Source organism: Hemitrygon akajei, unplaced genomic scaffold, assembly GCF_048418815.1.
Source record: "Hemitrygon akajei unplaced genomic scaffold, sHemAka1.3 Scf000096, whole genome shotgun sequence".
NCBI classification, from domain to species: Eukaryota; Metazoa; Chordata; class Chondrichthyes; order Myliobatiformes; family Dasyatidae; genus Hemitrygon; species Hemitrygon akajei.
The window spans coordinates 2,006,032-2,226,118 of NW_027331982.1; the positions used below are offsets into that span (position 1 = coordinate 2,006,032).

Below are 220,087 nucleotides of genomic sequence, written 5' to 3' on the forward strand. Positions count from 1 at the left end.
AAGTTTAAGGGTAACACGAGGGGGAATTTCTTTACTCAGAGAGTGGTAGCTGTGTGGAGCGAGCTTCCAGTAGAAGTGGTAGAGGCAGGTTGGGTATTGTCATTTAAAGTAAAATTGGATAGGTATATGGACAGGAAAGGAATGGAGGGTTATGGGCTGAGTGCCGGTCAGTGGGACTAGGTGAGAGTAAGCGTTCGGCACGGACTAGAAGGGCCAAGATGGCCTGTTTCCGTGCTGTAATTGTTATATGGTTATATGTTGCAGCTATACAGGACCCTGGTCAGACCCTACTTGGAATACTGTGCTCAATTCTGGTCGCCTCACTATAGGAAGGACGTGGAAACCATAGAAAGGGTGCAGAGGAGATTTACAAGGATGTTGCCTGGATTGTGGTGCATGCCTTATGAGAATAGGTTGAGTGAACTTGGCCTTTTCTCTTGGAGTGACGGAGCATGAGAGGTGATTTGGTAGAGATGTACATGATAATGAGAGGCATTGATCATGTAGATAGTCAGAGGCTTTTCCCCAGGGCTGAACTGGCTAGCACGAGAGGGCATAGTTTTAAGGTGCTTGGAAGTAGGTACAGAGGAGTTGTCAGGGGTAAGTTTTTTTACACAGAGAGTGGTGAGTGCGTGGAATGGGCTGCTGGCGGCGGTGGTGGAGACGGAAACGATCGGATCTTTTAACTCCAGGAAGGCTACATGGAGCTTAGAAACATGGAGGGCTATGGGTAAAACCGAGGTAATTGTAAAGTAGAAACATGTTCGGCACAGCGTTGTGGGCCGAAGGGCCTGTATTGTGCTGTAGATTTTCTATGTTTCTTTGTTTCTACTGATCACATTAATGTTCAGTGTCAGACACCCAGTGACTGTAAACACAATCTCCCACAGTCTGGTACTTACCCCAGTTTCTGTATTTTACACTCCGGGTTCCTCAGAGCCACAGACACCAGTTTCACTCCTGAATCTCCCAGGTCATTCCCCCCAAGTCTAAACACAAAGAGACAGATTGATGAACAAAGTGATTTAAACTGTGGGTCTGGGGGAATTTCTCTCACTTGGATATTTCAGGAAACATTAAACCCTTCAGTAAATCACTGATCGGAGTTCCCATCACTATCAATGTCCCTCACTGACCAGCTCCAGTGTATTCACCGAATGTCGGTAATTTCGTCTGTCGGTGTGACTCTGTAAACTCCACATATTCTGTCCCATTCCCCGATGGCTAAACAAAATGTTCCTGACAGAAAAGCAGAAATGTCAATGGGACACAGTGAAATAGACCCACCCGAGCTAAAGGGATGGGGAAGAGAGATCCCACAAGAAGAGTGGGGGATGGGAACAGAGGCCCCACACGAGAAAGGGTGATGGTGAATAGAGATCCCACATGAGGAAGGGGGATGAGGGAGAGAGATCCCGCAGGAGGAAGGGGAATGGGGCAGAGGGATCCCATAGGATGAAGGGCGATGGGGGAGAGAGATCCCACAGGAGGAAGGGAGATGGGGAAGAGAGATCCCACAGGAGGAAGGGGGAGGGGAAAGAGAGATCCCAGAGGAGTTCGGATGGACGAGAGATCTGAAAGTAGGAAGGGGGATGGGGAAGAGAGATCCCACAGGAGGAAGGGGGATGGGGAAGAGAGATGCCACAGGTGGAAGGGGGAAGGGGAAGTAATAGATCCCTGAAGAGGAAGGAAGATGTGGAAGGGAGACCCACAAGAAGGGTGGGGTATGACAACAGAAGCCCCACAGAAGAAAGGTGGATGGGGAATAGAGATCCCACAAGAGGAAGGGAGATGGGGAAGGGAGATCCCACAGGTGGAAGGGGGACGGGGAAGAGAGATCCCACAGGTGGAAGGGGGACGGGGAAGAGAGATCCCACAGGAGGAGGGGGGGATGGGGAAGTGAGATCCCACAGGAGGAAGGGGGACGGGGAAGAGAGATCCCACAGGAGGAAGGGGGATGGGGAAGTGAGATCCCACAGGAGGAAGGGGGATGGGGAAGCGAGATCCCACAGGAGGAAGGGGGACGGGGAACGGACATTGCACAGGAGGAAGGTCGAAGGGGAAGGGAGATCTCACAGGTAGATTGCTACCCATGCCCCGTGCTAGTGAGGCTAGAAATAGGAAGATAATGCAGCTAAATACGTGGCTGAGGGGATGGTGCATGAGGGTGGGGTTCATGTTTCTGGACAATTGGGCTTTCTTCCAGGAGAGGTGCGACCAGTTCGAATTGGACAGTTTGCACCCTGAACTGGAGGGGACTAACATCCTTGCCGGTAGGTTAGGCAAGTTCTGCTCAGGGGGTTTTAAATCAGATTGTAAGCGGAGGGTGCAGTGTGTTAGAGCTGATAGTGATGTGGAGGAGGATACGGGTCATGTGAGGACTGCTTGTATAGACAGATATCAAATGTTTGTACGTGATAGAAATGTTCTCAGGTACATCTATTTCCATACGAGGAGTATTGTAGGTAAGGCAGATGAGTTTAGGTCGTGGATTGGCACATGATGATATCGACATCATTGCTATTAGTCAGACTTGGTTGCAGGAGGGGCAGGACTAATAACTATATAAACATATAACAATTACAGCACGGAAACAGGCCATTTCGGCCCTTCTAGTCCGTGCCGAATGCTTACACTCACCTAGTCCCACTGACCCGTTCTCAGCCCATAACCCTCCATTCCTTTCCTGTCCATATACCTATCCAATTTTACTTTAAATGACAATACCGAACCTGCCTCTACCACTTCTACTGGAAGCTCGTTCCACACAGCTACCACTCTCTGAGTAAAGAAATTACCCGTCATATTACCCTTAAACGTTTGCCCCCTAACTCTCAACTGATGTCCTCTTGTTTGAATCTCCACTATTCTCAATGGAAAAACCCTATCCACGTCAACTCTATCTATCCCCCTCATAAGTTTAAATACCTCTGTCGTCCCCCCTCAACCTTCTATGCTCCAAAGAATAAAGACCTAACTTGTTCAATCTTTCTGTGTAACTTAGGTGCTGAAACCCAGGTAACATTCTAGTAAATCTTCTCTTTACTCTCTCTATTTTATTGACATCTTTCCTAAAATTCGGTGACCAGAACTGTACACAATACTCCAAATTTGGCCTTACCAATGCCTTGTACAATTTTAGCATTACATCCCAACTCCTATACTCAATGCTCTGATTTATAAAGGCCAACATACCAAAAGCTTTCTTCACCACCCTATCCACATGAGATTCCACCTTCAGGGAACTATGCACCATTATTCCTAGATCACCCTGTTCTACTGCATTCTTCAATGCCCTACAATTTACCATGTATGTCCTATTTGGATTATTCCTACTAAAATGCAGTACCTCACACTTATCAGCATTAAACTCCATCTGCCATTGTTCAGCCCACTCCTCTAACTGTTCTAAATCTCTCTGCAAACTTTTAAAACCTACTTCATTATCCACAACGCTACCTACCTTAGTATCATCTGCATACTTACCAAGCCAATTTACCACCCCATCATCCAGATCATTAATGTATATGACAAACAACATTAGACCCAGTACAGATCCCTGAGGCCCACCACTAGTCACCGGCCTCCAACCTGACAGTTATCCACCACTACTCTCTGGCATCTCTCATCCAGACACTGTTGAATCCATTTTACTGCTTCAGTATTAATACCTAACGATCAAATCTTCCTAATTAACCTTCTGTGCGGAACCTTGTCAAGGGCCTTAATGAAGTCCATATAGACAACATCCACTGCTTTACCCTCGTCAACTTTACTTGTAACCTCTGCAAAAAATTCAATAAGGTATGTCAAACATGACCTTTCACGCACAAATCCATGATGACTGTTCCTAATCAGACCCTGTCTATCCAGATAATTATATATACCATCTCTAAGAATACCTTCCATTAATTTACCCACCACTGACATCAAACTGACAGGCCTATAATTGCTAGGTTTACTCTTAGAACCCTTTTTAAGCAATGGAACCACATGAGCAATACGCCAATCCTTCGGCACCATCTCCGTTTCTAATAACATTTGAAATATTTCTGTCAGAGCCCCTGCTATTTCTACACTAACCTCCCTCATGGTCCTAGAGAATATCCTGTCAGGATCCGGAGATTTATCCACTTTTATATTCCTTAAAAGCGCCAGCTTCATGTTCCGGCGTTCCGTTGTTTCAGACGTGATGGGGGTAGGGATGAAAGGAGAAGGAGTGGCATTACCAGTCAGGGAGAATCTCACAGCTGTGCGTAGACGGGACAGCCTGGAGGGCTCGTCTACAGATGCCATATGGGTGGAGAGTGAGGAACGGGGAAAATGTGAGCACACGAATAGGGTTGTATTATAGACCACCCAATAGTCAGAGAGAATTGGAGGAGTAAACCTGTAGAGAGTTGGCAGACCGATGTAAGAAACAGAAAGTTGTAATCGTAGAGGATTTTAAATTTCCACATATTGACGGGGACTCCCACTCTGAGAAAGGGTTAGATAGCGTGGAGTTTGTCAAATGTGTTCAGGAAAGTTTTCTAAATCAATATATTGAGGTACCAACGAGAGAGGGTGCAGTACCTGATCCCCTGTTAGGGAACCAGACAGGTCAGGTGACAGAAGTATATGTAAGCAAACATTTTGGGTCCAGTGACCTTAATGTCATTAGTTTCAAGATAATTATGGATAAGGATAGGACTCATCCACCAGTTAAGGTTCTGAATTGGAGAAGGGCCAATTTTGTGGAAATGAGAGAGGATCTGGGAAAAGTGGATTGGGATAAGTTGTTTTCTGGCAAGGATGTGTTCAGTAAGTGGAAGGCCTTCAAGGGTGAAATTTTGAGAGTGCAGAGTTTGCATGTTCCTACCAGGATTAAAGTCAAAGTTAACAGGCATAGGGAACCTTGGTTTTCAAGGGATATTGGCGATCTGGTTAAGTAGGTGTTTAGCAGGAATAGGCAACAAGGAACAATTGAGGTACTTGAAGAGTATAGAAAATGTAAGCGAATACTAAAGAAGGAAATCAGGAAGGCAAAAAGAAGACATGAGGTTGCTTTGGCAGATAATGTGAAGGTAAACCAGAAGGGTTCCTACAAGTATATTGAGAGTCAAAGGATAGTAAAGGACAAAATTGGTCGCCTAGATGATCAGAGTGGTCGTCTATGTGTGGAGCCTCACGAGATGGGGGAGATCTTAAACAGGTTTTTTGCATCAGTGTTTACACAGGAAACTGGCATAGCGGATATGGAATTAAGGCAAACAAACAGTGGTGTCATGGAACATATAGAGTTTAAAGAGGACGAGCTGCTTGCTGCCTTACAGTGAGTAAAGGTCGATAAATCCCCCGGGCCTGACATGATATCTCCTCGGACCTTGAGAGAGACTAGTGTAGAAATTGCAGGGGCCCTGGCAGAAATATTTAAAATGTCCTCAGCCACGGGTGCGGTGCCGGAGGATTGGAGGGTAGCTCATGTTGTTCCGTTGTTTGAAAAAGGCTCCAAAAGTACACCAGGTAATTACAGGCCAGTGAGCCTGACATCAGTAGTAGGTAAATTATTGGAAGGTGTTCTGAGAGATCGGATATACAAGGATTTGGACAGCCAAGGGCTGATTAAAGATAGTCAGCATGGCTTTGTATGAGGTAGATCATGTTTAATGAATCTTGTAGTGTTTTTCGAGGAGGTTACCAAGAATCCATATGAAGGAAAGGCTGTGGATGTTGTCTACATTGACTTTTGTAAGGCTTTTGACAAGGTCCCACATAAGAGGTTAGTTCTAAAGGTCCAGACACTAGGTATCCATGGAGATGTTGTAAACTGGATTCGAATTGGCTGTGTGGGAGAAGACAGAGAGTGGTAGTGGATGATTGCTTCTCAGACTCGAGGCCTGTGACTAGTGGTGTGTCTCAGGGATCTGTGCTGTGACCATTGTTGTCTGTTGTCTATATCAATGATCTAGATGATAATGTGATAAATTGGATCAGCAGGTTTGTGGATGACACTAAGATAGAGGCGTTGTGGACAGCGAGGAAGGCTTTCAAAGCTTGCAGAGGGATCTGGACCAACTGGAAAAATGGGCCAGAAAATGGCAGATGGAATTTAATGCAGACAAGTGTGAGGTGTTCCATTTTGGAAGGACAAATCAAGGTACGACAAACACGATAAACGGTAGGGCACTGAAGAGTGTGGAGGAACAGAGGGATCTGGGTTTTAGATACGTAAGTCCCTGAAAGTGGCGTCACAGGTAGACAGGGTTGTAAAGAAGGCTTTTGGCATCCTGGCATTCATAAATCAAAGTACTGAGTATAGGAGTTGGGATGTTATGGTGAAGTTGTATAAGACATTGGTGAGGCCAAATTTGGAGTATTGTGTGCAGTTCTGATCACCTAACTATAGGAAGGATATCAGTAAGTTTGAAAAAGTGCAGAGAAGATTTACTAGGATGTTGCCGGCTCTTCAGGAGTTGAGTTACAAGGAAAGATTGAACAGGTTAGGACTTTATTCCTTGGAGCGTAGAAGAATGAGGGGAGATTTGATAGAGCTTTACAAAATTATGAGGGTATAGACAGGGTAAATGCGAATAGGCTCTTTCCACATAGATTAGGAGAGATAAATATGAGAAGACGTGGCTTCAGTGTGAAAGGGGAAAGGTTTAGGGGGAGCATTAGGAGGAACTTCTTCACTCAGAGGGTGGTGAGAGTGTGGAACGAGCTGCCATCTGATGTGGAAAATGTGGACTCACTCTTAAGCTTTAAGAATAAATTGGATAGATACATGGATGGGAGAGGACTGGAGGGTTATGGACTGGGAGCAGGTCAATGGGACTAGCGGAATAAGGTTTTGGTACAGACTAGAAGGACTGAATGGCTTGTTTTCTGTGCTGTAGTTTTCTATGATTTTATGATTCTATGGGGAGGAGAGTTCCCACAGGCGAAAGGGGGATGGGGATGGGGAAGCGAGATCCCAAAGGAGGAAGGGGGATGGTGAAGAGAAATCCCATAGGAGGAAGGGGGATGGGGAAGAGAGATCCCACAGGAGGAAGGGGGATGGGGGACAGAGATTAAACAGGATGAAGGGGGAACGGGTTGAGAGATCGGCCAGGAGGAGGAGGGATGTGAAAGAGAGTTCCCACAGGAGGATGTGGGATTGGGAAGAGAAATCTCACAGGAGGAAGGGTGTTGGGGAAGTGAAATTCCACAGGACAATCGGGCATGCCAAAGAGAGATCCGACAGGAGGAAGGTGTATGGAGAAGAGAGATCCCACGGCAGGAAGGGGGATGGGGGAGAGAGATCCCACAGGAGGAAGGGGGATTGGGTAGAGAGATCCCACAGGAGGAAGGGGGATGGGGAAGAGAGATCCCACAGGAGGAAGGGGGATGGGGGAGAGAGATTAAACAGGATGAAGGGGGAACGGGTTGAGAGATCGGCCAGGAGGAGGAGGGATGTGAAAGAGAGTTCCCACAGGAGGATGTGGGATTGGGAAGAGAAATCTCACAGGAGGAAGGGGGATGGGGAAGAGAAATTCCACGGGACAATGGGGCATGCCAAAGAGAGATCCGACAGAAAGAAGTCCAAGGGGAGAGAGATCCCACAGGAGGAAAGGGTATGGGGAAGCGCGTTTCAACAGCAGGAAGGGATGGGGAAGAGAAATCCATAGAAGGAAGGGGGATGTGGAAGAGCGATCTCATAGGTGAAAGGGAGATGGGGAAGAGAGATCCCACAGGAGGAAGGGGGATGGGGGAGAGAGATTAAACAGGATGAAGGGTGTGGGGAAGAGAGATCCCACAGGAGGAAGGCGGATGGGGGAGAGAGATTAAACAGGATGAAGGGGATGGGGAAGAGAGATCCCACAGGAGGAAGGGGGATGGGGAAGAGAGATCCCACAGGAGGAAGGGGATGGGGAAGAGAGATCCCACAGGAGGAAGGGGGATGGGGGAGAGAGATTAAACAGGATGAAGGGTGTGGGGAAGAGAGATCCCACAGGAGGAAGGGGGATGGGGGAGAGAGATTAAACAGGATGAAGGGTGTGGGGAAGAGAGATCCCACAGGAGGAAGGGGGATGGGGGAGAGAGATTAAACAGGATGAAGGGGATGGGGAAGAGAGATCCCACAGGAGGAAAGGGATGGGGAAGAGAGATCCCACAGGAGGAAGGGGGATGGGGAAGAAAGATCCCACAAGTGGAAGGGGGATGGGGAGGAGAGATCCCACAGGAAGGGGGGTGTGTGGAAAAGGCGTCCCACAGGAGGATGAGGAACGAGTAATAGAGAGCCCACAGGAGGAAGTGGGATGGGGAAGAGAGATCCCACAGGAGGAAGGGGGATGGGGGAGAGAGATTAAACAGGATGAAGGGGATGGGGAAGAGAGATCCCACAGGAGGAAGGGGGATGGGGAAGAGAGATCCCACAGGAGGAAGGGGATGGGGAAGAGAGATCCCACAGGAGGAAGGGGGATGGGGAAGTGAGATCCCTCAGGAGGAAGGGGGATGGGGAAGTGAGGTCCCTCAGGAGGAAGGGAGATGGGGAAGAGGGATCCCACAGGAGGAAGGGGGATGGGGGAGAGAGATCCCACAGGAGGAAGGGGGATAGGGAAGAGAGATCCCACAGGAGGAAGGGGATGGGGAAGAGAGATCCCACAGGAGGAAGGGGGATGGGGAAGAGAGATCCCACATGGAAGGGGGATGGGGAGGAGAGATCCCACAGGAAGGGGGGTGTGTGGAAAAGGCGTCCACAGGAGGATGAGGAACGAGTGATAGAGAGCCCACAGGAGGAATGGGGATGGGGGCAAGATTCCAAAGAATGGAAGGGGGTTTGGGATGAGAGGTCCCACAGGAGAATTCCAAGGGTAAACAATAACCCTACAAGACGAGAGGATGCAGAAATTTTTTGTACGTGTGTGTTAGGTCTGAACAGAGCCCCAGAGGAGATGCGCCCTCGCACTTTGCGTATCTGGAAGTGTGCAAAGTCACACACGGGGAATGGCAGTGGGAGGAAAATCTCACAATTGTATTTCTTCCCTTCTCACTGGGACAGTGTGCTGACGGTCTCTTGTCCCTCACCGAGAAGGGGGTGTGAATCTCTGATCCACCTGCTGCAGTCTGTGTCGGTCTGGGTGTCAGTAACAGTGAGAAGGAGCATTGTCAATGGACATGTCACAGGCAGCGAGAAACACGGCCATTCCTGTGATTTACTACCATTAAACCAATGGCCGTTGTTTACTGATCTGATGAAGTCTCCAACATCCCTTCACAAGGAACCACAGAACCCTCCCGTCCTTGGGGAATTACTGACCGATCCCCTGGGCATTTGTCACAATTCTTCACAATCTGATTTACTACAAATTTACCAAAATTCCTTTACATTGAAACAACACAATAAGACAGTTTCACGGTTCAGAGTGAGAGACAAACCAAGTTACCTCAACTCCTGGCACTTGTGCAGCCCGGGTCCCAGCCGCTGGATTCCTTCACACTGAATGTGGCAGTTCTCCAGGTCGAGGTGTTTTATTGTATCACAAAGTCCGATGACATGAGACAGGACCACGCAGTCAATCGGGGTCAGTGTCATTCTACTGAATGAAAGTTTTTCCAAAGATCCCAGTGCGGCCTGAGCCAGTCCACGATTCTGAGACTCAAACAGGTAGTGCAATGTGTTCAGGAGGCTCCTTCTACCAGCTTCACTCCATGTGTTTCCAATCTGCCGTTTAACCTCCTCCTTCACCCAGTCAATCACCCGGCAGGTTGTTTCATTAGGAAATGGACCCAGAAACTCCTCCAGGCCCCGAGCTGTCATTGGGGAGGAGAGACCAGCAACAAAACGGAGGAATACCTCAAATCGCCCATCTGTCGTGCTGTGGACTTCTGTAAGGAATTTCAGGATATCCCCGGGATGTGGATTCAGGAATTGTGCGACTGCAGCTACAAACTCTTGGATGGTGAGGTGTGGGAATGTGTACACCACGCTCCGAGCAGAATCCTCTGTCTCCAAAAGCTCCATCAGGAACCCGGACAGGAACTGCGAAGGCTGCAGATTGAACTCGATCAAATCTCCTCCTGTAAACACAATCTTCTTCTCGGACACCCCTCTGAAGGCCATCTGACCAACCCTGAGAAACACATCACGGGGGTTCTCAATCTCACGGCCGTGGTTTTTCAGGATGTTGTAAATATAGTAGGAGTACAGTTGGGTGATGGTCTTGGGAACTCGCTGCGGGTCCCTGACTCTTTGTGTGAAGAAGGGGCCCAGTGCCAGAGCAAGGATCCAGCAGTAGGAGGGGTTGTAGCTCATGGTGTACAGGATCTCGTTTTCCTTCACGTGTTTGAAAACAGCTTCTGCCACCGTCTGATCTTCAAAATACCTGATGAAATATTCCTTCCGTTCCTCACCAACAAATCCCAGGATTTCAGCCCAGACACTGATGTCTGCCTTTTCCAATAAATGTAACGCAGTGGGACGGGTGGTCACCAGCACTGAACACCCTGGGAGCAGCTTGCCCTGGATTAAACTGTACACAATGTCAGACACGTTGCACTGGAATTCAGGATCTGTGTACTGTGATTCTGTGTCTCTCCGACCATCAACAAAGTTGATTTTGTACTTGAATTCATCCAATCCATCGAATATAAACAGCAGTCCCTCTGTGTGTTTCCAGACCTCTCCCAGGATATTCCCAAAGTAGGGATACTGATGCAGAATCAGTTCTTTCAGGTTTATTCTGCAGTTAATGGAGTTTAAATCCCGGAATTTGAAACTGAAGACAAACTGGAACTGTTGGTATATTTTCCCCGTGGCCCAGTCATAAACAATCTTCTGTACCATTGTTGTTTTCCCGATCCCCGGGACTCCGGCCACTGCTGCGGACATCCCGGATTTGTTTCCAAAGAAATATCTTTTCAATTTTTGAACAAAGCTCTTCTCGAATAACTGATCAGTCCGGAGTTTTTCCAGTTCTCTGTGGAGATGTTTCTGTCTCCACTCCTCGTGGTCTCTGCCTCTTGCCAGCAGCTCATGTTCCACCAGTGTCCGATCTCGAACAGTAGAAATGACCGTGAGCTCAGCGTATCGATTAACCAGCTGGAAAACCTTCACCTTCTCCCTCATCAGGATCGTGTTCACTCTCAGTTTTTCAGTTTCTGCCCACAGAGTCTCCTTGTGTTTCCTTCGAACATCTTATGACAGACAGAAATAGGTTGTCAGTGCCTGATCTGATGAACATGGAGCTCACAACATATTTTATTTAATAAAAAAACTACTCGTTAAAAACACTGTTTGTGTGAAATCGGGTGATCAGAGATTACAGTGTCTGAAAATGAACGATTCTGATCAGATTCAGATCCGCTGTTAAAGGCTCCACTCTCCCCTCTGTTGGTAGTTTACAGATTCCCCGGTGTTCCAGCGAGCACCAAGTGCACACGTGATTCTGGAGAGTGTTGTGTGGAGCGGGTGGTTTCACTGCTTTCACTGCTCAGCTTCTGCTCAACTGTGCAACCCTGCAGAGGGTAACAGTTTTACTTTTCTGACAATGGACCCCATTTTCTTGACACTCCTTTAGGATGAAGCTGTCAATACTGAGCCACAGAAAAGGAACATAATTTCAGTTTCCTTTTCCAGGCTGAGCCAGTCACGATGTAACACACCCTGCACTGGTCTACAGTCTCTTATTCTCCGAGGAGCTGGTACATGAACCCAGGCAATTCCCCGATGATGTGCGGAAGAGCAGGAAGCTGAAGAGGATGGCAGTGGTAATAGGGAACTCTTAAAGTCAGGAGGACAGGTAGGCGATTCTGTGCACACTGATGGTACTTTGCCTCTCAGGTGCCATTGTCCGAAATGTTTCTGGACGCGTTCACAATATCCTGAGAAGGGAGGTTGAGCAGCCAGAAGTCGTGACAAACATTGGTAACAACGACATAGGAAAAGCAAAGGGAGGAGGTCTGGAAAACCGAACACAGGGGGTTAGGAAAAAAGCTGAGGAACAGGAGCTCAAAAGTAGTGATCTCAGGATTGCTGCCTGTGCCACCCGACAGTGGCAATAGGAATAGAATGAGGTGGCAGAGAAATGTGTGGCAGAGCATTTGGAGCAGGGGGCAGAAATTCATATTTCTGGATAATTGGGACCACTTCCGTGGTAGGTAGGACCTGTACAAAAGGCACGGGTTGCACGTGAATCCGATGTGGACCAATATTCTTACGGGCAGATTTACTGGAGCTGTTGGGAGTGTTTTAACCTAAAATGGCCGGGGGACTGGAACTAGGATGATAGAGCTGTGGATGAATTAGCAGTTTTACAAGTAGATGATGGGTTTAACATGAATGTAAGGAAGGACAAGCCAATGACTGGGTTCAAATACAGACAGAGCAAACTGTTAAATTGTACCGCATAGACAAAATTCAAAATGGCGCAGATGGAGAACTGAACGCATTGCATTTAAATACACGCAGCATTTAGAATAAGGTGGATGAACTCTTGGCGGAGTTAGAGATTGGTTGGTATAATGTTGTGGGCATCAATGAGTCGTGGCTGAAAGAAGACCATAGTTGGAAGCTTAACGTTAAAGGATAAACGTCTTGTCGAAAAGACAGGCAGGAAGGCATAGTCGGTGGTGGTGTGGCTGTGTTGGTTCAAGATGGAGTCACATCTTGATAAAGAGGTTACATCGGGTTAGAGAATGTTGAATCTTTGTGGGTGGAGATAGGAAACTACAGGGGTTAAAAAGAGCTTTATGAGAATCTTATATTGGCCTGCAAATAGTAGCGAAGGTGTGGGGTTGAGATTGCAAAGGGAGCTGGGAAAGGCGTGTCATCAAGGTGATGACATAATTCAATATGCACGGGGAATTAGAAAATCCAAAAAATTTCAGGAGTCGGATCACAAGAGAGGGAATTTATTGAATACCTACTAGAGAGCGTTTTAGAGCAGCTTGTGCTTGAGACTACTCAGGAAAATTCTGTCTTTGATTGGGTGTTATGTAATAGCTCGGATCTTATAAGGGAGCTTAATGCAAAAGAACACTGAAATGGTAGTGATCATAATATGAGTGAATTCATACTGCAGTTTGAGAGGGAGAAGCGTAACTTATGGTATCAGTATCGCTATGGAATAAAGCGAATTACAGAGGCACGAGAGAGAAGCTTACCCAGGTAGATTGGAGAAGGATACTAGTGGAGATAACGGCACAGCAGAGATGTTTGAAACTTCGGGGAATAGGTCTCAATTTGCAGGATGGATACGGCCCACGGAGGAAGAAGTTCTCTAGTGTCACGTGCAGGCAACCATGGTTGACAAAGGAAGTTAAGGATTGCATAAAAGCCAAGGAAAGGGCATGCAAGATAACAAAAGTGAGGGAAAGTTGGATGAATAGAAAACTTTTAAAATCCAACAAAACGCAACTAAAAAAGCGATAAGAAGGGAAAAGATGAAATATGAGGGCAGAAAAGCCAATAATATAAAACAGGATAATAAACACTTTTTTCAGTTATATGAAGAGTAAAAGGGAAGTGAGAGTTGATAGTGGAACACTGGAAAATGATGTCGGTGAGATAGTAATGGTGGACAAACAAATGGCAGAATAGCTTAATGTGTGCTTTGCATATATCTTCACTGTGGAAGATGCTAGCAGCATGCAGTGGTCTGCGAGTGACAGGCAGTAGGAGTGAGTGCTATTGCTATTTCAAAAGAAAAAAGTTCCCGGCATACTGAAAGCTCTTAAGGTGCAAAGTCACCTGGGCCAGATGGACTACATCCCAGAGTCCTGAGAGAGGTTGCTGAAGGGATGACGGATGGATTGGTCATGATCTTTGAAGAATCACTTGATTCAGGCATGGTCCCGGAGGACTGGAAGATTGCAATTGTCACTCTAGTCTTTAAGAAGGGGGGAAGGCAAAAGAAGGAAAATTATAGGCCAGTTAGCCAAACCTCAGCGACTGGGAAAGAGTTGGAGTCTCTTACTAAGGTTGAGGTTTCGAGGTACTTTGAGACTAATGACAAAATAAGTCAGCAATAGTTCTGTTAGATTTCACGGTGGAAGTAAGAAGCAGGCTGGCCAAAGGAGAGTCAGTGGATGCCATTTACTTGGATTTTCAGAAAGCATTTGATGAGGTGCCGCACACGAACCTGATTAACCAGATAAAAATATATGACGTCACAGGAAAGATACTGGCACGTGGAGCGGAATTGCTGACAGGCAGCAGGCAGCGAGTGGGAATAAAAAGGGCCTTTTTCTGATTGACTGCCAGTGACTGGTGGTGTTCCTCAGGGATCATTATTGGGACCGCAGCTTTTCAGATTGTTTGTCAATGATTTAGATGATGGAATAAATGTATTCGTGGCAAAGTTTGCGGATGATACAAAGATAGGTGGAGAGGTAGGTACAGCGATTGCAACAGGACAGAGGCCGACGGGAATGTCTGTTTATCAAACTCATAGAGGCCTCCGGGTACAGATCCCGAGATCGGGAAGGTGCCGGGTGTTGTGACAAATGCAAATTGCTTCCTGTCCTTCAGCCACAGCAACAAAAACCTGTCTCCCAGACTCTGACAGTCTCTAAACAGGCCTCTAAAGAGACGTATTCAGACTCTCAGAGTGAAATAACAACAAAAACCTGTCTCCCAGACTCTGACAGTCTCTAAACAGGCCTCTAAAAGAGACGTATTCAGACTCTCAGAGTGAAATAACAACAAAAACCTGTCTCCCAGACTCTGACAGTCTCGAAACAGGCCTCTAAAGAGACGTATTCAGACTCTCAGACTGAAATAAAGATTTTGAGATTTCCATTCCATCGCTTACCTTTCAGATGCGCGGGCACTTCAGAGAAACCCCGCACAGTGTCCATGTAGGCGAACTGGCCGTCACCTGTTCAAACAGATTAACCTGCATGAAGTCTGTTCTGTGTAATACTGTAAATTCATCAGCATTTACATCTGTAACACACAGTGTATTGTTTACCGTACCACGTTCCCGTATTTCATTCAATATTCTGCTCAGCTTCGGTAAATGGTGATGTAGTTTCACAAAGGATTCCCACATCACCCTCCGGGCCCCGGAGCCCTTCTCCATCACCAGATCCAGGAGGAGTTTGGAAGCGCCCGCTCGGTTTCCGTTCTCCGCGAGCTCAGTCACGCTCTGTAATGAACAATGGGGAATATATTGAGGAGCGGAGGGATGGGTACAAATCTACCCTGAACATGGACTGACCCAGCTCACCACAGATCACTAACAGCCATTGAAGTGTTTGTTGCAGGAAAGAGATTTTAAAAGAAGTTAGCGTGGTCAGTCATGACTTTCTGAATGCCACAGATTGCGGTGTACTTATCCATTTGACAAGGTTTAAAAGGAGCAGACATAGTGTGAGTGAGCCAGAGATAGGTAGGTTATTGAGGCTTTGTGTCAAAGAGGGATCAGTGAGGAGAGGCGAAGGATTTAGGTAGATCTTGGGTAATATTTCCCTTCTTTTTTTCACGGTTAGAACAGTGGGAATGCCAGGCAGGATAGTGGGATGCTCTTCCTACTGGGTGCGGCAAGACAGGGAGGCCTCCAGTGTCCCTGACAACTGCACTTTCGGGAATTTCATCCAGCTGCAGCTTCTTACAGACTGTGCTGAGGAATTGAAGCTGGAGCTGGATGAACCCGGGATCACACGGGAGGCTGAGGTTGACTGACAGACTGTACAGGGAGGGAGCTGGACGCAGGACACAGGCAACTGGGTGACATCAGTGGGGTAAGGGAACAGGACACAGGCAACTGGGTGACATCAGCGGGGTAAGGGAACAGTACACAGGAACTGGGTGATGTCAGCGGGGGAGGCGGGGTTATGGGTAAGAAAAGGATAGACAGCCACTGCAGGAAACCCCTCTATAACAGGTATACGGCTTTCAGTTTCGGGGTATGGCCTCGCAGAGGAAAGCCACGGTGATTATGCCTCTGGCTCTGAGTTTGGCTTTGTGACTCAGAAGGGATGAGAAGTGCTGAGCTGCACTGACAGGGGGAATTCAATGGTCAGGAGAACAGACTGGAGATTCTATTTATGAGAACAGGATTTTTGGATGGTGTGTTGCCAAGGTCAGTGATATCTCGGATCGACTCTGAAACTTTCTTAAGGGCAGGATGAGCAGGTCTTGGTCCACATTGGTACCAATGACAAGAGTAGGAAGTGTGATGAGATCCTGCAAAGTGATACAGATCCAAAATTTCTTGAAAGTGTTATCGAAGGTAGATGGCGTTGTAAAGCTTTTTGGACATGGGGCTTCATAAATCAAAATATTGAATACAGAATTTGGGATATTATGTCGAAGTTGATGTTGCAGAGGCTAATTTAAAGCAATGTGTACACTTACCTCCCGGAAGGAGATCAATAAGATTGAACGAGTGCAGAATAAAATACAGATTGTTGCCAGGAGTTGAGGATCTGAGATATAGAGAAAGTGTGAATAGGTTAGGACATTACTTCATAGAGTGTAGGAGAACCATGAGGGATGTGAAAGAGGTATACACGTTTATAAAAGGTATAGAGAGAGTTAGTGCGAAAATGCATTTATTACTGAGGTTGGGTGGGACTGGAATTAGAGATCATGGGGTAACGATGACAGGTGAAAGGCAATATGAGGGGGAACTTGTTCACTCAGAGGTTGCTGAAGAGCGCGGAACGTGCTGCCATCTTAATTAGTCGATGTACATTCGAGTTGATTATTTAAGATCAGTTTGGATAAGTTCATTTAATGGGGGAGTTTTGGATGTCTCCAGTCCGGGTTCCGATCAATGGGACTAAGCAGATAATGGGTCGGTGTGGACGAGATGGGCAGAAGAGCCTGTTGCTGTACTGTAGGGTTTGATGACGATGACTAGGTGAAACTATGGCCGGGTCACTGTTGATTTTCGCCAGGGTAATCCCTGGTGAACCGCAGCAGCTTCACACTTCACTGCCAGGCTCCATGAGGGGTCCAGTGCCAGTCAACAGCTGGAAACTGGCAGTGAGGAGCAGCCAGCAAACTCAGGACTATTGTGCGTGTGTGACAGACCAAAGCCAACTGGAGTTAATGTTGAGTAAGAAGTTTGGACTGAAATTGTCAGCTGCCTCACGTGGAATGTCGTGTTCAATATGGTGTCTGGCTCTTCACTAATATTCATTCTGGGTGGCAATAGGTGAATGCACTCCAGTAGCACGAGGACCATTGGAAAGCTGTTTCTTTGTAATTCTATGTTAGCTGTAGATGTTCGGAATATTTTCAGTGGCACTAATGTTGCACTTCCCATGTTAACAGTATATGCTGTGGTAATTACAAACTCAAATTGTAAGTCACAAGGAACGGAAGGTAACAGAAACATGAGGCATGTTGGGATATTGATCAAAAAAGGGTCAGCAGTACAAATGAGAGATGATAGTCAGTGTTGCCTGAGTTGAAAATAGGGTTGAAGGTAGACTGAGAATGAGCTGCGAAATATGTCACTATATATTTGATTTGTGGGAAACCCGTGGGTCATGAGAAGAACATAGATTAGTGAATGGCCATTAAGGTCGAACATTGGGAACATGATGTGATGTCAGACTGAGTGGTGTAGAGTGGTTCTCTGTCCACTTGCAATGTCCGTCAAGTGTCATATCACTAAATTCACCAGTCAATCATTGCCTGTGTACTAATCTGTCTATAAATGAACGTGATCAGAAAACTGGAGAGAGGCTTGTTTGGTCAATAAAGGTTCAGGGTTTCCGCAGATGAAAACTCTTTTCTTGATGTTCACCACAAGCATTACAGGATTTTCACTGCCCAGAGGTGCCGTTACACCGGTTCTGTCGGTCTGTGATTGATTCAGTAGAATCTACACTCAGTCTATGTTCCAACCACTTACGTGATACTCGGGCCCGGTGAAGTGATCCTCCCCCATTAACATGAAGCCGACTCCCTCCACACCCTCCTCAATCGCCTGCTGCAGTCGCTCCATGTAGAATCTCGTCAACCAGAACAGGTGGTGATCCTCACAATTTGACAGGAAGGCGGAGATGGCGGAGTTCAGATCTGTAGTCGGTCATAGAACATAAAATAGTAGATGTACCATGCGTATGCAGACAAGATGCCAATTTAAACCAATCCCATCTTCAGGAACACGGTCAATGTCCCTCCGTTCCCGGCCTACTCATGAGTTCAAACGCCTCTCAGATGCTGCAGAGTATCTGTTTCCAGTCCATCCCTCGGCAGCTCATTCCAGACACCGATCACTCTCTGTGGAAAACATGCATCCTAAATCCCCTTTAAACTTTACCATCTAAACTTAAACCTGTTACCTCAGGTTTTTGTGGTGAAACTCGTCTGCACCCTCTACAGACCCTCCACATCATTCTCGATTTGTGCACAATACTGAAATTGTCTCTTAACCAACGCGTATCCAGTTACAGTTTAACTTTAACAAATACCTCAACTCATCGTTAGCACACTACCAATTGTGTTGCCACCTTCAGGGAGCTATGCACATCCATCACAAGACCCGACAGTACATCAATCTTATTATCAGTCCTAACATTCACTGTGCACATTGCTCGCGAATTTGACCTCTCAAAATGCAACTTCTCACATTTGCCTGAATTATCTGTACTTGGTGACTCTCTGTTCCTATTTCTAACTGGATTCTGAACACATTGACAACAGTCCCAAATTTATTCAACTCCTCCAACTGTGTAAATCAACGAATAAGTCCACCCAGTATATCATATGATTAACCTATTTGATTCACACACACGACGCATGGCAAAACAGTGATCCTTGCGAACACGACTGGTCACAGACCTTCAGCCTGAACAACGCTCCTCTAGTGCTGACTCCATTTTATGTACCCAAGACGACTTTGAAATCAATTTACAGATTCTCAGCCCGAAATGTTGAAGGTTATTTTTTCTCTGTAGGTGCTTCCTGACCTGCTGAGTTCCTCCAGCATTTTGTACGGTGCCCTCTCCACTTATTATTTTGTTTTACTTTAATCCTATTCGCCAAGGACATTTCATTGCTTCAGTAGCCCCCCCCCCCCAACCCACCAGATTCCCTGTGTACAATTTTTCTTCTTCACTGTCTCCTGCACCCAGCCCATCCTCCCTCAATATAACGTTCTTTAACTCGGCCACAGAAAACAGACACCGGGAACTCCCCTCACCTCCATTGTGCAACATCCCGTTAATCTGGGGAGAATTCACCATTGCCCTTCCAAACAGAAAACAACATCAGTTTCTCTCAATGGCTGTCGGAGGCATTTCCCACATCAGGGTGTACCAAATGATGACGGAAATTCTATCTGTTCCCTTGACTGTTACATTGCCCGCTGTTGTATTCCTGTCTGAGTGTTACCCACTCCCACCTTATTCAGGGGCTCCTTCTCCTTTCACTCAGGTGAAGATTTGTGTGGTGAGCGGAGCGATTCAATCATTCCCCTCGTTAGGTCCCCGCGCTGGACCTGGTGAATTGTTCCAATGCTCATGGACGCTTTACCAGTTGGAACAATGACCCCGTTTGATGGTACTTTCTCTCTGCCCCTTTATCGCCCAAGTTTATCCCTCTGAATTATTGATGATTTGACTACACGTATACCATGATGACAGAGTTTTAATGAGAAAGAGGCCAGTGAGCATACCTGTGTCCATTCTGACTCTGTCGTTGGTTGATTACCGTCTGCTTGTCTCGTCTGCGTGGAAGAAAGCCCCACCTGCTGGCAATGACCTGAATTACACAAATAAAAAAGTGTGATTCAGTTACACATTCCTTCAAATTTAAACACTTTTGTAAGGTCACTGCTCACTCTCTGACATTCTAGGGAGTAAATGGAGATTGGTACAAAGACCTCCAACTGAACACAAATTTCAAGAAGATAGCAAGGAAATATAAGGAAACTTACTTAAAGGAGCGATGCACTGAAGCTGAAGAAGCCAAAAGAATTGGAAAAAAAGAGATCTGTTGCAGAAGATTAGAGAAATCAAAGGAAAATTTCATGTAAAATGAGCGTAGGAAAAGACAAAGAAGGGAAGGACCTTACAGAAGCAAAGGACATCAAAGGGAGATGGCAGGAACACACAGAAGAATTGCAGAAAGATCCAACAGCGAAGACACCTGCAATGACTCCCTCATCGATCTAGAGCCAGACATTCTGGAAAGTGAAGTCGAATGGGTGATAGAAAACATTGCCAATAATAAGGCTGCAGGATGTGACAGGATTTCTGTAAAATTGTTGAAAATTCTAAAAGGTGATGCTGTATATGTGTTGCATGCAATTTTCCAGCAGATCTGGGAAAATATAAACAACAATGACTTTTAGGCTGGATTAAGATCCGTTTTTATCCCAATACCCAAGAACGGAAATGTAAAGTATTGTTCAAATTACCGAAAATTTTCACGTGCTAGAAGGTAATGCTAAAGATTGTGCAAGCAAGACCGTAGCAATATATGGAACAGGAACTGCCAGATAGAAGCTGCTTTTAGAAGAGGCAGAGGCACCAGCGTCCAAATTGCTAACCTACGCTGGATAATGGAGAAATCGCGAGAATTTCAGAAAAGTATTTATCTATGTTTTATTGACTACTCTAAAGTCTTCAGCAGTGTGGTCCATAATAAACTATGGCAAATCCTTAAAGAAATGGGAATACCTGGACATCTGTTCTGCCTTATGAGAAACTTGTACAAAGATCAAGAAGCAACAGTCAGAACGACACAGAACAACAAACTGGTTCAAGATTTGGAAAGGAGTATGACCAGGCTGCATATTGTCACCCTGCTTATTTAATCTATATGCTGAACATATGAGGAATGCTGGTCGAGAGGACTCAAAATGTTGCAGTCAAAATTACCAGAAAGAATATTAACAACTTCAGATATGCAGGTGATACTATTCTAATCACTGAAAGTGAGGAGGATCTGAGGAAGCTTCTAAGCAAAGTGAAAGAAGAAAGTGGAAAGCTGGCTTTCTGCTCAATATTAAGAAAACCAGCCAATCCTGTTAACTCTGTGGTAATCAATGGAAAGGAAGTGGAAGCAGTGGCAGATTTTGTCTTCTTCAATTCAAAGATTTCTATAGATGGTAAATGCAACCACAATATTAAACGACGCTTACTTCTGGGGAGGGCAGCAATGGGAATTTAGAAAAAATACTTAAACGCAGAGATATAACGTTGTCTACCAAGAACAGTAGAGTCCAGTCTATAGTATTTCCAGTTGTGATGTATGGCTGTGAGAGCTGGATTATTCGTAAGGCTGAATATAGAAGAATCAACGTCTTTGAACTTGGTTGCTGGAAGAAAGTGTTAAGAGTTCATTGGACAGCAAGAAGATCCAACAAGTCAATACTTGGGGAAATTCAGCCAGACTGCTCACCGGGAAGCTTGAAAAGCTGAAATATCTTTGGAAACGAGCAGTCAATGTTTTGGGCTGAGACTGTTCATCAGGACAGAAGAGGGAGCGGACAGGGACCCTATAAAGAACGTGGGGGGTAGGGTGGGATGGAGGAGGCTGGTAGGTGCCAGCTGAAAAACCAGTAAGAGGAAAGATCAAGGGGTGGGGGAGGGGATAGCCAGGAAAGGTGAAGAAGGAATGTTTAGGGGGAAATCACTTTGGGTAGTAGAAGGCGGTGGAATCATGAGGGAGGTGATAGGCAGCTGGAGGAGGAGGCAGAGTGAAACTGGGATGGGGGAAGGGAGAGTGAGGGAATTACCAGAAGTTGGAGAATCCAATGTTCGTGCCAAGGGGCTGGAGACTACCCAGATGGTGTATGAGGTGTTGCTCCTCCAGCCTGGACCTGCATTCCTTTGACTAGCACTGATCATTGTTTTTGTGTAATGTTTTTCTGGGTTTATGATGGGAAATTCCAGTCATTCATTGTTACATTTTAGCTCGGGCGACACAATTATCTGCTTGTGTATTTCTGGGTCACACTAACTGTAACTGGGGTGTGTGATGGTCACCTCCCTCTGGCTGTACGATCAATGTTTTTAAACTATCATACTTTATGTATTGTGTTTGGTTTATTATTGTGGTCTCTAACATCTTGTTCTCCTTTACACTTGTTACTGGAATGACATCAAACAATTCTGAATCTTGAATCCTGGGTAAAAACCACGACCAACCACATATCTAAAGCCCTTCTTGATTTCACGAACTCCTACAATGTCACCCTAATTCTCCTCTGGAATAAAGATCCAGCTTAGCCAAACGCTTCCTTAGACTCGGCCCTCAAGCCCAGGCAACATCTTCAGCAATCTCTTCTGCGCCCTCTCCAGCTTGATAATATATTTTCTACAGTAGGTTGAGCACAACTGTACATAATACTGTGTAGCCGCACCAACAATATAATGCCCATAATCCAGAACTCAGTGCCCAGTCTGATGAAGGCTAGCATGATAAAAGCCTTCTTCTTCACCCTCTATATTTGCACATCCACTTTCAGTGACTGTACTCTTGTACTCCCAGGTTGCTCTGTTCCACAACACTCGGTGCCCTCCCATTCACTATACCACTCCCACCTAGTTTGACTGTCCAAAATGCACCATCTCTCACTTGTCCAAGTAGAAAACCATTTGCCATTCCTCAGCCCCTCTCCAAAACTGACCAAGATGTCTTTGAAATTCATTGACACCTGTTGCCTTATAAGCCAGTTCCATATCCTCAGAGTCACCAGCCCAATATCATCACCCATACAAAGACGCTTTGGTGCTGGCAATTTGCCGTGGTGTTCCTGCCATTTCCGATTCACAGACTAAGGTGGAACTGGAACCTAATGACCCTCTGCCGGGGCCAATGCCCAGGCTGGTTCCCCGGTCTGTATAGAGGATGCAGATACACTTCAGCCTGACTCCAGCTGCTAAACCGAGCGCAGTTGATCAAAATCTTCCTGCTGTGTGGGATCTTGCCCAGCACAGCTGGCTGCCATGTTTCCTGCAGTGCAGCAGGAACAAAATGTAAAACTACAAAGTAGAAAATGCTGGGAACCCAGTACATCAGATTACATCTCTGAAAGGACAAATGGTGGAAGACCCAGTTCCAGAACTGAGATTGTCAAAGATGCGGCCGATCTGCTGAGCGTTTCCAGTATTTTCTCCTCCTTATTTTAAATTTCCTGCAGCTGTAGTATTTTCTCCCTCTTCATTTTAATGCACAGATAGTAACTGATTGCCGCCCTAAACTGTAAATACCATCCCACCCCAACCACTCTGTTAGATCTGAGTTCATTCTGACCCTGGTGTAATACATCCCATACAGACAATGCACAAAGCATCCTTTCCTCCCACTATCATTCTGTTATATTTGCCCCTGAGGCTGCGGTCTTTTCGTTGAGAGGCGGTGACCACAGAGCGATAAAAATCTGCAACTCTTCCTGGTGGGTTGTTACCCTGGAAACAGAGGCTCACCAAAAATAACCGAAAAAGGAAATAACAAACTCAACATCAGATGCTATGAGTTCCATTATGATGATGATTAACACTGCAGCCATTTTGTAACGGTGAAACTAAGATTGAAATGGCTGATTTTACCCTGCCACATGCTGTGTTCAATTAAACCTCTGGCAGCCCTAGCTATTAAAAAAAAACAATTCTGGAAAAGATGCAAAACAAAATTTCACAATGAATACAAAGTCTGTAGGAGAGATTGTTGAAATATATCATTGCAGCAATGGGATACAGGCTGGGCAGAACTTTATCAAGATGGTTGATTCATATCATTGAGTTGGTGGTATGGAGTCTGGACAGAGGTTGAACAAGATGGTTGATATATATCATTGAGGTGGTGGGATACTGACTGGACAGGCTGAACAAGATGGTTGATATATATGGATACAGGCAGGACAGAGATTCAACAAGACCGTTGATATATATCATTGAGGTGGTGGGATACTGAGTGGACAGAGGTTGAACAAGATGGTTGATATATATATCATTGAGGTGGTGGGATACAGTCTGGACAGAGGTTGAACAAGATGGTTGATATATATCATTGAGGTGATGGGATACAGACTGGACAGAGGTTGAACAAGAAGGTTGATATATATCATTGAGGTGGTGGGATACAGACTGGACAGAGGTTGAACAAGATGGTTGATATATATCATTGAGGGAGTGCGATACAGGCTGGACAGAGGTTGAACAAGAAGGTTGATATATATCATTGAGGTGATGGGATACAGGCTGGACAGAGGTTGAACAAGATGGTTGATATATATGATTGAGGTGATGGGATACAGGCTGGACAGAGGTGGAACAAGATGGTTGATATATATCATTGAGGTGGTGGGATACAGGCTGTACAGAGGTTGAACAAGATGGTTGATATATATCATTGAGGTGGTGGGATACAGACTGGACAGAGGTTGAACAAGAAGGTTGATATATATCATTGAGGTGATGGGATACAGACTGGACAGAGGTTGAACAAGATGGTTGATATATATCATTGAGGGAGTGGGATACAGGCTGGACAGAGGTTGAACAAGAAGGTTGATATATATCATTGAGGTGGTGGGATACAGGCTGTACAGAGGTTGAACAAGATGGTTGATATATATCATTGAGGTGGTGGGATACAGACTGGACAGAGGTTGAACAAGAAGGTTGATATATATCATTGAGGGAGTGGGATACAGGCTGGACAGAGATTCAACAAGATGGTTGATATATATGATTGAGGTGATGGGATGCAGGCTGGACAGAGGCTGACCCAGATGAGCAGGGAATGAACAGATGGAACCAGATGGGAGAAGGGATCAAGAACAATCACTGATGGTCCTCCAGCAATACAAGATACTGAATTAAAGATACATACTGTGCTGCTCCAGGGGGCACGGTGATTGTGGTGGACAGCTTGGCTCTGCATTCCTTTGACTAGCACTGTTCATTGTTCTTGTGTTAAAATGCTTTTGTGGGTTTATGATGGGAAATTCCAGTCATTTATTGTTACATTTTAGCTCGGGCTACATAATTATCTGATTGTGTATTTTTGGGTCACACTAACTGTAACCGGGGTGTGTGATGGTCACCTCCCCCTGTCTGTACGAGACTGGTGGGTTCACTCTCCGGGTCACGGTGCCCAGTATGTTTATGTTTATCACAATAAAACCGAGCTCCTTGAGTTTAACGAGCTCCTTTGTCTATCATTATGGACCAAATGCTCGCCACCATACCACTATGTAAAAGATCTCGAAATGACAAAGCTAGAACAAACCATAACTTTGCCATTCACCAAATTTTATCAATGCACCATAAAAAGTTTCCCATCCGGATACTTCACGCCTTGGTATGGCCACTGCTTTACCCGTGCCTGCAAGGAACTGCAGAGCTACGGACACAGATCAGCTCATCACAGAAACCAGTCTCCCCTACATGAACACTTTCTGGACTTCCCGCTCCCTCGGTGAAATCGAAGATCCCCACAACCCGAGACATTCTCCTTTCTCACCCACCCCAATTAGGGAGAAGATACAACAGTATCACCAGGCTCAGAAACGGCTTATCTGAAGTAAACAAACTTTGGAGGAGTTCCAGGAAGCGAGGCAAAGCCACCAGATCGGGAAGTTAACGGGACTCACTGGCCAACAACCGATTTCCCCAACAAGAGAGAATATGCCGCTGCTGCAAATCGATATCGACGCAAACTGGTGAATGAACTCAGCGGGCTAAAAATCACTGCAGACGGTGAGCATGCGCAGTGTGATTCTCACGTCACCAGACCCGGGGGGTGGGGTCTCGGAAAAACCGCACTGCTGCAGCTCTGCGGCAAAGTGAGAGTGGAGAACGGGATCACGTAACCGTGGGTGGGTCTCCCCGACAATAAACCGATTCAGACATACGAGCCTAATTAGGCCGTTTGGCCCATCGAGTCTGCTCCGGCATTCAATCATGCCTGACCCTTTTTCACTCCTCAGCCCCACTCCCCGGCCTTCTCACCGTAACCAATCAACAACCTATCAAACACGAGGAAATCTGCAGATGCTGGAAATTCAAACAACAACACACACAAAATGCAGGTAGAACACAGCAGGCCAGGCAGCATCTATAAGGAGAAGCACTGTCGACGTTTCGGACCGAGACCCTTCGTCAGGACTAACTGAAAGGAAAGATAGTAAGAGATTTGAAAGTAGTGGGGGGAGGGAGGAATGCGAAAACAACCTATCAATCTCCGTCTTACATACCCCCAACCTGGCCTCCACAGATGCCTCTGCTAATTCCACAAATTCACCACACTCTGGTTAAAGAAATTTCGCTGAGTTTAGTGAAGCGTATCCCTCTGATCATCGACACTGTTCAGGGTTTTGCATTTAACAGTGTACTGTCTCATACATTCGACCTACCGAGCTGCCAAGATGATCATCACTAATCAAATCTCACTGAGATTTCTCAGGTCCTGTTGAATTTATTGCTAAGTGGACAAGTACGGGAAGGTACAGGGACAGAGAAACACTGACTTGTGGCAACATCACAGGCAAGTACATTCAGATAACACACGGAACACTAATTATACAATTCTCTGTCAGTAACGGTATAGAAACATGTTTTACTTCATCCTGCTAATAGGACCAGAACAACAGGGGCTGAGCGCCGGCTCATCTCAGACGGTTCGGTGTGAAGGTCTCACAACCCGGACCGACCCCGGCAGATTCTGTGAAGGAAGCGAGGCGAGACCGCCAGTTCGGGGAAGTTCATCCCCTCCCCCTTCAGGTTTCACCGATCACCTTGTGTTTCTCTCTCCCTCCCCACCCCCACCTTTTATTCTCCAGTCCTGCCGAAGGGTTTCGGCCGCTAATGTAGACTGTACTCTTTTCCTGGATTCTGCCCGGTCTGCTGAGTCCCTCCAGCATTTTGTGCTCGTTGCTCGCATTTCCAACATCTGCAGATTTTCTCTTGTTTGAGTTCGGGAAAGTTAAAGGGACTCACTGCCCAACATCAGACCTCTCCGCTCCGGATCGGCTTCAATACTCACCGAAAGGATAATCCTTTCCCAGCTCTTCGACCCGGGGGGCGAGGACCTGCTCTGGATCCCGATTCCACCGCAGAAACCTTCAACAAAGAACTGGAAACAACACGGGCAATCCAGTACTGAGCATGCGCGATGTGAATTTCGCGTCATCAGGTCGGTGGGCGGGGCCTCGGAAACGAAACTGCAAATGCTGCAGCTCTGCGGCAAAATGGGATCACGTGACGGTGGATGGTCTCCCACGTGACCCGGTGACAGTTCCTCGCCCCTGCCGACCCACCGCCGTTTTTCCCACATTATTTCATACTTACACCAGCAACATTTTCAATTTTCCCTCCGTATTTTTCCCGTCCAATTCCTCCATGCCCCTCCCCGGGTCAAAGATTTACGGGTTGAATTCCCAACCCGGTCTGACAGAGAACGCAGGCACAAATAGGAATTGTGCAGGGTTCATTTAAATCATTTTATGTTCATAAACACTAATTCGGTCACCAGTGGTGTGCCTCAGGGATCTGTTCTGGGACTCCTACTCTTCGTGATTTTTATAAATGACCGTCAGTTCAGCGGAGAGGAACATCGGGTGAGTGGGAGGGAGAATGTGTTTAAATTTTCACACATTACAGGACTGATGGGTGTCAGAACTCTGTTTCATCAGGATGTCAAAGCATAAAAACAAATCACAAATAAATATATAATTCTTAAAAATGTGAATCCCAACCAATGTTTGAAAAAGTTGTAAATACCCCTGCTGGTGGCTCAATGTTCAGAGCGAGGGGAGTAGGGAACAGTTCTATGATGTTGCAATAAACGAGCTTAAATAGTGCAGAATTTTTTATTTCAGGAAGACTGTACAGTGTGACGGCAGCATGTCAGTGAGAACTGGGGCATAATCATTGGGTTCCACAGGAGCTCGAGTGTGTTCTGTTCTGGGTGAAGATGATTGTGTTACAATCTGTAATTGCAAGGCTTATTGAGAAAGTAAGGAGGCATGGGATCCAAGAACTGGCTTGCCCAACAGAAGGCAAAGAGTGGTTGTAGACGGGTCATATACTGCATGGAGGCCGGTGACCCGTGGAGTGCCTCAGGGATCTGTTCTAGGACATTACCATTCGTGATTTTTATAAATGACCTTGATGAGGAGTTGGAGGGATGGGCTAGAAAGTTTGCTGATGACACAAAGGTTGGCGGTGTTGTGGATAGTGTGGAGGGCTGTCAGAGGTTACAGTGGAAAATTGATAGAATGCAAAACTGGGCTGAGAAGTAGCAGATGGAGTTCAACCCAGATAAGTGTGAAGTAGGTTAAATATGATGGCAGAATATAGTATTAATGGTAAGACTCTTGGCAGCGTGGAGGATCAGAGGGATCTTGGGGTCCGGGAACATAGGACCCTCGAAGCAGCTGCGCAGGTTGATGCTGTAGATAAGAAGGCGTACGGTGTATTGGCATTCATCAATTGAGGAATTGGATTTAGGAGCCGAGAGGTAATGTTGCAACTATATAGGACCCTGGTCAGACCCAGCTTGGAGTACTGTGCTCACCTCTGGTCGCCTCACTACAGAAAGGACGTGGAAGGCATAGAAAGGGTGCAGAAGAGATTTTCAAGGATGTTGTCTGGATTGGGGAGCATGTCTTATGAGAGTTGGTAGAGTGAACTCGGCCTTTTCTCCTAGGAGTGATGGAGGATGAGAGGTGACCTGATAGAGGTGTATCAGGTGATGAGAGGCATTGATCGTGTGGACTGACAGAGGCTTTCTCCCACAGTTTGAAGGTGCTTGGAAGTAGGTACAGAGAAGATGTCAGGGGTAAGTTTTTTACGCAGAGAGTGGTGAGTGTGTGGAATGGGATGCCTGCGACAGTGGAAGAGGCGGGGACGATAGGGTCTTTTAAGAGACTCCTGGACATGGACATAGAGCTTAGAAAAATAGAGAGCTATGTGTAACCCCAGGTAATTTGTAAAGTGAAGACATACTCAGCACAACATTGTGGGCCGAAGGGCTATTATACTGCTGTAGTTTTTCTATGTTTCTAATTTCCATTCACATTCCTCTGGCTTCACTGGACAGGAACACTGAAACTTCCGGTGAGAAACAGGAGGTGGTGGCCATTCAGCCCCTCAAACCATCAACAAGATGACAGCTGCTCTTCCATCTCAGCCACATGTTTCCGCCCGATCCTCATTTCCTCGACCCCTTCGGTCTCCACACATCTGCCGGCCTCAGTTTTATGTGAGGACGATCACTGAGTCTTCACTGCCCTCTGTGGTGGGGATTTACAAACTACCTGCGTCTCAATATCACCAAGACCAAGGAGATGGTGGTGGACTTTAGGAGATCTAGGCCTCATATGGAGCCAGTGATCATTAATGGAGAATGTGTGGAGCAGGTTAAGACCTACAAATATCTGGGAGTACAGTTAGATGAGAAGCTAGACTGGACTGCCAACACAGACGCCTTGTGCAGGAAGGCACAGAGTCGACTGTACTTCCTTAGAAGGTTGGCGTCATTCAATGTCTGTAGTGAGATGCTGAAGATGTTCTATAGGTCAGTTGTGGAGAGCGCCCTCTTCTTTGTGGTGGCGTGTTGGGGAGGAAGCATTAAGAAGAGGGACGCCTCACGTCTTAATAAGCTGGTAAAGAAGGCGGGCTCTGTCGTGGGCAAAGTACTGGAGAGTTTAACATCGGTAGCTGAGCGAAGGGCGCTGAGTAGGCTACGGTCAATTATGGAAAACTCTGAACATCCTCTACATAGCACCATCCAGAGACAGAGAAGCAGTTTCAGCGACAGGTTACTATCGATGCAATGCTCCTCAGACAGGATGAAGAGGTCAATACTCCCCAATGCCATTAGGCTTTACAATTCAACCGCCAGGACTTAAGAACTTTTTAAAAGCTATTATTAATGCTTTTTGAGATAGTGATTTAGATGCATATCATATTTTTTTTACTGAGTTAAGTATTGTATGTAATTAGTTTTGCTACAACAAGTGTATGGGACATTGGAAAAAAAGTTGAATTTCCCCATGGGGATGAATAAAGTATCTATCTATCTATCTATTCAAATCCTCGGAGTGGAGACATTTCCCCTCATCTCAGTCCCGGACATTCCACACCCTGTTTCAGAGACTGGGATCCCTGGTTCAACCGGTAATGATGTTGTGCATTTCAATGTGTTCACCTCTCAGTCCTCGATTCTCTAAATGAAAGGGTTATCGCATTTGATCTTTCTTCATATGATGACCCCACCACTCCAGGGATCAGTCTGGTGAATCTTCATTGCGCTCTCTATAACAAATACTCTCTAACCTCTTTGTTAATCCTCTATGGAATTAATTTCCATCTTCTGCAGCCCCGTGTTGCCCCAACCACTCACCTCCCACCCCTGTCACTATTTCCACCTTCCCATCTCCCCCCTCACCTGGATCCACCTCTCACTCCCCAGCTCTTGCCCCATCCCCACCCCTCACCTCTTTTCTCTGACTATTTCCCGTCCACTCTCAGTCCAGAGGGAGGGTCTCGGCCCGAAATGTTGACGGTCCATTTCCCTCCACAGATGCTGCCCGACCCACTGAGTTCCTCCGGCAGTTTGTTCTTTGGTCTGTATAACCCGTGTTAGTATGGGGAGCGGGATTTTACACCATATTCCAGGTATAATCTCAACAAAGCACAAATAATTGTCACTTTGCCCGGACCATCGGCCCCGCTTGCAGGACAACAGTCTGACAGTGTTTGCCCCCAATGTGGTGAATCCCTCCGCTCGACACCACCGTGGGCTCAGACATTTCCACAGATGAGCCCCTCCTGTCCCACCGGGACAAACATCCTGTCCGCCCCGTCTCTCACCATCTTCATCCTTTCAATAAAATCCCCCCCTCTCCCTCCCTCCCCGGGGAACCGGCATCAAACCGACGGGCCGAGCGGTCTCCTCCTACCTCTCAGCGATACATCAGACTCCGGCCGCAGGAGACGCTTTACAAACGCCCCAACTTCCCTCGGAGGGAAATGGAAATAAATCAGAAAGCGGACATTTACTTTGAGGTTTTCTCCGCTCTGAGGAGGCGGTCGGCGCCTGAGCGGGAGACGGACTCAGCGGGGTAACGCCCACTCGGCTTGTCCGCCTCCGCGACTGGTTGTAACCTGTGATTGGCATCGCTCCGCACCAATGGGAATAGCGCAGCTCCTGAATCCTCTGCTGACAGCAGTGAGGGAGGGGGGCTGGTCACGTGATTATTAGCCCAGCCGTTCAACCTAAGCTCGAGCACAGCAGCGCGTGGGTGACGTAAGACACAGCGCACGTGAGGGCAGATCCCGGTGTGGGGAGCACATGTGTGACGTCAGCCGTGGGAGAGGGCTGGCATTTAAAAGCACCTTAATGGACTTTTCTGTGGGACAACAACATTAATCACGGGTTTCATCACTGAATCCAGTGTTGTGAGATGTAAAGTCCCCTGGTATGTGTCGGCTGTACCGTGTTGTTGGTGGAGTGGGCAGCATGGTGTTTGTCTCGATTCCGGTCACAACACCAGAATTGCCAGCGGGGTCCACACACAGTGTATTAGTCAACAGAAAACCTCTCGTCCCTGCAGTCTTTGTCTCCTGGTAAACTCAACACCCTGACAGTGTGGACCATAGATACCCCTTCCTCTCAGAGTCAGGGAATCATTCAGATAGCTGATCGCTGAGAGGAATTATATTTATTGGTCATTAAAGTTCACCCAGATTCGTTTGGACGGATTTGATGTGGAGTTCGGGGTGTCACAGTGAAAGGGCCGGACGGCCGAACTCTCTTCGTTGTCCAAACATCTTTCCAGGTGAGGCGACACTTCACCTGTGAATCTTCCGGGGTCGCCCGTTATGTCCGCTGCTCCCGATGCGGCCGCCTCTACACTGGTGACACCGGCTCCTCCACAGTTGTGCGGGGTAGTTTTTTTTTTGGGGGGGGGAATCGATGATATTATTCCCTTTTGTGCGGGAGGGGTGGATTTGGGGGTTGATGATTGGGATGACGTTCCTTTTTATGCGGGGGTAGGAGTTTGATTTTTCTCTCTGATAGAGGCTGCCCGGCCTGCTGAGTCCCGCCAGCATTTTGTTTGTGTTGCTCTGAATTTCCAGCATCTGCAGACTTTGTCGTGTTTGTGATTTACCTCTCCGTTGTCCCTCCCGCCTCCTAAACGCAGGCGCAGTGCCGACCGTAGCTGTCTCCGGCGGTTCTTCTATTCAGGCGTCCGTGAAGAAGGGTCTGATCTCGGGTTTGTGGAAATCGGGGGCCGGCTGCCGTGGAATCACAACTTTGTGGGCCGAAGGGCCTGTATCGTGCTGTAGGTTTTCTATGTTTCTATGAAAAGTGCCGGGAACGAGCTCTGCCGGACGGCTGGAGGCTCCGGGCTCTCCGGTCCCGCAGCCCCGGTTTTAGCTTTGCGCCCGAGCCCGGGGTGTGGGATCAGTTAGTTGTGGTTCCTAGGCTGGGAGGGGTTTGGGGTGAGGGGGATCTGTCTGTGTGTGTGGGGGTAGAGGTTATGGGTGGACTGTAATCGGGGGGGGGGGGGGGAGGTGTGGGTGGGGTTGCTGTTGTGAGAAAGTGGGATGATCGGACGTTCCGTGACCCGGGTCAAATAAAGTTGTGAACGGGTGAGGATCTGCTCCGTTGTATCGGACGCTCGCGTGTCCTTTCAGGGAGCAGCAATTCTCTCTTCAAATGAATTGCTGTTTAATCTTGCTGTTACCATGGTGTTTGTTACAAAGCCCCAGTGTCTGGCAGAGCTGTCACCGTCATGGGCTGTTGCTGCAGATTGGGATGGCGGTGGGGTGTCAGTGACCTCTGTATCAGAGAACAACACGGGTTTCTACATCCTCCTGTGAGATATAAATGTCCTCACAGTGGATTCGGATCAGCTGGCGTATCTGGAGTTTGCAAAGGGAAAGGGAATAGGGAAGGGGCTGAGGAGAGACAGTTTTAATCAGCAAACAATCGTCCGGGATGGAGGGGTACAGGAGCTGTCTGATAGATCGTTTTACAGTAATTGTATTTTTATATAATCTCACAGATGGTGACTGAGGAAGAAGCTTGTTGAGGGAGGGTACCCAGAGGTGAGCAGGTCAGACACGGTATCAGGAGAGTGACAGAGATGTGATTTCCTGTGTCACGGGTACAGACATTCGTCTCAAGTGAGGAGTTTGTGTGGAGATGCAGCTTCCCTGGAGGTGAAGGAAAGAGGACACAACAACAGGTGGAACCAGCTGTGGGAAGACATGGTTTGTCAGGTCTGACGACGAGCTGAATGTACCATAACCTTCAGACTGAATCAGAAAACCATTCTGAGGGTATTTGAAATGTCAGAAGCAGGGGAGATGTGATCCCATGTCTCTATCAGACCCTCAGTGAGATGGTTCCAGTTATAACGTGCAGGGGTGAAAGCACAGTGTTTGGGGTCTGATTTAATCACTGATTCTGACACAGTGAGAGGGTTAGTTTTGCTGTAAGGAAGCAACATTAATGGAAGAAGACACAGAAACTTCATCAATTGCCAGTTGTTTAGCAGAAGTGACCAATCTCTATGCTACCTTGACAGAAACTGATACTCACAGTGGTGACAAAGGGGTTCAGTCAGGTTTATTTCAGGTTGGAGAGGGGTGTGGAGTTTTGAAATCAATGCCTTGTGGTGCCACCATCGTTAATTTAGCATGTCCGGAGTGGTGGATCACACAGCACGGAAACAGGCCTTTGGCCGGCCATACCTGTTCTGACCATCCGCTCACTGTCTACACTGGTCCCATTTATCAGCACTTGGTTCACAGCCGACTGTATCTTGGCAGTTTCAATGCTCATCCTCTTCGTAAATGTTGTGAAGGGACCTGCCTCCACCACCACCTCGGGCAGTGTGTTCCAGATTCCAACCACCCTCTGAGTGACAAATCTCCTCCTCAGATCCCTCTAAACCTCTTCATCCTCTGCTTAAATCTATGTCCTCGGATCGGTGACACCTCTGTCCCAGGATCGTGGCCTAGTTGGGCATCAGAGAGGCCTTTGATAAGGTTCACATGGTAAGTTGCTGTGGAAAGTCAGATCACACGGGATCCAGGGAGAGCTGGCTCACTGGATACACAGTTGTCTTGATGGTAGGAAGCAGAGAGTGATGGTGGGAAGCTATTTATTGGACTCGAGGCCCTGGCCTAGTGAGTTTCCCCAGGGTTACACCCCATTGCTCTCATTATTCATTGATATTTAATTATATTTGCATTTGCACAGTTGATTGAATTCTGTGCTCTACTTGATCTTTCATTGATCCTGTTATTATTCTAAAGATTTGCTAAGTCTTCCTGTAGGAAAAACTATCTCAGGGTTTTATATGGTATGTGACTATATAAAATTTATGTACTCTGATAATAAAATTTACTTTGAACATCAGCCATTGCTACTTGTCATCTCGATCAATAATCTGGTTAAGAATATACAGGATATGGAGAGTAGGTTTGCAGCAAGTTCAAACAATTAGTTTTTCTCAAAAATATTAAGTATAAACACTTCGCTCTGTTTCCCTCTCCGCACTCGACCACCCCTCCCCTTACTGTCTTCCCTCTCTGCCCCGTCCTCCCTCTCACCCTGACATTGGACATAAGTTCAGGGTGAAAGTGAATTATCTGAGGGGAATCTGAAGGGGAATTCTTCACTCGGAGGTTGGTGAGAGTGTGGAATGAGCTGCTTGTGGATTTGGAGGATGTGGGTTTGATTTAGACACTAAAGAGGAATTTGGGTGAGGACGTGGATGGGAAGTGTATGGAGGCTCTGGTGCAGGTAGCTGGAAATGGGCAGTAACAACAAAAACAGGTCGGCATTGACTAGAAGGGCTGATGGGCCTGTTTCATTGCTGCTTGGCTCTGTGATTCTAATAATATTGTGATTTGTAATTTCCACAGTAAGTACATTGCTACTAATGTCTGAACCCAGAAATCTGCCCAAACAAGAATTGAAAGACTCTTGGCTGGCTACAAAAAGTGTCTACAAGCTGTGATACTTGCCAAAGGGGGTGCTACTGAACATGTAGGGTGCCTAAACATTTGCTTCTGGCCCTTTTCCTTTTGTTGTTATTTTGAAACTGTAATAGATTGAAATAAAAATGTAATCTTCCTTAAATATTAAAGAAATGTGTCATCTCTAACCTTATGCCTTTTGGAAATCAGGTCGTCTTTTACTCGCTGATCTATTGACAGTAGCAGAAATTTTGACAAGGGGTCAAAATCAAGGAAAATCATTGGGAATATCAGATCGCTACTGGAAGAGTGGATTGGGAAAATCAGGTCGGCAATGGATCTCAAGAGAGAGAATTTCTAGAATGTCTATGAGACGGCTTTTTAGAACAGCTTGTTGTTGAGCCCACTAGGGGATTGTCTGTACTGGATTGGGTATTGTGTAATGAAACAGAGGTAATTAGAGAGATGGAAGTGAAGGAACCCTTATTGATGACAACATGATTGAGTTCACTGTGAAATTTGAGAAAGAGAAGCCGAAATCAGATGTGTCGGTATTTCAGTGGAGTAAAGGAAATTACAGTGGCATGAGAGAGGAACTGGCCAAGGTTGACTGGAAAGGGACACTAGCTGGAAGGACGGCAGAGCAGCAGTGGCTGGAGTTTATGTGAGAAGTGAGGAAAGTGCAAGACAGAAATATTCCAAAGAAAAAGAAGTTTTCGAATGGATAAAGGATGTAACCGTGGCTGTCAAGAGAAGTCAAAGCCAAAGTAAAAGCAAAGCAGAGGGCATACAAGGAAGCAAAACTTAGTGTGAAGACAGAGGATTGGGACGTTTTTTAAAAAACTTATGAAAGGAAAGTATGAAGGTCATTAATAGAGAAAAGAAGAACTATGAAAGAAAGTTAGCAAATGATATCAAAAAGGATACTAAAAGCTTTTTCAAGTATATAAAGAGTAAAAGACAGGTGAGAGTAGATATAGGACCAAAAGAAAATGATGCTGGAGAAATTGTAAATGGAGATAAGGATATGGCGGAGGAACTGAGCTGACTCCATGTGTGTATATGCAATTATGATAAGAAATACAGACCAGAAAACTTAAATGAAAAGCTGGCTCAGAAGAATAAATCATCACTCTGGAAGAAAACATTAACCAGTGAAATGAGTATGACCCTCCATGGGAGACATCCCAATGATCTGAGCAGATAAGATGGTGACAAGGAAGCATCGAGCACCTAACTGAGTGTTGACCTCTTCCCAAAAACAGAGGAGTTTCTTGAGGAAATACAGGATGAGGTGGGTAACAAAAGTAAAACAAATCGAAACTTCATGAAATACAAACAAACAAGGCAGTAAGTGCAGAAAAGGCCAAGAGAAACCAGATACAATCCAACACATTCCAGGATCCTGCAGCAGTTTAACTCAATCTGATTACTTACGCAGGTACAATCAAGTGGCAAATATCATTCACCAAAATCTATCTTTAAAATACAAACGGATGAATGACCACAGTAACTTCATTAAGGCACCATAAATTCAAGCCTGATTCAGTTAAGGACATAATCCACCAATTTATATGATAATCAATACATTATTTCAGTTAGGATCATCTCAAATAACCATTTGGATATAATATTACAGGATAAACAGGCAGGAATAACTCCCTCAATAGGTATAACCATTCTCAACACACACATGTGCCCCCACCACAGGCATTGTTCGTCAGTCAGATAGCCAAATTATTTCGTCTGCCAATTAGTGTCCAAATACAAGACAAAGTAGTTAACAAAAGAAAAAAAATGCGGAATACTTGAAATATAAACAAACAAGGCAGTAAGTGCAGAAAAGGCCAAGTGAAACCAGACACAATCCAACACTTTCCAGGATCCTGCAGCAGTTTAACTCAATCTGATTACTTACAAAGGTACAATCAAGTGGCAAATATCATTCACCAAAATCTTGCTTTAAAACACAAACTCACGAATGCCCTCCATCACCTCATGAAGGCACCATAAATTCAAGCCTGATCCAGTTTCAGAGTCAAAATCTTACAAGTTATATGATCATCAATACATTATTTCAGATAGGTCAATCCATCTGGTTATATTACAGGATAAACAAGCAGGAGCAACTCCCCCAATAGATAAAACCATTCCCAACACACATGTTCCTCAACCAGTGGAGCACCTCACCACAGGTAGTGTTTGTGTCATCAGTCAGATAACCTAATTACTTTCTCTGTCAATCTGCTTCCAAATCTCATTGGTTGGCATGCCCTGTTGCTGAATCCCTTCTCCTCATCATACGTTCTTACCCCGACCATCGTCCAGGGCCCGAACCTCTGCTCTGTGCAGACCTGCCTCTGGTTTCTGACCCAGCTTCGTTGAAAATCCAATTGATGGTTTCCCACTCTGCTTTCAGTCTTTAGAGGACAATGGTGTTCGCTAACAACACTTTAGAAGTGGGGAAAGTGACCCATAATGTGGACATGAGTCATGATTAAGGAGGTTAACTCCCAATGTCATTCTTCCTCAGCCCAGAGATTAGAGGGGCAAAGAACATCTCAGACAGAACTGCAGTCAGCTCCACTTCTTCAGTCTGCAGGAAATTCAAGGGAAACCTCTTCGCCCACACAGTGGTGACTATTTGGACCTCATCCCAGGGAGAGTGAGAGGTGAACAACAGGGGAGAATTTGAAAGATCTGTTGTTGAACAGAATCACTGGCAGGGTTCAGCCGGCCTGAGTTGACTCTCTACTGTACACTAAGTGTGTTATAAATTCACTAAGTACCAGAGACAGTGTTTAAGATAGAACTGATTCATTTGACACAGATCGAGTCCCATTAAAGGTGAATATGCAGCAGAAGAAACTCCTCCCATGCCTGGTGAGCAGCAGCAATAATTGCAGAGTTCAGCACCTACAGTCACTCTCGAAATTGCATTCAGCAACGGTGATGGACAAATATCCAGCATGCAGCTCATTGAAACTTTCTCCCCTGTGTGAACCTGGTAGTGAGTTGTAAGTGTAACACGCTGTAAGGTTTCACTGTTGATTTAATGGCCTCTCTGTAATGTTTCACTGCTGAGGTAATGGTTTCTCTGTAGCAGAAATGTCTAGTTTACAACTAGAGATAACAGGGTTTTGGAGTGCTGGGCTATCCAATGACAGAAATGTTCTTTCTTGTGAGTCTGGATGAGAGAATTTCATGGGCTTTTTCTGGGGAGAGATGAGAAGCCACGAATGGGGAGAGTGGGCCCTGTTTTTTTTACTTTACTAACCCTATAGTCAAAGTAAGAATTATGAATCACATATTGTGTACTGTTTGTTATTTTGGGGTATTGATTTGTAACAGGGGACACGGCACAGCATCCACCCACATTTGGCCGAGCTAGGGGGCTATCACCCCCTATATTAAGCTGCTAGCTGGAGTGAGAGTTACATAAGGTTAGATGACTGAGTGAATACATTCCCACATTAACAGGAGGTGAACGGCCTCTCCCCAGTGTGAACTGACTGGTGTGTCAGTAGGCGAGATGACCGAGTGAATCCCTTCCCACAGTCTGAGCAGGTGAATGGCCTCTCCCCAGTGTGAATTCGCTCATGTACCTTCAATTGAGATGATTGAGTGAATCCCTTCCCACAGAATGTGCAGGCGAATGGCCTCTCCCCAGTGTGAACTCGTTGATGGACCTTCAGTTGAGATGACGAAGTGAATCCCTTCCCACAATCCGAGCAGGTGAATGGCCTCTCCCCAGTGTGAACTCGCTGATGTACCTTCAGTTGAGATGACCGAGTGAATCCCTTCCCACAGTCTGAGCAGGTGAATGGCCACTCTCCAGTGTGAACTGACTGGTGTGTCAGTAGGCAAAATGACAGAGTGAATCCCTTCCCACAGTCTAAGCAGGTGAACGGCCTCTCGCCAGTGTGAACTGACTGGTGTGCTTGCAGGCTAGATAACTGTGTGAATCCCTTCCCACAGTCTGAGCAGATGAACGGCCTCTCCCCAGTGTGAACTGACTGGTGTGCTTGCAGGCCAGATAACTGTGTGAATCCCTTCCCACAGTCTGAGCAGATGAACGGCCTCTCCCCAGTGTGAACTCGCTGATGTACCTTCAGTTGAGATGACGAAGTGAATCCCTTCCCACAGTCTGAGCAAGTGAACGGCCTCTCCCCAGTGTGAACTGAATGGTGTGCTTGTAGGCCAGCTAATTGTGTGAATCCCTTCCCACAGTCTGAGCAGGTGAATGGCCTCTCCCCAGTGTGAACTCGCTGATGTATCTTCAGTTGGGATGAGTAGGTGAATCCCTTCCCACATTCCGAGCAGGTGAACGGCCTTTCCCCAGTGTGAACTCGCTGGTGAGCCATTAGGTCAGAAGACTGATTGAATCCTGCCCCACAACTTCAGCAGATGACCAGCCTCTGCCCAGTGTGAACTGACTGGTGTGTCCACAGGTGGGAAGACAACTGAATCCCTTCTCACCCACAGAACAGGTGAATGGCCTTGTCCAGTGTGAACTTGCTGATGTACATTCAGTTGAGAAGATCCATTGAATCCATTCTCACAGTCTCAGCAGATGAACGGCCTCTCCCCTGTGTAAAATGACCGCTGTGCCAGTGGGTCAGATGACCAAGTGAATCCCTCCCCACAGCCTGAGCAGGAAGGATGATCAAGTGAATCCCTTGCTCCACTTATTAAATATCTGGACAGAGACAGCAAAATTGGCGTGTTGTGTTCGAGATTCCCGTAGATAAATTCCTTGTTTTTAGCCTGTAAAAAGATTTACAAAATCCATCAATGTGTGTAGGACAACTTTTCATATGAGATCACTTGAGTTGTCAAGGTGTGATCTGGCATCACACTCTTACAGTGAAGTTCAACCCAAGTTGGAGAGAGAAATCATCTAACTGGGCACAGTGCTGGTATCTGGAATGACCATCAAACTCTCTGATGCTCTTCCTCTCTCTATAAGAATGGGGCATCTCTGCCATCTCCAATCTGTGACCTGGCTCAGTTTGACTCTCGCCATTGGTATTAGTCCCTGTTCCCACTGAGCAGCACGGGCTCCTGGCCCCACAGTAACTGAAATACTCTCACACAAATAGCCTGCAGTGCATTCCACGCACCCACCACTCTCTGGGTAAAAATCTTACCCCTGACATCCCCTCGGTATCTATTTCCAAGCACCATAAAACTATGCCCCCTCGTGTTAGCCATTTCAGCCCTGGGAATAAACCTCTGGCTATCCACACGATCAATGCGCCTCATCATCTTATACACGTAAAAAAGGCTCTAAACATAAACAAGGAAATTATACATTGCTTTGGGAAATTGTTAGAAGTATACAAGATTATGAGGGTATAGATAGGGTAAATGCAAGCAGCTTTTTCCACTGAGGTTGTGTGGGATGTCAACCAGAGTCATGGGTAAGTGGGGAAGGTGAACATTTAATGAGAACATTTGGAAAAACTCTTTACTGAAATGGTCGTGAGAGTGTGGAATGACATGTCAGCACAAGTGGTGAATATGAGCTCGGTTTCACCATTTCAAAGAGGTTTTGAAGGAAGCCTGGATGGTAGGGGTATGGAGGGCGATGGTCTCGGTGCAGGTACTTGCAATAGACAGCTTAAGTGTTTTTTTGGCATTGACTAGATGGGCCAAACGGCCTGTTTCCATATTGAACGTCTCCATGATTCTATGACAGAGAAGCTGGACAAACTTGTTTGGAAGGGAAAAGGTTGGAGTGACAATGAAGCAGCAATGGCTGGAGTTTCTGGGAGCAATTCGGGAGCTGAGCGATCGATACATCCCAAAGAAATGGAAGCATTGGAAAGGCAGGAGGACACAACAGTGGCTGTAATGAGGAGCCAAAGCCAACATAAAAGCCAAAGAGAGGGCAAACAAAAATGCAAAAGCTATTGGGAAGCTAGAAACCAACAGACAACAATGAAAGAAAAAGTTCAGATGAGCTCAGAGCATGGATGATGATTAATGAGTCTTGGTAGCACTCAAATGTCTGAGGCATTTAAAAGAACAAAATATCCAGGGCTTCAATATCTCCTGAAAGCCAAGGTTCCCTGCACCAGTTACATTTCAACTTTTACATTGTTAGGCACATAGAAACTCTACACCCTCAAAATTTCACTTTTGAAGGCCTCCCACTTACAAAGTACTCCTTTATCAGAAAACAGCCTGTCCCAAACCACACCTATCAGATCCTTTCTGACACCATCAAAATTGACCTCTCTCCAATTTAGAATCTAAACTCATGGTCCAGACCTCTCTTTTTCCATCTTTATTTTGAATTTCTTGGCATTATGATCACTAATTTCTGTCGCCAGCCCTGATCATTGCCTAACAGCTTATTGCACACTTCTACATCGGGAATTTTACGTACCGATTCAGGGCACATTTGACAAACTCTATCCTATCTAGTCCTTTTACAGTATGGGAGTCCCAGTCAACACATGGAAAGTTAAAATCACTTACTGAATCAACTTTTGTTTCTTGGGATGGTCTGCAATCTCTCTACAAATTTGTTCCCCTGAATCCCTCAGACTGTTGGGTGCCACCACATCCCAATGATGTCTACAAATTCCCTTTCCTGAACTCATCTGGCTTTCCTACGATGCTTCTTGCATTGTCACATATGGAGCTCAGCACATTCATCGCACCATGCTCAACCATTTGATTGCTGACTCTGTCTGAAGTCTGAACAACATCTGACTGGTATGTGTAGAGATAACATCTGAAGTTTGTGTAGAGATAGCAGGAGCTCTGACGGAGATCTTTCAGGTGTCATTAGAAATGTGGATTGTGCCGGAGGATTGGCGTATTGCTCATGTGGTTCCATTGTTTAAAAAGGGTTCTAGAAGTAAGCCTGGCAATTATAGACCTGTCAGTTTGACATCAGTGGTGGATAAATTAATGGAAAGTATTCTTAGAGATAGTATTTATAATTATCTGGATCGACAGGATCTGATTAGGAGTAGCCAGCATGGATTTGTGCGTGGAAGGTCATGTTTGACAAACCTTATTGAATTTTTTGAAGAAGTTACGAGGAATGTTGACGAGGGTAAGGCAGTGGATGTAGTCTATACGGACTTCAGCAAGGCCTTTGACAAAGTTCCACATGGAAGGTTAGTTAAGAAGGTTCAGTCGTTAGGTATTAATGCTGGAGTAATAAAATGGATTCAACAGTGGCTAGATGGGAGATGCCAGAGAGTAGTGGTGGATAATTGTTTATCGGGATGGAGGCCGGTGACTAGCGGAGTGCCTCAGGGATCTGTTTTGGGCCCAATGTAGTTTGTAATATAAATAAATGATCTGGATGATGGGGTGGTAAATTGGATTAGTAAGTATGCTGATGATGCTAAGGTAGGAGGTGTTGTGGATAATGAGGTGAGTTTTCAAAGCTTGCAGGGAGATTTATGCCAGTTAGAAGAATGGGCTGAACGTTGGCAGATGGAGTTTAATGCTGAGAATTGTGATGTTCTACATTTTGGCAGGAATAATCCAAATAGAACATACAGGGTAAATGGTAGGGCATTGAGGAATGCAGTGGAACAGAGAGATCTAGGAATAACAGTGAATAGTTCCCTGAAGGTGGCGTCTCATGTAGATAGGGTGGTGAAGAAGGCTTTTGGAACGCTGGCCTTTAAAAATCAGAGCATTGAGTACAGAAGTTGGGATGTAATGTTAAAATTGTACAAGGCATTCGTAAGGCCAAATTTGGAATATTGTGTACAGTTCTGGTCACCGAATTATAGGAAAGATATCAATAAATTAGACAGTGCAGAGACGACTTACTAGGATGTTACCTGGGTTTCAGCACTTAAGTTACAGAGAAAGGTTGAACAAGTTAGGTCTCTATTCATTGGAGCGTAGAAGGTTGAGGGGGGATTTGATCGAGGTATTTAAAATTTTGAGAGGGATAGATAGAGTTGACGTGAATAGGCTGTTTCCATTGAGAGTAGGGGAGATTCAAACGAGAGGACATGATTTGAGAGTTAGGGGGCAAAAGTTTAGGGGAAACACGAGGGGGTATTTCTTTACTCAGAGAGTGATAGCTGTGTGGAATGAGCTTCCTGTAGAAGTAGCAGAGGCCAGTTCAGTTGTGTCATTTAAGGTAAAATTGGATAGGTATATGGACAGGAAAGGAGTGGAGGGTTATGGGCTGAGTGCGGGTAGGTGGGACTAGGTGAGATTAAGAGTTCGGCACGGTCTAGGAGGGCCGAGATGGCCTGTTTCTGTGCTGTGATTGTTATATGGTATCAAGAAAACAAACTCTCCCTCATTGTCACAAAAACAAAGGAGCTGATTGTGGAGGACAGGGGGAAAGGAGAGACAGACAATGCTGTCACCCTGTGACAGGTGAACAACCGACAGCTTCCCCAGTTTCCGAATCCCCAGTGGTGGGCACTTAATCTGGACTCCACCGCGTTTGAACCCCTTCTGCCAGCGGCCGACCCCTACGTGACTCTGTGCTATGACCCTACGGGGTGCTCAACTGAGGAAAGCCAATATCATGCACCCCACGAGGGACAGAAGTTCCCAGTCATGGTGATTGGACAGGATTAAGGAGGAGAGGGCAGTGCATTACTGGCCGAAGTTCCGGATTTCCTTTGGCGACAGACAGGACTGGTGGCTCCCCATACCATCGTTAGGGTTTGCCCTGGGTTCAAGCCAAAGAGCCTAGAGTTCCTTGCCTACACCCTGATGAAACAAGCCTCCAGCAACAAGGGAGACTGGCAAGACTTGGCCGCAGGCCAACTCTGATACTGGAAGGAGTCTGAGGTGAAGACAGGACATCTGCTAAGAAAATCTTTTAATATTGACCGAACCCAAGACATTGCACATAATCTCTGCTCAATTTCAGACAATGAAGTTGACAGCACCAACTGCCCCCCATCCAGATCACCATGAAAGAAGGACAGACTCTCCCATCCCTTCCTCAATATCCCCTCAAGCCTGAGGCAACATTTTCTGAGGATGGAAGCTCTTTTGTGGATCCAGCAGGGAAACGATGCGATAGTGATGGACAGTGAAGTAATTGAACAGGCCTCTTTTGAAGCAGCTGTCTCCGCCCAGAAGGCTGAGCTGTTTGCTCTGACTCGTGCCTGTATCCCAGCAACTGACTAAAGTGGGAATGTTTATACAGACTCTGTTATGCATTTGGAATTGTACATGACTACGGGGATCTCTGGGAACATAGGGATTCCTGACTTCCTCTGGCCACCCCATTAGTAATGCCACCTTTGTAAACAACTTACTCACCGCTCTACAGCTACCTCACGTTTTGGTTGTTATTAAATGACCAGCCCACACCCACATATCCGACTGAGTCACTAAATACAATGCTTTAGCGGATGAGACAGCGAAAAGTGCGGCACAATCCTCGGTAGTTGTAGTCCCCTCGGGTTCCCGTCAAGCAACCCTCTGTGACTTAAGAAGAACAGGTTTGCCAGACATGAGGGAGGTACGTACTTTTCAGGGGGACGTCTCTGAGGAGGAGCGCAAATTGTGGTCCCAGATGGGGTGCCAGAAAGAACCCAACCTAGCTTTTTGAATCACCCAACAGGACAGGTTTGTGTTCCTACACAATTTTTACCGATATTGGTCGATCATATACACAATTGTACACCCCTGGGAAAGGAGGGAATGGTTGGTAACCTGTACCCTGCACACCGGGTATGTCTCCCTTGCCAGGTGGATCTTTTTGTGTCTACAAGTTGATTTTATTGAATTGCCTTGAGTACATTGCTATAGATACTGCTTAGTTATTATCTGCTTAGTAGGTGGATTGAAGCTATTCCAACTACCAATAATACTGCTGTGACTGTTGTGAAGATATTATTACGGGAAATAATTCCCAGGTACGGCCTGCCAGAGATGCTGAGCTCTCACAATGGCCCACACTTTGTGGTGAAAGTAAACAAAGGGGTACGTAACGAACTAGCTATCAAGCAACAATTCCGCTGTGTATACCACCCACGGGCCACTGGCAGAGTGGGAAGAGCCAATGGCACTCTGAAGAGTAAACTAGCCAGACTAACAGCAGAGACTGGACTCACTTGGTTGAAGGTCCGACCATTAGCCCGATTCCACATGAGGGTTACCCCACAGGGGAAAACAGGGTTGTCGCCAGCTGAAATCATTTCTGGATGGCCCATGAGGACACCCTGGGAACAAAGTCTCAGGATTAAAGGCAAAGTGAATAAGAATAAGGGACCTTGGTTCTTGAGGGATATTGGAACTCTGATAAAGAAGAGAGAGATGTATGACATGTATAAGAAACAGGGAGCAAAGAAGGTACTTGAGGAGTATAAAAAGTGCAAACAAATACTTAAGGAAGAAATCAGGAGGGCTGAAAGAAGACATGAGGTAGCGTTGGCAGTCAAGGTGAAGGATAGTAAGAGCTTCCACAGGTATATTAATAGCAAAAGGATAGTTATGGGATAAAATTGATCCTCTTGAAGATCAGAGCGGTTGGCTATGCATGGAACCAAAAGAAATTGGGGAGATGTGATATGGTTTTTTTGTGTCTGAATTTCCTCGGGAAACTGGCATGGAGTCAATGGAAATAAGGCAAACAAGTATTGAGATCATGGAACCTATACAGAGAGAAGAGGAGGAGGTGCTTGCTATCTTGAGGTGAGTAGATAAATCTCCAGGACCTGACAGGATATTCCCTTGGACCTTGAAGGAGACTAGTGTTGAAATTGCAGGGGCCCTGGCAGATATATTTAAAAGTCGTTATCTACGGGTGAGGTGCCAGAGATTTGGAGGATAGCTCATGTTGTTCCGTTGTTTAAAGCAGGCTCTAAAAGTAATCTGGGAAATTATAGGCTGGCAAGTTTGATGACGGTCATGGGTAAATTATTGGAAGGAGTACTAAGAGATAGGATTGACAATTATTTAGATAGACAGGGACTTATTAGGGAGAGTCAACATGGCTTTGTGCCATGTTTAACAAATATATTAGAGAGTTTCGAGGAGGTTACAAGGAAAGTGGATGAAGGCAAGGCAGTGGTTGTTGTCTACATGGACTTCAGTAAGGCCTTTGACAAGGTCCCGCATGGGAGGTTAGTTAGGAAGATTCAGTCACAAGGTATACATGGTGAGGTAGTAAATTTGATTGGGAATTGAGAATGGGAGAAGTCAGAGAGTGGTAGTGGAGGATTGCTACTCTGAGTGGAGGCCTGTGACTAGTGGTGTACCACAGGGATCAATGCTGGGTCCATTGTTATTTGTCATCTATATCAATGATCTGGATAATAATTTGGTAAATTGGATCAGCAAATTTGTTGATGATACAAAGATTGGAGGTGTAGTGCACAGTGAATAAGGATTTCAAAGCTTGCAGAGGGATCCGTACAAGCTGGAAAAATGACAGATGGAGTTTAATACAGACAAGTGTGAGGTATTGCACTTTGGAAAGTCAAACCAAGGTAGAACATACAAGGTAAATGGTAGGGTACTGAGGAGGGCACTAGAACAGAGGGATCTAGGAATACAGATACAAAATTCCCTAAAAGTGTCATCACATGTAGATAGGGTAGTAAAGAGAGCTTTTGGTACATTGGCCTTTATAAATCAAAGTACTGAGTATAAGAGTTGGAATGTAATGGTGAGGTTGTATATTGCATTAGTGAGGGGGAATTTGGAGTAGTGTGTGCAATTTTGGTCACCGAATTACAGGAAGAATATTAATAAGGTCGAAAGAGTGCAGAGAAGGTTTACAAGGATGTTGCCGGGACTTGAGAAACTGAGTTACAGAGAAAGGTTGAATAGGTTAGGACTTTATTCCCTGGAGCGTAGGAGAATGAGGGTGATTTGATAGAGATGTATAAAATTATGATGGGTATAGATAGAGTGAATGCAAGCAGGCTTTTTCCACTGAGGCTGGGGGAGAAAAAAACCAGAGGACATGGGTTAAGGGTGAAGGGTGAAAAGTTTAAAGGGAATATTGCAGGGGGGGGAGCTTCTTCACAACTGGGTCTGACTGGTACTGGCATAACTGGTTCTTCTGGGCACATTCTGTCTCACTCACAACTATTTCCTACCTTCCTTTGTACAGGTATGTAATGTCTAAAGGACCAGTGTTTGAGTAAATGAGACTCACCAAACTTTCTCCTGACTGAATCACTGGAATCTCCCGAGTCAGATGGGTTCTCTCCAGTTGATGCTCTCAATCCTCGGGCTGGTTCACTTGTTGCTGTTCCCTTGTCTTCAGTCGTGATTTTTCTTCCAATAAATCTCTCACTGCAGGTCTAACGTTAACATGAAAGATAATGAAGCACGTTAACAATGAAAAGGAGGACCAAACATTTCTGCTTAATGTTACTAGGAACAAAACTCACTGAAATTTAAACGTTGGCAAATATAATTATCTCAGTGAACAATCTTTAATTGTCCCTCACACATCACAAAACAATACGGGATAAGAAGGAGCCATCATTCAGTCACAAGACACAGGAACAGAATTAGGTGATTCAATCCATCTGGTCTGCTCCACCACTCAACCATTCAATCATGGCTGATTTTTATTCCAACACCATATTCCTGCCTTTCTCCTGTAACCCTGAAGCTACTCAGCAATCATCAGTATATTAATCTTCACAAATAGACCCAAATGGCAGCCTCAAAAAAATTCTGCGGCAACAAATTCCACATATCAGACATCTTTTGGCCAAAATTTTTTTCTCATCTCAGTTTTAAAGGGAAGCAAGTTTATTCTGAGACCGTGCTGTCAGATCACAGACTCTCTGTCTAATGGAAACATCCTCTCCATGTCCACTGTATCCAGGCTTTTCAACATTTGGTAGGTTTACTTAACCATCCATCCCTCCACCACCCCCACCGTCCCTCTGAACTCCATTGAGCACAGGTCCAGAGCCACCAAATGCTCCTCATACATAAAGCCGATCATTCCTGAGATTATTCATGTGAACCTCATTAGCAACAACTGCACCGGACACATTTCCAGGAATAACAGACAAAGCAGTTCCAGGATAATTTACAGGGAAAAGTTGTGCTTCCTTTACTGTTATACTATCACTCCATTTCCAGGTTAAAACAGGACCATTTCAGGAAATTTGTATTACAGTTCCTAGGATACAGATCTTGTCTTGTCCATACTGGACCGACCGCCGTCGCTGGACTATAAACGTGCAGGAGTAATGTATGGCTCAGCTCTACTGCGGGAAGCGGAGGCTCGAACCATTCTCCCCCTAGACTTCCCAGTCCCTCGGTAAAGCAGGCAGTGAAACCAAAGATCCCCACAACCTGGGACGTTCTCCTTTCTCACCCACCCCACTCCGGGAGAAGACACAACAGCCATAAAGCTCCAGAACAAATGCGAGAAGCCTCAGGAAACGAGGCGAGTTCGGGTAAGTTAATGGGACTCAGCGGCCAAAATCACACCACGTGATCTGGCGTCACAAAGCAGAGGGCGGGGCGAATCTGCGGCACACAGTCTCACGTGACCTGTCGGCGGGACTTCAATTTCAATTCTGCGGAAACAGACAGCCTGGGCTCCTGGTTTGGATCGTTCAATGCAGATTAACTGAAGTCGACACATTTCTGACGAGCCCAGATAGTTGGGAAACAAATGAATTCCTGGCCCACAGTTCGGGGCTCACGGCCAACATCGGATCTCCCCGCTCGGGATCGGTCTCAATACTCACCGATGGGAAAGTGATATCCTCGGCCCGCAGACAGTGATCCCGACGGAAGAGACGAAAGTCTTTCCTGAACACACAGCCGACCCACTTCAGCTCTGAGCGGAGAGGAAAACACCGTCCACCCGGAGACTGTGAACATGCGCGAAGAGATTATTACATCATCGGAAGGCGGGGCCTCGGAAACAGACGCCAGATGCTGCCCATCCGCGGTTAAATGGGAGGGGCAAACGGGATCACGTGTCAGGATTGGTGACCTCGCCCCCCCCCCCCCCCCACAGGCAGAGACTCCAGCTACTCATTAGTCTGTGGAAAGAAGCACACTTGCCGCTCACATCTCCTCTCACCTTAAATGTATTAGACATTTCAACCCCCCAGGAAAAATATATCCACTCTATCTATTCCTCTCGTAATCTTATAAACGTCCATCCAGTCTCGCCCCAGCCTGCGCCGCTCTGGAGTAAACAACACAAGTTTGTCAAGCCTCTCGTTATAGCTCATGCCCTCTAATCCAGGCAGTGTCCTGGTAAACCTCTTCTGCGCCCTCTCCAAAGCCCCGACATCCTTCCGAGAATGGGGGCGACCAGAACTGTATGAAACACTCCAGATGTGGGCTAGCTAGTTTTATAAAACTGTGTTACGAACTGAAACGTTTTAGAAACGAACCAGCAGCAATAGAGTTCACACTGGAGTCTGGTTTTGATGGTTAAAACACTCTGTTTATTAGTATCTACTTATAATATAGTAACTTAACGAAATAAAGGAAAGTTAACAGTGTTAAGTGTATATATGTGCAAATGTAATTCCCAGTCTATCGAGCCTGAGGGAACAAAGTTTAGAGTCTTGAGATGGTAAGTAGGAAAATTCAGTAATCCACGGAATAAATGACGGGAGAGAGATATTTGTAATCCAGGGTGAAACGTAGAGAAAAGGCCGTTACTTCAAAATAACCGCCGACGAAGTTCTTATCCGTTGAATCCGTCCACAGACGAGTTATCAGCGAAAGTGGACCTGTCTTAGGAATACCGTCTTCCAGGGGTACCACACAACATACCCAGGCAAGGGTTAACACAAGATATTACAAACCCCACTCCTATGGATTATACGAAGTGACAGCCACACACATTCGTTGTGGTTCCGTGTACCGATGATCAACCCACTCTTGTGGGCATAGGAGAGTTCCAAGCCTCAGCTGCGACTAACTGAAGCTATCAGCTTTTCCAGTCTCTCTCTCTCTTTAGACTGGCCGACTGCCTGTCTGCAGATCGCTCTCTCTCTCTTATGGTTCAGTCCACAGTCAGCGCTGTCAGCCTGTGACTGACGTCATAGTCCCGCCTCCTCACGCCGGCGCTCTTAAAGAAACAGTCACAGTACGACCGCAGGCTCGGAACAGCCGCAACACAACTTCCCGACTTTTGAACTCAATGCTTTAACTAATAAAGACAACCATGACATTTGCCTTCTTAACCACCCGATCAATCTGTGCAGTCTCTTTCAGGGAGCGATGAACTTGGAGTCTGAGATCCCTCTGATCATCGACATTGTTCAGGGTTTTGCATTTAACAGTGTACTGTCGCATACATTCGACCTACCGAGCTGCCAAGATGATCATCACTAATCAAATCTCACTGAGATTTCTCAGGTCCTGTTGAATTTATTGCCAAGTGCACAAGTAGGGGAAGGTACAGGTACAGAGAAACACTGACTTGTGGCAGTATCAGAGGCAAGTACATTCAGATAACACAAGGAACACAAGTTATACGATTCTCTGTCAGTAACAATCTATAAATATGTTTTACGTCATTAACAATGTATAAAATACATTGTGTCATGATCAATATTAAAATGTGCATTTTGTGTCAATAACAGACTTGGAAATGTTAAATTTGGTCCCTGTCTCCATTCCTCCTGTAATCCACAACCAGTTCCTTTGTTTTTGTCACAATGAGGGAGAGGTTGTTTTCTTGACACCACTGTGTCGGGGTGATGACTTCTTCTCTGTAGGCTGCCTCGTTATTAATTGGGATTCGGCCGATCAATGTTGTGCCGTCAGCAAATTTAATTAGCAGATTGGAACCCGCCACTGCAGCCCCACAGTGCACTATGTACTGATTGCAAAGCTACGAAATTGCATGTGAATAGCCTCCCCTCCCCCAACTCCACTCTTTCTGCGTCACCAGCAGACTGGAGCATCTCACATCTCGCTGCCTCCGCCAGGACATTAAACTGTGAACAACTGTGGTCAGGGACTGATCTCTGGGGTACTCCAAACGCTACCTCCTTCCAGTCTGAAAACGACCCACTCATCCAGACACACACTATCGGCAGTTTATCGATCTCCAACGAAAAAGCCTAATCACCTACTCCTGAGGATCAATACCATTGCTGACTCTGAGTTTACCACCGTCAAATGCCGGGAGGGACATAATAATCAGAAAGTCTCTAGTCACAGCCGTGTAAATAAAATGTGATCTCAGTGGGTGTGTGGCGCATGCCCAGAATGCGAAGGAGACAGACAAACTGAGCCAAGTCACAGACTGATGGAGGGGAGGAATGATCAATTTTGATACAGAGAGGGAAGCAGAGAGTTTGATATTGTGCCTGATGCCAAAACTGCGGTCAGTTTGAAGATGAAGTATTATTCCTCCAACTTGTTTTGAGCTGTAACACTGTTTTTATCCGAAGGCACCATGGAGATGCTAGAGAACACAGCGCCCCACCCGCTACAAGGAGGGAACGAACACGTGTCCATGTCCGTGATCTGACTTGATACATTGCCATGACGTTATAGCAGTTTGACGTCATTCATCGCAGATACACCAACAGCTTCGCACTGGGAAGCGGCCGTTCACCTGCTCCGTGTGTGCGAAGAGACTCATTCAGTTAACCCGCCTTGTGATGCTCCGGTAAGTTCACAATAAATAGAGGCCACATTTCTGTCCGGAGTGAGCAAAGAATTTTACTCAATCATCCCAGCTGCTGCATCACCAGCAACTTCACATCAGGGAGGAAGTTCAGATCAGCTCCGTGTTAAATGTTTAAACATCACGGTGACTGAAGGCAGCTGCAGGTTCATGAGGGACTGTTACTGTCAGATTCTGCAGTTCTTGCGGCTGCTCATCGCACCCAGGACTGAACCCTGGTCACTGAGCATTGGAGGAGTCTGTTCTGCTGATGTTAGCCTTAAACTAGACTGGTGTTTAATATTGTGGATCTGTGAAAGATAAATCAGTTCTGTATCAAATCCCGTGTCTCAGGTACTTACTGTCTCTACCACACTCAAAATGTACACTAGAGAGTCCACTCGGCCCATCTGGTCATGGCCCATGTTTCTGTTCCATATCAGAATATCAAAATCTATCCCTGCCATTTCCCTATCACTCTCCCTGAGATGACAGGTTGCAACGAGTCACCACTCCGTGGGATAGGAGATTTCCCTTGAATTTCATTGAATCATAGAAATCTACAACACACTACAGACGCTTTGGCCCACAGTGTTGTGCCGACGATGTAACTTACTCTAGAAACTGCTGAGATTTTACCCAACCGCATAGCCACCTATTTTCCTAAGCTCCATGTACCTATCTAAGAGTCACTTAAAAGACCCTATTGTATCCGCCTCTACCACCGTCGCTGGCAGTGCATTCCACACACAGACACCACTCTTTGCTTAAAAACCTTAGCTCTGACATCTCCTCTCAAGCAGCTTAAACCTATTCCCCCTCGTGTTAGCTGTTTCAGCCCTCGGAAAAAGTCTCTGATTATCCACACGACCAATGCCTCTCATCATCTTATGCACCTGCATGATTTTCTCCACACTGAATAAGACGATGAGCTCACTGTGGTTTTGACGTTCTTCAGGGCTCTGGACGAAGTTGGTTAAACTCCTTCTCCGCTCTTTTCAACGTTTTGGGTCATTTTCACCAATTTTAAAGGACTGTGCCTCAGACAGCTGGGTTGTTGCAATCGTTACGTACCAGCAGCAATAGATCATTAATGGAGTCTGGTTTCGCTGTGAAAACCACTAGCTTTATCTGTATCTACTCCAAATATAAAAGATTAAACGAAATAAACAGAAGTTAACAGTGTTGTGCGTATATATAGCTCCCAAACAATCAATCTTGGGAAACAATGCTTAAAGTTGTAAGATGGTAAAGTAGAAAAGCTCAGTAATCCACGAAGTAAGTGAGTGAGAGGAGAGATTTGTAAATCCACTCGAAAATGTAGCATTTTGTGTGTGTGTGTCTCTGTATTTCCAGCAACTGTGGAATCTCCTGTGTTTTATATCTGCATTTTACTTTGGCATTGGATAACGTTGATATTGAGTATATTGTTTATGGGAGCTTTCGGCGTTAAAACAACTGCAGATTTTTCTATGCACACACGAAAAAAATGAGGTATGAATATTGAACCAGAGCCTGCAGAAATATTTAATGGCACCGTGATTACCCATAAGGCCGTGCGTTTAAAATTTCGCCGGCGCTGAAGCACCGAACAGATGCGCAGGCGTCAGGGATGATGACGTCACCAAGTATCACGCATGCGCACGGTACACAGAAGGCCTTGGAAATAGCGTCTCCGGGTAAGATCGATTCTCTGTGTTTTTATCTTAAACACCGACTGAGGGACGATTCCTGTGAACTGCGGGCACCGTAGTCCACAATCCCGGGACCGTCCTGCTCTCTCCCCTCTCTCTCAGCCCCACGGGCCCCGGGGAGCTTCCGGCTGATGAGGGAATGGGAACCGATGGATATCTCAGACAGAGCTGAGCTCCAGCTGTCTAAATGCAAGGATTAGGAACTCGGAGAAAGGGAACAAAATCGTTTATATCACCAGTTGAGAAAATCAGCTTTGTTCTACCTCCAATCACAAACAAGAGAAAATCTGCAGATGCTGGAAATCCAAGCAACATACACAAAATGCCGGCGGAACTCAGCATTAGTACTCTTTTCCATAGCTGATGCCTGGCCTGCTGAGTTCCTCCAGCATTTTGTGTGTGTTCTTGTAATGGACTTTTCTAGCGGTGAGAACATGTTTTGTCCAATTCTGTCTAGGTACCTAGTGATATCAAACACCTTTGCCCTGGGCAACAAGTAGCTTTCAGATCACAAATGTGCCAGACTCCAATGAGACAGACTACTGCCCTTCCCTTCATATTCATTGACATTGCCATCACTGAGTTCACCACCATCAGTCATTGGGGGAGGGTTCAGGGGGAATAATTATGTAGAATACAGAAACTGGTGTTACCTGTGTGTATTGTGGTGATGCAAAAGTTGCTGGAGAATTTGCAAGTGGGAAGAAGTGAAGTGATATTTGGAAATCTGACTTTTTAAAGCATAGTTTAGCAAGCAAATCACATATGGACAATGTGCAAAAGCTTTGGTGAGAAAATCCTTCATTACCCATTACGAACCCAGAGGAGATCAAAGTTCCTATTGACCGTGATTTGCTAGCTGTGAAAATGAATACATCTCTATATAAAATTCACTGTGCACATCTTATCACTGGGTAAAAAAATGCACAGTACAATATTTATCTGCACACTGGATATTACAAATTAGAGGGGATATTGGAGGGAAGGAGGGGAGACCTCCAGTGACCCTGATGCCCTCACCTACAAGATGTGCATCTAGCTGCAGCTTGTAACCCGGCACTTTAACGAGTTGGAACTTGAAATGGATGAATTTTGGATCATCCAGCAGTTGGAGGGGGTGATAGATATGACATGAAGAGAGGTGAGCTACGCCCAAGGTGCAGGACACAGGAAACTGTGTGAGAGTCAGGAAGGGGAATGAGGTTAAATAGCCATCGCAGAGTACTTTGTTGCTATCCTGCACAACAGCAGGTGGACCACTTTAGACACTGTTGGGGGCAATTACCTGACAGACGAAAGTCAAAGGGGTGATAGGAGATTTGTTAGTTAGGGGAACAGACCAAGAGGCAACTAATATCCCAGTGATAAGGCTTGCTGGAGGTAGTGCGGGGGGGGGGGGCGGGTTGATGTGGTTTAAATAAGTTGTAGGGGGAATGAGAGCTAGATTGACAGAACATATAGTGGAGAGGGTGAATTGAATTGACTTTATTACAAATATCCTTCATATAGATGAGGAGTAGAAATATTTACGTTACGTTACCATCTAAATGTGTAATTTAAATTAACTCATAATAATTAGTTTGTACATAGGACAGTTAGGAAAACAGAAATCAATTATTCAGTCTGACGACCTGGTGGAAGTTGATGTCCCGGAGCCTGTTGGTCCTTTTGCTGTGGTACCGTTTCCTGGATGGTGGCAGCAGGAACAGTTTGTGGTTGTGGTGAACTGAGTCCCCAATATCCTTTGGGCCCTTTTTACACAAATCTATACCTCTACCATCCAGGCTCCCATCCAAACTTCTTTTAAATAGTAAAACCGAGCTCATATTCACCAGTTGTGCTGGCATCTCATTCCACACTCTCACAACCATTTCAGTAAAGAGCTTTTCCACATGTTCCCATTAAATTTTCAACTTCCCCACTTACCCATGCCGTCTAGTTGTCACCCAACCTCAGTGGAAAAAGCTGCTTGCATTTATTTACCCAGTCTTCTTCCTCATGATTTTGTAGACTTCTGACAAATCCTCAAAGCAATGTGTAATTTCCTTGTTTATGTTTAGAGCCTTTTTTAGGTGTATAAGATGATGAGGGACATTGATCGTGTGCATAGCCAGAGGTTTGTTTTCCCAGGGCTGAAATGTGTGGAATGCACTGCCGCCTTTTTCGGTGAGCGTGTTTCAGTTACTGTGGGGCCAGGAACCCATGCAGCTCAGTGGAACAGGGAATACTACCAATGGAGAGAATCAAACAGAGCCAGGTCACAGATTGGAGATGGCAGAAATGCCCCATTCTTATAGAAACAGGAGGAGCATCAGAGAGTTTGATGGTCATTCCAGATACCAGCACTGTGCCCAGTTAGATAATGATTTCTCTCTCCAACTTGGGTTGAACCTCACTGTAACTGTGTGATGTCAGATCACACCTTGACAACTCAGTGATCTCATCTGAAATGTTGTCCTACACCCACTGATGGATTTTGTATATCTTTTTACAGGTTACAAATCACAAGAAATTTCTCTACAGGAATCTAAAACACAACACACCAGTTTTGCTGTCTCTGTCCAGATATTTAAGAAGTGGAGCAAGCGATTCACTCGATCATCATTCCTGCTCAGACTGCGGAGAGGGATTCACTCTATCATCTGACCGACTGGCACTCCTGTCATTTTAAACGGGCAGGGGGTGCCCATTCATCTGCTCAGACAGTGGGAATGGATTCAGATGGACATTTCAACTGAAGGGACATCAATAAGTTCACACTGGGACAAGGCCATCCACCTGTTCTGTGTGTGAGAAAGGATTCAGTTGGTCTTCCCACCTGTGGACACACCAGTCAGTTCACACTGGGGCAGAGGCTGGTCATTTACTGAATTTGTGTGGAAGGTTTTACTCGGTCATCTGACCAAATGGTTCACCAGCAAGTCCACACTGAGGAGTGGCTGTTCACCTGCTCAGACTGTGGGAAAGGATTCACTAAGTCATCTAAACTGAAGCTACATCAGAGAGTTCACACTGGGGAGAGACCATTTACCTGCTTGGACTGTGGAAAAGGATTCACTTGCTCATCTAAACTGAAGGTACATCAGCGAGTTCACACTGGGGAGAGGCCATTCACCTGCTCAGACTGTGGGAAGGGATTCACTCAGTCATCCCACCTGTATGCACACAGGTCAGTTCACACGGGGGAGAGGCCGTTTACCTGCTCATACTGTGGAAAAGGATTCACTTGCTCATCTAAACTGAAGGTACATCAGCGAGTTCACACTGGGGAGAGGCCATTCACCTGCTCAGACTGTGGGAAGGGATTCACTCAGTCATCCCACCTGTATGCACACAGGTCAGTTCACACGGGGGAGAGGTCGTTTACCTGCTCATACTGTGGGGAGGGATTCATTTTGTCATCGCAGCTACTGAGACACCAGTCAGTTCACACTGGGGAGTGGCCATTCAACTGCTCAGTGTGTGGGAAGGGATTCACTCGGTCATCCACCCTACAGAGACATCAGCAAGTTCACACTGGGGAGAAGCCGTTCACCTGCTCAGTGTGTGGGAAGGGATTCACTCGGTCATCCACCCTACAGAGACATCAGCAAGTTCACACTGGGGAGAAGCCGTTCACCTGCTCACTGTGTGGGAAGGGATTCACTTGTTCACCTGACCTGAAGGTACATCAGAGAGTTCACACTGGGGAACGGCCATTCAGATGCTCAGACTGTGGGAAGAGATTCACTTGTTCACGTGACCTGAAGTTACATCAGAGAGTTCACACTGGGGAATGGCCATTCAGATGCTCAGACTGTGGGAAGGGATTCACCTGCTCATCCCAACTGAAGGTACATCAGAGAGTTCACAATGGGGAACGGCCTTTCACATGCTCAGACTGTGGGAAGGGATTCACCTGCTCATCCCAACTGAAGATACATCAGAGAGTTCACACAGGGGAGCGGCCATTCACCTGCTCAGACTGTGGGAAGGGATTCACTAGGTCATCCGACCTATTGGTACACCAGCGAGTTCACACCGGGGAGCGGCCATTCACCTGCTCAGTCTGTGGGAAAGGATTTACTTCGTCATCCCACCTATTAGCACACCAGCGAGTTCACACAGGGGAGCGGCCATTCACCTGCTCATACTGTGGTAAGGGATTCACTAGGTCATCCGACCTATTGGTACACCAGCGAGTTCACACCGGGGAGCGGCCATTCACCTGCTTAGACTGTGGGAAGGGATTCACTCAGTCATCTGAACTGAAGGTACATCAGAGAGTTCACACTGGGGAATGGCCGTTCACCTGCTCAGACTGTGGGAAGGGATTCACACGGTCATCTAAACTGAAGGTACATCAGCGAGCTCACACTGGAGAGAAGCCATTCACCTGCTCAGACTGTGGGAAGGGATTCACTCAGTCATCTCAACTGAAGGTACATCAGCGAGTTCACACTGGAGAGAGGCCGTTCACCTGCTCAGACTGTGGGAAGGGATTCACTCAGTCATCCCAACTGATGGTACATCTGCGAGTTCACACTGGGCAAGGCCATTCAGCTGCTCAGACTGTGGGAAGGGATTCACTCAGTCATCCCAACTGATGGTACATCTGCGAGTTCACACTGGGCAAGGCCATTCAGCTGCTCAGACTGTGGGAAGGGATTCACTCAGTCAGCCCACCTACAAGCACACTGGTCAGTTCACACTGGGGAGAGGCCGTTCACAGACTCAAGCCTGAATTATCCCTCTGTGTAGACGCTACAGTGTAGCATACACAGTAGCCCACGCAAGTGGCCTATGCCGTTGTGAGCATTTCTACTTGTGAGTTCGTGTGTCTGCGTTGCTCTGGCAAAACGCTAGTTGGTGTTGAGGTTCTATGGCACTGTGTTGAATTGACTCGTGGCGTTGGGAACAATGGCGACTGCTGAGTACATTTTGTTGGAGTTGGAGCTAATCGATGTTGAACAAGAGTTACTTTTATTGAAATTACTGCAGCGCAGAAAAGAGAGAAGTTTTTCCATTTGTTAGTGCAGTTCGTGATGTCCAAAGCGATGTTTGTGGAAATTTATTTGCATGAATTTCATGTCATTTGCCATTCTTTATAGTATACCAATGAAGAGTTGTACAAATGTAAATATTTTCTGACTTCCTCACTTAACCTCTCCTTGATTTGGCCCATTTCCCAACTTCGAAGCAACAGGAAATCCCTGGGAGGAAATGTGTTGCTACCAAGCAGACCGATCACAGTTCCCGCAGTCTGTGATGCACAGTCAGCGGGAGACGCTCATAGAGTGAGTACTGTTTTAGATTCGCTCCATAACCTTTACTTTTTTTAACCTTTGATCACCCTTATCTAACTTATTTTTACCAACACCAAAAGATTCTTGCTATTTTCTTGGGCTTATTGTTAAGAGTTTATTGTGAATTTTTGAAGATATGCAAACAGAAATGGCTCTTAGATCTAAAGGACGAGAACCTGGGTGCAACCTGAATGGTAATGGAAAGAAGCAAGCTCATCTGCAACACACTGAATTAACTTATGAACTGTTTATGGAGGTTTTGGATAAAAAATTCGATGAACTACAACAAATTTTTAAACAAGATATAAAGGCTTTTCAAGATGATATGGTTAAGATGGATTTATTAATTAACCAGCAACAAGCTCTTATCGCGTCTCTGTAAGAAGAAGCTCGGAAACGAGATTTGACAATTGAAAAATTGCAACAGGATTTAATTTCGACCACTAAGTTGGTGGAAACACTTAAAGCCAAGAGTGTGGACTTTGAGAATTGGTCCAGAAGACAGAACCTACGTATACTTGGTCTCCCAGACGGCATAGAAAAAGACGACCCTTCGAAATATTTTGCTCAACTTTTAAAAGATGCATTCCCACGGTTTTCCCAGATAACTCCCCGTTACTTGATCAAGCACATAGAATTTGGCGTTGTTCATCGAGTGCTCCAGCTAAAAATTCAGTTGTAATTGTCCGGTTTCATTATGTACACGACAAAGAACAACTTATTCGTGTGACTCGGCGGGTTGGAATGGTTAAATTTCGAGATTACCATTTCCGTTTGGTTGAAGATTTTAGTCCTGAAGTTATGAAGAAAAGGCTTCTTTTTAAACCTCTGATGTCTGAATGTTATGAGAAAAATCTAAAACCTGCGCTCTTATACCCTGCAAAGCTTAGAATCTCTCCATCGAATGCTCCACGCCAGGTTTTCCTTTCTACATCTGAAGTGAGAAAGTATCTGGAGGAGAACTTCCCTACTGCTATAGACACTAATCTCTAATAAATGAGTGATTCTGATCGTGTAAAATGGTTTTTGATTCCTCAAACCAGAGTTAGTCTCTGGTTATTGGTGTAGGTTTATCCTATACTTTATATTTAAGTTAAAGTGTGTTTTCGTTATATTAATCACTCTGTTTTATACACTTTAACCATTATACTATATTTTTGACTATTACTTTTGTTCCCTCGAAGGTATATTTTTAACCCTTCGAAGGTGAATTCTTTTTTATTAAGATGGTGGTTTTTTGGAAAAATATTCTTGGTTTTGTTTAAAATGGCGTTATTTTTGCTTTTCTCGTCTTCTTCCTATAATGTATCGCTTATCATAGTTTAAATATTTCTTGATTTGTTTGGGTTATAACCCGATTTATAAGCTTTTAGTGATTTTATTCTTTTTTTTTACAACTAAGTATATTAAGAAGTATGGTTTTTAGTATAGTGATTATAATTTTTAAAGTTGGGGTGGTTTTTTTATATATATCCTTTATATACGGAGTGGTCTTCCGCTGATATGGGGGTAGAATTAGTCTCATTTTTTTCCTTTTTCTAGCCATATTTTGGCTTTTTTTCTTTTTCTTGTGGGGGTGGGGGATGGTCTGTTTTCTAATTTAATTTTTCTTTTACCAGTTTGTTTTAGTTTTTTCATTTGGGCTGTTTTTGAACTACAGATATGTCTACGGTGTCGTCACCTCCGGGTCCGCTCTTTATTTTTGTTCCTCTTCCAGGTGCATGAGTTTATAATTTGGTTAACCCTTTTTATACCAAAGGGTTGATTTTAGAAGCATGGCTCAGACCATTAATTTTGTGTCTTGGAATACTAATGGTTTAAACCATCCGATTAAATGAAAGAAGATTTTCAAAGTATTCCAAAGACTTAATGCTCATATCATTTTTGTACAAGAAACTCATGTGAGGAAGGAGGACAAATATCGCTTTTTTATCTCTTGGTGGGGTCAACAGCATCATTCGAATTCGAATGCCAAAGTTAAGGGAGTTTCAATTTTTATTGACTCCTCTATTGCATTTATTCAACACGATATCCTTTCGGATCCGAAAGGTAGATTTTTGTTAATTACGGGTTTACTTTGTAATAAAAAGGTTGCTATGGTTAATGTTTATGCTCCAAATGTGGATTGTCCTGATTTTTTTAAGTCCTTATTTACTTCTTTACCTAATCTAAATGAATATAAGTTAATAATGGGTGGTGACTTTAATAGTTGTTTAAATCCTTTGATGGACAAATCTATATCTATTCAGATTTTACCGAATAAGTCGGCCACTTGTATTAACTCCTTTTTGACTGATAATGGAGTTTTTGATATTTGGAGATTTTGGCATCCTAACGACAAAGTGTTTTCTTTTTTCTCACATGTTTATCATTCTTATTAGAGAATTGACTATTTTGTTATTGATTTGTTTTATTCCATCGGTAATTGGTTGTAATTATGATATTATAGCTATCTCTGACCATGCTCCATTAAAACTTTCTATTAAATTTACGGATACAGCTTCTAATGTTAGACAATGGCGATTTGACTCTAACTTATTGCAAGATCCGGACTTTATTAAATTTATGAAGGAGCAGATCGATTTCTTCTTTTCAACTAATTCCACGGATGATATTTCTTGCGGAACACTTTGGGACACTTTTAAAGCGTATATACGTGGACAGATCATCTCTTACTCTGTTGGTCTGAGAAAACGCATTAAGAAGGGAACTCTTTTATTGGTTGATAAAATTAAAGAGATTGACAAGAAATATTCGATCACTCCTAGTAAGGAGCTTTACAAACAAAGGGTTGAACTTCAAACGGAACATAGTTTATTACTTATATCTCCGACTGAAAATCAATTAATGAAAACCAGATCTGATTTCTATATACATAGTGATAAATCGGGTAAACTGTTAGCTAGTCAGTTGAAGAATGTTTTGGTTAAACGTCAAATCACTAAGATTTGTCAGCAGAATGGGGATTTGACAGTTAACCATGATGAGATAAATAAGTCATTTCAAGACTTTTATACCTCCCTGTATCAATCTGAATTCCCTCAGGATCATAATACCATGTGTGATTTTCTTGGGAAATTGAATTTTCCAAAATTATCATCCGATGATCTTTCAATATTAGATACTGCTATTACGGATGCACAAATTAAAGGGGTTATTTCCTCAATGAATTCTGGGAAAGCACCAGGTCCAGAAGGGCATACAGTAGAATTTTTAAAATGTTTTTCCGCTACTCTTTCTCCTTGGTTATGCAGGGTTTTTGAAGAAGCAATGAGATTGGGGAATTTGCCACAATCTTTTTATAGAGCTTCCATTTCTTTAATACTGAAGGAAGATAAAGACCCTACTGACTGTGCATCCTATAGACCAATATCTTTATAGAATGTGGACTCCAAGATCTTTTCCAAGTTACTGGCTTCCAGGCTGGAGAAGGTATTACCCCAAATTATTTCGGAAGATCAAACCGATTTTATTAAAAATCGCTATTCTTTTTTCAATGTTAGGAGATTACTGAATATTGTTTATACTCCTTCACATAGCACTTCAGAATGTGTTATTTCATTAGATGCGGAGAAAGCATTTGATAGAGTTGAATGGCCTTACTTATTTTATGTGTTGGAGAAGTTTAATTTTAGTCCGACATTCATTTTTTGGATTAAACTGATTTATCACACTCCAGTAGCCTCGGTGTTTACTAATAATCAAAGATCTCCCTTTTTTTGTATATTTCGGGGCACTAGACAAGGCTGTCCTCTTAGCCCATTACTATAAAATATTGCTTTAGAACCTTTGGCAATTGCCATCAGAGAATCACAGGACATTTTGGGTATTAATCGTGGGACAGATATTCATAAGGTATCTTTGTATGCAGATGATTTATTATTATTCATTTCTAACGCTGAGAAATCTATTCCAGCAGTTCTATCATTGTTGGCTCAATTTAGTGAGTTTTCTGGGTATAAGTTAAATCTTAATAAGAGTGAATTGTTTCATTTGAATAGACAGGTCCCAAGTTATGGAAATTTACCTTTTAAATTAGTTAATGACTCTTTTATTTACTTAGGGATTAAAATCACAAAAAACCATAAAGAATTATTTAGGTTTAACATTTTACCTTTAATTGATCAGATTAAAAGCTTGTTTACTAAGTGGTCACCATTATCTTTATCTCTGATAGGTAGGATTAATGCTAATAAAATGGTTATTTTACCTAAGTTTTTATATATTTTTCAAGCGGTACCAACTTTTATTCCGAAATTTTTTTTTTTACTAATGTTGATTCAAAAATTTCCTCATATATATGGCAGAATAAAAATCCCAGGTTAGGTAAAATATACTTACAGAAGACAAAGAAGGAAGGTAGGTTGGCATTACCTAATTTCAGATTTTATTATTGGGCAGTTAATATTAGATATTTGTTATGTTGGTTGAAAGACTGGGATGGATCTTTTGGCCCTCATTGGGTGAGTTTGGAAATTAAATCGGTACCAGGTTATGCTCTGGGTTCTATTTTAAGGACTTCTCTCCCTTTTGCTCTTTCTAAATTGCCGAAACGAATTGACAACCCGATAGTTAAACATACTTCACGTATATGGTTTCAATTTGGGAAATTTTTCGGGTTGACTCAATTCGTTTTAAATATTCCTATTGTATCTAATTGCTTTTTCCACCCTTCAATTATAGATCAAGCTTTTTCGGCTTGGAAAACTAAGGGATTACTAAGATTTTCTGATTTATTTTCAGACAATTGTTTTATGTCTTTTGAGCAATTATCTAATAAATATAATGTGCCTAGAGTTCATTTTTTTTATATTTACAGATTAGGCATTTTTTAAGTACGGTACTTCCTACGTTTCCAAATTTTGTGTCTTCAGATATTTTGGAGAGTTTGTTTGAATTAAACCCTTTTCAAAAAGGGCTTATATCAAAACTTTATAATGTAATTATGAAGATACGTTCAGAGCCCCTTTATAAGACAAAAAAATTTTGGGAAATAGAGCTTAATTTTATTATTCCTATTGAGAATTGGGATAGAATTCTTCAATTAATTAATACATCATCTCTATGTGCCAAACATTCATTAATACAATTTCAGGTCGTACATAGGGCCCATATGTCCAAGGCTAAATTAGATCATTTTTATTCTTATATAAACCCTATTTGTGATAGATGTCAGTTTGAAATCGCGTCTTTAACTCATATGTTTTGGTCATGTCCGCTTTTGGAAAAAATATTGGAAAGATATTTTTGACATTATCTCTGCAGTATTGTACATCGATTTACAACCCCATCCTATTACCGCAATTTTTGGTTTACCAATGATGGACTCACTTCATTTATCTTCCACCTATCGAATGATTGCATTTCTCACTTTGGTGGCTACAAGATCTATTTTGTTGAATTGGAAGGAAATTAATCCTCCCACTGTATTTCACTGGCTTTCTCAAACTATGTTATGTTTAAATTTAGAAAAGATTAGAAGTCATGTACTCGATACTTCTATTAAATTTGAAAAGATATGGAGACCATTTATTCAATATTTTCATATGATGTAATATGACCCTGTTCCAAGCTTATTGGATTTTTCAGCTTTAATCTTATTTATGTTGAGAGGATCGGAGTTGACGACACTGATGATTATGTATTCTTGTGAGATATTATAAACAACCCTTTTTTTTCTTTTTCGTTTTTCTTTTTTCTTCTTTTTTTGCTTCTTTTTTCTTCTTCATTAGCTATCAGTTTAGTCAATTTCTCCATTCTTATAGAGACAGGAGGAGCATCAAAGAGTTTGATAGTCATTCCAGATACCAGCATTGTGCCCAGTTAGATGATGATTTCTCTCTCCAACTTGGGTTGAACTTCACTGTAACTGTGTGATGTCACCTTGATAACTCAGTGATCTCATCTGAAATGGTGTCCTACACCCTCTGATGGATTTTGTATATCTTTTTACAGGTTACAAATCACAAGGAATTTCACTACGGGCATCTAAAACACAACACACCAGTTTTGCTGTCTCTGTCCAGATATTTAAGAAGTGGAGCAAGCGATTCACTCGATCATCATTCCTGCTCAGACTGCGGAGAGGGATTCACTCTATCATCTGACCGACTGGCACGCCTGTCATTTTAAACGGGCAGGGGGTGCCCATTCATCTGCTCAGACAGTGGGAATGGATTCAGATGGACATTTCAACTGAAGGGACATCAATAAGTTCACACTGGGACAAGGCCATCCACCTGTTCTGTATGTGAGAAAGGATTCAGTTGGTCTTCCCACCTGTGGACACACCAGTTAGTTCTCACTGGGGCAGAGGCTGGTCATTTACTGAATTTGTGTGGAAGGTTTTACTCGGTCATTTGACCAAATGGTTCACCAGCAAGTCCACACTGAGGAGTGGCTGTTCACCTGCTCTGACTGTGGGAAAGGATTCACGAAGTCATCTAAACTGAAGCTACATCAGAGAGTTCACACTGGGGAGAGACCATTTACCTGCTTGGACTGTGGAAAAGGATTCACTGGCTCATACCAACTGAAAGTACATCAAAGAATTCACACTGGAGAGAGGCCGTTCACTTGCTCAGACTGTGGGAAGGGATTCACTTGCTCATCTAAATTGAAGGTACATCAGCGAGTTCACACTGGGGAGAGGCCATTCACCTGCTCAGACTGTGGGAAGGGATTCACTCAGTCATCCCACCTACAAGCACACAGGTCAGTTCACACGGGGGAGAGGCCGTTTACCTGCTCATACTGTGGGGAGGGATACATTTTGTCATCGCAGCTACTGAGACACCAGTCAGTTCACACTGGGGAGCGGCCGTTCACCTGCTCAGTGTGTGGGAAGGGATTCACTCAGTCATCCACCCTAATGGTACACCAGCGAGTTCACACTGGGGAGCGGGAGTTCACCTACTACGTCTGTGGGAAGGGATTCACTTGTTCACCTGACCTGAGGGTACATCAGCGAGTTCACACTGGGGAACGGCCATTCACCTGCTCAGACTGTGGGAAGGGATTCACTCAGTCATCTCACCTAATGGTTCATCAGCGAGTTCACACAGGGGAGCGGCCATTCACATGCTCAGACTGTGGGAAAGGATTCACTTCGTCATCCCACCTATTGGCACACCAGCGAGTTCACACAGGGGAGCGGCCATTCACCTGCTCAGACTGTGGTAAGGGATTCACTCGCTCATCCGACCTATTGGCACACCAGCGAGTTCACACCGGGGAGCGGACATTCACCTGCTTAGACTGTGGGAAGGGATTCACTCAGTCATCTGAACTGAAGGTACATCAGAGAGTTCACACTGGGGAACGGCCGTTCACCTGCTCAGACTGTGGGAAAGGATTCACTCAGTCATACCACCTACAAGCACACAGGTCAGTTCACACGGGGGAGTGGCCATTCATTTGCTCATTCTGTGGGGAGGGATTCACTTCGTCATCGCAGCTACTGAGACACCAGTCTATTCACACTGGGGAGAGGCCGTTCACCTGCTCAGTGTGTGGGAAGGGATTCACTCAGTCATCCACCCTCATGGCTCACCAACGAGTTCCCACTGGGGAGCGGCCATTCACCTGCTCCGTCTGTGGGAAGGGATTCACTTGTTCACCTGAAGTGAAGGTACATCAGAGAGTTCACACTGGGGAACAGCCGTTCAGATGCTCAGACTGTGGGTAGGGATTCACTTTGTCATCTCACCTAATGGCTCACCAACGAGATCCCACTGGGGAGCGGACATTCACCTGCTCCGTCTGTGGGAAGGGATTCACTTGTTCACCTGAAGTGAAGGTACATCAGAGAGTTCACACAGGGGAGCGGCCATTCACATGCTCAGACTGTGGGAAGGGATTCACTCAGTCATCCAACCTATTGGCACACCAGCGAGTTCACACAGGGGAGCGACCATTCACCTATTCAGACTGTGGTAAGGGATTCACTCGGCCATCTCACCTATTGGCACACCAGCGAGTTCACACTGGGGAGCGGCCATTCACCTGTTCAGACTGTAGTAAGGGATTCACTCGGACATCTCACCTATTGGCACACCAGCGAGTTCACACTGGGGAGCGGCCATTCACCTGCTCAGACTGTGGGAAGAGATTCACTCAGTCATCTCAACTGAAGGTACATCAGCGAGTTCACACTGGAGAGAGGCCGTTCACCTGCTCAAACTGTGGGAAGGGATTCACTCAGTCATCCCAACTGAAGGTACATCAGCGAGTTCGCACTGGAGAGAGGCCGTTCACATGCTCAGACTGTGGGAAGGGATTCACTCAGTCATCCCAACTGAAGGTACATCAGCGAGTTCACACTGGGCAAGGCCATTCAGCTGCTCAGACTGTGGGAAGGGATTCACTCAGTCAGCCCACCTACAAGCACACTGGTCAGTTCACACTGGGGAGAGGCCGTTCACAGACTCAAGCCTGAATTATCCCTCTGTGTAGACGATACAGTGTAGCATACACAGTAGCCCACGCAAGTGGCCTATGTCGTTGTGAGCATTTTTACTTGTGAGTTCGTGTGTCTGCGTTGCTCTGGCAAAACGCTAGTTGGTGTTGAGGTTCTATGGGTTTCTATGCAGTTTCAGCAACAGGTTACTATCGATGCAATGCTCCTCAGACAGGATGAAGAGGTCAATACTCCCCAATGCCATTAGGCTTTACAATTCTACCGCCAGGACTTAAGAACTTTTTTTTCAAGCTATTATTAATGCTTTTTGAGTTAGTGATTTAGATGCATATCATATTATTACTGAGTTAAGTATTGTATGTAATTAGGTTTTGCTACAACAAGTGTATGGGACATTGGAAAAAAGGTTGAATTTCCCCATGGGAATGAATAAAGTATCTATCTATCTATCTATCTATCTATCTATCTATCTATCTATCTATCTATCTATCTATCTATCTATCTATCTATCTATCTATCTATCTATCTATCTATCTATCTATCTATCTATCTATCTATCTATCTATCTATCTATCTATCTATCTATCTATCTATCTATCTATCTATCTATCTATCTATCTATCTATCACAGCTTATAAATGCTTTTTGTAACCGGCCAAGAGTCTTACAATTCTTGTTTGGGTAAATTTCTGGGTTCAGTCATAAACAGCAAAGTACTGATGTGGAAGTTACAAATCACCATATTACTAGAGTCACAGAGAGCAATGGGGTGTAACCCTAGGTAACCTCACTAGGCCCCCACAGCCCATACAGCCTCCCACCATCACTCTCTGCTTCCTACCATCAAGACAACTGTGCATCCAGTGAGCCAGCTCTCCCTGGATCCCGTGTGGTCTGACTTTCCAGATCAACTTAGCATGTGAACCTTATCAAAGGCCTCACTGATGCCCATATCGGCGCCGATCCTGGGACAGAGGTGTCACCATCAGAGGGCATAGATTTAAGCAGAGGATGAAGAGGTTTAGAGGGATCTGAGGAGGAGATTTCTCACTCAGAGGGTAGCTGAAATCTGGAACACACTGCCCGAGGTGGTGGTGGAGGCAGGTCCCTTCACAACATTTACGAAGTGGATGAGCATTGAAACTGCCGAGGTACAGTCAGCTGTGAACCAAGTGCTGAGAAATGGGACCAGCGTAGACAGTGAGTGGATGGTCAGAACAGGTATGGCCGGCCAAAGGCCTGTTTCCGTGCTGTGTGATCCACCACTCCGGACATGCTAAATTAACGATGGTGGCACCGCAAGGCATTGATTTCAAAACTCCACACCCCTCACCAACCTGAAATAAACCAGACTGCACCCCTTTGTCACCACTGGGAATATCTGTTTCTGTCAAGGTAGCATAGAGATTGGTCACTTCAGAGATCATCACTGGATGTGGTGCAAAGAGGGGGGCAAACATAAGTGGAGATGTGGAGAAAGCGAACCAGCTGAACACCTTCTTCAATAGGTTCGACAGCACAATCTCACCCTCACCGCAGAACTCCGCACCAGGCTTACTTCCCTCACAGGAAAATAGCCACTCACAGGAGACCTGGCCCACGCCCAGGATTACGGCTGCACAGGTGGAAGGTCAGCTGAGGAAGATCTGTACAAGCAAGGCGGCTGGACCGGATGGAGTTTCCCCACGAGTACTGAGGGCCTGTGCGACTGAACTGGGAGAACCACTACAGCGCATCCTCAACAAGAGTCTAGATCAGAGAAGAGTACCCAGACAGTGGAAAACATCCTGTATTGTCCCGGTACTGAAGAAACCACAACCAAAGGAGTTGAATGACTTCAGACCTGTTGCCTTGACGTCGCATGTGATGAAGACCATGGAGCGGCTGATAATACAGAATCTGAGGCCACAAACCAGGCATGCCCGGGATCCGCTTCAGTTTGCATATAAGGAGAAGGTGGGAGTGGAGGATGCTATCACGTATTTGTTGCACAAATCTCTCTCTCACCTAGATGGGGTCAGTTGTGCTGTGAGGATTACATTCCTTGACTTCTCTAGTGCCTTTAACACCATCCAGCCCAAGATCTTAAAGCACAAACTAACGGAGATGGGAGTAGACTCTCACATTGTGGATTGGATAGTGGACTACTTGACAGAGAGGCCTCAGTATGTGCGGTTGGGAGACTGTAGGTCTGACACGGTGGTCAGTAGCACGGGAGCGCCACAGGGAACCGTACTCTCTCCGGTCCTGTTCACCCTGTACACATCAGACTTCCAATATAACTCGGAGTCCTGCCATGTGCAGAAGTTCGCTGATGACACGGCCATAGTGGGGTGTGTCAGGAATGGACAGGAGGAGGAGTATAGGAAACTGATACAGGACTTTGTGATATGGTGCAACTCAAACTACCTGCGTCTCAATATCACCAAGACCAAGGAGATGGTGGTGGACTTTAGGAGATCTAGGCCTCATATGGAGCCAGTGATCATTAATGGAGAATGTGTGGAGCAGGTTAAGACCTACAAGTATCTGGGAGTACAGTTAGACGAAAAGCTGGACTGGACTGCCAACACAGATGCCTTGTGCAGGAAGGCACAGAGTCGACTGTACTTCCTTAGAAGGTTGGCGTCATTCAATGTCTGCAGTGAGATGCTGAAGATGTTCTATAGGTCAGTTGTTGAGAGCGCCCTCTTCTTTGTGGTGGCGTGTTGGGGAGGAAGTATTAAGAAGAAGGACGCCTCACGTCTTAATAAGCTGGTTAAGAAGGCGGGCTCTGTCGTGGGCAAAGTACTGGAGAGTTTAACATCGGTAGCTGAGCGAAGGGCGCTGAGTAGGCTACGGTCAATTATGGAAAACCCTGAACATCCTCTACATAGCACCATCCAGAGACAGAGAAGCAGTTTCAGCGACAGGTTACTATCGATGCAATGCTCCTCAGACAGGATGAAGAGGTCAATACTCCCCAATGCCATTAGGCTTTACAATTCAACTGCCAGGACTTAAGAACTTTTTTTTTAAAGCTATTATTAATGCTTTTTTTTGAGTTAGTGATTTAGATGCATATATTATTACTGAGTGAATATGTATGTAATTAGTTTTTTTTTGCTACAACAAGTGTATGGGACATTGGAAAAAAATGTTGAATTTCCCCATGGGGATGAATAAAGTATCTATCTATCTATCTATCTATCTATCTATCTATCTATCTATCTAAACAACTGGCAATTGATGAAGTTCCTGTGTCTTCTTCCATTAATGTTGCTGCCCTACAGCAAAACTAACCCTCTCACTATGCAAGAATCAGTGATTAAATCAGACCCCGAACACTGTGCTTTCATCCCTGCACGTTATAACTGGAACCATCTCACTGAGGGTCTGATGGAGACATGGGATCACATCTCCCCTGCTTCTGACATGTTATGAACAGGATTTGATAAGCGATCTTGCAGTAATGGAGCCATTAGGAGGTAGTGATCACAATATGATAAGCTTTTATCTGCAATTTGAGAAGGATAAGGGCAGCTCGGAGGTGTTAGTGTTGCAGATGAACAGGGGAAACTATGGATCCACGAGGGAGGAGCTGGCCAAAGTTGCCTGGACGGATAGCCTAGCAGAAAAGACAGTGGAACAGCAGTGGCAGGTATTCTTGGGAATAATGCACAAGGTGCAAAATCAGTTCATCCCCCAGAGAAGGAAGGATTCAAAGGGGGGAAAGGGGCCTCAGTGGTTGACAAAGGAAGTCAGAGATTGCATCGCATTAAAAAAAGGAAATATGACAGAGCTAAGGTGAGTGGGAGGACAGATGATTGGGAAGTTTTTAAGGAACAACAGAACTTAACTAAAAAGACAATACGGGGAGAAAAAATGAGGTACGAACGCAAGCTAGTCGGGAATATAAAGGAAGATAGCAAAAGCTTTTTTAGGCATGTGAAGAGAAGGAAGATAGTTAAGAACAATGTTGGGCCCTTGAAAAATGAATTGGGTGAAATTGTTATGGGAAACAGAGAAATGGCAGAAGAATTTAATGAGTACTTTAGATCTGTTTTCACTTAGGAAGACACAAGCAATCTCCCAGATGTATGGATGGGCCAAGGACATAGGGTAACAGAGGAAATGAAACAGATTGACATTCGGAAGGAAACGGTGATGAGAAGAATGATGGGACTGAAGGCTGTCAAATCCCCAGGTCCAGATGGTCTGCACCCTAGGGTACTAAAGGAGGTGGCCCTGGAAATTGCGGATGCATTGGTAATCATTCTCCAATGTTCCTTAGATTCAGGATCAGTTCCTGAGGATTGGAGAATGGCTAATGTTATCCCACTTTCTAAGAAAGGAGTTAGGGAGAAAACAGAGAACTATCGACCTGTCAGCCTGACATCGGTGGTGGGGAAGATGCTAGAGTCCATTATTAAGGATGAAATAGTGGCATATCTAGATAGCAGTGATAGGATTGGGCCGAGCCAGCATGGATTTACCAAGGGTAAATCATGCTTGACTAATCTGTTGGAGTTTTTCGAGGATGTAACCAGGAAGTTAGACGGGGGAGATACAGTGAATGTAGTGTACCTCGATTTTCAGAAGGCATTTGATAAGGTCCCACATAGAAGATTGGTGGGTAAAATCAAAGCTCAGGGCATCGGGGGGAAGGCATTGACATGGATAGAAAACTGGTTGGCAGATAGAAAGCAAAGGGTAGCGGTGAATGGGTTTCTCGGAATGGCAGGTGGTGACTAGTGGGGTGCCACAGGGCTCGGTATTGGGCCCACAGCTGTTTACCATTTACGTTAACGATTTGGATGAAGGCATAGAAAATAACATCAGCAAATTTGCTGATGATACTAAGCTGGGTGGCAGTGTGACATGTGATGAGGATGTTAGGAGAATTCAGGGTGACTTGGATAGGCTGGGTGAGTAGGCAGATACTTGGCAGATGGCGTTTAATGTGAATAAGTGTGAGGTTATCCACTTTGGGAGTAAGAACAGGAAGGCAGATTATTATCTGAATAGTATAGAGTTGGGTAAGGGAGTAATACAAAGAGATCTCGGAGTCCTTGTTCATCAGTCACTGAAGGTGAATGAGCAAGTGCAGCAGGAAGTGAAGAAGGCTAATGGAATGTTGGCCTTTATTACCAGACACAGAAACCCATTAAAGCATTAAATAACGTTTCAGAGAAGCCATTTCATTATACCAAGACAGAGAATCCATTTTGTTAGCCTGAACAGTTAACCCCACAGGTAATGGTACTGAAAGCCCTACATTCTCCCGCCACCAAATTCAGTCATACCTTCATGACGTTCAGATAATTTGCCAACCCCTTCCTGCACAAGAGTACAAGAGCAAGGAAATCCTCTTGCATTTGTACAGGGCCCTGGTGAGACCACACCTGGAGTATTGTGTACAGTTTTGGTCTCCAGGGTTAAGGAAGGACATCCTGGCTGCAGAGGAAATGCAGCGTAGATTCACGAGGTTAATTCCTGGGATGTCCGGACCGTCTTACGCAGAGAGGTTAGAGAGACTGGGCTTATACACGCTGGAATTAAGGAGATTGAGAGGGGATCTGATTGCAACATATAAGATTATTAAGGGATTGGACAAGATAGAGGCAGGAAATATGTCCCAGATGCTGGGAGAGTCCAGTACCAGAGGGCATGCTTTATGAATAAGGGGTTGGTCATTTAGGACAGAGTTAAGGAAAAACTTCTTCTCCCAGAGAGTTGTGGGGGTGTGGAATGCACTGCCTCAGAAGGCAGTGGAGACCAATTCTCTGGATGCTTTCAAGAAGGAGCTGGATAGGTATCTTATGGATAGGGGAATCAAGGGATATGGGGACAAGGCAGGAACCGGGTATTGAGAGTAGATGATCAGCCATGATCTCAGAATGGCGGTGCAGGCTCGAAGGGCCGAATGGTCTACTTCTGCACCTATTGTCTATTGTCTACTGACATTTCAAATACCCTCAGAATGGTTTTCTGATTCAGTCTGAAGGTTATGGTACATTCAGCTCATCGTCAGACCTGACAAACCATGTCTTCCCACAGCTGGTTCCACCTGTTGGTGTGTCCTCTTTCCTCCACCTCCAGGGAAGCTGCATCTCCACACAAACCCCTCACTCGCGACGACTGTCTATACCCGTGACACAGGAAATCACATCACTGTCGCTCTCCTGATATCGTGTCTGGCCTGCTCACCCCCGGGTATCCTCCCGCAACAAGCTTCTCCCTCAGTCACCATCTGTGAGATTATAAAAAAATAAAATTACTGTAGAACGATCTGTCAGGCAGCTCCTGTACCCCTCCACCTCTGACCATGCTTCGCTGGTTAAAACTCTTCCTCCCTTTGCAAACACCGGATGTCCCACTAGATCCGAACCATCTGTACAACCCCGTGTCCTCCTCTGATGCAATGGTCACTGACCTCCCCCCTCCCCTCCCGCTTCCCAATCTGCAGTCGCAGCCCATGGGCTCCCAGACTCTGGGGCTTTGTAACAAACACAATGTTAACAGCAGGATTACACAGTAATTAATATGAACAGAGAATTGCTGCTTTCTGAAAGGACACGCCAATTGGCTCATTCAATTGCCCAGATTCTCCCTAGTTAACAACTTATTTTGTCCCGGGACCTCTCTTCCCCGGGTTACAGAACGTCCGATCACCCCTCTACTCCCACATCCCTCATCCGACCACTCACCCCTCACCTATACATCCACCTATCAGCTCTATCCACACACACAGACAGATCCCCTTCGTTCCAAGCATCCTTCCGGCTCGGGGAACCACAACTTACCGATCCCACAGGGTTCGGGCGCAAAGCTAAAACCGGGGTTGCGGGACTGGAGAGCCCGGAGCTTCCAGCCGTCTGGCCGAGCTCGATCCCAGGCCTTTCCCTCTGCAGTCGGCCCCGATTTACACAACCCCGGGATCAGCCCCTTACTCACCGCTGCCCGAATAGGAAAACGCCGCGCCTGCGTTTAGCAGGAGGAACTCCGAAGCAACACCGGTGGACAGAGGTCTGCACAGCGCCACCAGTGGCTGGAGGCCGGAGGGACAACGGAGAGGGAAATCACAAACACGACGAAGTCTGCAGATGCTGGAAATTCAGAGCAACACAAACAAAATGCTGGCGGAACTCAGCAGGCCGAGCAGCATCTATCGTAAAGAGTCAACAGTCGACGTTTCCAGTTGAACCCTCCTTCAGGACTGAGACGGGATGGGAGAAATATCTGAATAAAATCGGGGCGGGCGAGGAAATGTCTCGCTGGAAGGTGACAGGTGAAGCCAGGTAGGTGGGAAAGCTCAAGAGCAGAAGAAAATAGAGTCTAATAGGAGAGGAGAGTGGAGAATAGGAGAAAGATATGGAGCAGTGGACCCAGAGAGCAGAGATAAGCAGGTGAGAGGACGTGAAAAGTCAGAGAGGGAGGGAGGGGTGTGAGGGAAATTTGTTCACCGGAAGGAGAAATCTATATTCATGCCATCAGGTTCGAAGGCGGGGGTGGGGGTGGGGGGTACCTAGACGGAACATAAGGTTCTGATCTTGAACACTGATGGTGGCCTCATCTTGGCACAAGATGGGCTGACAGGTCGGAACGGGAATGGGAATCGGAATTGAAATGTTTGGACACCGGGAAGTCCCGCTCGGAGCGGATAGTTCAAAGGTTAGTTTATTATCAAAGCAGGTATATATAAATAACGCTGAGTTTTTTCTTCTTCTCCAGAGAACCACGAACAAGAAAGTCGATCAGAGAGAAAAAAAATGAAACTCCCACCCCAACCCCCCGCATAAAAAAAGAACGGCATCCCGATCGTCAACCCCGAAACCCACCCCTCCGCACAAAAGGAAGAAAAATATCCACACCCGGTAAAAAAACAACCCTACCCCGCACAACTGCGGAGGAGCCGGTGTCACCAGTGTGGAAGCGGCCGCATCGGGAGCATCGGGACATAACGGGCGACCCCGGAAGATTCACAGGTGAAGTGTCGCCTCACCTGGAAGGTTGATTGGACAACAGAGAGAGTTCGGTCGTCCGGCCCTTTCACTGTGACACCCCGAGCTCCACATCAAATCCTTCCAAACGAATCTGGGCGGACTTTAATGACCAATAAATATAATTCCTCTCAGCGATCAGCTGTCTGAGTGATTCCCTGACTCTGAGAGGAAAGGGTATCTATGGTCCACACTGTCAGGGTGCTGAGTTTACCAGGAGACAAAGACTGCAGGGACGGGAGGTTTTCTGTTGACTAATACACTGTGTGTGGACCCCGCTGGCAATTCTGGTGCTGTGACCCGAATCGAGACAAACACCACGCTGCCCACTCCACCAACAACACGGCACAGCCGGACACATAACAGGGGACCTTACATCCCACAACACTGGATTCCGTGATGAAACCCGTGATTAATGTTGCTGTCCCACCGAAATCATAAGAAACTTCCATTTACGTGTTTTTTTTTTTGTGTTACTAAGGTTTATTTTATCCCATTTGATGAATGGAGGAGGATACAGTCCAGTCTGGACAGTAAAATACGTAATAATTCTCTTTGTAGTCTCAATAATCCTCCGTACAAAATACAATGTTAACTTACCATGGATGTAAAAATAGCCCATGGCTACGGGAAAGAGTGCCTCAATAATATACTTACTTAAACCAATGACAGCTTCCACAGTGACTAGTGATAGCTGCACAAAGTGAACTGCTGAGCTGCTGCTAATTAGTGGAATTTATTCACAATTAGTAAAAGTGAAGGCAGCGTCTTCATCAGCACCACGGAGAGTGATACAGGAAAAGGCACTGTGATGATCTTTGCAGAGTGGAGCACATTGAACTTCCAGGTGACACAGGAGAATTCAGCTTCGCTGAAAAATATGGTGGCACTGTATAAGACTACTCCTGATCTCCAGTAGGGATAATTCCTTCTGTCAGAAATAAAATCAACTGTCTCTTCCTCCCAATCATCCAGCTCATCAGTGTCAACAGCTCCACGGGGCTCTAAACGTTGGAGGAGTTGGAGGAGCAAGAGGAAGGTTTCAGTGATCCCGAAGGCTTCGTGGATGATGCTATCTCCGACGAGGAATTGCGGGGTGATGTTTTAAACGATCAACCTCTAGAAGCTGATGGAATAGATTATGTTATTTTTGTGGATAATGTACCACAAGTTGGACCAGATCGGCTAGAGAAACGTCGAAATGTTATCCAGAAGATCTTTTCAAAGTTTGGGGATATTACAAATGAATTTTACTCAGAAACAGATGGAAGACTATAGGGTACATTTTCTTGGAATACAGTTCACCAGCTTTTGCTGTGGATGCGGTAAAAAAAAATGCAAATGGATGCAAATTAGACAAACAGCATACCTTTCGTGTCAATTTCTTCACAGACTTTGATAAGTTCATGGATATTAGTGACGATTGGGGAATTTCAGAGAAACAGCCTTTCAAAGATTTTGGGAATCTTCGATACTGTATAGAGGATCCAGACTGCAGAGACCAATGCAGTATAATCTATGAATCTGGAGACAGAACAGCTATCTTGTGGAATGATATCAAAGAACCAATCATCATTGAAGAGCGCGCACGCTGGGCAGAAAAGCAACATTTCATTTATGTGTTTTTAAATAGGAGTACTCCCCCACAAGTGACGTCACACAGGCTCACTCACGCACTTGGCGTCACACATGGGCTCCCCACACCGGGATCTGTCCTCACGTGCGCGGTGTCTTACGTCACCCACGCGCTGGTGAGCTCCAGCATTATCGGTTTAACGGCTGAACTACTATTCGCGTGACCAGCCCTTCCCCCACCGCCGACTGCCCACGCTGCAGGAGCTGCCCTATTGCCATTGGTGCGCAGGAATGTTAGTCACTGGTTACACCCAATAGAGGAGGCGGACCAGCGGAGAGGGCGTTATCCCGGCTGAGTTCGTCTCCCGCTGTGGAGCCGAACACTCGTCAGAGCGGAAAAAAATCCCAAATAAATTAACTGTTTTTTCATTTATTTCCATTTCCCTCCGAGGGAAGCTGGGGCGTTTGTGAAGCGTCTCCTGAGGCCGGAGGCTGATGTATCGCTGAGAGGTAGGAGGAGACCGCTCGGCCCGTCGGTTTGATGCCGGTTCCCCGGGGAGGGAGAGGCAAGATTTTATTGAAAGGATGAAGATGGTGTGAGACGGGGCGGACAGGATGTTTGTCCCGGTGGGGACAGGAGGGGCTCATCTGTGGAAATGTATGAGCCCACGGGGTTGTCAAGCAGAGGGATTCACCACGTTGGGGGCAAACACCGGCAGACTGTTGCCCTGCAAGCGGGGCCAATGGTCCGGGCAAAGTGACAATTATTTGTGCTTTATTGAGATTGTACCTGGAATATGGTGTAAAATCCCGCTCCCCATACTAACACGGGTTACACAGACCAAAGGACAAACTGCCGGAGGACTCAGTTGGTCAGGCAGCATCTGTGGAAACATTTCGGGCCGAGACCCTTCCTCTGGACAGAGAGTGGACAGGAAATAGTAAGAGAAAAGAGGTGAGGGTTGGAGATGGGGCAAGAGCTGGGGAATGAGAAGTGGATCCAGGTGAGGGGGAGGTGGGAAGGTGGAAATATCGACAGGGGTGGGAGGTGAGTAGTTAGGGCAACACGGGGCTGCAGAAGATGGATATTAATTCCATAGAGGATTAACAAAGAGGTTAGAGAGTATTTGTTATAGAGAGTGCAATGAAGATTCACCAGACTGATCCCTGGAGTGGTGAGATCATCATATGAAGAAAGATCAAATGTGATAACTCTTTAATTTGGAGAATCGAGGACTGAGAGGTGAACACATTGAAATGCACAACATCATTACCGATTGAACCAGGGATTTCAGTCTCTGAAAAAGGGGGTGGACTGTCCGGGACTGAGATGAGGGGAAATGTCTCCACTCCGAGGGTGGTGAATGTTTGTCAATCCACACCACAGATGTCAATGAAGACTCAGTGATCGTCCTCACGTAAAACAGAATCCGGCAGATGTGTGGAGACCGAAGTGATCGAGGAAATGAGGATCATGCAGAAACATGTGGATGAGACGGGAGAGCATGCACCATCTTGCTGATGGTTAGAGGGGCTGAATGGCCACCTCCTGCTGTTTCAGTGTTCCTGTCCGGTGATCCCGGAGGAATGTGAAGAGGAATGAGTGTTTATAATCATAGACTGATTTAAATGAAACCTGCACATTTCCTGTGTGGGTCTGAAATGTGTGTCGGGATGGGATGGGAATCGAAACTCTAACTCTGTGACCTGGGGATGGAGGGAAAAGGATTGAGGAAGATATGGAGGGAAAAACTAAATACGTATCTGTTGTAAATAGGGAAATAATTAAATAATGTGAGAAATGCGGCGGTGGGTACGGCAGTATATGAAGGGCGAGGAACAGTCACCGGATCACGTGGGACCCTTCAGCGTCATGTGATCGCGTTTACCTCAGATCGGCAGCAACATTTGCGGGTTTGATTCCGAGGCCCCGCCCACCGCTTGTTGATCAATAAGCACATTGCGCATGCTCACAGTCCCGGGAAAGGCAGTGTTTTTTTCGTTCCGTGTGGAAGCGGGTCGATAGAGGGATCGGGATCGGGATCGGGAGGGAGTTCTCGCCCCCTTGGACGGGGAGCCGGAGACGGATTATATTCGGCGGGTCAACACCAACAATTTTCCTTCGGTGAGTATTGAAGCCTGTCCCGAGCGGGGAGGTCTGACGTTGGGTGGTGAGTTAACTTTCCCGAACTCAAACAAAGAAAATCTGCAGATGCTGGAAACGCGAGCAACGCGCACAAAATGCTGGAGGAACTCAGCAGGCCGGGCAGAATCCAGGAAAAGAGTACAGTCGACATTAGCGGCCGAAACCCTTCGGCAGGACTGGAGAATAAAAGGTAGCGGTGGGGAGGGAGAGAGAAACACAAGGTGATCGGTGAAACCTGAAGGGGGAGGGGATGAACTTTCCCGAACTGGCGGCCTTGCCTCGCTTCCTTCACAGAATCTGCCGGGGTCGGTCCGGGTTGTGAGACCTTCACACCGAACCGTCTGAGATGAGCCGCCACTCAGCCCCTGTTGTTCTGGTCCTATTAGCAGGATGAAGTGAAACATGTTTCCATATTGTTACTGACAGAGAATTGAACAATTTGTGTTCCGTGTGTTATCTGAATGTACTTGCCTGTGATGCTGCCACAAGTCAATGTTTCTCTGTCCCTCTACCTTCTTGTGCACTTGTGCACTTGGCAATAAATTCAACAGGACCTGAGAAATCTCAGTGAGATTTGATTAGTGATGATCATCTTGGCAGCTCGGTTGGTCGAATGTATGAGACAGTACACTGTTAAATGCAAAACCCTGAACAGTGTTGATGATCAGAGGGATCTTAGACTCGAAGTTCATCGCTCCCTGAAAGATACTGCACAGATTGATCAGGTGGTTAAGAAGGCAAATGGCATGGTTGTCTTTATTAGTTGAAGCATTGAGTTCAAAAGTCGGGAAGTTGTGTTGCAGCTTTATAAAACTGGTTAGACCACATCTGGAGTGTTTCATACAGTTCTGGTCGCCCCCATTCTCGGAAGGATGTCGGGGCTTTGGAGAGGGCGCAGAAGAGGTTTACCAGGACATTGCCTGGATTAGAGGGCATGAGCTATAACGAGAGGCTGGACAAACTTGTGTTGTTTTCTCCAGAGCGGCCCAGGCTGGGGTGAGACAGGATGGACGTTTGTATGAATTTCAGAGATGTCGATATAGCAGTTAGACAATATCTTTTTCCCCAGGGTTGAAATGTCTAAGATAAGTGGGTGGGGGGGGGGGGTAGGTTAAAAGAGATGTGAGGGTCGAGTTTGTGTTCCCCACGGAGTCAGCTGGGTCGGTCGCTGGAATTTTCCCCCTGGGGTGACGCTCCGCTCTGATGACACAATGATCACCCTTCGTGCTCACAGCCCCCGCGTGGGCGGTGATTTGTTTTCATCCCGTTTGTTGTTGAAGCGGTTCATCTGTGGGATCGGGAGAGAAAGGGAGGGGGTCCTCGCCCCCTCGGGCGGGGAGCCGGGGGAGAAATCAGTTTCCCATCGGTGGGTATTGAGGCCCGTGTCGGGTCGGGAGGTCTGATGTTGGGCAGTGAGTCCCGGTAACTTCCCCGAACTGAGTTATTTCTGAAATCGGTGTTTGTTACACATAATTAGCAAATGTACTTGAATGCAGCACAAGGTCCGGTAAAGACAGTCACTACAGTTTTAGTTTCAATTTACCAAATGACCGCTGCGTTAATCTTTGTCAGAAGGAGACTCAGCATTTAAAGTTGAGTCTGTAATTTCCTTTTTTGGTCATGTTTGGAGAGCCTCTTCCTCTGTTGCCAGGAATAGCCCACGACCTGCACGGAATGGTGGAAGTTTTTTCGCTCTCTGGTCACTGACCCTCAAAGAGAGCAGCGGCCTCGGGAGCAGATGTAACAGCTTGATAGTGGGGTGCGGAGGATGTTGTGAGCATTGACAGTGTCGACTGTATTAACCCTGTGTTGGAATGAAGACAAAACTAATCAATGTGGACATTGCATTTGTGCAACTTTGTTCAGGCCGTCACAAACATCTTGTAATCAGTCAATAGTTGTGCATCATTTAAAGTAAAAAGAGAAAATGCTGGAACCGTTCAGCAGATCGGGCAGCATCTTGGACAGTCCCAGTTCTGATACTGGGTCTTCCAGTGTTTCTCTTTCCACAATGTACCGAGTTTCCAGCACTTTGCTTTCAATTTCATATTAAAGTATTTTATTCCTGTTAGCCTGATGTCCAGTTGTGCTGGGCAAGATCCCATTTAACAGTAAGATTCGGCAACTCCAGATATGCCACCAGATCTGAGTCCACTGTGTGGACATTTGTATCTCACAGGAGGCTGTACAAACCCGTGTCCTTCTCTGGTGCAGAGGTCACTGACACCGCCTCCCCCTTCCCAATCTGCACTCGCTGGTGGCAGATGTCCCAGACTCTGGGACTTTGTAATAAACACAATGTTAACAGTAAGATTAGACTGTAATTAATATGAATATCAATATGAATTAGTAAATATGAATATTAATATTCACAACAATGTGATTAATTAATAAATGGTAATTAATATGAACATTATATTAATATTAATATAATCTTGAAAGGACATGCGAGCTGAGCTGTATGATCCACTGGACCAGATCCTCCCCTTTTACCCGGGGTAGAAATGTCTAAATCAAGATGCATGCATTTGCAGTGAGAGGGGTAGTTTGAAAGAAGATGTTAAGGGGATTTTTTTTTCCACACAGAGTGGTGGGTTGCTGGAATGTGCCGCCTGGGGTGATGGTAGCGGCAGATATATTGGGGACATTTCAGAGATGTTTAGATAGACACATGAATGTGAGGGAAAATTGTGTAGGCAGAAGGGATTAGTTTAGTTGGCAATTTGATTAACTGAATAGTTTGAGCACAACATTGTGGGCCAAATGGCCTGTTCCTGTGCTGTACTGTTCTATGTTCTGTGTCTCTTGTCAAAAGGTTTCGGGGTTACGGAGGCAAAATAAGTGAGTGGGAACAACAGGTCAGCTGGAGCCCAATGTGGGAAATGTGAGATCACCCACTTCTGTAGGACAAACCAAAATCCTAAGTGTGATTCAATGGAGATGGACTGAGGTGTAGAGGGTAGGGAGGGAGGTCCAAGGTACATTGTATTTATTGCAAGAGTTATAGGGTATAAGAATGAAAATGACCTTAACAGTTATTTGGGCTTTGTTGAGATTGTACCTGGAATATGGTGTAAAATCCCCCTCCCCATACTAACATGGGTTATACAGACCAAAGAACAAACTGCCGGAGGAACTCAGTGGGTCGGGCAGCATCTGTGGAGGGAAATGGATCGTCAACATTTCGGGCCGAGACCCTCCCTCTGGACTGAGAGTGGATGGGAAATAGTCAGAGAAAAGAGTTGAGGGGTGGGGATGGGGCAAGAGCTGGGGAGAGAGAGGTGGATCCAGGTGAGGGGGGAGGTGGGAAGGTGCTGATAGTGACAGGGGTGGGAGGTGAGTGGTTGGGGCATCACAGGGCTGCAGAAGATGGGAATTAATTCCATAGAGGATCAACAAAGAGGTCAGAGAGTATTTGTTATAGAGAGTGCAAGGAAGATTCACCAGACTGATCCCTGGGGTGGTGGGGTCATCATGTGAAGAAAGATCAAATGCGATAACCCTTTCATTTGGAGAATCGAGGACTGAGAGGTGAACACATTGAAATGCACAACATCATGATCGGTTGAACCAGGGATCCCAGTCTCTGAAAAAGGGGGTGGACTGTCCGGTACTGAGATGAGGGGAAACGTCTCCACTCCGAGAGTGGTGAATGTCTGTAAATCCCCTCCACAGAGGACGGTGAAGACTCGGTGATCGTCCCCACATAAAACAGAGGCCGGCAGATGTGTGGAGAGCGAAGGGATTGAGGAAATGAGGATTGGGCAGAAACATGAGGCTGAGATCGGAAAGCATCCGCCATCTTGCTGATGGTTTGGTCAGGGACGAGGGGCTTTTTCTCACCTGATGTTTCAGTGTTCCTGTCCAGTGAGGCCAGAGGAATGTGAATAGAAATTAGAAACATAGAAAAACTACAGTAGAATACGGCCCTTTGACTCACAATAATGGGCTGAACATCTCCGTATCTTAGAAATTACCCTGGGTTAACCATAGCCCTCTATTCTTCTGAGCTCCATGTACCTCTCCAGGGGTCTCTTTAAAGACCCTATTGTATCCACCTCCACCGCCGCCGCTGGCAGCCCAGTCCACGCACTCAGTACTCTCTACGTGAAAAAAAAAACTTACCCCTGACATCTCCTCTTCCAAGCAATTAAAACTGTGCCGCCTTGTGCTAGCCATTTCAGCCATGGGAGAAAACCTCTGTCTATCCACACCATCAATGCCTCTCATCATGTTATACACCTCTATCAGGTCACCTCATCCTCCATCGCTCCAAGGAGAATAGGCCGCATTCACTCAACCTATTCTCATAAGGCATGCTACACAATCCAGGCATCATCCTTGTAAATCTCCTCTGCACCTTTTCTATGGTTTCCACGTCCTTCCTGTAGTGAGGAGAACAGAACTGAGCACAGTACTCCAAGTGGGGTCTGATCAGGGTCCTATATAGCTGCAATATTACCTCTTGGCTCCTAAATTCAACTCCACAATTGATGAAGGCCAATACACCGTATGCCTTCTTAACCACAGGGTCAACCTGCACAGCTGCTTTGAGCATCCTGTGGACTTGGACCCCAAAATCCCTCTGATCCTCCACACTGCCAAGAGTCTTACCATTAATACTATATTCTGCCATCATATTTGACCTACCAAAATGAACCACCTCACACTTCTTTGGGTTGAACTCCATCTGCCACTTCTCAGCCAGGTTTTGCATTCTATCAATGTCCCGTTGTAACCTCTGACAACCCTCCACACTATGCACAACATCCCCAACCTTTGTGTCATCAGCAAACTTATTAATCCTTCCCTCCACTTCCTCATCCAGATCAGTTATAAAAATCATGAAAAGTAAGGGTCCCAGAATAGATTCCTGAGGCCCACCACTGGTCACCGAATTAGTGCTTATAAACATAAAATGATTTAAATGAGACTTGCGCAGTTCCTGTTTGTGTCTGACTTCTGTGTCGGACCGGATGGGAACTGAACCCAAAACTCCGTTCGTTGTGGAAGTGGGTCAGCAGTGGGATTGGCATCGGGAGGGGTTTCTTCTCTGCGGGGCAAGACCAACAATTTTCCTTCGGTGAGTATTGAAGCCTGTCCCGAGCGGGAGGTCTGACATTGGGGAGTGAGTTAACTTTCCCGAACTCAAACAAGAGAAAATCTGCAGAAGCTGGAAATGCGAGCAACGCGCACAAAATGCTGGAGGAACTCAGCAGGTCGGACAGCATATAGGGGAAGAATACAGTCGACACTACTGGCCGAAACCCTTCAGCAGGACTGGAGAATAAAAGGTGGGGGTGGGGAAGGGAGAGAGAAACACAAGGTGATCGGTGAAACCTGATGGGGGAGGGGATGAACTTTCCCGAACTGGCGGCCTCACCTCGCTTCCTTCACAGAATCTGCTGGGGTCGGTCCGGGTTGTGAGACCTTCACACTGAACCGTCTGAGATGAGCTGCCGCTCAGCCCCTGTTGTTCTGGTCCTATTAGCAGGATGAAGTAAAACATGTTTCTATCTTGTTACTGACAGAGAATCGTACAATTTGTGTTCCGTGTGTTATCTGAATGTACTTGCCTGTGATACTGCCACAAGTCAGTGTTTCTCTGTCCCTGTACCTTCCCGTACTTGTGCACTTGACAATAAATTCAACAGGACCTGAGAAATATCAGTGAGATTTGATTAGTGATGATCATCTTGGCAGCTCGGTAGGTCGAATGTATGAGACAGTACACTGTTAAATGCAAAACCCTGAACAGTGTTGATGATCAGAGGGAGACGCTTCACTGAACTCAGAGAAATTTCTTTAGCCAGTGTGGGTGAATTTGTGGAATTAGCACAGGCAGCTTTGGAGGCCAGGTTGGGGGTATTTAAGGCGGAGATTGATAGGTTGTTAATTGGTTATGGTGAGAAGGCTGGGGAGTGGTGCTGAAGAGGGAAAAAGGATCAGACATGATTGAATGCCGGAACAGACTCGATGAGCCAAATGGCCTAATTATGCTCGTATGTCTTAAAGAATCGGTTCATTGTCGGGGAGACCCACCCACGGTCTGGTGATACGTATGTAATGACTGTTGTGTCTTCTCCCTAATGGTGTGGGTGAGAAAGGAGAATGTCCCGGGTTGTGGGGATCTTTGATTTTACCGAGGGAGCGGGAAGTCCAGAAGGAGTTCACTTAGGGGAGACTGGTTTCTGTGATGAGCTGATCTGTGTCCGTAACTTTGCAGTTCCTTGTGGTCATGGGCAAAGCAGTTGCCATACCAAGGCGTAAAGTATCCGGATGGAAAACTTTTTATGGTGCATTGATAAAATTTGGTGATTGGCAAAGCGTATATGACAAAGTTCATACAGTTTGTTCTAGCATTGTAATTTTGGTATCTTTTATACAGTGGTATTCTGGCGAGCATTTGGTCCATAATGACAGACGAGGATGCTGCTTAATCTCAATAATGGTTTTATTATGATAAACGCAAAAAGACTGGGCACCGTGACCCGGAGAGTGAACCCAACCAGTCTCCAACAGATGGGAGAGTTGACCATCACACACCCCTACAGTTAGTCTGACCCACAAACAACACGAGCAAATTACTGTATAACCCAGGGTAAAATGTAGCAATAAATGAACTGGAAATTCCCACCATAATCTCGCAAATGCATTTTAACACAAGAACAACGAACAGTGCTGGTCATTAGGAATGCAGGGGTGGGTTGTCGAACACGACCTCACCCACTCCCCAGAGCAGCACAGTATGTTTCATTAATTCGGTAGCCATGTATTGCTTGAGAACCATCAGTGATCACCCTTGATCCCTTCTCCCACCTGGTTCCATCTGCTTACTTCCCACCTCATTCAGCCCATGTGCAGCATGTATGCCACCACCTCAGTGATATATATCAACCATCTTGTTCAACCTCTGTCCTGTCTCTATCCCACCACCTCAATGATATATATCAACCATCTTGTCTAACCTCTGTCCAGTCTGTATCCCACCAATGATTAGATATCAACAATATTTCTCCTCCATTGTCTTCATTATGAAGTATTTTGTCTCACTAAGTTATTTCTGTAATCGGTGTTTGTTACCTGGAACTACCAGAGGATTTATTGAATGCAGCATGAGGAAGGGTAAAGACAGTCATTACAATTTTAGTTTCAACATTACATAATGGCCATTATGTTACTCTTTCTGGTAAGGTAATTTGCTGTATTTAAAGTTGAATTTTAAAGATAAAGTTAAAATTTGAAGTTATTTTCTTTTTCAGTCATTTTTGGAGAGCCACTTTCTCTATTGCCAGAGTAACAGCCCACCAGATGTGCAGTGAGTGGTGAATATTTTTTCACTCTCTGCTCACCGTCTCTCAGTGAGAGTTAATGGCCTCAGGAGTAGATGTAACAGCTTGATAGTGCGGTGGGGAGGATGTTGTGAGCATTGACTGTGTCGACTGTATTAACCCTGTGTTTGAATGATGAGAAAACTAATGAATGTGGGCATTTCATTTGTGCAAATTTGTACAGACCGTCACAAACATCTTGTAATCAGTCAATAGTTGTGCATCATTTGAAGTAAAAAGATAAAATGCTGTAACCGTTCAGCAGATTGGGCAGCATCTTGGACAGTTCCAGTTCTGATACTGGCTCTTCCACAGTTTCTCTTTCCACAGATCCAATCTGATGTACCGAGTTTCCAGCTGTTTAATTTCAATTTTATATTAAAAGCATTTTATTCCTATTAGTTTACAGGAAATGTGATGGGCAATTGTGCTGGGCAAGATCCCACTTAACAATAAGATAATAAAATGTGTTCAGTTTAGCTGTTGGAGACGATGTGAAATATATCTCTGGTATCTAGTGACCCACACCTAGGTTTTCCAACCTGATCGCTGTCTTGGTCAGAGGATCATCAGGTTCCCATTCTGCCACAGGTTGAGGTAGGAGTGTTAGTTTTTGAACTCTGAATGGCAGAGTCACTGCAGCATTTTACTGGCAACAAAGAGTCCTGGGAAAATTGGTGCTTGGGCTATTATCCTGGGATGGAGACTCTGGGCTTAGGGAACTCCCAGTATTTGGGATTTGGCCCAGGTCACTACTTCTGCAGATGTTCCTTCTTCCACAATGAATCAGAAATCTGAGGCAGCTGGGCATTGGTTGTTGGAGAATCCCTGATGTGGGATGATGTGCGAGGATTCCAGGGTCAGTAAGTGGCAGATTCAGCTGTGTGGCCCTGTGAGATTGGGTCCTGGGATATCACAGATTTTGACCTGGGTAAACTGGCTCTGGGGATCAAGCTACTTGGGCTTATGAGGTGCTGAGCGAGTATTTCTGGTCTGGTCTCAGTTGCTTGTTTCTGGAGTTCCTTCAGAAAAAATAACTGCTAATTTAATTAGAGAATTGAGTTCTCATTCCATCCCTCACAGGGTGATGTGGTCATTAAATGTTTGTAGCAGTAGAATTGGACTCAGGAGATTCAGTGGTTAAACCAAGTTTGGAGTTTCCCCCTCACTGTCACCTATCCGTTAGTCAATGGTTCTGGGCTTTGTGCTCAATGCAGTTCAGAGGGACAATGGTGGGGGGTGGGGGGATGAAATGTATGGTTAAGTAAACTTACCAGGTGCTGACAAGCTTGAATACAGTGGATCTGGAGAGGCTGTTTTCATTAGATGGGGAGGCTGCGATCTGTGAGCACAGACTCAGAATAAAGAAGCTTCCCTTTAAAACTGAGACCCATTTATTCTAACACTGGTCCTTTAGACTTTACATTTCTGCACCAAGGAAGGTAGGAAATAGCTGGAGCGGGATTGAATAAATATAGAGGTGCCAGTTGCAATTACTCCAGGTTTGCTAATATGCTGTCAGCATCCCAGATCTGTGAAGCCACACACATTCCCTCATATTGTTTGCTCATTTCAAACTCTTATCAGTTCTGCTGTTTCCTTGCTTGGCTGTGTTAGGTCACAATAATCTCAAAATGCATTGAGAATTTCTTCCCTTTATAAGAGGCCGCAGTTGTTTCCTGCTGTAGTGATTGCAGAAATGTGGAATTACCATGAACTACAGCAACATGTCATTATATCGTCATGCAAGCCTCTGCTAAGAGCAAACCCTCTTGAAGCCAAATGTCCCAGCACCACATTTCATTGTCCTAACTAGCAAATGCCAACCAATAATTTACATTTACATACCCTGTCGTCATCAAGTACTTTTCTACTAATAAATTGTCGAAACCTGCGAATCTGTGATTAAGCAGAATTAGCTTTTACAATGAAGTTATGTTCACCTTTGACCCTGTACCAAAGGCGTAGATTATATCTGTACTTGAGTTGAACAAACGTTCTTGCAGCCAGGACTGCTGAAGCTGCCGGGGTCGGTTTAAACTCAGTCATTGTGGGATGGGAACCAGAGTGTTTGGTCAGATGATAGAAGAGTTGATATAAAGGTAGATGCTAAGTTCACAGAGATTGTGGAAGGATCGGTTGTGGACAGGGCGTCATGTAGTCAGTTGGAAATGTCTTTAATTCAATACAATATGTATTAAGAATACGTGTAACTTAGAACATGGATGGTACATGTTATCACCATTACATAGACCTGACTGTTACAAGGGCAGGATTGGTGTTTGATGCTCCAGGTTTTAGTTGTTTCATAATACATATGGGGGGGGGGGGGGGTGAAAGGGGGAGAATTGTCTTTACTAATTAGGGATCGTATGACAGCTACATAAACAGAGGACATCAATGTAGGTGAAAGTCAGAAACGGGAAGGGGGCTATCATTCTGTAAGTATTCTAACGATGGGTGACCTTTTTGAGACAGTGACCACAACGCCCCAACTTTTATCATGGTCATGGACAAGGATATTAGCAGACAATACGAGGCAGTATTTAATCAGTGGATGGACAGTTACAATGGTATTCGAAGCATCTTGGGAGTGTAAACTGGGAAAACATTTTCAAAGGGAAATGCACAATGGAACTGTGAAGGTTGTTTCAGGAACACTTGAATGTGGTTCGGGGTAGGTTTGTTCCACACACAGTGAAAGAATGTTTATATAAATGAGCTGTGGTTCTCAAGAGATGAGAACATTTAAGCAAGAGGGAAATGGAAGCATTATTTAGGTTTAGGAAGCAACATTCGAGCAAGGCTCTAGAGAATTATAAGGTAGCCTGGAAGGAGCTTAAGAAGTGACTTAGAGGTTGAAAGGAATGTGAGGAGTCCTTTGGAAGTTGGATAAACGAAAGCCCGAGGTGTTGCAAGGACACAAAATTAGTAGATGGTACTCATGATGAAGATTATTGTAGCTTATAGGGGATCTAAATGGGCAGAGAAGATTGCAAAACCAACACGAGCAGCAATGGTTTCATGCAGAGGCTGGTGATGATGCAGAGGGACCTGCCAGAGGAAGTGGATAAGGCAGGCACGATTGTATAATTCTAGAAGTTGGGATGTGAAGATGGAATGAAGAGGCCTGGAGGGAAATGGGCCCAACTTAGAAAATAAGGACCATCTGTGTGGGCACTGTGGTCAGCATTGTCTCAATGGGCTGAAGTGTCTGTGTCTGTGCTCTCTTGCTCTGTGACTCTATCAGTAGGATGTAACAGATATCACTGGACAGACATACAGACATGGTGTGGGAGTTGATGTTAACAGGGAATGTTTGGTCCCTAAGCAAACTGCTGCTCTGATACAGAGGACGGCGATACTGTAACATTTGTAAAGTAATCCTACCCTCTCTGACTCCCTGTATGCTTGTTTTGTGTAATTCAGGGCATCACCAGTAGGTGGAGCTGTCCTGCATCGCGACCAAAGTGTAAACAAGAAGACGACAATCAACAACCGTCAGTCGGAATCAGAATGGCTACAGGTATGTTCACTGGGCTCATTATAATTAAACTTCTGCCCTGTTGGTGCACAGTAGTTCAGATGCAGAAACTTACACAGGCACTAACAGGGCAGAGAAAAGTTTCATCAGGCAGTGCCACTGATCCCACTGGTAAAGTGGCTTTGTGTAATCGATCAATCCAACAGTTCCAGTGTAGGGACCTGACACCAGTAATGGTCGAATGACTCCGCTCACCAGGTAAAGCTTCATCTGAGTGAAAGGAGCCAGAGACACTGAATCAGCAGGTTGAGAGTGAAACACTAACAGGAATGTGACAGCGGTGTTGTTTGTTATGTAAAAGTCCAGGTTCAGGGTTTGTTACACATCAGGGCCTGTTTAGAGGTGAAAGACATCTCCAACTTTTATTTATAAAATTCAGAGACAGGTGATAAGAGCATTTCCGGGATTTCAGAGATTCTGTGATAATACAACATTTCAGGTTTTGTCAGGACAGCTATCAACTCCCCCCTCAATGCGCAAAGTAGATGAGGGGAATTTTCCAAACTCTGTTTTCTGTAGCCGAGCCGAGAACATTGCCAGCCTTGGAAATGGCTGAGGATCAGGAGATACTTCATTTTAGATAAAGTTGTGGTCTGCTTCAGTGCATCACTGTCTGGTATGGAGGGGCTACTGCACAGGACCGAAAGAAGCTGCAGAAGGTTGTAAATCTAGTCAGCTCCATCTTGGGTACTTGCCTACAAATTTCCTAAGATATCTTTAGGAAACGGGGTCTCAGAAAGGCAGCGTCCATTATTAAGGACCTCCAGCACCCAGGGCATGCCCTTTTCTGACTGTTACCATCAGAAAGCAGGTACAAAAGCCTGAAGGTATACAACTCAGTGATTCAGGAGCAGCTCCTTCCCCTCTGCCATCCAATTCCTAAATGGACATCCAATCTTTGGACACTACCTTACTTTATTTTTAATATACATTCTTTATGATTTTGCATGTTTTAAAAAATCTATTCAATATACGTAATTAGTTTACTTATTTGTTTATTATATTTTATTTGATCCATTATTATTTGTTCCCTGCTAGATTATGTATTGCATGAACTGCTGCTAAGTTAAGAAATTTCACGTCACATGTCGGTGATAATAAACCTGATTCCGATTCTGTTTTAATACCCCAATCCATGCCTGGTCTGTGGCCAAATGGTGAACGTGAATTCTCAATATTTCCCTCTGGAGATGACTTGCTACCTGAATTTAAATACCCAGTATCTCTGATCGGAGACCCGGTATAACCAATGACCAACTGTCTCTGTCTCCGGCAGACATTGTGATTGTGCTCAACTCTGTGATTCCAGGTGGAATGAAAGAGATTACAGCCTGGAAACGGGTCCTTCGGCCCAACTAATTCATGCTGTTCTAAATGTCTCTGAGCTTGTCGAATTTCCCAGCAGCTTTTCCCAGATTTCCCTTGCAGACTTCTTCTATCCTTTTTCCTGCCACATATTCTCAACTTTGTAATTTTATTTGTGTTTACAGCCTCCCCTGGCTGCACGTAACCCGTCACCCGCAACATGAAAAAATGCCCCTTCAGTCCCTTTTAAATTTCTGCCCTTGAGTCTCAGACTCACCTACCCTGAGGAAAAGACTACGACCATCTACCCTATCTGCACCCTGATTATTTTATGTACGTGTGTAAGGTTACCCTTCCAGCTCCCATGATCCGTGGCAAATTGTCCCAGCCGAACCATATAACACAAAAACCAAACAGCCCCGCCCAGTAATGTACTTGTCAATCTCCTCTGCACTCTCCAGCTGAATCACACCCATCTTATAGATTAGCAACTGCAAGAGGGAGACTTGAAGTTTAGCTCCTGGAACTTCACTCAAGACTCTCCCTTTGCCAATGACTTGTATAGTTGTTCCATGACGATCACCATTCAGGAGACGGGATGGGACCCGGGGACCAGGCATCATGGGCTTCAAGGTTATGGTCAGTCTGTAACCCAGGGGACTGGACATTGTTCCTCTCAAGGCAGTGGTCATTCTGTGACACTGGGGACAAGACAATGTGTGACAAAGCAAACGGAGAACGTGTGATCTAGAGGATCGGACAATGAGTAATCCAGTGGCTTGTCTGTGAATGACACAGGTGACTGGACAGTTTGTGATCCAGGGAGATTTATGCTTGTGGAAGATAATCCCAGTGATAATTCTTGGTATCACCCGGGAATTAACTAATGCGTATTCCGATATCAGTATTACTGTGTCTTTCCAGTTCCTTTTCTGGGAGTGGATGTTTCCAGACACCGGCTTATCGGAATGGTCACCTGGCAAGAATTGTGGTTCACATTTACCAGCACAGTCCCACTCCAAATCTGGTCAGCCGGAGTCTTGGCTCCATTGCAGACACCCATTGTTAATCCTTGTTTAAGTAGACATTTTTCTAAACCTGCAATTCATCATTTATTTCAGGTGGGAAATTGAATCGGATACGGAAAGTACTCAAGAGGTTTTTTCCAGGCAACCCATTGAGGGAAGATGATCGGGCCACGGGAAGCAAGATACCAAAGCAGGGTCAGACTGAGAGCAATGTCCCAATGGAAAGTGGTCCGACCGCAGAGAAGGAGGAGCAAATTCAGCCCAGAGACAGTGAATTCAGAGACACCAATCAGGAATCTGGAACCAGCACAAGAGAGGCGACCGCCTGTCAGCTCGGAAGCTCATTGATCACGGAATTGTCCAGTCCCCACCAAGGAGCAGGTGAGTGAAACATGAGGGTGATGTGCTTGTAGAATGAGGCGGGAAGCGGGTAAATGCTATTCCTTGTTGGAGGGTTGTTCAGAAAGGTGAAATGTGTGGGGGTGGTGTATGTGGTGTAGTGGGGCACCCGTTACCCCACTACAGGAAATGTAGTACCTGCTCTGATGATTTCCAGGATGTGTTTCAGAGGAAATGCAGCTATCCGGATAAGGGAATATGAGTTATGAGAAATGTATTCACCAGGATGGAGAGAGTATCTCTGGGAAGTGACTATCATCGACATTCCCAACATTTATTGCCCATCTTAAACTGAAATCAGTGAGTGGGTGGGACAGTAGGAGAGACAGGTTTCTAGGGAATATGTTCCTTCTGGGTAACGTCATGCCCAGCGCATTGATGGGTCGGTTTTAAGGCCAGTGTTGGAGCTTAGGGCAAAATACGTGTTTCCAGCTGAAAGCAAGTGAACACTGAGGTTCAAGACATGACTGGTTTGTTGAGTTGGGTGAGAGCAGTGGAGCCAAGTGATATTTGAGTTTGTGATTACATTCCCTTTTATATTCCCAGAGCCAGAGTTTACAATCTCCGACCTCCTGGCAGAGGGGGAGGAGTATCAACTGTACCAACTGACAAAGTTCTACAGAGACAGACTGGAACAAGCGATTGAAGAAAAGGTTGAAAGACTCGGTTGGATGTTGACAAAGGAGGGACATTTCAGTAGAGAAGAAAATGAGGTGAGTATAGTTTGTGTATTGTCACCGAACTGCTGGTATCATAGGTAATAGTGATCGATATTAATCTCCTGCACATTCTAGGCATTCTACATGGCAATGGAGACTTTGATCTCTGACTTGTCTCCAGCAGATCTGGTTTCAGCTGTTAAGGTGGGGAAGCACTGGGAACTGCAGGTTCAGCATCACCTTTTCCTCTCACACCTGCTGTATTTATCAGTGTGATATAAGAGCAGTGACTGCATATCTGGACTGTTGAACAGGCATTCAGTCTAAATTTAATTTAGCATCTTATCAGGACCGTCGGTCAAATTCACCTCAGCTCATTAATCCAGGATGAATATTAAACTGGCAGATTGTAAATGGGGTCAACTGGCTTCACTGCGGTATTTGAGGGAGGGAAACCTGCTTACCACCACTGGTCTGATCTCCATCTGAGTTCCCAAACAATGAGTGGCTGACGTGTCACAGTCAGAGAAAAGTACAGCATAGAAACAGGCCATTTGGCCCATCTGTTACATACTGGACTACTGAAACTGCCTATTACCATTGTCTTGCACTGGGCCATGGTGCTCTATACCCTTATCATTCATGTATCTAACCAGACTTCTCTTAACCGCTTGTACTTCTTGCACTGCTGTTCCACACTCTCTCCACCCCGAGTGAAGAAGTTTCCCTCGTGTGTCCCTTGTACTTTTCGCCCTTCATCCTTTACTGAAGACCTCCTGTAGTAGTACTTCTTTACTTCGATACAAAATGTCTTTTTGCATTTTCCTCATCTATACCTGTCATATTTTTGTGTACAGTACCTCTATCAAATCTCCCCTCAATTTTCTACATTCCAAGGTGTAATGTATTCAATCTTTTCCTATAACTCAAGTCCTGCAGTCCCGGCAACATCCTTGTAAATTTTTTCGGGACTCTTTCAACCTTCTTTACATCTGTCCTCTAAGTAGGTGATTGGATCTGCACACAATACTGAAAGCTAGGCCTCCCCAAAGTTTTATACACGTTCAACATCATATCTCATCTCCAGTACTCAGTATTTTAATTTATGAAGGCTAGTGTGCCAAATCCTTTCTGTCCGATCTATCAACCTTTGCTGCCACTTGTAATGAATTATGGACCTGTATTCCCAGATCACTTTGTTCTACTACACTCCTCCGTGCCCTGCCGGTCACTGTATAACATCGACCCTTCCAAAATGCAATGCGTCACACTTGTCTGCATTAAATTGCATCTGACATTTTTCAGCTCATTTCTCAGCTGGTTTAGAAACCACTGCAAGCTTTGGTTGTCTTCCTCTCTCTCCACCACACGTCCCCACTCTTGGTGTCATCTGCAAATTTGCTGATCCATTTAACCACATTTTCATCCAGATTATTGACATCGATGACACACAACAATGGACCCAACAACAATCTCTGCGGCACTGCACGTGTTGCAAACTCCCAGTCAGAGATGCAACAGTCCATAACCACTCTTTGTCTTCTTCCAAAAAGCCATTGTCCACTCCAATTTACCTGTTATCTTGAATGCTGAGCATCTGAGCTTTCTTGACCACCCTCCTGTGCGGTACCTTGTCAAATGCCGTGCTGAAGTCCATGCAGACAACACCACTTCCTTCGGTTCATCTAATTTTTCTGGTACCTTCCTGGACCAACTTTAAGATTGTTTAGACATGAACTACCACACACCAAGCTGATATCTCATTTCCCCAAAAATCAAACGTTAGTCCTGAAAGGGCATATATATCAGGTGAACCTTGTGTTGAGTTATTTCACATTATTAGCTAGTCTTCCTTCATATTCTGTCTACTTAATGGCTTTTTAGTTGGCTTCTGCTGGTTAGTAAAATCTTCCCAGTTTTCCAGCTTTCCTCTATACTTTGCTATATTCTATGTCCTCTCCTTTGCTTTTGTGCTGCATTGACTTTCTCATCAGTCATGGTCGATCATCCTTACTTTGGAATAGTTCTTCACATTTGGGAGTATTTACCTCTACCTGCGCCTTCTGAATCGCTCCCAGAATCCTCATCTATTCCTGCTTTGTTGTTGCCTCTGCTAGTGTCCTCTTCCAATTTATTTTTGCCCAGATCCTCTCTCATGCCTCTGAAATTCCTTTATTCCACTGTAATACGGATACATCTAACTTTACCTTCTCCCTCTCAAACTGCAGTGTGAGTTCTGATATTTGATGATCACTGTCTCTTAAGGGTTTATTTACCTTGGGCTCCCCAACTAAATCTGGTGCAATACACAACACCAAATCCAGATCCGCCTTTCCTCTAGTGGGCTCAACCATAGGCTTCTCTCAAAAGCCATCTCACAGGCATTCTATAAATTCCCTCTCTTGGGATTCAGCACCAACCTGATTTTCTAAAAGTTAACTGCATATTGAAATTCCTCATGACTATTTTAACATTGAGCATTATACATGCCTCTTCTGTCTCCCACTGTAATTTGTAGTCCACATCTTGGTTACTGTTAAGAGGCCTGCATATAATTTCCATCAGGGTCACTTTACCTGTGCAGTTTCTTAACATCTACATCATTCAATTTGATATCACCTCTTTTTCAGGAATTTTCATTTTTCATGACAACAGAGTCTGCCCAACCCTTTCACCTACCTGCCTATCCTTTCGATTAAATATTTATCCAAATATTTGATGTCATTAAAATATTGGATGTAAACACCCAAATATGATTTTCTTTCAGCCATAATTCTGTTCTTTTTGTCATATTTTTTGGATATAATGTTGCACATTGATGGATCGAGGAAAATAATCACGTTACATATACTGCAGGGTGTCAGTAAATCCTTATTCCTTCACACTATTGATTGAGAATTTCCTTCAGTTACTGTTTCTCTGTTAATGACTGAACCCAGGGAGGATGAGGCAGCAGCCCAGTGACTGCATCTGTTCTGAAGCTACTGGGATCATGAACAGATATTTTCCTGCACATTCTCCATGTCTGTCTGTCTGCTCCACAATTAATTCATTGTTTTCCTTTTATAGAAAGTCACTGAACTGACAGAGAGGGGAAACCGGGCAGAGAGTTCCAGACTCTTCCTCAGTTTGGTGAATGGCAAAGGCTCCCGGGCCCGGAGGGCGATGTGGGAATCCTTTGTGATGTGGAGGACTGAGTTACCGAAGTTGGACAGAATACTGAGGGAAATACAGGAACTCGGTATGTTAAAACCACGTACTGACCATTAAGGCACATTGAAATATACAGTTGTAATTATTTTAGCTCTGTTTTTATGGACCATTTTTGTTTAAACAGGTCCTGATCCACAGGAATACATGAACATTGCTGGAGGGTTATCTGAGTTACCCACTCAACTAATAGGTGAGTGATGAAATGCACAGTTGAAATCACATCTCAAATGTTAGACTGTGACTTGGCAGAATCTGGGAATCAAATTTCTCCATGAATCATTCACTGATCTCTGGATTAATGTAACAAATCAGAAAATCTCTCGTTGCAACCTGAATATTCTATAATGTATTTTTTTCTATTAATCCAGCTGTTGGTTCTGCTGAAGCCTTCACTCCTGGTTCTAGTGTTCTGGGAATCTCCACACACCCCAGGCAGGCTTTTGATACATGGCATTTTCCTGTCGAGGTGCCTTTTTGATCTTCAGACCTTTCAGCTTCAAAAGCACCTTCTTCATCATAATAGCACTACACATGATTCTGCCCATTGATACGCTTTGATATTTTGCCATACTGTTGGTGACTTCTTCAGAGTTTGTTCGTCATTTCTTTTTCACCCATTACTACAAATCCGTCATCATTTTCAACTGGTCAATACTGTTATGGCACGGCAACAATGAATATAAAATTGAGACAGTCTTTTTTTTTATAACAAATAGAACATTTATTAAACACTGCTCAATAAAAAACCATAAGTAAACAAATGACTAATTTAACTGGAAGTCAGCTGCTATAAGGCAGCTCGAACAGTTCTTAAAGCGATAATGCAAAAACAGTTCTTAGAGCGATAATGCAAAAACCTTTCGAATAATTTCTCCACCGCAGTAATGTGTGCTTCCCAAGTATCATTTCCTGTAACATAATCGTCAATATAAGCATTTGTATCTTTCAATCCCTGAATCCCAGAATTAATCATCCACTGGAAAGTACCTGCGGCATTCTTCATCCCAAATGGAAGGACATTATATTCATATAACCCAGATGGAGTTACAGGTGCAGAAATCTCTCTACCTCTGTCTGTTAATGGAACACACCAATACCCTTTCAATAAATCAATCTTTGTAAGGAACTTTGCTTTTTCCACTTTATCTACACAATCATCTACTCCAGGAATTGGATATGCATCTGTTTTCGTTACAGCATTCACCTCCTTGTAATCCGTACAAAACTGAATATTAGAGTCTGACTTAGGCACCATAAGAGAAGGTGAACTCCAATTTGAGTTAGAAGGTCTAATAATATTATTCTCTAGCATATATTTATTTCCTTCTCAGCAAGTTCACATTTTCCCATGTTCATCCGATATGGATGTTGCTTTATGGCTTTGGCATCTCCAACATCTACATCATGTGAAGCTACTGTGGTTCTTATAGGAAAATCTGGAAATAAATCCTTATATTCAAAAATTAATTGCTTCATTTGCTGCTGCTTCTCTGGCTGTAAATGAGCTTTAACAAGTCCTGTAACTAACCCTGACCTTAAATTTACTCTATGCAAATTTACAGGTATAAGGGCACTCCCAACCCCTGGTATATAGCTTACCTCACCAGTGTCAGACTCATCATTAACCTTTAACATTGTCTAACATCAGTGATTGAAAAGCTCCAGTATTCCTAAGGATTTTTATTGGCAATGGAGTGGATCCATCTTTCAAGGATACAAATCCTTCAGTTATAAAATGATCATATCCCTTCTTAACATGGTCAGACTCTAACAAAGCTTCATTTGTGTTTATCAAACCCTGTGAATTTACAGGTGTTTCAGTGTGTTGCACACAAGCATCTGGGACTGCTTCCTTCTTCTTCTTCTTCTTCTTCTTCTTCTTCTTCTTCTTCTTCTTCTTCTTCAGTCGGAAACAGTTGGACCAGGTTTCTTACAATAATTACAAATGGGACCAAACTCTTTCCTTCACAGGTTTTCCTTCCTCCTTCCCCTTCTCACTAACTTCTGATTTAATTTCTGATTTACCTTGATACTGTGTTATTTTTCCTTTTAAAAGATCTGCCCTGAGGAAATTTAGTCTTGTGGATTAGAGCATACTCATCAGCTAATTTAGCAGTCCTGCAATGTAGCAGAGTCTCTCTTATTTAAGTATGTTCTTACTTCAACAGGGATGCTCCTTTTAAATTCCTCCAATAAAATCAGCTCTTTCAATTTATTATAGTCCCCATTTACATTTTTAGAGGAAACCCATCTCTCAAAACACACAGCTTTATCGTAGGCGAATTCCACATAAGCTTGTTTCACAGATTTCTTGAAAGTTTCTGAATCATTCTATATATGCTTCCGGAACTAGCTCATACGCCTTTAAAATGTGCAGTTTCACAGTATCATAATCAAGTGTTTGCTCAGCAGTTAAAGCTGTATAAACTTGTTATGCTTTGTCTTTAATTACACTCTGTAACAACACTGACCATTTCTCTTTCGGCCACTCTGAAATCAGAGTAATCATTTCAAAATGTTGAAAATATTTCTCTACGTCTGTTTCATTAAAAAAAGGGGGTCCAAGATAATTTCCTGACTAACAACAAATGTTTTTTCTAGAAGCAGATGACTGATTCTCGGACCTTAATTCCGCCATCGCAAATTCAAATTCTCTCTTTTTATTTTCAGCTTCTAACCTACATCGGTCCATGTCCACTTTACTTTGTCCTAACTTCATTTGTTTGATTAGTAACTGCATCTCTAGATTACTTACTGGAAACATATCTAAAATCAACTCATCAAAATCACCTGAATCTATGAAGTGTGACACAATTTTTCTCTGAATTACAGGCTTCGTTGTAGTCTTCAAAATACCTTTAAGTCCCAGCCTACTAACAATCTCAGATACATCACTCTTTTTTGCCTTCGCTAGTAACTCCGATGCCAGGAAGTCGTCAATATTCATTGTTGCTGAATACCACTCACAAGACAATCAATCAAAAGAATCAGGTATCCCCCGTTCCAAAACACCGACCAATAATTAAACAAGCATTTAAACTCAAATATGGTACATATCCCACAAGCCCCCAATTGTTATGGCACAGCAACAATGAATATATAATTGAGACAGATTTTTTTATAACAAAACATTTATTAAACACTGCTAATAAAAACAAAAGTAAACAAACAACTAACTTAACTGGAAGTCAGCTGCTATACGGCAGCTCGAACACTTCTTATAGTGATAATACAAAGACAGTTCTTAGAAGTAGTAATGAAAATGTCCAATTGATTTATACAGTCGCTTAGCATAGTTTTTCCTAGAAATAACGAACTCCTCACTGATGTCATGACGTTACTGCTGATCCCAGGTGAAATATGCCTTCCCTGAAGGACTCTCGGCGAAGGAGATAAAAAGGTTTAAAGGCACTGACCTTTCCTTGGTGAAAACTTGCTCCAGCCCTTTCTGCACTTTTACAGGGACTATCTTGGACTGCAGGTTACTAATTTCTTCTGAATAAAGATTAATTAAGGTTAAACCTATTTATCACTGTCAACACCAACTTTTTCTGATCCTTCAGGTTTCCCGTACTTCAACCGGACTTTAACCGGCAGTGATTTTCAGAACTGCCAGCACAACGATTCTCACAGAAGGAATTAAAGCTCCACTTTTAAAACAAAACTGCGTCATAACATCAAGTATGCAGCAGAACGGAGTCACTGACGAATTCAGCCATGAACTGACCTACGTCACAGGGAAGGGTCCTCTTTTATACCCTTTTGAGAAAAATTAGCACACGACCTCTCACTGGTGGGAAAATTACATCACTCCACCATCGCAGGACCATTACAACATGCCCAGCAGAGCCTCAATTACATCATGGTCATGTGACAGGCACAAGATACACACGGGTACGTAGCAATACCCTCCCTCTCCGTTCTTTTATTCTTCATATTTTTGGGAAAGAATAGATAACAATTTGGTATCCTCTCTTATTATTGACCATATCTGGCATTTCCTGCATATTCATGTATACCTTGGAGATTCTGACATGACACAAGCTGTACATTCCAGGTACCCAACACTTTGTAAAACGACCTACATGTTCCGCAAATGTACCCCATCTCACCTTAACCAAATGCCCTCTGGTATTAGACAATTTGGTCCTGGGAAAAACAAAATACAGACTGCCTACCCTAACTTTGCCTCTCTGTACCTTGTACACTTCTGTCAGTTCTCTCCTCAATCTTCAGAGTAAACAAACCAGGTTTATCAAACCTCTCCCTGCAGTATATGCTCTCAAATCCAAGCAGCTTCTCGATGAACCCATTCTGCACCCTTTCCAATCCTTGCAAAAGTTGGGAGATAAGAAATGAATGCAATGCTCCAGATGCAGCCTAAGGCCAGGGGCAGAATTAGGCCATTCGGCTCATCGAATTTGCTCCGTAATTCCTCTCAACCCCATTGTCTGGCCTTTTGCCAATAAACTTCGACACCCTTACTATTCGGGAACCTATCAACCTGATCTTTAAATATACCCAGTGCCTTGACTTCCACAGCCGTCTATGGCAATAATTTCACACATTCACCACCAGCCAGCGAAGTAAATTTCTCCTCATCTCTGTTCAAAATGGGTGTACTTCTATTCTGAGGATGTTCCCTCTGATCCTAGACTCCTCTATGCTAGGAAACATCCACTCCCCATCCATTCGATTTAGGCCTTTCAATCCTCGACATGTTTCAATGAGTTCCCTTGTTACTTTTCTAAATTCTAACAATAAAACGGTTCTCTATTATTTACACCCTTAATCCCGGGATCATTCCCATGAACTTCCTCTTCAATTTCATTCCCGAGATCATTCCTGAGAACCTCCTCACAATGTTAGAACATCTGTATTTGGGAATATTGTCCAAACCAATACCTTATCAAGCTTCAGAGTGACTTATTTGCAGTTAGATTATTGTGCTCTTGAAAAGAATTCTAAAATTGCCCATGCCTTCCTTACCAGCAACTAGATCTGCAAATTAACATTTGGGATATCCTTCCGAGATCTCATAAGTAAATTTTCACCTATGATTTCTGAGTTTGGTCCATGTTTAGAAAATGGTCTACCCCTTTGTTCCTTTTACCAAAGTGCATGATCATACATTTTCCAAAGATGTATATCATCTGCAACTTCTTTGCTCATTCTCTGTAACTGTACAAGTACTTGTACAGACTTGTACAGACAAACATGGCCACAAAGGCATCACTTTGGAGGGTGAATTCTCAGCCTAACTTGAGCTTTGTAATCCTGCAACATGACTTTCCAACTCTGAATTCAGATCCTGAACTAATTAAGACAAGCACACGACATGCCTTCTTTGCAACTTAAATCTTCCTGCAATTTAAATACACACTCCAAACCAGCCATTGAATCCGTTTTTGGGGATCTGTTAGCTTGGACCCCAAGATTTCTCTGCCTGTTAACACTGTTAATGGTCTTAACTTTAACAGTGCACTGAGATTTTATGTTTGATCTTGCAAAACTTTACTTTTGGTCGGTTTAAACACCAGAAGTCTTTTCTACTCCTACATCTGCAAGTAATCTATTTCCCACTATTTCCTTCGCTAGTCATCTGTTCTATCTGCAATACCACAAATCATTGTATGATCTGCAAAATTACTGACCCTTTCAACAACATTTTTTTTCAGGTAATTTTTAAATACAAATATGTGTATAGATGGCAGGTCCCATTATGTTTCCCCACAGAACATCATTGGACAAAGAACACCAGCCAGGATAAGCCTCCTTACCATCTGTCTGCTATCAAATTCCATTCAGAAATTAGTTGGCTAAGAAGAAGCTGTTCCTGAACCATTGAGTATACAGTAGCCCTCGTGTACTATAGAAGAAATATATCATCCAGTGGATGGGTATGAACATCCCCACATTCTGAACCATTGAGTATGCAGTAGCCCTCGTGTACTATAGAAGAAATATATCATCCAGTGGATGGGTATGAACATCCCCACATTCTGAACCGTTGAGTATGCAGTAGCCCCCGCGTACTATAGAAGAAAGAAATCATCCAGTGGATGAGTATGAACCTCCAAGGCAGACATCCCCACATTCTGAGCAGACTGGAGGTCGACAGGAACTGTCCAACACCTAGCTCAGACTTGGCTTAGAAGCAAAGAGGATCCTTGTAGCAATACAGGACCAGGTATTTGACACAGAGTTATCAAAAATACACAATAAAAGATCAACAAATTCAAGACAATAAATGCAGATAATGCCAAGAGTGACGAGAGACAATCTAACACATTACAGGATCCTGCAGCAGTTTACCACAATCTGATTACTTACTCTGGCAAAATCAAGTGGCAAAGATAGTTCACAAAAATAGTTGATAGATAATCATAGAATATGAAAGATTTTTGCTATTCTTCAGAGCTAGACATGCAAAATCATAATCTATGATCAGTTGTTCTGTAAATAATTTCATACCACAACGGCCTCCTTTCCGCTCCTCCATAATTATTGTTGTGGTTATTAGTAAGGAGATGCAGATTGTGTATATAAAATAGTCTTATTTCTTTAAGAGCCAAACATAACGTTGTAGGTGTGATCATTCAATGTTCTGATGAATGCAGAATTAAAGCTGTTCTTGAGGCTGGTGGTGTACAAAAATTTTGCTTTAAAATACAAATTGATAAAGACAACATACCAATCCATACACACAAGCCTGGTACACATTTAGAGTCAGAGTCCTACAGATCATACTGTGACCGATCCATTATCACAAATAAGGCAATCCATTATAACTGCCCGGGTGTAATTTTGCAGGATAAACAAGAAAAACAACATACTTAATAGATACAACCATTCCACAGATGTATAACATACAGAAATTAGTCAGTGAAAAACATCTGAAATATGCTGAATTAAAAGAGGAAATTGAAAACTGTGGAACCTGAACAGGGTATTCATTATCCCAATGGTAATATTGACAACTGTTGTCATAACAAAATCACTGCACTATAGTATTAAGCAATTAGGTCTACAAAACTAAAGAATAAGTAAACCATATAACCATATAACAATTACAGCACGGAAACAGGCCTTCTCGGCCCTTCTAGTCCATGCTGATGCTTACACTCACCTAGTCCCACTGGCCTGCACTCAGCCCATAACCCTCCATTCCTTTCCATTCCACATACCTATCCAATTTTACTTTAAATGACAATACTGATCCTGCCTCTACCACTTGTACTGGAAGCTCATTCCACACAGCTACCACTTTCTGAGTAAAGAAATTCCCCCTCATGTTACCCTTAAACTTTTTCCCCCAACTCTCAAATCATGTCTTGTTTGAATCTCCCCTACTCTCATTGGAAAAAGCCTATCCATGTCAACTCGATCTATCCCCCTCATTATTTTAAATACCTGTCAAGTCCCCCCTCAACCTTCTACGCTCCAAAGAATAAAGACCTAACTTGTACAACCTTTTCCTGTACAACTCCTATACTCAATGCTCTGATTTATAAAGGCCAGCATACCAAAAGCTTTCTTCACCACCCTATCCACATGAGATTCCAACTTCAGGGAACTATGCATCATTATCCCTAGGTCACTCTGTTCTACTGCATTCCCCAATGCCCTACCATTTACCATGTATGTCATGTTTGAATTATTCCTACCAAATGATAGCACCTCACACTTATCAGCATTAAACTCCATCTGCCATCTTTTAGCCCACTCTTGTAACTGACCTAAATCTCTCTGCAAGCTTTGAAAACCTACTTCATCATCCACAACGCCACCGACCTTAGTATCATTTGCATACTTACTAATCCAAATTTACCACCCCACCATCCAGATCATTAATGTATAGGACAAGCAACATTGGACCCAGTGCAGATCCCTGAGGCACACCACTGGTCACCGGCCTCCATCCTGACAAACAGTTATCCACCACTACTCTCTGGCATCTCCCATCTAGCCACTGTTGAATCCATTTTACTACAATATTAATACCTAACGATTGAACCTTCCTAACTAACCTTCCATGCATAACCTTGTCAAAGGCCTTACTGAGGTCCATATAGACAACATTCACTGCTTTACCCTCATCAACTTTCCTCGTAACCTCTTCAAAAAATTCAATAAGATTTGTCAAACATGACCTTCCACGTACAAATCCATGCTGACTATTCCTACTCAGACCCTGTCTATCCAGATAATTATATATGCCATCTCTAAGAATACTTAATTTACCCACCACTGACGTCAAACTTACAGCCCTATAGTTGCTAGGTTTACTCTTAGAACCGTTCTTATACAATGGAACCACGTAAGCAATATGCCAATCCTCCGGCACCATCCCCATTTCTAATGACATTTGAAATATTTCTGTCAGAGCCCCTGCTATTTCTACACCAAATTCCCTCAATGTCCTAGGGAATATCCTGTCAGGACCCAGAGATTTATCCATTTTTATATTCCTAAAAAGTGCCAGTGCTTCCTCCTCTTTAATGGTTATAGTTTCCATAACTTCCCTAATTGTTTCCCTTACCTTAAACAATTCATATCAATATCCTTCTCCTTAGTGAATACCGAAGAAAAGAAATTGTTCAAAATCTACCCCATCTCTTTTGGCTCCACACATAGCTGTCCACTCTGATTCTCTAAGGGACCAATTTTATCCTTCACTATCCTTTTGCTATTAATATAACTGTAGAACCCCTTCGGATTTATTTTCACCTTACTTGCCAAAGCAACCTCGTATCTTCTTTTAGCATTTCTAATTTCTTTTGTAAGATTCTTTTTACATTCTTTATATTCCTCGAGCACCTCATTTACTCCATGCTGCCTATATTTATTGTAGATCTCCCTCTTTTTCTGAACCAAGTTTCCAATATCCCTTGAAAACCATGACACTCTCAATCTTTTAACCTTTCCTTTCAACCTAACCAGAACATAAAGATTCTGTACCCTCAAAATTTCACCTTTAAATGACCTTCATTTCTCTATTACATCCTTGCCATAAAACAAATTGTCCCAATCCACTCCTTCTAAATCCATTTGCATCTCCTCAAAGTTAGCCTTTCTCCAATCAAAAATCTCAACACTGGGTCCAGTCCTATCCTTCTCCATAATTATATTGAAATTAATGGTATTGTGATCACTGGAGCCAAAGTGCTCCCCAACACATACCTCCATCACCTGACCTATCTCATTCCCTAACAGGGGATCCAACACTGCCCCTTCTCTAGTCGGTACCTCTATGTATTGCTGCAAAAAACTATCCTGCATACATTTTACAAACTCCAAACCATCCAGCTCTTTTACAGAATGGGCTTCCCAGTCTATGTGTGGAAAATTAAAATCGCCCACAATCACAACCCTGTGCTTACTACAAATATCTGCTACCTCCTTACAAATTTCTCCTCCAATTCTCATTCTCCATTAGGTGATCTATAATACACCCCTATTACACCTTTCACATTCTCAATTCCAGTCAATTAGTCTCCCTAGATGAGCCCTCTAATCTAACCTGCCAAAGCACCACTGTAATATTTTCTCAGACAAGCAATGCAACACCTCCTCCTCTTGCCCCTCCGATTCTATCACACCTGAAGCAACGAAATCCAGGAATATTTAGTTGCCAATCACACCCCTTCTGCAACCATGTTTCACTAATAGTTACAACATCATATTTCCAGGTATCAATCTATGCTCTAAGCTCATCCACCTTTCTTACAATACTCCTGGCATTAAAACAGATGTTTTTAAGAAACACTCCACCTCTTTCCAAAGCCACAATACTGAACAATGCTCTAACAGTTTGAATGTACCTATCAAATCAGAAATGAGTCTGCTTGGCTATGCCCTTGCTACAGGATTTTCCAGTTTAGGCTGAAAAAAATATAATTATCGAAAAACTTATTTCTAAAGCACTTTTCATCCAAAGGATGTCATTCAAACTGCATCACAATAAAAGACAAAATGTTGACAGTTTAAGCATGGTTCAATATAAATGTTTTGAGCTGGTGTTTAATAGTGATATCAATGTTTGCAAAAGTCTTTGTCTCTCTAGATATGTGCATATGTTGGCATGCAAATTTTGGGAACCCCTGGTCAAATTTGCTGTTACTGTGAACAGCTAAGCGAGTAAAAGATAACCTGATTTCTAAAAAGCATACAGTTAAAGAAAACACATTTTTTAAAAAATATTTCAAGCAAGAAAACTTTTTTAATTCCATCTTTTACAGTTTCAAAATAACAAAAAAGGAAAAGGGCCCAAAACAAAAGTTTGGGCACCCTGCATGGCAGTACTTAGTAACACACCCTTTGGCAAGTATCACAGCTTGTAAACACTTTTCGTAGCAAGCAAATTCTTGTTTGAGGGATTTTTACCCATTCTTCATTGCAAAAGACTTCTAGTTCTGTGAGATTATTCGGCTGTCTTGCATGCACTCTCTTTTGAGGTCTACCCACAGATTCTTGATAATGTTTAGGTTGGGGGACTGTGAGGGCCATGGCAAAACCTTCAGCTTGCACCTGTGAGGTAATCCAGTAAGGATCTTGAGGTGTGTTTAAGATCATTATCCTGTTCCATTTTATTTAATTTTAACTTCATCAGTCCAGAGGACGTTTCGAAAATGCATCAGGCTTGTTTAGATTATAACTGATGAAGTTAAAATAGAAGTTTTTGGCCGCAAAGAGCAAAGGTAGGTTTGGAGAAAAAAGGGTGCAGAATTTCATGAAAAGAACACCTCTTCAACTGTTAAGCATGGGGGTGGATCAATTATGCTTTGGGCTTGTGTTGCAGCCAGTGGCATGGGGAACATTTCACTGGTAGAGGGAAGAATGAATTCAATTAAATACCATGAAATTCTGAAAGCAATCATCACAACATCTGTAAAAAAGCTGAAGATGAAAAGAGGATGGCTTCTACAACAGGATAATGAGGCCTCATAATACAGCGTACCACACCCCCAGTACCAGACGGAACGCTACCATTTGCCAAGACTTAATCGCCCTCTCCCACAAACGTGACATAATCTCTGAGACATTTGTGGTCTCTTCCATTCACAGAGATTCCTTTCCATCTTTCTACATCTCCTCCATCACTCAGACTGAAAACTACTCATTTGGGTTATTGATCAGAAACTTCTCTGTGATTCTCCCCCAGAAGCTGCCGGACTTGAGTATTTCCTGCATATTCTGCTCCTGTTTTGATGCAAGAGCAGTGGACACCTGTGACTCCCCAATGTGCAGATTTGTCAAAATGCACAGTGTCCTGCTCTCCATATTTCTACGCCAGATCAGCATTAACATCATCTGTTAATGATGCAAACAATGCTTTAAATGTAGTGAAATGTTGTTGTAACGGGAGTGCAGTCAGGATTCTAGTAGGATATCGGGGGCATGTTCACCTTCACAAGTAATTAGTGTCAGAAGGTGAAGGTTGGACATTTTCCGGGACACCCATCACTGTCAGTTCTGGTGACTGTGAACAGAATTTTACTTTCTGTCCCAATATCTATGGAAGTATGAAATTAATTCATGTAATCTCAAACACTGAATGTTGAAATGCAGTTATAGTATTCTTTGTCAGTTGAGCCATTTAACATTTTGACAATGTTCTCTGTTTCCATGGAAGTTGTTCAACAGAAACACAAAGAGACTCTGCGGGCACAAACTGAAACACTGAGAGTGAAGACGATCCTGATGAGGGAGAAGGAGAAGGTTTTCCAGCTGGTTGATCGATACGCTGAGCTCACTGTCATTTCTACTGTTCGAGATCGGAGACTGGTGGAACATGAGCTGCTGGCAAGAGGCAGAGACCATGAAGAATTGAGAGAGAAACATCTCCGCAGAAAGCTGGAAAAAATCCGGACTGATCAGTTATTCCAGAGCAGCTTTTCCAGGAGTAAATCCAAATCTGGGAGTTCGGCAGCAGTGGCCGGAGTGCCGGGAATCGGGAAAACAACAATGGTACAAAAGATTGTTTATGACTGGGCCACAGGGAAAATATACCAGCAATTCCAGTTTGTCTTTAGTTTCAAGTTCCGGGATTTAAACTCCATTAATTGTAGAATTAACCTGAGGGAACTGATTGTGGATCAGTATCCATACTTCAGGAATATCCTGAGAGAGGTCTGGAAGAACCCAGAGGGGTTGCTGTTTATATTCGACGGTTTGGATGAATTCAAGCACAGAATCGATTTTGCTGACAGTCAGAGAGATACAGAACCCAAGCACCAATGTCCAGATCCCGAGTGGTGGTGTGAAGTGTCTGACATTGTGTACAGTTTAATCTAGCACAAGCTGCTCCCAGGGTGTTCAGTGCTGGTGACCACCCGCCCCACTGCGTTACATTTATTGAGAAAGGCAGAGATTGGTATCTGGGCTGAAATCCTGGGATTTGATGGTGAGGAACGGAAGGAATATTTCATCAGACATTTTGAAGATCAGACCGTGGCAGCAGCTGTTTTCAAACACGTGAAGGAGAACGAGATACTATACACCATGAGCTACAACCCCTCCTACTGCTGGATCCTCGCTCTGGCACTGGGCCCCTTCTTCACACAAAGAGTCAGGGACCCACAACGAGTTCCCAAGACCATCACCCAACTGTACTCCTACTATATTTACAACATCCTGAAAAACCACAGCCGTGAGATTGAGAACCCCCGTGATGTGTTACTCAGGGTTGGTCAGATGGCCTTCAGAGGAGTGTCCGAGAAGAAGATTGTATTTACAGATGGAGATTTGATCAAGTTCAATCTGCAGCCTTCCCAGTTCCTGTCCGGGTTCCTGATGGAGCTTTTGGAAAGGCAGGATTCTGCCCGGAGCGTGGTGTACACATTCCCACACCTCACCATCCAAGAGTTTGTAGCTGCAGTCGCACAATTCCTGAATCCACATCCCGGGGATATCCTGATATTCCTCACTGAAGCCCACAACACGACAGATGGGCGATTTGAAATATTTCTCCGTTTTGTTGTTGGTCTCTCCTCCCCAATGACAGCTCAGGGCCTGGAGGAGTTTCTGGGTCCATTTCCTCATCAAACAACCTGCCGGGTGATTGACTGGGTGAAGGAGGAGGTTAAACACCAGAGTGGAAATATGAGGAGTGAAGCTGGTAAAAGGAGCCTCCTGAACACATTGCACTACCTGTTTGAGTCTCAGAATCGTGGACTGGCTCAGGCCACACTGGGATCTGTGGAAACACTTTCATTCAGTCAATTGCCACTGACCCCGATTGACTGCGCGGTCCTGTCTCATGTTATCGGACTCTGTGATACAATAAAACACCTGGACTTGTGGGACTGCCACATTCAGTGTGAAGGAATCCAGCGGCTGGGACCCGGGCTGCACAAGTGCCAGGAGTTGAGGTAACTTGGTTTATCTCTCACTCTGAACTGTGAAACTGTTCCATTGTGTTGTTTCAATGTAAATGAATTTGGGTAAAACTGTAGTAAATCAGATTGTGAAGATTTGTGACAAATGCCCAGGTGATCGGTCATTAATTCCCCAAGGACGGGAGGGTTCTGTGGTTCCTTGTGAAGGGATGTTGGAGACTTCATCAGATCAATGAACAACGGCCATTGGTTTACTCTTGTAAATCACAGGAATAGCCATGTTTTTCGCTGCCGGTGACACATCCATTAACACTGTTCCTTCTCACTGTTACTGATACCCAGACTGACACTGACTGCAGCAGGTGGGTCAGAGATTCACACCCCCTTCCCGGTGAGGGACAGGAGACCATCAGCAGACTGTCCCAGTGAGAAGGAAAGAAATACCATTGTGAGATTGTCCTTCCCTGCCCTTCCCCATGTGTGACTATCACCGTCAGTCCACCTGTGTGACTGTGCTCACTACCAGATACCCAGACCCCATGGGCACATCTCCTCTCCCGATTATGGGCCTCACTTCAGACCCACCCCTCCAGAACAATCTAGTTCGGGATCATCTCTTTTATTGGATTATCTTTACCCATCAGTGTCCTCCTCTGGGATCTCTCCATCCCCCTTCCTCCTGTGCGATCACTCTACCTCCTGTAGGTTCTGTCTTCTGATCCCCTTTTCTTCAGATGGGGTCTCCCATCAACAGTTTCACAGTTTCCCATTCACAAATCTTCCTCACTGTGGGACTTCCTCCCATTCTTCAACCCTGCCTCTTCCGATGCTCTCAAGTCAGAATATTTTGTTCACCAACGGGGAATGAGACAGAATATGTGGGATTTTCAGGGCCACACTGACAGACTAAATTACTGACATTGACCCTAGAGCTGGGCAGTGAGGGACATTGTCAGTGATGGGAACTCTGATCAATGATTTACTGAAGGGGTTAATGCTTCCTGAAATAACCAAGGGAGAGAAATTCCTTCAAACCCACGGTTTGAATCACTTCATTCACCATTTTTTTTTCTGTTTGTGTTTAGGCTTGGATTAAATAATCTGGGAGATTCAGGAGTGAAACTGGTGTCTGTGGCTCTGAGGAACCCAGAGTGTAAAATACAGAAACTGTGGTATGTACCAGAACGTGGGAGATTGTGTTTCCAGTCACTGGGTGTCTGACACTGAACATTAATGTGATCAGTAATTGTGTAACTGATAAACACTGGGGAATTGTACCGTCTGATGTCTCCCTGTCCTTCACCCTCACTCTCTCATCTCCAGGCTGAGTGAAGTCGTTCTGACAGATTCTGGTGCTGAGGACCTTGTCTCCGCTCTCAGTACAAAACCATCACTGATGGAGCTGGACCTGAGTTATAATAAACTGGGAGATTCGGGAGTGAAACTGGTGTCTTCGGCTCTGAGGAACCCAGAGTGTGAAATACAGGAATTGGGGTAAGTACCAGACTGTGGGAGGTTGTGTTTACAGTCACTGGGTGTCTGACACTGAACATTAATGTGATCAGTTATTGTGTTACTGATATACACTGGGGATTTGTAATGTCTCCTGTCTCTCTGTGTCCTTCATCCTCACTCTCTCTCATCTCCAGGCTGTATAATGTCAGTCTCACAGATTCTGGTGCCGAGGATCTTGCCTCCGCTCTCAGTACAAACCCATCACTGACGGGGCTGAACCTGGGTTATAATCAACTGGGAGATTCAGGAGTGAAACTGGTGTCTGCGGCTCTGAGGAACCCGGAGTGTAAAATACAGAAACTGCGGTAAGTACCAGACTGTTGGATATTGTGTTTACAGTCACTGAGTGTCTGACACTGAACATTAATGTGATCAGTAATTGTGTTACTGATAAACACTGGGGATTTGTACCGTCTCCTGTCTCTCTGTGTCCTTGACCCTCTCTCTCATCTCCAGGCTGAACAATGTCGGTCTCACAGATTCTGGTGCTGAGGATCTCATCTCTGCTCTCAGTACAAACACATCACTGATGGTGCTGAACCTGAGTCATAACTCACTCACAGACAGATCTGTCCCCGCTCTCCGCCACCTCATACTGATCCTCCCGAGTCTGGAGTGTATTGAGTGAGTGTTTGTGTTAATCTTCAGTGTGATAAAATATCAGCGGATCCGCGGGTTTTCTGGTGATATTTGTCTGTGAGTGTTGTTGAAACATTAACCCCATTCCCTTGTTACTGACACTGTTGTGTAATCTGTTTATTTCATCTTTATTCTCCCATCTGTTTCAGGCTGTACGGTAACCGGTTCAGTGAGACTGGGAAGAAGGAACTGAGATCTCTGCAGGAACCCAGACCCGGACTGACAGTGATCGTGTGAACATCCCAGCCCGTGGGATGAGGACATTTTGGCCAATTCCCTGCTCTCCCATTTAACAGCCACCCTTACCTGTAATAGCCGCGCACTGGGGATAATTCCCAACCCTTCTAAAGGAACCAGCTCCAGTCTTGTGCTCTGTGACATCAGAAGCGGTCCTGCGGTGATGTATTTCCACCTGTTGACTGGTGGCGCAGCTCCTGCCAGAAGAGTGGGCTCGAGACTCCCCCACGTGAGACCCCAGGGAATTACACAGACAGGAAGACACAAGGGGGAGCGGTACTCTGTGTCCCAGGGTGGGATTATCCTGGTAGAGAATCCTTTTGCTCCCTTTGCTGGTGCATTCGGCAGCCTGGCCGATATAATGATGTTAAATTGACAAATCCCTCAGCAGTGACCCTGGATCTGAAGCGATCTCGGACACGGACCTGAAGTGTGATTTTATAATCATCGGTTCCCTGATGCAGAGTGACGGTAAGAAACGGGACTGATTATTCAAACTGTCACTCGTTGTCGCTGATCACTTAATTGTGTGTGACTGTGAGCGAGTCAGGAGCAGCTTATTTATTCCCGCACGTCAGCAGCTCACACATTGTTTAATTTACATTTGTCATGATGAAATCAATAAACCGCTGTAACTTCCTGTCTTGCTGTTGAACTTGTCTCATTAGAGGAGAAACAGTGACCTCGGGTTACTGCTGCCCCCCACCCCACCCCCGCACCCTGTGAACTGCAATAATGGGTGATGGTGTCTGCTTCCCAGGACCACTTCACTCCCCATGCCCATCCAGGATGACCACTGCTCCTTCGCACCCCAGATACTCGCACTCTCCTGATCCCTACTTTCCTGCTCTCACAGACAAAAATGACTAAAAAGATTGGAAGCTCATATACTGTATTATATCTGACCTGCATCCACAAGGTCACGAACAAGAGTACGGAACAGAAGCAATCAACAGAGTGAATCTCCATCTGCATCGTCCCTTCAATCGCACTCCGGGAAGTTGAATATTCTGCGTCAGACACAGAGTTAAGCTCCCTCCACACTATTCTATCACACACTCCCAGGATCAGTAACAGAGTAAAGCTTGATCAATGCAGATCCCATTACACACTCCCCAGATCAGACAGAGAGTGAAGCTCCATCGCATCCTCCCATCACATACTTCCCAGATCAGTCACGGTGTGAAGCTCCCTTCAGACTGTCCCATCACAGACTCCCAAGATCGGACAGAGAGTATAGATCCATGCAAAGCATCCCATCACACAGTCCATGGATCGAACACAGAATGAAGCTCCCTTTAACCCATCCCATCACACATTCCCAGGATTAAACACAACGTGCAGCTGCCTCCACACTGTCAGATCACACACTCACAGGGTGAGACACAGAGAATTCCCTCCACACCACCCCATGATGTACTCCCAGGGTCAGGCATTGATAATACAGCAGCATGCAAAAGTTTGGGGACCCCTGGCCAAAGTTTATGTTACAGTGAATAGTTAAGTGAGCAGAGGATGAACTGATCTCCAAAAGGCATAAAGTTATAGAGGAAACATTCTTTTCACCATTTTAAGCAAGATTAGCATATTATTTTTGTTTTGTACAATTTTAGAGTGGAAAAAAAGGAAAGGAGCATCATGCAGAAGTTTGGCATCCCAAGAGATTTGTGCTCTCAGGCAACTTTTACCAATATTTCAGACCTTAAATAGCTTGTCAGGGCTATGGCTTGTTCAAAGTCATCGTTAAGAAAGGCCAGACGATACAAATTTCAAAGCTTTATAAATACTTTATAAATACACTTACTTTTTAAAAGTATAAATACTTTTTAATACACTGACTCCTCAAAACGTGTCCCAACAATCAGCAGCCGTGGGCTCCTCTAAGCAGCTTCCTAGCACCATGAAAATTAAAATAAATAATGGCCACAAAGCAGGAGAGGGCTATAAGAAGATAGCAAAGCGATTTCAGGTGGCCGTTTCCTCAGTTTGCAATGTAATTAAGAAATGGCAGCTAACAACAACGACGCCAGGCAACACGAGGAAACCTGCAGATGCTGGAAATTCAAGCAACACACAAAATGCTGGTGGAACGCAGCAGGCCAGGCAGCATCTATAGTGAGAAGCACTGTTGACTTTTCGGGCCGAGACCCTTCGTCAGGACTAACTGATAGGAAAGACAGTAAGAGATTTGAAAGTAGGAGGGCGAGGGGGAAATGTGAAAGATAGAAGACTGGAGGGGGTGGGGTGAAACTGAGAGCCGGAAAGGTGATGTCAAAAGGGATACAGAGCTGGAGAAGGGAGAGGATCATAGGACAGGAGGCCTAGGGAGAAAGAAAGGGGGAGGGGAACACCAGAGGGAGATGGAGAGTGGGCAGAGAGAGAGAGAGAACAAAAAAACTAAATACATCAGGGATGTGGTAAGAAGGGGAGGAGGGGCATTAACGGAAGTTAGAGAAGTCAATGTTCATGCCATCAGGTTGGAGGCTACCCAGCCGGTATATACGGTGTTGTTCCTCCAACCTGAGTTTGGCTTCATCTTGACAGTAGAGGAGGCCATGGATAGACATATCAGAATTGGAATGGGATGTGGAATTAAAATGTGTGGCCACTGGGAGATGCTGCTTTCCCTGTCGGACAGAAGTGTAACATTTACAGTGCAGGCAATGTGCATGTGAATAAATACGAGCAATTAAAGAACGAGGGAAATTGTGGGGAGGGGGGGTGGAATTTAATCTGATCGGAGTATGGCTACATTTAACTGTCTTTAATTAGAGCGGGACAGAATCTGTGACTGAACCTGGTGTCAGGGGCCTTCTGTGACACGGACGTGGCCGGAAAACGAACCCAAGTGCAGGACTCCGACGCGGAGGCAGTATCAGGAGGCACAATCTCCGTAGCGAGTGTAGAATCGGGACCAGGCTGATTCAGGACCTGAGAGACTTGGTTTACGGAGAGATACGGGGTTGAAGACTTGGACCAAGGTGTGTGTGTGTGTGTCTCTCTCTCTCTCTCTCTCTCTCTCTCTCTCTCTCTCTCTCTCTCTCTCTCTCTCTCTCTCTCTCTCTCTCTCTCTCTCTCTCTCTCTCTCTCTCTCTCTCTCTCTCCCTCCCTCTCTTCCCCCCCCCCACCCCCCGCAACAATGTGGCAAGGGGCTGACCGGAGCTGTCGGAGTCTTATCCTCTGGTGGCGAATGGAAACCTGGTGCGGGTGATTGAGAGGAATTGGGAATCAAGTGTGGAGATTAAGGACCAATTAGGGAGGAAAGAGAAAAGGTGAGAAATGCCAGCCAGGACCATGACAACTTCAGGCTTTTGTATCATCGCCCCTATGGATGGTGGCGGTGAGTGTGGTTATGGAAGAGAATTAACGGCGTGGGTCAGCTTTTGATTATGGCGGCTGCTTTACGGAGCTGACTTGGTTCCACATCTCTCCAGTTTTCCGTGTTCAGATGCAGAGCGTCTGCCGTATCGGGCCACAGTTCCCCCCTGCACGTGTGGAACTGAATCTCTCTGTGTGTCCCTGTTATGAAACTTTCCATTCAGGAACATGCTGGTGAGACTCTTCAGCACGTTTGTGCTGGGGATCTTTCACCCGATAGTGCGTTGTCGAAAGCTGGGACTAGCACTTCTGTCGAAATGAACCAAGTACATTTGTAATAACATATCTCTGTTCTTGTGCATTATGCCTCATCAAATTAAAGGAAAACTTTTGCTGCTGTGTAACCAGTAAGTTTTTCCGAATGCTTACATGCCAATCGAAATTGTCTTCTTGTCTGAGTGCACACCGGTTCCTTTTTGTTCGGTCTGGTACATAGTCTCCTCCACTTTTGATCGATCTGCGGCCATTTTATGCCCAAAAAAAACCTAAAATAAAATATTGCACCACGAAAATCACAGCAATGATTCTGGGGACAAGTGACAGTGATCAGCTGGTTAAGAAACATTTACTGATATGTTCGTTATTCACAGTATTATACAAAGATGTTTACTCCATTTATTTGATTGCCTTCTGTATTTGAAACTGAATCTCTGTGTGTGTCCCTGTTATGAAACTTTCCATTCAGGAACATGCTGGTGAGACTCTTCAGTACGTTTGTGCAGGGGATCTTTCACCCGATCGTGCGTTGTCGAAAGCTGCGACTAGCGTTTCAATCGAAGCTGAAACGAGCCAAGTACACTTGTAATAACATATCTCCGTTCTTGTACACTGTGCCTCATGAAATTAAACGAGGTTTCCTGATGTGTAACCACTAAGTTTTTTTTATGCTCTTCGCAATGACCTCGTGACGATTTTACTCTTGCGCTGATTTAGCTGTGGCACCATATGAGCATAAGACCATAAGATAGAGGAGCAGAAGAAGGCCATTCGGCCCGTTGAGTCTGTCCCGCCATTCAATCATGGGCTGATCCAGTTCATACGGTAATCCCCACTCATCTGCCTTCTCCCCATATCCCTTGATGACCTGGCTAATCAAGAAAATATCTATCTCTTCCTTAAATGCACCCGACGACTTGGCAACAAATTCCACAGATTTACCACACTCTGACTACAGTAACGTCTCTGCATCTCTGTTCTAAATGGACGTCCTTCAAACCTGAAGGTGTGCCCTCTTGCCCTAGACTCCCCTACCATGGGAAATAACTTTGCCATATCTAATCTTTTCAAGCCTTTTAACATTCGGAAAGTTTCTATGAGATCCCCCTGACGAGCCCTGACCGAGTCTCACAGTCATGTTATTGCTCTTATATTCTATACCACTAGAAATGAACGCCAACGTTGCATTCGCCTAATTCACCACCGACCCAACCTTGGAGATTGAACTTTAGAGTATCCTGCACAAAATTCTCTTCGGAGTTGTCACTCGCTAACTGGTTGCATTGGAAGCGGCGGATCTGCTGATCGTTGTCCCGGACCAGATATTGAGCAGGATTCCGAATACTTACATGCCGATCGGAAATTTCTTCTGGTCTGAGTGTTCACCGGTGTTTAACGTCCAGGCTGTTCCTCTTTTTTCGGTCTGGTACATAGTCTCCTTCACTTTTGATCGATCTGTGGACATTTGTTGCCAAAAAAATACTAAAGCCAAATATTGCATCACGAAAATCACGGCAATGCTTCTGTGGACAGTGACAGTGGTCTGCTGGTTAAGAAACATTTTCTGGTATTTTCTTTTCTCAAAGTATTGTACAACGATGTTTACTCCATTTCTTTGTTTGTCTTCTGTATATTAGTTGTCCCTATCTTTCGCGATTCCAATGCATTTATTTAATTGCATCCTCACCTCTGTAAATCCCATTCCTGTTGGTTCTCCTGACGAATGGATTAACCGCCGTATACGTTTTAGTCACCAGCAGAGGGCGGAGGAGACTCGGTGCGCTGACAAGGGGCAGGGTGCCAGAGGCTCGGAGATGGAGAACCCCTCGTGCAACGAGAAACATAATCCCCGTAAGAAATGCAAGATTACACTTACGACAGAAAGCAGAAGAGTCAAAAGAAGGCACGATGTTGCGTTAGCAGATAAGGTGAAGAAGATTCCTCGGGGTGATGCAGATATGTTAAGAGCTAAGGGATTGCAAGGGACTGACTTGGTCCTCCGGGAGATCAGAATGGTAAACCGTGTGTGCAGCCAGAGAGATGTATTTAATGTGCATCTGTATTTACTTGGGAGACGGAGAGAGAGTCTACAGAGTTAAGGCAAAACGGCATCAAGTCCATGGACTATGCAAATTACAGAGGAGTTGTTTGCTGCCTTGATTACGGGGATAAACTAGGGACCGTCCTCTGTTGTTTTCATCGATATGAACAATCTGAATGATAATGTGGTTAAGTTCATCCGGACAGTTTCGGTTGACGCCAAACGTAGAAGTGCGTTCGGCAGCAAGGAATACGACAGCGGCTTGCAGCGGAACGTGGGCCAGCTGGCAAAATGACGTCACAGATCAGAAGCAAGCTGCCGGCACACAGGCCAAAGTGCCGAGTACACGGGACGGGATGGTCAGCTGAAGTTGTACAGGACACTGTCGGTGTCTAATCTGAAGGGTTGAGCGCAGCTTTGGCCAGATCCCCGCAGGGAAAACGTGCATCAGGTGGAAAGAGGGCAGAGGAAGTTTACAAGGATTTGGCCGGGTCTGGAAAACGTGAGTTATAAGGAAAACTGAATAGATTAAAACTGGTTCTTTAGAACATAGAAGATTGAGAGGAGATTTCATAGTGGTATACAACGTTATGAAAGATATAGATAAGGTAAATGCAAGCAGGCTTCTCCACTAATGTTGATAGGACCACAACCGGTGCTGATGGGTGAAGGGTGAAAGGTGAAGAAATTAAGAGGGACATGAGGTAAAACTTCTGCACTCAGTGGGTCGTCAGAACGTGGAACGACCTACGAGCACCAGTGTCGCATGTGAACTGGATTTCAACGTTCAGGAGAAAGTTTAGAAGGTAGAGCTATGGTAGATACCGCCCCTGTGCAGGTTGGTGGGAGAAGGCAGTTTAAATAGACCTGTTTCTGTGCTGTACTTTTCCCTGACATTTTAACTCTGTGATTCTGTGACTCCTTGGTGGCTGATTTACAACAGTCCACGGGTTGATGACACAAAGTAAATATCAGGAGTTGTATTATTCACTCCTAAATTCCCCAAGTATGCTCTTGGATATGTTTTGAAGTCATTGAAACTGCCCTGGCCACTGCACCAAACGCTCCCTCTCGCCAGTCTGGGAAGAGGCCGGGTTACTGATTGATTCGGAAGGTTCGGGTTGTTGTTCTGAGAGACTCGGGGCTCAGGTCTGTGTGACAGCAGCGGCCTGTCCGCCCACATTCCCCAGGACAGGGAGCGTCCTTTCTGCTGAAATCAGATCCTACCGGTTCGACGATTCACTCTCATTCAGGTGTGAACAAAGTTACTTTAATATTGTATTTAACCATTTCTGCTGCAGGGAAGAGTGATGGGATCTTTAACGTGATTCAAAGAAAACTACCTGGGGTCTCGAACACCAGTCATAGTTGCTGCCCAGTTTGCAGCGAGTTTCCAGAATTTTTATTTTTACTCCAGACTCGTGTCATCTGCAGTTTTTAAAATACATTTAAAATATAAAAAACAAATTTTAGAAAAAATTGAGATGTAAGGAAAGATCGAGTAGGTTCTAACTTTATTCCTTTGAACGAAGAGGATCGAGAGGAGATATAACAGAGGTAGAGAAAATTATGACGGGTATAGATAGGGTAAACGCGAGCAGTTGTTTTCCACTGAGGTTGGGTGGAGCTACAACCAGAGGTCATGGGTTAAGGGTTGAAGATGAAAAGTTTAAGCAGAACATGAGAGGAAACATCTTTACTCTGAGGGTCGTGATAGTGCTGAACGAGCTGCACATGTTACAAGCGAGTTCAATTTCAAGCACTGAGAGATAGTTTGGATGGGAGGGATGTGGAGGGGTGTGGCCCCGGTTCAGCTCGAAGGGATTAGGCTGTTTAAGTGGCTCAGCCGAAAGGCCTGTTTTTGTGTTGTACTTTTCTATGTCACATTGATCTCTGATTTTTAACAGAGACGACATGTTGATTAAAAAAAGATCAGAAATGATTTTCAGAAGTTTAATTTTTCATTGCTTAATTCCCCAAGAATATTCTGACAAGAAGGATATGTTCTGAAGACTTTTCAAGCTGCCCCTTCTCTCTGCCCCACGCGCAGATCTTTCGTAACCATGGTAACACACAAATTGCTGGAGGAACCCAGCAGGACTGGTAGCATCTGTGGAACGGAGAAATAAATCGAGCTTTCGGGCCAAGACCCTTCAGTGGAACTGGAAAGGAAGGGTAAAGAGGGCAGACCATGGATGCGGGTTGTTGTTCTGTGAAACTCGGAGCTCAGGGTCTGTGTGAAAGCATCGGCTGGACCCGCACATTCCTCGGAACAGGGAACGGCCTTTCTGCTGAAATCAAATCCGACCGGTTCGACAATTCACTGTCATTCAGGTGTGAAATAACTCACTTTTATAATGTATTTGACCATTTCTGCTGCAGGGAAGACCGATAGGACCATTAATGTGTCTTTAAGAAATTTACCTGGGGTCTCAACCCGCAACATTACCCGTTACAGGGCTGGGAGTGTTTTCTGCCTGTTTCCAGCATTTTATATTCCTCTCCGACTCGCATCTCTCCAATTATTCTGCAGGTATTTTCAGGATTCCTTCAAATAATCAGTCCGTGGCATTCCTATACGCAACAATAACTTGGCTATGTTCCCAGTTACCGCTGCCAGTAATTTTTAAATGCTTCCTGTAACCGCCAGGGTGAGGGGGAGGGAGAGGCTGATGGAAAGGAGGAGAGTACGGTCTGAAGGAGTGAGCAGGCGGAGGAGGGGCAGGATGAGTGTGTAGAAGTTGAAGAGTGGGAAGATGAAGTTGCGTCGGGAGCAGGCGGAGTGGGAGAGAGTTAAAGGGATGGGAGACATGGACAGAGCGGGAGAGATGGGGAGACAGAGAAAGAGGGGGAAATGAAACAGCTGGAGGGAAATGGGAGAGAAAGGAAGGGACAGATAGAGGGCGGAGAGAGAGGGAGAGTTTGAGAGAAAGTTTGTGAGGCATCGGGAGGGTGCAAGTGAGAGGGGTAGCGAGCGCGGCTGGGAGAGATGAGAAAGAGTTGGAGAGAGGGTGAGTCACGGAGGGGGAACAGGATAGGAGAGAGAAAGGTGGGGAAAAGGGGGAGAAGGGAGAGCGTGGAGGGATAGGGTTCAGCAGAATGGGAGAGACGATAATGGAGAGGATGCGAGGAGGGTTGGGTGAGGGAGAGGAAGGGATATGTACGAGGAGGTGAGTGGGGGGGATGAGAGAGAAGTGCAGTGAGCAAGAAGGGTGAGTGACCGGGAAGCATCGGAGAGAGGAATGAGTGAGGTGGGTGGCAAAGAGAGAGGGGTGTGGAGGGGTACTCTTTGCATCTCGTGATCACAATGCCACCAGTTTCAAAGGAAATATGGAAAAGGTTATCTGCATGGGTTGATATCAAAACATGGAAAATACAATTTTGATCATATCAGAAATGACCTGGTCACTGTGGAATGGTATAGGCTGTTTTCTGGCAAAGTCTTTCTAATAATCGGGAGACCTTCAAAGGTGAAATTTTGAGTGTATAAAATATGTATGTGCCTATCAGAGTAAAAAGTAAAAGGCAAGGATAACTGGTATAAGGAACCTTGTTGTTTTTTTTGAGAGATGTTGAGGCTCTGGGTACGAGATGAAACGAGTTCCACGAGTATACGAAATGCAAGGTAACACTTAGAAATAAATCAAGTGTGCTAAATGAATGCTTTGGGTGAAGGCCAGTACTAACGGGTTATACAGATTAGAACAAAAGGATTGCAAGGGATAACATTGGTCCCCTGGAAGATCAGAACAATAAACCATACATGGAGCCAAAGGAGATGGGGAGGTGACGAGATGGACGAGATGGATATTTTGCATCTGAATTTACTCAGGAGATGGATCCAGAGTCTGTATAAGTACTGAGGTCCTGGATCCTCTGTGGATTAGACCGGAGATGTTTGCTGCCTTCAAGCAAATTGGGAAGGAGAAATCCCCAGGATAAATCCTGACAAGGTCCCTCCTCAGACTGTGGGAGGCAAGTATAGAAATTGCAGAGTTCCTGGAACTGATATTTAAATCATCCTGAGCAACGGGCGAGGTAGGGCAGGGTTGTTCCTCTGTTTGAGAAAGGGTTTAAAACACTATGAGAATGCTGTACGCAGGTGACCCTGACATCAGCAGTGGAAAAGATATTGGGAGCTATTCTGAGGGATGGGATATATGAATTATTTGATAGACATTGACTGATTAAGGATAATCAGCATGGCGTCGTACGTGGTTGGTCTTGACTCAGCAAACTTATAGATATTTTTGAGGGTGTTACCACGAAAATTGATAAAGACGAGTAAGTGGATATAGTCTGCACAGATTTTAGAAGGGAATTGCTGAGGTCTCGCATGGGAGGATAGTCAAGAAGGTTCAGACACTCGGTATTCAATAAACTGGATAAGACATTGCCCTGGTGGTAGAAATCAGAAAGTATCAGTAGATGGTTACCTCTCTGACTGGAGGCCTGAGACTAGTGAAAAGCTGCAGAGTTCAGCGCCGGCTCGGTTGTTCTTTGTCATCGAAAGCAACAATCTACATGATAATGTCGTTAACTGGATCAGCGAATTTGTAGAGAACGCCAAGATTAGGGGTGTAGTGGATAGCGAGGAAGGTTATCATGACTTGCAGCGGGAATTGGACCAGCTGCAAAAATGGGCTAAAATCGTCAAAGGTAATTTAACGCGGACAAGTGCGAGGTGTTACACGTCGGTAGGAACAGCCAGGGTAGGACTGAAGCAGTGAACGATAGGGTACTGAGTAGTGTGGAAGAACGAAGGGATCTGGGGTTACGCTTCCAGAATTCATTGAATGTAGCGTGACAGATAGATAGGGTCGTAAAGAAAACATTTTCAAACATTCGCCTTCAGAAATCTATGTATTGAGTACAGGAGATGGGATGTTATGTTGAAGTTGTATTAGACTTTGGAGAACAGTGTGAAGGATTGGTAACCGACCTGCAGTAAAGATGTGAATAAGGTTGTCGGAGTACGGAAAAAATTTACAATGATGTTGCCGGGCCTGGATGACTTGAGTCACAAGGTCAGATTGAATACATTAGAAGATTGAGAGGAGATTTGATCGAGATATACAACATTATGAGGCATATAGGTAGGGTAAGTGCAAGCAAGCTTTTTCCACTGAGGGTGAGTGGGACTGCAACCAGAGGGCATGGGGGAAGGGTGAAAGATGAAAAGTTTAAGAGCAACGTGAGTGGAAACTTCTTTACTCAGAGAGTCGTGGAATGAGCGGCCAGCAAAAGTAGTGCATATGGACACAATGTCAATGTTTAACTGATTGTTTGGACGGTAGGCGTTATGGTGTGCTATGTCCCCGGCGCAGGTCGATGGGATTAATCATTTGGATAGTGAGGTTATGGTGGGCTATGGCCCCAGCGCAGGTCGATGAGATTAGGCAGTTTAAATTCCTCGGCCGACGGGCTGTTTCTGTGCTGTACTTTTCCATGACTCTATGACTCCCTGATCACCGATCCATAATAAGTACAAGGGGCTGATTAAATGATGGTCCAAAATAAATATTAGAAGTTGAATTATTCACACCTATTCCCCGACAAAAAAAAAATCCAACACCATGGATGTGTTTTGAAGTAGTTTCACACTGCCTGGCCCACTTGCCCACACGCTCCCACTCGCCGATCTTTCGTAACCATGGTAACACTGAAGTTGCTGCAGGAACTCAGCAGGTCTGGCAGCATCTGTGGAACTGAATCATTAATCGATGTTTCGCACCAAGACCCCTCAGTGGAATTGTAAAGGAATGAGGAAGAGGCCAGATCATTGATTTGGAAGATGCGGGTTGTTGTTCTGTTGGACTCTGAGCTCAGGGTCTGTGTGTAAGCAGCTTCCTGTCCGGGCCCATTCCTCAGAACAGGGAGCGCCCTTTCTGCTGAAATCAAATCGGACCAGTTTGACAATTCACCTTCATCCGGGTGTGAAACAAAGTCACTTCAATAATGTATTTAACCATTTCTGCTGCAGGACAATGCGATTAAAATCCACAACGTGATTTATAATAAATTGACTGGGGTCGTGAATGCGCCACTTTACCAGTTACAGTTGTTCCCCCGTTTGCTGCGAGTTTACAGCATTTTATGTTCACCTGAGACTCACATAATCTGCTGCTGTTTAAAAAAAAAACTATTTTTCATGATGCCTTTAAATAAACCAACCCCTGGCATTCCCAACCCCGACATTCCACAATGTAAAGAACTGTATCAAGTATCTGGAACCGGGACCATTCCCAGTCACAGTTGTCAGTAAACTTTTAAATGGGGGTGGTGTACAGGTGAGAGAGAGGAGAAGGGATACGGTGATGTGGATGGTCAGGGGGTGAGCAGGGCAGGTGAAGGGTAGGGTGTGGGTGTGGAAGTTGGAGAGAGGAAAGCTGAAGATGTGTTTCACTATTTGGGGCAGGTAGAGAGAAGGAGAAGGGGGAGCGAGAGAGCGAGTTGGGAGAGAGATGGAGAGAGAGGAGAGAGTGACAGGTGAGGAGAGAGAGAGAGAGAGAGAGAGAGAGAGAGAGAGAGAGAGAGAGAGAGAGAGAGAGAGAGAGAGAGAGAGAGAGAGAGAGAGAGAGAGAGAGCGAGAGAGAGAGAGAGAGAGAGAGAGAGAGAGAGAGAGAGAGAGAGAGAGAGAGAGAGAGAGAGAGAGCGGAGAGAGCGAGGGGATAGAGGGTGAGTTAGAGGAGGAGATTGTGAGAGCAAGGGTCCGGAGGATAGTGAGAGGGTGAGTAAGAGGGGTAGAGACTGTGTGAGTGGAATAGAGAGAGATTGGTGGACTAAAACGGGGATAGGGGAGGGAGTACGGAGTGGGGAGAGTGAGGAATCAAAAGTTTAAGTACGATATGATAATGTCCTGATGGTGATATGACTAATATTTCAGTGTAATAATCACTGAAGGACAGGCAGATGAGCTACTGTAACCATTAGACTTGTTTACAGGATGGCAGGCCTGGCAGCTCAGAATTTCGGGTTTCCGTTGTTTTAGACATAAAGCTGTGGGCGGGATTAAAGGGGGGTTGCGGCGTTACTAGTTGGGAAAATGTCACGTCATTGCTCAGTCAGGACAGACTGGAGAACTCGTCCACAGCGAACACTGAACTGCTCAGCACAGCAACTGACAACGTGACCCACAATGTAGTGCCGAAGCACCTAAGAAGCAAATCAAAGCACACAGACACTAATCCCTCCCACCAACACCATGTCCATATCGCCAGTCTTCCTTACATTAATGTGCCTATCCAAACGTCTCTTAAAAACCTCTAATGTCTTTCCCTCTCCCTCCATACCAGGCAGAACATTCCCTGAACACGACTCTGAATAAAGAAGCTTACCTCTCACATCCCCCTTGAAGCTAACCCTCCTGCCTTCAATACATGCCCTCTGGTATCAGACATTGCAACCCCGGGAAACAGATAACCCCTGTCCACTCCATTTAAGCCTCTCGTAATATTTTAACCCTCTATCAGATCTCTGCTCAACTTTGTTGCTTTAGTGAACAGCCCATTTATCCAGCTTCTCATGATAACTCATACCCTCTGTACAGGGCAGCATCCTTGTAAGCCTCTTCTGCACCCTCTCAAAATTCTCGACATCCTTTCTATAGTGGAGTGACCAGAAATGTACCGGTTCTCCAGATGTGGCCTCACCAGAGTTTTATAAAGTTGCAATACAATCTCCTAACTTTTCAGCTCAATGCCTCGACTAATATAGGCAAACGTTCCATAAACCTTCTTAACCACCTGATCGACCAGTGTAGCCACTTTCATTGAGTTATGAATTTGGATCACAGATCTCTCTGCTCAGCAACACTGTTAAGGATCTTGATTCTAACAGTGTACTGTCTCCTTGCATTTTGCCCTACCGACGTGCAACACCTCATATTTATCCGGGTTAAAATCCATCTGCAATTTCTCAGCCACATCTGCGTCTGTTCTGTATCACATTGTATTTATTGCCAGTCTTCTACACGATCGACAATTCCACCCGCCTTAGTATGATCCACAAATGTACTAACCGATTCCTCTGCATTTTCATGCAGATCGCCTATATACAGCACAAACAGAAAAAGGTCCGAAATGCAGATGCCTGCGGATCTCCACTAATTATGGACCATCAGCTCGAATCAGTCTCTTCAGCCGCTACCACCTGTCGTCCATGCACAAACCAGTTCTGAATTCAAACAGCGAATTTGCTGCGGATCCCATGCATCCTCCTCTTCTGGATTAGCCTCCCATGAGGGACTGTCAAATGGCTTACTAAAATCCATGTAGACAACATTCAGCGTCTCACCCTCATCAATCTTTCTCATCGTCTTGTCAAAACGCTCAATTTGGTAAGACTCGTCCTAACAAACACATAGCCAAAAAGGCACTCCGTACTTAGGCCATGGTTTCCCAATGCTCAAAAATCCTAAACCGAATAATGTCCTTCAGCAACTTCACTCCACCTGATGTGAGACCCACCGGTCTACAGTTCCCAGGGCTTCTCCTTACCCCTTTCATAAAGAGCGTTGCAAAATTATCGGCTTGCCTGTTCTCCGGGACCTCGCCGATGGCTAGAGAGGACAGAAAGATACTGAGCAAGGGCCCAGCAATCTCATCTCTTACCTCCTTCAGTGAAATGGAGTAAACCCCATAAAGCTCTGGGGACCAGTCCACCTATCAAATGTTATGAGGAGCAGGCCAGGAAGTGGGATTGAGGAGGGGTAAAAAAGGATCAGACATTAGTAAATGGCGGAGCAGACTTGATGGGCCAAAAGACCTAATTCTATCCTTCGTCTTATGGTCTTATAGTCTTAATACTCGTTAGGAGGCCCAACATCCCCTCGTGTGTTCTTGTTTGATCAAAACTTCTGGAGTTTAACTTTTCCTTCCTGACTATTTTTGACCAGATTTATTCCAGTTGAGTGTGAATACATATAGCAGAACGTGTTTGGTATAATATCAGAAGAAAGACAGCTCCCTGTACCTGAACAGGTAAGGGACGTTTGAACTGAAACTCTACCTACTCCAGGCAGTCCTGTTTACAAACGGGGCGGAGCTCAGATCCTCCCAGAACCCGGGCTGGATCAAATCCGCAGTCCGGGACTCGCTGAGTTAAACATGGAAACTCCGCCCCACTGGTTGCGATGAAAGAAAAAGAAGACAACTACACGGAAATCCGGACAGAAAGCAGGTGCAGGACCATTGTCGCTCACCCGGGATGTCAGACAGTGATTTCCCGGGACGACACTGAACACCGTCCGGTTACAATATCAGAGGTAAGTGTTGTCTATGATTCTGTACAATTATTCAGCGTTTACAGCGAGGCTCAGCTTTGGGTCGGGATCGGGAGAGAATTTCGTGGGAGCAGGGAGTCCTGACACGTTCATGTTAACGAGTCAATTGCTGTCCAAATGGATTAAGAGAAACGAGAGTGGTTACTACTGAGTGCGAGCAGAAAAAATCTTTCCCACTGGTAGTAACAGATGAAATATCCCACGGGACAGTGACCCCGTCACCGATCTCTCTCAAACAAGAGAAAAGGGAAAATGCTGGATATCCGAGCAACACACACAATGCTGGAGGAACTCTACAGGCCAGGCAGCATCTATGGGAAAGAGTACAGTCGACGTTCGAGAGCCCAGTAATGTTCTTTACACTGTGCCTTTGGTTCTACTGTTCTTCCCTGTAGCAGAAAGGGTTAAATACAATATTAAACTTTCTTCACACTTGAATGACAGTGTTTTGTCGAACCGGTTTGGATTTGATTTCAGCGGAGCGGCCGCTCCCTGTTCTGAGGAATGTGACCGGACAGGCAGCTGCTCGCACGCAAATCCTGAGCACCGAGTCTCACAGAACAACAAACCGCACCTTCCGAATCAGTCAATCATCTGCCCTCCTCCCCTTTCCAGTCCAGTCCTGATGAAGGGACTCGGTCCGCAACGTCGACTGCTTACACCCATCAGTAAATGCTGCCTAACCTGCTGAGTTCCCCCAGCACTCTGTGTGTTGCCATGGTTACGTGAGATCCGTGTGGGGCAGTGGGCGAGGCTATTTGTAAGAAACGGTACACAATATCCACACTCTCAGAAAATCTTGGGGAATTGAGTTGAGAATAATTCAGCTTCTGATATTTATTTCGGATCTTTATTTCCAAACAACCAGTTGTCTCTGCATTGAATCAACGATCAAGGAGATATTTGTTTCTGAACCACTTCTGGCGGCTGTGCTTTCTGTGTTCCTACGGTTAGAATTATTTGAGGATGTGACTAAACACATTGATGAAGGAAGAGCAGTAGATGTAGTGTATATGGATTTCAGCAAGGCATTTGATAAGTTACGCCATACAAGGTTTATTGAGAAAGTAAGGATGTATGGGATATAGGGGGACATTGCCTTGGGGATCCAGAACTGGCTTCCCCACAGAAGAAAAAGACTGTTTGTAGCCGGGTCATATTCTGCATGGTGACCTGTGCTGTGCCTCAGGGATCTGTTCTAGGACTCTTACTCTTCGTGATTTTTATAATTGACCTGGATGAGGAAGTGGAGGGATGGGTTAGTAAGTTTGCTGATGACACAAATGTTGGCGGTGTTGTGAATAGCGTAGTGGTCTGTCAGAGGTTACAGCGGGACTTTGATAGGATGCAAAACTGGGCTGAGAAGTGGCAGTTGGAGTTCAACCCAGATAAGCGTGAAGTAGTTCATTTTGGTAGGTCAAATATGATAGCTGAATATAGTATTAATGGTAAGATTCTTGGCAGCGTGGAGAATCAGAGGGATCTGGGGTCCGAGTCCAAAGGACGCTCAAAGCAGCTGCGCAGGTTGACTCTTTGGTTAAGAAAGCATACGGTGTATTGTCCTTCATCAATCGTGGAAACGAATTTAGCAGCCAAGAGGTAATGTTGCAGCTATATAGGACCCTGTGCTCAGTTCCGGTCGCCTTACAACAGGAAGGATGTGGAAACCATAGGAAGGGTGTAGAGGAGATTTACAAGGATGTTGCCTGGTTTGGGGAGCATGCCTTATGAAAACAGTTTGAGTGAACTCGGCCTTTCCTTCTTGGAGCGACGGAGGATGAGAGTTGACCTGATAGAGGTGTAAAAGACGATGAGAGGCATTGATCGTGTGGATAGTCAGAGGCTTTTCCCCAGGGCTGAATGGCTGCCACGAGAGGGCACAAGTTTATGGTGCTGGGGAGTAGGTACAGAGGAGATGTCAGGGGTAAGTTCTTTTTACGCAGAAAGTGGTGAGTGGTGGAATGGGCTGCCAGCAACGATGGTGGAGGCGGATACGATAGGCTGTTTTAAGATACTCCTGGACAGGTACATGGAGTTTAGAAAAATAGAGGTCTATTTGTAACCCTGGTAATTTCTAAGATAGGGATATGTTCGGCACAACGTTGTTTACCGAAGGGCCTGTATTGTGCTGTAGGTTTTCTATGTTCCATGTCTTTCTATGTTACCTATTTGCACGATTGACATTTTCCACAGGTTAAGTAAAGTTTAAGAATAGCTCTTGAACAATGGCACCTGTTTCAAAGTAAGGGTGCGAGATCTGTACAGCAAACATCTGTTCCTTTTCCAGAATGTCTGATTTCAGACGAGTACATGCATTGTTCCTGTGTTGACTGAGGGTGTTCTGAACTCTTCTCCTCAATGGCCAGTTGAAGCAAAGCCTTTGATTCTGTTGAAGGCTGAGATTCCTGATAAACAGTGGGTTACAGGGATGGACATGGGGAATACGGAATGAAATTTTAAATCAGATCAGCCGTGATTTCATTATCTGCAGCATCAGTTTTGAGGAATGTGTGCTCCAGTTATGCGTGTTTGTAGGTTGACTGGAAAAGCTCTGACAATTTAATTAATGTAAGCTGGTATAATGACTGCATTCGAAGGGAGATGTAATTTTAAATATATGGTTGAATTGAAAACAAACATTAAATAGATGAACGATTTACATCCAACTTTGTGCTTTAAGTATGTGCCCCAGCTACGTCAGGGGATGGAATTTATGAGTAACTCGGTGAGCTGGACATCACGGTGTTGGACCGAGAGACAAGCTCCCGATTCCATGTTAATCCTGCTGCAGACTCCGTGTATCTTTCCACGACCACCAACACAGACCCTTCAGCACCTCTAGTGGTCAGGGGACCTCAGATGGCCACCAGTGGCCGGAGATCCCCGCGGAGCCACCATTGGTCGGAAGCCGGTTGGACAACGAGAGGGCTTGGCTGTCCAGTCCTTTCTCTGTGACACTCCCGATCTCTACATTAACTCCGTTCATCTGACTCTGGGCGAACCTTAACAATTAACAAACATAATTCCTCTCAGCGACCAGCTCTCTGAATGATACCCTGGCTTTTAGAGTAAGAGTTACCTATGGTCCACATTGTCAGAGTGTTTCGTTTACCAGGATTTAAAATCTGCAGGGACGAGAGGTCTTCTGTTGTCTGATACACTGTCTGTAGATCCTGCTGGCTATTCTGGTTCACATTCGTAAAACAGATGTTTTTCAAACTACTGAACAGCGAGACACTGCACTGATTAAACTACCCGAAACCAGATCAGCCGAGATAGTTCTCCCAAAACAACTGGGATTTTGTGACCAAACTTGAGACAAGCAGCACCCTGCCCACTCCAACAACGGAGCAGCCGGGCGAATCCCATGATTGATTTTGTTGTCGCTCTGAAAGCATAGTAAACGGCCTTTCCGGTGTTTTAAAATACAAGTGCTCTCCCACACCGGGATCTGACGACACGTGTGCGCTACTTTACGTCACAAACATAGAAACATAGAAAAACTACAGCACAATACAGACCATTCGGCCCACAAACCTGTGCACAGCATGTCCTTAACTTAGAGCTACCTTGGGTTGCCAATAACCCTCCATTTTTCTGAGCTCCATGTACCTATACAGGAGTCTCTTAAACAACCCTATCGTAACGCCCCCACCACCGTGGCCGGCAGCCCATTCCACGCAATCACCACTCGCTGAGTAAAAAACTTACTCCTGACATCTCTTCTATACCGACACCCAAGCACCCTAAACATGTGCACTCTTGTGGCAGCCATTTCAGCCCTGGGAAAAAGCCCCTGACTATGCACACGATGAATGCCTCTCATCAATTTATCCACCTCCATCAGGTCACCTCTCATCCTCCGTCGCTCCAAGGAGAGAAGTCTGAGTTCACTCAGCCGTGCTGCTTGGCTCGCATTGAGACTGGTTCACGTCATCCCACCCCCATCGGCGCTGTCAAAAGTATTTACAGGCTACGTTATTCTCATTGATGCGAAGAGATGTCGATCGCTGATTACACCTAATAGCAGAGGCGGATCAGCCGAAAGGGTGTTACCACCATTGATCGGTCGCCCGTTCCCAGTTCCAACTTTCCATAAAAGCGGAACAAACCCCAAAGTAAATGTCAGCTTTTTGATTTATTTCCATTTTCCTCCGTCGAAAGCTGGAGGTGTTTGTGAACCGTCTTCTGCAGCCGGTGTCTGATGTATGGCTGAGAGGTAGGAGGAGACCGCTCGGCCCATCGGCTTGCTGCCGTCTTCCCGACGTGGGAGGGATCCCACCAGAAGAAGGGTGGGGATTTAAAAAAAATATATAGATGGTGTGAGACAGAATGTTTCTTCCGTTGGGGACAAGAGGAGCTCATATGGGGAAATGTCTGAGCCAACGATGGTGGCGAGCAGAGGGATTCACCACATTGGCGGGCAAACACTGGCATACTGTTCACCTGCAAATGGGGTCAACGATGCGGGAAAAGTGGGCATTAGAGTGGTGTTGGGTGGGAACAAGAATGGACCGTCCCGGGGTCTTATTGAATGACAGGACGGGCGAGTGGCCTCCCCCTGTTCCTGTTGTCTGTGTGTTTAAAAAGGATGATTAACCAGACTGCAGGATGTCCCAAAAGATGTGGTAGGGACCGATGCTTCGAGCCCAGTTGTTCCCAAACTGTGTCAACAATTTGACTGACGGACCAAATTGAATATTTCTAAGTTTGTTAATGACACAAGATGTATATTTATAAATTGGTCACGCCACAAAACTATATATTTATATTTATATAGTGTCGATGATATAAAAACGACATTTTAATATTGTCAATGACAGATATTTTGTATAATTTATGTTCCGTGTGCTATCTGTATGTACTTCTGTGTGATACTGATACAAGTCAGTGTTTCTCTGTACCTGTACCTTCCCGTACTTGTGCACATGGCAATAAATTCAACAGGACCTGAGAAATCTCTGTGAGATTTGATTAGTGATGATCATCTTGGCAGCTCGGTAGGTCAAATGTATGAGTCAGTACACTGTTAAATGTAAGACTCTGAATAGTGTTGATGAGCACAGGGATCTTGGAATCCAAGTTCATCGCTCCCTGAAAGTGGCTACTCTGACTGACAGGCTGGTTAAGAAGGCAAATGGCATGCTTGCCTTTATCAGTCAAGGTATTGCCTTCAAAATTCATAAACTCGAGCTAGACCACATCTGGAGTATTTCATTCAGTTTCCTTCAGACGCCCCATTCTAGGAGGGATGTCGGGGCTTTGGAGAGGGTGCAGAAGAGGTTGATCGGGATATCGCCTGGATTAGAGGGCATGAGCTATAATGAGAGATTGGAAAAACTTGTCTTGTTTTCACTGGAGCCGTGCCTGCTGGGGTGAGACTGGATGGACGTTTATAAGACTATGAGAGACATGGACAGAGTAGACAGACAATATCTTTTTACAATGGTAGCAATGTCTAACACAGGCCATGCATTTACTGTGAGAGAGGGTAGTTTGAAAGGAAATGTCAGGGGCAAGTGTTTCTTACAGAGAGAGTGGTGGGTCGCTGGGATGTGCTGCCTGGGTGGTGGTAGATCAGACAGATTGTGGACTTCACAGGGACGTTTGGATAGGCATACCGATGTGAGGAAAATAGAAGAATTGTGGACATTTTGTAGGCAGAAGGGATTTGATTGGTCAACATTTTGGTAACAAATTGAATAATTTGAGCACAATATTATGGGACGAAGGGCCTGTTCCTGTGCTGTACTGTTCTATGTTCTGTTTCTGTTGTCGAGAAATTTCAGCGTAACGCAGGCAAAAGGAGTGAGTGGGGACAACAGTTCAGCTGGAGTCCAGTGTGGGAAATGTGGGATCACCCACTTCTGTAGCAGAAACAGAAACAGTGTGTTTAAATGGTGAGGTACTGAGTTGTAATGGGTAAGAAGGGAGGTCAAAAGTACAATGTATTTATTGTAAAAGTTACTGCATATCAGAGTGAAATGATTTTAACAATTATTTGAGTTTTGTTGTGATTGTACCTGGAATACGGTGTAAAATCCCGCTCCCCATACTAACACGGGTTATACAGACCAAAGAACAAACTGCCGGAGCAACTCAGTGGGTCGGGCAGCATCTGTGGAGGGAAATGGGCCGTCAACATTTCGGGCCGAGACCCTCCCTCTGGACTGAGAGTAGATGGGAAATAGTCAGAGAAAAATGGTGAGGGGTGGGGATGGGGCAAGAGCAGGGGAGTGAGAGGTGGTTTCAGGTGAGGGAGAGGTGGGAGGGTGGAAATAGTAACGGGGTAAGAGGTGAGTGTTTGGGGCAACACGGGGCTGTAGAAGATGGAAATCAATTCCATAGAGGATCAACAAAGAGGTTAGAGAGTATTTGTTACAGAGAGGGCAATGAGGATTCACCAGAATGATCCCTAGAGTGGTGGGGTCATCATATGCAGCAAGTTCAAATCTGATAACTCTTTCACTAAGAAAATCGAGGACTGAGAGGTGATCACATTGAAATGCTTAATATCATTACAGGTTGAACCAGGGGATCCCAGTCTCTGAAAAAGGGGTGGACTGTCCGGGACTGAGATGAGGGGAAATGTCTCCACTCCGAGGGTGGTGAATATTTGTAAATCCCCACCACAGAGGGCGGTGAAGACCTCACATAAAACAAAGGGCAGCAGATGTGTAGAGACCGAAGGGATCGGGGAAATGTGGATCGGGCAGAAACATGAAGCTGCCCGATGTGATTTAACTGAAACCTGCACATTTCCCGTTTGGGTCTGAATTGTGTGTCGGACCGGGATGGGAATCAAACCCATAACTCTGTAAACCAGTGGTGGAGGGAAAGGACCGGGGAAGATACGGAGGGAATAACTAAAAATGTAGCTGCTGTAAATATGAAATAATTTGGAAGATGCAGCGGTGGGTAGGTAGTGTTTGTGGGGCAAAGTCACCGTTACAGGTGCGAGACCCTCCACCGGTCACGTGATCCCATTTCCTGCTCCCGTTTTGCCACCGATCTAGATCCTGATATCACAGTTTTTGACCCAGGTAAAATGGACCCGAGGATCGGACCGCCGAGGTTTTAAACGTGTTGAGCGAGTGTTTATCTTCTGGGCTCAGATATTTGGTTCTGAAGTTCCTTTGGAAACAAAGACTGCCATTCTGAGGAGAGGATAAGCTCCTATTCCAAATGTTGAGATTAAATGGGCTGTTCCGTGTTTACAACAGTAGAAATGGACACGGTCCAGGGTTCAAACCGTATGCGGAAATTTCCCCCCACCGTCACCTGTCTGTCAGGCAGAGGAACTCAAACAGAAACTCAAGTTAACACATAGAGAGTGCTGGGGGAACTCAGAAGGCCAGGCAGAATCTATGGAGAGGAGTAAACAGTCGACGTTTCGGAGCTGGGATGGCCCTCTAAGATCTTGCACTAGTTTGTGTGTGTTACGTTTGGATCTGAGAAAGTCAGGATGCCGGTGATCTGCACAAAAAGCGGAAAATGTTTGAAGCCATTCAAACGAAAGTCTGTGAACCTGAATTGTTACGTTGTTCCTCTCCCCACAGCTGTTCCTTACCTGCTGACCCTTTAAAATAATTCGAATTTATTTTTTAATTACATTCACCCTGGAATGGTTTAATCTCCTGATAATCGGCCTGTACATAGGTGCTCATTTTGTGATGGTTAGTAGAACAGTAATTTTTTTTCATAGATTATCCTGGTACCGATTTGCCTGGTATTGCTGAAAATGCGTTCAGTACAGTTGTTGCTAACAATGTTCACAAGAATGGTCACAGGAATGACAGGCTTTATCTATGAAGAGCGTTTGATGGTTCAGGGCCCGTGTTCAATGGAGTTCAGAGCGACGGGACTGGGTGGAATCTTACTTAAACCTCTGAAAGTTGAATTGCCTGAATAGAGTGGGCATGGACAGGATATTTCCATTGGTCAGAGAAGCTGAAATCCGAGGTTGCACTTTCAGAATAAAGAAACTTCCCTTTAAAACTGAGATGAGAGGAATTTCTTCATCTAATGGTTAATCTGTGGAAATTGTTGCCAACTAGGGCGTTGAGGGCTGTCATTGTGACACTGCAGAGACTGTTATGTTCTTGATTGTAAGGAGGTTGAGTGTTAAAGGGAGAACACAGGAGAATAAGGTTGGATCAGACTGGATGGGCCAAATAGCCTCATTATACTCGTTTTTCTAATGGTCTTACTGTGAACAGATGGATATCACCTCCAGATGTTGCGGTGTGATGGACGATTATATATTTGTTCACAGAGATCATTCTATTTGTATACAGTGTTCAAATTTCACTGAGGTTTGATTTTAGAAACAATAAGATTTGGTGATTTTCGAGATTCTTTTAGGAGTTCGGGAACGACTTGAAAACTTCTCGCTACGCGATCTTACATTGAAAGTTTAGAAATAGAAATGGGCACAGCGTCGTGTCCTAAGAGTGTTCTAAAACATCCTAATAGTGTTTAGTATTCGTGTTCTCCTCATGATCAGGCATTTTCAGGCATGTTAATGCATGGCTGAGAAATTGGTGTAGGAAGCAGGGCTTCGGGTTCCTGGATCATTGTGGTCGTTTCTGGGGGAGGGACGACCGGCACAAAAAGGACAGGTTGCACATGAAGCTAAAATATCTGAGTAGGCAGGTTTAATAAAGCTGTTAGGCAGGTTTTAAACTATTTGACAGGGGGTGGGAACCGGCGTGATTGAGCTGAGGAAGGGAAAAACAGAAATAAATCGAAGATAACCTGCAAGAGAGATGATAGAAAGGACAGGCAGGAGATGAGGCTTAATCACTGCCAGTGGGGGGAGTTACAGGGTAATAGAGTCGTGATGCAATTAAAACAGAAAGCAACAAATACTGGACTGAGAGTGTTTTGTATTTGAATACACGCAGCATAATAAATAAAATAGACAATCTTGAAATTCAGTTACAGATTGGCAAGTATGACGTTTTGGCCATATCTGAATCTTGGCTAAAGGATAGCTGCCATTCAGAGCTGAACGTCCAAGGATATACCGTGTATCGGAAAGATAGGTTAATAGGAAGATATGAGTGTGATATGACTCTGTCTTTAAGAAATAATATTAAATCATCAGAAAGGGAAGACATACCATCAGAAGGTATAGAGTCTCTATAGGTTCAGTTAAGAAATGCCAAGGGTAAAAGAAACCTAATGGCAGTTGTAAACAGGCTTCCAAACAGCAGACGGGATATGGATTACAAATTACAGCAGGAGATAGAGAAGGCGTGACAGAAGGGCAACGCCATGATAACCTTTGGGTATTTTAACATGAAAGTGGATTGGGAGAACTAGGTCAATACTGGACCTCAAGAGAGAGAATTGGTAGAATGTCAAAGGGATGGTTTTTAAGAACAGCTTGTTGTTGAGCCCACCAGGGAATCGGCTGTACTGGATTGGGTGTCGTGAAATGATCTGGAGGTGATAAGAGAGTTTCAGGTTAAGGAAACTTTAGGGAACAGTGATCACAATATGATAAAGTTAGCATTGAAATTTGAGTGCGCTTGCTGATCGGCAGAAAACAGAATGGGAATAAAGTGTTCCATTTCTGGCTAAATTTGCAAATGAAACAAATGTAGGTGGAGGAGCGGGTAGTGTTTAGGAATACGAGAGCCTGCAGATAGAGTTACATAGTTTAGAGGAATGGCAAAAGAATTGGCAAATGAAATACAACGTTGGAAAGTGTATGGTCATGCACTTTGGTGGAAGAAATAAACGGGCAGACTATTATTTAGATGGGGAGAGAATTCAAAATGCAGAGATGCAAAGCGACATGGGTGTCCTTACGCAGAATACCCGAAAGGTTAACTTCCAGGTTGAGTCGGTTCTGAAGAAGGTGAATACAATGTCAGCATTCGTTTCTGGAGACTAAGAATATAAGAGCAGGGATGAGATGTTGAGGCTCTTTAAGGCACTCATGAGACCACACTTGGAGTATTGTGTGCAGTTTTGGGCTCCTCATTTTAGAAAGGATATACTGACCTTGGAGAGGGTTCAGAGAAGATTCACAAGAATTATTCCAGGAATGAAAGGGTTATGTATGAGGAACGCCTGGCAGATCTTGGGCTGTATTCCCTGGAGTTCAGGAGAATGAGGGGGATTCTCATAAAACAATAATTCCGAATGTTAAGAGGCCTGAGCAGATTAGATATAGCAAAGTTATTTCCATGGTAAGGGATTCTAGGACAAGAGGACACAACTTTAGGTTTGAAGGACGTCCAATTAGAACAGAGACGCGAAGAACTTAATTTAGTCAAAGTGTGATAAATCTTTTGAATTTGATGCCACGTGCAGCTGTGGAGGCCAAGTCATTGGGTGTATTTAAGGCCGAGATAGATAGGTTGTTGCTTAACCAAGGCAGCAAAGGGTATGGGGGAGAAGGCAAGGGAGTGGGGATGACTGGAGGAATTAGATCAGTTTATGAGTGAATGGATGAGCAGACTGGATGGGCCGAATGGCCTACTTCTGCTCCTATATTTCATGGTCTTATATTTAAAATAATCGGCAGATTGAGAAACCTTTGTTGATGGTGTAGCCAAACTAAATTGTAACTGTTGGCGAACCCCTCGGATTTGTTATAGTAGTATGACGTGCCTCAGCTCCAATATTGATTGTAAAAGCTAGTGCTCCTTTATTAGAAATCAGCAAACATACAATCTTGTAGCGATGAAACTGAAGTGTAAGTTCAATGTATTTGAGTGGATAATAATAAAAGATATCACATTCGTCAGTTCCCAGCTGTGAACAAAGTGCAAATATGTAACTGATTCCCTATAACCATATAACATTTACAGCACGGAAACAGGCCATCCCGAACCTTCTAGTCCGTGCCGAAAGCTTACTCTCACCTAATCCCACCGACCTGCACTCAGCCCATAACCCTACTTTCCTTTCCTGTCCATATACCTGTCCAATTTTTTAATGACAAAATCGAACCTGCTTCTACCACTTCTACTGGAAGCTCGTTCCACACAGCTACCACTCGGAGTAAAGAAATTCCCCCTCGTGTAACCACTAAACAATTGCCTCTTAACTCTCAACTCATGTCCTCTTGTTTGAATCTCCCCTACTCTCAATGGAAAAAGCCTATCCACGTCAACTCTATCTATCCCCCTCATAATTCGAAATACCTCTATCAAGTCCCCCCTCAACCTTCTACGCTCCAAAGAATAAAGATCTAACTTGTTCAACCTTTCTCTGTAACTTAGGTGCTGAAACCCAGATAACATTCCAGAAAATCTCCTCTGTACTCTCTCTATTTTGTTGTCATCTTTTCTATAATTCGGTGAGCAGAACTGTACACAATACTCCTAATTTGGCCTCACCAATGCCTTGTACCATTTAAACATTACATTCCAGCTCCTATATTCAATGCTCTGATTTATAAAGGCCAGCATACAAAACGCATTCTTCACCACGCTATCCACATGAGATTCCACCTTCAGGGAACTATGCACCATTATTCCTAGATCACTCTGTTCTACTGCATTCCTCAATGACCTATCATTTACCATGTATATCCTATTTTGATTAGTCCTACCAAAATGTAGCACCTCACACTTATTAGCATTAAACTTCATCTGCCATCTTTCAACCCATTCTTCTAACTGGCCTAAATCTCTCTGCAAGCTTTGAAAATCTACTTCATTATCCACAACGCCATCTATCTTAATATCATCTGCATACTTACTAATCCAATTTGCCACCCCATCATCCAGATCTTTAATGTGTATGACAAACAACATTGGACACAGTACAGATCCCTGAGGCACGCCACTAGTCGCCGGCCTCCAACCTGACAAACAGTTATCCTCCACTACTCTCTGGCATTAGCCATCCAGCCTCTGTTGAATCCATTTTACTACTTCAATATTAATACCTAACGATTGAACCTTCCAAACTAACATTCCATGTGAAACCTTGTCAAAGGCCTTCGCTTTTACCACGCCCTACCCCATTCCGGATCATAAGAAAATCATCTATACGCAACACAGAATACAACGCAGATAGAGAGCAGATACATGGCTGCTGCAGACAAGCTCAGCTTTGATTACATGCAGGGGCGTATCTACGGAAAACAGCTCTTGTGGCAAGCACTGAAATTGCGCCCTTGTCCAAACATCTGACATCCATCTTTTAGATCACTTTGCCATAATATCAGCTCAAAAATACAAATCAAGCTCGTTAATCTTTTAATTAACAAATTATGGCACTAGATGAGAATTATAACTGCACCTTCCTTACTTACACTGACGCCAATTGGTCTATCATGTGATCAAAGTCAGTTTTTTTACAGTTTCTTCTCTTTCTACACTCAGCAGAGCAAGATCACAAAGTCTGAATGAACTCTTACAGCTGGCATTGGAAACTGTGATGGTTAGCATTATCTGAATAGCAATGCAAAGATTGGGGAAGACGCTCTCATCTCCATACTGAACAATAACTTCAAAAAGCTCTTCAGGTCTTGATATTTTCATGTTGACCAGCCTTGAAAGCAACATTCTGCAATCCAACATTTCTTCATATAGCAGCTGTCAATGAACACCAGAGCTGTACAATTCGCCCAAATGTTCGCACTTCTTCTTTAGGTCGTTACTGTTGGCGACCGGACACAATCCCTCGACATCAAGAAGGAACCCAAACCTGGCGTCAGTGTCATGCAAACGAGCGAACCTTTCATCTATTTCTCTGTGAAGACGGTCGAGTGTTCCCTTCATGACTCTTTCCTTAGCCCAGAGTCTCTGGAGTTCTCATCAGCCATTCGTTTCTTTCGTCTCTGATGTCTTTCAACTTCAATATTCCATTCTTGACAGAGACTGACTCCTCCTTCGAGTGACTCAATGACCAACACTTCTCTTTCATCATTAAAATGATCTCGGAGGGCTTTCAAATCCAGGGCAGCATCGTAGAAGTTCATGCTAGGATCCTGCAGCCTCTTTTGAATACGGTCAATGCGAACAAGTACTTTGTTCCAAAATCCCAGCAAAATCATAAAATCGTAGCTCAACATGCGGTTGTACTGCTGCTTTGCGTCACTTCAATTTTCACTGGTCTCATGTTCATTGTCTATCACATCCTGGGGAACTTGAAGTATCTCCTCAAGGTACTTGTTGACGGTCTTCACTGCTTCTGTCCTTGCAATCCACCTCGTTTCGGACTCCGACTTAACAACCACAGGCACGGCGTTTTTGAGTTTTTCCCAGCGCTGTGTTGAACGAGAAAAACACGTAGAGAGCTTCGATGGTTCCAGAACACGTGACCATCATTGTATCCTGCTTGGCTGCATGCATCCACCAAGTTGAGTGAGTGTTTGACGCAATTCACAAGCACTGCCAAGTTGTTCTTCACACTTATTCTTCTGTGTCTAGCTATCACAGCGGCGTTGTCACAGCACTGTGATCGACAATCTTGTAGCTTCATTTTGTCCTTCTTTAGCTGTTTCACGATGTCTTCAACAAAGCTCTCGGCATCCTTCTGGCTTGTCTGGATAAAACCAACGAAGAACTCTCTAACACACACTGCTTTTCTCTTAAAATCAACTTCCGCATACCTCACAACTACTGACATCTGCTCACGGTGTGCCTGATCAGGAGTCGAGTCGAACATGAGACATAGTCCTTGGCTTTACGAATGCCTCTCAGTTAATTCTGGCGAACAGTGGATGCCATCATGTGGATTAATTCGTTCTGGATACCCGGTGAAAGATAAGACGTGGATCCAGGATGACTTTCCAAATGAGTGGGGTGTTCTTTTATAACAGGGTCAAAACGGCCAGTACTTTCAGTAAGCCAAGGAAATTTCCTACATTGGAGTCATCGTCTAGCTGAAGTGATTCCCTGTATCCTCGCACACAGGCTCTGAGTGGCAAGGAGTTTTATGCAGTGAAGGATTCTCGTCAAGATATCACGCCAGTTCTGTTTTTCCTTCTCAATCTGTGACTGAAATACCGCGTCAATAACTTCTCTGTTTCCAGCTAAATTTCTACCCATTTCTTTCCACTGTGTGAAGCATTCCCGATGATTCTGGGCATTTTCATGAAGATTAATCCTTTCAGGTACTTTCCACTGGTTGAATCCACTTTCCTGCTCCAATGAAGATTGATGGTCCGACTGGCAATAGAGAAGACAACAGATACAAAATGCAGACTTTTTAGATGGGGAATAGACCAGCCATGAGTGAGTCACTTACTCACCACGACCATTTCCCAATTTCCTCTTGAACTAAGTTCTGTTCATTGAGCGGTTATTTGTTGGTAGGAAAGGCTCCTCACTATTCTGGAAATACTTCGAACTTTATTATTTCTGATCTCAATGCGACAGGCAGAATTGCTTTTCCAGTATCCTTGTCGAACTTCAGAAGTCCAATGTCATGCTGTTGAATCTCTTCTGGTATGACAGTTCGAGGCTCTTTGACACCAACCAGTTCAGTAGGTTCAGTGTCGTCAGTAAACACAATATCACCACCACCACCATCACCTTTCCCTCCTGTCATGTCCAGGTGCTCTGTGGCAGCCTTACTGTTAATCTCATCATTGTCGGATTTACCTGACTTGACTTCCTCCTCGGCTTGTGACGCATTTGTACTTGATCCACCTTCGGATTCTAACAAACTTGTAGTAGGTGCAGGCGACTCCATGGAACATGTCGAACTACTTGTCCCGGGCTTTTGAAAGAAAGGTATGAAAAACTTGCTCGACTTCTTGGCTTCCTCCGACTCCAACTGTCGTCTCTTCTGTTCTTCAGCTCCTCTTTCCTTCTTCTTGGTGAAGAAATGTTTCATGATCTTCTTACGCAATGTTCTGAAATATGGCCATCCCAGTGCTTCTCACCCGTGATAATATATATCCGAAGAAAATTCTTTTTTCACTATCCAGGGATGGCTTGTCTGACTTTAATAGAAACTGCTCAGTGGCTCCCCCCTTCAAGAGGAACTCAGGGCACGTTCCATAACTGCCTTACCTTAGATACACCACTGATTACACGGTCTTCGATCTGAAGTATCAACAAACTGTCTGTCTTGTTCAATAATTCCAGCATTTTGTTATAGTTATTGTCAATCTGTTTTTGCCAGCGTGCTGATTTTGATCTATGGTGGGTCTACATTGTGCTTAACAAGGTGCCATGTAACTATCTGATAATAGACAGATGAATGTACAAATAAACCTTGACCGGAGATTAGGTGATAATGATGATCTTAAAATCCTGGTGGAGAAGATGCAGTGTTTCAGGACAAGATGTTGTGACGCTTGTGAGATTGCATTGTTCAGGATGTCAGGGTGTTTCTACGTAGACTCAATCTATATATTGTTATTGGTGTCAATGCCAGGCGATGCTAAACTGAAAGGAGACGGTGAGAATCAGGTGTGACTGAGAAAACTGTATAATTCAGTGATGAGAGGAGTAGCTCTCATTGGTCAGCAGAAATGTTTCACCCCTCACTGCTATAACAGCTATCCACTATCACCATAGCGCCACCAGTGGTAGGAGGATAAAGCAGTGGGCGCTGTCTGCTCAATCTGCCTCGCCATTCCATTGACACATCATTCACAGTCCAGGACACCAGATTGGTTATTTAAAAGGAGTTTCCTGCAGTATAGACAGTAAACACAACGGGGAATCCCAGAAAGCTGTACAATCCAGGGATAGAAGAGAAATTGGTATTGTGTGTCTAAGAGTGGATAGGCGCAGGGAGATTCGACCATATCAGGTCTTCAGTTGATAGGCCCAAGATGATTGGAAGTGTGTCGTTCTGTTTAAAAACAAAAGAGTGTTCTCCTTTATACTTCAATTAATGCATGACGCTCTACTGTTAATTTTGTATGTTACAGCGCAGCAAAATCTCACCACAACTGTCGTCAACATGGCTGAACGGGCGGGTAGTGGCGGAGTTCCAGTGATGTCAACAACAGGAAAGGTCATGGGTATGTCAGCAATTGCCTTGACTCTGTATCTCTCCGTCTCTCCTCACCCTCCCTGCCCCCTCTCGGCTGCGTCTCTCCCCACCCTCTCTTCTCCATCTCTCACCACCCCTCTCCTCTCCGTCTCCCCACTCTTCCCTTCCCCCTTCACTTCCTCTCTCTCCCTCCCACTCACCAGCTCCTCCTACTCTTACACCTCCAGCTCACCCACCCCCCACCACCAGATCTCTCACCCCTTCTTCCTTGACCCCCTCTCCAGACCCCACTCCCCCTACCATATATATCTCGGACTGTGTTTGGTGACCCGCTGCACCATCTTTATGTTCCAGAGAGCAAGTTACCGCTCAACATGGTGTCAGCAATTTCTTTAATTTTCCCCATTTTCCCTCACAGGTCCGAGCTCAGTGTTCACCGAGCTCCTGGCAAGCTGGGACGATTTCCAGCTGCTGCAGCTGACAGATTTCTACCGGGACAGGCTGGAGCAGGCGATGGAAGGAGGGGTGCACGGAGTGAGCCTGGCGTTAACGGCCGAGAATCAGTTCAGCAGAGAGGAACATCGGGTGAGTGGGAGGGAGAATGGGTTTAAATTTTCACACATCACAGGACTGATGGGTGTTGTAACTCTGACTCATCGATATTAAAGCATAAAAGCAAATCAGAAATAAATATGTATATAATTCTTAAAACTGTGAATCTGAAGGAATGATTGAAAGAGGTGTAAATGGCGGCTGAATGGTCAGAGCGAGGGGAGCAGGTAACAATTGTTTGAGGTTGCAATAAACGAGTTTAAATGGAAATATGGTATGAATTTTCATTTTGAAAAGACCGTGCAGTGTGACGGCAGGATGTCAGTGAGAACCGGGACATTATGACTGGATGCCTCAGGAGCTCGAGTGTGTTCTGTTCTGGGTGGAGATGATTGTGTTACAATCTGTAACTGCAAACAGTGTGAATCGGGGAATACTGCCATGTTGTAATGTGTAATCACTGAATAAACCTCCACTGGAAAAGGCAAAGGGAAGGCATCAGGTGTCAGCCGGTAATCCGCTGTCATGCTGGACATTGGCGGACCGAAGAGATGAATCACATCATCTTTTCCGCAACTTCTCCGAGTCTGTTCACTCTGTTATAAAAACCATCCTGACTTCTTTCTTCATCTGTGATCGTTATTTCCTGATTTCTGTTTTACACCGTCAAATCCAATGAGGAATTATTTATGGATTTGGAGCCATGTCAATGAAGCGGTCACAGACCAGCCAGGATCTCATTGACTGGTGGACCAGGTTCACGGTGAATGTCCCTCCGTGTGCTCTGCACTCAGAATGTACAGTCCATGTCCAGACAGGATCAGCACCCGTCCGGGTGACTGCTCAGTGTGATCCCGTTACAGAGCACATCATTTACTTCTCATTCTCTGTGTGAATCTGTCAGTACCCAATATGTTCACTGTTACTCTTCACAGAAAATCTCTGATCTCGCTGATAAGGGAGAGCGGGCGGACAGTTCTAAACTCCTCCTGAGCCTGGTGATGGAGAAAGGCTCCCGCGCCCGGAGGGTGATGTGGGAAACCTTTGTCAAAATGCGGATTGGTGTCCCAAAGTTGGACAAAATACTGAAGGAAATAAAGGAACATGGTGAGATTATATCAGAGATTAGTTTAATTTTGTATTAAAACATTACATACTTATAATTTGAGAAATTGAAACATGTTAAATTATTTAAAATCCAAACAGGTTGTGTTCCGGTCCATCGATCCTTTCTGGAGATTCCCAGTGAGCTGAAAGGTAAGTGAAGAAACCGCTGTTTCCATCAAAGGTTGATATTATGTAGGGCCATGTCGTTGTTGAGTCACGGGGATTTGATCAGGTAAATGTTCCACCGTGTCACAGCGCACAGTGAGACACATGGAAAAATGTTTGCTGGAGGGAGAGTTTTCACAGGACAGTATGAGGAACCACGCAGAGAGTTGGAGGCTTTGCTGAAAGGGATCACTCCTCTCGGTCCTGCAAAGACAGGTCCCCCTACCGGGGTCAGAATGGAGAAGAGGGCAAACTGAGGAGCGAAACTATGGGAAATGTCTTTCTCCGAAAAATCAAATAATTTCCCTACAACCACCCAACCCCCGGTACAACCCTCATCCTAAATCACATTTTTTAAAATCCTTCAGATCCTACAAAACATCATTTTTAGGACCGGAAGTCCGTTGAAGTTCTCGTCACAGAATAACAATGATAATTTAATGAGAAAAGCAGGTAACACCCCAACTAGTCTGTACAACCCCAAAGCAGCATGTGAAACCAACTATATTCACATCTGCACCCCCTTACTGCAAACACTGCTAAAGTTATCCAGTTTAATATCCCACTCAATAATCCTGGGAATCCCATCAGGAGACAGTGTTAGTGAAGGTGTGATGGGGGACAAAATTCTCAGCTCAGTCCACAGAAGCTGAAATTGATGTGATGTGTGATGGACACTGTGGAAGGGTGAGAGATGGGAATAAGGACAGGGAAACCGAGGGTTGTGGGATCGCGGCAAGGAAGGTGCAAAGAACTGAAATATCTATAAATTATATTGCAATTAGTTAAACTGTGACCGTCTGGATGGGAAGCTCACTATATCCATAAGCCCATCATGTCTGTGAAAATGGAGCCCGGGACAGTGGTGCATTCCAAGAACAAACTCCAAAGATGTTATTTTTCAAATGGTACCAGAGGAAGTTTTCAAACTGCTCAGGTTTCTGTCACCTGTGTTAATGCTTTTCCCGTCTGAATTCAGACAATGAAACCCCTGCGTTTCTCGGCACTAAGGATTTGGTAATTCTCTACAATTTGCCTGCAAACTTGTTCTTCACTGTTATTCATGCTGTTTGCTGAGGGAACAGTCACGGCAGTGAAATTCGCACATCTATTTCTGAATACGAAACAGATTCTCTCCCTGATTATTGAAGAACATTATTTCTAACACTGTCACATTCTCTAAAGAAAACATTCCAACAATAAATGTTTTCCTACGCTCCCCGTTTCAGCCGAATACGAAGATTGGAAAACCCACACACCCCTGACAAGGTCCTGACACACTCTGAGACCCCACAAACCCCTGACAAAGTCCTGACACAAAGTGTGTCCCCAGACACCCCTAAGAGGTTCCTGACAAAGTAAGAGAACCCACAAAACCCTGGCAGGGTCCCAACACACTGAGTCACCCCACCACGCTGACAGCGTTCTGCCACACTGTGAGACATCACACACACAGGGCAGGGTACTGACACACTGTGAGACACCAGGCACACCGGACAGTGTCCTGACCTACTGTGAGACCCCACACATCACTGACAGGTTCCTGCCACACTGTGAGACCCCACACACCCCTGGCAGGGTGCTGACACATTGTGATACCCTACACACCCCTGACAGGGTCATCACACTCTGTGAGGCCCCAGACACCCCTAAGAGGTTCCTGCCAGAATGAGGGAACCCACAAAACCAAGGCAGGGTCCCAACACACTGTGAGACAGCACGCAGCGGAGAGGCTCCTGACACACTGTGCGTTAGCACACACCACTGACAGGGTCCTGACACACTGTGAGACCCCACACACCCCTGACAGGTGCTGACACATTGTGAAACCCTACACACCCCTGACATGGTCCTAACACACTCTGAGAACCCCACACATCCCTGAAAGGGTCCTGACATACAGTGAGACCCCAGAAACCCCTGCGAAGGTCCTGATAAGCTGTGAGACCATACATACCCTTGAAAGCGTCCAGACACTCTGTGAGGCCCGACACACCCCTGACGGGGTCCTGTCACACTGTGAGACACCACCTACCCCTGTCAGGGTACTGACACACTGTGAGTCACTACACACCCCTGACAGGTTCCCGACACACTGTGAAACCCGACACATCACGGACAGGATCATGACACACTGTGAGACCCCACGCACACCTGACAGGTTTCCGACACACTCTGAGACCCCACACACAACTGACAGGTTCCTGACACACTGTGAGACCCCCCCCAACCCCTGGCAGTGTGCTGACACAATGTGATCCCCTACACACCCCTGACAGGGTCCTCACACACTGGGAGACCCCAGACACCCATGGCAGATTCCTGACAGAATGAGAGAACCCACCAAACCAAGGCAGGGTCCCAACACACTGTGAGACACCACACACCGGACAGTGTCCTGACACACTGTGAGACCCCACACACCACTGACAGTGTCCGGAGACACAGTGAGGTCCCACTCATTCCTGTTAGGTTCCTGACACACTGTGAGACCCAACACACCACCGAAAGGGTCCTGACGCACTGTGAGACCCCACACACCCCTGACAGGGTCCTGACACACTGTGAGACCCAACACACCACCGACAGGGTCCTGGCACACTGTCAGTCCCGACACACCCCTGACAGATTCCTGTCACACTGTGAGACCCCACACACACCTGACAGGGTCCTGACACACTGTGAGACCCCACACACCCCTGGCAGGGTCCTGACACACTGTGAGACCCCAGAAACCCCTGAGAGGGTTCTGATAAACTGTGAGACCATACATACCCCTGACAGCGTCCAGACACACTGTGAGACGCCACACACCCCTGACCGGGTCCGAACACACAATGAGGGCCCACACACTCCTATTAGGGTCCAAACACACTGGGAGTCCCCAAACACCTCGACAGGGTCCTGACACACTGTGAGACGCCACACACACCTGACAGGATCCCGACAGACTCTGAGATCCCACACATCACTGGTAGGGTCCGGACATACAGTGAGACCCCAGAAACCCCTGAGATGGTCCTGATAAGCTGTGAGACCATACATACCCCTGACTGCGTCCAGACACATGTGAGGCCCGACACACCCCTGACGGGGTCCTGTCACACTGTGAGACACCACCAACCCCTGTCAGGGTACTGACACACTGTGAGACCCCACACACACCTGACAGGTTTCCGACATACTCTGAGACCCCACACACAACGGACAGGTTCCTGACATACTGTGAGACCCCACACACTCCTGACAGGTTCCTGACACACTGTGAGACCCCCCCCCCAGCCCCTGGCAGTGTGCTGACACAATGTGATCCCCTACACACCCCTGACAGGGTCCTCACACACTGGGAGACCCCAGACACACCTGGCAGATTCCTGACAGAATGAGAGAACCCACCAAACCAAGGCAGGGTCCCAACACACTGTGAGACACCACACACCGGACAGTGTCCTGACACACTGTGAGACTCCACACACCCCTGACAAGTTGCTGACACATTGTGGTACCCTACACACCCCTGACAAGGTCCTGACACGCTGTGAGACCCCACAAACCCCTGACAGGGTCGTGACACACCGTGAGACCCCCACACACCGGACATGGTCCTGACACACTGTGAGACTCCACACACACCTGACTGGGTCCTGACACACTATGAGTCCTCAGACACCCCTGACACGGTCCTGACGCACTCTGAGACTCCACACACCCCTGACAGGGTCCGGAGACACAGTGAGGTCCCACTCATTCCTGTTAGGATTCTGACACTCTGTGAGCCCACACACACTACTGAGAGGGTCCTGACACACTGTGAGACAGCACACACCACTGGCAGGGTCCTGCCACACAGTAAGACCACAGAAACCCCTGAGAGAGTCCTCATAAACGGCGAGACCATACATAACCCTGACAGCGTCCAGACACACTGCGAGTCCTCTAACACCCCGACAGGGGCTAGAAACACTGTGAGACGCCACACACACCTAACAATATCCCGACAGACTCTGAGCCCACACACACCACTGGCAGTGTCCTGACACACTGTGAGACCCCAGAAACCCCTGAGAGTGTTCTGATAAACTGTGAGACCCAGCACATCCCTGACTGGGTCCGAACACACAATGAGGGCCCACACACTCATATTAGGGTCCTAACACACTGTGAGTCCCCAAACACCTCGACAGGGTCCTGACACACAGTGAGACCCCATACACCACTGACAGTGTCCGGAGACACAGTCATGTCCCACTCATTCCTGTTAGGTTCCTGATACACTGTGAGACCCAACACACCACCGACAGGGTCCTGACGCGCTGTGAGACCCCAAAAACCCCTGACAGGGTCCTGACACACTGTGAGACCCAACACACCACCGACAGGGTCCTGGCACACTGTGAGACCCGACACACCCCTGACAGATTCCTGTCACACAGTGAGACCCCACACACACCTGACAGGGTCCTGACACACTGTGAGACACCACATACCCCTGGCAGGGTCCTGACACACAATGAGAGCCCACACACTCTTATTAGGTTCCTGACACACTGTGAGTCCCCAAACACCCCGACAGGGTCAAGAAACACTGTGAGACGCCACACACACCTGACAAGATCCCGACAGACTCTGAGACCCCACACATCACTGGCAGAGTCCTGACACACAGTGAGACATCACACACTCCTGATAGGGTCCTGACACACTGTGAGACCCCACACACACCTGACAGGATCTCGGCACACCCCGGACCGGGTCCTGACACACTGTGAGACCCGACACATCCCGGACAGGATCCTGACACACTGTTAGACCCCACACACTCCTATTAGGGTCCTGACGCACTGTGAGACCGTACACACCACTGACAAGGTCCTGACACACTGTGAGACCCCACACACCCCTGGCAGGGTCCTGGCACACTGTGAGACCCCACACACCCCTGGCAGGGTCCTGACACACTGTGAGACCCCACACAACCCTGGCAGGGTCCTGACACACTGTGAGACACCACACACCCCTGGCAGGGTCCTGACACACAATGAGAGCCCACACACTCTTATTAGGTTCCTGACACACTGTGAGTCCCCAAGCACCCCGACAGGGTCTAGAAACACTGTGAGATGCCACACACCCCTGACAAGATCCCGACAGACTCAGAGACCCCACACATCACTGGCACGGTCCTGACGCACAGTGAGACCACACACACTCCTGACAGGGTCCTGACACACTGTGAGACCCCACACACAACTGACAGGATCTCGACATACCCCTGACCGGGTCCCGACACACTGTGAGACACCACACACCCCTGACAGTGTCTGGAGACACTGTGAGGTCCCACTCATTCCTGTTAGGTTCCTGAGACACTGTGAGACCCCACCCACCACCGACAAGGTCCCGACACACTGTGAGACCCGACACACACCGGACAGGATCATGACATACTGTGAGTCCCGACACATCCCGGACAGGATCCTGACACACTGTTAGACCCCACACATTCCTATTAGGGTCCTGACGCACTGTGAGACCCCACACAGTCCTGACAGGATCCCGACACACTGTGTGAGCCGGCACACCCCTGACTGTGCGCTTCACATTGAAAGACCGTGCACTCCACTGACAAGGTTCTGACCCACCGTGTGACACCCCCCCCCCACCCCTGACAGTGTCCTGATACACTGTGAGACCCCACAAGACACTGCCAGGATCCCAACATACTGTAAGACACTACGCCCTGCTGACAACGTCCTGACGCACAATGACAGCTTCTTGACACACTGTGAGACCCCACACACCACTGGCAGGGTTGTGATGCACTGTGAGACCCCAGAAACTCCTGACAGGGTCCTGACACACTCTGAGACCCCACAAACCCCTGGCAGGGTCCTGACACACAATGAGGTCACACACACTCTTATTAGGTTCCTGACACACTGTGAGTCCCCAAACACCCCGACAGGGTCTAGAAACACTGTGAGACGCCACACATACCTGACAAGATCCCGACAGACTCTGAGACCCCACACATCACTGGCAGGGTCCTGACACACTGTGAGACCCCACACACTCCTGACAGGATCCTGACACACTATGATACCCAACACACTCCTGATAGTGTCCTGACACACAGTAAGACCACACAAACCCCTGATAGGGTCCTGACACACTATGAGAACCCGCACACACCTGAAAGGATCTCGACACACCCCTGACCGTGTACTGACACAACGAGACACCACACACCACTGACAGGGTCCTGACACACTGTGAGACCCCACACACTCCTGAAAGGGTCCTGATGCACTGTGAGACCCCACACACTCCTGAAAGGTTTCTGACACACTGTGAGACCCCACACACGCCTGACAGGGTCCTGACACACTGTGAGACCCCACCAACCCCTGGCAGTGTGCTGAAACATTGTGATACCCTACACATGCCTGACAGGGTCCTCACACACTGTGAGACCCCAGACACCCCTAGGAGATTGCTGACAGAATGAGAGAACCCACAAAACCAAGACAGTGTCCCAACACACTGTGAGACACCACACACCGGACAGTGTCCTGACACACTATAAGACTCCACACACCCCTGACAGGGTGCTGGCACATTGTGGTACCCTACACACCCCTGAGAAGGTTCTGACACGCTGTGAGACCCCACAAACCCGTGAAAGGGTCGTGACACACCGTGAGACCCCACACATCCCTCCTTGGCTGCTGACAAATTGCGAGTCCCCAAACACTCCCGGCAGGGTCCTGACACATTCTAAAACTCCACAAACTCCTGGCAGGTTCCTGACGTGCTGTGAAACACCACACACCCGTGACAGGTTTCCGACACACTCTGAGACCCCACACAACCTTGGCAGGGTCCTGAAACACAGTGAGACCCCAGAAACCCCTGAGAGGGTCTTGTAAACTGTGAGACCATACATACCCCTGACAGCGTTTAGACACACTGTGAGATTCCACACACCCCTGACTGGGTCTGCAAACACAATGAGGGCCCACACACTCCTAATAGGGTCCTGACACACTGTGAGACCCCAAACACTTCGACAGGGTCCTGACACACTGTGAGACGCCACACACACCTGACAGGATCCCGACAGACTCTGATTTCCCACACATCACTGGCAGGGTCCTGACACACTCTGAGACCCCACACACAACTGACAGGTTCCTGACACACTGTGAGACCCCACCAACCCCTGGCAGTGTGCTGACACAATGTGATCCCCTACACACCCCTGACAGGGTCCTCACACACTGTGAGACCCCAGACACCCCTGGCAGATTCCTGACAGAATGAGAGAACCCACCAAACCAAGGCAGGGTCCCAACACACTGTGAGACACCACACACCGGACAGTATCCTGACACACTGTGAGACTCCACACACCCCTGACAAGTTGCTGAAACATTGTGGTACCCTACACACCCCTGACAAGGTCCTCACACACTGTGAGACCCCAGACACCCCTGGCAGATTCCTGACAGAATGAGAGAACCCACCAAACCAAGGCAGGGTCCCAACACACTGTGAGACACCACACACCGGACAGTATCCAGACACACTGTGAGACTCCACACACCCCTGACAAGTTGCTGACTCATTGTGGTACCCTACACACCCCTGAGAAGGTTCTGACACGCTGTGAGACCCCACAAACCCGTGAAAGGGTCGTAACACACCGTGAGACCCCCACACACCTGACAGGATCCTGACACACTGTTAGACCCCACACACTCCTATTAGGGTCCTGACGCACTGTGAGACACCACAATGTCCTGACAGGATCCCGACACACTGTGTGACCCGGCACACCCCTGCCAGTGCGCTGACACATTGTAAGACCGTACACACCACTGACAAGGTTCTGACCCACCGGGAGACACACTCCCCCCACCCCTGACAATGTCTTGATACACTGTGAGAACCCACAAAACACTGCCAGGATCCCAACACACTGTAAGACTCCACGCCCTGCTGACAACGTCCTGACGCACTGTGAGACCCCACACACTCCTGACAGGGTCTAGAAACACTGTGAGACGCCACACACACCTGACAAGATCCCGACAGACTCTGAGACCCCACACATCACTGGTAGGGTCCTGACACACTGTGAGACATCACACACTCCTGGCAGGGTCCTGGCACACTGTGAGACCCCACACACCCCTGACAGGGTCCTGACACACTGTGAGACACCACACACCCCTGACAGGGTCCTGACACACTATGATACCCAACACACTCCTGACAGGTTCCTGACACACTGTGAGTCCCCAAACACCCCGACAGGGTCTAGAAACACTGTGAGACGCCACACACACATTACAAGATCCCGACAGACTCTTAGACCCCACACATTACTGGTAGGGTCCTGACACACTGTGAGACATCACACACTCCTGGCCGGGTCCTGGCACACTGTGAGACCCCACACACCCCTGACAGGGTCCTGACACACTGTGAGACACCACACACACCTGACAGGGTCCTGACACACTATGATACCCAACACACTCCTGACAGGTTCCTGACACACTGTGAGTCCCCAAACACCCCGACAGGGTCTAGAAACACTGTAAGACGCCACACACACATTACAAGATCCCGACAGACTCTTAGACCCCACACATTACTGGCAGGGTCCTAACAAACTGTGAGACACCACACACTCCGGACAGGTTCCTGACATACAGTGAGTCACCACAAACCCCTGACACAGTCCTGATTAACTGTGAGACCACACATACCCCTGACAGATTCCTGTCACACTGTGAGACCCCACACACCCCGGGCAGGGTCTGGAGACACAGTGAGGTCCCACACATTCCTGTTAGGGTCCTGACACACTGTGAGGACCGACACAACCCTGACAGATTCCTGTCACACTGTGAGACCCGACACACACCGGACAGGATCATGACATACGGTGAAACCCGACACATCCGGGACAGGATCCTGACACACTGTTAGACCCCACACATTCCTATTAGGGTCCCGACGCACTGTGAGACCCCACACAGTCCTGAAAGGATCCCGACACACTGTGTGACCCGGCACACCCCTGACAGTGCGCTGACACATTGTAAGACCGTACACAACACTGACATGGCTCTGACCCACCGTGAGACACCCACCCCCCACCCCCGCCACCCCTCACAGTGTCCTGATACACTGTGAGACCCCACAAAACACTGCCAGGATCCCAACACAGTAAGACACCACGCCCTGCTGACAACGTCCTGACGCACAGTGACAGCTTCCTGACACACTGTGAGACCCCACACATCACTGGCAGGGTCCTGACACACTGTGAGACCCCACACACCCCTGGCTGGGTCCTGACACACAACGAGAGCCCACACACTCTTATTAGGTTCCTGACACACTGTGAGTCCCCAAACACCCCGACAGGGTCTAGAAACACTGTGAGACGCCACACACACCTGACAAGATCCCGACAGACTCTGAGACCCCACACATCACTGGTAGGGACCTGACACACTGTGAGACATCACACACTCCTGGCAGGGTCCTGACACACTGTGAGACCCCGCACACCCCTGATAGGGTCCTGACACACTGTGAGACATCACACACTCCTGCCAGGGTCCTGGCACACTGTGAGACCCCACACACACCTGGCAGGTTCCCGACACACTGTGAGACCCCACACACCCCTGGCAGGGTCCTGACACACTGTGAGACACCACACACCCCTGGCAGGGCCCTGACACTCAATGAGAGCCCACACACTCGTATTAGGTTCCTGACACACTGTGAGTCCCCAAACACCCCGACAGGGTCTAGAAACACTGTGAGATGCCACACACACCTGACAAGATCCCGACAGACTCAGAGTCCCCACACATCACTGGCACGGTCCGGACGCACAGTGAGACCCCACACACTCCTGACAGGGTCCTGATACACTGTGAGACCCCACACACACCTGACAGGATCTCGACACACCCCTGACCGGGTCCTGACACACCGTGAGACACCACACACCCCTGACATGGTCCTGACACACTGTGAGACGCCACACACACCTGACAGGATCCTAACAGACTCTGAGATCCCACACATCACTGGCAGGGTCCTGAAACACTGTGAGACCCCACACACCCCTGACAGTGTCTGGAGACACAGTGAGGTCCCACTCATTCCTGCTAGGTTCCTGAGACACTGTGAGACCCCACACACCATTGACAAGGTCCCGACACACTGTGAGACCCGACACACACCGGACAGGATCATGACATACTGTGAGTCCCGACACATCCCGGACAGGATCCTGACACACTGTTAGACCCCACACATTCCTATTAGGGTCCTGATGCACTGTGAGACACCACTCAGTCCTGACAGGATCCCGACACACTGTGTGAGCCGGCACACCCCTGCCAGTGCGCTTCACATTGAAAGACCGTACACACCACTGACAAGGTTCTGACCCACCGTGGGACACCCCCCCCCCCCCCACCCCTGACAGTGTCCTGATACACTGTGAGACCCCACAAAACACTGCAAGGATCCCAACATATTGTAAGACACTACGCCCTGCTGACAACGTCCTGACGCACAATGACAGCTTCTTGACACACTGTGAGACCCCACACACCACTGGCAGGGTTGTGATGCACTGTGAGACCCCAGAAACTCCTGACAGGGTCCTGACACACTGTGAGTCCCCAAACACCCCGACAGGGTCTAGAAACACTGTGAGACGCCACACATACCTGACAAGATCCCGACAGACTCTGAGACCCCACACATCACTGGCAGGGTCCTGACAGACTGTGAGACCCCACACACTCCTGACAGGATCCTGACACACTATGATACCCAACACACTCCTGACAGGGTACTGACACACTGTAAGACCAAACACACCCCTGATAGGGTCCTGACACACTGTGAGACCCCGCACACACCTGACAGGATCTCGACACACCCCTGACCGTGTCCTGACACACCGAGACACCACACAGCACTGACAGTGTCCTGACACACTGTGAAACCCCACACACCCCTGACAGGGTCCTGACACACTGTTAGACCCCACACACTCCTGACAGGGTCCTGACACACTGTGAGATGCCACACACACCTGACAGGATCCCGACAGACTCTGAGATCCCACACATCACTGGCAGTGTCCTGACACACAGTGAGACCCCACACACTCCTCAAAGGGTCCTGACGCACTGTGAGACCCCACACACTCCTGAAAGTGTCCTGACACACTGTGAGACCCCCCACACCCCTGACAGGTTTCCGACACACTCTGAGACCCCACACATCCCTGCCTGGGTCTGGAAACACAATGAGACCCCACAAATCACTGGCAGGGTCCTGACACACTGTGAGACCACTCACACCCCAGACAGGGTCCTGACACACTATGATACCCAACACACTCCTGACAGGGTCCTGACACACTCGGAGACCCCACACACAACTGACAGGTTCCTGACACACTGTGAGACCCCACCAACCCCTGGCAGTGTGCTGACACATTGTGATACCCTACACATGCCGGACAGGGTCCTCACACACTGTGAGACCCCAGACACCCCTAGGAGATTCCTGACAGAATGCGAGAACCCACAAAACCAAGACAGTGTACCAACACACTGTGAGACACCACACACCGGACAGTGTCCTGACACACTATGAGACTCCACACACCCCTGACAGGGTGCAGGCACATTGTGGTACCCTACACACCCCTGAGAAGGTTCTGACACGCTGTGAGACCCCACAAACCCGTGAAAGGGTCGTAACACACCGTGAGACCCCCACACACCTGACAGGGTCCTGACACACTGTGAGACTCCACACACACCTGACTGGGTCCGAACACACAATGAGGGCCTACACACTCCTATTAGGGTCCGGACACACTGCGAGTCCTCTAACACCCCGACAGGGGCTAGAAACACTGAGAGACGCCACACACACCTAACAATATCCCGACAGACTCTGAGACCCCACACATCACTGGTAGGGACCTGACACACTGTGAGACATCACACACTCCTGGCAGGGTCCTGACACACTGTGAGTCCCCAAACACCCCGACAGGGTCTAGAAACACTGTGAGACGCCACACATACCTGACAAGATCCCGACAGACTCTGAGACCCCACACATCACTGGCAGGGTCCTGACAGACTGTGAGACCCCACACACTCCTGACAGGATCCTGACACACTATGATACCCAACACACTCCTGACAGGGTACTGACACACAGTAAGACCAAACACACCCCTGATAGGGTCCTGACACACTGTGAGACCCCGCGCACACCTGACAGGATCTCGACACACCCCTGACCGTGTCCTGACACACCGAGACACCACACACCCCAGACCGTGTCCTGACACACCGAGACACCACACAGCACTGACAGTGTCCTGACACACTGTGAAACCCCACACACCCCTGACAGGGTCCTGACACACTGTTAGACCCCACACACTCCTGACAGGGTCCTGACACACTGTGAGATGCCACACACACCTGACAGGATCCCGACAGACTCTGAGATCCCACACATCACTGGCAGTGTCCTGACACACAGTGAGACCCCACACACTCCTCAAAGGGTCCTAACGCACTGTGAGACCCCACACACTCCTGAAAGTGTCCTGACACACTGTGAGACCACACACACCCCTGACAGGTTTCCGACACACTCTGAGACCCCACACATCCCTGCCTGGGTCTGGAAACACAATGAGACCCCACAAATCACTGGCAGGGTCCTGACACACTGTGAGACCACTCACACCCCAGACAGGGTCCTGACACACTATGATACCCAACACACTCCTGACAGGGTCCTGACACACTCGGAGACCCCACACACAACCGACAGGTTCCTGACACACTGTGAGACCCCACCAACCCCTGGCAGTGTGCTGACACATTGTGATACCCTACACATGCCGGACAGGGTCCTCACACACTGTGAGACCCCAGACACCCCTAGGAGATTCCTGACAGAATGCGAGAACCCACAAAACCAAGACAGTGTACCAACACACTGTGAGACACCACACACCGGACAGTGTCCTGACACACTATGAGACTCCACACACCCCTGACAGGGTGCTGGCACATTGTGGTACCCTACACACCCCTGAGAAGGTTCTGACACGCTGTGAGACCCCACAAACCCGTGAAAGGGTCGTAACACACCGTGAGACCCCCACACACCTGACAGGGTCCTGACACACTGTGAGACTCCACACACCGGACAGTGTCCTGACACACTATGAGACTCCACACACCCCTGACAGGGTGCTGGCACATTGTGGTACCCTACACACCCCTGAGAAGGTTCTGACACGCTGTGATACCCCACAAACCCCTGACAGGGTCGTAACACACCGTGAGACCCCCACACACCTGACAGGGTCCTGACACACTGTGAGACTCCACACACACCTGACTGGGTCCGAACACACAATGAGGGCCTACACACTCCTATTAGGGTCCGGACACACTGCGAGTCCTCTAACACCCCGACAGGAGCTAGAAACACTGTGAGACGCCACACACACCTAACAATATCCCGACAGACTCTGAGCCCACACACACCACTGGCAGGGTCCTGACAGATAGAGAGACCCAACACACCACCGACAGGGTCCTGACACACTGTGAGACCCCACACACCCCTGACAGGGTCCTGACACACTGTGAGACCCCACACACCAACGACAGGGTCCTGGCACACTGTGAGACCCGACACACCCCTGACAGATTCCTGTCACACTGTGAGATCACACACACACCTGACAGGGTCCAGACACACTGTGAGACCCCACACACCCCTGGCAGGGTCCTGACACACTGTGAGACCCAACACACCACCGACAGGGTCCTGGCACACTGTGAGACCCGACACACCCCTGACAGATTCCTGTCACAATGTGAGACCCCACACACACCTGACAGGGTCCTGACACACTGTGAGACCCCACACACCCCTGGCAGGGTCCTGACACACTGTGAGACCCCAGAAACCCCTGAGAGGGTTCTGATAAACTGTCAGACCATACATACCCCTGACAGCGTCCAGACACACTGTGAGACGCCACACACCCCGGACAGGGTCTGGAGACACAGTGAGGTCCCACACATTCCTGTTAGGCACCTGACACACTGTGAGGCCCGGCACAACCCTGACAGATTCCAGTCACACTGTGAGACCCGACACACACCGGACAGGATCATGACAGACGGTGAAACCCGACACATCCGGGACAGTATCCTGACACACTGTTAGACCCCACACATTCCTATTAGGGTCGTGACGCACTGTGAGACCCCACTCAGTCCTGACAGGATCCAGACACACTGTGTGACCCGGCACACCCCTGACAGTGCGCTGACACATTGTAAGACCGTATACACCATTGACATGGTTCTGACCCACCGTGTGACACCCCCCCCCCCACCCCTGACAGTGTCCTGATACACTGTGAGACCCCACAAAACACTGCCAGGATCCCAACACAGTAAGACACCACGCCCTGCTGACAACGTCCTGACGCACAGTGACAGCTTCTTGACAAACTGTGAGACCCCACACACCACTGGCAGGGTCCTGACACACTGTGAGACCCCACACACCCCTGGCAGGGTCCTGACACACAATGAGAGCCCACACACTCTTATTAGGTTCCTGACACACTGTGAGTCCCCAAACACCCCGACAGGGTCTAGAAACACTGTGAGACGCCACACACACCTGACAAGATCCCGACAGACTCTGAGACCCCACACATCACTGGTAGGGACCTGACACACTGTGAGACATCACACACTCCTGGCAGGGTCCTGACACACTGTGAGACCCCGCACACCCATGATAGGGTCCTGACACACTGTGAGACATCACACACTCCTGCCAGGGTCCTGGCACACTGTGAGACCCCACACACCCCTGACAGGGTCCTGACACACTGTGAGACCCCACACACCACCGACAGGGTCCTGGCACACTGTGAGACCCGACACACCCCTGACAGATTCCTGTCACACTGTGAGACCCCACACACAGCTGACAGGGTCCTGACACACTGTGAGACCCCACACACCCCTGGTAGGGTCCTGACACACTGTGAAACCCAACACACCACCGACAGATTCCTGTCACACTGTTAGACCCCACACACACCTGAGAGGGTCCTGACACACTGTGAGACCCCACACACCCCTGGCAGGGTCCTGACACACTGTGAGACCCCAGAAACCCCTGAGAGGGTTCTGATAAACTGTCAGACCATACATACCCCTGACAGCGTCCAGACACACTGTGAGACGCCACACACCCCTGACAGGGTCCTGACACACTATGATACCAAACACACTCCTGACAGGTTCCTGACATACAGTGAGTCACCACAAACCCCTGACACAGTCCTGATTAACTGTGAGACAACACATACCCCTGACAGATTCCTGTCGCACTGTGAGACCCCACACACCCCGGACAGGGTCTGGAGACACAGTGAGGTCCCACACATTCCTGTTAGGGTCCTGACACACTGTGAGGCCCGACACAACCCTGACAGATTCCTGTCACACTGTGAGACCCGACACACACCGGACAGGATCCCGACACACTGTGTGACCCGGCACACACCTGACAGTGCGCTGACACATTGTAAGACCGTATACACCACTGACATGGCTCTGACCCACCGTGAGACACCCACCCCCCACCCCCGCCACCCCTCACAGTGTCCTGATACACTATGAGACCCCACAAAACACTGCCAGGATCCCAACACTGTAAGACACCACGCCCTGCTGACAACGTCCTGACGCACGGTGACAGCTTCTTGACACACTGTGAGACCCCACACACCACTGGCAGGGTCCTGACACACTATGAGACCCCACACACCCCTGGCAGGGTCCTGACACACAATGAGAGCCCACACACTCTTATTAGGTTCCTGACACACTGTGAGTCCCCAAACACCCCGACAGGGTCTAGAAACACTGTGAGACGCCACACACACCTGCCAAGATCCCGACAGACTCTGTGACCCCACACATCACTGGTAGGGACCTGACACACTGTGAGACATCACACACTCCTGGCAGGGTCCTGACACACTGTGAGACCCCGCACACCCCTGATAGGGTCCTGACACACTGTGAGACATCACACACTCCTGCCAGGGTCCTGACACACTGTGAGACCCCACACACCACCGACAGGGTATTGGCACACTGTGAGACCCGACACACCCCTGACAGATTCCTGTCACACTGTGAGACCCCACACACAGCCGACAGGGTCCTGACACACTGTGAGACCCCACACACCCCTGGCAGTGTCCTGACACACTGTGAGACCCAGCACACAAACGACAGGGTCCTGGCACACTGTGAGACCCGACACACCCCTGACAGATTCCTGTCACACTGTGAGACCCCACACACCCCTGGCAGGGTCCTGACACACTGTGAGACCCCACACACTCCTGGCAGGGTCCTGACACACTGTGAGACCCCACACACCCCTGGCAGGGTCCTGGCACACTGTGAGACCCCACACACCCCTGGCAGGGTCCTGACATACTGTGAGAGCCCACACACCCCTGGCAGGTTCCTGACACACTGTGAGACACCACACACCCCTGGCATGTTCCTGACACACAATGAGAGCCCACACACTCTTATTAGGTTCCTGACACACTGTGAGTCCCCAAACACCCCGACAGGGTCTAGAAACACTGTGAGATGCCACACACACCTGACAAGATCCCGACAGACTCAGAGACCCCACACATCACTGGCACGGTCCTGACGCACAGTGAGAACCCACACACTCCTGACAGGGTCCTGACACACTGTGAGACCCCACACACCATCGACAAGGTCCCGACACACTGTGAGACCCGACACACACCGGACAGGATCATGACATACTGTGAGTCCCGACACATCCCGGACAGGATCCTGACACACTGTTAGACCCCACACATTCCTATTAGGGTCCTGACGCACTGTCAGACCCCACACAGTCCTGACAGGATCCCGACACACTGTGTGAGCCGGCACACCCCTGCCAGTGCGCTTCACATTGAAAGACCGTACACACCACTGACAAGGTTCTGACCCACCGTGGGACACCCCCCCCCCCACCCCTGACAGTGTCCTGATACACTGTGAGACCCCAAAAAACACTGCCAGGATCCCAACATACTGTAAGACACTACGCCCTGCTGACAAAGTCCTGACGCACAATGACAGCTTCTTGACACACTGTGAGACCCCACACACCACCGACAGGGTATTGGCACACTGTGAGACCCGACACACCCCTGACAGATTCCTGTCACACTGTGAGACCCCACACACAGCCGACAGGGTCCTGACACACTGTGAGACCCCACACACCCCTGGCAGTGTCCTGACACACTGTGAGACCCAGCACACAAACGACAGGGTCCTGGCACACTGTGAGACCCGACACACCCCTGACAGATTCCTGTCACACTGTGAGACCCCACACACCCCTGGCAGGGTCCTGACACACTGTGAGACCCCACACACTCCTGGCAGGGTCCTGACACACTGTGAGACCCCACACACCCCTGGCAGGGTCCTGGCACACTGTGAGACCCCACACACCCCTGGCAGGGTCCTGACATACTGTGAGAGCCCACACACCCCTGGCAGGTTCCTGACACACTGTGAGACACCACACACCCCTGGCATGTTCCTGACACACAATGAGAGCCCACACACTCTTATTAGTTTCCTGACACACTGTGAGTCCCCAAACACCCCGACAGGGTCTAGAAACACTGTGAGATGCCACACACACCTGACAAGATCCCGACAGACTCAGAGACCCCACACATCACTGGCACGGTCCTGACGCACAGTGAGAACCCACACACTCCTGACAGGGTCCTGACACACTGTGAGACCCCACACACCATCGACAAGGTCCCGACACACTGTGAGACCCGACACACACCGGACAGGATCATGACATACTGTGAGTCCCGACACATCCCGGACAGGATCCTGACACACTGTTAGACCCCACACATTCCTATTAGGGTCCTGACGCACTGTCAGACCCCACACAGTCCTGACAGGATCCCGACACACTGTGTGAGCCGGCACACCCCTGCCAGTGCGCTTCACATTGAAAGACCGTACACACCACTGACAAGGTTCTGACCCACCGTGGGACACCCCCCCCCCCACCCCTGACAGTGTCCTGATACACTGTGAGACCCCAAAAAACACTGCCAGGATCCCAACATACTGTAAGACACTACGCCCTGCTGACAAAGTCCTGACGCACAATGACAGCTTCTTGACACACTGTGAGACCCCACACACCACTGGAAGGGTTGTGATGCACTGTGAGACACCAGAAACTCCGGATAGGGTCCTGACACACTGTGAGACCCCACACACCCCTGGCAGGGTCCTGACACACAATGAGGTCCCACACACTCTTATTAGGTTCTTGACACACTGTGAGTCCCCAAACACCCCGACAGGGTCTAGAAACACTGTGAGACGCCACACATACCTGACAAGATCCCGACAGACTCTGAGACCCCACACATCACTGGCAGGGTCCTGACACACTGTGAGACCCCACACACTCCTGACAGGATCCTGACACACTATGATACCCAACACACTCCTGACAGTGTCCTGACACACTGTGAAACCCCACACACCCCTGACAGGGTCCTGACACACTGTTAGACCCCACACACTCCTGACAGGGTCCTGACACACTGTGAGATGCCACACACACCTGACAGGATCCCGACAGACTCTGAGATCCCACACATCACTGGCAGTGTCCTGACACACAGTGAGACCCCACACACTCCTCAAAGGGTCCTAACGCACTGTGAGACCCCACACACTCCTGAAAGTGTCCTGACACACTGTGAGACCACACACACCCCTGACAGGTTTCCGACACACTCTGAGACCCCACACATCCCTGCCTGGGTCTGGAAACACAATGAGACCCCACAAATCACTGGCAGGGTCCTGACACACTGTGAGACCACTCACACCCCAGACAGGGTCCTGACACACTATGATACCCAACACACTCCTGACAGGGTCCTGACACACTCGGAGACCCCACACACAACCGACAGGTTCCTGACACACTGTGAGACCCCACCAACCCCTGGCAGTGTGCTGACACATTGTGATACCCTACACATGCCGGACAGGGTCCTCACACACTGTGAGACCCCAGACACCCCTAGGAGATTCCTGACAGAATGCGAGAACCCACAAAACCAAGACAGTGTACCAACACACTGTGAGACACCACACACCGGACAGTGTCCTGACACACTATGAGACTCCACACACCCCTGACAGGGTGCTGGCACATTGTGGTACCCTACACACCCCTGAGAAGGTTCTGACACGCTGTGAGACCCCACAAACCCGTGAAAGGGTCGTAACACACCGTGAGACCCCCACACACCTGACAGGGTCCTGACACACTGTGAGACTCCACACACCGGACAGTGTCCTGACACACTATGAGACTCCACACACCCCTGACAGGGTGCTGGCACATTGTGGTACCCTACACACCCCTGAGAAGGTTCTGACACGCTGTGATACCCCACAAACCCCTGACAGGGTCGTAACACACCGTGAGACCCCCACACACCTGACAGGGTCCTGACACACTGTGAGACTCCACACACACCTGACTGGGTCCGAACACACAATGAGGGCCTACACACTCCTATTAGGGTCCGGACACACTGCGAGTCCTCTAACACCCCGACAGGAGCTAGAAACACTGTGAGACGCCACACACACCTAACAATATCCCGACAGACTCTGAGCCCACACACACCACTGGCAGGGTCCTGACAGATAGAGAGACCCAACACACCACCGACAGGGTCCTGACACACTGTGAGACCCCACACACCCCTGACAGGGTCCTGACACACTGTGAGACCCCACACACCAACGACAGGGTCCTGGCACACTGTGAGACCCGACACACCCCTGACAGATTCCTGTCACACTGTGAGATCACACACACACCTGACAGGGTCCAGACACACTGTGAGACCCCACACACCCCTGGCAGGGTCCTGACACACTGTGAGACCCAACACACCACCGACAGGGTCCTGGCACACTGTGAGACCCGACACACCCCTGACAGATTCCTGTCACAATGTGAGACCCCACACACACCTGAGAGGGTCCTGACACACTGTGAGACCCCACACACCCCTGGCAGGGTCCTGACACACTGTGAGACCCCAGAAACCCCTGAGAGGGTTCTGATAAACTGTCAGACCATACATACCCCTGACAGCGTCCAGACACACTGTGAGACGCCACACACCCCGGACAGGGTCTGGAGACACAGTGAGGTCCCACACATTCCTGTTAGGCACCTGACACACTGTGAGGCCCGACACAACCCTGACAGATTCCAGTCACACTGTGAGACCCGACACACACCGGACAGGATCATGACAGACGGTGAAACCCGACACATCCGGGACAGTATCCTGACACACTGTTAGACCCCACACATTCCTATTAGGGTCGTGACGCACTGTGAGACCCCACTCAGTCCTGACAGGATCCAGACACACTGTGTGACCCGGCACACCCCTGACAGTGCGCTGACACATTGTAAGACCGTATACACCATTGACATGGTTCTGACCCACCGTGTGACACCCCCCCCCCCACCCCTGACAGTGTCCTGATACACTGTGAGACCCCACAAAACACTGCCAGGATCCCAACACAGTAAGACACCACGCCCTGCTGACAACGTCCTGACGCACAGTGACAGCTTCTTGACAAACTGTGAGACCCCACACACCACTGGCAGGGTCCTGACACACTGTGAGACCCCACACACCCCTGGCAGGGTCCTGACACACAATGAGAGCCCACACACTCTTATTAGGTTCCTGACACACTGTGAGTCCCCAAACACCCCGACAGGGTCTAGAAACACTGTGAGACGCCACACACACCTGACAAGATCCCGACAGACTCTGAGACCCCACACATCACTGGTAGGGACCTGACACACTGTGAGACATCACACACTCCTGGCAGGGTCCTGACACACTGTGAGACCCCGCACACCCATGATAGGGTCCTGACACACTGTGAGACATCACACACTCCTGCCAGGGTCCTGGCACACTGTGAGACCCCACACACCCCTGACAGGGTCCTGACACACTGTGAGACCCCACACACCACCGACAGGGTCCTGGCACACTGTGAGACCCGACACACCCCTGACAGATTCCTGTCACACTGTGAGACCCCACACACAGCTGACAGGGTCCTGACACACTGTGAGACCCCACACACCCCTGGTAGGGTCCTGACACACTGTGAAACCCAACACACCACCGACAGATTCCTGTCACACTGTTAGACCCCACACACACCTGAGAGGGTCCTGACACACTGTGAGACCCCACACACCCCTGGCAGGGTCCTGACACACTGTGAGACCCCAGAAACCCCTGAGAGGGTTCTGATAAACTGTCAGACCATACATACCCCTGACAGCGTCCAGACACACTGTGAGACGCCACACACCCCTGACAGGGTCCTGACACACTATGATACCAAACACACTCCTGACAGGTTCCTGACATACAGTGAGTCACCACAAACCCCTGACACAGTCCTGATTAACTGTGAGACAACACATACCCCTGACAGATTCCTGTCGCACTGTGAGACCCCACACACCCCGGACAGGGTCTGGAGACACAGTGAGGTCCCACACATTCCTGTTAGGGTCCTGACACACTGTGAGGCCCGACACAACCCTGACAGATTCCTGTCACACTGTGAGACCCGACACACACCGGACAGGATCCCGACACACTGTGTGACCCGGCACACACCTGACAGTGCGCTGACACATTGTAAGACCGTATACACCACTGACATGGCTCTGACCCACCGTGAGACACCCACCCCCCACCCCCGCCACCCCTCACAGTGTCCTGATACACTATGAGACCCCACAAAACACTGCCAGGATCCCAACACTGTAAGACACCACGCCCTGCTGACAACGTCCTGACGCACGGTGACAGCTTCTTGACACACTGTGAGACCCCACACACCACTGGCAGGGTCCTGACACACTATGAGACCCCACACACCCCTGGCAGGGTCCTGACACACAATGAGAGCCCACACACTCTTATTAGGTTCCTGACACACTGTGAGTCCCCAAACACCCCGACAGGGTCTAGAAACACTGTGAGACGCCACACACACCTGCCAAGATCCCGACAGACTCTGTGACCCCACACATCACTGGTAGGGACCTGACACACTGTGAGACATCACACACTCCTGGCAGGGTCCTGACACACTGTGAGACCCCGCACACCCCTGATAGGGTCCTGACACACTGTGAGACATCACACACTCCTGCCAGGGTCCTGACACACTGTGAGACCCCACACACCACCGACAGGGTATTGGCACACTGTGAGACCCGACACACCCCTGACAGATTCCTGTCACACTGTGAGACCCCACACACAGCCGACAGGGTCCTGACACACTGTGAGACCCCACACACCCCTGGCAGTGTCCTGACACACTGTGAGACCCAGCACACAAACGACAGGGTCCTGGCACACTGTGAGACCCGACACACCCCTGACAGATTCCTGACACACTGTGAGACCCCACACACCCCTGGCAGGGTCCTGACACACTGTGAGACCCCACACACTCCTGGCAGGGTCCTGACACACTGTGAGACCCCACACACCCCTGGCAGGGTCCTGGCACACTGTGAGACCCCACACACCCCTGGCAGGGTCCTGACATACTGTGAGAGCCCACACACCCCTGGCAGGTTCCTGACACACTGTGAGACACCACACACCCCTGGCATGTTCCTGACACACAATGAGAGCCCACACACTCTTATTAGGTTCCTGACACACTGTGAGTCCCCAAACACCCCGACAGGGTCTAGAAACACTGTGAGATGCCACACACACCTGACAAGATCCCGACAGACTCAGAGACCCCACACATCACTGGCACGGTCCTGACGCACAGTGAGAACCCACACACTCCTGACAGGGTCCTGACACACTGTGAGACCCCACACACCATCGACAAGGTCCCGACACACTGTGAGACCCGACACACACCGGACAGGATCATGACATACTGTGAGTCCCGACACATCCCGGACAGGATCCTGACACACTGTTAGACCCCACACATTCCTATTAGGGTCCTGACGCACTGTCAGACCCCACACAGTCCTGACAGGATCCCGACACACTGTGTGAGCCGGCACACCCCTGCCAGTGCGCTTCACATTGAAAGACCGTACACACCACTGACAAGGTTCTGACCCACCGTGGGACACCCCCCCCCCCACCCCTGACAGTGTCCTGATACACTGTGAGACCCCAAAAAACACTGCCAGGATCCCAACATACTGTAAGACACTACGCCCTGCTGACAAAGTCCTGACGCACAATGACAGCTTCTTGACACACTGTGAGACCCCACACACCACCGACAGGGTATTGGCACACTGTGAGACCCGACACACCCCTGACAGATTCCTGTCACACTGTGAGACCCCACACACAGCCGACAGGGTCCTGACACACTGTGAGACCCCACACACCCCTGGCAGTGTCCTGACACACTGTGAGACCCAGCACACAAACGACAGGGTCCTGGCACACTGTGAGACCCGACACACCCCTGACAGATTCCTGTCACACTGTGAGACCCCACACACCCCTGGCAGGGTCCTGACACACTGTGAGACCCCACACACTCCTGGCAGGGTCCTGACACACTGTGAGACCCCACACACCCCTGGCAGGGTCCTGGCACACTGTGAGACCCCACACACCCCTGGCAGGGTCCTGACATACTGTGAGAGCCCACACACCCCTGGCAGGTTCCTGACACACTGTGAGACACCACACACCCCTGGCATGTTCCTGACACACAATGAGAGCCCACACACTCTTATTAGTTTCCTGACACACTGTGAGTCCCCAAACACCCCGACAGGGTCTAGAAACACTGTGAGATGCCACACACACCTGACAAGATCCCGACAGACTCAGAGACCCCACACATCACTGGCACGGTCCTGACGCACAGTGAGAACCCACACACTCCTGACAGGGTCCTGACACACTGTGAGACCCCACACACCATCGACAAGGTCCCGACACACTGTGAGACCCGACACACACCGGACAGGATCATGACATACTGTGAGTCCCGACACATCCCGGACAGGATCCTGACACACTGTTAGACCCCACACATTCCTATTAGGGTCCTGACGCACTGTCAGACCCCACACAGTCCTGACAGGATCCCGACACACTGTGTGAGCCGGCACACCCCTGCCAGTGCGCTTCACATTGAAAGACCGTACACACCACTGACAAGGTTCTGACCCACCGTGGGACACCCCCCCCCCACCCCTGACAGTGTCCTGATACACTGTGAGACCCCAAAAAACACTGCCAGGATCCCAACATACTGTAAGACACTACGCCCTGCTGACAAAGTCCTGACGCACAATGACAGCTTCTTGACACACTGTGAGACCCCACACACCACTGGAAGGGTTGTGATGCACTGTGAGACACCAGAAACTCCGGATAGGGTCCTGACACACTGTGAGACCCCACACACCCCTGGCAGGGTCCTGACACACAATGAGGTCCCACACACTCTTATTAGGTTCTTGACACACTGTGAGTCCCCAAACACCCCGACAGGGTCTAGAAACACTGTGAGACGCCACACATACCTGACAAGATCCCGACAGACTCTGAGACCCCACACATCACTGGCAGGGTCCTGACACACTGTGAGACCCCACACACTCCTGACAGGATCCTGACACACTATGATACCCAACACACTCCTGACAGGGTCCAGACACACTGTAAGACCACACACACCCCTGATAGGGTCCTGACACACTGTGAGACCCCGCACACACCTGACAGGATCTCGACACACCCCCTGACCGTGTCCTGACACACCGATACACCACACACCACTGACAGGGTCCTGACACACTGTGAGACCCCACACACTCCTGAAAGGATCCTGATGCACTGTGAGACCCCACACACTCCTGAAAGGGTCCTGACACACTGTGAGACCCCACACACCCCTGACAGGGTCCTGACACCCTGTGAGACCCCACACACCCCGGACAGGTTTCCGACACACTCTGAGACCCCACACATCCCTGCCTGGGTCTGGAAACACAATGAGACCACACAAATCACAGGCAGGGTCCTGACACACTGTGAGACCCCTCACACCCCTGACAGGGTCCTGACACACTATGATACCCAACACACTCCTGACAGGGTCCTGACACACTCTGAGACCCCACACACAACTGACAGGTTCCTGACACACTGTGAGACCCCACCAACCCCTGGCAGTGTGCTGACACATTGTGATACCCTACACATGCCTGACAGGGTCCTCACACACTGTGAGACCCCAGACACCCCTAGGAGATTCCTGACAGAATGAGAGAACCCACAAAACCAAGAGAGTGTCCCAACACACTGTGAGACACCACACACCGGACAGTGTCCTGACACACTATGATACCCAACACACTCCTGACAGGGTCCAGACACACTGTAAGACCACACACACCCCTGATAGGGTCCTGACACACTGTGAGACCCCGCACACACCTGACAGGATCTCGACACACCCCTGACCGTGTCCTGACACACCGAGACACCACACACTACTGACAGGGTCCTGACACACTGTGAGACCCCACACACTCCTGAAAGGGTCCTGATGCACTGTGAGACCCCACACACTCCTGAAAGGGTCCTGACACACCGTGAGACCCCACACACCCCTGACAGGGTCCTGACACCCTGTGAGACCCCACACACACCTGGCAGGTTTCCGACACACTCTGAGACCCCACACATCCCTGCCTGTGTCTGGAAACACAATGAGACCCCACAAATCACTGGCAGGGTCCTGACACACTGTGAGACCCCACCAACCCCTGGCAGTGTGCTGACACATTGTGATACCCTACACATGCCTGACAGGGTCCTCACACACTGTGAGACCCCAGACACCCCTAGGAGATTCCTGACAGCATGAGAGAACCCACAAAACCAAGACAGTGTCCCAACACACTGTGAGACACCACACACCGGACAGTGTCCTGACACACTATGAGACTCCACACACCCCTGACAGGGTGCTGGCACATTGTGGTACCCTACACACCCCTGAGAAGGTTCTGACACGCTGTGAGACCCCACAAACCCGTGAAAGGGTCGTGACACACCGTGAGACCCCACACACCCCTCCTTGGCCGCTGACAAATTGCGAGTCCCCAAACACTCCCGACAGGGTCCTGACACTTTCTAAAACTCCACAAACTCCTGGCAGGTTCCGGACGTGCTGTGAAACACCACACACCCCTGACAGGTTTCCGACACACTCTGAGACCCCACACAACCTTGGCAGGGTCCTGAAACACAGTGAGACCCCAGAAACCCCTGAGAGGGTCCTGTAAACTTTGAGACCATACATACCCCTGAGAGCGTCTAGACACACTGTGAGACTCCACACACCCCTGACTGGGTCTGGAAACACAATGAGGGCCCAACACACTCCTAATAGGGTCCTGACACACTGGGAGACCCCAAACAGCTCGACAGGGTCCTGACACATTGTGAGACGCCACACACACCTGACAGGATCCCGACAGACTCTGATTTCCCACACATCACTGGCAGGGTCCTGACACACTCTGAGACCCCACACACAACTGACAGGTTCCTGACACACTGTGAGACCCGACCAACCCCTGGCAGTGTGCTGACACAATGTGATCCCCTACACACCCCTGACAGGGTCCTCACACACTGTGAGACCCCAGACACCCCTGGCAGATTCCTGACAGAATGAGAGAACCCACCAAACCAAGGCAGGGTCCCAACACACTGTGAGACACCACATACCGGACAGTGTCCTGACACACTGTGAGACTCCACACACCCCTGACAAGTTGCTGAGACATTGTGGTACCCTACACACCCCTGACAAGGTCCTGACACGCTGTGAGACCCCACAAACCCCTGACAGGGTCGTGACACACCGTGAGACCCCCACATACCTGACAGGGTCCTGACACACTGTGAGACTCCAGACACACCTGACTGGGTCCGAACACACAATGAGGGCCTACACACTCCTATTAGGGTCCTGACACACTGTGAGTCCCCAAACACCCCGACACAGTCTAGAAAAACTGTGAGATGCCACACACACATGACAAGATCCCGACACGACCCGGACAGGGTCCTGACACACTATGAGTCCTCAGACACCCCTGACACGGTCCTGACACACTGTGAGACCCCACACACCCCTGACAGGGTCCGGAGACACAGTGAGGTCCCACTCATTCCTGTTAGGATTCCGACACTCTGTGAGCCCACACACACCACTGAGAGGGTCCTGACACACTGTGAGACACCACACACCACTGGCAGGGTCCTGCCACACAGTAAGACCACAGAAACCCCTGAGAGATTCCTGATAAACTGCGAGACCATACATAACCCTGACAGCGTCCAGACACACTGCGAGTCCTCTAACACCCCGACAGGGGCTAGAAACACTGTGAGACGCCACACACACCTAACAATATCCCGACAGACTCTGAGCCCACAGACACCACTGGCAGGGTCCTGACATAGTGAGACCCCACACACCACTGACAGTGTCCGGAGACACAGTGAGGTCCCACTCATTCCTGTTAGGTTCCTGACACACTGTGAGACCCAACACACCTCCGACAGGGTCCTGGCACACTGTGAGACCCGACACACACCTGACAGATTCCTGTCACACTGTGAGACCCCACACACAGCTGACAGGGTCCTGACACACTGTGAGACCCCACACACCCCTGGCAGGGTCCTGACACACTGTGAGACCCAACACACCACCGATAGGGTCCTGACACACTGTGAGACCCCACACACCCCTGGCAGGGTCCTGACACACTGTGAGACCCCACACACCCCTGGCAGGGTCCTGACACACTGTGAGACCCCGGAAACCCCTGAGAGGGTTCTGATAAACTGTGAGACCATACATACCCCTGGCAGCTTCCAGACACACTGTGAGACGCCACACACCCCTGACTGGGTCCGAACACACAATGAGGGCCCACACACGCCTATTAGTGTCCTAACACACTGTGAGTCCCCAAACTCCTCGACAGGGTCCTGACACACTGTGAGACGCCACACACACCTGACAGGATCCCGACAGACTCAGAGACCCAACACATCACTGGCAGGGTCCTGACACACTGTGAGACATCACACACCCCGGACAGGGTCCTGACACACTGTGAAACCCCGCACACCCCTGATAGGGTCCTGACACACTGTGAAACCCCGCACACCCCTGATAGGGTCCTGACACACTGTGAAACCCCGCACACCCCGGACAGGGTCCTGACACACTGTGAAACCCCGCACACCCCTGATAGGGTCCTGACACACTGTGAGTCCCCACACACCCCTGACAGGATTCTGACACACTGTGAGACCCCACACACCCCTGACAGGGTCCTGACACACTGTGAGACATCACACACTCCTGCCAGGGTCCTGGCACACTGTGAGACCCCACACACCCCTGACAGGGTCCTGACACACTGTGAGACACCACACACTCCTGACAGGTTCCTGACACACTATGATACCAAACACACTCCTGACAGGTTCCTGACATACAGTGGGTCACCACAAACCCCTGACACAGTCCTGATTAACTGTGAGACCACACATACCCCTGACAGATTCCTGTCATACTGTGAGACCCCACACACCCCGGACAGGGTCTGGAGACACAGTGAGGTCCCGCACATTCCTGTTAGGGTCCTGACACACTGTGAGGCTCGACACAACCCTGACAGATTCCTGTCACACTGTGAGACCCGACACACACTGGACAGGATCATGACATACGGTGAAACCCGACACATCCGGGACAGGATCCTGACACACTGTTAGACCCCACACATTCCTATTAGGGTCCTGACGCACTGTGAGACCCCACACAGTCCTGACAGGATCCCGACACACTGTGTGACCCGGCACACTGTGTGACCCGGCACACCCCTGACAGTGCGCTGACACATTGTAAGACCGTACACACCACTGACATGGTTCTGACCCACCGTGAGACACACACCCCCACCCCCCGCCACCACTCACAGTGTCCTGATACACTGTGAGACCCCACAAAACACTGCCAGTATCCCAACACACAGTAAGACACCACGCCCTGCTGACAACGTCCTGACGCACAGTGACAGCTTCTTGACACACTGTGAGACCCCACACACCACTGGCAGGGTCCTGACACACTGTGAGACCCCACACACCCCTGGCTGGGTCCTGACACACAATGAGAGCCCACACACTCTTATTAGGTTCCTGACACACTGTGAGTCCCCAAACACCCCGACAGGGTCTAGAAACACGGTGAGACGCCACACACACATCACAAGATCCCGACAGACTCAGAGACCCCACACATCACTGGCAGGGTCCTGACGCACATTGAGACCCCACACACTCCTGACAGGGTCCTGACACACTGTGAGACCCCACACACACCTGACAGGATCTCCACACACCCCTGACCGGGTCCTGACACACTGAGACACCACACACCACTGACAGGGACCTGACACTCTGTGAGACACCACACACCCCTGACAGGGTCCTGACACACTGTGAGACGCCACACACACCTGACAGGATCCTGACAGACTCTGAGATCCCACACATCACTGGCAGGGTACTGACACACAGTGAGACCCCACACACCCCTGACAGTGTCTGGAGATACAGTGAGGTCCCTCTCATTCCTGTTAGGTTCCTGAGACACTGTGAGACCCCACACACCACCGACAAGGTCCCGACACACTGTGAGACCCGACACACACCGGACAGGATCATAACATACTGTGAGTCCCGACACATCCCGGACAGGATCCTGACACACTGTTAGACCCCACACATTCCTATTAGGGTCCTGACGCACTGTGAGACCCTACACAGTCCTGACAGGATCCCGACACACTGTGTGACCCGGCACACCCCTGCCAGTGCGCTTCACATTGAAAGTCCGTACACACCACTGACAAGGTTCTGACCCACCGTGGGACAACACCACTCCCCCCCCACCCCTGACAATGTCCTGATACACTGTGAGACCCCACAAAAGACTGCCAGGATCCCAACATACTGTAAGACACTACGCCCTGCTGACAACGACCTGACTCACAATGACAGCTTCTTGACACACTGTGAGACCCCACACACCACTGGCAGGGTTGTGATGCACTGTGAGACACCAGAAACTCCGGACAGGGTCCTGACACACTGTGAGACCCCACACACCCCTGGCAGGGTCCTGACACACAATGAGGTCCCACACACTCCTGACAGGATCCTGACACACTGTGAGTCCCCAAACACACTCCTGACAGGGTCCAGACACACTGTAAGACCACACACACCCCTGATAGGGTCCTGACACACTGTGAGACCCCGCACACACCTGACAGGATCTCGACACACCCCTGACCGTGTCCTGACACTCCGATACACCACACACCACTGACAGGGTCCTGACACACTGTGAGACCCCACACACACCTGAAAGGGTCCTGATGCACTGTGAGACCCCACACACTCCCGAAAGGGTCCTGACACACTGTGAGACCCCACACACCCCTGACAGGGTCCTGACACCCTGTGAGACCCCACACACCCCGGACAGGTTTCCGACACACTCTGAGACCCCACACATCCCTGCCTGGGTCTGGAAACACAATGAGACCCCACAAATCACTGGCACGGTCCTGACACACTGTGTGACCCCTCACACCCCTGACAGGGTCCTGACACACTATGATACCCAACACACTCCTGACAGGGTCCTGACACACTCTGAGACCCCACACACAACTGACAGGTTCCTGACACACTGTGAGACCCCACCAACCCCTGGCAGTGTGCTGACACATTGTGATACCCTACACATGCCTGACAGGGTCCTCACACACTGTGAGACCCCAGACACCCCTAGGAGATTCCTGACAGAATGAGAGAACCCACAAAACCAAGACAGTGTCCCAACACACTGTGAGACACCACACACCGGACAGTGTCCTGACACACTATGATACCCAACACACTCCTGACAGGGTCCAGACACACTGTAAGACCACACACACCCCTGATAGGGTCCTGACACACTGTGAGACCCCGCACACACCTGACAGGATCTCGACACACCCCTGACCGTGTCCTGACACACCGAGACACCACACACCACTGACAGGGTCCTGACACACTGTGAGACCCCACACACTCCTGAAAGGGTCCTGATGCACTGTGAGACCCCACACACTCCTGAAAGGGTCCTGACACACCGTGAGACCCCACACACCCCTGACAGGGTCCTGACACCCTGTGAGACCCCACACACCCCTGACAGGTTTCCGACACACTCTGAGACCCCACACATCCCTGCCTGTGTCTGGAAACACAATGAGACCCCACAAATCACTGGCAGGGTCCTGACACACTGTGAGACCCCACCAACCCCTGGCAGTGTGCTGACACATTGTGATACCCTACACATGCCTGACAGGGTCCTCACACACTGTGAGACCCCAGACACCCCTAGGAGATTCCTGACAGCATGAGAGAACCCACAAAACCAAGACAGTGTCCCAACACACTGTGAGACACCACACACCGGACAGTGTCCTGACACACTATGAGACTCCACACACCCCTGACAGGGTGCTGGCACATTGTGGTACCCTACACACCCCTGAGAAGGTTCTGACACGCTGTGAGACCCCACAAACCCGTGAAAGGGTCGTGACACACCGTGAGACCCCACACACCCCTCCTTGGCTGCTGACAAATTGCGAGTCCCCAAACACTCCCGACAGGGTCCTGACACTTTCTAAAACTCCACAAACTCCTGGCAGGTTCCGGACGTGCTGTGAAACACCACACACCCCTGACAGGTTTCCGACACACTCTGAGACCCCACACAACCTTGGCAGGGTCCTGAAACACAGTGAGACCCCAGAAACCCCTGAGAGGGTCCTGTAAACTTTGAGACCATACATACCCCTGACAGCGTCTAGACACACTGTGAGACTCCACACACCCCTGACTGGGTCTGGAAACACAATGAGGGCCCAACACACTCCTAATAGGGTCCTGACACACTGGGAGACCCCAAACAGCTCGACAGGGTCCTGACACATTGTGAGACGCCACACACACCTGACAGGATCCCGACAGACTCTGATTTCCCACACAACACTGGCAGGGTCCTGACACACTCTGAGACCCCACACACAACTGACAGGTTCCTGACACACTGTGAGACCCGACCAACCCCTGGCAGTGTGCTGACACAATGTGATCCCCTACACACCCCTGACAGGGTCCTCACACACTGTGAGACCCCAGACACCCCTGGCAGATTCCTGACAGAATGAGAGAACCCACCAAACCAAGGCAGGGTCCCAACACACTGTGAGACACCACATACCGGACAGTGTCCTGACACACTGTGAGACTCCACACACCCCTGACAAGTTGCTGAGACATTGTGGTACCCTACACACCCCTGACAAGGTCCTGACACGCTGTGAGACCCCACAAACCCCTGACAGGGTCGTGACACACCGTGAGACCCCCACATACCTGACAGGGTCCTGACACACTGTGAGACTCCACACACACCTGACTGGGTCCGAACACACAATGAGGGCCTACACACTCCTATTAGGGTCCTGACACACTGTGAGTCCCCAAACACCCCGACACAGTCTAGAAAAACTGTGAGATGCCACACACACATGACAAGATCCCGACACGACCCGGACAGGGTCCTGACACACTATGAGTCCTCAGACACCCCTGACACGGTCCTGACACACTGTGAGACCCCACACACCCCTGACAGGGTCCGGAGACACAGTGAGGTCCCACTCATTCCTGTTAGGATTCCGACACTCTGTGAGCCCACACACACCACTGAGAGGGTCCTGACACACTGTGAGACACCACACACCACTGGCAGGGTCCTGCCACACAGTAAGACCACAGAAACCCCTGAGAGATTCCTGATAAACTGCGAGACCATACATAACCCTGACAGCGTCCAGACACACTGCGAGTCCTCTAACACCCCGACAGGGGCTAGAAACACTGTGAGACGCCACACACACCTAACAATATCCCGACAGACTCTGAGCCCACAGACACCACTGGCAGGGTCCTGACATAGTGAGACCCCACACACCACTGACAGTGTCCGGAGACACAGTGAGGTCCCACTCATTCCTGTTAGGTTCCTGACACACTGTGAGACCCAACACACCTCCGACAGGGTCCTGGCACACTGTGAGACCCGACACACCCCTGACAGATTCCTGTCACACTGTGAGACCCCACACACAGCTGACAGGGTCCTGACACACTGTGAGACCCCACACACCCCTGGCAGGGTCCTGACACACTGTGAGACCCAACACACCACCGATAGGGTCCTGACACACTGTGAGACCCCACACACCCCTGGCAGGGTCCTGACACACTGTGAGACCCCAGAAACCCCTGAGAGGGTTCTGATAAACTGTGAGACCATACATACCCCTGGCAGCTTCCAGACACACTGTGAGACGCCACACACCCCTGACTGGGTCCGAACACACAATGAGGGCCCACACACTCCTATTAGTGTCCTAACACACTGTGAGTCCCCAAACTCCTCGACAGGGTCCTGACACACTGTGAGACGCCACACACACCTGACAGGATCCCGACAGACTCTGAGATCCCACACATCACTGGCAGGGTCCTGACACACAGTGAGACCCCACACACCCCTGACAGTGTCCGGAGACACAGTGAGGTCCCACTCATTCCTGTTAGGTTCCTGACACACTGTGAGACCGCACACACCACCGAGAAGGTCCCGACACACTGTGAGACCCGACACACACCGGACAGGATCCTGACCCACTGTTAGACCCCACACCCTCCTGAAAGGGTCCAGACACGCTGTGAGACTCCACACACCCCTGACAGATTCCTGTCACACTGTGAGACCCCACCCACCGGACAGGATCATGACATACTGTGAGACCCGACACATCCCGGACAGGATCCTGACACACTGTTAGACCCCACACACTCCTATTAGGGTCATGACGCACTGTGAGACCCCACACCTTCCTGACAGGATCCCGACACACTGTGTGACCCGGCACACCCCTGCCAGTGCGCTGACACATTGTAAGACCGTACACACCACTGAGAAGGTTCTGACCTACCGGGAGACACACTCCCCCCACCCCTGACAGTGTCCTGATACACTGTGAGACCCCACAAAACACTGCCAGGATCCCAACACACTGTAAGACACCACGCCCTGCTGACAACGTCCTGACACACTGTGAGACATCACACACTCCTGCCAGGGTCCCGGCACACTGTGAGACCCCACACACCCCTGACAGGGTCCTGACACACTGTGAGACACCACACGCCCCTGACAGGGTCCTGACACACTATGATACCTAACACACTCCTGACAGGTTCCTGACACACTGTGAGTCCCCAAACACCCCGACAGGGTCTAGAAACACTGTGAGACGCCACACACACATCACAAGATCCCGACAGACTCTGAGACCCCACACATCAATGGCAGGGTCCTAACAAACTGTGAGACACCACACACCCCTGACAGGGTCCTGACACACTATGATACCAAACACACTCCTGACAGGTTCCTGACATACAGTGGGTCACCACAAACCCCTGACACAGTCCTGATTAACTGTGAGACCACACATACCCCTGACAGATTCCTGTCACACTGTGAGACCCCACACACCCCGGACAGGGTCTGGAGACACAGTGAGGTCCCGCACATTCCTGTTAGGGTCCTGACACACTGTGAGGCTCGACACAACCCTGACAGATTCCTGTCACACTGTGAGACCCGACACACACCGGACAGGATCATGACATACGGTGAAACCCGACACATCCGGGACAGGATCCTGACACACTGTTAGACCCCACACATTCCTATTAGGGTCCTGACGCACTGTGAGACCCCACACAGTCCTGACAGGATCCCGACACACTGTGTGACCCGGCACACCCCTGACAGTGCGCTGACACATTGTAAGACCGTACACACCACTGACATGGTTCTGACCCACCGTGAGACACACACCCCCACCCCCCGCCACCACTCACAGTGTCCTGATACACAGTGAGACCCCACAAAACACTGCCAGTATCCCAACACACAGTAAGACACCACGCCCTGCTGACAACGTCCTGACCACAGCTTCTTGACACACTGTGAGACCCCACACACCACTGGCAGGGTTGTGATGCACTGTGAGACCCCAGAAACTCCTTACAGGGTCCTAACACACTGTGAGACCCCACACACCCCTGGCAGGGTCCTCACACACAATGAGGTCCCACACACTCTTATTAGGTTCCTGACACACTGTGGGTCCCCAAACACCCCGACAGGGTCTAGAAACACTGTGAGACGCCACACATACCTGACAAGATCCCGACAGACTCTGAGACCCCACACATCACTGGCAGGGTCCTGACACACTGTGAGATCCCACACACTCCTGACAGGATCCTGACACACTATGATACCCAACACACTCCTGACAGGGTCCTGACACACTGTAAGACCACACACACCCCTGACAGGGTCCTGACACACTGTGAGACACCACACATCCCTGACAGGATCTCGACACACCCCTGACCGTGTCCTGACACACCGAGACACCACACAGCACTGACAGTGCCCTGACACACTGTGAGACCCCACACACCCCTGACAGGGTCCTGACACACAGTGAGACCCCACACACTCCTAGATAGATAGATAGATAGATACTTTATTCATCCCCATGGGGAAATTCAACTTTTTTTCCAATGTCCCATACACTTGTTGTAGCAAAACTAATTACATACAATACTTAACTCAGTAAAAAATATGATATGCATCTAAATCACTATCTCAAAAAGCATTAATAATAGCTTTTAAAAAGTTCTTAAGTCCTGGCGGTAGAATTGTTAAGCCTAATGGCATTGGGGAGTATTGACCTCTTCATCCTGTCTGAGGAGCATTGTATCGATAGTAACCTGTCGCTGAAACTGCTTCTCTGTCTCTGGATGGTGCTATGTAGAGGATGTTCAGAGTTATCCATAATTGACCGTAGTCTACTCAGCGCCCTTCGCTCAGCTACCTGAAAGGGTCCTGACGCACTGTGAGACCCCACACACCCCTGCCAGGTTTCCGACACACTCCGAGACCCCACACATCCCTGCCTGGGTCTGGAAACACAATGAGACCCCACAAATCACTGGCAGGGTCCTGACACACTGTGAGACCCCACACACCCCTGACAGGGTCCTGACACACTCTGAGACCCCACCCACAACTGACAGGTTCCTGACAAACTGTGAGACCCCACCAACCCCTGGCAGTGTGCTGACACATTGTGATACCCTACACATGCCTGACAGGGTCCTCGCACACTGTGAGACCCCAGACACCCCTAGGAGATTCCTGACAGAATGAGAGAACCCACAAAACCAAGACAGTGTCCCAACACACTGTGAGACACCACACACCGGACAGTGTCCTGACACACTATGAGACTCCACACACCCCTGACAGGGTGCTGACACATTGTGGTACCCTACACACACCTGAGAAGGTCCTGACACGCTGTGAGACCCCACACACCCGTGAAAGGGTCGTGACACACCGTGAGACCCCACACACCACTCCTTGGCTGCTGACAAATTGCGAGTCCCCAAACACTCCCGACAGGGTCCTGACACATTCTAAAACTCCACAAATTCCTGGAAGGTTCCTGACGTGCTGCGAAACACCACACACCCCTGACAGGTTTCCGACACACTCTGAGACCCCACACAACCTTGGCAGGGTCCTGAAACACAGTGAGACCACAGAAACCCCTGAGAGGGTCCTGTAATCTGTGAGACCATACATACCCCTGACAGCGTCTAGACACACTGTGAGACTCCACACACCCCTGACTGGGTCTGGAAACACAATGAGGGCCCACACACTCCTAATAGGGTCCTGACACACTGTGAGTCCCCAAACACCTCGACAGGGTCCTGACACACTGTGAGATGCCACACACTCCTGACAGGATCCCGACAGACTCTGATTTCCCACACAACACTGGCAGAGTCCTGACACACAGTGAGACCCCTCACACCCCTGACAGTGTCCGGAGACACAGTGAGGTCCCACTCATTCCTGTTAGGTTCCTGAGACACTGTGAGACCCCACACACCACCGACAAGGTCCGGACACACTGTGAGACCCGACACACACCGGACAGGATCCTGACCCACCGTGAGACCCCACACACTCCTGAAAGGGTCCTGACACACTGTGAGACCCCCCACACTCCTGAAAGGGTCCTGACACACTGTGAGACCCCACACAACTGTGGCAGGGTCCAGACACACAGTGAGACACCGGAAACCCCTGAGAGGGTCCAGATAAACTTTGAGACCATACATACCCCTGACAGCGTCCAGACACGCTGTGAGACCCCACACACCAGATAGGATTATGACATACTGTGAGACCCGACACACCCCTGACAGTGCGCTGACATATTGTAAGACCGTACACACCACTGACAAGGTTCTGACCCACCGTGAGACACCCCCCCCAACCCCTGACAGTGTCCTGATACACTGTGAGACCCCACAAAACACTGCCAGGATCCCACCATACTGTAATCCACCACGCCCTGCTGACAACGTCCTGACGCACAGTGACAGCTTCTTGACACACTGTGAGACCCCACACACCACTGGCAGGGTTGTGATGCACTGTGAGACCCCACAAACTCCTGACAGGGTCCTGACACACTGTGTGACCCCACACACCCCTGGCAGGGTTGTGATGCACTGTGAGACCCCACAAACTCCTGACAGGGTCCTGACACACAATGAGGTCCCACACACTCTTATTAGGTTCCTGACACACTGTGAGACCCCACAAACTCCTGATAGGGTCCGACACACTGTGAGTCCCCAAACACCCCGACAGGGTCTAGAAACACTGTGAGACGCCACACACACCTGACAAGATCCCGACAGACTACTGAGACCCCACACATCACTGGCAGGGTCCTGACGCACTGTGAGACCCCACACACTCCTGACAGGATCCTGACACATTATGATACCCAACACACTCCTGATAGGTTCTGGACACACTGTGAGACCCCACACACCCCTGACAGGGTCCTGACACACTGTGAGACACCACACACCCCTGACAGTGCCCTGACACACTGTGAGACACCACACACCACTGACAGGGTCCTGACACACTGTGAAACCCCACACACCCCTGACAGGGTCCTGACACACTGTGCGACTCCACACACACCTCGTTGGTTGATGACAAACTGTGAGCCCCCACTCATCCCTGACAGGGTCCTGACACACTGTGAGACCCCACACATCCCTGACAGCGTCCTAACACACTGTGAGACCCTACACACCCCAGGCAAGTGGCCACGTGACAGACGTACTGCCACCTGGCTGGTTGGGGACACGCCACATGCCAATCAACATTTTGTCCCTCCCAACTAATCAATGCACACCTAAATTATTGGTCACCTTAATTGGATTATATCGCCCAGCCCCATGCTATAAAAGGTGAGACTTGTCCCTGGCTCGGTCTCTCTTACAGACCACCTCATTGAAGGTAAGTGCATTGATTTATGTTTGGGAAGGTCTATTGTTTGTCCTGGTAAGGGAGCCGCGGCTATCAAAGATCAAGGGGGATAGCCGTCGTAGTGCTTTTCCTTTGTTCTTTGTATGTGTAACTGTACCCTGTCCCCACACCGCTTCCTGTGTATTGTACAGCCGACCCGACCTTCCCCACACGTGTTAACCCTAAGCGTTTTTTGTTAGAATATTGTAGTTGCTTGTGTTGACCCGACTTCCCCTTGTAAATAAATTCCTTATTATTAAAAATGTGTGTGTGTCCAGGCCTCTACTGTTGAGACTCAAATCACAATAGCAGGGTCTCGACACACTGTGATACACCACACCCTGCTGACAGCGTACTGACACACTGTGAGACCGCACACACAGCTCACAGGGTCTTAACACAATGTAAGACTATACACGCCCCTCGCAGGGTCCTGACAGACTGTGAGACCCCACAAATCCCTGACAAGGTCTTGACACATTGTAAGTCTGTACACACCACTCGCAGGGTCCTGACAGATTGTCAGACCTACACACCCGTAGCAGGTTCCTGTCACACTGTGAGACCCCACACACACCTGACACAGTCCTGACAGATGGTGAGAACCTACACATCCCTGACAGGGTCCCGACACACTGTGAGACCCCACACACCCCCAGCTGGGTACTGACACACTGTAAGACCCCACATAGCCCTGGCAAGTTCCTGGCCCAAAGTAAAACCCCACACACACATGATAGGATTCAAACCCACCCACAGTGCACGTGCTCATCAGCAAACTGCTTCTTTGTATTTTGAATCAGTGACGGTGGGAGGGGAGGGGAAGCTGTGATTCCCCGACCTGTTCTTTGCCAGAATTCCCACTACCCTCTTCTCTATCTCTATCCGCCACATCAACACTGCGGATTAAAATTCCTCCACATGAACAAATGACAGCTGTGACAGTACTGGGAGTTTGTCCGGTACGGGACAGTCGGGGGTCAGTAAACTACCAGGGAAATACTCACCTTCACAGCACAATTATTGTGGAAATGTGATGGTCTGGTGTTTATTCAGACCAGTCAGGGGTCTGTTAATCAAATTTACTTGATGAATCCATTAAAGTAACAGCTCTGAGCTAACTGTTGTGTGCTTAAATACTGAGTTCTGAGTTGAGGCATCTAACAGTTTGTCCACTGTCTGTTCCTATGGAAGATGTTCAACAGAAACACAAGGAGACTCTGCGGGTACAAACTGAAACACTGAGAGTGAACACGATCCTGATGAGGGAGAAGGTGAAGGTTTTCCAGCTGGTTGATCGATACGCTGAGCTCACTGTCATTTCTACTGTTCGAGATCGGACACTGGTGGAACATGAGCTGCTGGCAAGAGGCAGAGACCACGAGGAGTGGAGAGAGAAACATCTCCGCGGAGAGCTGGAAAAAATCCGGAGTGATCAGTTGTTCCAGAGCAGCTTTTCCCGAAGTAAATCCAAATCTGGAAATTCGGCAGCAGTGGCCGGAGTCCCGGGAATCGGGAAAACAACAATGGTACAGAAGATTGTTTATGACTGGGCCATGGGGAAAATAGACCAACAATTCCAGTTTGTCTTCAGTTTCAAATTCCGCGATTTAAACACCATTAACTGCAGAATAAACCTGAGGGAACTGATTCTGGATCAGTATCCTCACTTTGGGAATTTACTGAGAGAGGTGTGGAAGAACCCAGAGGGATTGCTGTTTATATTCGATGGTTTGGACGAATTCAATGACACAATTGATTTTTCTGACAGTCGGAGAGACACTGAAACTCGGTACACATGCACAGATCCTGAATTCAAGTGCAAGGTGTCTGTCATTGTGTACAGTTTAATCCAGCACAAGCTGCTCCCCGGGTGTTCAGTGCTGGTGACCACCCGCCCCACTGCGTTACGTTTATTGGAAAAGGCCGAGATCAGTGTCTGGGTTGAAATCCTTGGATTTGTTGGTGAGGAACGGAAAGAATATTTCATCAGGTACTTTGAAGATCAGACGGTGGCAGAAGCTGTTTTCAAACACGTGAAGGAGAACGAGATCCTGTACACCATGAGCTACAACCCCTCCTACTGCTGGATCCTCGCTCTGGCACTGGGCCCCTTCTTCACACAAAGAGTCAGGGACCCTCAGCGAGTTCCCAAGACCATCACCCAACTGTACTCCTACTATATTTACAACATCCTGAAAAACCACGGCCGTCAGATTGAGAGCCCCCGTGATGTGTTACTCAGGGTTGGTCAGATGGCCTTCAGAGGAGTGTCCGGGAAGAAGATTGTGTTTACAGATGTAGATTTGATCAACTACAATCTGCAACCTTCCCAGTTCCTGTCCGGGTTCCTGATGGAGCTTTTGGAGAGAGAGGATTCTGCCCGTAGCGTGGTGTACACATTCCCACACCTCACCATCCAAGAGTTTGTAGCTGCAGTCGCACAATTCCTGAATCCACATCCCGGGGATATCCTGAAATTTCTCACTAAAGCCCACAGCACGACGGATGGGCGATTTGAGGTATTTCTCCGTTTTGTTGCTGGTCTCTCCTCCCCAATGACAGCTCGGGGCCTGGAGGATTTTCTGGGTCCATTTCTTCATCAAACAACCTGCCGGGTGATTGACTGGGTGAAGGAGGAGGTTACACGCCAGAGTGGAAACACGAGGAGTAAAGCTGGTAAAAGGAGCCTCCTGAACACATTGCACTACCTGTTTGAGTCTCAGAATCGTGGACTGGCTCAGGCCGCACTGGGATCTGTGGAAACACTTCCATTCAGTGGAATGACACTGACCCCGATTGACTGCGTGGTCCTGTCTCATGTCATCGGACTCTGTGATACAATAAAACACCTCAACCTGGAGAGCTGCCACATTCGGTGTGAAGGAATCCAGCGGCTGGGACCCGGGCTGCACAAATGCCAGGAGTTGAGGTAACTTGATTTATCTCTCACTCTGAACTATTACACTGTTCCATTGGGTTGTTTCAAGGTAAAGGAATTTCAGCAAATTTGTAACAAATCAGATTGTGAAAAATTGTGACAAATGACCAGGGAATCGGTCAGTAATTCCCCAAGGAAGGGAGTGTTCTGTGGTTCCTTGTGAAGGGATGTTGGAGACTTCATCAGATCAGTGAACAACGGCCATTGGTTTAATGGTAGTAAATCACAGGAATGGTCGTGTTTCTCACTGCCTGTGACACGTCCATTGACAATGTTCCTTCTCACTGTTACTGACACCCAGACCGACACTGACTACAGCAGGTGGGTCAGAGATTCACACCCCCTTCCCGGTGAGGGACAAGAGAGTGTCAGCAGACTGTCCCAATGCGAAGGAATGAAATACCACTGTCAGATTGTCCACCACTGCCATTCCCTGTTTGTAACTTTGTTCACTGCCAGATACGCAGAGAGAGAGAGGGCGCATCTCCTCTGGGCCGCTGTTCAGACCCAACACACATGTAAAAAATATTATCTGCATCCTATCGTCTTGTAGGATTATCGTTTACCCTTGGAATCCTCCTGTGGGACTTCTCATTCCAAACCCCCTTCCATTCTTAGGGATCTCGTCCCCATCCCCATTCCTCCTGTGGGCTCTCTATTACTCTATCCTCATCCGCCTCTGGGATGTCTTTTCCACACACCCCCCCCCCCTTTCTGTGAGATCTCTCTTCCCCATCCCCCTTCCTCTTGTGAGATCTCTCCTCCCCATCCCTCTTCCTCCTGTGATATCTCTCTTCCCCATCTCCCTTTCATCCTGTGAGATCTCTGTTCCCCATCCTGCTTCCTCTTGTGAGATCTCTCCTCCCCATCTCTCTTCCTCCTGTGAGATCTCTCTTCCCCATCTCTCTTTCATCCTGTGAGATCTCTCTTCTCCATCCCCCTTCATCCCGTGGGATCTCTCTTCCCCATCCCCCTTCATCCTGTGGGATCTCTCTTCACCATCCCCTTTCTCCTGTGGGATTTCTCTGCCTCAACTCCTTTCCTCCTATGGGATCTCTCTTCCCCATCCCCCTTCTTCCTGTGGAAACTCCCCATCCCCCTTCATAGTATCATAAAATCATTGAAGACTACGGAGAAAACAAGCCATTCTCTGCTCTGTGCCGAAACTTTATTCCTCTCATCCCATTGACCTGCACCCAGTCCATAACCCTCCAGACCTCTCCCATCCATGCATCTGTCCAATTTATTCTTAAAGCTTAACAGTGAGTCCACATTTTCCACATCAGATTGCAGCTCGTTCCACACTCTCACCACTCTCTGTGAAGAATTTCCCCCTAAACCTTTCCCCTTTCACCCTGAAGCCAAGTCCTCTTGTAATTTATCTCTCCTAATCTATGTGGAAAGACCCTATTCGCCTGTCTATACCCCTCAGAGTTTTGTGAACTTCTATCAAATCTCCCCTCATTCTTCTGCGCTCCATGGAATAAAGTCCTAACCTGTTCAATCTTTCCTTGTAACTCAACTCCTGAAGACCTAGCAACAGCCTAGTAAATCTTCTCTGCACTTTTTCAAACTTACTGATATCCTTCCTATAGTTAGGTGATCAGAACTGCACACAATACTCCAAATCTGGATTCACCAATGTCCTATACAATCTCACCATAAGATTCCAACTCCTAAACTCAACTTTGATTTATGAATGCCAGGATGCCAAAAGCCTTCTTTACAGCCCTGTCTACCTGTGACGCCACATTAAGGGACCTATGTATCTGAACCCCCAGATCCCTTTGTTCCTCCGCACTCCTTAGTGCCCTACCGTTTATCGTTTATGTCGTACCTTGATTTGTCCTTCCAAAATGGAACACCTCACACTTGTCTGCATTAAATTCCATCTGCCATTTTCTGGCCCATTCTTCCAAATGGTTCAGATCCCTCTGCAAGCTTTGAAAGCCTTCCTCACTGTCAACAACGCCTCCATCTTAGTGTCATCCACAAACCTGCTGATCCAATTTATCAAATTATCATCTGGATCACTGATATAGACAACAAACAACAATGGTCCCAGCACAGATCCCTGAGACACACCACTAGTCACAGGCCTCCAGTCTGAGAAGCAATAATCCACTACCACTCTCTGTCTTCAACCACACAGCCAATTTCAAATCCAGTTTACAACCTCTCCATGGATACCTAGTGTCTGGACCTTTAGAACTAACCTCTTATGTGGGACCTTGTCAAAGGCCTTAAAAATGTCCATGTAGACAATGTCCACACCCTTTCCTTCATGTGCATTCTTGGTAACCTCCTCGAAAAACACTACAGGATTAATTAAATAAGATCTACCATGCACAAAGACATTCTAACTACCTTCAATCCGCCCCTGGCTGTCCAAATCCTTGTATATCCGATCTCTCAGAACACCTTCCGATAACTTACCTACTACTGATGTCAGACTTACTGGCCTGTAATTACCTGGTGTACTTTTCGAGCCTTTTTCAAACAACGGAACAACATGAGCTACCCTCCAATCCTCCGGCACCGCACCCGTGGCGAAGAACATTTTAATTTTTTCTGCCAGGGCCCCTGCAATTTCTACATTAGTCTCTCTCAAGGTTCGAGGAAATATCATGTCAGGTGCGGGGGATTTATCTACCTTTATTCAATGTAAGGCAGCAAGCAGCTCCTCCTCTTTAATCTCTACATGTTCCATGACACTTCTGCTTGTTTAATTCCATATCCGCTATGGCAGTTTCCTGAGTAAACACTGATGGAAAAAAACCTGTTTAAGATCTTCCCCATCTCGTGAGGCTCCACACATAGACGACCACTCTGATCTTCCAGGGGACCAATTTTGTCCTTTACTATCCTATTGCTCTCAATATACTTGTAGAAACCCTTCGGGTTTACCTTCACATTATCTGCCAAAGCAACCTCATGTCTTCTTGTTGCCTTCTTGATTTCCTTCTTTAGTATTCCCTTACATTTTCTATACTCTTCAAGTACCACATTTGTCCCTTGTTGTCTATACTTGCTAAACACCTACTTAACTAGATCGCCAATATCCCTTGAAAACCAAGGTTCACTATTCCTGTTAATTTTGCCTTTAATCCTGGCAGGAAAATGCAAACTCTGCACTCTCAAAATTTCACCCTTGAAGGCGTTCCACTTACTGAACACATCCTTGCCAGAAAACAACTTATCCCAATCCACTTTTCCCAGATCCTCTCTCATTTCCACAAAATTGACCCGTCTCCAATTCAGAACCTTAACTGGTGGACCAGTCCTAACATTATCCATAATTATCTTGAAAATATTTTGGGTCACTGGACACAAAATATTCACCTACACATACTTCTGTCACCTGACCTGTCTGATTCCCTAATAGGAGATCAGGTACTGCATCCTCTCTCGTTGGTATCTCAATATATTGATTTAGAAAACTTTCCTGAACACATTTGACAAACTCCACGCCATCTAACCCTTTCTCAGAGTGGGCGTCCCCGTCAATATGTGGAAAATTAAAATCCCCTACTATTACAACTTTCTGTTTCATACATGGGTCTGCTACCTCTCTACAGATTTGCTCCTCCACTTCTCTCTGCCTATTGGGCGGTCTATAATACAACCCTATTAGTGTGGTCACACCTTTCCCGTTCCTCAGCTCCACCGATATTGCCTCTGTATATGAGCCCTCCGATCATTCCCGTCTACGTCTAGTCAGGGTCTATTCTCCCTGACTAGTAATGCCACTCCTCTCCCTTTCATCCCTACACCCTATCACATCTGAAACAACAGAACCCCTGAACATGAAGCTGCCAGTCCTGCCCCTCCTGCAAACCAACTCTTACTAATAGTAATAATGTCGATATCATCATGTGCCAATCCACACCCTAAACTCATCTGCCTTACGTACAATGCTCCTTGCATTGAAAGAGATGCACCTGAGAACATTTCAATCACGTACAAACCTTTGATATATGTCTATACAAGCAGTCCTTGCATGACCCTTATCCACCTCCACCTCACTATCTGCTCTAACACTCTGGTTCCCCTCCCCCTGCAATCTAGTTTAAAACCCCCGGAGCAGAACTTGCTAACCTACCGGCAAGGATATTAGTCCCCCTCCAGTTCAGGTGCAAACTGTCCAATTCGAACTGGTCACACCTCCCCTAGAAGAAAGCCCAATTGTCCAGAAACATGAACCCCTCCCTCATGCATCATCCCCTCAGCCACGTATTTAGCTGCATTATCTTCCTATTTCTAACCTCACTAGCACGTGGCACGGGTCGCAATCCACCTGTGGGATCTCCCTTCCCCATCCCCCTTCCTCCTGTAGCATATCTCTTCCCCATTATCCATCCTCTTGTGGGATCTCTCTTCCCCAAACCTCTTCCACCCGAGGGATCTCTCTTCCCAATCCCCTACATCAGGTGGGATCTCTCTTCCCCATCTCACTTCCTCCCGTGGCATCTATTTTCTCCATCCCTCTTCCTCCTATGGGATGTCTCCTACTCATCTCCCAACCTCCTGTATGATCTCGCTTCCTCACCCACTTCCTCCTGTCTCGTCTCGTCCCCATGCCCCATCATCCTATGGGATCTTTATTCCCCATTCCCCTTCCTTCTGTGGGATTTCTCTTCCCCGTTACCTTCCTGCTGTGGGATCTCTCTTCCCATCCCCATTCTTCCTGTGCCATCTCTCTTCCACATCCACATTTCCTCCTGTGGGGTCTCTGTTCCCATCCCCCACTTCCACTGGGATCTCTCATCCCCATCACCCTTCCTCCTGTGAGATCTCTCATCCACATCCCCCTTCCTCCTGTGAGATCTCTCTTCCCCATCCTCCTTTCATCCTGTGGGATCTCTCTTACCCACCCCCCCCCCACTTCCTGTGGGATCTCTTTTCCCCATCCCCCATTCTCCTGTGGGGCCTCTGTTCGAATCCCCCACTCTTTTTGTGGGATCTCCCTTACAAATCCCCCTTCCTGCTTCTGGATCGCTCGTCCATCCGACATCCCCCTGTGGGCTCTCTCTTCCCCATACCCCTTCCGCCTGTTGGATCTCTCTTTCCCATCTCCATTCCTCCTAAGTTATTTTTCCTACTCATCCCCCATCCTCCTGTATGATCTTTCTTCCCCGTCCCTCCACTTCCTATCGGATCTCTCTCCCCCTTCCCCCTTCCTCCTGTGGGATCTCTCTTCCCCATCCCCCTTCCTCCTGTGGGATCTTTCTTCCCCATCCCTTTAGCTCGGTTGGGTCTATTTCACTGTGTCCCATTGACATTTCTGCATTTCGATCAGGAACACTTTTCTCTCCATCGGGGAATGAGACAGAATATGTGGAGTTTACAGGGTCACACCGACAGACGAAATTACTGACATTCGGTGAAAACCCTGGCGCTGGGCAATGAGGGACATTGACAGTGATGGGAACTCCGATCAGTGATTTACTGAAGAGTTTAACGTTTCCTGAAATATCCGAGTGAGAGAAATTCCCTCAGACCCATGGTTTGAATCACTTTGTTCATCAATCTGTCTGTTTGTGTTTAGACTTGGGCAAAATGACCTGGGAGATTCAGGAGTGAAACTGGTGTCTGCGGCTCTGAGGAACCCAGAGTGTAAAGTACAGAATCTGGGGTAAGTACCAGAGTGTGGGAGATTGTGTTTACAGTCACTGGGTGTCTGACACTGAACATTAATTTGATCAGTAATTGTGTCACTGATAAACACTGGGGATTTGTACCATCAGCTTTTTCTCTGTGTGCTTCACCCTCTCTCTCTCTCTCATCTCCAGGCTGTGGAATGTCGGTCTCACAGATTCTGGTGCCGAGGATCTCGCCTCCGCTCTCAGTACAAAACCATCACTGACAGAGCTGGACCTGAGTAATAATAAACTGGGAGATTCAGGAGTGAAACTGGTGTCTGCGGCTCTGAGGAAGCCGGAGTGTAAAATACAGAAACTGGAGTAAGTACCAAACTGTGGGAGATTGTGTTTACAGTCACTGGGTGTCTGACACTGAACATTAATGTGATCAGTAATTGTGTTACTGATAAACACTGGGGATTTGTACCGTCTCCTGTCTCTTTGTGTCCTTCTCCCTCAATCTCTCTCATCTCTAGGCTGAGGGGTGTCCGTCTCACAGATTCTGGTGCCAACGATCTCGTCTCCGCTCTCAGTACAAACACATCACTGACGGGGCTGGACCTGGGATCAAACTTGCTGACAGACCGATCTGTCCCCGCTCTCCGCCGCCTCATACTGGCCCTCCCGAGTCTGGAGCTGATCTGGTGAGTGTTTGTGTTAATGTTCAATGTGATAAAATATCAGCGGATCCGCGGGTTTTCTGGTGATATTTGTCTGTGAGTGTTGTTGAAACATTAGCCCCGGTCCCCTGTTACTGACACTGTTGTGTGATCTGTTTATTTTATCTTTATTCTCCCATCTGTTTCAGGCTGGGGGGTAATAATTTCAGTGAGACCGGGACGAAGGAACTGAGATCTCTGCAGGAACCAAGACCCGGACTGAGAGTGGATCTGTGAACATTTGAATGTGTGAACATCCTCGCCCGCGGGATGGGGACATCTTGGCCGATTCCCCGCCCTCCCCTTTATCTCCTGCCCTTACCTTTAATGGTCGCGCGCTGGGGATGATTCCCCACGGTTTTAACGGAACCAGCTTAGGTCTCGCGCTGGGTGTCGCTTGGCGCGGTCCCGCAGTGACGTATTTCCGCCTGTTGTCCGGCGGGGCAGCTTCCGCCTGATGTGCGTGTTCGAGACTCCCACGTGACACCCCGGAAAATTACCCAGACCGGAAGAGCCCGGGGTCCGGGGCTCAGTCTGGCACACCGGTGTCCCGGAGTGGGATTATCCCGGGAGAGAATCCTTTTGCTCCCTTTGCTGAGGACGGTGCATTCGGCAGCCTGGCCGATATAATGATGTTAAATGGACAAATCCCTCGGCAGTGACCCTGGATCTGCAGCGATCCCGGAAACGGCCCTGAAGTGTGATTTTATAATTATCGGTTCCCCGATGCAGAGTGACGGTGAGAAACAGGACTGATTATTCAACCGGTCACTTGTTGTCGCCGGTCAGTTAATTGTGTGTGACTGTGAGTGAGTCGGGAGCAGCTTATTTATTCCCGCACGTCAGCAGCTCACACATTGTTTAATTTACATTTGTAAATTTACTCAGACCCGTGAACTGACACACAGTGAATTTCCCTCCACACGGTCCCATCACACACTTGCAATACCAAACACACAGTGAAGTTCCGTCTGCACCATTCCATCGCTCAATTAATTCCACCCTGCAAAATCTCATTTCAGGGAAGCAGGCACCATCACTTTGCGGGAGACTCCCGGAACTCCCGGGAGAGATGGGATGTCTGCAATAGAGGAGCTCCTTAGCGGTTAGTCAGCTAGTTTAAATAGCGTTAGCTATGATAATGAACGAATGACACCCGTTAAGCTCACCTCAACAGTGTTTTAACCCCCCATGGGCAATAGAAAAGTCACTGTTGCAAACAGTGCAGAGAGCGACACTGTCATCATTTTTGACCCTTAATAGGCAGGGGTACACTTCAGTGTAGTCTGGGGTGAAGTACGTTTTGTATTTTCTTTTTTTTTAATACTCTGCCATGGAGCGCTCTCTCTCCCTCTCTCCCTCTCCCTATCCCTCCCCCTCTCCCTCTTCCCCTCCCCCTCCCCCTCTCCCTCTCCCTCAAAAAAACCGATTTCCGGGATATTGTATATAATTCGCGGGCGTCAGGGAGCCGCTGTCAATATGCGGGAGACTCCCGGGACTTCCGGGAGATGTGGGATGTCCGACGCTTCACTTGAAATGGCCGCTGGGGAGGGAGTGACGGCTTTGGTAGAAGTGAGCACAAGAGAGGGAGGGACGCGCTGATTTAAAATGGGCGAATCCTTGGTTAATGGGGCCGCCAGGGATGGAGTGAGACACTGACTTACAATGGCCACTGTCACACACAGAATCTATGGCGAAGGTACATCCGGTGCCCATGGATGCAATCCCAGGATCGAGTGTGTTACTGATTGCAATAACAGTATTTTAATTTGTGTTTTATATCGTCTTCCATATTGTATATATGTTCTAATTCTAATAATGTTGTCATTGAATAAACTAATGTATACATCTCAGATATTCACACATACACATGTACATGTGGGTTTTGGGGAGGAGGGGTGAGGTGTTTGGGCGGAAGAGGAGTGATGGGACGAGGAGTGGACTGATGAGACGGTGAGCGTGGCGAAGTCACTGACTCAATAGGGGACGGAAAGGGGAGGGGCGGAAGTTCCTGTCACAAACTGGTGGCCGACATGGAGAACATAAAGACGGGGTGAGGAGGAGTGAAACGACAGGAAGGGAGAGGGAGTGATGGGACGGGGAGCGAATGGGGAACGGGAGTGATGGGACGGGGCGGGAGGGGAAGTGATGGGACGGGGAGGGAGGGGAAGAAATGGGATGGAAAGGGAGGGGAACCGATGGGACGGGGAGGGAGGGGGAGTGATGGGACGTGGAGGGAGTGTATATGATGGGACGGGGATGGAGGGGAAGTAATGGGATGGGAAGGGAGAGGATGTAGTAGGACGGGAGGAAGTGCTCTGATTGGACAGGGTGGGGAGGAACAGGATGGGGAATGTGGCGGAGTGACTTTTTCAATAGTGGAGGATGAATGGGTGGTGACATTTCCTTCGCAAATAAGACGAGCTTCAAGAAAGGTGCGGGGGGTGGACGGGGAAAGGAGTAGTGAGGGGTCGGGACGAGGTCAGGGCTGATGGGACGGAGAGTTGAATGTCTCAACGGAGGGAGAGGGGAGCGACTCACTCAACGACGGAGGCACAGGATCGGGTAGGGGAGAGAAATTTCCCTTCAGAAAATGTTCACCACCCAGGATGTGGTGGATGGCGGGAGAAAGGGCAAGGGGCCAGAGAGGGGAAAGGGTGTCAGGAGTGACGGGGTGACTAGGGGAGTGACTCACTGGGTAACAGAGAGAGAAAGAGGGCGAAGAGGAGAGGTGAAGATTGACATCGCAAAATGGCAGCCAACCGGCATAAGATGCAGAGCATCGAGGTGGCAGGGAGAGGAAAGGGAGGGGGAGGAGAGAAGGGGTTTGCGAGTGATGGAATGGGAAAGGGTTTGACAAGATGGTGAGTGTGAGGGAGTAACACACTTCGCGGTGGGGGAAGTGGGAGGAAGGGTCTCACACTGTCACAAAATGGCAGTCGGCAGAAGGTTAAATGGAGATATGTGAGAGCGGGCACCGAGGGGAAGGAGAGGAGGGATGAGGTGTTGAGATTGAATAAACAGGGAGGGAAGTGAGTGGAAGTTGAGGAAAAGGATGTGCCCCATTCTACGATGGTGGGAGAGCGGTTGTCAATGGTAACCATCACAAAATGGCCGCCGGCCAGGGTGAGATGGATGGTGATAGAGGGGAGAGCGAGCGGAGTGTTTCAGGAGTGACGGGATCCGAGGGTGGGAGAGGTCGATTCGTAACAAGGGAGCTGGAACGGGGGGTTTCCCACCGGGAGGAATGTGACTAGAACCGTTATCCTCCTTCCCCCTCCGTCTCCGAAATCCCGCCTTGATTTTTCTTTCGGGCCGAGCCTCAGGTCGCTCGGCCCGAATCCCTCAGACTGTCCCGTGGAGTAGGGGGACGTGTCGTCACTGATAGAGTTAGTGATAGAGGATAGATAGAGTTAGAGTGGATAGGTTTTTTTCCATTGAGAGTAGGGGAGATTCAAAGAAGAGGACCTGAGTTGAGAGTTAAGGGGCAAAAAATTAGGTGCAACACGAGGGGGAACTTCTTTACTCAGCGAGTGGTAGCTGTGTGGAACGAATTTCCAGTAGAAGTGGTAGAGGCAGGTTCGGGATTGTAACCTAAAGTAAAATTGGATAGGTATTGAATGGCCGAGATGGTCTGTTTCCATGCTGTAATTGTTATATGGTTATAAACTAAAACTTAGCGTGTTCCATTAATCGAAGGCTAAAGTTCTCCGTCTCTCACCCCTCTCCCTCTTTCACCCCTCTCCGCCTCTCACCCTGTCCATGTCTCACCCTCTCTGTCTCTGCCCCCCTCTGTTTTCCACCTTTCTCTCCCCTCCCTGTCCGACCTCTCTCATCTCCTGCCTCTCACCTCTCTCTCCCCCATCTGACTCTCATGTCTCTCCCTCTATCAACTGTCCTCTGCCACCTCTCTTCTTTCTCCCCTTTCCCTACCCCCATCTCTCTCCCACCCACCCCCTCTTCCTCACCCATTGCCCCCCTTCTCTTCCTCCCCGTCTGGATCTCCCCACCGCCTACCCCAATACCCACTCTCCCTCACCCCTCTCTCTTCCCCGGCCAACTCTACCCATGCCCCTCCCTCCCTCCCTCTCTCTCTCTCCTCTCTGTCCCTCCGCCAAACACCGAATCTCGCAGAGGTTTGTCAGCGGGATCACGGTGATCTTGCTGGTCAACTGCCTGGTCTCGCTGGGGATCTCCGTCCTCACGGCCATCGCCAACTGCAGGGACCTCGAGTGCTGCGCCGCACAGCCTCCGGTGAAGAGTGGGATTTTCCTGTGCACGGGGGGTGCTGTGGGCGGCGAGGGATGGGGCATGGGTACAAGAGATGGGGCAGAAAAGGAATAAAAGGGTGGGGAGAGGAGTAGAGAGAAGTGGATAGGGTGGAGAGGGTTGGAGAGAGGAGGATGTGCTGGGGAGAGGGGTGGAGAGATGAGGATAGGGTGGGGAGAGAGGTGGAGGGAGGAGGATAGGGTGTGCAGAGGGGTGGGGGATGAGTTGGGGAGAGAAGAGGGGACAGGGAGGGAGAGAGGGGACTGCGGGAGAGAGAGTCTGAGGGAGTGGGTAGTGGGTCTCATCTCCCCTCCTCACCTTCTCTTTCTCCCCTCGCCTCATCTCCTCGATCTGATCATTCCCTCCCCCACCCTGCAGAAAATGGTGGTGATCCACGCAAACCAGCCCGCACCGCCAGACCTCGCCTCCGTCTTCTCCGGCCGAACGGCGCCCACTCCTGCCTTTGACGGGCCCCAGTGACGACACGTCCCCCGACTCCACGGGACAGCCTGAAGGATTCGGGCCGAACGACCTGAGACTCGGCCCAAACGAAAAATCAAGGCGGGATTTTGGAGACGGAGGGGGGAAGGAGGGTAACAGTGCCAGTCAGTTTCCTCCCCGTGGGAAGCCCCTAGTTCCAGCTCCCATGTTACGAGTCACCCTCTCCCATCCTCAGCTCTCATTACTCCTGAAATACTCCGCGCTCTGTTCCCTCGCTCCCCCACTATCATGGCCCATCTCACCCTGGCTGGCGGCCATTTTGTGATGGTTACCATTGACAACCGGTCTCCCAGTTCGTAGAATGGGGCACACCCTTTTCCTCACCTTCCGCTCACTTCCCTCCCTGTTTATTCAAATTCAACTCTTCATCCCTCCTGTCCTTCCCCTTGGTGCCCGCTCTCCCAACTCTGCATTTAATCTTCTGCCGATAGCCATTTTGTGACAGGGTCTGACCCTCCCTCCCACTTCCTCTACCACGAAGTTTGTCACTCCCGCACACTCACCACCTTGTCACCCTCCTTCTCATCCCATCACTTGCAAGCCCCTTCCCTCCTTCCCCTCGCTCTCCTCTCCCCACCACCTCGATGCCCTGCATCGTATGCTGCATGGCGGCCATTTTGCGATGTCAATCTTCGCCTCTTCTCATCGCCCTCTCTCTCTCTCTCTCTGTTACCCAGTGAGTCACTCCCCTACTCACCCCGTCAGCCCTGACACCCTCCCCTCTCTGACCCCTTGCCCTTTCTCTCGCCATCCACCACATCCTGGGTGGTGAACATTTTCTGAAGGGAAATTTCGCTCCCCCATCCAATCCCTTCCCTCCATCGTTAAGTGAGTCGCTCTCCTCTCCCGCCGTTGCGACACTCAACTCTCCGACCCATCAGCACTGACCGCGTCCCGACCTCTTGCTCCCCCTTTCCCCCATTCACGCCCCACTTCCTTGCAGCTCGTCCTATTTGGGAAGGAAAAGTCACCACCCATTCATCCTCCACTATTGAAAAAGTCACTCCCCCACACTCTCCACCCTGTTCCTTTGCACCCTGTCCAATCAGACCACTCCCTCACGTCCCATTACATCCTCACCCTTCCCATCCCACAACTTCCTCTCCCTACACGCCCCATCACTCCCGCTCTTCCTGTCGTTTCACTCCTCCTCACCCCGTCTTTATCTTCTCCATGTCGGGCACCAGTTTGTGACAGGAACTTCCGCCCCTCCCCTTTCCGTCCCCTATTGAGTCAGTGACTTCGCCACGTTCACCGTCTCATCAGTCCACTCCTCGTCCCATCACTCCTCTTCCTCCCAAACCCCTCACCCCTCCTCCCCAAAACCCACATGTATATGTGTATGTGTGAATATCTGAGATATATACATTAGTTTATTCAATGACAAAATTATTATAATTAAACATATATACAACGCCCAGGACTATATAAAACACAAATTAAAATACTGTTATTACAATCAATAACATACTCGATCCCGGGATTGTATCCATGGGCACCGCATGTTCCTTCGCCATAGATTCTGTGTGTGACAGTGGCCATTGTAAGACAGTGTCTCACTCTATCCCTGGCGGCCACATTAACCAAGGATTCGCTCGTTTTAAATGAGCGCGTCCCTCACTCTCTTGTGCGCACTTCTACCAAAGCCGTCACTCCCTCTCCAGCGGCCATTTCAAGTGAAGCGTCGGACATCCCACCTCTATCGGAAGTTCCGGGAGTCTCCCGCATATTGATAGCGGCTCCCTGACGCCCGCGAATTATATACAATATCCCGGAAATCGATTTATGGGAGGGAGGGAGGGAGGGAGGGAGAGAGAGAGAGAGAGAGAGAGAGAGAGAGAGAGAGAGAGAGAGAGAGAGAGAGAGAGAGAGAGAGAGAGAGAGAGAGAGAGAGAGAGAGAGAGAGAGAGCCATTGCAGAGTATTCCCAAAAAATAAAATATAAGAGGTGAGTTTAACAGGTGTCATTCGTTCATTAGCATAGCTAACGCTATTTAAACTAGCTGGCTGGCGGCTAAGGAGCTACTCTATTCCAGACATCCCACCTCTCCCGGGAGTTCCGGGAGTCTCCCGCAAATTGATGGTGCCTGCTTCCCTGAAATGAGATTTTGCAGGGTGGGATTAATTGAGTGATGGAATGGTGCAGACGGAGCTTCACTGAGTGTTTGGCATTGCAAGTGTGTGATGGGACGGTGTGGAGGGAAATTCACTCTGTGTCTGACCCCGGGGGTGTGGGATAGGACAGTGTGGAGAGAGATTCACTCTGTGTCTGACCCCAAAAGTGTGTGATGGGACGGTGTGGAGGGAGATTCGATCTGTGTTAGACACCGGGAGTGTGTGATGGGACGGTGTGGACGGAGATTCACTCTGTGTCTGACCCCGGGAGTGTGTGATGGGATGGTGTGGAGGGAGATTCACTCTTTGTCTGACCGGGGTGTGTGTGATGTGACCGTGTGGAGGGAGATTCATTCTGTGTCTGAACCCGGCAGTGTTTATTTGAAATCGATTTTTTTTGAGGGAGGAGAAGGAGAGGGAGAGAGGGAGAGGGGAGGGGGAGGGGAAGAGGGAGAGGGAGAGAGGGAGAGGGAGCGCTCCATGGCAGAGTATTCAAAAAAAAAGAAAATACAAAACGTACTTCACCCCAGACTACACTGAAGTGTACCCCTGCCTATTAAGGGTCAAAAATGATGACAGTGTCGCTCTCTGCACTGTTGCAACAGTGACTTTTCTATTGCCCATGGGGGGGTTAAATCACTGTTCAGGTGAGTTTAACGGGTGTCATTCGTTCATTAGCATAGCTAACGCTATTTAAACTAGCTGACTAGCCGCTAAGGAGCTACTCTATTGCAGACATCCCATCTCTCCCGGGAGTTCCGGGAGTCTCCCGCAAATTGATGGTGCCTGCTTCCCTGAAATGAGATTTTGCAGGGTGGGATTAATTGAGTGATGGAATGGTGCAGACGGAGCTTCACTGTGTGTTTCGTATTGCAAGTGTGTGATGGGACCGTGTGGAGGGAAATTCACTCTGTGTCTGACCCCGGGAGTGTGTGATGGGACGGTGTGGAGGGAGCTTCACTCTGTGTCTGACCCTTTTTTAAAATGTTTTACAAAATCCATGATTATAAATATCGGTGCTATAAAATATATGCAAAACAGTGGCAAACACAATTCCTTCACTACAATTAGACAATAGACATTACACCAAAATGTTGCCATTTCTATCCACGATGGCATTTCCACCCCGCGGAGCCCAACGGTCTCGAAACTCCTCTAAGGTCGCCGTGGACTGCGCGTGTTCTTTTTCAATATTCACCCGGGCACGAACATACCCTCTAAACATTGCGAGGCAGTCTGCCCGGGGAGATCCTCCCGCCACCCGTTTCCAAGACCCTCGGATGGCGGATTTCTCCAGCCCCAGGAGCAAGTTGACAAGGACACCCTCATCCCTCCATGCCCCCTTCCTTACTGGATGACCATATATAAATAGGGTGGGGCTAAAATGCAACCAGAAGGCGAGAAGCAGCCCACGCAAATATGCAAAAAGAGGCTGCAGCCTCGCACACTCCATGTACATGTGATACACGGTCTCCTCCAGCCCGCAGAAGTGGCATGCGGGTGGGAGATCCATGTACAAACTAAAAAACTTATTGCAGGGCACCGCTCTATGCAGCACCCTCCTGCCGAGATCCCCCAGGTGCATGGGAAGAACCCCCTCGTAAAGGGACTTCCAGTGGGGACCCGCCTCACCTCCGGGTGGAAAGACCGATCGCCATGGCGTGTCGGGACGATGGACAAGGGCAAGGAAGTGGAGGGTGTGGAGCAGCAGCCCATTCAAATACCTCCTACTTGCATCCCTGAATGGTACTGTGGGTGTCGAGGAAAGACGTCTCAAGTTGTGTGGACACGGCTCCCGGAGAAGATTGCAGTGCCTGGGCCCGACAAGCAGCTCAGCCTGAGTCGGTCCACACAGCTGAACCGCACCGACATCCACTGAGGTAGGGCAAGGGTCGGCCAGGACCCCGCCCTCCGCCAGAGGAGGGGATTCTCGGCCTGAGGCGACCAAGTTCCAGACTCTCAGTAGGTCCTGTTAGAAGCCGGGCAGACTCCGCAAAGCAGTACGGCTGACGCCCGCCGGTGGTAGCCGCATGTCTTCGTGAAGACAACAGCTCCTCCGGAGGAAGAAAGTCGCCAACACGTGCCACCTGGGAGGGTGCTCGGCGTCCAGGAATCTCTGCAGAGTCCTGAGGCGGAGAGCCGCCGGTAGCGTTCGAACGCACACAAGCGACTGTCCGCCCTCTCCCACTGGGAGACTCAAGACCGCTGCAGAGACCCAGTGTTTTCTGTGGCCCCAGAAGAAGTCCACTAACTTCCTCTGCATTCTCGCAACAAACGGGGCAGGAGGGGCCAAGGTGACCATCCGATACCACAACATGGAGGCCACCAGCTGGTTTATGACCACCACCCTGCCTCGATAGGAAAGCAACCTGAGAAAGACTGACCAGCGCCCCAGCCGGCCATAACTTTCGTCTCCAGGTCCTGCCAGTTCTCCAGCCAGGTCTCCCCAGAAGGACTCAGGTAGACTCCCAGATAGAGGAGGCACCTAGTGCTCCACTCAAAAGCTCTCATCTCCTCCGGCAGGGAGTCCACCTGCCACTGACCCACTAAGAGTCCGGAACATTTCGCCCAGTTGATCCTAGCGGAGGATGCCGCCGAGAAAACCTCTTGGCACTCGCGCATCCTCCGCAGGTCATTGGGATCTGTCATCATGAAGAGAATATCATCGTCGTAGGCCGAGAGGACGACCTCAATGTCCGGTTCACGTAGAACCAGACCTGTCAGCTTTCGCCGTAGGAGGCTCAGGAATAGCTCGACACAGATCGCGTACAATTGACCGGACATGGGGCATCCCTGACGTACTCCTCTCCTGAAGGGAATGGGCGTTGCCAGTGATCCATTGATCTTAACAAGGCACTCCGCGGCAGAGTATAGGAGCGGAACTCGGGCCACAAAGTGTGGTCCGAGCCCAAAGGCCTGCAGAATGCCCACCAGGAAACTGTGGTCTACCCGGTCAAACGCCTTCTCCTGGTCAAGAGAGAGAAACGCTGCCCGGGACCCAGTCTCCTGCTGCAGGTGGATCAGGTCCCGTACTAGGTGGACATTGTCCTGGATGGAGCTGCCCGGGACCGTGTAAGATTGGTCAGGATGGATCACCTGTCTCAGTACTGACCCAAGGCGGTTGGCCATTGTCCGGGCGAAGATCTTGTAGTCCGCGCACAAGAGGGAGACCGGGCGCCAGTTCTTTAGCAGGCGGAGGTCTCCCTTCTTGGGCATTAGGACAACCAACAGCTCTCCGCCTTGAGAGGGGCATTTCCCCGGTGGCTAGGCTCTCCCCGAGAACAAGCCTGTAATCAACCCCCAGGACATCCCAAAAAGCCTGATAAAACTCCACACTCAGACCATCTGAGCCAGGGGACTTACCCCTCCGGAGTTGCCGAAGGGCAGTAGACAGCTCCTCCCGAGTCAGGGGAGCGTCCAGACGCGCTGCGTCTTCTGGGCTGACCTTTGGCAAATCTTCCCAGACCTCACTGCAGGCCCCCGCATTTGACGGACCTGGTGAGAATAAGGACCGATAGAAAGTGCGGATTTCATTGATAATTTCGTCGCGGTCCGTGATGGAGGAGCCATCAGCAGCCAGTAGCTCCACTGTAGCTTTTCAACACCCCGCCACTTCTCCAACGAGTAGAAGAAGTGTGAGCCGCGGTCCAAATCTTGCAGCATTTGGATCCGCGACCTCACATATGCACCTCGGGACGGCTGAAGCTGCTGATTCCTTAGTGCGTCCTTCTTCTCCTGGTATTCCCGCCACAGCTGTTGGTCTCCATCGGTCGGACCAAGACGGGACTCTAGGTCAAGCAACGCTCTCGCAAGCCGCTCAATCTCAGAGACCCGCCTCTTTGTCGACGCCCTAGTGTTCTGCCTACATAAAAACCGGAAGTGTGCTTTGCCCACATCCCACCACAGCCGTAGGGAGCTGAACTCTCTCCGTCTCTCTCTCCAGGTGGCCCAGACGCTCGGAACGAATCCCGGAATCCACTGTCCTCCAGCAGCCGGTTGTTAAAGTGCAAATACCCGGATCCCACCCGAGGGTGCAGAGGAGTAAATTCCATTCACACAAGGTGATGATCCGAGCACGATACCGGCCGCATTGAGGACACCGACACGCGGGAGATACAAGCCCGAGAGATATACAGCCGGTCTATCCGGGAACTCCCCTCTCTAGATCTTCTCGAGAAGGTGCTAGAGTCGGGTTGAACATTCCGCCAGCTGTCCACCAAGCCAAAGGAGCCGACTAGCTCCTTTAACATTTTCGCCGATGCTGGGTCGCGTTGGAGGCCGGAGCGGTCCTCCACCTCGAGGGTACAGTTGAAGTCTCCCCCGAGGATGACGCAGTCCCCAGGATCGTTGGAACTCAGCAAGGTGGACAGCTGACGGAATAGGCGCGTCTGCATCACCCCGCGCCTCCGAGCATACACGTTGATAAAATGCAGCGGTACTCCATCCAGGCGCACAGACAGGTGGAGCAGACGGCCGGGCAAAAGATGTTGGACTCCTACGGTTTCTGGCCTAAAGGTTAGGGCCAATAGGATCGCCACCCAGTTTGAGTTGGAGCTAAGGTGACTCATGTAGACCCCGCCCTGCCACTCCAGGAGCCAAGCGGACTCGTCTCCCGGGGTGGTATGGGTTTCCTGCAGGAAACTCACCGCATATCTCCCATCCCTGAGGACTGAGAGATCGGTATACCTGCGGAGAAAGCCCCTGCTAACGTTTACATTTAAACTAGCTATGGTAAGTTCCATGTCGGGAGCACACTAGGTCTCAGCACCAGTACCCTTCCCACTGAGAACGGTGGCGCCCTCAGCCGCACTATCCCGAGGAAAACCAAGAATATTCTTCGCTTTCCGGGCCCGACTGCTACCATCGCTACCCTGTGACCCACCATCTCCCGAAGGAACGAGGCTGCTTTCCACCCTGATGTCCCTCACCAGGTCATCCAGGAAGGATTTCAGCTGCCGTCTGTCATTCCCCGACACAGCATTCCCCTTCCCCTTCCCCTTCTGTCTGTGGATGAGTCGCAGGGACTTCACCAGCCTCGGCACGCTAGGCCAGCGAAGCGAGGCTACTTTAGGCCAATGCTTTGCACCCACAGAGGAGTGAATGACCTCTCTGATCTCCTCCACAGGTATCAATGGGGATTTCTCAGGTGGGGGGGGGGGTGAGGATGTCCATTGTCTCGCTATCAAAAGTGTCTCCCTCCAACCCCTCACTGCAGACAGATCCCCCATTTTCCTCCTCGTGTGTTGTATAAGGTGGCTGTACTTGTAACCCACACTGCGCAGTGGGTACCTCCCTCATACATTCCCGCTCCACCGTCGCATCAGTCTGATCCACAGTTACGACGATGGAAGGGAAATCCCCAGGGACTCCCTGCAGGCCATTAGTTGATGGGGTCGCAGGGTATATCTCCATCCCCAAGATAAAGGTATGAAGGGCATCCCAGCAGCTCTGGTACATGGGATTCACCGGCAGCCTGATGCTGACAGTGAGAGAGCTTGGTCTCCTCTCCGCTCATACTTTTTAATACACTTGCCTCCAAGGAGGCGCTTACTGCTAAGTCCTGGGTGGAGGGCTCCAGGTCTGTTTTAGTTGTGCAAACAGGCCTAGCACTAGCTACCTGCACAACTACACCACCCACCACAGGACTGGTGACTACATCTGGAGATTCAGGGTTAGAACTTCCTCCATCCGGATTCCTACCCCTTCCTGGGACTCTCCCGCATCTCCATTCCCTGCCTTCTTGGGCGAACATTCCCATCTCCTCTTCAAGCCGGAGGAGCACAAAGGTAAGGGATTCACCCATGGAGTGGTACTCTCTGCTTCCAACATCCCGTCCGACTGTGCACTTCCCCGAGCCTCCCGCTCCACTTCAGGGCAAATGGGCGTTAGCTCTGCGGGCTCGGGGGCCGACTTCTTCATGTGTTTGGCTTTCTTCCTCACTTTCCTTTCCCGCACAGGCTCCACCCCGTCCCTCGCCTGAACCTCCCTGCACGTAGCCTCAGGAACACTCGCCTGAACCACAGGGGTAGGAGCAGGGACTGGAACAGACGTAGGAAATGGGGCAGAAACTGGGGCAGGCGCAGGTGTATGAGCAGGACCGGGTTCAGGGGCAGAGGTTGCTGGGGCACTGGTGCCCGAAGTGGACTCCCTGGGTTTCCGGTGTTAGGACAGACGCTCCGGAAGTTCCCCACCTCCCCGCACGCATGGCACCGTGGGCGCTCAGAGCTCCAATACACCTGATAATCTATCCCCTCGTGCTGGACAGTAATCCGGCCCTCAACTTCGTCCTCCTTTTCCAGCTTCATGAATACCTGTCGCCTGAAAGTGATTACAGTACGGAGGGTGCGTCTCCTGAATTTGTGCCTAATGGCAGTTATTTCTGACCTTACGTGCCCCAAGCGTGCTAGTGCTGGAAGCAGGTCCTCGTTGGGGATGAAAGGCTTTACGTGACCGAGGACGATGCGTTGTGTGGGAGCTGTCACCAGCTCCATCTGTAAAAAAGATGTTTTCCACCGTGATCCCTCTACTGAGGGCCCGATGCACCAACGCATCATTCCTCAGGTAAAGCACTGCCTTCCCGAACTCTTTCTCAGTGGCCAAAACACCATCTCTCCCCAACAAGTCCTCCATAGCCTCCGCGCACTTTTCCAGGGTATTTCCAGGACGTAAAATACATTGCACTTCGCGTTCCACTTTCACCGACCGAAGCAGGGCGTTGTACGAGGCAGGAGAGGCAGCCGCCTTTGCATAACTCCCCGAAGGCCTGCGACTCCCTGTAGACCGGTCCGGCATGTTGGTTCAATGTCTGAGTCGAGAATGATACGGTGGTGGTGCTGCTTATAAAGTCCTGGAGCGAGTTGAGTGACTGGCCGGAAAAGTTTGTACTCGACAGTACCTTGCTGGCTCAGTGCCAGAAATTCCAACGTCAGGAAAGGCTCCGTTACTCCTGCAGAACTTCCAGGCCGAGAGAGGTTGAGACGTCTCAACGAACCCAAATCCAAACTGGCAGAAAAATGCCAAACGAAGCTTCCACACTAAACCAGCCGCTCACTTAGAAGTCCAAGAGACGTTTCAAACCAACTCCAAAGTAACTCACGACCTTAATACAGCAGTTTTCACTCGATTTCTCCCAGCGCAATCAGAACAGCTCCACTCTGTGTCTGATCCCGGGAGTGTGTTATGGAACGGTGTGGAGGGAACTTCTCTCTGAGCCCGACCCCGGGTTTGTGTGGTGGGGCGATGCGGAGTTATCCTTCACTCTGTGTCTAAACTCGGCACTGTGTGATGGGTCGATGGAGAGGGAGATTCATTGTCTGTCTGACCCGGAGGGAGTGTGATGGGATGGTGTGGAGGGAGCTTACTCTGTGTCTCACCCCGGGAGTGTGTGATGGGAGGAGTAGAAGGAACTTCTCTCTGAGTCTGACCCCAAGTGTGTGGGATGGGACAGTGTGGAGGGAGATTCAGTCAGTCTGACACCTTTTTTTAATTACAAAATCCTTTATTAAAAATATCGGTGCTATACAATATATACAAAACTGTGGCAAACAAAATTACTTCACTACAAATAGACAATAGTGTTATGGGTGGTGAACAGACCTGATGGACAGTGGGGTGAAGAGTTAACTATTCCCTCCCCCCGCACCCGAGAAACACGAAATATTACTGTTGCTATGCTGACCATGAGAAAGAGAGAAGGGGAAATTGCTGATTAACCGTATTGTGACTCCTTTTTTGAATGATTTGCTGTTTCGCTGCAAGGACAATAGTTTGCTCATAAACATTCCTCAGTGGACTGCAGGTTCGGCCTGATTTGATGGACACAGTTATTCAGGATTGATGGATAGCTGAGTACCCGTGAGTAGGGATAAAAAGACAGGTCTGGAGAGACACCCTACAGACATGCCAGTGGACACTGATTGAGTGTTGGAACCGACAAGAAAGGTGGGGGCTTCGAAGACCGAACCAGGAGGTCGGTCAGTAAGGCTATCGATGTAAAAGCAGGGCCGGTGGGAGCTTGTATGCGTGTCCACTCATGCCAGAGTGACGAGTCCACCACAGAAGAACGGTCTAGCCGAAGGACGGAGAGGTCATAACTGAATGATCACGCCGATACGACGGATTAAGAAAGCAAAGGAAGGTTTGCCTGACTGTGTAGCTGTTACATCTCCCTGGCTCACTCTATCTCTGTCTCTCTCCAACGATTACAATACAACAACCATAACTACATCAGCACTCATGAACTGAACTTTATACTTTTCTATGACAATTCATTTACCCCTAGACATCGATAGAGCTTGTTTATTATTGATTATTATTATTCCTATACCTTTAGGTTTATTATTGCTTGTTTTATATGTATATTTGCATTATTGATATGGTTTTGCTTATTGTTTTATTAATAAACAGCTTTAGTATAGTATCACCAGACTCCAACGAATTCTTCTTTCTCTGCTGGCTAGACACCCAGTTACGGGGTACGTAACATTAGACATTACGCCACAATGTTACCATCTCTATCAACGATGGCATTTACACCCCGCGAAGCCCATCGATCTCGGAACTCCTCTAAGGTCGCCGTGGACTGCGCGTGTTCTTTTTCAATATTCACCCGGGCACGAACATACCCTCTAAACATTGCGAGGCAGTCTGCCCGGGGAGATCCTCCCGCCACCCGTTTCCAAGACCCTCGGATGGCGGATTTCTCCAGCCCCAGGAGCAAGTTGACTAGGACATCCTCATCCCTCCATGCTCCCTTCCTTACTGGATGACCATATATAAATAGGGTGGGGCTAAAATGCAACCAGAACGCGAGAAGCAGCCGACGCAATTACGCAAAAAGAGGCTGCAGCCTCGCACACTCCACGTACATGTGGTACACGGTCTCCTTCAGCCCGCAGAAGTGGCATGCGGGTGAGAGATCCATGTACAAACTAAAAAACTTATTGCAGGGCACCGCTCTATGCAGCACCCTCCAGCCGGGATCCACCAGGTGCATGGGAAGAACCCCCTCGTAAAGGGACTTCCAGTGGGGACCCGCCTCACCTCCGGGTGGAAAGACCGATCGCCATGGCGTGTCGGGACGGTGGACAAGGGCAAGGAAGTGGAGGGTGTGGAGCAGCAGCCCATACAAATACCTCTTACTTGCATCCCTGAATGGGACTGTGGGTATCGATGAGAGACGGCTCAAGTTGTGTGGACACGGCTCCCGGAGAAGATTGCGGGGTCTGGGCCCGACACGTAGCTCGGCCTGAGTCGGTCCACACAACTGAGCCGCACTGACATCCACTGAGGTAGGGCAAGGTTCGGCCAGGACCCCGCCCTCCGCCTGAGGAGGGGATTCCCGGCCTGAGGCGACCATGTTCCAGACTCTCAGTAGGTCCTGATAGAAGCCGGGCAGACTCCGCAAAGCAGTACGGCTGACGCCCGCCGGTGGTAGCCGCATGTCTTCGTGAAGATAGCAGCCCCTGTGGAGGAAGAAAGTCGCCAACACGTGCCACCTGGGAGGGTGCTCGGCGTCCAGGAATCTCTGCAGAGTCCTGAGGCGGAGAGCCGCCTGTCGCGTTCGAACGCACACCAGCGACTGTCCGCCTTCTCCCACTGGGAGACTCAAGACCGCTGCAGAGACCCAGTGTTTCCTGTTGCCCCAGAAGAAGTCCACTAACTTCCTCTGCATTCTCGCAACAAACGGGGCAGGAGGGGCCAAGGTGACCATCCGATACCACAACATGGAGGCCACCAGCTGGTTTATGACCACCACCCTGCCTCGATAGGAAAGTACCCTGAGAAGGCCTGACCAGCGCCCCAGCCGGGCCATGACTTTCGTCTCCAGGTCCTGCCAGTTCGCCAGCCAGGTCTCCCCAGAAGGACTCAGGTAGACTCCCAGATAGAGGAGACGTCTAGTGCTCCACTCAAAAGCTCTCATCTCCTCCGGCAGAGAGTCCACCTGCCACTGACCCACTAAGAGTCCGGAACATTTCGCCCAGTTGTTCCTGGCGGAGGATGCTGCCAAGAAAACTTCTTGGCACTCGCGCATCCTCCGCAGGTCATTAGGATCTGTCATCATGAGGAGTACATCATCGGCGTAGGCCGACAGGACGATCTCCATGTCCGGTTCACGCAGAACCAATCCTGTCAGCCTTCGCCGTAGGAGGCTCAGGAATGGCTCGACACAGATCGCGTACAATTGACCGGACATGAGGCATCCCTGACGTACTCCTCTCCTGAAGGGAATGGGCGCTGCCAGTGATCCATTGACCTTAACAAGGCACTCTGCGGCAGAGTATAGGAGCCGAACTCGGGCCACAAAGTGTGGTCCGAGCCCAACGGGCCTGCAGAGTGCCCACCAGGAAACTGTGGTCTACCCGGTCAAACGCCTTCTCCTGGTCAAGAGAGAGAAACGCTGCCCGGGACCCAGTCTCCTGCTGCAGGTGCATCAGGTCCCGTACTAGGTGGACATTGTCCTGGATGGAGCGGCCCGGGACCGTGTAAGATTTGTCAGGGTGAATCACCTGTCTCAGTACTGAACCAAGACGGTTGGCCATTGCCCGGGCGAAGATCTTGTAGTCCGCGCACAAGAGGGAGACCGGGCGCCAGTTCTTTAGCAGGCGAAGGTCTCCCTTCTTGGGCAGCAGGACCACAACAGCTCTCCACCATGAGAGGGGCATTTCTCCGGTGGCTAGGCTGTCCCCTAGAACAAGGCTATAATCGACCCCCAGGACATCCCAAAAAGCCTGATAGAACTCCACGCTCAGACCATCTATGCCAGGGGACTTACCCCTCCGTAGTTGCCGAAGGGCAGTAGACAGCTCCTCCCGAGTCAGGGGAGCGTCCAGACGCGCTGCGTCTTCTGGGCTGACCTTAGCTAAATCTTCCCAGACCTCACTGAACGCCCCCGCATTTGACGGATCTGGTAAGAATAAGGACCGATAGAAAGTGCGAACTTCTTTGATAATTTCGTCGGGTTCCGTGACGGAGGAGCCATCAGCAGCCAGTAGCTCCACCAGCTGCTTTTGAACTCCCCGCCACTTCTCCAACGAGTAGAAGAAGGGTGAGCCGCGGTCCAAATCTTGCAGCATTTGGATCCGCGACCTCACATATGCACCCCGGGACTGCTGAAGCTGCAGATGCCTGAGTGCGTCCTTCTTCTCCTGGTATTCCTGCCACATTTGTTGGCCTCCACCGGTCGGACAAAGACGGGACTCTAGGTCAAGCAATGCTCTCTCAAGCCGCTCAATCTCAGAGCCCCGCCTCTTTGTCGTCCCCCTAGTGTACTCCCGACATAGAAACCGGATGTGGGCCTTGCTCTCATCCCACCACAGCCGTAGGGAGCTGAACTCTCTCCGTCTCTCTCTCCAGGTGGCCCAGAACGCTCGGAATGAATCCCGGAATCGGCTCTCCTCCAGCAGCCGGTTGTTAAAGTGCCAATACCCGGATCCCACCCGAGGGTGCAGAGGAGTAAATTCCATGCACACAAGGAGATGATCCGAGCACAACACCGGCCGCATGGAGGATGCCGACACACGGGAGACATAAGCCCGAGAGATATACAGGCGGTCTATCCGGGAACCCCACTCTCTAGATCCTCTGGAGAAGGCGCTAGAGTCGGGGTGAAGATTCCGCCAGCTGTCCACCAAGTCAAAGGAGCCGACTAGCTCCTTTAACTTTTTCGCCGATGCTTGGTCGCATTGGAGGCCCGAGCGGTCCTCCACCTCGAGGGTACAGTTGAAGTCTCCCCCGAGGATGACACAGTCCCCAGGGTCGATGGAACTCAGCAAGGTGGACAGCTGACAGAATAGGCGCCTCTGCAGCACCCCGCGCCTCGGAGCATACACGTTGACAAAATGCAGCGGTACTTCATCGAGGCGCACAGCCAGGTGGAGCAGACGGCCGGGAACAACATCTTGGACTCCTACGATTTCTGGCCGAAAGGTTGGGGCCAACAGGATCACCACCCCGCTAGAGTTGGAGCTAAGGTGACTCATGTAGACCCCGCCCTGCCACTCCAGGAGCCTAGCGGACTCGTCCCCCGGGGTGATATGGGTTTCCTGCAGGAAACTCACCACGTATCTCCCATCCCTGAGGACTGAGAGATTGCTGTATCTGCGGAGAGAGCCCCTGCTACCGTTTACATTCAAACTAGCTATGGTAAGTTTCATATCGGGAGCACACTAGGCCTCAGCACCGGTACCCTTCCCACTGAGAGCGGTGGCGCCCTCAGCCGCACTCTCCCGAAGAAAACCAAGAATATACTTTGCCTTCCGGCCCCGACTGCTACCATCACCACCCTGTGACCCACCATCTCCCGAAGGAGCGAGGCTGTTTCTCACCTTGATGTCCCTCACCAGGTCATCCAGGAAGGATTTCAGCTGCCGTCTGTCATTCCCTGACACAGCATTCTTCCTCCCCTTCCCTTTCCCCTGCCCCTTCCGTCCGTGGATGACTCGCAGGGACTTCACCAGCCTCGGCATGCTAGGCCAGCGAAGCGATGCTAGTTTAGGCCGATGCTTTGCACCCACAGAGGAGTGAATGAACTCTCTGATCTCCTCCACAGGTATCAATGGGGACTTTTCAGGAGGGGTGAGGATGTCCATTGTCTCGCTATCAAAAGAATCTCCCTCCAACCACTCACTGCAGACAGATTCCCCATCTTCCTCCTCATGTGGTGTATAAGGTGACTGCCCCTGTAACCCACACTGCACAGCGGGTACCTCCCTCATACCTTCCCGCTCCACCGTCGCATCAGTCTTACCCACAGTTGCGACGATGGAGGGAAAATCCCAAGGGACTCCCCGCAGGCCATTAGTCGATGGGGTCGGCATGCAGCGTATATCACCCTCCCCAGGAGACAGGCATGAAGGGGACCCCAGCAGCTCTGGTCCAAGGTATTCACCGGCAGCCTGATGCTGACTGTGAGAGAGCCTGGTCTCCTCTCCATTTGTACTGCTTAATACATTCCCCTCCAGGGAGGCGCTTACTGCTAAGTCCTGGGTGGAGGGCTCCAGGTCTGTTTTAGGTGCGCAAACAGCACCAGCACTAGCTTCATGTACAACGGCACCACCCACCACAGAACTGGTGGCTACATCTGGGGATTCAAGGTTAGACTCAACTTCCACCCAGATCCCCATCCCTTTCTGGGACTCCCCCTCATCTACATTCTCTGCCCTCTTGGGGGAACAATCCCATCTCCTCTTCAAGCCGGAGGAGCACACAGGTGCGGAATTCACCGATGGAGCGGTACTCTCCGCTTCTATCGCCCCGTCCAACCGTACGCTTCCCCGAGCCTCCCTCTCCACCTCAGGGCAAATGGGCGTGAGCTCTGCGGTCTCGGGGGCCGACTTCTTCATGTGTTTCGACTTCTTCCTCGCTTTCTTGCCCGGCACAGACTCCACCCCGCCCCTCGCCTGAACCTCCACGCACGTAGCCCCAGGATCACCCGCTTGAACCACAGGGGCAGGAGCAGAGACTGGAACAGACGTGGGAATAGGGACAGGGGTAGAGACAGGGTCAGGGGTAGGAGCAGAGACTGGAACAGACGTAGGAATAGGGACAGGGTAGAGACGGGGCAGGGGCAGGAGCAGGGGCCGGCACAGGTGTAGGAATGGGGACAGGGGTAGAGACAGGAGCAGGGGCCGGCACAGGTGTAGGAATAGGGACAGGGGTAGAGACAGGGTCAGGGGCTGGCACAGGTGTAGGAATGGGGACAGGGGTAGAGACAGGGTCAGGGGCCGGCACAGGGGTAGGAATGGGGACAGGGGTAGAGACAGGGTCAAGGGCCGGCACAGGGGTAGGAATAGGGACAGGGGTAGAGACAGGGTCAGGGACCGGCACAGGTGAAGGAATGGGGACAGGGGTAGAGACAGGAGCAGGGGCCGGCACAGGTGTAGGAATGGGGACAGGGGAAGAGACAGGAGCAGGGGCCGGCACAGGTGTAGGAATAGGGACAGGGGTAGAGACAGGGTCAGGGGCCGGCACAGGTGTAGGAATACGGACAGGGGTAGAGACAGGGTCAGGGGCCGGCACAGGAGTAGGAATGGGGACAGGGGTAGAGGCAGGAGCAGGGGAGGGCACAGGTGTAGGAATGGGCACAGGGGTAGAGACAGGAGCAGGGGCCGGCACAGGGGTAGGAATGGGGACAGGGGTAGAGACAGGGTCAGGGGCCGGCACAGGTGTAGGAATAGGGACAGGGGTAGAGACAGGGTCAGGGGCCGTCACAGGGGTAGGAATGGGGACAGGGATAGAGACAGGGTCAGGGGCCGGCACAGGTGTAGGAATAGGGACAGGGGTAGAGACAGGGTCAGGGGCCGGCACAGGTGTAGGAATGGGGACAGGGATAGAGACAGGGTCAGGGGCCGGCACAGGGGTAGGAATGGGGACAGGGATAGAGACAGGGTCAGGGGCCGGCACAGGGGTAGGAATGGGATCAGGGATAGAGACAGGGTCAGGGGCCGGCACAGGTGTAGGAATGGGGACAGGGATAGAGACAGGGTCAGGGGCCGGCACAGGTGTAGGAATAGGGACAGGGGTAGAGACAGGGTCAGGGGCCGGCACAGGTGTAGGAATGGGGACAGGGGTAGAGACAGGGTCAGGGGCCGGCACAGGGGTAGGAATGGGGACAGGGGTAGAGACAGGGTCAGGGGCCGGCACAGGTGTAGGAATGGGGACAGGGGTAGATACAGGGTCAGGGTCCGGCACAGGTGTAGGAATGGGGACAGGGATAGAGACAGGGTCAGGGACCGGCACAGGGGTAGGAATGGGGACAGGGGTAGAGACAGGGTCAGGGGCCGGCACAGGTGTAGGAATGGGGACAGGGGTAGAGACAGGGTCAGGGGCCGGCACAGGTGTAGGAATGGGGACAGGGTAGAGACAGGGTCAGGGGCCGGCACAGGTGTAGGAATAGGGACAGGGGTAGAGACAGGGTCAGGGGCCGGCACAGGTGTAGGAATAGGGACAGGGGTAGAGACAGGGTCAGGGGCCGGCACAGGGGTAGGAATAGGGACAGGGATAGAGACAGGGTCAGGGGCCGGCACAGGGGTAGGAATAGGGACAGGGATAGAGACAGGGTCAGGGGCCGGCACATGTGTAGGAATGGGGACAGGGGTAGAGACAGGGTCAGGGACCGGCACAGGTGTAGGAATGGGGACAGGGGTAGAGACAGGGTCAGGGGCTGGCACAGGGGTAGGAATAGGGACAGGGGTAGAGACAGGGTCAGGGGCCGGCACAGGGGTAGGAATGGGGACAGGGATAGAGACAGGGTCAGGGGCCGGCACAGGGGTAGGAATGGGGACAGGGGTAGAGACAGGGTCAGGGGCCGGCACAGGTGTAGGAATGGGGACAGGGGTAGAGACAGGGTCAGGGGCCGGCACAGGTGTAGGAATGGGGACAGGGGTAGAGACAGGGTCAGGGGACGGCACAGGGGTAGGAATGGGGACAGGGGTAGAGACAGGGTCAGGGACCGGCACAGGGGTAGGAATGGGGACAGGGATAGAGACAGGGTCAGGGGCCGGCACAGGTGTAGGAATAGGGACAGGGGTAGAGACAGGGTCAGGGGCCGGCACAGGTGTAGGAATGGGGACAGGGGTAGAGACAGGGTCAGGGGCCGGCACAGGTGTAGGAATAGGGACAGGGGTAGAGACAGGGTCAGGGGCCGGCACAGGTGTAGGAATGGGGACAGGGGTAGAGACAGGGTCAGGGGCCGGCACAGGGGTAGGAATGGGGACAGGGGTAGAGACAGGGTCAGGGGCCGGCACAGGTGTAGGAATGGGGACAGGGGTAGAGACAGGGTCAGGGTCCGGCACAGGTGTAGGAATGGGGACAGGGATAGAGACAGGGTCAGGGACCGGCACAGGGGTAGGAATGGGGACAGGGGTAGAGACAGGGTCAGGGGCCGGCACAGGTGTAGGAATGGGGACAGGGATAGAGACAGGGTCAGGGGCCGGCACAGGTGTAGGAATAGGGACAGGGGTAGAGACAGGGTCAGGGACCGGCACAGGGGTAGGAATGGGGACAGGGGTAGAGACAGGGTCAGGGACCGGCACAGGTGTAGGAATAGGGACAGGGGTAGAGACAGGGTCAGGGGCCGGCACAGGTGTAGGAATGGGGACAGGGGTAGAGACAGGGTCAGGGGCCGGCACAGGTGTAGGAATAGGGACAGGGGTAGAGACAGGGTCAGGGGCCGGCACAGATGTACGAATGGGGACAGGGGTAGAGACAGGGTCAGGGGCCGGCACAGGGGTAGGAATAGGGACAGGGGTAGAGACAGGGTCAGGGGCCGGCACAGGTGTAGGAATGGGGACAGGGGTAGAGACAGGGTCAGGGTCCGGCACAGGTGTAGGAATGGGGACAGGGATAGAGACAGGGTCAGGGACCGGCACAGGGGTAGGAATGGGGACAGGGGTAGAGACAGGGTCAGGGGCCGGCACAGGTGTAGGAATGGGGACAGGGGTAGAGACAGGGTCAGGGGCCGGCACAGGTCTAGGAATGGGGACAGGGTAGAGACAGGGTCAGGGGCCGGCACAGGTGTAGGAATAGGGACAGGGGTAGAGACAGGGTCAGGGGCCGGCACAGGGGTAGGAATGGGGACAGGGATAGAGACAGGGTCAGGGGCCGGCACAGGGGTAGGAATGGGGACAGGGGTAGAGACAGGGTCAGGGGCCGGCACAGGTGTAGGAATGGGGACAGGGGTAGAGACAGGGTCAGGGGCCGGCACAGGTGTAGGAATGGGGACAGGGGTAGAGACAGGGTCAGGGACCGGCACAGGGGTAGGAATGGGGACAGGGGTAGAGACAGGGTCAGGGACCGGCACAGGTGTAGGAATAGGGACAGGGGTAGAGACAGGGTCAGGGGCCGGCACAGGTGTAGGAATGGGGACAGGGGTAGAGACAGGGTCAGTGGCCGGCACAGGTGTAGGAATAGGGACAGGGGTAGAGACAGGGTCAGGGGCCGGCACAGGTGTAGGAATGGGGACAGGGGTAGAGACAGGGTCAGGGGCCGGCACAGGGGTAGGAATGGGGACAGGGGTAGAGACAGGGTCAGGGGCCGGCACAGGTGTAGGAATGGGGACAGGGGTAGAGACAGGGTCAGGGTCCGGCACAGGTGTAGGAATGGGGACAGGGATAGAGACAGGGTCAGGGACCGGCACAGGGGTAGGAATGGGGACAGGGGTAGAGACAGGGTCAGGGTCCGGCACAGGTGTAGGAATGGGGACAGGGGTAGAGACAGGGTCAGGGACCGGCACAGGTGTAGGAATGGGGACCGGGTAGAGACAGGGTCAGGGGCCGGCACAGGTGTAGGAATGGGGACAGGGGTAGAGACAGGGTCAGGGGCCGGCACAGGTATAGGAATAGGGACAGGGTAGAGACAGGGTCAGGGGCCGGCACAGGGGTAGGAATAGGGACAGGGATAGAGACAGGGTCAGGGGCCGGCACAGGGGTAGGAATAGGGACAGGGATAGAGACAGGGTCAGGGGCCGGCACAGGGGATAGGGACAGGGATAGAGACAGGGTCAGGGGCCGGCACAGGGGTAGGAATGGGGACAGGGCTAGAGACAGGGTCAGGGGCCGGCACAGGGGTAGGAATGGGGACAGGGGTAGAGACAGGGTCAGGGGCTGGCACAGGTGTAGGAATGCGGACAGGGGTAGAGACAGGGTCAGGGGCCGGCACAGGGGTAGGAATGGGGACAGGGGTAGAGACAGGGTCAGGGGCCGGCACAGGGGTAGGAATGCGGACAGGGATAGAGACAGGGTCAGGGGCCGGCACAGGTGTAGGAATAGGGACAGGGGTAGAGACAGGGTCAGGGGCCGGCACAGGGGTAGGAATGGGGACAGGGATAGAGACAGGGTCAGGGGCCGGCACAGGTGTAGGAATGGGGACAGGGGTAGAGACAGGGTCAGGGACCGGCACAGGGGTAGGAATGGGGACAGGGATAGAGACAGGGTCAGGGGCCGGCACAGGTGTAGGAATAGGGACAGGGGTAGAGACAGGGTCAGGGACCGGCACAGGGGTAGGAATGGAGACAGGGGTAGAGACAGGGTCAGGGACCTGCACAGGTGTAGGAATAGGGACAGGGGTAGAGACAGGGTCAGGGGCCGGCACAGGTGTAGGAATGGGGACAGGGGTAGAGACAGGGTCAGGGGCCGGCACAGGTGTAGGAATGGGGACAGGGATAGAGACAGGGTCAGGGGCCGACACAGGGGTAGGAATAGGGACAGGGGTAGAGACAGGGTCAGGGGCCGGCACAGGTGTAGGAATGGGGACAGGGATAGAGACAGGGTCAGGGGCCGGCACAGGTGTAGGAATAGGGACAGCGGTAGAGACAGGGTCAGAGGCCGGCACAGGGGTAGGAATGGGGACAGGGGTAGAGTCAGGGTCAGGGACCGGCACAGGGGTAGGAATGGGGACAGGGGTAGAGACAGGGTCTGGGGCCGGCACAGGGGTAGGAATGGGGACAGGGATAGAGACAGGGTCAGGGGCCGGCACAGGTGTAGGAATGGGGACAGGGATAGAGACAGGGTCAGGGGCCGGCACAGGTGTAGGAATAGGGACAGGGGTAGAGACAGGGTCAGGGGCCGGCACAGGGGTAGGAATGGGGACAGGGGTAGAGACAGGGTCAGGGGCCGGCACAGGTGTAGGAATAGGGACAGGGGTAGAGACAAGGTCAGGGGCCGGCACAGGGGTAGGAATGGGGACAGGGGTAGAGACAGGGTCAGGGGCCGGCACAGGGGTAGGAATAGGGACAGGGGTAGAGACAGGGTCAGGGGCCGGCACAGGTGTAGGAATGGGGACAGGGGTAGAGACAGGGTCAGGGGCCGGCACAGGGGTAGGAACAGGGACAGGGGTAGAGACAGGGTCAGGGGCCGGCACAGGTGTAGGAATGGGGACAGGGATAGAGACAGGGTCAGGGGCCGGCACAGGGGTAGGAATGGGGACAGGGGTAGAGACAGGGTCAGGGGCCGGCACAGGTGTAGGAATGGGGACAGGGGTAGAGACAGGGTCAGGGGCCGGCACAGGGGTAGGAACAGGGACAGGGGTAGAGACAGGGTCAGGGGCCGGCACAGGTGTAGGAATGGGGACAGGGATAGAGACAGGGTCAGGGGCCGGCACAGGGGTAGGAATGGGGACAGGGGTAGAGACAGGGTCAGGGGCCGGCACAGGTGTAGGAGCAGGAATGGGATCGGGGCAGAGCTAGCTGGGGCACTAGTTCCCGAAGTGGACTCCCTGGGTTTTCTGGTACTAGGACAGTCCCTCCGAAAGTGCCCCACCTCCCCGCACGCATGGCACCGTGGGTGCTCAGAGCTCCAATACACCTGATAATCTACCCCCTCGTGCCGGACAGTAAACCGGCCCTCAACTTCGTCCTCCCTTTCCAGTTTCATGAATACCTGTCGCCGGAAAGAGATTACGGTATGGAGGGTGCGCCTCCTGAACTTGTGCCTGATGGCAGTTATTTCTGACCGTACTTGCCCCAAACGGGCTAGTGCGGGAAGCAGGTCCTCGTTGGAGATGAAAGGCTTTACATGGCCGTGGACGATGCGTTGTGTGGGAGCTGTCACCAGCTCCATCTGTAAAATGATTTTCTCCACCGTGATCCCTCTACTGAGGGCCCGATGCACCAACTCATCATTCCTTAGGTAAAACACTGCCTTCCCGAACTCTTTCTCAGCGGCTAAAACACCATCTCTCCCAACATGTCCTCCATAGCCTCCGCGCACTTTTCCAGGGTAGTTCCAGTTCGCAAAATACATTGCACCCCGCGTTCATCTTTCACCGACCGAAACAGGGCGTTGTCCGAGGCTGGAGAGGCAGCCGCCTTTGCATAACTCCCCGAAGGCCTGCGACCCCCTGTAGACTGGTCCAGCATGTTACTTATGTGTCCGAATCGAGAATGATACGGTGGTGCTGGTTATAATGTCTTGGCGTGAGTTGAGTAACTGGCGACTCCCTGTAGACTGGTCCGGCACGTTGGTTCAATGTCCGAATCGAGAAAGATACGGTGGTGGTTCTGCTTATAAAGTCCTGGAGCGAGTTGAGTAACTGGCTGGAAAAGTTTGTACTTGGCAATACCTGGAGGGGAGGGAAATTCACTCTGTGTCTCGTCCCGGGACTGTGTGATGCGACGGTGGGGAGGGAGATTCACACTGTGTCTGACCCCGGGAGTGTGTGATGGGACAGTGTGGAGGGAGATTCACACTGTGTCTGACCCCGGGAGTGTGTGACGGGACGGTGAGGAGGGAGATTCACTCTGTGTCTGACCCCGGGAGTATGTGATGGGACGGTGCGGAGGGAGATTCACTCTGTGTCTGACCCCGGGAGTGTGTGATGGGGCGGTGTGGAGGGAGATTCACTCTGTGTCTGACCACGGGAGTGTGTGATGGGACGGTGTGGAGGGAGATTCACTCTGTGTCTGGCCCCGGCAGTGTGTGATGGGACGGTGTGGAGGGAGATTCACTCTGTGTCTGACCCCG

At 48.4% G+C, this 220,087-nt stretch overlaps 8 protein-coding genes across 13 annotated transcripts; 6 read left to right on the forward strand and 2 right to left on the reverse strand.

Moving 5' to 3' along the window:
* Positions 1-884: 884 nt before the first annotated feature.
* Positions 885-27,130, reverse strand: LOC140722992 (NACHT, LRR and PYD domains-containing protein 3-like). The gene is made up of 7 exons (XM_073037614.1): positions 26,921-27,130; positions 19,599-19,684; positions 17,832-17,998; positions 14,939-15,110; positions 14,775-14,840; positions 9,408-11,157; positions 885-989 (listed from the first exon to the last, which is right to left on the reverse strand). Exons 2-7 carry the CDS (start codon positions 19,606-19,608, stop codon positions 899-901), a joined length of 2,256 nt encoding a protein of 751 aa, XP_072893715.1. The 5' UTR covers positions 19,609-19,684; positions 26,921-27,130; the 3' UTR covers positions 885-898.
* Positions 27,131-37,599: 10,469 nt separating this feature from the next.
* LOC140722981 (uncharacterized) lies at positions 37,600-48,718 on the reverse strand. 2 transcript variants are annotated; one of them, XM_073037606.1, is made up of 3 exons: positions 48,564-48,718; positions 47,000-47,147; positions 37,600-39,645 (listed from the first exon to the last, which is right to left on the reverse strand). In XM_073037606.1, the coding sequence occupies exon 3, from the start codon at positions 39,240-39,242 to the stop codon at positions 38,352-38,354; it is 891 nt and encodes a 296-aa protein (XP_072893707.1). In that variant the 5' UTR covers positions 39,243-39,645; positions 47,000-47,147; positions 48,564-48,718; the 3' UTR covers positions 37,600-38,351. The 2 variants fall into 2 exon arrangements, with proteins under 2 accessions (XP_072893707.1, XP_072893708.1); XM_073037607.1 differs by lacking the exon at positions 48,564-48,718 and adding an exon at positions 48,189-48,313.
* A 7,102-nt stretch (positions 48,719-55,820) lies between these two features.
* LOC140723001 (uncharacterized) lies at positions 55,821-64,571 on the forward strand. Of its 2 annotated transcripts, XM_073037628.1 has the most exons (3): positions 55,821-56,491; positions 58,340-58,430; positions 64,395-64,571. In XM_073037628.1, the coding sequence occupies exons 1-3, from the start codon at positions 56,061-56,063 to the stop codon at positions 64,569-64,571; spliced, it is 699 nt and encodes a 232-aa protein (XP_072893729.1). In that variant the 5' UTR covers positions 55,821-56,060. The 2 variants fall into 2 exon arrangements, with proteins under 2 accessions (XP_072893729.1, XP_072893730.1); XM_073037629.1 differs by lacking the exon at positions 58,340-58,430 and having other exon boundaries at positions 64,395-64,564.
* LOC140722988 (uncharacterized) lies at positions 56,496-58,469 on the forward strand (the record flags this gene model as incomplete). Its single annotated transcript, XM_073037611.1, has 1 exon — positions 56,496-58,469. A coding segment is annotated over one exon (1,245 nt), but the record flags the coding sequence as incomplete, so codon positions are not given.
* Positions 64,572-66,150: 1,579 nt separating the features above from the next.
* LOC140723003 (uncharacterized) lies at positions 66,151-67,356 on the forward strand. Its single transcript, XM_073037631.1, has 2 exons — positions 66,151-66,657; positions 66,742-67,356. Exons 1-2 carry the CDS (start codon positions 66,151-66,153, stop codon positions 66,874-66,876), a joined length of 642 nt encoding a protein of 213 aa, XP_072893732.1. The 3' UTR covers positions 66,877-67,356.
* A 12,478-nt stretch (positions 67,357-79,834) lies between these two features.
* On the forward strand, positions 79,835-108,337 carry LOC140723010 (uncharacterized). The gene is made up of 7 exons (XM_073037641.1): positions 79,835-79,927; positions 89,322-89,418; positions 91,863-92,150; positions 92,715-92,881; positions 95,897-96,068; positions 96,165-96,230; positions 107,676-108,337. The coding sequence occupies exons 2-7, from the start codon at positions 89,409-89,411 to the stop codon at positions 108,335-108,337; spliced, it is 1,365 nt and encodes a 454-aa protein (XP_072893742.1). The 5' UTR covers positions 79,835-79,927; positions 89,322-89,408.
* A 192-nt stretch (positions 108,338-108,529) lies between these two features.
* LOC140723008 (NACHT, LRR and PYD domains-containing protein 3-like) lies at positions 108,530-112,411 on the forward strand. 4 transcript variants are annotated; one of them, XM_073037637.1, is made up of 6 exons: positions 108,530-109,413; positions 110,466-110,552; positions 110,704-110,874; positions 111,030-111,200; positions 111,352-111,519; positions 111,684-112,411. In XM_073037637.1, the coding sequence occupies exons 1-6, from the start codon at positions 108,545-108,547 to the stop codon at positions 111,769-111,771; spliced, it is 1,554 nt and encodes a 517-aa protein (XP_072893738.1). In that variant the 5' UTR covers positions 108,530-108,544; the 3' UTR covers positions 111,772-112,411. The 4 variants fall into 4 exon arrangements, with proteins under 4 accessions (XP_072893738.1, XP_072893739.1, XP_072893740.1 ...); XM_073037638.1 differs by lacking the exon at positions 111,352-111,519; XM_073037639.1 differs by lacking the exon at positions 111,030-111,200.
* A 30,691-nt stretch (positions 112,412-143,102) lies between these two features.
* LOC140722976 (NACHT, LRR and PYD domains-containing protein 3-like) lies at positions 143,103-194,584 on the forward strand. Its single transcript, XM_073037599.1, has 8 exons — positions 143,103-143,198; positions 144,101-144,272; positions 144,372-144,422; positions 184,697-186,434; positions 191,992-192,078; positions 192,236-192,406; positions 192,562-192,729; positions 192,894-194,584. Exons 1-8 carry the CDS (start codon positions 143,127-143,129, stop codon positions 192,979-192,981), a joined length of 2,547 nt encoding a protein of 848 aa, XP_072893700.1. The 5' UTR covers positions 143,103-143,126; the 3' UTR covers positions 192,982-194,584.
* Positions 194,585-220,087: the final 25,503 nt, after the last annotated feature.

Excerpts from the sequence above, each read along its gene's own strand:
- LOC140722992 (XM_073037614.1), bottom strand. Across the intron at positions 14,841-14,938 it reads GAATGAAATACGGGAACGTG|GTGACGGCCAGTTCGCCTAC; the intron begins GTACGGTAAACA and ends CTGTTTGAACAG. Across the intron at positions 11,158-14,774 it reads AGTGCCCGCGCATCTGAAAG|ATGTTCGAAGGAAACACAAG; the intron begins GTAAGCGATGGA and ends GTCTGTCATAAG.
- LOC140722981 (XM_073037606.1), bottom strand. The coding sequence starts at position 39,242 with ATGGCTCACCAGCGAGTTCACACTGGGGAAAGGCCGTTCACCTGCTCG.
- LOC140723001 (XM_073037628.1), top strand. The coding sequence starts at position 56,061 with ATGGTTCACCAGCAAGTCCACACTGAGGAGTGGCTGTTCACCTGCTCA. Across the intron at positions 56,492-58,339 it reads TCCCACCTGTATGCACACAG|GAAATCCCTGGGAGGAAATG; the intron begins GTCAGTTCACAC and ends TCGAAGCAACAG. Across the intron at positions 58,431-64,394 it reads CAGCGGGAGACGCTCATAGA|GTTACAAATCACAAGGAATT; the intron begins GTGAGTACTGTT and ends ATCTTTTTACAG.
- LOC140723003 (XM_073037631.1), top strand. The coding sequence starts at position 66,151 with ATGGCTCACCAACGAGATCCCACTGGGGAGCGGACATTCACCTGCTCC. Across the intron at positions 66,658-66,741 it reads CTCAGTCATCCCAACTGAAG|GTACATCAGCGAGTTCACAC; the intron begins GTACATCAGCGA and ends TCCCAACTGAAG.
- LOC140723010 (XM_073037641.1), top strand. Across the intron at positions 92,882-95,896 it reads TCAGTAGAGAAGAAAATGAG|AAAGTCACTGAACTGACAGA; the intron begins GTGAGTATAGTT and ends TTCCTTTTATAG. Across the intron at positions 96,231-107,675 it reads GTTACCCACTCAACTAATAG|TTGTTCAACAGAAACACAAA; the intron begins GTGAGTGATGAA and ends TTTCCATGGAAG.
- LOC140723008 (XM_073037637.1), top strand. The coding sequence starts at position 108,545 with ATGAGCTACAACCCCTCCTACTGCTGGATCCTCGCTCTGGCACTGGGC. Across the intron at positions 110,875-111,029 it reads TGTGAAATACAGGAATTGGG|GCTGTATAATGTCAGTCTCA; the intron begins GTAAGTACCAGA and ends TCTCATCTCCAG. Across the intron at positions 111,520-111,683 it reads CCGAGTCTGGAGTGTATTGA|GCTGTACGGTAACCGGTTCA; the intron begins GTGAGTGTTTGT and ends CATCTGTTTCAG.
- LOC140722976 (XM_073037599.1), top strand. The coding sequence starts at position 143,127 with ATGGAAGGAGGGGTGCACGGAGTGAGCCTGGCGTTAACGGCCGAGAAT. Across the intron at positions 144,423-184,696 it reads GATTCCCAGTGAGCTGAAAG|ATGTTCAACAGAAACACAAG; the intron begins GTAAGTGAAGAA and ends TTCCTATGGAAG. Across the intron at positions 192,407-192,561 it reads TGTAAAATACAGAAACTGGA|GCTGAGGGGTGTCCGTCTCA; the intron begins GTAAGTACCAAA and ends TCTCATCTCTAG.